The sequence below is a fragment of the Hylobates moloch genome, unplaced genomic scaffold (genome assembly GCF_009828535.3).
Source record: "Hylobates moloch isolate HMO894 unplaced genomic scaffold, HMol_V3 SCAFFOLD_3, whole genome shotgun sequence".
Classification (NCBI taxonomy): Eukaryota; Metazoa; Chordata; class Mammalia; order Primates; family Hylobatidae; genus Hylobates; species Hylobates moloch.
The window spans coordinates 102,111,492-102,316,862 of NW_026652278.1; the positions used below are offsets into that span (position 1 = coordinate 102,111,492).

At 41.1% G+C, this 205,371-nt stretch overlaps 5 protein-coding genes, 1 long non-coding RNA gene and 2 pseudogenes across 11 annotated transcripts in view; 3 read left to right on the plus strand and 5 right to left on the minus strand.

Moving 5' to 3' along the window:
* Positions 1-12,478: 12,478 nt before the first annotated feature.
* Positions 12,479-13,328, minus strand: LOC116462628 (protein SET-like; annotated as a pseudogene).
* Positions 13,329-14,412: 1,084 nt separating this feature from the next.
* Positions 14,413-14,972, plus strand: LOC116462632 (cell division control protein 42 homolog; annotated as a pseudogene).
* A 4,476-nt stretch (positions 14,973-19,448) lies between these two features.
* On the plus strand, positions 19,449-162,141 carry MCUB (mitochondrial calcium uniporter dominant negative subunit beta). Of its 4 annotated transcripts, none has more exons than XM_058436632.1 (9): positions 19,449-19,725; positions 114,329-114,404; positions 115,522-115,692; positions 119,620-119,724; positions 134,789-134,949; positions 136,647-136,850; positions 137,453-137,569; positions 139,733-139,753; positions 161,897-162,141. In XM_058436632.1, exons 1-9 carry the CDS (start codon positions 19,627-19,629, stop codon positions 161,972-161,974), a joined length of 1,032 nt encoding a protein of 343 aa, XP_058292615.1. In that variant the 5' UTR covers positions 19,449-19,626; the 3' UTR covers positions 161,975-162,141. The 4 variants fall into 4 exon arrangements, with proteins under 4 accessions (XP_058292615.1, XP_058292616.1, XP_058292617.1 ...); XM_058436633.1 differs by lacking the exon at positions 161,897-162,141 and adding an exon at positions 153,892-154,236 and having other exon boundaries at positions 19,453-19,725; XM_058436634.1 differs by lacking the exon at positions 161,897-162,141 and adding an exon at positions 143,914-145,463 and having other exon boundaries at positions 19,455-19,725.
* On the minus strand, positions 67,185-70,965 carry LOC131383107 (uncharacterized). Its single transcript, XR_009212876.1, has 2 exons — positions 70,709-70,965; positions 67,185-67,494 (listed from the first exon to the last, which is right to left on the minus strand). It is a non-coding gene; the product is annotated as an uncharacterized LOC131383107 (long non-coding RNA).
* LOC116462717 (ferritin light chain-like) lies at positions 76,650-77,516 on the plus strand. Its single transcript, XM_032754467.2, has one exon. It carries the CDS (start codon positions 76,836-76,838, stop codon positions 77,361-77,363), a length of 528 nt encoding a protein of 175 aa, XP_032610358.1. The 5' UTR covers positions 76,650-76,835; the 3' UTR covers positions 77,364-77,516.
* On the minus strand, positions 141,517-161,003 carry CASP6 (caspase 6). 2 transcript variants are annotated; one of them, XM_032145399.2, is made up of 7 exons: positions 160,922-161,003; positions 150,458-150,500; positions 149,780-149,926; positions 148,569-148,645; positions 146,709-146,884; positions 143,023-143,182; positions 141,517-141,785 (listed from the first exon to the last, which is right to left on the minus strand). In XM_032145399.2, the coding sequence occupies exons 2-7, from the start codon at positions 150,484-150,486 to the stop codon at positions 141,547-141,549; spliced, it is 828 nt and encodes a 275-aa protein (XP_032001290.1). In that variant the 5' UTR covers positions 150,487-150,500; positions 160,922-161,003; the 3' UTR covers positions 141,517-141,546. The 2 variants fall into 2 exon arrangements, with proteins under 2 accessions (XP_032001290.1, XP_032001271.1); XM_032145380.2 differs by lacking the exon at positions 160,922-161,003 and adding an exon at positions 155,521-155,639.
* Positions 162,142-166,671: 4,530 nt separating the features above from the next.
* PLA2G12A (phospholipase A2 group XIIA) lies at positions 166,672-182,564 on the minus strand. Its single transcript, XM_032145420.2, has 4 exons — positions 182,114-182,564; positions 171,269-171,345; positions 170,138-170,303; positions 166,672-166,805 (listed from the first exon to the last, which is right to left on the minus strand). Exons 1-4 carry the CDS (start codon positions 182,319-182,321, stop codon positions 166,687-166,689), a joined length of 570 nt encoding a protein of 189 aa, XP_032001311.1. The 5' UTR covers positions 182,322-182,564; the 3' UTR covers positions 166,672-166,686.
* A 10,571-nt stretch (positions 182,565-193,135) lies between these two features.
* CFI (complement factor I) overlaps positions 193,136-205,371 on the minus strand; it is a 62,843-nt gene continuing 50,607 nt past the window's right edge. For both annotated transcript variants that reach the window (XM_032145311.2, XM_058436631.1), the window contains 6 exons: positions 204,917-204,952; positions 201,939-202,042; positions 201,658-201,761; positions 198,665-198,945; positions 194,932-195,036; positions 193,136-193,551 (listed from right to left, as the gene is read on the minus strand). In XM_032145311.2, the coding sequence (XP_032001202.1) occupies positions 193,334-193,551; positions 194,932-195,036; positions 198,665-198,945; positions 201,658-201,761; positions 201,939-202,042; positions 204,917-204,952 (848 nt within the window). In that variant the 3' untranslated portion in view covers positions 193,136-193,333. The remainder of the gene's footprint in view (positions 193,552-194,931; positions 195,037-198,664; positions 198,946-201,657; positions 201,762-201,938; positions 202,043-204,916; positions 204,953-205,371) is intronic.

Below are 205,371 nucleotides of genomic sequence, written 5' to 3' on the forward strand. Positions count from 1 at the left end.
AATACATTTTCATTAGTCTGGGGACATTACCAAGTACTTACTCTGTTTGTATTCTAAAACAAATGGTGCTACTTTCAAAAATATTCTTAACTAGTATAATCTTAAATTGTCTTTCTCATTTACATTAGATATTTTTGCCTGTACACTTATAGCAAGAAAATTTTAGTAATACATGTGGCTATCCCATTTATTTAATCGACTTTAAGATTGCCATCTTGAATTTTCAAAGTGATTTTCTTCTGATCAAGAAACCTCTCATTCACTAACAACTTACTTACTATAAAAAACTGTTAAGGATCCATTAGATTATGGGACATAATTTTATTCTGTACACAATGAAAGTCCCCATCAACAAACTTTGGAAGGAAAAAGACTCTGCCAGGCATGGTGGCTCATGCCTATAATCCTAGCACTTAAGGGGCCAAAGCGAGTGAATGGCTTGAGCCCCCCGGGGGTTGGAGACCAGCCTGGGCAACATGGGGGAAACCCTGTCTCTACAAAAATACAAAAAAAATTAGCCAGGAATCATGTGCACCTGTAGTCCCACCTACTCAGGAGGCTAAGGTGGGAGGACATCCTGAGCCGAGGACGTCAAGGCTGCAATGAGCTCTGACCACATCACTGCACTCAGTCTGGCGATAGAGTGAAGCCCTGTCTCAAAAAAAAGAAAGAAAAGAAAAAGGCTGTGTAGTGGGTTATTTTTACTGGTTTTGTGCTTTCATGGATCTCATTTATTTGGATAAAAATAAAAGTACTCTCACATTCCCTGCTGGAAATGAGAGGTTAAATGACTCACCCTAAATGACATTACTTACTAATTAGTGACAATGCTAATAGTAAAAATCCAAATGTTCTCCCTACTCACAACCTACTCCCACCCCACCCCCCACCCACAGGACCATACTTGTCCCTATACCATGCTGCCTCTAGCAAGAGAGAATCTGAACATTAAGAGAAACTAAGCCAGGCATGGTGGTGCCTGCCTGTAGTCCCACCTATTTGGGAGGCTGAGGCAGAATAATCACTTGAACCTGGGAGGCAGAGATTACAGTGAGCCGAGATTGCACCATTGCACTCCAGCCTGGGCGAGAGCCAGACTTCAACTCAAAAAAAAAAAAAAAAAAAAAGAGAAACTATAGGACTCTAAGGGCAACTAAATACTGCAATTTTACCAAAAAAAGTATAATTCTTCTTTATAAAAGACAAAAATCTTTTGTCGTTGGATATTTTGTCACTTATTCAATAAATATTTACAGGCATTTAATGCTTGCCAGATATTGTTCCAGGCACAGAATAAAATCTTCACTTCCACAAAGCTTATACTCTGAAGTGAGAACGTAGAAGACTGGGGAGAGGCAAAAATCATTTTATATAATTTGTAAGTGTGTTGTATAATTCTATGTAAGTACGATGAATGTTATGAAGAAAAATAAAGCTTGGAAAGGAGATGGAAAATACTGTTTTTGATAGTGACCAGGAAATGTTCTTTTAAGAAAATGAGAGTTGAGCAGAGAGCTAAAGCCACATAGATACCTGGAACAAGAGCTGTCCCAATAGGAGAACTTTGTGGTAGATGAATGTAGAACTTACCTTCTGAGTGCTCTTTTCTCTGTGAAAGAAGCAACAGAATTATCAGCTGAAAAGGAGTAAGAGGATTAGAGGTTTTGCAAAATAGTCTAGGAGAGTAAGATGTTGAATTTACTAGTGGTATGTAGTAGGACCGTGAGGGCCCATCTTGGGCTGTGAGTCGAACTTAAAATGAAACTAATAAGCATAACTGTACCTCTTTCCTCTAGCTATATTCAGTGCTTGGTAGGAAGTTGGATTTAACCACAGTTGGGTACAAGGAACAGAGGAGGAGCAAGGGAATTTAGAATGTATACAAGGGAGTGACTCATTTAAGCTACAAGAGCACAAAATGGGTGATGGATAGAGATGGGCAGAGATGGGTAGCGGGCTTAGTTGTTTGGAGGTCCCATTGAGGTTAAAAAGCTATTAAGAGTATAGATGTCAGAAAGAATGAGTTGGAAAGATAAAATGTAGTGGTTAGGATATGAAAAGCTTGGAGTTGAGATTTGGGGGAAGTTTAGATAATGACAAGACTAGGGGGAATGAGTGGTTGAGATGTTATTAAAGATAACTAGAGGTAGGGAGGTGAGAACTTTAGAGCCCAGGGTTTCGAATGGATCATCTATTTGATTATAAAATTATTCCCCAGAAATAACAGGAATAATGCTGGGGACACGGAGACTGTAAATGATTGCAATAAGGAGGAGTGGCAAGGGGATATGCTGAGGACCTGAGGTAGGCAAGGAGGAAGAAGAATCTGGATGCCAACAGAGGAGTAGAGGGATGCCTGCCTGGGGTTTAGGATCAAACACAGCCATCCTTTGACAGGTTTGGAGGAAGGTAATATCCTCAAGGCAGCCAGGTTTCAGTTAGCGTGTGTGGAGACTGACATAAACCAAAATATAGACATGACGAGAGTAATCCTGATGGGAGGTGGATAATCCATTCTCATTGCCTCCTTGTAAGACAAGTCTCTTTGGCCATTTGCTTTGTGAGGCAGGGAGTGTTGGGTGAGAGGAAGGGGTATGCTTGTCAGGAATTCTGTGAGCTGCTTTTTCAACTAACTAAAAAAAGATAGTGGTTCTTAGTGTTATTGGTAGGGATGGGATCAGAATTTCCTGGGCGAGCTTTTTGGATACCTCAATTCATATTCACTACCTGATTAGGGGCTTGGCCAGAGATACATTAACATTCATATATTAATGTATTAAAACTATTCATACATTAATATTTATATATGTGTGTGGCAAATACTATTTGATAGCTATTTGGGGATTTGACTTACGTATTCAACTTGTGAGGCTAGGAAATGAACATATTAGCAAAGTGTTATATTAAAGAAACCGTGAGCCCTCCTCTTCTACGTATCTTCTCACTAAAATACTTTTGAAGACATAGGAAAAGATGAAAACTCACAACAAAGTTGAAAGTAACATTGCAGACATTATCTAGATAGAACTAAAAATTACTGAAAGAAGACGATTTAAAAAAAACACTCAGCCGGGTGTGATGGCTCACGCTTGTAATCCCAACACTTTGGCAGGTCGAGGTGGGAGGATCTCTTGAGACCAGGAGTTTGAGACCAGCCTGGGCGGCATAGCAAGACCACATCTCTATAACAAAAAAAAAAATTAGCCAGGTGTGGTGGTGTCTCAAAGAAAAAAAAACCACATACAAATTTTTAAAGAAAAAACGTGCCGGGCGCAGTGGCTTAGGCTTGTAATCCCAGCACTTTGGGAGGCCGAGGCAGGCGGATCACGAGGTCAGGAGATCGAGACCACGGTGAAACCCCGTCTCTACTAAAAAAAAAAATACAAAAAAGTAGCCGAGCGTGGTGGCGGGCGCGTGTAGTCCCAGCTACTCGGAGAGGCTGAGGCAGGAGAATGGCGTGAACCCGGGAGGCGGAGCTTGCAGTGAGCCGAGATTGCGCCACTGCACTCCAGCCTGGGTGACAGAGCAAGACTCCGTCCCAAAAAAAAAAAAAAAAAAGAAAAAAGAAAAAACGTAAGAACACTCAAGCTATGTTTGGCACATGAAACCTGAAAAACAAAAATAGAAGATACTACATAATTCATTCATCTTTTGCCTCTGAATTCAGAGACAGCATCTGTATCAACCAGAAAATTGGTATCCTCCTCCTGCCTGCATTCTTATAATAACTATAAGAAGTAGTACTTAATATAAAACAAGTGGGCAGGAAGTGTGTATGTGTACTTGGCTTAAGTGGAGAAGGTAGCCATAATCAGCAGACACAGAAGCGTAATGTATATTAATGTATTCATTGCCTTCAGATTAGGCATGGGCAGATCCAAAAATTAATTTTTTTTTGTTTCCTTTAGTAAACAATGCACAGTTCTGTGGATTTTTACTTTTGGACCAATCAGCATTACTTACAAGTAATTACTTACTAGTAATGTTATTCCTTACTAATAAGTGAATTACAAAAGACCACTAAAATTTGTTTCCCAAATGAAAATCAGTGTTTTATTAGAGTTTGCTTAGGACTCTACTTATAAGATGCCTGGTTCCTGTACGAGGTTTATAATTTTGCAAGAATGCACAAAAGTGTATATACAGATATTGTCACACAGCAGGTCAGACAACTGACAGAAACTATCCTACGGTCAGTACTCAAGCATTTTCTTATGAATGTATCATCTTGTTGGGAGGTGTTCATGGTTTTTCTGCTATTTTTGCATTTCAGATATGTATTATTTTAGCTTGATAGCCACTGAGATTGCTAAGGATTATTTGATTTGTGTATAATGATGTATGTATGCATATTTCACTATATTTTTCTAGTTTTCTGTAACTGGGTTTTAAATATTTTTGGTAGAAAAATAATTATACTTTCATTGCTAAAAATAAATATGCATAACCTACCCCTCTATATTGCTTATAACATTTTGATGATGTAGCCAGCGAATATGTGCTAATTTAAATAACGTGTGTATAGAATTAAGCCAAGTGCCATATTATAACTGGTTTCTTTTTAACTTAATAGGATATTGTTTTATAATATTAAATCATATGTTTAAGCTCATTCTCTTTAAAAATAAACAATAAGCAATTTCTATATATTCCTCTCAACTCTTTATTACTTAGGAATTTGCTTTAGGGCGGGGATTGTATTTTGGATTTTCTTTAAACTTCTTATCCCACTTCACATATCCCCAGGTACTCTTCCCAAGACAGAATACATGGCAGAAACACATTTAATTTAATTGAACTACTGGAAAAGCTTATTAGCCTTTCTTATAGTGGAGTTATTTCACAGTGACCCTTGGGAAATCTGTAAAACATTATACCAATTAGGAGGACTTTTTCCCATTCTTAATGAAAGTTTTTATGGATCTTTTTCCCCTGTAGTCAGTTTCTTTCAAATTCTGCTTCATTGGGGCTTAGGTCTTATGACTTGCGTAGTAACAATAGGAAATGCCTATTACATGCACTTCCTATGGAACCAGAAAAATTCTAATAGAGTGGAAGATACTGGGTCTCTAGCCTGTTTCCTATTAGTTATCAAAAGCTAGTAAGTAAGTAAGTACGTGCAGAGTTAGAATAATGGAGGTAAATGGAGAAATGGATGAATAAGATGTTTAAACAAGAAAGGTCAAAAATTAAAGCTGAGTTATTTAATAACTAGGACCCTGAGTACTGTGTTCACAAGCAAAAAGTGGTCTTTCAAAAGGTTTTTACCAAAAATGTAGTGAACCTAAATTGTCTTCATAGCATTTATGGCACTCTTTTGGGTCATAATCTGGGAAGGAGTGAGGACAGAATTGGGGTGGAGAATGAGTAGGAACCAGAAGAATACTTTGAAAGGAAAAGAAGGTAAATGTACATCATTATAGGGGCTGTCCTTCGTTCACATCCAGGCTTTGCAAATGCTGCTCCACTGCTTGGAAAACACTGTCTTTCATTCCCTTCCTGGCTTTCTTAGCACTTCCTCCTCCTCATCCTTCGGAATTCAGCCTAGGGATCATTACCTCCTGGCAGCCTCACCTGATGGCTCTCTCATCTGGGTTAAATACTCCTGTGTGTATCCATAACACATTCTCATCTCTACTGTAGCCCCCATCAGACTGTGTTACAATTGACATTCTCCCTCAAACATGGGAACCAGGTTCTCTTTGTCATAGTGCCCCCTATACCTGATATATAGTAGGCATTTAGTAAATGTTGAACCAATTTTTCCTAGAGACAGGGTCTTGCTAGGCTAGAGTGCAGTGGTATCATCATAGCTCACTGCAGCCTCAAACTCCTGGGCTCAAGGGATCCTCCTGCTTCAGCCTCCTGAGCAGCTAGGACTATAGGCATGTACTACCATGCCTGGCTAATTATTTTTGGTAGAGACAAGATATTGCTATGTTGCCCAGGCTGGTACTGAACTCCTGGGCTCAGGCGATCCTCCCGCCTCAGCCTCCGAAAGCACTGCGATTACAGGTGTGAGCCACTCTGTCCAGCAGAACCAATGTTATTCCAAGCTAGACAGAAAATGCACTGAAGAACTGTGAATAAAAATAAAGACAGTTTCAGTTGGATAAGAGGAGAAACATACTATACTACACTAGATAGGAATTGAAAGAAAATCTGACATAGAATGAGAATGGTGCCAGAAGGTGGATAATAAACCTTATGAAAATTCAGGAGTATACCACCTCGAGGTTGATTTTCAGTGGTCTGCAGCATCTTGCAAGATCCCCACTAATACAGAAGACAAATTGCTGCTGCCTGTGCCACTTACCATAATGCGAGGCACAGTGTTTGGTGGCTTTTTTTTTGTTTTTTTGGAAGCTATGTATACAACATTTCAGTGTGTCACTGTACTCCATTACCAAGTAACCTGTAAGGCTGCCAATCTGAGGTGTGGTTAGAGCAAAAGAAGGTTCTACATCAACTCAGACTTCAGTGCAAACTGTTTTGCCACATGGGCTTTATTGACCCAGCAGATCCAACTTGGGAGTGTCTATGGCAAATACAAATGCCATATCAAGCCTCAACTGGAGAGTCAGACTTCTCTAGGGTTTTAGAGCAGAGCCATACCCTCTTCTGCAAAAAAAAAACCAAAACAAACAAAAACCTTACCTTTGTGAGAGTAGCTCTTAGATTGCTATTGAGCTGTCTACTACAGGATGTCAAATGTCCTTGGGATCTATGCTGACCAGTGTGAACCAAGCAGTAGGAGTGAACATGCACAATAGCGATCTATCGTTAAGTGGCAGCTTAACGTTAGTATATAAGGGATCAGGCTCAGCAGATCCTGAAGTCAGTTGCACGAGCAGGCAGCTCCGACTCATGACACCTGCTCCTGCTGCATTGCTTCCTTTCCCTGCATTCACATTTATGGCCTCATGGGGATGTTTTCCTATAATCAGTTAAGGGAGAAACTAAAACCTGAATTTAAGACAAAGTGCTGGCATCAACTGGTCTGCTATAGTATTAGTCTAATAATAAATCCTCTGTGGGCAAAACTTCAAGCAGTACATTGATCGCCACTTTGTCTAGACTATGTAGATCTCAAAAGATGTAGATCTATGTAGCTTCATAGGCAATGGCAAATGAGTAGATGACAAAGGTCTTGGCAGGAACAGGATTAGAAAATTGGTGACAAGGAGGTTTGGAGAAGAGGGATTTGAATGAACTTCACGAAATGGACACAGCATATGAGATAGTTGTGTTCCATATCAATGCACCCCAAAGGGCATCTGCAGCAAAATTTGTCCATCTCAATCAGGTGGAGAAGGTGACCCATCCTGTGAATATCAGCCTCTTTCTGTAGCCACCCCAGTATTTGCTCAATGGTTCATGTTCAAAGTTACCATACTAGTAAAGATAGAAGCTATGTGTGGGCTAAATATTATGGATGTCCCTTCACCAAGGCTGATCTGGCTACTGCCACTGTTATTTCTAAGCGTTGTCAGCTGAGACCTACTTTGATTCCTCAATATGGCATCATTCCTTGGGGAAAACTGGTAGCCACCTGATATGCTGATTACATTGTACCCCTTTGATCATGGAGCATTTGTCCTCAATGGAATAGACACACAATCTGGATATGGATTTGCCTGCCCTGCTTGCAATGTTTCTGCTACCACCACCATCTGTGGGCTTACAGAATGCCTTCATCATTGCCATATGACCTCCACAACATTGCTTCTGATCAAGGAACTCATAGCAAAAGAAGTGTGTTAATGGGAATTCACTGCTCTTACTACAACCTGTCACCCTCATATGGTTTGGATTTGTGTCCCTGCCCAAATCTCATGTCGAATTGTAATCCCCAAGGTTGGAGGAGGGGCCTGGTGGGAGGTGATTAGATTGGATCATGGGGGCAGATTTCCCCCTTGCTGTTCTTGTGATAGTGGGTTCTCATGAGATCAGGTTGTTTAAAAGTGTGTAGCACCTACTCCTGATCTCTCTTCCTTCTTCTCTGGTCATGTAAGACGTGCCTGCTTCCCCTTTGCCTTTGGCCATGATTGTACATTTCCTGGGGCCTCCCCACCCATGCTTCCTGTACAGCCTGTGGAACTGTGAGTCAGTTAAGCCTTTTCTTTATAAATTACCCAGTCTCAAGTAGCTCTTTATAGCAATGTAGGAACAGACTACTACATACCCCAAAAAGCAGCTGACCTGGCAGAAAGGTGGAATGTTCTGATGACTCAGTTATGGTGATGGTTGAAGTATCATCCTACAGGATACAGTATATGCTTTGCATAAGCAACCAACATTTTTCTCCTGTAGCCAGACACACAGGTCTAAGAATCAAGAATTGAAAGTGAAATCATTCCCTTAATATAGTCCCCAAATTTTAGGATCTTAGTTTACAAAGGAGAGATGCTTAGTTCTCAAAGGGACACAGCAATGTTCCCACTGTATTGGAAGTTATGAGTATTATCTAGCCATTTTGGGCTCCTTCTGTCAACAACCAGAAGGAGAATCATCCTGATTATGAAGAGGAATTGATTTGCTGTGACATAACGGGGCAAGGAGGACTATATCTAAAATCTAGAGGATTTTTCCAGAATGCCTCTTAATACTTCTATGTTCAGTACTAAAAGTTAAAGAAATATAGCAGCCTAATAAAAGAATGGATCACTGATTATTCAAACTCTTCAAAAGTAAGATTGCATCTCCCACCAGGTAAAGAATGCCAACCAACCAACATTCCGTACTGTGCTGAAGGGAAATTAGAAGAAAATCTGACAGGTATAGTGGGAATAAATTTGATAGTGAAAAAGAATTCAGTTCTAGCACTGGATCTGTCACATTATGTTAGACTGACTGTAATAGAAAGAATATGGGTTTGCAAGCCAAACAGAACAAAATTTGAATTATAGTTCCTCTGTTAGCTGTGTGACCTGGGGTAAGTCTCTAAACTTCTCTGAGCTTTCATATCCCAACTAGAGAATAATAGTTCCTTGGTAAGAATTTTGTGAGAATTATATGGAACGAGTATGTAAAGTTTCTTGTGCAGCACCTTGCTTGTAGTAAATACTTGATAAATCACAGTCAATATCTTAACAATATAACAGCACAACAGTAATAATAGTAATAATACTCCCACATTGAGCCTGCCCTTTGCCCTCCTATCACTTTCCACCTTCACTGAAATTATTCCACACTGGACATGGAAAACCAAAATATTATCATGTGGGCTGCTGCTACCTCCACTGTTTACTATGATCGATGTATTAACTACACTTTTTTGCTTCAGACCATCCAGTACAGATGGGTATACAGAAAGAAGGAAGTAGTCTCAGTTCATTACATGTACATACCATCAGACTTCAAAACTCAATGCTCACCAGTAAGCCACAATTGTGGGGTTTTTTTTGTTTGTTTGTTTTTGTTTTTGCTATCAGGTTTATTCCAAAAAGACTATCTCAGGCTTTTGACCTATCTCTTTATTACAATAGTGGTTATGACCTCTTAAGCCTGTGAGCCTGTAAACATGCTGTTCCTCCTGCTAAGAACTCATCTTTACTTTTTTATGTGGTTAGCTGCTCTTCCTCCTTCAGTTATTAGTGTGTACTGATGCCAGCCTGTCCTGTACCACTAGCTTAGGTGGGGTCTCCCTGCTGTATGTTCACATAGCCCTTGTAGTTTTCCTATTATAACCTTTATGTCACTTTATTTAATTACTTGTTCAAGCTTCCCTACTAGGTTCTGTGTAAGTAAGAACACAGAACTCATCTTTTTTAAAAAAAATTCTTGTCTCAATTTTTAAAATAATTTTTTTATTTCAATAGTTTTGGGGGTACAGGTGTTTTGGGTTACACGGATAAGTCCTTTAGTGGTGATTTCTGCGATTTTGATGCACCCATCACCATTACCCAAGCAGTATACACTGTACCTAATAGGTTGTCTTTTTTTTTTTTTTTTTTTTTTTGAGATGGAGTCTTGCTCTGTCACCCAGGCTGGAATGCAGTGGCCAATCTCGGCTCACTGCAACCTCTGCCTCCCAGATTCAAGCAATTCTCATGCCTCAGCCACCCGAGTAACTGGGACTACAGGCACACACCACCATGCCTGGCTAATTTTTGTATTTTTAGTAGAGACGGGGTTTTGCCATGTTAGCCAGGCTGGTCTTGAACTCCTGGCCTCAAGCAATCCACCCGCCCCGGCCTCCCAAAGTGCTGAGACTACAGGCGTGAGCCACCGCACCTGGCCCCACTATGTAGTCTTTTATCCCTCACCCCCACCCAACCTTCCCCACACCTGAATACCCAAAGTACATTATATCATTCTTACGTCTTTGCATCCTCATAGCTTAGCCCCTGCTTATAAGCGAGAACATACTATATTTGGTTTTCCATTCTGGAGTTACTTCACTTAGAATAATGGCCCCCAGCTCCATCTAAGTTGCTACAAAGGACATTATTTTGTTTTCTATGGCTGAGTAGTATTCCATGGTGTGTGTGTGTGTGTGTGTGTGTATCACATTTTCTTTATTTACTTGGGTGATGGGCATTCAGGTTTGTTCCATATTTTTGCAGTTGCAAATTATGCTGCTATAAACGTGTGTGCAGGTGTCTTTTTCATATAATGAATTCTTTTCCTTTGAGTAGATATGCAGTAGTGGGATTGCTGGATTGAATGGTAGATCTACTTTTAATTCTTTAAGGAATCTTCATACTGTTTTCCATAGTGGTTGGACTAGTTTACATTACCACCAGCAGTATAAAAGTGTTTTCTTTTCACCACATCCACACCAACATCTATTGTTTTTTCACTTCTTAATTATGGCTATTCTTGCAGGAGTAAGTTGGTATCTCATTGTGGTTTTAATTTGCATTTCCCTGATAATCAGTGATGTTCAGCATTTTTTGATATGTTTGTGGGCTGTTTGTATATCTTCTTTTGAGAATTGTCTATTCACATCCTTTGCCCACTTTTTGATGGGATTATTTGTGTTTTTCTTGCTGATTTGTTTGAGTTCTTTGTAGATTCTGGATATTAGTCCTTTGTCAAATACATAGTTTGTGAATATAGAAACTCATCTTTTTTATTCATCATTGTACCATCAGTCTAGAACAGTGTCTGGCAAATCCTCATGTACTACTATCCACAAGTTTGTGTGTTTCTATTATTTTTAAAAGTGGTTGTAGTTTTGTTTGTTTGTTTGTTTTTTGAGACAGAGTCTTGCTCTGTCACCCAGGCTGGAGGTGCAATGGAGTGATCTGGGCTCACTGCAACCTCCGCCTCCCAGGTTCAAGCAATTCTCCTGTCTCAGCCTCCTGAGTAGCTGGGATTACAGGTGCACACCACCATGCCTGGCTAATTTTTTGTATTTTAGTAGAGATGGGGTTTCACCGTGTTGCCCAGGCTGGTCTCAAACTCCTGAACTCAGGCAATCCACCCACCTTGGTCTCCCAAAGTGCTAGGATTATAGGCGTGAGCCACTGCGCCCAGCCTACAGGTGGTTGTGGTTTTAAAGTCCTGTTTTATTATTGATCTATTAAATTTATTCAGCAGATATTTGAGAACCTACTACTTAGGTGCTGGTGATAGAGCAGTGAACAAAACAAAGGTCCCTTCTGTCATGGAGCTTACATTCCAGTTGGGGGAGACAGATTTTAAAAGTATGTAATATGTCAGGTAATGATTAAATGCTAAAGGGAAAAAAAAGCAGAGTAAGGGCTAACTGGCAGGAAGTAGAAGTTAATGCAACCAACCGCATCTCAGCTCACTGCAACCTCCACCTGCTGGGTTCAAGCGATTCTCCTGCCTCAGCCTCCCGAGTAGCTGGGGTTACAGGTGACTGCCACCACGCCCAGCTAATTTTTGTATTTTTTTAGTAGAGACGGAGTTTCACCATGTTGGCCAGGCGGGTCTCAAACTCCTGACCTCAGGTGATTCACCCGCGTCGGCCTCCCAAAGTGCTGGGATTACAGGTGTGATCCACTGCACCCAGCCAACCTCATTTTTTAAAGTTTTTTTTTTTCTTTTTTTTAAACAAGAGAAAATAGATACATGTTGGTCAGTGCTAATTGTCCATATTCACATAGACACATGGTGTACTTTCTGAGCCCAATATACAGAGAAAGGAAGCGAGAAGCTAGAATTCTATGCACTGCTACGCAGGAGCCTAGCACCCTCCAGCTTCCAGGAGAGCGAAGGGAGCAGGCTTTTCTTTTTTCCCACAGAACTCGGTGGTGTTGATTCCATACAGTTTTTATTTAGACAGGAAGGGATAAAAATGAATTTCGAACAGAAAGTAGTGGAGACTCTTTTCTCATTGTATTCTGCTCAAGATATTTCCCCCAATTAAGTGTAGAGAAAAAGAGACCTCAAGAATAGGGCGACTGAGCACAAGAGGCAAAAACAAAACAAAACAGACTACGACTTGCTCCCAGGGACTGGAGAAAATTTAAAAAGGGGAAGGTTGGAATCCATCAGTATTCTATCAGTCATCTCTTTCGTCCTCCTCTCCTTCCTCCCTTTCATCATCATCTTCTTCACATTCATCTTCATCCCCTTCTTCATCAGTATCTTCTAATCCTTCCTCCTCCTCATTATCGTCATCATCTCCTTCTTCATCATCCATATCGGGAACCAAGTAGTACTGTAATGGGTTTGGCCAAATATCAGCTTTGATGTCCTCTCCTAAGTCATCGGCCCCTGCATCAGAATGGTCAGTAAACCAGATCAAGAAGCTCTCTGGTGCCTCATGCTGCCTCTTCTTGCTGGCTTTATTCTGCATTTGACTTAAACGTTTCATCACATCCTTTTCAGATTTCCATTTGATTTCAGTGGACTTTGAAGATGGATTACCACTCTCATTCAGATGAAATTCTTCAGAGAGAACTTTATTTTCAAAGTAAGGATTTTCATCAAAATAAAAATCTACTATGTAACCTGATTTAATATCTTCAAATTCTGTCACTTCAACTCTGGTCAAATAATGCAATGCCTCTTCGTTTTCCTTCCCAAGGAGTGCGACACTTGTAAATGATTGCCAAATGTTGTTACCCCAAAATTTAGGATTTTGGAGATCACTTCTGACCTCTTCTGAAAAAATGGTTGGCGGAGTTTGTTATATTTCTGTTCTACTTTCAAAATCTCCTCACTGTCTTGTTCATTAAGTCTGTCTATTTCATTTTGTATTTCATCAATGTGTTCAATCAATCTTGCTGTTCTTTTTCGCCCTTCTTTGGCAAGCCTACAGAGGCCGAAGTCTCCTCTGGTCTCAGAACAGGAGGTGGTCTTGGTGTCTTCTTTTGAGACAGGAGGGGAGACTGACATTTGGGGGCCATGCTGCTAGGGAAGCCCAAGAACCAGACCACCAGTCTCCTTGCTCTTCAGGAAGCAGGCAGAAAACTCTAATTTCTTATATTTAATTTCATGAACATAGCTTATATGTTAGCAAGTTTAAGGTCATTTTTGACATTCCCTTTGAGGCCTACCATGTGGTCATTACATTGTGAATCATCCATATGTGTTTGAAATAATGTGTACTCTCATTTGGGTACAGAGTTCTTTAATACTCTGTTAGAAATGGAGGTCCAGAACCTGGAGGCAGAATAGGGAAAGGAATATCCTTCTCTATTTACCATTAAAATTCAATCAAAGTGGGAGGCCCAATGGATAACAGGAGTATTCCTGGAAGCCATTCCTACATGGGCATGGCTAGCAATATCTTAACAATACATAGAAATGACCATGAACCACACAAAAATATCCCACTAAACCCAAAGTAAATGTATCTCCAGCTCAGCTTGCTCTTTGCTTCCTAGAGAGATGGAAAGTAGATTAGTAGTTGCCTGGGGCTGGAGGTAAGAATGGAGAGTGATGCAAATGAGCCTGAGGAATCTTTCTAGAGTGATGGAAATGTTCTAATTGATTGTGGTGACTGTTGCATAACTCTGTAAATTTGCCAAAAATAACTTTTATTAAATGAAAGTTATGATATGTAGATCATATCTTAATAGAACTGTTTACAAAGTTTTTTTTTTTGAAAAGCGAGATCAGAGATTCGAATGTGAAAAGGCTGTGACATATCAGTAAAACTTACAAACTAGCTCACATTGAGTAATCGTTTTATCTCATTGAGAGTCCTATATACCGTGGGAAAGTTTGCTGTGCACCCGAAACATCTATGTGTGCTGAGCGACTTTGTGGACGGTGCCTCCCTGGTAAACCCACTCTGTCTGCAGTGTCCGAAGCTTCTCCCACAGGAGTTTGCTAATCCCACCTTTGTGGCCAGATTCTGTGCTGCAAAACAGACATCTCCTCCCCCTCTTCTCCATTCCCCTCCTTCCTAATAAAACTCTTTTCTGGAGAAGCTGAGGTCAACATCAGATTTCAAATATTTAAAGTGGATACAAAACTATTTCAGCAATGCAGACAATTAGGTGCATTGTTGTGGTCAATGGAGTTGTTGGTAAAACATGTCTCCTGATATCCTACACAACAAATTTCCATCCTAATAGGTACAGATTGTTTTTGACAACTATGCACTCACAGTTAGGATTGGTGCAGAGCCATATACTCTTGGACTTTTAATACTGCAGGGCAAGAAGATTATGACAGATTATAACTGCTGAGTTATCCACACAGATATTATTTCTAGTCTCTCCGTGGTCTCTCCATGTTCATTTTAAAGTATGAAAGAAAAGTGAGGGCCTGAGATAACTAACCACTGTCCAAAGGCTCCTTTCTTCCTTGTCATGACCCAAATTGATCTCAGAGGGTCTATTATTGAGAAAATTACCAAGAACAAACAGAAGCCTATTACTCCAGAGACTGCTAAAAAGCCAGCCCACAACCTGAAGGCTGTCAAGTATATGGACGGTCCTATACCCACACAGCAAGACCTAAAGAATGGATTTGACAAAGCAATATTGGCTGTCCTGGAGCCTCCAGAACTGAAGAAGAGCTGCAAGCCTATGCTGCTATGAACATCTCTCCAGAGCCCTTTCCGCATAGCTGGTGTAGGCATCATACTAAAAGCAATGTTTAAATCAAACAAAAGAGTAAAAATTAAAATTCATTTCTGCAATAATGACAAATACCCTGCACCAACCCACATGCATCCATGTGAGACAGGGATTAGAGGTATGGCCCACTTCTCCCTCCCAATACTACTTAATTCTGAGTAATTGTGTATTGTTAGAAAAGTGATCAGTACTCATTTTTGGTTTTTGTTTCAAAAAACAATTTTGTTTTTACTTAAATGCAAGGCATGTTTGTGATGACTGGAAGAGACTAATTGGAATTGCTGAAGCTGCTCCCTGAGTCCATTCTGGAAGGTAATCTGGGACATCTTAGTGGGGTTTTATTTTTCCTCTTTTTTGAAGGAGGAGTGTCTGTAGTGTTTGTTTTTTAGTCTTTTTTCTTTTCTTTTCTCTTTTGTAATTCATTAACCAGTGGTCCGTCCTTAAGAGGAGAAGGACGGATTGATTCCATATTCAACTTCCTAGATCTAGTTTTAAAAACATGTTCCCTATCTGGGGTGCTTTTAGGAAAGAATATAGTAAATGCCTTATTTAATAACATACTCCTTTTTGAAAATTATCTTTTCTCTCCACCCTTGAGTAGGCTCACTATTTGATGAAACTCATGAAAGTGGGTGGAACTTGTCTTGCCCCTGTTCTTTTCTGGGATGCACTAAATACGTGACTGTGACTTTCAAGGAAATTTGTTTGCCAGTTGCTGATTTTTGGGGAAGTTAATTTCTAACTTCTTTCATTGATGAATAAAAGTATTGCACCTTTGAAATGCAACAAGTGGATTGAGTTTGTAACTTAAAAAACTTTTTTCCCCTGTCAGTCATTTTCTTATATTGCTTATTATAGACTTGCAATCAATAGTATATGATGTTTCTAGAGTGCAGCTGAAGACCTGGTATGTAGAGGGAACGTAAAGAGCGGTACCAGAAGACCGACATCTATAGAATGTTTCACAGCCTCTCAAGTTACAAGGATGGAGACCTGCTTCATGAAGAAGCTGGGGTGTGGTGGGAACGGATAGACACTTAACAACATGAGATCAGTCAGGGTAATCCCCTCACTTCTGTTTCACAGACGAGGAACCCAAGAGCCCCCAGATGAGGCTCTCTGTTTTTTTTTTTTTTTTTTTTTTGAGACGGAGTCTTGCTCTGTCACCCAGGCTGGAGTGCAGTGGTGCAATCTCGGCTCACTGCAACCTCCACCTCCCCGGGTTCAAGCAATTCTCCTCTCTCAGCCTCCCGAGTAGCCAGGACCACAGGCGCATTCCACCACGTGCAGCTAATTTTTGTATTCTTAGTAGAGACGGGGTTTCACCAATGTTGGCCAGGCTGGTCTTGAACCCCTGACCTTGTGATCCACCCATCTCGGACTTCCAAAGTGCTGGGATTACAGGCGTGAGCCCCCGTGCCTGGCTGGCTCTCTGATTTAATAAAAATTGTGGAAAGAATCTTATCGAAAGGTGACAACGTGCTGGCGGCCCTCCCTCGCTCTCAGCGCCTCCTCGGCCTCAGCATCTGCTCTGGCCATGCTTGAGGAGCCCTTCAGCCTGCTGCTGCACTGTGGGAGCCCCTCTCCGGGCTGGCCGAGGCTGGAGCCGGCTCCCTCTGCTTGCAGCGAGGTGTGGAGGGAGAGGCGCGGGCGGGAACTGGGCTGCACCGCCCTTGCGGTACAGCGCGAGTTCCGGGTGGGCATGGGCTCGGTGGGCGCCGCACTCTGAGGGGCGGCCGGCACCGCCAGCCCGGGCAGTGAGGGGCTTAGCACCTGGGCCAGCAGCTGTGAAGGGGGCCCCAGGTACCCCAGCACTGCCAGCCCACCCGCCTGCAAAATTCTCACCAGGCCTCAGCCGCCTCCCTGTGGGGCAGGTCTCGGGACCTGCAGCCCGCCATGCCCGAGCCCCCCCTCCCCACCCTCCGCCACGCAGTGGGCTTCGGCTAGGCCTGAGCCTCCCTGACGGGCACCCCACCCCGCCTGCGCTCAGCAGTGCCCGGTCCCCTCGACCGCCCAAGGGCTGTGGAGTGCAGGTGCGCGCACGGGATTGGCAGACAGCTCTGCCCGCAGCCCTGGCGCAGGAGCCACTAGGGGAAGCCAACTGGGCTCCTGAGTCGGGTGGGGACTTGGAGAACTTTTCTGTCTAGTTAGAGAATTTTGAGTGCACCAATTAGCACTCTGTGTTTAGCTAAAGGTTTGTAAATGCACCAATCAGTGCTCTGTGTCTACCTCGGGGTTTGTGGATGCACTAATCAGCACTCTGTATCTAGCTAATCTGGTGGGGACTTGGAGAACCTTTATGTCTAGCTAAAGGATTGTAAACACACCAATCAGCACCCTGTGCCTAGCTCAAGGTTTGTAAATGCACCAATCAATGCTCTGTGTCTAGCTAATCTAGTGGGGACTTGGAGAACCTTTATGTCTAGCTAAAGGATTATAAATACACCAATCAGCACTCTGTATCCCGCTCAGCGATTGTAAATGCACCAATCAGCACTCTGTCAAAACGGACCAATCAGCTCTCTGTAAAATGGACCAATCAGCAGGATGTGGTGGTATCGGATAAGGGAATAAAAGCAGGCTGCCCGAGCCAGCAGTGGCAACTTTTCCGGTCTGGTTCCACACTGTGGAAGCTTTGTTCTTTCACTCTTTGCAATATATCTTGCTGCTGTTCACTCTTTGGGTCTGCAGTGCTTTTATGATCTGTAACACTCACTGCAAAGGTCTGCAGCTTCACTCCTGAGGCCAGTGAGACCTGAACCCACCAGGAGGAATGAACAGCACTGGACACGCCACCTTAAGAGCTGTAACACTCACCACAAAGGTCTGCAGCTTCACTCCTGAAGCCAGCGAGACCACTGAATCCACCAGGAGTTAGAAACTCCGAACATGTCCGAACATCAGAAAGAACAAACTCCGGACACGCCGCCTTTAAGAACTGTAACACCGCCAGGGTCTGTGGCTTCATTCTTGAAATCAGTGAGACCAAGAACCCACCAATTCCGGACACATTATCAAGATTCTTCATCAATGTTAATAGGGATTTTTATCAGTTTTAATTGTAGTTTCCAATTTCTAAAAATATTCAGGTAATTTTTTTACACCTTTCAGAAGCTAGCTCATGAGTGTTGAATCAATGCTTTTTCATGTCAATTCTTTGTATAGGCATTCCTTTCAGATGTATTAAACAAAAACCCTTCACAACAAAAAAACAAAAATACACGCTTCTTTTACTTGGAGCACTAGCTAATAGGAGGAAAAGATTCAGGTAAGATAATTTATCTTCCCATATGAACTTAAAGTTTTCATGTGTCACTCTCCATCTGGGGCAACTAACTGTATTTTCAAAGACATGCTAGTTAACACAGGTGAATCAGTCTTTAATGGTGATAAAGTTTCTACTATCATAGAAACTTGCGATTCTTTCTCTTTTCAACAAGGAAAGGAGATTACCGCCAGGAGTGATTTGCCACTTGTTGCATGTTTGCCAACTTTGATTCATTAACTGAAGCCTCTTGCAGATTCAGCAGATAAAAGTGCAGGGTGCCCAGTTAAATTTGAATTCAGATAAACACCAAATAATTTAGTATATCCCAGATACTGCATTTTTAAAATAATAAATGTGACCCATGCAATATTTGGGACATACTTATACTAAAACACTATTTGTATCTAAAATTCAAGTTTAACCGGGCATCCTATATTTTATCTAACAACCCTACTGTAAGCTAGCTGTGCGAAAAATTGGTTTAAGTTGCTCTTAAATGCCTTTGGTTTGCTTTCAAAAGTAAGTGGTCTCAAAACAAAGCATTCGATTTCCCATTAGTTAGAAGAACTCAATTTCGGTTCCGAAGCTGCTTCAGTTAAAAACGTGCTTCAAAAGAGAAGCCAATTCTGTGGGAGATACTTTTCCAAAAAACTCGGGTTTGTGCCACTATACCGTGAACTACAAACCTCCGCAGGGGTAAGCCCGGGGCTGCCCGCCTGACACCGCGCTCGCCAGTGAGCAGGGGCCTGGCACCGCAGTCCCGGGCAGAGGCCTTGGAGGTTGTCGAGGTGAGGGGGCCTCGGCCGACCCGCTTCGCTCTGTCTTCTCCAAGCTCGGTGGGGAAGACCAACTTCCTGAGCGGCCCTGCCCCCTCCAGATGCCGGACGCTCTTTTCCTCTCATCCCCCACTTCTCTCCCCGTGCGGGTTGGATGGAGAAGACGGCGCTCAGCACGCAGCACCGGGAATTAACAGCGAGTTTTGAAATCTAGAGCTCGCAAGGTGTGTGTCGCCTGCTGCTGTTCATTCCAGAGGGTCTTCTGCTGGAGGAGGAGGGGGCCCTCGACATTTAAGATGCGGAAGGCGGTTCGTTCTCGGGCTCCCGCTCTTTCTTTTTTTTTTTGGTCGGAGGAAAGAAAACAGCCCTGCGCCCGGATGCGTAGAGAGCCGACAAGTGGAAACAGGGACACACCCTCCCGTGAGCCCGCCCCAGCTGGAGCCGCGGCGCGCTGAGCGAGCAGGCGGGGCGGGAGCGCCCACAGCTCGGAGCCGCCAGGCGCTGACGAGGAGCTCGGCTGAGGGAGGATGCGCCGCTGACGCCTGCGGGAGCCGCGCGCCCGAGCGGGAGGATGCTCCAGAGGGGCCTCTGGCCGTGGCGCGCGCGTTTGCTGCCGACCCCTGGCACCTGGGGCCCAGCGCGCCCGTGGCCGCTGCCGCCGCCGCCCCAGGTAAGAGCGGGTGCGGGGCCGTGGGGGGTTCAGGGTAGGCTGGTGCAAAGTTTGCGTTGGACAACTTTGGCGGGAGCAAAAGCCGAGCGGCCGAGCAGTCGACTGCGTTTTGTTGGCTGCCGGGCTCCGCGCACCGGGCGGTCCCGACAGGTGGTGGCTGGGCTGCCGACGTGGGTCACAGAGGCCGGGGTTGAGGTCAAGACTCCGGCCTGGGGAAGGTGAAGCCAGAGCGCCGCGGCTGGGGGCGCCTCACCCGGGCCGAGATGGGGTGTGGGGACCACCAGACTTCGGCCTGGGAGCAGGAGAATAACCTGGGAGGCAGTTTCTGGGTTGCAGCCCCCGGGCAGGAGCAAGTTTCTAAAGCCGCTGCGCCGCGAGGCCACTTCCCTCTCGGTGATCAGTGTCCCAGCCCCTAAGGAGCCTGGAAACGATGAACTGGGCAGTGGCCGTCCCGGGTGTGCACGGTCGCGGGAAGAGTGAAATTTCCATCCTGAAATCTGCGAGCACCTCCCTTTCCCAGAGGGAAGAAAAACTCGCGTTTTGTTCAGACACCCGAGAGACGGGTGAATCATGAGTGTGTGCTGGTGAGTAACAGTTGGCCTGACACCGTTGTATTGTGGTCTGTGGAGAACTGTGGCTTGGAGGAGGAGGAGGAGAGAGTGGATGTGCACCAAAAAAGACAAGAAGAGAGGGAAAGCGCTGAGTTTAACGAGGATTGCGATGGAGCCTGACAGGAGCCCGGGACTGCAAACTCTGACCCAGATGAGGAAAGACAGCCAAAGCCTTCAGGGTGTGTGTGGTTGGGGAGGGAGCTGTTTCTGAGTTTTAGTTTGTTCTTCCCCCACGCGGTTAGATTACTTTCAGATTGTTAAAGGCTTAAAAGCCAAAAGTAAGCAGTGTGAGTCTCTTGACACTTTCACTTCCTGTTTATTTTGTTCTTTTTTTTTTCCTTCCCCCCCTTTTCCTCCAGCTATCTCAGGGCTTCAGTTTAAATTGATGCAGGGAATATTTAAGTGCATTTTTTTTCCTTTTCATTGAGTTTGTGACCAAAGGATTAAGTGCATTTAGAAAATCAATTCCCGGAATGTTTGAAAGAGAATGAGGAAGGCCATCTTGTTACTAAATGTAAGAAAAGGGGCAAACTCCTTAAAATGTAAAATGGTAGACTTATAAAGTCATTGGGGAGATGGGCTTTTTATACTTTTAAAGATTGTACTTTTACTGTAAGTGTTGCATTTCGTAGTCAAAGATATACCAAACATAAAACAACCCAATACGAGGAACCCCTTTCACATACCATTTTAAACACAGATTATTGTTTTTTGTTGTTCTTGTTTCTTTTTTTGGAGCCGGAGTCTTGCTCTGTTACCCAGGCTGGAGTGCAGTTGTGCAATCTGGGCTCACTGCACTTCCGCCTCCTGGGTTCAAGCGATTCTCCTACTTCAGCCTCCCCAGAAGCTGGGATGACAGGAACGCGCCACCACACCCGGCTAATTTTTGTATTTTTAGTAGAGACGGGGTTTCACCATGTTGGCCAGACTGGCTGGCCTCGAACTCCTGACCTTGTGATCCGCCCGTCTCGGCCCCCCAAAGTGCTGGGATTACAGGTGTGAGCCACCGCGACCAGGCCCAAGTGTTTTCTATTAAGTCCATTTAACACATTGAGTACCATTTTTATGGATCCCGGGATTGGCTGCCCTTTCTCAAATTATCAACTCCAAACCCTTTTCTCCATATTTTCCATCTGATGCTGTCTAGGATGGTACCATTGCATACCTCAGCAAGAATGTGGATACCCTTTTAAAAGAAAATGGTACCATCGGGCTTATTAGGCCTAGTAACAGGGAAACAGTAGTTAGGAATCATCGTAAGAAGCCTTAGATTTGAATGTTTCTGATTTGCAAATTTTTGTTTTAAGCCAGCTGTCCAGCTAGCTATAAAGACAGTTTTCAGAACTTGAGAAGTGGAAATCTTGCTTCTTTATATGCAGCTTTTACATTTTACCATGAGGAAACCGATAAAAATATTCTAGCTCTTTAGGAGTTTTAGCTAAGACTACTAAACCATTTTCTGCTAATCAAATTACGTGGCTATCGGGACATTTTTCATTCTAAGATTTCACTCTTTTGTGGTTTTCTCACTTGTTATGAAATGTCCTGTGGGTAAAGGCAAGTATTATTTCTATATATTTTTCCCAGAAACATTCAGACCCCTAGAGCCTATGAAGCAGCTAGAAAAACAAGTAGTTTGTGACCTGACAGCTCATAAAATCTTAGCTTGCAAGGATTTGTCGTAAGCAGTATTTCAAGTAAGTGTTCCCAGCTATAATTGGTCTTTCTGAAGTCTTTCACACTCCTATGAGTGTGCCTTATAGGAGCATTTAATAACTTTGAAAAATACACAATTCTTATATTTCATATTGTATGTGAGCAATTATCTGCTAGTGTTTTCTGGGTGAGGGGAAAAAAACCCGTTTGTTGACATGGATATACAGAATTGTTTTTTAAAGAACACATTTAGTCTGAAGCATAGTAGAGCAAGAGCATATTGTATTTATCTTTGGGCAAGGCATGGCCTGGTGGCCATAATCACTTTCCGGTGGCAGCATCTCTGCTTGTCAGCACTCTAGCTGAGTGGTTGTCAGGGCAATCCATGGCTCCTGCTGATGTTTCTGTGCACAAGGACTCAGCTTTGAGTAATTATGATGCTTGGTGAGTTACAACTAAACAGAAAGCCCTTGCCTAAATGTGCCTTTCTTTCTTTTTTTTTTTTTTTTTTTTTTTTTGAGACAGAGTCTCGCTCTGTCACCCAGGCTGGAGTGCAGTGGCGCAATCTCGGCTCACTGCAAGCTCCGCCTCCCGGGTTCACGCCATTCTCCTGCCTCAGCCTCTCCGAATAGCTGGGACTACAGGCGCCCGCCACCACGCCCGGCTAATTTTTTGTATTTTTTAGTAGAAACGGGGTTTCACCGTAGTCTCGATCTCCTGACCTCGTGATCCACCCGCCTCGGCCTCCCAAAGTGCTGGGATTACAAGCGTGAGCCACCACGCCCGGTCAAATGTGCCTTTCTCAATTTGGGTTTTCTGCTACTTAGACTGAGAAACTCCCTGATACGATTTCATGTCCCCAATACAGCTTTTGAGTCCCTACATAAGCTATGTTTAAAAAATTTTTACATCAAGCACTTTGCAGAGCAGCTGAAGTATCGAGTGTGCTTTTTTTAACTTCTAGAAACAAAGCATATGGATGTTTAAATTCCACCACAAGATGTCAACTTAGAAATTGTTTTCATCTTTTTAATTTAATGAACATATCGTTCTTGTTTGACATGTTCCTACTATTCTATCTCTTGTATTTGCAGTTGGTACATTGTATTTTATTCTATAAAACTAGCTTCAGAGTCCTCTCCTGAGGTGAGCAATTGGTTAAGTGTTGGTGATTGTATTTACACTATGGAAAAGACATTGATGCTTTGATCTCAAAGTAATGCTAGACCAGCTTGTCTATTAAATATTAAACATTACCGCCTTTGCAGCGCTTAAGTATTAGTGTTTTTTTTTTTTAGATTTTGCTTGTTATTGTGATTAAATCGTATTAGTGCTGTTTTATAGCAAATTCTAAGCTAGGAAGTCATTTGTGTCTTGGCAGAAAGATATTTGTTGAATGAGGTACCTGTGAAACTAAGGTAGAAAACCTTGAGCTAAATATTGATTAATCTAACTAACATCTGCTATATAAGCTAAATGCGTCTGGGTCATGGAATAGAAATGAGCAACTAATTTGGTTGGTGTTAGTCTAGCAATGCGACACGTGAATGCCTGCCAACCTGGCCCTACCACCACTTAGCTCTGTGAACTTAGCTGAAGTTATTCAGTCTATTCGGACCTGTTTTGTCCCCTTCTCAAAACAAGGAGATTTGTCTAATTGGTCTTAAAAGTCCTTTTCATCTCTAAAATTGCCATTTTGTTGTTTTACCAGGGGAATATAAATACACCATTGAACAAAATATTGTCAATGTCAGAATAGTCTTAATGATTGAAAAATTCTCTTTTATGATCTTAGGCAGTCAATAGAGTGGTAGTTTTACTTAGTGGTCGTAATAACTCTTTTTCCTTTCTTTTTTTTTTTTTTTTTTTTTGAGACAGAGTCTCACTCTGTTGCCCAGGCCAGAGTGCAGTGGTGCGATCTTGGCTCACTGCAAATTCTGCCTCCTGGGTTCACGCCATTCTCCTGCCTCAGCCTCCTGAGTAGCTGGGACTACAGGCGCCGGCCACCACGCCTGGCTTATTTTTTTGTATTTTTAGTAGAGATGGGGTTTCACCGTGTTAGCCAGGATGGTCTCGATCTCCTGACCTCGTGATCCGCCTGCCTCGGCCTCCCAAAGGCTGGGATTACAGGCGTGAGCCACCATGCCCAGCCACTGTTTTTCCTGTCAAAAGAAATTGAAATTTGGCTGGGCACGGTGGCTCACGCCTGTAATCCCAGCACTTTGGGTGGCCAAAGCATGAGGATCACTTGAGCCCACAGGGTTGAGACCAGCCTGGGCAACATAGTGCGACCTTGTCTCTACAAAAACAAACAAACAAACAAAACCCCAAAAAATTAGCCAGGCGTGGTGGTGTGTGCCTGCCTGTAGTCCCAGCTACTTTAGGAGGGTGAGGTGGGAGGATCGCTTGAACCCACGAGATTGAGGCTGCAGTGATCTGTGTTACACCATTGCACTTCAGCCTAGGCAACAAGAGCATGACCCTGTCTCAAAAAAAAAAAAAGAAAGGAAAAAAAGAAAATTTATTTGATGGGTTTCGCATATCATAATGAATTAGAGTAAGTCTCTCTCTAATGCTTCATTCTGTTACCAGTGTTTTTATCTGTGAAATATTTCTTATTCAGGATTATCTTCAGAACCCTGAAAGCTTTATATAGTAGACATCTTAGGTTATCCTACAAGTTATCAACCATTAGATAATGAACAAAACAGCATTATCTCAGCCATATTCTAGAAGAGTCTTTTTTATCCCATTTACTTTAACAGTATTAATTTTCCTTGTTTTTTAAACATATACCAGCTCTCTGTTCTCTGAGCTATGTATTTAACTTTGTGGCATAGGATCCTTCACCCAAATGTTTTCACTGAAGTTTCCACATCAGCATTCCTTTTAAAAAAGAGGTTGATGAAACATGGTAGTCAGTTAAAAGGTACCCATTAAGAGGACCCATGGAAGAAATTGCTGTCTAGTCTTAGTATTAGAATAGTTGGGTTTCTCCAGAGCAGATACAGGGTATATTATACAGACAGTGAAGCTTACAGCCAGTGGTGGTGGTGTTTATGCAATGGCTGCCACAACGCTGAGGATCAGATTTTTGACCCACTTCTAACAAATGTGAAAGACCTATGCCATGGATGTTATGTATTTACAGTACTCATAGTTTCATCTTCTCTACCTTCATTTTCCTCTAGTCATATCACCACCCATTTTTCCATAAGCATCTTTTAATGGGAAAAAAGTGATGCATAAATAAGGTTTTAAATAAAAATCAACTCTTTAATACTTGAACAAATATGTTCTAAGTAGTTAATTGTGGAAGTGTGGCAGACCGGTCTCTTTCTTGTTCACTTTGTCTTTTTGCTGTTTTGCCCATCGAAGGTGCTCAATACATATTGATTGTGTTGCATGGCGTTGCTGTAAGAATCTAATTTTGATGCTATAGTTCTCTCTCAAAGAAAGGTGGTAGTACTGAAGTTACTCTCCTCACTTATGGAAATGGATTCCTCTTTTCTTCCTGCTGCCCTCACCTGCTCTAAATCTTCCTATTTCGTTGCTACCTCATCCCCACCTGAGTTAAAGTATAGTTTGCATCAACTACCAAGCCCTGTAACCATTTGCTCTGAGAGTTGCCTGTTTCATAAACTTCCAGATGTGTTGATTTTACATAATTTTTACCTTAATTACAGGTTCACTACAAGTATTGCAGACCAGGTTTGCATTTTGGCAGCTCTTTAGGGAACAGATTTCTGTCCAGGATTCACAATATTGATGAGAAATGATCTATGAAATCTGTATGATAAACAAGATCTATTGAAGGTAATTTTTTTTTAATGGATTTGAGGGCAAGAAATAGGGAACAGTGAAAGAGAGGCAAGATATGGGGCTAGATTTGAAATGCATATAGCCAGCCGGGCGCAGTGTCTCACATTTGTAATCCCAGACTTTGGGAAGCCAAGATGGGCAGATCACGAGGTCAGGAGATTGAGACTGTCTTGGCCAACATGGTGAAACCAAACCCGATCTCTACTAAAATACAAAAAATTAGCCAGCCCCCGTGGTGGTGCGTGCCTGTAATCCCAGCTACTTGGGAGGCTGAGGCAGAAGAATCACTTGAACCCGGGAGGCGGAGGTTGCAGTGAGCTGAGATTGTGCCACTGCATTCCAGCTTGGTGACAGAGCAAGACTCCGTCTCAAAAAAAAAAAAAAAGAAAATGCATATAGCCTATAAGCAGAAATAAGAAATGACATGAAACATTGAATCTCGTATCAAGAAACTGACAGGTTAGCAAAGCTTTGTTGTGGTAAACTTTAGAGAGGAAAATCTTGAAGACTGGCAAGGGTCACCCCACAAATATGAGTTCTTCCTGAGGACCTTATGATATTTACTAGATTGAGTAGATTATTAGGTCTGGCTTTTTCCTTTACTTTTATTTTTTTAAGAAGTGCTGTGGGCTGGGCGTGGTGGCTCACGCCTGTAATCCCAACACTTTGGGAGGCCGAGGCAGGAGGATCACAAGGTCAGGAGTTCAAGACCAGCCTGACCAATATGGTGAAACCCCATCTCTACTAAAAAATACAAAAAATTAGCTGAGTGTGGTGGCAGGCACCTGTAATCCCAGCTACTCGTGAGGCTGAGGCAGGAGAATTGGTTGAAGAGTAGATGTCTTTTTTGAGACACGAGGCAGAGGTTGCAATGAGCCAAGATCACATCATTGCCCTCCAGCCTGGGCGACAGAGCGAGACGCCATCTCAAAAAAAAAAAAAAAAAAAGAGACACAGGTGGTATTATATTCAACTGCATGTATAACTTTTTATAATGAATGCATTGCCCAAATCACATTTCTGGAACCTAAAGATGAATTCACTTATTTTCAACCTCTTGAGCATAACAGTAAATAATGAATGCCCTGATCCTGTGCTGAGGAAGGAAGAAGGCATTATTCTATTTGATAAGTCCTTCTTGTTTTTTCTCTGACTCTGCATGGTACTGTATGTGTTCCTGTGGGGCATGTACAGTACACACATGGTACTATAAGTTCTCCTTTGTTAAACATTTTGTTTGTTTTTGGAGATCGAGACCGTCTTGGCCAACATGGTGAAACCAAACCCAGTCTCTACTAAAATACAAAAAATTAGCCGGCTGTGGTGGCACGTGCCTGTAATCCCGCCACCAAGGCTGGCTAACTTTTTGTATTTTAGTAGAGACCGGGTTTAGTTTCACCATGTTGGCCAAGACGGTCTCGATCTCCAAAAATAAGCAAAGTGTTTGTTTCCTAGTGGCTGAGTAGGATATTTGAACAGGGGCTTTTTATTTTATTTTATTTTATTTTATTTATTTTGAGATGGAGTCTTGCTCTGTCACCCAGGCTGTAGTGCAGTGGCACCATCTCAGCTCACTGTAACCTCCGCCTCCTGGGTTCAAGCAATTCTCCTGTCTCAGCCTCCCAAGTAGCTGGGACTACAGCCGCCCACCACCATGACTGGCTAAGTTTTGTATTTTTAGTAGAGACAGGGTTTCACTATATTGGTCAGGCTGGTCTTGAACTGCTGACCTCAGGTGATCCACCCGCCTCGGCCTCCCAAAGTGCTGGGATTACAGGTGTGGGCCACCGCGCCTGGCCTGAACAGGGGATTTAAAAAGTTATTGATGAATAACTGTTCTTTCTAGAGACTGACTGTAATGTGACCATAAACCTGGGGGAAAGAAAATTTGTTTTAGAGAATGTTTTGCAAAGAGAGCATTGGTCCTCTAAGCCCTTGCTAGAGAATGTTTGTTAAGACATTTTGTAGTCTAATACTCATCTCTGTAACTCTGCTTTGGGAATGTTTCAGAAGATAGAATTGGTATAATAAATCTGTTTTCACTTTTCAAGAGAAAATATAATTCCTTTGGACCTTGTAAATACCCTTTTATGGGTTTGTTATTATTGAAACAAAGGTAAGCAGGTAAGCAAGCCTTAAAACATAAACTGCAGTTGAACCAGGTTCCATCTTCTGCTCTATGTCTTATATATCCCCGGGGGCTCTAGTGTGGCTGAGCTAATTCCTCTTCTTCTTGTGGCTTGTCATGTATTTTCACCCCTCATTGCTGATGTTTATGGTGTTCCGCAGGTGGTAGTGCCTCTGTCCCTTTAACCCGCTTCTTCACTCTCCTGACTTCTACTCTTTTTTCAAGGCTGAGTTTCAATAGCCACCCCCCACCTCCCCACTGACCCCTCTTCAGTTTTCATGAGGTCTCTTCAGATCTCTGCAGGCAGATTCCATTATACTTTGTTTTTCAGCCCCACGATACTTACAGAACTTACATCATTCGACTATACATTATAGTTAGTTGTGCTTGTAAGACTTTCCCACCTGGATTCTCAGCAATCTGTGGTCGGAACTGTTTCTTCTCCATCTGTGATCACCTCTGCCCTGGCACAGTAGGTACATAACAAATGAATGAATGGATAGATGATAAAGAACAAAATAGTATATAAAGTTCCTTAATGGTGTGTTCTGTTCAGGTTTTATCTTCGCAACTTCCTCTTCTCCACTTAATCTAGGGGGAAAACCTGAAGCATTCTTGTCTACTTTTTGTGATATGAGCTTTGAATAATTGAAGATTTCTTAAAAGTTAACAAAAAGAACCTTTATACATATTACATTTTCTATTAAAAGTGAACAGTAGTCTTTTTTTTCTTTTTGAGACGGAGTCTGGCTCTGTCACCCAGGCTGGAGTGCAGTGGTTCGATCTCGGCTCACTGCAAGCTCCGCCTCCCGGGTTCACGCCATTCTCCTGCCTCAGCCTCCCGAGTAGCTGGGACTACAGGTGCCTGCCACCACGCCCGGCCAATTTTTTGTATTTTTAGTAGAGACAGGGTTTCACCGTGTTAGCCAGGATGGTCTTGATCTCCTGACCTCGTGATCTGCCCATCTTGGCCTCCCAAAGTGCTGGGATTACAGGCGTGAGCCACCGCGCCTGGCCATGAACAGTAGTCTTAAATCATTTTGATTAATTGTTTTATTTCAGATATACTTTCATATCAGGATTTTTAAAGGGCATAATTAACAAAATGTAACAAAACATAAATTCTGGAAGGACTACCTGGCATATAAGTATTTTCTTGGCTATTCTTTTTTTTTTTTTTTTTTTTTTTTTTGAGATGGAGTCTTGCTCTGTTGCCCAGGCTGGAGTGCAGTGGTGCGATCTTGGCTTAGTGCACCCTCTGCCTCCGGGGTTCAAGCGATTCTCCTGCCTTAGCCTCCCAAGTAGCTGGGATTACAGGTGCCTGCCAACACACCCGGCTAATTTTTGTATTTTTAATAGAGATGGGGTTTCCCCATGTTGGCCAGGCTGGTCTCGAACCCCTGACCTCAGGTGATTTGCCTGCCTCGGCCTCCCAAAGTGTTGGGATTACAGGCGTGAGCCACCGCCCCTGGCCAGGTCTCTGTGTTACAGCAGCTCTACCTGTGCCTTATCTTGTCCAGTGGCTGACCAGCCAACCAAAAGTTTCTAAACAGATTGAGACATTGTGAGATGAATGCTGTTGGAGGCTGTCAGGAAGCAATACTACAGAAGTTCCAAGAATGGTAATCCATGGTTAAACCTGAAATAGAAGAGGGCATGTAATGCATGTTATAGAGCGTAACATTTTGTCTCATGCTCTCTTGGCCTGCCACTCACTCATACTATTTCTGGTTAAAAATCCAGCTTTGACATCACTACTTCCATAAATAGAGCCTTTCCTGATTACCTCGATAAAAATCATCTTTCTTTCTTCTATCTCCATATAGTGTTTATTCTTTTTACTGCTCATTTGGTACTTCTATACTCCCTTATATTAGGGTTTTTTTGTATTGAGCTTACCAGCGTGCCTGCATCCCCCCATGTACCTTCTCGTTCTCTGTACATTGTAATCTCGAAGATCAGGTGCTGTATCTTTCATATCTTTGGGCATGTATATCTTTGTATTTCTTATTCTGCTAGTACAGGTACTTGTCCTAGTGTTAAATGAATGAGATATAAGGAGATAGCTGTCATTGTCTTTATGAGAAATTATGTTCGTCTATATCAGAGGTTGGTAAACTTTTCCTATAAAGGTCCAAATAGTAAACATTTTCACTGTTGGTGGCCTTTGGCCTCTGTCCAAACTAGTCAACTTTGCCATTGTAGTGCAAAAGCAGCCATAAATAGTACATAAATGAGTAAGCATGGTTGTGTTCCAATAAACTTTATTTTCAGAAATGGCCACAGACAAGATTTGGCCCATAGGCTGTAGTTTTGGCCAGCCTCTGGTCTATAGACTCAGTATCAAGATTTTCGAAGTACTAATATAGATGTTATGCTAGAGGACTAATTTAGATGTAGCAATACATTATATGTATAGTGGGATGAGATAAGTGAGTACGTTAATAAGGACCAATCACGAAGTCATGGTTATTGTAGATGGAGCTGGAATAACAAGAATGGATACAATGGAAAAACAGGAGGAATGTAAAGATGTGTAGAGATTTCAGCAGTTTTCTGTGTTAGCCTTATAACTAACCATGAGGCCACAATGCCTGGCAAGTATGAGAGAAAGAAGAGAATGGGAATGCTAGGACTAAGATGTAGAATGAATTCCTGTCTGAAGTCAAGGGAAGAATCAGAGTCAGTAGTGAGTTGCATTTCTTATGAGAGAAGTGACATGATGGATGAAAAGGAAAAGGCTTGGGTAAGGAACATTCAAGGCAGTCCATTGGCACAGGTGTTTATTCCAATAGGTTTATTTCTCTTTGGAATCATTATGGGTATCTTTCATCTAGCCCAACATTAGAACTTAGTTTGTGTATGTTTTTCCTTCTTTTTCGTTCCTCAAACCGTTTTTTTAAGAAACGAATTTTGTATATCTTTCTAGTTCAGAGTAAGCTGTGCTGCTGAAACAAAGGACCCAATGATTAAATTTTATTTGTGTATTTATTTATTTATTTATTTGAGACCGAGTCTCACTCTGTCACCCAGGCTGGGGTGCAGTGGTGCGATCTTGGCTCACTGCAACCTCCGCCTTCCAGGTTCAAGCAAGTCTCCTGTCTCAGCCTCCTGAGTAGCTGGGACTACAGGCACACGCCATCCCGCCTAGCTAATTTTTGTATTTTTAGTAGAGATGGGGTTTCACCATATTGGTCGCCCTGGGCTCCAGCTCCTGACCTCAGGTGATCCACCCGCCTCGGCCTCCCAAAGTGCAGGGATTACAGGTGTGAGCCACCGTGGCCAGCTATTAAAGCCAGTTTTTTCCCTCTTAGGAAATGGTTCTGTGATGAGCTCTACAGGTCAAGCAGTAGCTCTGCTCCACACAGTCATTCAGGGACCTAAGCTGACCTGTTCCTTTGTCATCTCTACATGTGACTTCCAAAGTCAAAAGTGCACAGAGGATGTTTCAGTCTTGCAAGATGTTATGGCCTAGGCCTGGAGTGTTACATATCTTGTGTTCGTGTTCCACTGAATATTTTATTGAATATGTCACATGGCCACATTTAGCTTCAAGAGGGCTGAGATATGTAGTCCTGGCCAGGAACCATGTTCTAGCTAAAACTTGATTACTGTGGGAAAGGAAGTATGGATTCTAGCAGATGTTTAGCTATATCTGCCACAGTCCCCTTGTCCAGAAACAGGGTAGTTTTGTTTTGGGGGTCACTGAATTTCCAAGACACTATTGAGCCTCACTTACAAGTGTTCCTCAGCAATAGATATTTACAAGGAAACTTTATTTCTCTCTGAAAAACTTAAAAAGTAATTTGAGCTAGAACAGGAACATTTGACACCTTATTGGGTTCATTATAAGCTGCCCTCCAGGCTGTACCATAATAGAAAAGGATATAGTCTTGTACACTTGTACACTAAGGAAGAGAGAGAAATACATTATAATGGTTAAATTAGAATTTGAGGCCAGAACTGAAGTTTATGCAATGACATCTGATAAGGAAGAAAATAAATATAGCTGAGAAAAGATGCTGATGATATGGTTTTAGGGAGGACTTACTTTAGAGGAATTCTGGTGATTAATAGCTAAATGAGCAATAATAAAAGTTATTAAAAGTATTATGCATACCTGGTATATTTAGTAGCATTTTATAGACAAGCTTGTTATTAATATGTTCTAAAAACAGGAAATCTTAGATATTTAGGATAGTTGAAAGATGTTAACTAATCGTATCTTAGAATAAAATGTGTCTTAGTATGTAATATCATAACTGACACTAATTCACTCTAGTTCAGGGTATATTTAGAAAGAGATTTATTAGCATGACTAATATATTAGCATGACTAATATTAGCATGACTTCATATAATGAAGTCATGTTATTTACTTAATCACACCACTTTTGACTTATATACATGGTTTTTTAATTTGTCAGATTTAGATTTCACTATTGGTCAGTTTCAAATGCATAACTTTGAGATATTAGAAATATTTCTAATGGCTTTTCATACTACTACAATATAATTATTGTTTCATATAATGAAATGGCTAGATTGCCATAGCTACATATGTATTTCTTGAACTAGTCACTCTGTGTATTGTTTGTGGAACATTAATAAGGCTTCAATTAATGAGTTGCCCAAAGGGCTATTTATAATATGGACATATATGTTGTATTGGAAGTATTTAATATTATTATTACTGATATAAACATATTATAAACTTTACCTGTGCCCAGCAATGTCAAAACATAAAATATCATTGTAGGTCCTGTGAAATTGTCTTTTTCTGGAGTCTTACTATTCTCATCCTACACTGCACCAGACTAATCTGTGCTTAGTAAGCACATATTAACGGTTGCTTTAAGAGTATTAGGAACAGGCCTGGCACGGTGGCTCACACCTGTAACCCCAGCACTTTGTGAGGCCGAGGTGGGAAGATCACGAGGTCAGGAGATGGAGACCATCCTGGCTAACACTGTGAAACTCCATCTCTACTAAAAATACAAAAAAATTAGCCGCGTGTGGTGGCGGGCACCTGTAGTCCCTGCTACTCGGAAAGCTGAGGCAGGAGAACGGCATAAACCCGGGAAGCGGAGCTTGCAATGAGTGGAGATTGCACCACCACACTCCAGCCTGAGCGACAGAGCGAGACTCCATCTCAAAAAAAAAAAAAAGGAAAGGCCGGGCGCAGTGGCTCACGCCTGTAATCCCAGCACTTTGGGAGGCCGAGGTGGGTGGATCACAAGGTCAGGAGATCGAGACCATCCTGGCTAACACGGTGAAACCCCGTCTCTACTAAAAATACAAAAAAATTAGCCGGGCGAGGTGGCGGGCGCCTGTAGTCCCAGCTACTTGGGAGGCTGAGGCAGGAGAATGGCGTGAACCCGGGAGGCGGAGCCCGCAGTGAGCCAAGATCGCGTCACTGCACTCCAGTCTGGGCGACAGCGAGACTCCGTCTCAAAAAAAAAAAAAAGGAAGAGTAGTAGGAACAAAACCGATTTAACAATGCTAGGAAAAGGTTGTTTCTCTTAATGGGGGAGAAAAGTATGTATAGGATGAGTGAGTCCTGGCTTGGTAGCTGTGTACAAAGGATCTGGAAGTTTCCGTTGATCCACTCATGAATGATGGATTCTAGAAGCTAGTATGGCTCCTAACTAACTGAAGAGAAATGCAGCATCTGATTACACCAAGAAACAGTTCCATTTCATTATATTGGGATTGTCACATTGATTGTCAGACCACATCAAGGGCATTGTGTTTTGTTACTGGGGCAGTACTTTACAAAGAACACTGACAAAGCTGGACAGGGAGGTGCATTCAGAAGATGATTAAGATGTTGAGAGTTCTTGTAGGAGATGATTAAAAGGGCTGTTTTTTTTTTTTTGTTTTGTTTTTTGTTTTTTTTTTGAGACAGAGTTTCGCTCTGTTGCTTGGGCTGGATTGCAGTGGTGCAAACTCAGCTCACTGCAACCTCCACCTCCCAGGTTCAAGCAATTCTCCTGCCTCAGCCTCCCAAGAAGCTGGGATTACAGGCGCATCACCACCATGCCCGGCTAATTTTTGTGTTTTTAGTAAGTCGGAGTTTTACCATGTTGGCCAGACTGGTGTTGAACTCCTGGCTCTGCCTCCCAAAGTGCTGGGATTACAGGTGTGAGCCACTATGCCCGACTGGGGCTGCATATTTTTAATCTAGTGAAAAGGAAGCTAAGGAAAAGCAAGATATTTGCATTCCAATTATCTGAGATGGTATCTTGTGAAAGAAGGTTGTCATTCTGTGTTGCTTCCGAGCAAGGAAATTACTCCCAAGATAGAGCAGAATAGGTAGGCAGAGTTCAGCTCAGTTCAAGAAAATTTTTGTATCCATTCTGGCTGTTCCCTAATAGACTGCTTCTTGAAGTACAGGACTCCCAGGTTTCTAAAATAATTCAGGCAGAAGCTAAAGAAGCACTGGAAAAACTACCAACACAGCTAGAGCCTGGTGCTGGAGAAGCCATCTATATCTATGCAGTAGGAGCCTGCAAAGTGAACACACCCGAACCAGGAAGCAAAATCTTTTCCTCCGTCAGTGTCTCTCTAGTGTCCTCTACTGAAAAAACTTCAGTGCCAATCAGCAAAGGAAAAATATTTAAAGGTCCCAGATCTATTTTCACAGAGCAGTCAAAAAGGGAGAATTTGAGGGCATATACAAGATGTTAATAACCATCATATGAGGAATGAGGCAGCAGCTGTTGTGCAGTACTTGAAGGTGGCAGCTGCACTCAGGAGCACTGCCATGCTGGTCAGGCCAAGGAGGGATGGGAGACAGAGCCAGACTGGTCAAGCACTGATAACGAAGTACTCATTTTAAATACAGTGTTAGCGCCTAGAATAAAAATCAGGGAAGCAGCACTTGTTCCAGGGACAGAGAATCCAACCCAAAGATGGATTGGGTAAGACAGAGAGATCCAAAAAGAGTATGAGACTTATAATTGCATGAGAAGTTAGACTGAGTAGAAAGGAAGATGGGTAGATTATTGAGAAGCCAAAAAGTTAGCTTGAGTAGGTGCATTTGAGACCCAGGGCTGCCCCAGGTCAGAATGGAAGCTGAGGTGATCTTGATCTCTACGCTTCCTTTCATCTCTGATGTTCTCTGAGGTCCCTTGGGTACCCAGCTTTGATATCCATCACAATGTCAGAAACCACTGAGGTTTGGAGATTGATAAAGTCAGATGCCTTGCTAAAATTAGCCTACTGCTGTTCATCCCTTGTTCTGCCCGCTCCTTACCATCTGCCTTCCCCACCAAGGAAAAGCTTTGGCTTATTTATAGTGTAATAACTATTTAGTGAGAGTAATTTTGTTTTAGCTTTCTATTGATATGATATTATTAATCTTTCTGTAAAAGGTCATTGGGGGTTAGATTGTTTGTTGTGAGGTTTTGCCTGAAACCAACTCAAGTGTACTACTCATAACTGTTGTTCATTTGAGCTTAAGCTTGGCTGCTGTACTGACAGGTTATAGTCCATCTTGGCATATGAAATTCACTTTATAACGAATCCAGCCACATTCATTTAATTAGTTTATTCAATTTAGTGGGATTGTGCTGCCATTTAATTAGTGGACTCTGAATTTGTGCCAGTGACTAAGCATTGTAATCAACAGTTATTATGCCTGCAATTATGTGAAAACTGATACCAAAGTCTAACCTCTCTTGGAGAGAAAATATACCACCTTAATGTATCTTTCACACTAAATTAGGATGAAATATGTTAATATTTATAGTTATCCCATTTATGTAAGGCTATTAAACATTAGAAAAAGGTCATTTCATAAGTATAGCAGTGACCATTAAAATTATTAATATTATAATAGCATAGTAATGTTCTTGGTTTTGAAACTTTAGAACAGCTTTGTAGTCTGTGCTAGTCACACTACTTTCCTGGGAACCTTTTCACTCTTGTCTACTTGGTTTAGTCGAATTGGTCATCTTAGTCCAACCTGACCTTCATTCAACTGGCCACCTGGCCCAGGAATTTAGAACTAAGTCTAGGATTCTCACCTCTGCTGGCTGCTCTTTTGAATAGTGGAGTTATACTTGGGGCCATTTGGTGGTGACCATTTTCTACCATGTGGACCAAGAAGCAGTAACAATTCATTTTATAGTGATAAGCAGAATGATGCTGACAGGCAGATAGGAGGAGACGAAATATGGATCAAGAGGACTTCCCAACCTCAGTATAACACTCCGGTTCCTGATCCTGAGTCCATTCCTGAGGCTTAATTAAATCCTTCTATGTAGCCTCCATTAGAGACATTCCTAAGTCCTCAGAGTAAACTTCCATTCTTTCTTATGGTAAGTCAAGTAGGTATTTGTTTCTTTCATGCAAATAACAAATATATATGAAGTGATCATTCAAATTTATCAGAAAAACATTAAGAAATGGGTAAAAGACATGAGTGGTTTTCAGAACAGGGAATAAAAATGCAAATAAACATGCAAAGTGGTCAGTCTCACTGATAGTCAAAAAAATGCAAAAACAATGGTAGAAAAAGATAACATTTGCCTTTTTTTTTTTGCCTGTCAAATTGCCAAAGAAAAACAAAAAACACGTAAAGCATGGCATGATGTGGGAACTCTTTTGCGTTGCTATTGAGAGTGTAAAGTGATTGTATAATTCATGGTCCAACAGGAAACAGATGGCCCACTTAGATTAGGATAATTAGAGGGAAGTTTATACACAAAGGATTATTCACAGAGATGTGGGTGCAGGGGAACCACTAGGGATGGTGTACTAACCTTGGACTAGTATTGATGGGCGGCAAGATGAAGGGGTTGTGGAACACAACCTTGTGTCAAGGGCCAAGCCAGATACTCAGAAATTCTTTCTTTTCTTTCTTGTTTTTTTTTTTTTTGAGATGGAGTCTCACTTTGTTGCCCAGGCTGGAGTACAGTGGCACAATCTCGCCTCACTGCAGCCTCTGCCTCCCAGGTTCAAGTGATCCTCCCACCTCAGCCTCCTGAGTAGCTGGGATTACAAGCATGTGCCACCACGCCCAGCTAATTTTTGTATTTTTAGTAGAGCCAGGGTTTCACCCTGTAGGCCAGGCTGGTCTCGAACTTCTTACCTCAAGTGATCTGCCTGCCTCAGCCTCCCAAAGTGCTAGGATTACAGGCATGAGCCACCACACCCGGCCAGAAATTCTTTCTTTTTTTTGAGACGGGTCTGGCTCTGCCAGGCGGGATCATGGCAATGCCACCCACCCCCCGGTTCACCCACTGCCGGACTACAGGCGCCCGCCACCACGCCCAGCTAATTTTTTTTTGTATTTTTAGTAGAGATGGGGTTTCACCGTGGTCTCGATCTCCTGACCTCGTGATCCGCCCGCCTCGGCCTCCCAAAATGCTGGGATTACAAGCGTGAGCCACCACGCCCAGCAGAAATTATTTCTTTATGGTTCCTTTAATCATGAACTTTCTAACATTATTAAAACTGAAATGGAAAAATCCTCAGTCCAGGTTAAAACTTCAGGTGCTTTATTCAATCATTTTTAATGACAGAGCTAATTTTTTCAAAGTCAGTCCTCTGCAGTTTTTAATACCAGCAGCTTTTGAAGTCAGCACTCCTTTTGTCTCATTAATAATACATGTAAAACAACAGCTAATGCTTAGCATGTGCCATACACTATCATGAGCTTTCTCTCACTCAGTCTCCCTCACTTCTGGGAGTCCTAGGAAATAGGTACTGATATTACCCTGTATTTACTGATCAACTGATAAGGCAACTAAGGCTCAGACCCAGCCTGTCACCTGACTTAATTGAAGAAGAGCTTTGAATATTGCTAAAACTTGATCGTTTCATAGCCTAAAGTGGGTACTTGAATTCTTTAAGAGCTATGAGATTAAATTTTAAAAGGGACCACAAAAATGACCTAGCCACATCAGTTTTATGTGGAAAACTTTAATTAATTAAAAGAGAGTTTAATTCTTTGCATAGTCAGATGTCAAGCATGACTTCAAATAATCCAAGAATACTGGGCAAGGAACTTCAAAGGACAGTTTGGCTCAGTATCGTATCTGTAGCAAAATTAGAGTTTAGTACATAGCTATCTCTTTTGTTGCTTAAAATCAGTCTCTCTCTCCCCACACACACACACAAATCCAGTATCTGTTTTTTTGTGGGTTTTTTTTTTTTTTTTTTTTTTTTTTTTTTTTTTTTTTTTTTTTTTTTTTTTTTTTGAGACGGAGTCTCGTTCTGTCGCCCAGGCTGGAGTGCAGTGGTGCAATCTCGGCTCACTGCAAGCTCCGCCTCCCGGGTTCACGCCATTCTCCTGCCTCAGCCTCCCGAGTAGCTGGGACTACAGGCGCCCGCCACCACGCCCGGCTTATTTTTTGTATTTTTAGTAGAGACGGGGTTTCACTGTGTTAGCCAGGATGGTCTTGATCTCCTGACCTCGTGATCCGCCTGCCTCAGCCTCCCAAAGTGCTGGGATTACAGGTGTGAGCCACTGTGCCTGGCCCAAAAAAATCCAGTATCTTAAATTTTAAAGTTATCCTCCTAAATGCCCATAAACCAATATATAGGAATATAGTTCTTGAAATCTGAATGGTTGATTAATGTATGAAAATTTGATAACTCATTAAAAATAGCTTGTTACAAAGTATTTTCTGTACATACAATCTCATATAATTTCTACATGGCCTTGTCATACATCTTATATAGATGGGAAAATTGAGGCCCAGAAAGGTTAAATAAATGTTTCACACAGTTAGTAGGTAGTGGAGCCAGGACTTATATCCAGGTCTTCATAATGAATCTCATGCCTTTTTTTTTTTTTTTTTTTTTTTGAGACAGGGATTTACTCTTGTTACCCAGGCTGGAGTCCAGAGATGCTATCATAGCTTACTTAGCTTACTGCAGCCTCAACCTCCTGGGCTCAAAGCAGTCCTCGTGCCTCACCCTCCCAGGTAGCTGGGACTACAGGTGTGCACAGCCATGCCTGCCTAATTTTTTAAAAAATTTTTTGTAGAGACAAGTTATCACTGTGTTCCCAGGCTGGTCTCAAACTCCTGGTGCAAGCACTTCTCCTGCCTCAGCCTCCCAAAGAATCTCATGCTTTCAAAAAACGACATTGCCCTATTTTTCTCCTCTTCCCTTTTTTGAAGCACAGAAATAGACATGGGCAAACTGAAGATGAACCCTGTGAAGGAAATCCCCTTAATTCCTGGATGATAAAAATGAACAAGTCACAAGAAAAATCAGCTTGCTGTTTGAAAGTACCAGGACTTTTATATTCTACTTTCTTTCCTTCTGTTTGCATAACCATATCCTGTTCATTGGAGTCCTGCCTCCAATACTCCTTCACACTTGCTTCCACTGCCTTCGTTGTCACTGATACACTATACAAAGCATTGGTTTTTCCCATGATTTGTCACTTCTGTTAGACTAGACATTCTCTGAGGTCAGGGACCATGTGCAATACTTCTGTTTTGTACTTTAAAATGCATGGTTGTGGATTTGAATTCAAAGTGTATGGGTTGATTTCTTTTTCCTCCATACCATATGTTAGTTGTTGAGACTCTGATTTAAACCTCACTTTTTTTTTTTTTTTTTTTTTTTGAGACAGAGTCTCGCTCTGTCACCAGGCCGGAGTGCAGTGGTGCGATCTCAGCTCAGTGCAGCCTCCCGCTCCCGGGTTCAAGCGATTCTCCTGCCTCAGCCTCCTGAATAGCTGGGACTACAGGTATATGCCACCATGCCTAGCGAAGTTTTGTATTTTTAGTAGAGACGGAGTTTCACCATATTGGCCAGGATGGTATCTATCTCTTGACCTCGTGATCCACTGGCCTCGGCCTCCCAAAATGTAAACCTAACATTTAAAGCAAAGCAGGACCACCACATAGCATTAGGCAGGTTTTGCATTTAATCTAGGGTGCTACATGTAAGACGTGGCATTTGCATTGTGGATAGGTAAATTTATTATGCTTTTCTGGTAAATGACCATGAATGTATCAAGGAAGGGAAGCCAGCTTTTAAATTCACTCAAAGTCACCTAAGGATCACTGCAAAAATCCTGACCACTGCCACGTAGAAAAGAGCTGTGTCTTATTGCCAACTTTAAATTTATCCAGAGAATGAGTCAAAATAAAAATGATATTTAAAGTCTGACTGAAAATAGCAATTATATTAGAGAAGAAATAATGAACCAAATCCCCAAAAATGAACATAAAGCTTTTTATTTATTTATTTATTTTTATTATACTTTAAGTTCTAGAGTACATGTGCGCAATGTACAGGTTTGTTACATAGGTATACATGTGCCATGTTGGTTTGCTGCACCCATCAACTCATCGTTTACATTAGATATTTCTCCTAATGCTATCCCTCCCCCTGCCCCCACCCCAGGACAGGCCCCAGTGTGTGATGTTCCCCTTCCTGTGTCCAAGTGTTCTCATTGTTCAGTTCCCACCTATGAGTGTGAACATGCAGTGTTTGGTTTTCTGCCCTTGTGATAGTTTGCTCAGAATGATGGTTTCCAGCTGCATCCATGTCCCTGCAAAGAACATGAACTCATCCTTTTTTATGGTGGCATAGTATTCCATGATGTATATGTGCCACATTTTCTTAATCCAGTCTATCATTGATGGACATTTCGGTTGGTTCCAAGTCTTTGCTATTGTGAATAGTGCTGCAATAAACATATGTGTGCATGTGTCTTTATAGTAGCATGATTTATAATCCTTTGGGTATATACCCAGTAATGGCATTGCTGGGTCAAACGGTATTTCTAGTTCTAGATCCTTGAAGAATTGCCACACTGTCTTCCACAGTGGTTGAACTAATTTACGCTCCCACCAACAGTGTAAAAGTGTTCCTGTTTCTCCACATCCTCTCCAGCATCTGTTGTTTCCTGATTTTTTAATGATCGCCATTCTAACTGGTGTGAGATGGTATCTCATTGTGGTTTTGATTTGCATTTCTCTGATCGCCAGTGATTATGAGCATTTTTTCATGTGTCGGCTGCATAAATGTCTTCTTTTGAGAAGTGTCTGTTCATATCCTTGCCCACTTTTTGATGGGATTGTTTTTTTTTTTTTTTCTGTACATTTAAGTTCTTTGTAGATTCTGGATATTAGCCCTTTGTCAATGGGTAGATTGTAAAAATTTTCTCCCATTCTGTAGGTTGCCTGTTCACTCTGATGCTAGTTTCTTTTGCTGTGCAGAAGCTCTTGAGTTTAATTAGATCCCATTTGTCAATTTTGGCTTTTGTTGCCATTGCTTTTGGTGTTTTAGTCATGAAGTCCTTGCCCATGCCTGTGTCGTGAATCGTATTGCCTAGGTTTTCTTCTAGGGTTTTTATGGTTTTAGGTCTAACATGTAAGTCTTTAATCCGTCTTGAATTAATTTTTATATAAGGCATAAGGAAGGGATCCAGTTTCAGCTTTCTACATATAGCTAGCCAGTTTTCCCAGCACCATTTATTAAATAGGGAATCCTTTCCCCATTTCTTGTTTTTATCAGGTTTGTCAAAGATCAGATGGTTGTAGATGTGTGGCATTATTTCTGAGGCCTCTGTTCTGTTCCATTGGTCTATATCTCTGTTTTGCTACCAGTACTATGCTGTTTTGGTTACTGTAGCCTTGTAGTATAGTTTGAAGTCAGGTAGGGTGATGCCTCCAGCTTTGTTCTTTTTGCTTAGGATTGTCTTGGCAATGTGGACTCTTTTTTGGTTCATATGAACTTTAAAGTAGCTTTTTCCAATTCTGTGAAGAAAGTCTTTGGTAGCTTGATGGGGATGTCATTGAATCTATAAATTACCTTGGGCAGTATGGCCATTTTCACGACGTTGATTCTTCCTATCCACGAGCATGGAATGTTCTTCCATTTGTTTGTTTCCTCTTTTATTTCATTGAGCAGTGGTTTGTAGTTCTCCTTGAAGAGGTCCTTCACATCCCTTGTAAATTGGATTCCTAGGTATTTTATTCTCTTTGTAGCAATTGTGAATGGGAGTTCACTCATGATTTGGCTCTGTTTGTCTGTTCTTGATGTGTAGGAATGCTTGTGATTTTTGCACGTTGATTTTGTATCCTGAGAGTTTGCTGAGGTTGTTTATCAGCTTAAGGAGATTTTGGGCTCAGATGATGGGGTTTTCTAAATATACAAATCATGTCATCTGCAGACAGGAACAATTTAACTTCCTCTTTCCCTAATTGAATACCCTTTATTTCCTTCTCTTGCCTGATTGCCCTGGCCAGAACTTCTAACACTATGTTGAATAGGAGTGGTGAGAGAGGGCATCCCTGTCTTATGCCAGTTTTCAAAGGGAATGCTTCCAGTTTTTGCCCATTCAGTATGATATTGGCTGTGGGTTTGTCATAAATAGCTCTTATTATTTTGAGATATGTTCCATCAATACCTAGTTTATTGAGAGTTTTTAGCATGAAGGGCTGTTCAATTTTATTGAAGGCCTTTTCTGCATCTATTGAGATAATCATGTGGTTTTTGTCGTTGGTTCTGTTTATATGATGAATTAAGTTTATTGATTTGCATATGTTGAACCAGCCTTGCATCCCAGGGATGAAGCCAACTTGATCGTGGTGGGTAAGCTTTTTTTTTTTTTTTGAGACGGAGTCTCGCTCTGTCGCCCAGGCTGGAGTGCAGTGGCGCAATCTCGGCTCACTGCAAGCTCCGCCTCCCGGGTTCACGCCATTCTCCTGCCTCAGCCTCGGGTAAGCTTTTTGATGTGCTGCTGGGTTTGGTTTGCCAGTATTTTATTGAGGACTTTTTTTTTTTTTTTTTGAGAAGGAGTCTCGCTCTTTCACCCAGGCTGGAGTGCAGTGGCGCGATCTCGGCTCACTGCAGGCTCCGCCCGCCGGGGTTCACGCCATTCTCCTGCCTCAGCCTCCCGAGTAACTGGGACTACAGGCGCCCGCTACCTCGCCTGGCTAATTTTTTTTGTATTTTTAGTAGAGACGGTGCAAGTCCGCCTCCGGTTCAGCCTTCTCCTGCCTCAGCCTCCGTTAGTGGGATACAGGACCCGCCACAATGCCTGGTATTTTTTTTAATAGAGACGCGGTTTCTAGTACAGACGGGGTTTCACTGTATTGAGGACTTTTGCATCGATGTTCATCAGGGATATTGGTCTAAAATTCTTTTTGTGTTGTGTCTCTGCCAGGCTTTGGTATCAGGATGATGCTGGCCTCATAAAATGAGTTACGGAGGACTCCTTCTTTTTCTATTGATTGAAATAGTTTCAGAAGGAATGGTACCAGCTTTTCTTTGTACCTCTGGTAGAATTCAGCTGTGAATCCTTCTGGTCCTGGACTTCTTTTGGTTGGTAGGCTGTTAATTATTGCCTCAATTTCAGAGTCTGTTATTGGTCTATTCAGATATTCAACTGATTCCTGGTTTAGTCTTGGGAGGGTGTATGTGTCCAGGAATTTACCCATTTCTTCTAGATTTTCTAGTTTATTTGCATAGAGGTGTTTATAGTATTCTCTGATGGTAGTTTGTATTTCTGTGGGATCAGTGGTGATAATCCCCTTTATCATTTTTTATTGCGTCTACTTGATTCTTTTCTCTTTTCTTCTTTATTAGTCTTGCTAGCGGTCTATCAATTTTGTTGATCTTTTCAAAAAACTAGCCCCTGGATTCATTGATTTTTTTTTTTGAAGGGTTTTTTGTGTTTCTGTCGTCTTCAGTTCTGCTCTGATCTTAGTTATTTCTTGCCTTCTGCTAGCTTTTGAATGTGTTTGCTCTTGCTTCTCTAGTTCTTTTAATTGTGATGTTAGTGTGTCAATTTTGGATCTTTCCTGCTTTCTCTTGTGGGCATTTAGTGCTGTAAATTTCCCTCTACACACTGCTTTAAATGTGTCCCAGAGATTCTGATACATTGTGTCTTTGTTCTCATTGGTTTCAAAGAACATCTTTATTTCTGCCTTCATTTCGTTATGTACCCAGTAGTCATTCAGGAGCAGGTTGTTCAGTTTCTATGTAGTTGTGCAGTTTTGAATGAGTTTCTTAATCCTGAATTCTAATTTGATTGCACTGTGGTCTGAGAGACAGTTTGTTGTGATTTCTGTTTTTTTACATTTGCTGAGGAGTGCTTTACTTCCAACTATGGTCAATTTTGAAATAAGTGTGACGTGGTGCTGAGAAGAATGTATACTCTGTTGATTTGGGGTGGAGAGTTCTGTAGATGTCTATTAGGTCTGCTTGGTCCAGAGCTGAGTTCAAGTCCTGGATATCCTTGTTAATTTTCTGGCTCGTTGATCTAATATTGGCAGTGGGGTGTTAAAGTCTCCCACTACTATTGTGTAGGAGTCTTAAGTTTCTTTGTAGGTCTCTAAGAGCTTGCTTTATGAATCTGGGTGCTCCTGTATTGGGTGCATATATATTTAGGATAGTTGGCTCTTACTGTTGAATTGATCCCTTTACCATTATGTAATGGCCTTCTTTGTCTCTTTTGACATTTGTTGGTTTAAAGTCTGTTTTATCAGAGACTAGGATTACAACCCCTGCTTTTTTCTGCTTTCCATTTGCTTGGTGGATCTTCCTCCATCTTTTTATTTTGAGCCTATGTGTGTCTCAGTACGTGAGATGGGTCTCCTGAATACAGCACACTGATGGGTCTTGAATCATTATCCAGTTTGCCAGTCTGTGTCTTTTAATTGGGGCATTTAGCCCATTTACATTTAAGATTAATATTTTTATGTGTGAATTTGATCCTGTCATTATGATGTTAGCTGGTTGTTTTACCCATTAGTTGATGCAGTTTCTTCCTAGCATTGATGATCTTTACAATTTGGCATGTTTTTGCAGTGGCTGGTACTGATTGTTCCTTTCCATGTTTAGTGCTTCCTTCAGGAGCTCTTTTAAGGCAGGCCTGGTGGTGACAAAATCTCAGCATTTGCTTGTGTGTAAAGGATTTTATTTCTCCTTTATTTATGAAGTTTAGTTTGGCTGGATATGAAATTCTGGGTTGAAAATTCTTTAAGAACGTTGAATATTGGCCCCCACTCTCTTCTGGCTTGTAGAGTTTCTGCCGAGAGAACTGCTGTTAGTCTGATGGGCTTCCCTTTGTGGGTAACCCGACCTTTCTCTCTGGCTGCTCTTAACATTTTTTCCTTCATTTCAACCTTGGTGAATCTGACAATTATGTGTCTTGGGGTTGCTCTTCTCGAGGAGTATCCTTTTGGTGTTCTCTGTATTTCCTGAATTTGAATGATGGCCTGCCTTGCTAGGTTGGGGGAGTTCTTCTGGATAATATCCTGCAGAGTGTTTTCCAACTTGGTTCCATTCTCCCCATCACTTTCAGGTACACCAATCAAACGTAGATTTGGTCTTTTCTCATAGTCCCATATTTCTTGGAGGCTTTGTTTCTTCTTACTCTTTTTTCTCTAAACTTCTCTTCTCACTTTATTTCATTAATTTGATCTTCAATCACTGATACCCTTTCTTCCACTTGATTGAATTGGCTATTGAAGCTTGTGAATGTGTTACATGGTTCTCATGCCATGGTTTTCAGCTCCATCAGGTCATTTAAGATCTTCCCTACACTGTTCATTCTAGGTAGCCATTTGTCTAATCTTTTTTCAAGGTTTTTAGCTTCCTTATGATGGGTTCAAACACCCTCCTTCAGCTTGGAGAAGTTTGTTATTACCGACCTCCTGAAGCCTACTCCTGTCAGCTCGTCGAAGTTATTCTCCATCCAGCTTTGTTCCATTGCTGGCAAGGAGCACGATCCTTTGGAGGAACAGAGGCACTCTGATTTTTAGAATTTTCAGGTTTTCTGCTCTGGTTTCTCCCCATCTTTGTGGTTTTATTTACCTTTGGTCTTTGATGTTGGTGACCTACAGATGGGGTTTTGGTGCGGATGTCCTTATTGTTGATGTTGATGCTATTCCTGTTTGTTAGTTTTCCTTCTAACAGTCAGGTCCCTCAGCTGCAGGTCTGTTGGTGTTTGCTGGAGGTGCATCACAGAGCCTGTTTGCCTGGGTATCACCAGCAGAGGCTGCAGAACAGCAAATACTGCTGCCTGATCCTTCCTCTGGAAGCTTCCTCCCAGAGGGGCAGCCGCCTATATGAGGTGTCAGTTGGCCCCTACTGGGAGGTGTTTCTCAGGCTACACGGGGGTCAGGGACCCATTTGAGGAAGCAGTCTATCCTTTCTCTGAGCTCAAACACCGTGCTGGGAGAACCACTGCTCTCTTCAGAGCTGTCAGACAGGGACGTTTAAGTCTGCAGAAGTTTCTGCTGCCTTTTGTTCAGCTATGTCCTGCGGCCAGAGGTGGAGTCTACAGAGGCAGCCGGCCTTGCTGAGCTGTGGTGGGCTCCGCCCAGTTCGAGCTTCCTGGGCTGCTTTGTTTACCTAGTCAAGCCTCTGCAATGGCAGACACCCCTCCCCCTGCCAGGCTGCTGCCTCACAGTTCGATCTCAGACTGCTAGGGTAGCAGTGAGCAAGGCTCTGTGGGCCTGGGACCCACCGAGCCAGGCACGGGATATAATCTCCTGGTGTGCCGTTTGCTAAGACTGTTGGAAAAGTGCAGTATTTGGGTGGGAGTGTCCTGTTTTTCCAGGTACCGTCTGTCACAGCTTCCCTTGACTAGGAAAGGGAAATACCCTGCCCCCTTGTGCTTCACAAGTGAAGCAGTGCCCCACCCTGCTTCGGCTTGCCCTCTGTGGGCTGCACCCACTGACCAACCAGTCCCAGCAAGATGAGCCAGGTACCTCAGTTGGAAATGCAGAAATCACCTGTCTTCTGTCAGTCATGCTGGGAGCTGCAGACGGGAGCTGTTCTTATTCGGCCATCTTGAAATGGAAATCCAAAAAACTTTTTAAAAAAAGTTACTTTTACAGGTTTGAAAAAGTTTATAGGAAATGAGAATATTATCTAAAAAACAAGGTTCTAGATTTTAGTAAGAAACAACCATAAAGTAACTAATTTATGAAACTGTTTTAAGTGTTGCATAAGTATTGAGATCAAAACCTTAACTTTTTCTAAGAAATAGACTCATAAAAATAAGAAATACAAGTCTATCCTGGAAGCTTTGTAAATGAATTCAAAAGTCTTTTCTCAGATACTGTAAGTAATAATTGGGCTGTCTTATTGCACTGAAAAAATAACAGTTGAAATGAAAACTTGATAGCTATTTCATAGATTTGAAATATTTAGAAGCAAAATTCTAAGTGGTTAGTAGCTATAATATAATTTAAAATACAGAAACCTTAAAGCATTGCGTTAGGTATCTAATGGACGGAGCTCAAAAGATTCGTTTATTTCTCTTTTAAGGAGTTAGTTTTAACTACTTAGTTTTGCAGTAGCCTTTATCTTCACAACTGTAGAAGCCAAATTAAAATTTTGTGATGGCCTCTTCACATTAGTGTCCTAACTGAAGGGCAAGGTAGGATTGTGGCTGAACTGGCAAGAATATATCTTTAACAACGTGCCATCTATTTCTCATCGTTTAAAAATATTCATGCTAAAGGATGACACACTGAAGTGAGGGTGAAATTTTGCAACCAATAGATGTGTTTCTCATTTTGCGGTGGTGGTGCAAATCGTCAGGTAACTCATTCTGTGTCCTTGGGCAGCAGCCGAGAAATTGCTGTGTGCCTGCAATGAGAATGAGCTCGGTACTTGAGTCACTGAATTCAGTTGCATCTTACTCTGTGCCAGCTAATCTGACATTTCAGTGTTTCCTGTGGAGATTTTGATGTTTGCATTCTGATGCTAAAACCGTCAGCTTTTAGCAAAGTTTGATACTGGAAATGGCTAATATCATTTGAAAAAAATTTTTTACTGCCACTCTCACCCCCAAATTGAAGATTCCATCTGCTATTTTATCTCTTATGAAGGGTTACATTTCTTAGTTGAGTATCAGCAAAAATTTCTCTCCTGAAAAACTGACATCTTTCTTTTAGATAATGAATATAAATAAGTCAGCCTGACCTTTTTCCCTGTCGTGTGTATCAAGAAGACAAGGGCCAAGTTTTATGCTTCACTCTGATAGCTTTCCGTAGTCTACACCATCAAATCTTGGCTTTTGTTTTCAGTTCTGATAAATCCATATTTTTGTAGGGACTAAATTGGATATAAAGAATGATTGATTAAAAGGCAGTATAATAGAATTTTTCATACAACCTGGTAAACCATTTTTGAAATTCATTGGTAAAAGAATAGATAGAACAGTCTAGAAAATTCTGAAAAAAAAAATAATGAGAAGGGACTGGTCCTAACAGATGTCATTAAGGCAACCATAATTAACACAGGGCAGCATTGAATATATTGTGCTTTTTGAAATTATTTTTGTGTAACTATGTTGGCATCCTTCTGATAGTCCTCCAAGTGGGAGCTACTGGTGCCTTTACAGATTTCTTTATAAGGTAGAACCTGAAGTATAAGGTCTTTGCTCAGTTTTTTTGCCTCAAGGTGCAGACCATGCCCGGCCCAGCAGTTCATCCTTGTGTGAATGAGTAGGGTGGATGTTCCCAGAGAACCCTGTTTGGCAGAACTAGTTTGACTGCTTGGTTTTTCTCATTATCTACACTCTGGCATTTATCTCCCCTCTAGGAATAACTTTCCAGGGAGTTTACTGAAAACTTGGTTTACTCTAACCCAGGAAGTGCTTCCTGTCTCTCTGCAAACATGAATCCTGTGCTGGATACTTCAGCCTTCACCCCTTACTTTAGAGCAGTAGAGAAAGCCCTTAGGTTTAGGGATCTTGGGCAGAATCCTATAAATAACATTCATTTTAGTTGCCATCCCCTGTGCTGGGATGTGGAAACGGAGACACAGAGACAGATTGTTTTACTGAATTGAGTCTCTTCAGTAGTGTTCACACAAATTCCTGGGTAAGCTTTAATTGCAGCTTACTGAAATCAGCATATTTCTGGTGATGGTTTTTTTTTTTTTTTCACTCTCTCCCTTTTAGATCTGACCAGTAGGATCTATGAGAGGAGGGATTACATCCTGTTTACTGTTGTATCCTCAGGGGCTGGCAGGGTGCCTGGCACAGAGTGGGTGCTCCGTACATACTAGTCACCTGACTGACTTTTGTCCATCTGCCTGACCATGCAGGAATCCTCACACTTCTTTCTCAGACATGGCCTTTATTTAGAACTGCCTTATCATATCTTAGATAAGAATGCTAGGAACATCTTGTGTTTCTTTCCTCTAGTTGATACAGATCCAGAAAATTACCGTCAACCAATTTGTCTAGTGGTAAGCTCTCTACGTTGTTCCTTTTTTTAACTAGGGAGGAATATTCCTCAATTAAGACAAATTCATATCAATTATCTGTTTCGTTTTTGTTATTTTGTGAGAAAGGCATATTCTTAAAAGTTGACTTTTTTTAAGGCCATTAGAATTATGCTAGAAATAATAAATCCTTAATTTTTTAATTCTAAGAGTAAGTAATAACCCTATAATCCTCAATTGCTTTGCCAATTCCGTGTAAAACTGGGATATATTTGAAAGTATTTCATGATCAGTATGGTGTTTACAATCGTCATTGCTCTATAATTGGCTTCCCCTTTTGCTTTTGTTTGCTTATAGTTTAAATACTTTCTATTCCAGTTTTGAAACACTGATTAGAATAGTGAAAACTAAATCCAATGCCATTTCCATGTGTTATCTAGCTGTTTTATGGGATTTTAAAAATTGAGCTTCTTTTTATTAATTGGAAAGCCCATGTAAAAGGAGTTAAAGAAAAAAATTGAGTTTTTAAAATTTAGTTTTTATTATCAGGTTTATATGTGCATACGTTATGTCAAATAGTTGTACAAATTGCTATGAAAAACAGCGGACTTCCATGCACTCCTTAAAAGCAATCACTTACTACTATTAGCTGGTTAGTGTTACTTATCTTCATGGCTCTGAATTGATATGCTTCTGTTGCTGTCACTTGATCTTTCAGTTTTAGGCATTTTCTGTTGACCTCTATAGATGAGGATTTAGCTCTTTTCACTCCTGCCCCATGCTTGTCTCCCCTTTCTCTCTATAAAGTGTTATCATAATCTTAGCTCAGTATTCAGGGTTTACTTTGTTGTGACTACATAAAGGCTGTTCACTGGTGAGACATGTAGAAAACCATGATTACCTTGTCTTTTCTACGCAAGGTAATCATGTCTTGTCAGAAGTTAAAAATTGTTGGTATGCATGCACCCACATTTGCAATTAGTTTCTCTTCATACCACTTAGTAATTCAATCTCAAAATCTCAAATGTTCCTTCAGCTGTGTAAATCTCCTCTCAATACATTGAAACTCATTGGAAATTCTTTCAGTTTTATCTTGAAGAAATCTTCCCTGAAGCCTTCTGACATGCCTTTCCTGTCTACTGCACAACTGCCACTTTGTTCTCTCCTTTTCACCATTGTCCTCTCTCATGTTCAATGTTAAATTCTTTTTTTTTTTTTTTCCTTTGAGACAGTCTCACTCTGTTGCCCAGGCTGGAGTGCAGTGGTGCGATCTCAGCTCACTGCAACCTCCACCTCCCAGGTGCAAGTGATTCTCATGACTCAGCCTCCCGAGTAGCTGGGACTACAGGTGTGTGCCACCATGCCTGGCTAATTTTTGTATTTTTAGTAGAAACAGGATTTCACCATATTGGCCAGGCTGGTCTTAAACTCCTGGCCTCAGGTGATCTGCCCTCCTTGGCCTCCCAAAGTGCTGGGATTACAGGCGTGAGCCACCACACCAGACCTCTCATATTAAATTCTATTGTGTAGACTTTGTTGGTTCAGTCACTCAATTTGGTAGAAGACCTCTTTCGGTAGACTTGGGGGGAGGGGGAAGTATATGTATGAGTGGTATATGTTTTTCAAAGACTACAGTGGGTGGTTTGGTTGCACTGACTACATCAATAACTTGAGAGAGAATTTTCGAGTTATTTCTCCATTATATTTTAAGTCCCATTGTTTGTTTGTTTGTTTGTTTTTCGAAATGGAGTCTGGCTCTGTCACCCAGACTGGAGTGCAGTGGCCCGATCTTGGCTCACTGCAACCCCCACCTCCCAGGTTCAAGCGATTCTCCTGCCTCAGCCTCCCAAGTAGCTGGGATTACAGGCATGCACCACCACGCCCAGCTAATTTTTGTATTTTTAGTAGAGATGGGATTTCGCCATGTTGGCCAGGCTGGTCTTGAACTCCTGACCTCAGGTGATCCACCCGCCTCAGCCACCCTAAGTGCTAGGATTACAGGCGGGAGCCACCACGCCCAGCCTCTGGGGTATTTTCTTAACTTGATCTTTTAAATGTTCTTTTGAGGTTTCTCTTTCTGTTTTAATTCTTTAATTTCCAAGAACTATATTTTATTTGCTGAATTTCCTCCTTTAATAAAAATGCAGTTGGGCATGATGACTGACGCCTGTAATCCCAGCACTTTGAAAAGAGGCTGAGGTGGGCAGATCACTTGAAGTCAGGAGTTTGAGACCAGCCTGGCCAATATGGTGAAACCCCATCTCTACTAAAAATACAAAAATTACAAAAATTAGCTGGGCATGGTGGCGTGTACCTGCAATCTCAGCTACTCGGGAGGCTGAGGCAGGAGAATTGCTTGAACCTGGGAGGTGGAGGTTGCAGTGAGCTGAGATCATGCCACTGCATTCCAGCCTGGGTGACAGAACGAGACTCTGTCTCAAAAAAAAAAATATATATATATATATGTATATGTATATATATTTCTGTATGTTTTATAACACCTGTAGATATTTTTATGTAACACAAACATGCCACAAGTTCATATTTGAAACCAACAACTCCAGTGCCACACTTAAGGTTATGTTCTCATCTTCCACATTTCTGTAACTGATTATCTAACAGGAGGAACCTGTCAGCCATTATTTCACTATATTTAATCATTTACTCAAGCCTAGAATACACAGAAAGTAGTAGTTTTAAACCGCTATTCCATACCACTGCAAAAAGCAAATCTACTCTAGTTCCATACTTGTTTACAGTTCTTTTTAAAGTAAAATTTACATTAAATGAAATACATGTATCCTATGTGCACACTTTTAGGAGTTTTGACAATACACAGACCTATTAACTCATACTTCTATAAAGATATAAAACATTTCCACCACACCAGCAAGTTCTCTCATGCTTTCTCTTAGTCATGGAGAGAATTTGAAAGATCTAATATACACACAGATATTTTGAGAGTAACAGACTCAGAAAGAAACATTTTTAAGGTATGTTCTGTTATAAATTCCTTTTTACGTATTTACTTGGGAGACACCACTCATGATTTAATTTTTTCTTCAGTTATTTCTAGGTAACAGACAAATGCTTCTTTCAGTGCTGAAAATGCCAATGCTCACTTCAAGGCTACAGCAAGTTGGCTCTGTGTGTGTACAAATATAAATGCATACATCTTTCTCATGTGTTGGCAGGGATGGGGGGTGGTGAAAAGGGGCAGTTAGGATAATACCCAAAGATATATCAGGAATCTTATTTCATGTCAATCAGTGTCTTCCTACATAATTTAAAAAAGAGTTCTCCCTAAAGATTGGATGAGTCTATAGGGAATCACTCGGATAATAAGAAACAGTATAGTCCAGTCTTTGGTTGTAAAGTAATCTTGGGAAAAGATACCCAATGTCAGTTATTTCCAGTTTTCCCATGGAGTTGGGGAAAGCACCTACTGGAACTTTAAGCCCCACTTGATGCAGCCCTGTTGCCTTTTTCAAGCATATCTAAGACGGAGTGATTCAGAGACTGGATGATTATCTGAGATCACGCTGGGCCTTCTGAAAAGTGTGTCCATTCCTTTCTGTATCTGCATGTATGATGATCCACGGGTAAAGTGCCCAAAATATGAAATGAATATTTTTAGTGGAATTTGTTTAGAACACCAAGTGAATATTCTTACTCAGAAAGAAGGAAAAGACTTATCTGAAAAACAGCTCTATAATTAAGAAAACCTGACTTATCTTAACATTGCCAGTGCAATATGCCCTTACATCTCCCACTTTGGATCTAGTCATAAAAGTAAGCTAATTATGTCGCATTAGAAGTTTCAGCTATTTTGATTTTTTCTTTATTTCATCATCTTTAGTAATAAAGTATAATAAATTTTTTCCAGATCATTTTGCTCAATTTCTCCCTGGCATCATATCATAGATAGGAAGTCAATGGGCAGAATTTAAGTCTGTAAATTTTCCTAGTGCTGCCTCTGTGCCTTTCGGATGCTATATAGTCCAGTCAGTCCAAGGGTAATGTTAGCACTCTAGAAGTACTTGTCAGCTTGACTTGTTCCTTCACATGAATTATTGGCAAAGAGTTACTCAGTCTCACTAGAGAAGAAAAGCCTATGGGAAGAGGTATAGCCTTAGTTCCGGTATAGCTCAATGCTTCCATTTATATTTAATGCAGCCTGCTGCCTACTAGCCTGTCACTTCTCTTTCAAATTCAGCAGATCCCTGAGAATTTCTAAAACAGAGTATTTACCATGAGATACAATGTACGTGGATATTGGGCATTCAGTAAATATCTGTCTAAAAAATTGCTTCATAGATTCTGTGAAGGTTGTCAAGAAGTATTAGTTTTGTTGTGAGGGTTACAGTGGGGTCCAGTTTGCATATGTTGTTCAGGAATGTCACAATAGGCCTAGTGGCCTGTTAGCCTCAGATTCCCAAAGCTTTTCAAGAGAACTGTGAAGGGCACAATGAAGCCCATTGTCATATTACTAGACACTGGCATTAAAAAGAGGGAGGACCAGCCTGGCCAATATGGTGAAACCCTGTCTCTACTAAAAATACAAAAATTAGCCAGGTGTGGTGGCACATGCCTATAGTCCCAGCTACTTGGGAGGCTAAGGCAGGAGAATCACTTGAACCCGGGAGGCGGAGGTTGCAGTGAGCCGAGATTGCACCACTGCACTCCAGCCTGGGTAAAAAAAAAGGAGGGAAAGGCAGCCCCCTCAATAATCCCTGGAGAGAAATCCTCAAGAAGACAAGAGTAGCTCAGCCTGAAGTGAGGATGGAAGGGAGAGGCCTCCGGAAAAATGGGTCAAATTCTCTTTTAATTATGATCTGGGCCCTTGATTTTTCTTATTGCTGGTGAGGCCTGGTTACAAAGGATTTGTCCGAGAACATCAAACTGAGACTTCTTATTGAGTTCCTTTCCTTTTAAAATACATACATGCAGTTGTTCTTTCCATAGTCAAATGGTTAATTTTATTTTCTCTAAATTGGTAACAAAAGAAATAATTGTGAAAGTATATCCATAGACCAATATATATTCAGCTGTTCTGAATATAGTAAATTAGCTATTCTGTATCAGCCAAATGTTGTCAGAATAAATAGGCTAGGCATTAATCATTTATGAAGGATGCTTAAATTTTGACTTTTGGATGAAAAAGTGTTGAATGTCCTTGACATTTAATATATTTTTAAAAACCTTTCACTTCATCTGGGGAAAAAAGGTGAAAGTAGAGAAGGTCTTCTGAACAATGGATATTTAATTAAGCTCTGTGGTCCAAGAACAGAGTTGAATATCGTGGGTTACAGTGGAATTTGAAGCCTTACTTAATCAAATGCTGAGCTTTGCTTAGGTTTGAATATCAAATCAGGTGAAACTTGTTTTGCATAGTTTCCATTTAAAGCCCCATCCCACCCCTCCCAGCTTTGTTTGATCCTCCTCTTCAGCCTCCTTTGGCTGTGTGTCTTATGCGATTGAAAACATCTTGGGAGTTATGAAGACCACCGAAACGACAGGAAACAACTTTGCAACCTTTAGTCTTTTTTCTGAATCTAAATTTTTTCAGCTCCAAAGTATGTGGTTTTAGAGTATCTGAGGCCTTTATACTTCAGTAGTGTTGAGGGAAGTCTGTCTAGAAGGTCCTTGGAGGTAGCTCTGCTTTTGAATGTTTTTTTGCTGGATCCTGTGAGTGAGTAATCTTGAGGATTCAGAATCTTTGTTTTGTAAGTTCTCTTAGGTAGTCTGGCCCTAGAGAAAACTAGGCTGTGCTGGCCAAACGTATACCTCTTATTAAAATCATGTTGATACTTATTTATTTATTTTTTAAGACAGAATCTCGCTGTGTCGCCCACGCTGGAACAGTGGCACAGTCTTGGCTCACTGCAACCTCTGCCTCCCAGGTTCAAGCAATTCTCCTGCCTCAGCCTCCCAAGTAGCTGGGATTACAGGCACCCACCACCATACCCCGCTAATTTTCTGTATTAGTAGAGATAGAGTTTCACCATGTTGGTCAGGCTGGTCTCAGACTCCCGACCTCAAGCAGTCCACTCACCTCACTCAGCCTCTCAAAGTGTTGGGATTACAGGCGTGAGCCACCGCGCCCCATGTTGATATTTAGAGTCTGAAGTGTTGTATGTTGTACTCAGGACAGTGCTTTCCTAATATTGAGGTATCTTGGAGATGCAAATCAATCAGAAAACTGTTGGACCAGGATTTAAGGGATATATTATCTAGGCTGTGATGAACAACCCATTTCCGCTGTTGGAAATATAGGTTTTTAGTGATTAAATGGCAATGGCACTTTATTGTGATTCAAGAGATCTTGGTTCTAGTTTTAGTTCTGCTACTACCTGTACTACCTTAGCAATTCGTTTCTTTTTGGGCCATGTAGCCCTCATCTGAAAAATCATTCCCCAACAGACAGAAGTAGGTGACCTAGAGTCTATGAGCCTAGGATGCAGATTTTCCTTCTCTTACTAGTCCTTAATGCCTGTAACAAATCCCATTTCTCATTCAGATGCCATGAGTGTGCTGCCTTTCCACTTTCTGCTTTTCTGTTTTATTACAGTAAAATGGTAGATCATAGGTTAAAAGCCATTTTAAGGATCAGTCCAACACAGTCACCCATCTGATGCTTTGGGGAGCCCACACTGACCTAAATGGGGTTAGCTCTTTGGGAATGAAACATTGCTTTAGGTAATTGGATATTCCTGGGTTTCTGTCAGCTAGTGGCAGGCCTGAGAGGGAACTGAGAAAAACCCTGGTTCCTAAACTTAGCTTTGAGAACAAGATTTAGTTAGGATGGGCTAGAATTGAGAGGCCTCCAGCTCTCCATGGGGCGACTTGAGTTTTTGACACGTATTTTTATTGTATGGTCTTCTTTTTTCTTTTGAGACAGAGTCTCGTCCTGTCGCCAGGCGGAGTACAGTGGCGTAATTTCAGCTCACTGCAACCTCTGCCTCCTGGGTTCAAGCGATTCTCCTGCCGCAGCCTCCCGAGTGGCCAGGACTACAGGTGCCCACCACCACGCCCAGCTGATTTTTGTATTTTTAGAGGAGACGGGGTTTCACCATGTTGGCCAGGATGGTCTTGATCTCTTGACCTTGTGATCCGCCCGTCTTGGCTTCCCAAAGTGTTGGGATTACAGGCGTGAGCCACCGCGCCCGGCCTATTGTTATCTTTTTTTAAAAAAAGTATTCTCTCAATTTTTGTGGGTAAATAGTAGGTGTATTTATTTATGGGGTACATGAGATATTTTGATACAGGCATGCAATGTGTAATAATGACATCAGAGTAAATGGGGTATCCATCCCCTGAAGCATTGATTCTTTGTATTATAAACAACCCAGTTATACTCTTTTAAATTATTATTTACTATAGTCACCCTGTTGTGCTATCAAATACTAGGTCTTTCTAACTTTTTTGGGGGGTGCCTGTTAACCATTCACACTCCCTTCCTTACCCCTATTACCCCTCCCAGCCTCTGGTAACTATCCTTCTACTTTCTCTCTCCATGAGTTCAATTGTTTTAATTTTTAGCTCCCACGAATATGATATAACATGCAAAGTTTGTCTCTCTGTTCTTGGCTTATTTCACTTAACGTAATCTCCACTTCAATTCATGTTGCAAATGACGAGATCTCATTCTTTTTTTTTTATGGCTGAATAGTGTTCTGCTGTGTATATATACCACACTTTCTTTATTCATCTGTTGATGGACACTTAGGTTGCTTCCAAATCTTGGCTATTGTGAACAGTGCTGCAGTAAACATGGGAGTGCAGATATCTCTTTGATATTCTGATTTCCTTTCTTTTGGGTATAGACCCAGCAGCGGGGTTGCTGGATCATATGCTAGCTTTATTTTTAGTTTTTTGAGGAACCTCCAAACTGTTCTCCTTAGTGGTTGTATTAATTTACATTCCTGCCAACAATGTATAAGGGCTCCCTCTCTCCACATCTTCGCCAACATTTGTTATTGCCATTATATTATTGAATATAAGCCATTTTAACTGGGGTGAGATGATATCTCATTGTAGTTTTGATTTGCATTTCTCTGATGATCAATGATGTTGATGAACATTTGCCATTTGTATGTCTTTTTTTGAGAAATGTCTATTTAGATCTTTTGCCCATTTTTAAATTTGATTATTTGATTTTTTTCTCATAGAGTTGAGTCCTTAATATATTCTGGTTATTAATCCCTTGTCAGATGGGTAGTTTACAGATATTTTCTGCCACTCTATGGGTTGACTCTTCACTTTGTTGATTATTTTCTTTGCTGTGCAGAAGATTCTTAACTTGATGTGATTCCATTTGTCCATTTTTGCTTTGGTTGCCTGTGCTTGTGGGATATTACTCAAAGAAATCTTTGCCTGCTCCAGTGAGAGTTTCCCCAATGTTTTCTTGTAGTAGTTTTGTAGTTTCAGGTCTTAAATTTAAGCCTTTAATCCATTTTTATTTCACTTCTGTAAACAGTGAGAACTGGGGTATAGTTTCATTCTTCTGCATATAAATATCCAGTTTCCCCGGCACCATTTATTGAAGAAACTGTCTTTTCCCCAGCATATGTTCTTGGCACCTTTGTTGAAAGTGAGCTCACTGTGTGTGGATTTGTTTCTGGGTTCTCTATTCTGTTCCATTGATCTGTGTGTCTTTTTATGCCAGTACTAGGCTGTTTTGGTTATGATAGCTCTGTAGTATAATTTGAACTCAGGTAATGTGATTTCTCCAGTTTTGTTCTTTTTGCTTAGGATAGTTTTGGCTAATCTAGGTCTTTTGTGGTTCCATATAAATTTTAGAATTTGTTTTTTTCTATTTCTGTGAAGAATGTCATTGGCATTTTGATAGGGATTGCGTTGAATCTGTAGATTGCTTTGGTAAGTATGGACATTTTAACAATATTGATTCTTCTAATCCATGAACATGGAATATATTTCCTTTTTTGGTGTCCTTTTCAATTTCTTGCATCCATGATTTATAGTTTTCATTGCAGAAATCTTTCACTCCTTTGGTTAATTCCTAGATATTTTATCTGTGGCTATTGTAAATGGGATTACTTTTTTATTTTTTCAGATTGTTCACTGTTGGCATAGACAAATGCTACTGATTTTTGCATGTTGATTTTGTGTTCTGCAACTTTATGAAATTTATCAGGTTTAATAGTTTTTTGGTGGAGTCTGTAGGCTTTTCCAGATACAAAATCATGTCATCTGCAAACAAGGATAATTTAACTTCTTCCTTTCCAATTTGGATGCCCTTTATTTCATTCTCTGGTCTGATTGCTCTAGTTAGGACTATCAATACTATGTTAAATAACAGTGGTGAAAGTGGGCATCCTTGTCGTGTTCCAGATCCAGGAAAGGCTTTCAGTTTTTCCTCATTCAGTATGATACTAACTGTGGGTCTGTTGTATATGGCTTTTATTATATTGAGGTAAGTTCCTTCTGTACCCAGTTTTTCGAGAGTTTTTATCATGAAAGGAATTTGAATTTTATCAAGTGCTTTTTCAGCATCCATTGAAATGATGATATGGTTTTTGGTCTTCATTCTGGTGATGTGATGTATCACATTGATTGATTTGTATATGTCAAACCATGGTTCCCTCCTTGGGATAAAAACCCACCTGGTCATGGTGAATGACCTTTTTAATGTGTTCTAGATTTGGTTTGCTAGCATTTTGTTGAGGATTTTTGCATCAATGTTCATCAGGGATATTGACCTGTAGCTTTCTTTTTTTTGATGTGTCTTTGTCTGGTTTTGGTATCAGGGTAATACCAGCCTTCTAGAATAAGTTTGAAAATATTCCCTCATCCTCTATTTTTCACAAGTTTGAGTAGGATTGATATTAGTTCTTCTTTAAATGTTTGGTATAATTCAGCAGCGAAGCCATTGGGTCTTGGGCTGTTTTTTTTCTTTGGCTGGGAGACTATTACAGCTTCAATCATGTTACTTGTTATTGGTCTGTTTAAGTTTTGAATTTCTTCATGCTTCAGTCTTGGTAGGTTGTATGTGTCCTTACTAATTTCTTCACTGACTCACTTGTCATTCAGGAGCATATTGTTTATTGTACACATGTTTGTATAGTTTCCAAAATTCCCCTTGCTATTGATTTCTAATTTTATTCCATTGTGGTCAGAGAAAATACTTGATATTATTTCAATTTTTTGAATGTTTTAAGACATGTTTTGTGACCTAACATATTATCTATCCTTGAGAATGATCCATGTGCTGAAGAGAAGATTGTGTATTCTATAGCCATTGGATGAAGTGCTCTATAAATATCTATTAGATCCATTTGGTCCATAGTGCAGATTAAATCTAATGTTTCTTGATTGATTTTCTGTCTGGATGATTTATCCATTGGTGAAAGTATGGCATTGAAGTCTCCAGCTATTATTGTTTTGGGGTCTGTCTCTTGTTTTAGCTCTAATAATATTTGCTTTATATATTGGGATGATCCAGTGTTGGGTGCATATATATTTATAATTGTTATATTCTCTTGCTGAGTTGACTCCTATCTCATACTTATATGAGACAGAATATTACCCTATTCTAGGGTAATGACCTTCTTGTCTCTTATAGTTTTTGTCTTGAAATCCATTTTGTCCCATATAACTACTCCTTTTTTAGGGGGGTTCCATTAGCATGGAATATCTTTTCTCATCCCTTTATTTTCAGTCTATGTGTCTCTTTGTTTGTGAGTTATGTTTCTTGTAGGCAGTAGATCATTGGGCCTGGGTTTTGTTTTTTGTTTTTGTTTTTGTTTTTTTTTTGAGACAGAGTCTTGCTCTGTCACCCAGGCTGGAGTGCAGTGGCACGATCTCTGCTCACTGCAAGCTCCACCTCGCGGGTTCATGCCATTCTCCTCCCTCAGCCTCCTGAGTAGCTGGGACTACAGGCACCCGCCACCACGCCCAGCTAATTTTTTGTATTTTTAGTAGAGACAGGGTTTCACCATGTTAGCCAGGATGGTCTCGATCTCCTGACCTCGTGATCCACCCACTTCGGCCTCCCAAAAGTGCTGGGATTACAGGCATGAGCCACCATGCCCGGCCTGTTGTTTTTGTTTTGTTTTTTAAATCCATTTAGCCACTCTATGTCTTTTGATTGAAGAGTTTAGTTCATTTACATTCAATGTTATTATTGATGAGTAAGGACCTACTCCTGCCATTTTGTTATTTGTTTTCTGGTTGTTTTGTGGTTTTCTCTTCCTCCTTTTTTTCCTTCCTGTCTTCCTTTTAGTGGAGGTAGGTTTTCTCAGGTGGTATGATTTAATTTCTTGCTTTTTGTTTCTTGTGTATCTATTCTTGTGTATGTTTTTTCTTATTTGAGTTTACCATGAGGCTTGCAAATACTGTCTTATAACCCATTATTTTAAACTGGTGACAACTTAACATTGATTGCATAAACAAGCAAACTAACAAGTATAAAGAAGGCTAATAAAAACTCTACACTTCAATGTCATCCCCCTGCTTTTTAACTTATTGTTTCTATTTATATCTTATTTTACTGTCTCTTTAAAAAAATTATCATAGGTCTTTTTTTTTTTTTTTTGAAACGGAATTTCGCTCTTTTCACCCAGGCTGGAGTGCAGTGGCACGATCTCAGCTCACTGCAACCCCTGCCTCCTGGGTTCAAGCAATTCTCCTGCCTCAGCCTCCCGAGTAGCTGGGATTACAGGCACCCACCACCACGCCCAGCTAATTTTTGTATTTTTTAGTAGAGATGGGGTTTCACCATGTTGGCCAGGTTGGTCTCCAACTCCTGACTTTGAGTGATCCACCTGCCTCGACCTCCCAAAGTGCTGAGATTACAGGTGTGAGCCACCACGCCTGGCCCATAGTTATTACTTTTTATTGGTTCATCTTTTAGTCTTTGTACCTAAGATAAGAATAGTCTATACCCCACAATTATAGTGTTATAATATTCTTTTTTGTGTGTGTACTTATTACTGGTGAGTTTTGTATCTTCAGGTGATGTCTTGTTGCTCATTAACATCCTTTTCTTTCTTTCTTCCTTTTTTTTTTCTCAGAGTCTCACTCTTGTCCCCCAGGCTGGAGTGCAATGGTGCGATCTTGGCTCACTGCAACCTCTGCCTCCCAGGTTCAAGCAATTCTCCTGTCTCAGCCTCCCAAGTAGCTGGGATTATAGGCGCCTGCCACCACACCCGGCTAATTTTTGTATTTTAAGTAGAGACAGGGTTTCACCATGTTGGCCAGGCTGGTCTCAAACTCCTGACCCCAGGTGATCCACCTGCCTCAGCCTCCCAAAGTGCTGGGATTACCGTCGTGAGCCACCATGCCTGGCCACCTTTTCTTTCAAATTTAAGAACTCTCTTTAGCATTTCTTGTAGAACAGGTCTGGTGTTGATGAAATCCTTCAACTTTTGTTTGTCTGGGAAAGTCTTTATTTCTCCTTAATGTTTGAAGGATATTTTCACTGGATATGCTATTCTAGGGTAAAAGTTTTTTTTTTTCCTTCGGCACTTCAAACATGTCATACCACTCTCTCCTGGCCTGTAAGAGTTCCACTGAAAAGTCTGCTGCTAGACATATTGGAGCTCTATTGTATGTTATTTGTTTCTTTTCTCTTGCTGCTTTTAGGAGCCTTTTCTTTATCCTTGACCTTTGGGAATTTGATTATTAAATGCCTTGAGGTAGTCTTCTTTGGGTTAAATCTGCTTGGTGTTTTGTAACCTTCTTGTATTTAAATATTGTTACCTTTTCCTAGGTTTGGGTAGTTCTCTGTTACTTATCCCTTTGAATTTCTACCTCTGTCTCTTTCTCTACTTCCTCTTCAAGGCCAGTAACTCTTAGATATGACCCTTTGAAGCCCTTTTCTAGATATTGTAGGTGTGCTTCATTTTTTAAAATTCTCTTTTCTCTTGTCTCCTCTGATTGTCTATTTTCAAATAGCCTGTCTTGAAGCTCACTAATTCTCTGCTTGATCAATTCTGCTAGTAAGAGATTCTGATGCATTCTTCAGTATGTCCATTGTATTCTTCACCTCCAGAATTTCTGCTTGATTTTTAAAAATCATTTCAATCTCTTTGTTCAGTTTATCTGATAGAATTCTGAATTCCTTTTCCTTGTTATTTTAGATTTCTTTGAGTTTCTTCAAAACAGCTATTTTGAGATACCTGTCTGAAAGGTCATGTATCTCTGTTTCTTCAGGATTTGTCTCTGGTGCCTTATTTAGTTCGTTTGGTGAGGTCATGTTTTCCTGGATGGTCTTGATGTTTGTAGATATTTGTTGATGTCTGGGTGTTGAAAAGTTAGGTTTTGTTTTGTTTTGTTTTGTTTTGAGACAGGGTTTCATTCTGCTGCCCAGGCTGGAGTGCAGTGGCGCAGTCATGGCTCACTGCAGCCGTGACCTCCCTGACTAAATTGATCCTCCCACTCAACCTCTTGAGTAGCTAGGACTACAGGCATGCACCACCACATCCAGCTACTTTTTGTATTTTTTTTTTTTTTTTAGAGACGGTGTTTTGCCATGTTGCCCAGGCTGACCTCAAACTCCTGGACTCAAGCAGTCTGCCTGCCGTGGCTTCCCAAAGTTCTGAGATTAAAGGCATGAGCCACCACATCCAGCCTGAAGAGTTAGGTATTTATTGTAGACTTCACAGTATGGACTTGTTTGTACCTATCTTTGGGAAGGTTTCCAAATATTTAAAGGGACTTGGGTGTTGCGATCTAAGCCATATCTGCATTAGGAAGCACCCTAAGCCCAGTAACACTGTGGTTCTTGAAGACTTGTGGAGGTACTGCCTTGCTGGTGTTGGATAAAATCCAGAATTCTCTGGATTACCAGACAGAGACTCTGTGTTATCTTCCCTTACTTTCTCCAGACAAATGGGGCCTCTCTCTCTGTACTGAGCTGCCTGGAGCTGGGAGTGGGGTGACACAGTTGTTACTGGAAAGGGCTCCCGATCCAGACCCCAAAAGAGAGTTCTTGGATCTTGTACAAGAAAGAATTCAGGGTGAGTCCATAGTGCAAAGTGAAAGTAAGTTTATTAAGAAAGTAAAGGAATACAGAATGGCTACTCCATAGAGCAGCCCCTAGGGCTGCTGGTTGCCCATTTTTATGGTTATTTCTTGATGATATGCTAAACAAGGGGTAGATTATTCACGCCTCCCCTTTTTAGACCATATATGGTAACTTACTGACGTTGCTATGGCATTTGTAAACTGTCATGGTGCTGATGGGAGTATAGCAGTGAGGATGACCAGAGGTCACTCTTGTCGCCCTCTTGGTTTTGGTGGGTTTTAGCTGGCTTCTTTACTGCAACCAGTTTTATCAGCAAAGTCTTTATGACCTATATCTTGTGCCGACCTCCTATCTCATCTGTGACTTAGGATGTCTAACCTCCTGGGAATGTAGCCTGGCAGGTCTCAGCCTTATTTTACCCAGTCCCTATTTAAGATGGAGTTGCTCTGGTTCAAATGCCTCTTGACACAATCACCCCTATGGTCACCACCACTGGGACTGCGCTGGCTCGGACCTGAATCCAACACAGCACTGGGTCTTGCCCAATGCCCACGCAGCCACTCCCTGGCTACCGCCTATGTTTACTCAAGACCCTAGGACTCTACAATCAGCAGGTGGCAAGGCCAGCCAGGCTTGTGTCCTTCTTATCAGTGCAGTGAGTTCCCCCAAGGCCGGAGCAGGTCCAGAGATGCCATCCAGGTGCCAGGGACTGGAGATGAAAACCTTAGAAATCTACCTGATTCTCTGTCCTACTGCAGCTAAGCTGGCACTCAAACCACAAGACAAAGTTCCTCCTACTCTTCCCTCCCCTTTCCACAGGCAGAGGAGCCTTTCCCTGTGGCTACTGCCACCATAGGCCCATGGGGAGTACAGCCAGGCTACTGCCAATGTTCACTTAAGGCCCAAGGGTCTTCGGTCAGCTCATGGTGAATGCCACCAGGCCTGAGACTCACTCTTCAGCGAAGTGGGCTTGCCTCTGGCCCAGAGCAGGTCCAGAAATGCCGTCTAAGAGCCGATGCCTGGAATGGGAGACCCCAAGAGCCTGCTCAGTGCTCTACCCGCTGTGGCCGAACTGGTACCTGATTTTTGGTTCTTATAAAGGTGACTTTTTTGTGTAGATGCTAAATTTGGTGTTCCTGTTGGTGGTTGGGGATGATCAGTGGCAGCTTGGATCTGGCCATTTTCTCTGCCCCTCTCCTATTATATCTTTTAATTTAATGATTCTATAAGCATCTCTCACCTCTGGGGAAGCTTTTCTCTAAGACAAATATGATGAAATATATTGAAAGATAGTGTTCGTTTCCTAGTGGATGTTCTCTTTCTAACTTGCTTGTTTGATTTTAGATCTGCTGTTCCCTACTGTTTTGTCAAGACTATGATATTAGTATACTTGTAAAGTTATGTGAGATGTACATAAATAGATAACAATCACGTGTCGTTTAACGACAGGGATACATTCTGAGAAATGCATCCTTAGGCGATTTCATCATCATGTGAACATCAGAACATCAGAGTGTACTTAAGCAAACCTAGATGGCGTAGCCTGTTACACACCTAGGCTATATTGTATAGCCTATTCTTCCTACACTACAAACCTATACAGTATCTTACTATATTAAATACTGTAGGAAGCTGCAACACTATGGTAAGTTTTTGTGTATTGAAACATATATAATGTACAGTAAAAATATAGTAATTGCAGAAAGATGAGCATCTTCTCCCATACTCAGATCCATAAGCCTGTGATGAGAATCAATGGAAATCTTTTATGCGGGTGGCAAGTTTCACCCCATAGAAAAGTGATAGAGAATAATGTATTTTCTCTGTATACAGAAAAGAGGTAGCCACCCACTTCCTCTTCCAAAAAGAGAGAAAAACTTTTACTCCTTTGAGATAGGATAAGAAGAATCTTGAGTTCTTATAAACCATTTGGAATGTAAATATGACTTTCTAAGGGCCAGATAAACATCTCTGTCATGGAGAGAGTGGGGAAGTTATTACCAGGAGATGTTTCCAAGGTCTAGGCTTCTGTAAATACCCAGAGAGAGTCTTCCTGGCACTTTGGAACTTAGCTGAGGGGCCTATTCTGGGCTCTAACCATTTGACCCACTTGTAGAGATAAGAGAAGTTTTATCATCCTTTTGGATTAGAGCAGTTAAGTAGACAAATGGCTATAGAGCTAATCCTCAGGGTATGTGAAAAGTAAAATGCTTCTAGGGGAAGTGAAAGCAAATTCTCTAGCTTTATGGTGTATATATTCCATGTCTCAGGAGGCTAGGGCTTTTTACAGAAGCAAAGCAAAATCCAGATAAATCTTATTTCCCCACATCTACAAAGAATACTCACACAATTCTGATGTTCCTTATTATTTAACAACAAAAAAATTGTGACTTGTGGAGATAACAGGGATATTCAATTGCTTAGATATCATACAAGTGAGGATTTCTCAAAATTAGGACCAAACCTCACAGTAGTTCAAATAGAAGCCACAATCTAGACATGTATTTCTTTTTCTCTTTTTCTTTTCTCTCTGTTAAAAAAAAAGGCTGATGATTTGAAGTCCATTTCTTTTTATTGGTGTGGTTCATGCCTGTGAAAATGAAGCAGATGGCAAACTGGGGCATTTTAATTCCACTGCTAGCTAAAACTATAAGAAGAAAATAAAGCCCTATGATGATGCTGCATTGATCAAGTGATTAAAATGAAAGAACATTTTGTAACAGAATTTCTCTTGATCTCCTTGACTAGACTTGTAGTGTAAAAATTTTAGAATAACTCATTTTAAAACAGACTGCTTGTTAATTTTGTCTCCATTAATTGTGTTAGTCTTGTGGTGTATTAGTCTGCATAGTCTGCTGTAACAAAATATTATAGATGGGGTGGCTTACAAAGAGACATTTATTTCTCACATTCCAGGAGGCTGGAAAGTCCAATGTCAAGGTTCAGGAAGATTGTTTTCCTATTGAGGGCTCTCTTCCTGGCTTGCAGATGGCCACCTTCTTGTTGCATTCTTCAGCAGGAGGAGAGAGAAAGCTCTGGTATTTCTTCCTCCTCCCCCCCCCTTTTTTTTTTTGAGGTAGAGTCTCACTCAGCCAGCCACCCAAGCTGGAGTGCAGTGGTGTGATCCTGGCTCACTGCAACCACCATCTCCCAGGTTCAAGCGATTCTCCCATCTCAGCCTCCCAAGTAGCTGTGATTACAGGCACCTGCCATCATGCTTGGCTAAATTTTGTAATTTAGTAGATATGGGATTTCACCATGTTGGCCAGGCTGGTCTTGAACTCCTGACCTCAGGTGATCCGCCCACCTCAGCCTTCCAAAGTGCTAGGATTATAGGTGTGAGCCACCACACCCGGCCTCTTCCTTTTCTTTTAAGGGCCACTAATCTTATCATGGGGGCTCCATACTCATGAGCTCTTCTAAACCTAATTATCTTTCAAAGGCTCAATCTCTAATACCAACACATTGGGAGTTAGGGCTGCAACATATAAATGGGGGAGAAGGGGACATACATATATTTTATCCATAACAGAAGACCTGGGATGACTTGCAGTAAAAGATGGCAGGCTTGACAAATACATAAATTTCCTTCCTGAAACCCTAACAAGAATACAGGAATTAGGCCAGGCGTGGTGGCTCATGCCTGTAATCCCAGCACTTTGGAGGCCAAGGCAGGCAGATCACGAGGTCAGGAAATTGAAACTATCCTGGCTAATGCAGTGATACCCCGTCTCTTCTAAAAATATAAAAAATTAGCCAGGCGTGGTGGCGGGCGCCTGTAGTCCCAGCTACTCGGGAGGCTGAAGCAGGAGAATGGCGTGAACCCGGGAGGCAGAGCTTGCAGTGAGCCAAGATGGCGCCACTGCACTCCGGCCTGGGCGACAGAGTGACACTCTGTCTCAAAAAAAAAAAAAAAAAAAAGGAATACAGGAATTAAATATATCAGCCCACAAGGATAAAAAGATTGGGAAAGGAGACAATAGCAACAAAATATTGGAGTAGAAAGTAAAGGGACAAAAAGTAACAAGCTTCTATTAATTATCTACTATTGCTATCTAATGTAGCCCAACAAAATGTGCCAAAACTTAGGGCTCAAAATGGCACACATTTATTAGCTTAGTTTTTGTAGTCCAGGAATCCAGGTAGCTGAAGTCTCTTGCAGGCTGAAATCATGTTGTTGGCTGGAACTGTAGTCATTACAAGGCTGTTGGAAAGCTTTCAGGTGCATTCACTGGTTGTTGGCTGGATTCAGTTACTTACAGCAGAATGGGATTTGGACTTCCTTTCTCTCTGGCTGTTGCCCAGTGGTTGCCCTCAATTCACTGCCACCTGGTCCTCTTCAACATGGAAGCTTGTTTCATCAAAGTATGCAAGCTGATAGACAACAGAGCCAATCTAGCAGACAGAAGTCATTCATTTGTTATATAATCATGGAAGACACATCCCATCATTTCTTCCATACCATTTAATAGAAGCACATCACTGGGTCCTGCCCACATTCAAGAGGAAGAGATTACACTTACATAAGGGTCAGAATACCAGGAGTCAGGATCACTGAGTGCCATATTCTTAAAAAAATTAAAGTATTTATTGAGAGAACTGCAGATTCACAGGCAGTTTGTGAGAAATAATACAGAGAAATCTGGTATATACTCTATCCATTTTCCCCCAAAGGTAACATTTGGCAAAACTGTAGTATAATATCACAACCTGGATATTGACTGATATTGAGGTTGATGTAATCCACCAATCTTATTTATATTGCCCCAGTTTTACTTGTGCTTGTGTGCATGAATTTACTTCTATATGCTTTTATCATGTGTAGGTTCATGTATCCACCACCACAATCAGAGATTCCTAATGTTAGAGGACTGTATTTGAAAGTTGCATATAACAGTCTACCCAATGGTTCACAGTGCAAAATAATACTGGTTCATAATGCAGAAATACATTAACCCCCTCCCAGTGCCCCAAAATTGTCAACCCAAAGTCCAGAACATTACAGCGTCAGCTCAAAGTCCAGAATTGTGTCATTTGAATCAGCATTGAGTATAGCTCCAAATACAGTCTCTTTCCATCTATAAACCCATGCTATAGGATTGAGGAGTGAATGTTTGTGTCACCATAAATTCATATGTGGAAACCTTAAGCCTCACTGGAGGCTTTTGGAGATGGGATCCTTGAGAAGTAATTAGGTCATGAGGATAGAGCTCTCATGGTTGGATTAGTGCCTTTATAAGAAGAAACAGGACAGAGTCGTGTCCTCTTTCTGCACTCCACTATGTGAGGACATAGAATAAGATAGCCATCTGCAATCTCAGAAGATGACCCACACCAGAACCCAACATGCAGGCACCCTGATGAACTTCCAAGCCTCCAGAACTGTGAGAAATAAATTTCTGTTGTTTAAGCCACTTAGTCTGTGGTTTTCTGTTACAGCATCCTAGATTGACTGAGACCCCCAGGGACTCAAGGTCGTGCTTGTGGTTTTCATCTTGTTTTTGCATTTCCCCACTTTGCATCCATCATCCTTTCCTGATGTCCTGCCCTGTGGACCTCAGCTCTAGAATCAGACATGAAGAAAACACCTTATAGAGACTGCCTAACCAGTTTCCACAGTTGTACAAGTCCAAGTCTTTGTAACAAATCTTTATATAGTCACACATGCACATTCATAGTAGTTGCTTCTCTGGATGAACCCAACTGATACACAGCACAGAAAGCTTATCATTAGGCAGCAACAGGAAAAGGTACAAATAACCAGTTTATACTATTTAACCTTAGGATTTGACAGAACAAGTGCTTTCAGAAATATATGGGGTAAATTGTAGGCTAGAAGCATGATAATTGGTTGAAAATCTGCTTAAAAAACTGTTAGATTCCAAACTCTTTTTTTCTACTCTGCACAGCTGGGCAAGTGCCCTCTTTTCGCCCGGGAAGCAACTTCAGAGTTTTATTTCTTTAGACTTGAGGATATCTGACACAGTTGAGAGCTCGCATACTTTGTAGAAAACAGAACTGGGTAAAAGTTAACTTAGTGAAGTTGAGCCATCTTTCTTTTTTTTTTTTTTTTTTTTGAGACGGAGTCTCGCTCTGTCGTCCAGGCTGGAGTTCAGTGGCGCAATCTCGGCTCACTGCAAGCTCCGCCTCCCGGGTTCACGCCATTCTCCAAGTGCTGGGATTACAAGCGTGAGCCACCGCGCCCGGCGAATCTGTTCTTGTATCATTAATATTTTCTTGAAAGCAATTGTAATGAATGCATAATCATCATATGTTACAGATTCATAATTAACCCATCTATTATTATTGGACAATTGAATTGTTTTCAATTTTTTGCTGTTATAAATGTTGCAGTTAACATCTTTATAGATAAAACCTAATTAGATATTTATTAAACCCACAATAAGAAATATGCAAAAATTTTATTTTCTCTATTTTTGATCTCTTTTATACCTACTTTAGGTAAAGATGTTCTCAGACTATTTGGGGAGGATCAGAATAAGAGTAGCTTCTCTTTATTTCTTGGAAAGGCCTGGGAAGTCTTGTTTTCACGTGTAACTTCTTGTATTTGTAGGAGATGCCTTTGGTCCTTGCATGCATCCATTTTTGCCCACCTCTGATTTCATTTGTAACTGGTGGATAGTTTCTTACAAATTCAGACTCACCTTCCATTGCTGGTGTTGCATCTCAAACCCAAGCTATACCCAGTCTTTCTGTATTCTGCTCAATGCCTTCTTCAGCAGCACAAGAACTCGGGAATTTGCTGAGCCTGTATACCCAGTGCAGCTTGGGAGGGCTGTGGAGTTAATGCCCCTCCTTCCCCGCTCTACCTCCCTTCTGCTCCCATATCAGGGAGCTGAGGACAACCCTCAAATGGTTGAATAAATGTTTCAGCCTCTTGTCTTTCAGATGGGCAATTGTGAGTGATATTCTAAGTGCTACTCATAGGTACTGGCAGAATGAGTCTCCTGTTGTCTCTAGCAGTCACCTCAGTAATGCTATTACATTAGCTCTTTTTCCTTCCTGTATCATGCCTCCCATTCTCTTTCTCCTGCTTTATAAGATGACCTCCCAGAGAAGTTACTACACCCAAATCCTTGTCTTAGGCTCTGCTTTTGGGGAAACCCAAGCTAAGATTCATATGTTAGGACTTTTTTGTTTATTATGCTTCTTCTTAAATTCATATGATATACTTTAACCTAACTAAATGGCAAGTGAGAAAACAGCCTGGTGTAACAGATTATAATTAGCAAAGATATAAAATCAGTGGGCCAAAGTTAAGTAGAACCTATAGGGGAAATAAAATATCATATGACCTAACTGAAGGTATTATTTTCTGATAAATACCATTAGTCTTTAAATAGTTACATGGTCTAAAGTGTGCTTAGAAGTAATGGTCTTTTTCTATAGAATCTTTCTTGCTTATGACTTACATGCAATAAATAAAATTGCCAACATAACAATAAGCTTCTTAGAAGATGCACTTATTACCCTCCGTAAATGTACACACCAGAAATCCCAGTTGGTTTCAAGTTCATTATTGAACATTAAACTTCTCTCTCTCTCTCTCTACCTACCTACCTATCTACCTGCCTACCCACCTACCTACCTATTTATTGAGATGGAGTCTTGCTCTGTCATCCAGGCTGGAGTGCAATGGTGTGATCTTGGCTCACTGCAACCTCTGCCTCTCAGGTTCAAGCGATTCTCCTGCCTCCGCCTCCCCAGCCTCCCGAGTGGCTGGGATTATACCTACCCAGCTAATTTTTTTTGTATTTTTAGTAGAGACATGGTTTCACATGTTGTCTGGGCTGGTGTCGAACTCCTGATCTCAGGTGATCTGCCTGCCTTGGCTTCCCGAAGTGCTGGGAATACAGGTGTGAGCCACCATGCCCGGCCCATTAAACCTCTTTCTATGATGTGTTGCTCTTCTTGAAAGTAACAAAGGCTGGGCGTGGTGGCTCACGCCTGTAATCCCAGTGAGAGGTGACAGCGTGCTGGCAGTCCTCACAGCACTCACTGGCTCTCGGCGCCTCCTCTGCCTGGGCTCCCACTTTGGCGGCACTTGAGGAGCCCTTCAGCCCACCGCTGCACTGTGGGAGCCCCTTTCTGGGCTGGCCAAGGCCAGAGCCGGCTCCCTCAGCCGGCTTCCTCAGCTTGCAGGGAGGTGTGGAGGGAGAGGCGCGAGTGGGAACCGGGGCTGCACGTGGTGCTTGCGGGCCAGCTGGAGTTCCGGGTGGGGGTGGGCTTGGCAGGCCCTGCACTCGGAGCAGCTGGCCGGCCCTGCCAGCCCTGGGCAATGAGAGGCTTAGCACCCAGGCCAGCGGCTGCGGAGGGTGTACTGGGTCCCTCAGCAGTGCCACCCCCCTGGCGCTGCGCTCGATTTCTCGCTGGGCCTTAGCTGCCTTCCCGTGGGGCAGGGCTTGGGACCTGCAGCCTGCCATGCCTGAGCTTCCCACCCCCAATTTGGGCTCCCGTGCAGCCCAAGCCTCCCCGATGAGCGCCACCTCCTGCTCCATGGCGCCCAGTCCCATCAACCACCCAAGGGCTGAGGAGTGCGGGCGCAGGGTGCGGGACTGGCAGGCAGCTCCACCTGCAGCCCCGGTGCGGGATCCACTGGGTGAAGCCAGCTGGGCTCCTGAGTCTGGTGGGGACGTGGAGAACCTTTATGTCTAGCTCAGGGATTGTAAATACACCAATTGGCACTCTGTATCTAGCTCAAGGTTTGTAAACACACCAAAGCACCCTGTGTCTAGCTCAGGGTTTGTGAATGCACCAATCGACACTCTAGCTACTCTGGTGGGGCCTTGGAGAACCTTTGTGTCCACACTCTGTATCTATCTCATCTGGTGGGGACGTGGAGAACCTTTGTGTCTAGCTCAGGGATTGTAAACGCACCAATCAGTGCCCTGTCAAAACAGACCACTCGGCTCTACCAATCAGCAGGATGTGGGTGGGGCCAGAGAAGAGAATAAAAGCAGGCTGCCCCAGCCAGCAGTGGCAACCGGCTCGGGTCCCCTTCCACACTAGAAGCTTTGTTCTTTGGCTGTTTGCAATAAATCTTGCTACTGCTCACTCTTTGGGTCCACACTGCCTTTATGAGCTGTAACACTCACCATGAAGGCCTGCAGCTTCACTCCTGAAGCCAGCGAGACCACGAGCCCACCAGGAGGAGTGAACAACTCCAGACGTGCCGCCTTAAGAGCTGTAACCCTCACCGCGAAGGTCTCCAGCTTCACTCCTGAGCCAGCGAGACCACGAACCCACCAGAAGGAAGAAGCTCCGCACACATCTGAACATCAGAAGGAACAAATTCTGGACACGCCGCCTTTAAGAACTGTAACACCGCGAGGGTCCACAGCTTCATTCATGAAGTCGGTGACACACCAGCACTTTGGGAGGCTGAGGCAGGCAGATCAGGAGTTCAAGACCAGCCTGGCCAACATAGTGAAACCCGTGTCTACTAAAAATACAAAAATTAGCAGGGCATGGTGGCGCACATCTGTAGTCCCAGCTACTCAGGAGGCTGAGGCAGGAGAATCACTTGAACCTGGGAGGTGGAGGTTGTAGTGAGCTAAGATCGCACCACTGTACTCCAGCCTGGTGACTAAGTGGGACTCTGTCTCGAGAAAAAAAAAAGTAACAAAGCTTGTAGATCATCAGTAAGTTAGTCTATAATTGTATTTTGGGGACATATTGCTTCTGCCTGAGAAGTTATAATAATAGTTACAGTAATAGTGATACTGTGGCATATATCACTTTACACAAGCTTGCTCATCTTTAATGCTGTGTCAGCCTTGTGAAGTAGGTACTGTTATCCCCATTGTATAGATAAGGACACCGAGGTTTAGAGAAGTTAAGGTACCTACGTCACATAGCTATTGAGTGACAGTGTGGATACCCATCCCTGCCTGCCTAACTGAGCTCTGCCTTTAAATTCTTCGTGCCAGTTTCCTGTCCCATCAGATAGTTTCTGAGGCCTCTAGGCATCAGCCAGATATCCCTAAGGACAGTGTTGGAGGAACTGCTGAGTGGATTCATGGTCACCTACCAAGTGTTCTGTTCCTTCTCGTTTTGCTTACAGGCACAACAAATGTCAGACAGATGCCTCGATTACTCCCATGTAAATTTAAATTCTGATATCCCAAAACAGAGGTTTTCAGAAGAGCGAATCCAGGCACACTAACTTCAGCAACAGGTCAGAAGTGAGGCCTGCCTGTACATCCTGATGTCTTTCTTTATGGCACACTGTGGGCAGGAAATAGTTCTTCACTGGACAGTACTAATTATAATAAATTATTGTATCAGAATTTTATTCAATTATATCATAGAAGGATTTTAGTTGCCCCTCCCTTGCCCCTAAAATGTATCATACATGTACCCTAAAGAACCATTTATGAAGAAACTTCAGGTAACATACTAGATATAACAGGAGAAGGTAGTAGAAGATAAGCGTTTGCTGAGAGCCTCCCAAGTGCTAGGTGTTATAATCTCATGCATGTATAAATTAGCATTCAATTTTTATCATAACTGCCTCTGTGCGTTAATGATCCTATGGCAATAATTTTGTTTTTCTCTTTGTTATTGATGTAAAGAGACTGGCAGTTGATTAAAAGTAAAGAATATTGATTACATTAATAACATACTATCTTTATGATGCTTTATAATTCACAAAGCCTCTTCCCCTAAGCTTTTGAGCAACTCCAGGTAGTCGAGAGGCAACTTTATCCCTACTTTTACAGGTTATTGGATTGAAGCTCAGAGAGGCTAAATAACTTGCTCAAAGAACAAGAACTTCAACATTCTTCTTCTTCTTTTTTTTTTTTTTCCCAAGGCAGAGTCTCTCTGTCTCCCAGGCTGGAGTGCAGTGGCTCACTCTCGGCTCACTGCAACCTCTGCCTCCCAGGTTCAAGCGATTATCCTGCTTTAGCCTCCTGAGTAGCTGGGATTATAGGCGCATGCCACCATGCCCGGCTAATTTTCGTACTTTTTTTGGTAGAGACGGGGTTTCACCATGTAGGTCAGGCTGGTCTCGAACTCCTGACCTCGTGATCCGCCCGCCTTGCCCTCCCAAAGTGCTGGGATTACAGGTGTGAGCCACTGTGCCCAGCCCCCTCATTCTTCTAACTTTTAAGCCACAGTAAATCTTACAGTTTGATTGAATTTTTTGTTGTTTTTCAGTGGCTATTAATAGACTGAATTGGTTGGAAAGGAAGAATGGGATAAGGAGTAATGATTAAGATACTATTAAGAGTTTAGTTGATTCCATAACTGTTACAAATTATACAATCGAAGGCTACTCTTAGAGTTGGGTGGTACAAAGAGCTTATATAATCATCCTCCATCTTTACCTTGCATATTTGAGGGAAAAAAAAAGGATTACCCTAATTATTTCTAATATATCACACAGAAATGTTACAAGGTAGATGAATGCTGAATGACACTTTGAAATGCTTGGAAGAAAAAGGACATGAATTTAAGTCAGCAGTATTGAATTATCATACCCTGAGAGAAAGGAACATAATGTTCTACAGTGGCTGTACACAGAAGAAATAAAGCAAATTTTATCCCTTAAGCTTCTACACTGTAAGAAAATAAGGGGCAGAGTATATTAAATAGAGCATTATTATTTTGTTCTTGTTCCTGCTTAATGTCAAGTCATAAAATTATAACGTCACTATAAGTTATTACCAAGGAATAATTAAATCACAATGAAATGACTAGTGTATTTAACACCTCTGTTGTTCATCCATAGAAAACATGAAACTTAAAAAATAATGTGGGGATTTTAGGACTTTTTTTTATTATTTTATTTTTTGAGATGGAGTCTCACTCTGTCACCCAGGCTGGAGTGCAGAGGCATGATCTTGGTTCACTGCAACCTCTGCCTCCCAGGTTCAAGCAATTCTCCAGCCTCAGCCTCCCCAGTAGCTGGGATTACAGGCACCCGTGACCATGCCCAGCTAATTTTTGTATTTTTAGTAGAGATGGAGTTTCACCATGTTGGCCAAGCTGGTCTCCAACTCCTGACCTCAAGTGATCTGCCCGCCTTGGCCTCCCAAAGTGCTGGGATTACAGGCATGAGCCACTGTGCCTGGTAAGCATTTTTAATAATTATATGTATATGTTTCTCAATTATAAAAGGACAACATGCTGCTTGTAAAAAGAACTTGAAGAATCAAGTGTTAGAAAGCAAAAGACAAAAGTCTGTTCTCTACATTGTCTCTCACTTCACACATCCTGTGGTAACCTGTAGTGTATATTTGTTTATTTTAAACAAAAAATTTTTAATAAGGAGTAGAAAATCTAATGTTTCTGAAATGTGGGATAAAATATGTAAAATAACCAAATGATTTATTGGCCAAGAGATTTCAATGGATGGAAACTAGAAGTTAAAATCTACTAAGAAAGATCTCTGAAACTTTAGGATTTTGAAAAGCAATTCTGGACTGCAAAGATGTTTCATTTCTTGTAGAAATGTCAGTTTGATTTAAAATTGAGGATCCTCTGAGGCACTTTAAAAACCAATAATCTAGATTGTAATTTTGATAAAATCTGCTCCAATCACTTCAAGATTAAGTCATATATATGCCTCCATGGGTGTGCCCACAGCACCCCAAACTTAATCCATCATACATCTTATCACATGGTCCCTGATTTATGATGGCTTTGACTTTATGATGGTGTGAAGCAATGTGCATTTGGTGGAAACTGTACTTTGAATTTTGATCTGTTCCTGGGTTAGCAATATGCAGTACAATACTCTGTCTCGATGTTGGGCGGCAGCAGCCAAGCCACAGCTTCCAGCCACCCACGCATCATGCAGGTAAACAACCAATATACTCCCCTGTGTACTGTGTGACTGGCATTTCTTGGACATTGTGCTTTGTGCTTTTGCATCCTGTCATGTCTACAATATACTCATCTATGCCTCCTGCTTCTGGTGAGAAGAGAAAGGCAATTACTCTTGAGATGAAACTCAAGATAATTGCCCTGCATGAAGACGGCAAGCGATTAATGTCCATTGCACGAGTTGGGACTTCCACAATCCATGATCCTCAACCATCTTAAAGGATAAGAAATGAATCAGTGAGGCAGTGAAATCATCAGCATTAGTTAAATCCACTATCATCACGAAGAAAAAAGCTTGGCTGATTGATAATATCGAAAAATTACTTGTCATGTGGATGTAAGACCAGATATCGAAGGGTGTACTACTTACTGATGATGCCAGCTAGGGCAAGAAGTGTTTTTGATTACACTAAAAGAGTGAATGAATGTGTCGATAATCCTATTATACACAAGTGTTTATGGCAAGTCATGGGTGATTCTAGTGCTTCAAAAGGCATCATAATTTTCTTAATGTGAAGGTCAGCAGAGAGTCAGCAAGTGCTGATATTGAATATGTCAAAGCTTTTAGGAAGAGCTGTATACGATAATTGTGGATAATAAATATTTCCCAGGACAAATATTTTATGTAAATAGGGTTGCCCTGGAAGCATATGCCAAAGCATACATACATTTATCAAGAACTTCAGGCAGTTCGGCGGTCCGCGGGTCTGTCTCTTGCTTCAACAGTGTTTGGACGGAACAGATCCGGGGACTCTCTTCCAGCCTCCGACCACCCTCCGATTTCCTCTCCGCTTGCAACCTCCGGGACCATCTTCTCGGCCATCTCCTGCTTCTGGGACCTGCCAGCACTGTTTTTGTCGTTAGCTCCTTCTTGCCAACCAACCATGAGCTCCCAGATTCGTCAGAATTATTCCACCGACGTGGAGGCAGCCGTCAACAGCCTGGTCAATTTGTACCTGCAGGCCTCCTACACCTACCTCTCTTTGGGCTTCTATTTCGACCGCGATGATGTGGCTCTGGAAGGCGTGAGCCACTTCTTCCGCGAATTGGCTGAGGAGAAGCGCAAGGGCTACGAGCGTCTCCTGAAGATGCAAAACCAGCGTGGAGGCCGCGCTCTCTTCCAGGACATCAAGAAGCCAGCTGAAGATGAGTGGGGTAAAACCCCAGACGCCATGAAAGCTGCCATGGCCCTGGAGAAAAAGCTGAACCAGGCCCTTTTGGATCTTCATGCCCTGGGTTCTGCCTGCACGGACCCCCATCTCTGTGACTTCCTGGAGACTCACTTCCTAGATGAGGAAGTGAAGCTCATCAAGAAGATGGGTGACCGCCTAACCAACCTCCACAGGCTAGGCGGCCCGGAGGCCGGGCTGGGCAAGTATCTCTTCGAAAGGCTTACTCTCAAGCATGACTAAGAGCCTTCTGAGCCCAGCCATTTCTGAAGGGCCCCTTGCAAAGTAATAGGGCTTCTGCCTAAGCCTCTCCCTCCAGCCAATAGGCAGCTTTCTTAACTACCCTAACAAGCTTTGGACCAAATGGAAATAAAGCTTTTTGATGAAAAAAAAAAAAAAAAAACTTAAGGCATTCAGAGGGTGTATTGCTGCTTTTGGGTGGAAATGTTGCAGGGTTCAAATTAAAGCTTTTCGTAATTTACAACTCAGAGAACCCAAGAACACTCAAGAATGTGAGCAAGCGTTCGCATCTCATTTATTATCACTATAACAAGAAACCCTGGAGGACCTCAGCATTGTTCAAAGTCTGGCTTTTGAACTGTTTTTTATTCCACAGGCAAGAGAATATTGTAAGCAAAAAACCACTTCATTCAAGATTTTTTATTTCTATTTTTAGAGAGACAGTCTTGCTCTGTCACCCAGGCCGGAGTGCAATGGCGTGATCATAGCTCACTGTAACCTTGAATTCCTGGACTCAAATGATCCTCCTGGCACAGCCTCCCAAGTAGCTAGGATCACAGGTGCACACCAGCACACTCGACTGATTTTTTAAAAATTTTTTATAGAGTCAAGGTCTTACTATGTTGCCCAGGCTGGTCTCAAACTCAAACTCCTGGGCAAACTGTGTTGCCCAGGCTGGTCTCAAACTCCTGGATTCAAGCAATCCTCCCACCTCAGCCTCCCAGAGCACTAGGATTACAAGCATGAGCCACTGTACCTGGCCACATTCAAGATTCTTCTGATCTTAGACAGTGCTCCAGGGCACCCACAGCATATAGGTGACATGCATCCTTGTGGAAAGTTATGAGTTTGCTGCCAAACACAACCACACTCAACTGGTGGACCAAGCCATAATAGCTGCATTCAAAGCACACTATGTCAGGCATTTGCTCCGGCTGTTGAAGTGAATGAATCTGGCTGAACGCTCCTAGAGTTTTGGAAAAGTTTTAACATTCTAAATGCTATCCAGAATATCACTGGAGCATGGAAGAAGTCACACAGCAATGCATGAATGGCATTTGGAAAAATGTTTTGAAGACATGTGAACAGTAACAAGATACTAGTGCTTGGAGAATAACTAGAATTGGACATTGATGAAGAGGATATTTATTAACTTCTTGGCATTGAATCTGAAGAGCTTTCCAATGAGGAGATAATCAAACTGAAGGAAGAAAGAAGTTGAGAAAGAGGAAGAAGTTATACCTGAGGCACCAAGAAAGTTAATGGCAAAGAAACTGGCAGAGCCAGGCGCGGTAGCTCACGCCTGTAATCCCAGCACTTTGGGAGGCCGAGGTGGGCGGATCACGAGGTCAGGAGATCGAGACCATCCTGGCTAACACGGTGAAACCCCGTCTCTACTAAAAATACAAAAAATTAGCCGGGCGAGGTGGCGGGTGCCTGTAGTCCCAGATACTTGGGAGGCTGAGGCAGGAGAATGGCGTGAACCCCCGGGAGGGGGAGCCTGCAGTGAGCCGAGATTGCACCACTGCACTCCAGCCTAGGCGAGAGAGCGAGAATCCGTCTCAAAAATAATAATAATAATAATAAATAAAATTAAAATTAAAAAAATAAAATAAAAAAGAAACTGGCAGAGATATTTGCCACTATCAGCAGTGTCATTCAGAAGTTAGAAGAAAGGGATGTCATTATTCACAGGAGCTGACAAGCAGTACAGGATGCTCTTGCTTGCTATAGAGAAGTATATAATGAAAAGGAGAACAAACTGTATAGTCCAAACCCGATGTCGGCCAGGCCGGTGGCTCATGCCTGTAATCCCAGCACTTTGGGAGGCCAAGGTGGGTGGATCATTTGAGGTCAGGAGTTCAAGACCAGCCTGGCCAACATGGTGAACCCCCACCTCTGCTAAAAATACAAAAATTAACCGGGTGTGGTGGAGCATGCCTGTAGTCCCAGTTACTCAAGAGGCTGAGGCAGGAGAATCACTTGAACCCGGGAAGTGGAGGTTGCAGTGAGCCGAGATTGCACCACTGCACTCCAGCCTGGGTGAAAGAGCAAGACTGTCTCAAAAAAAAAAAAAAAATTACATTTTAAAAATTAAAAAAAATAACTTGATGTCTTCCTGAAGAACACTATGCCTGCTAAACCATTAACAAGTATCGACGCCCCAGTGCCTTCTCCCAACTACTCTCAGGCCTCGTCAGAAGAGAAATTGATGACCCTGTTGCAGTAGCATCCCCATCATCCAGCAATTAATTTTAGTTCAATGCTTCAAACATTATTCAGGCCCAGTATGCATTCACCTGTGTATGTTACTTAATTGTGAGTATCCATACAGCTATCCTGTTTTTCACTTTCAGTACAGTCTTCAATAAATTACATGAGATATATTCAACACTTTATTATAAAATGGGCTTTGTGTTAGAAGATGTTACCCCTGTAGGCTAGTGTAAGCATGCTGAGTACAGTTGGGGTAGGCTAGGCTAAGCTATGAAGTTTATTTTTTTGTATTTATTTATTTATTTTTTGAGACAGAGTCTCGCTCTGTAGCCCAGGCCGGAGTGCAGTGGCATGATCTCAGCTCACTGCGGGCTCCACCTCCTGGGTTCACGCCATTCTCCTGCCTCAGCCTCCCAAGTATCTGGGACTACAGGCGCCCACCACCACGCCCGGCTTATTTTTTGTATTTTTAGTAGAGACGGGGTTTCACTGTTTTAGCCAGGATGGTCTCGATCTCCTGACCTCGTGATCCACCCGCCTCGGCCTCCCAGAGTGCTGGGATTACAGGAGTGAGCCACCGCACCCAGCTTATGAAGTTTATTTTAATAGGTTAGGTGCATTTTCAGCTTATGATATTTTCAACTTACAATGAGTTCTTGGAATGAACTCATCATAAGCTAAAGAGCATCCATATTACAATTACAATCACTCTTTGATCTCATGGAGTAGGGACTGTATCTTGTTTACTAGTAGATTTCCAGAGTCTAGTGCATTATATAGCAAATATAATAAGCGGTCAATAAATGGTTTTGGGAGAAAGAGAGGATGCAGGGTGAGGTATAGTATCTCATCATTCTGAGGAATGCAGTTTCCATTGGGTGTACAGTAGTCAGAAAATTATTTCTTTAGGTTGTCTTAAATTATCTGCAAAGAAAAATTTTTGTTTAGGTTGTTCTCTTTTCCTTAATGATTTTTCCTGAATGCATTGGTCCTCAGTGTTAAAGCTCAGACAGGATTCAGTTTTAGCCTTTTTCTATCACTGTTTTAGTTACAAATGAGTGTCCTAGATTAGGGTTTCTGTTGGCCAGTGTCCTACATTCTGAGGTAACTCCTCAAGTGAAATTTAGGTTCTAAGACTGTGACAAAACTGACTTGTTAGCACTGTTTACACTAAGCACGTGATTCTCTCCTACATAATTTCCTTCTGGAGTAATTTTACAGTTCTCACCAGTCCCAAATTCCTTCCTGAAATTCTTAGAGGAGATATGTGGAAGATTTTTCTGGCAGAGAAAATTTACAAGAAAAAAAGTTCTCATCACAAATTTTTTCCAGTGATTATAAATAAGCTGTTTTAAAGAAGAGTGTAAAAGGCTGTATAGAAGAGATTTAGTAGATTTAATATTCAAAAATTTAATATTCAGAAATCATGGCTCTAGTACAAAGGTGCTATCATCTCTATCGCTACATAGATAAGTAGTTATAATTCTCAATACACAGACTCATGAAAAGTCCATTGAGGATCAGGATTTTTTTTTTTTTTTTTAATTAAAAAGAAATCCTGGGCCAGGCGCAGTGGCTCATGCCTGTAATCCCAGCACTTTGGGAGGCCGAGGCAGGTGGATCACCTTAGGTCAGAAGTTTGAGACAGGCCTGGCCAACATGGCAAAACCCTGTCTCTACTTAAAACACAAAAATTAGCCGGGCATAGTGGCACGCGCCTATAATCCCACCTATTCGGGAGGCTGAGGCAGGAGAATCTGTTGAATCCAGGAGGCGGAGGTTGCAGTGAGCTGAGATCATGCCATTGCACTCCAGCCTGAGTGACAGAGTGAGACTCCAACTCAAAAAAAAAAGAAGCCTGGATAGCATTCGTACTTGCAAGACTGTAGTGAACAACTTGAGGAGCATTAGCTGCATTTTGTCACGTTATAATTAAAACAGGCTGATTTTCTTTCTTTTAGGACAAAACAAATTTTATTTGGTGATATTTGTTCAACATTAAGGGGTAAATAGAGCAAAGAAGGACAAAACATAGGCATTAATATGTTAAAATTGCTAATGTCATATGTTGAAATAATGGATGAATTATGAACATTTGCTAGGGATATTTAGTTTTCAGTTCTAGTCTTCTATTATTTACCACTATTTCTAAATTTAGTTTTTTGATATTTTCAGAAATTTCCTCAATATACTTCGTTTATGCCCAAATAAATCGTAATTCTTCACTTTTTTTTGTGACTGACAGAAGATGACCAGTGTTTGCTGGCATATATCTGGAAGCATTTTGGAAGGAATGACAAAAGGAGTAGTTTAGTTTTTTGTTGTTGGAGAAGAATTAAATTAATCTCAATAATTACTTGAGGATAAGGTGGTATGATACATGATTTCAGGGAATTGAAAGAGTCTAGGTTTTGCCTCCTCAAATGGAATCTGTCAAGCATTTTAGGAAATGAACAGCTTTTTGCTGTGCTCCCATAGCAGTTTTTCATAACTCTATTACAGCAACTGTCACATTATCTTGTAGTTGTTTATACAGTCATTCCTCCATTCAGCAGATATTTTCATGAGTGCCTGCCATGTGTCAGGCATGGCCCTTTGTGCTGCAGATAAAGTTGAGAACACAGAGGCAAGATCCTTACTCTCTAGACTGGGCAGGGTGGCTCACACCTGTAATCCCAGCACTTTGGGAGACCAAGGTAGGTGGATCACCTGAGGTCAGGAGTTCGAGACCAGCCTGGCCAACATGGTGAAACCCTGTCTCTACTGAAAATACAAAAATTAGCCAGGTGTGGTGGCGCGCACCTGTAATCCCAGTTACTCGGGAAACTGAGGCAGGAGAATCAATTGAACCCGGGAGGCGGAGGTTGCAGTGAGCTGAGATCAGGCCACTGCACTCCAGTCTGGGTGACAGAGTAAGACTCTGTCTCAGAAGATAAAAAAAAAAGGATCCTTGCTCTCTCGAAGTTTTAGTAGGGAGAAGCCAATAAAAAAGGGAACATATAACATATAAATAAGTCATTTGTTTTCAGATTGAAATAAGAATTAGGAAGATGTTAGAACAGGAGGGGTATAGGACAAAGAGTCCTGGGGCAGGAGCAACATTGGGTAGGATGGTCAGGAGAGGCCCTTTTGAGGAGGCAACATTTGAGTGAGTTCTGAAGATAAGGAGTCTGTGGTACAGAGATTTGATAGAAGGGCATCCCAGACAGAAGAAATGGCCAAGTGCAAAGTCCACAAGTAGCAATGAAATTGTATTTAAGAATGTATGTAAGGAATACATTAGAAGGCCAGTGCGCCTGGAGAGGAAAGAGCGAAGGAAGGAGAAATAGAAGATGAAATAAAGGAGGTAGGCAGAGGCCAGACAAGGCAGAGATTTAATTCTAAGTGATAATGGTGGGATATTGAGTTTTTAGCAAGGAAGTAACAATCTGATTTATGCTTTTAGAAGATCACATTAGCTGTTACATGGGGAATGATTGCAGAGGGCAAGAGTAGAAGCCAGGAAAACAGTTAGGAGGCAAAGTAGTCAGGGAGAGATGGTGATGGCTTGGATAAGGGTGGAAACAGTGGAAATAAGAACAAGTTTGATTTGGAGTTTATTTTGAAAGCAGACTTGATAGCACCAGCTGAGGGATTGTATGTTTGAAAGAGAAAGGCTGGTTTTTGGCTTGAGCAGCTGGGTGTATGGCGATACCACTTACTGAGCTAGGGAAAAGTAGGTGAAGGGCTGAGTATAGAGAGAAAATAATTTCTACCCTTCTGCGAAATTGAGATTTTCTTGAGAGAGGGCAAAGTGAGGTTCCAAAAGGTTAAGGACGTGGGTGCAGGCCCTGCAGATAGAGCCAGGACTTCGATACAGGCAGTCTGCCTATGAAGCCTGCACCTTGCTTATTTGTCTTTATGGTTAGAATTATAGACTGGAGTCTAGGAGGAAGGGCATTCAAGGCAAAGGAAACCATGGCCAAAGGTGTAGAAGCCACCAAAGAGTGAAACGTTTGGAGCAGCAGTTTAGGACTTGGTGCTAAAGAATTATTTGTGGGACCTGTTAGGTAGGGTCTTAGAGAAGTTTAGATTATGTTTTCTTCATCTCCCTAAATTAAAATTGAGTCAGTCCTCCTCAGAACTTTTCTTTTATTTTTTCTTATTTTTTATTTTTATTTTCTTGAGATGGAGTCTTGCTCTATCACCCAGGCTGGAGTGCAGTGCTGCAATCTTGGCTTACTGCAACCTCTGCCTTCTGGGTTCAAGCGATTCTCCTCCCTCAGCCTTAAGAGCTTAAGTTAGAGCTTTTGTCCAGCCTAGACTGTTTACTAGAAATTTGATTTGAGGAACCTGAAAATATAGGAATAAAAACCAGTGTTTTTTTCTATTGTCTTAACAACAATCAACACAGAAGACTTCTGTGACCTCTAGTCACCAGGAATTGCATGGAGATTTCTCGCCACCAGCCATCAATCAGTTAAGTCTGCAGTGGATACCAGCTGGGTATCCTCTAATTCAATTTGATTCCGGCACTGTATACCTGGAGATAGCTTCCCATGCTAATCTAAAGACACTAGTTTTACCTATGCTGCTGACTGACTATAAATCAGGGTCCCCACTGTCCTCTCCTCGGGTTCTATTAATTTATTAGAGTGGCTCACAGAAAACTCAAGGAAACACATCTACTGGTTTATTATATAGGATATTACAAAGGATACAGATGGAGAGATGCATAGGGCAAAACATGTGGGAAGGGTGTGGCACTTCTGTCCACGCTCTGGGGATGCCACCCCCCCTGGAGCATCTGTGTGTTCAATGTGTTCAACTACCTGGAAGCTCTCCAAACACAGTCCTTTTGGATTTTTAGGGAAGCTTTATTATGTAGGAATGATTCATTAAACGTTTGGCCATTGGTGATCAACTTAACCTTCAGCTTCTCCCCCACTTCCTGGAGATTGGGCAGTGGAGCTGAAAGTCCCAACCCTCTAATCCTGCCTTGGTCCTTCTAGTGAGTAGCTCCAGTCCTGAAGCTACCTAGGAGCTGGCAGCTATCAGTCAACACATTAGCATGTAAAAGACACATCACTTTGAAGATTCCAAGGATTTTAAGAGCTCCTGCCAGGAAACGGGGATGTAGACCAAATATGTATTTCACAGTAGCACAGGAAACATAGCTACTTTTTTTTCTTTTTATCAGATTAAAAAAGAATTCTTGTTGGGTGTGGTGGCTTGTGCCTATAATCCCAGCTACTTGGGAGGCTGAAGTGGGAGCATCACTTGAGGCAGGAATTCAAGACCAGCATGGTCAACATGGCAATACCTCGTCTCTGAAAAAATAAAAAACAGCCAGATTTCGTGGTGCAAGCCTGTAGTCCCAGCTACTCAGGAGGCTGAGCTGAGAATATCACTTGAGCCCAGGAGTTGGAGGCTGTAGTGAGCTATGATCATACCTCTACATTCTAGCCTGGGTGACAAAGTGAGACCCCATCTCTAAAAAATTTTTTTTCTTCATTATCTAAATTTTTTTTTCTTGGGAGTTTTCTTTTCAGTCAGATAATATAAGTCAGATGATACATAAATGATTTTGGCTGCAAAATTCTGTTTTTTGTTTGTTTGTTTTGTTTTTTTTTTGAGATGGAGTTTTTGTTCTTATTGCCCAGGCCGGAGTGCAATGGCATGATCTTGGTTCACCGCAACCTCTGTCTCCTGGGTTCAAGCAATTCTCCTGCCTCAGCCTCCCGAGTAGCTGGGATTACAGGCATGCACCACCACGCCCAGCTAATTTTGTATTTTACTAGAGACGGAGTTTCTCCATGTTGGTCAGGCTGGTCTTGAACTCCCGACATCAGGTGATCCACCCGCCTCAGCCTCCGAAAGTGCTGGGATTACAGGCGTGAGCCACCGCGCCTGGCCTGCAAAATTTTTTTTTATTCTTTCATTAAATGTACTGCCATTCCTGGACTTCCTGTTATACAAGCTGACTCATTATTTGAAGAGTCCCTGAGCTTCACCATTTCGCAGACCTGACACATACAGAATTCGTTTTGATTCTTTATACGATAGTTTATTTTCCTTTTCACCTTTTCTGCCTAGATACTCAATTTCTGGACAGAAGTCAGTGGCAACTCAGATGGGATCAAGCTAGTATAATTTGCCATAGAGGAATCTTTCAGAGGAAGCAAGTTATTATATAAATAATTTCTGCTCAATTGGAAACTGAGTACGCACCCAATCTGTACAGTTCTGTTTGTTGTGATGTTTAACACCACACTACACACAGGCACTTGATTTGTGACTTCTGATGTCAACGCATTTCTAGTTGATGAGCTTTACTCATCTCTCATGCTTTGTGACTCTAGGAATGTTTTTCTTTTCAACTATCACACCTCTTTTTTTTTTTTTTTATCCCCCAACATCAGATAACTAGATAGGAATGTGAAACTCCTTCACATAGCTCTTTTTTATTCAGAAAATAAATAATAGATGAAATCGCGTGCCTGTGGCATGTGTACTAAATATAGTGGTAAATATTAAATATCATTATATGCTTTGGACACAATACATATTTGCAGGATTTTCCTTTAAAAAGTGCAGTGCAAAGTGCAGTAAGGAAAAAAAGAGGAAGTATAGTTTCAGTTATTTATTATCGGTCAGTTCCAAATCTATGGTTCTTTGCCCTGCTTTATGATATTGGAGTTGGACTCTGTCAACATTTCTCCTTCGCCAGCTGTGCAGCTTTAGGCTCTGTCAGCGCAGGACCTGGGGAGACAATGCATGGTGGCAACAGTAGATCGGTACTGTCCTTCCAGTTCTGGTTCACCTTCCTTTATTCAGCCCAGGGGTCCTCACAGATCAACTTAAGCAGCACTCTCAGACCTTTCTCTCCCCACCTGCAGACTGTTTCTCAGGTAGCTCCAGCCCAGTCTTCAGGCTGGTTTCCTCCCATCAAGAGGGCTGGTCTAGAGAACAGCTTGGTCCTGTTTACACCACTGACAAACAGCAGGCCCTTTTCACAGCCCAGCTCTGGCTCTTTGGCGCTGGTGCTTGTGTATTTCTCATGTAGCCAATAACCACACCCTCTTTGAAGAGGTCCGAATCTCAGCCTAGATAAATGTTATTAAAGAGCACTAAGATCCAAAGAACAAAATTGAAATAATACATCCCTCCATTATTGAAATTTATTTACAGCAGAGGTCAGTGTACTTTCTCTGTGAAGGTCCAGATAGTAAATACTTTAGGTTTTCTGACCACATATGTATCTGTTTCATATTCTTCTTTTTTTTAAACAATGTTTTGAAAAGATTAAAAAAAAATCTTAGCTCATGGGCCATGGTTTGCTGAACCCTGGTTCAGAGTATGCATAAAGTAAAATCTTACTTTTTTCAACTAGAGAAATCTAATCTAAAATAGTGAGAAGTCTGAATTTTAGACTTATCATTTATTGTTGCATAACAAATCTCTGTAAAATTTAGTGGTTTAAGACAGCAGTAATAATTTATTAGCTCTCATAGTTTATGTGGGGCAGGAATTTGGGAGCAGATTACCTAGGCGGTACCAGCTCAATGTCTCGAATGAGGTTGTGGGTGCTGGTTAAAGTGGTGATGATTTTTTAGTTTTTAAATTTTTTATCCCTTTTATATCTTCTGTCATTGCCCTTTTTTTTTTTTTTTTTTTTGAGGTGGAGTCTCACTCTGTCGCCCAGGCTGGAGTGCAGTGGCACGATCTTGATTCACTGCAACCTCCACCTCCCGGTTCAAGTGATTCTCTTGCCACAGCCTCCTGAGTGGCTGGGACTACAGATGCACACCACCATGCCTGGCTTATTTTTGTATTTTTAGTAGAGACAGGGTTTTGCCATGTTGGCCAGGCTGATCTCGAACTCCTGACCTCCAGTGATCCGCCTGCCTCGGCCTCCCAGAGTGCTGGGATTACAGGCATGAGCCACCGCGCCTGCCCTGTCATTGCCAATTTTTATATCAGCACTATCTTGATAGGTGTCAGGGTGGAATGGCCAAGTGAATGTCAAGCCCTGAGGCTGATATGCCAAAATAATGATTATGAAACTACAATATAGGTAAAAAGGTGTGAGGTTAGAAAGTAGAGATGTAAGGAGGTGACATATGATAGAAATATAAACATTGTATTATAGGAAGGGATCCAAAATGAAATATGTGACTAAATTTATAACATTAGAAGCGACAGAAGTGAAGAAATACCTATTGAAAAAATAAAATTTAAACCATTCCAGTTTTTAGATGAAGTCTTTTGTTTTGCGTGTATTTGGATAGAACGTAATATTTTATAATGAATTTTTTTTTTCTTTTTTTGAGACAAATTCTCGCTCTGTCGCCCGGGCTGGAGTGCAGTGGAGCGATCTCGGCTCACTGTCAGCTCCACCTCCTGGGTTCACGCCATTGTCCTGCCTCAGCCTCCCGAGTAGCTGGGACTACAGGCACGTACCACCACGCCTAGCTAATTTTTTTGTATTTTTAGTAGAGACGGGGTTTCACAGTGTTAGCCAGGATGGTCTCGATCTCCTGACCTCATGATCTGCACGCCTTGGCCTCCCAAAGTGCTGGGATTACAGGCATGAGCCACTGCACTCAGCCTTTAATTAATTTTTGAATGAAACTATAAGTACATCACTAAATATGCCTGAAGTAGACTAAATGTAAAGCATTTTATGTGTTGATTTGCATGGCTTGAATAGAGTTGCCAACTGTGCTACCCCATGTGGCTCTCAGCCTTCTATCATCTCAGACACCCAGGCATCAAAGCAAGGAAGACAACTTTGTTAGCACCATCTGGCTAGACCGCCATGTAGATTCTCTTCCTTTGAGACCATGCTTGACAATAATTGGCTTAGATTAGGAAAAAAATGGGTATATGTTCTTATCTAATAGACACCGCCCCCCCCCCCCCCCACCATCCCGCCCATGTACAGCTTTTCTTTCTAAATTATTTCTTTCTCTGGGGCTCTATTACACTTTATTTATTCTTTTTATCATCACACTGTACTTTCATTGTATTATTTTGTCCTAACTCTATTATTATAAAGAAATCTCACCAAGGAGAATTTAAATCTCATTTCAGAGGTCCAGTCCAGATTTAGCTGAGAATCTTGAAGAATAACATTCATATAGAAAATGTATAGTCCATAAGTTTAATGAGTGATCATGCCATGCAGTTAGAATCCAGACAAAAAACAGAATGCTGTCAGCACCTTAGAAGTGTCTCCATGCAGGCCAGGCACGGTGGCTCACGTCTGTAATCCCAGCACTTGAGGAGGCCGAGGTGGGTGGATCATCTGAGGTTGGGAGTTCGAGACCAGCCTAACAAACGTGGAGAAACCCCATCTCTACTAAAAATACAAAATTAGCTGGGCGTGGTGGTGCATGCCTGTAATCCCAGCTACTCAGGAAGGCTGAGGCAGGAGAATCGCTTGAACCTGGGAGGCAGAGGTTGCGATGAGCTGAGATCGTGCCACTGCACTCCAGCCTGGGCAACAAGAGCAAAACTCTGTCTCAAAAAAAAAAAAGTGTCTCCATGCTCCGTTTTAGTCACTACCCAAGCCCTGCAGTATTACCACCATTGTGACTTCCAACACTGTAGATTACTGTTGCCTCTTTTTCAAATTTATATGAATGGAATCTTGTAACATATACTCTTTTGTGTCTGTCTTTTTTGCTTAACTCTATGTTTGTGAGATTTAACCATGTTGTTGCATTGTTACTGTATTCCATCTGATGAAGATGCCATTATTTATTCATTGTGTGGTAGAAGTTATTAAATTACTTTAGGCAGATAGAAAGGAAAAGGGGTCCTTAGGACATTTTCATTTTTAAAGCAGCTCTTTTTAAATTATTATTATTATACTGGGATACATGTGCAGAACATGCAGGTTTGTTACATAGGTATACACATGCCATGGTGGTTTGCTGCACCCATCAACCCGTCATCTACATTAGGTATTTCTCCTAATGCTCTCTCCCCTAGCCCCCAACCCCCTGATAGGCCCCAGTGTGTGATGTTCCCCTCCCTGTGTCCATGTGCTCTCGTTGTTCAACTCCTACTTATGAGTTAGAACATGTAGTGTTTGGTTTTCTGTTCCTGTGTTAGTTTGCTGAGAATGATGGCTTCCAGCTTCATCCATGTCCCTGCAAAGGACATGAACTCATCCTTTTTTTATTGCTGTATCATATTTCATGGTACATATGAGCCACATTTTCTTTATCCAGTCTGTCATTGATGGACATGTGGGTTGGTTCCAAGTCTTTGCTATTGTGAACAATTCTGCAATAAACATACATGTGCATGTGTCTTTATAGTAGAATGATTTATAATCCTTTGGGTATATACCCAACACTTAGAGCCAGGCCAGCAACCTTTAATATGCAAATGCCAGCCATTAGAAACTGGGTCCACCCAAACATGGCAGTTCCTGCGGCCTTCTTGCCCTTGCCCCACATGTTCTGGCAACATGGCCGCCCCCACATATCCACATGTGTAAAACATCATGGTGCCCTTCACTTGCATATTAAAAGGCTAGGGTGGGAGGGCCAACTTTTTTGCAGGCTATGTAAATGACATGCCTGGTCAAACCAATCCCCTGTGCCCTATGCAAATCAGACACCGCCTCCTTCAGCCTCTATATATACCTGGCTAGTTTCTGCCCCACTTGGGGTCTCCTCTTTCGGCTTTGGAGCCTCCCTCCCACTGTCTCTGTACAAGGGAGCATCTTCCTTCTTCTCCCTTCCTTCTTGCCTATTAAACTCTCTGCTCCTTAAAACCACTCCACGTGTGTCTGTGTCTTCTCATCTAATTCAAGGTAAAACAAAAGCCCTGGTGTTTCTCCACTCATCTGAGCCATATCATTTGTACTGATGATGAAGATTTGTGTGGTTTCCAGTTTTTGCTTATTATGTAAAATGCGGCTCTAAACTTTATGTTTGCCTTTTAAGAACATATGCAATTAATTATTTTGGTTTACACTTAGGAGTAGAATTTCTGGGTCATTAGGTATATGTGTATTTAGAGACACTGCCAGTTTTCCAAAGTGTGGTTGACACTCCCAACAGTAGTGTACAAAAGTTTCATTTTGAACATAGACTTAGTCTCAATCTAATTCCGGGACTGAGAATCTAACTGACCCAGCTTGGAGCAGGTGTCTGGTCAGTTACAATGAGGGGATTAAGGGTCACATAGTACAGACATGGTTTTGGGAGGCCCATCACTGCTATACTCTAGGTGGAAGTAGAGGCAATTTCTAAAACATAGGAGATTGTATGAACTGGGTAGATACCCTAAAAGGTTTCAGTCACATATATACAAATTAGATGCACAAGGAGAGGCTCTGGACTGGAGATACAGCTTCAAGCCATCAGCAAAGTAATGTAGTTGAAGCAACATGACTAGATGAGATTGCCCAAGGATACTGCTTAGAGTGAGATAAGAGAGGGTAGCCTCTGTTAGAACTCTGGAAAACACCAACATTTAAAGGATGACAAGAAGAGAAATCTCTAAAGTAAACTGAGAAAATATAATCAGAAATCCAAGGGAATGTGATGTCATGAAAATTAAGAAAGAGAATGTTTGGCCAGGCACAGTGGCTCACACCCGTAATCCCAGCACTTTAGGAGGCCGAGGCAGGCAGATCACCTGAGGTCAGGAGTTCGAGACCCACCTGGCCAACGTGGCAAAACCCCGTCTTTACTAAAAATACAAATATTAGCCTGATATGGTGGTGCCCACCTGTAATCCCAGCTACTTGGGAGGCTGAGGCAGGAGAATCGCTTGAACCTGGGAGGCGGAGGTTGCAGTGAGCCAAGATCGTGCCATTGCACTCCAGCCTGGGAGACGGAGTGAGACTCCATCTCAAAAGACAACAACAAAAATGTTTCAAGGAAGAGAGAGTGATCAAAAGTGGCAATTGCTTCTGCAAGGTCAGCAATGAAAAGCTTTCATTTGATCTAGAGACCAGTAGTCCAGTGGCCTTCTGAGAGTAATTTTAGTGAAAAGATGGGGCAGAGGCCAGATTGCAATGGGTAAGGAATGTGTGAAAGATGAGGAAATAGAGATAATAAATGTCACCAACTTGTTCAAGTCATTTAGCTATGGAAGGAAAAGGAAGCAGGCATAGAGAAAGGGCAGTCAGAAGGCAGGAGAAGCTTGAGCAGGCTTACCTGCTGATGAGGAAGATGCAGTTGAGAAGGATACTCAGTAAAGTAAGGCCACTGGGAAGGAGATATGATCCCAAGATGTGGGGAAATGTGTCAGCCTTATGGGGACACAGAAAGACTTCTTCCAGTGTAACCATAAGGGAGCAGGGAAAGATGGCTGGTTTTGTGGCTGAAGTTTGAAAGAGGCTAGTCACTCAGTACATACTAGGTGTTCAGTAAAATTAGCTGAATTAATTGAGGACTAAATGACTTTATATAGGTATCTACCCAGAGGAAAAGAAGTCATTATATGAAAAAGATACTTGCACACCTGTGTTTATTGCAGCACAATTTGCAATTGCAAAAATATGGAACCAGCCCAAATGCCCATCAACCAATAAGTGAATAAAGAAAATGTAGTGTACACACACACACACACACACACACACGGAATATTACCCAGCCATAAAAAGGAATGAAGTATTGGCATTTGCAACAACCTGGATGGAATTGTAGACTAATACTCTTAAGTGAAGTAACTCAGGAATGAAAAACCAAACATTGTATGTTCTCATTCATAAGTGGGAGCTAAGCTATGAGTACACAAAGGCATAAGAATGATACAATGTACTTTGGGGACTCAGGGGAAAAGGGTGGGAGGGGGGTGAGGGAATATACTACACACTGGGTACAGTGCTACTTGGGTAATGAGTGCACCAAAATTTCAGAAATCACCACTAAAGAACTAATTCATGCAACCAAATATGACCTGTTCCCAAAACCCATTGAAATAAAATATAATTAAGTAAATTTTTAAAATGTTTAAAATGACTGTATATAGGCATACCTCAGAGATATTGCAGGTTTGGTTCCAGACCACTACAGTAAAGCAAGTATTACAATAAAATGAGTCAACGTTTTTTTTTTTTGGTTTCCTAGTGCATATTGAAGGTATGTTTACAGTCCAGGGCCTGGTGGCTCATGCCTGTAATCCCAGCACTTTGGGAGGCCAAGCCAAGCCAAGAGGATCACTTTAACCCAGGAGTTTGAGACAAACGTGGGCAACATGGTGAAACCCCATGTCTACAAAAAAATACAAAAATTAGCTGGGCGTGGTGGCACATGCCTGTAGTCCCAATTACTAGGGAGGCTGAGGTAGGAGGATCACTTGAACCCAGGAGGTCAAGGCAGCAGTGAACTGGGATCATGCCAGTGCACTCCAGCCTGGGCAACAGAGTGAAACCTTGTCTCAAAAAGTTACATTTACTGAACTGTAGTCTATTAAAGTGTGCAATAGCATTATATCTTAAAAAAAAAACCATACATTAAGATACTTTATTGCTAAAAATGCTAGCAATCATCTCAGCCTTCATCAAGTCATCTTTTTGCTGCTAGAGGTAGAGGGTGTTGCCTCAATGCTGATGGCTGATGACTGATCAGGATGGCGGTTGCTGAAGGTTGGAGTGGCTGTGGCAATTCCTTAAAATAACAGAACCATGAAGTTTGCTGCATCAATCAACTATTCCTTTTATGATAGATTCTCTGTAGCATGTGATATTATTTGATAACATTTTACCCATAGAAGAACTTCTTTCAAAATTGGAGTCAGTCCCTCTAAACTCTGCCACTGCTTTATCAACTAAATTTATTCTAAATTCTTTGTTATCATTTCAGTGAAAATCGCAGCATCTTCACCAAGAGTAGATTCCATCTCAAGAAACCACTTTCTTTGCTCAGCCATATGAAGCAGCCCCTCATCTGTGAAAGTTTTATTATGAGATTGCAGCAATTCAGCCCCATCTTTAGGTTCTACTTTTATTCTAGTTCTCTTGCTATTTTTACCACGTCTGCAGTTACTTCTTACACTGAAGTCTCGACCCCCTCAAAGTCATCCAAGAGGGTTGGAAATAACTTCTTCAAAACTCTTGTTAATGTGGATATTTTGAGCTCCTCCCATGAATCATGAATATATTGAATGGTATCTAGAATGGTGAACCCTTTCCTGAAAGGTCTCAATGTACTTTGCCAAGATTCATTAGAGGAACAACTATCTATGGCAGTTACAGCCTTATAAAATACATTTCTTAAAGAAGACTTGAAAGTGTAAATTACTCCTTGATCCATGGACTTCAAAATGGATGTTGTGTTACCAGGCATGAAAACATTAATCTCCTTTTACATTTCCATCAGAGCTCTTGGATGAACAGGTACATTGTCAGTGAGCAGTAATATTTTGAAAGGAATCCTCCCCCCACCCCCCCAACCCCGAGCAGTAGGTCTCAACAGTGGGCGTAAAATGCAGTAAACTGGCCTGGCGCAGTGTCTCACACCTATAATCCCAGCACTTTGGGAGGCCAAGACGGGTGGATCACCAGGTCAGGAGTCTGATACTAGCCTGGCCAACATGGTAAAATCCCATCTCTACTAAAAATACAAAAATTAGCCAGGCATGATGGCGGGTGCCTGTAATCTAGCTACTGAGGAGGCTGAGGCAGGAGAATCGCTTGAACCTGGGAGGTAGAGGTTGCAGGGAGCCGAGATCATGCCGTTGCACTACAGCCTGGGCAACAAGAGTGAAACTCCATCTCAAAAAAAGAAAAAAGTATTCACTAAACCATGCTATAAACAGGCTGTCATCTAGGCTTTGTGGTTGCATTTATAGAACACAGGTAGAGTAGCTTTAGTGTAATTCTTTAAGGGCCTTAGGATTTTCAGAATGGTTAATGAGCATTGGCTTCACCTTAAAGTCACCAGTTGCATTGTTAGCCTCTATCAGCCCCAACACAGCGTTATTAGCCTGTCCTTTGAAGCTTTGAAGCCTTGAAGTCAGGTGTCACGCGCGTCTGTGTGAAGAGAGTCCACCAAGCAGGCTGTGTGTGAGTAACAAGGCTGTTTATTTCACCTGGGTGTAGGCGGGCTGAGTCCGAAAAGAGAGTCAGAAAAGGGTGGTGAGATTATCGTTAGTTCTTATAGGTTTGGGATAGGCGGCAGAGTTAGGAGCAATTTGTGGGCAGGGGGTGGATCTCACAAAGTACATTCTCAAGGGCAGGGAGAATATTACAGAGTACCTTCTTAAGGGCAGGGGAATATCACAAAGTGCATTATTGCAAGGGTGGGAGGGTGTATTGTCATAAGGTCAACTGATCAGTTTGGGTGGGGCAAGAACAGATCACAATGGTGGAATGTCATCTTTTGTGGTTCTTCAGTTGCTTCAGGCCATCTGGATGTATATGTGCAGGTCACATGGGATATGATGGCTTAGCTTGGGCTCAGAGGCCTGACACCAGGCATTGACTTTTCCTCTCTAGCTATGAAGGTCCTAGATGGCATCGTCTTCCAATACAAGGCAGTATTGGAATCTGAAAATGTGTTGTTTGGTGTAGCCACCTTCATCAGTGATCTTAGCTAGATCTTCTGGATAACTTGCTCCAACTTCTACATCAGCACTTGTTGCTTCACCTTGCACTTTTATGTTATAGAGATGGCGTCTATCATTAAACCTCATACACCGACCTCTGCTAGCTTTCAACTTTTTTCCTGCAGTTCTCTCATTTCTCTCAGACTTTACAGAATTGAAGAGAGTTAGACCTTGCTCTGGCTTAGGCTTTGGATTAAGGGAATGTTGTGACTGGTTTGATATCCAGACCACTAACAATTATCATGTCTCCACATCAGCAATAAGGCTATTTCACTTTCTAATCACTCATGTGTTCACTGGAGTAGCACATTTAACTTCCTTCAAGAATTTCTCTTTTGCATTCACTACCTGGTTAACTGGTACAAGAGGTCTAGCTTTCAGTCTACCTCAGCTTTTGACATGCCTTCTTCACCAAGCTTAATTATTTCTAGATTTTGATTTAAAGTAAGAAATATGCCACTCTTCCTTTCATTTTAACACTTAGGGACCATTGTAGTCTTATTAGTTGGCCTAATTTCAATATTGTTGTCCTCAGGGAATAGGCAGGCCCCAGGAGAGGGAGATGGGAAGGGAAAGGTTGGCAGAGCAGTCAGAACACATACGGTGTTTTTTTTTTTTTTTTAGACAGAGTCTCGCTCTGTCGCCCAGGCTGGCGCGATGTTGGCTTACTGCAAGCTTCGCCTCCTGGGTTCACGCCATTCTCCTGCCTCAGCCTCCGGAGTAGCTGGGACTACAGATGCCTGCCATAACGCCCAGCTAATTTTTGTATTTTTTTTTTTTTTTAGGTTTTTTAAACAGGTTTTCACCATGTTAGCCAGGATGGTCTCAGTCTCCTGACCTGGTGATCCGCCTGCCTCAGCCTCCCAAAGTGCTGGGATTACAGGCGTGAGCCGCCGCGCGCAGCCTAACACATACAGTGTTAATTAAGTTCCCCATCCTATACGACCATGTTTCCTGGTGCCCCAAAATAATTACAATAGTAACATCAAAGATCACAGATCACCATAACAGATATAATAGTAATGAAAAAGTTTGAAATATTGTGAGGATTACTAAGATGTGACAGAGACAAAAGTGAGCATATGCTTTAAGAAAAAATGGTGGCCGGGAGCGGTGGCTCACGCTTGTAATCCCAGCACTTTGGGAGGCCGAGGCGGGCGGATCACGAGGTCAGGAGATCGAGACCACGGTGAAACCCCGTCTCTACTAAAAATACAAAAAATTAGCCGGGCGTGGTGGCGGGCGCCTGTAGTCCCAGCTACTCGGAGAGGCTGAGGCAGGAGAAAGGCGTGAACCCGGGAGGCGGAGCTTGCAGTGAGCCGAGATTGCGCCACTGCACTCCAGCCTGGGCGACAGAGCAAGACTCCCTCTCCAAAATAAAAAAAAAAGAAAAGAAAAAATGGTGCTTATAGACTGGCTTAGAAGCAGGGTTACCACAGCCCTTCAATTTGTACAAAAGGCAGTATTTGTGAAATGTGATAAAGTGAAGCACAATAAAATGAGGTCTGCCTGTATTTTCAGGCATTATATACTGCCGTTTGATTTATCACTTCTCTGTGTATTCAAACCTCCTGTGAAGGAATCTTCTGATTTCGTATTCACTACAACAGAGGGCATAGCAACTTAGAATCTGTGCTTTAGAAATTCAGATGTGTTACTACCTTCATTTTGTTCCCATTCGTTTCCCAGTTTGGAATTACTACCTTTGTCATGCAAAGATCTTCAAGTACTTCTGCATTATATAAAAGTGATGACTATAAATAGATGTATTCATTTAAATAGTGTGTGTCTGTATACAAAATTCTATGGTCTAGATGCATATCTAAAGAAATTATCTTTGGCTCAGGAAAATAGATAATTGTATTGATTTCACAAAATATTGTGACTGCATTTTTGGAGTTGTTTTTGGATCTTGAAACATATTATTTTGAAGATCTTTAGTGGTGATAAGAATTTATCTTTTCAAGGGGAATTTGATAGTTTTTGACAAGCAAATATTACGAACCAAGTCTGTTGCTTTTTCTTACCCGGGTTTCAGCTTGTGTCTTCAATCTTTTTAAAGTAAATTACATGATCTAATGATATCTGTGGAATACGACTGAGTGAGCCCTGAAACAGCAAGAATAACGGAGTTCTTGCCCGTGGATATGGAAAGGGCAAATTGTAGCACCATATTATTTTCGAAAGCCTCATACTGAGATTAGTGTCAGATATGGTGCTTTTGTAGCAGGGTAATTAAAGTTGTCCTTAAAAGGCTTATATTTAGAAGTAATTGTTTTTATTTATTTTTCTGTATCAGTGTGTTAGCTGTTGCTTTTCAACTAAGAAATCTTAAAATGCTACCCTCTGATTTATAGTCATTAGGTAAATTATGCTAGTCCCTGCTGTTGTCCATTATATATCAGTATTTTTTTCTTCGCCCCAGGTTAAAAAGTTGTTTCCTTTTTGAAATCAGGCTGCTGCATCTTTTTTATTTTCTGCTTGAGCTCAACTTCTTTTTAGGCTATATTTTCTTCTTATACTTGACATTTTCCTAATGCTTCTAGAATAGGAGTCTGGATCACAAAAAGCTGCTATTTCTACTTTGAAGAGATGAAGACTGAAATTTTTTTTTTGTTTTTTAAACTGAATGTTCCTTTTGTCGTACTCCCTGACATACTGTTTTTTGGTTAAACGATATGTAGTAGAGTTATTGATATACAATACTCTCAGCTAGTTTTTTTTTATTTTTATTTTTGAGTCGGAGTCTCGCACTGTCACCCGGGCTGGAGTGCAATGGCGTAATTTTTTGTATTTTTAATAGAGACGGGGTTTCACTATGTTGGCCAGGCTTGTCTCAGACTCCTGACCTTGTGATCCTCCCGCCTCGGCCTCCCAAAGTGCTGGGATTACAGGTGTGAACCACCGCACCTGGCCACTCTCAGCTAGATTTTAATATGAGAAACAACTTACTTTTTCTTTTGGATGTTAAAAAAAAATGGTATTATTCAAACTCGACCGAGTAGGTCAGACTTACTTTCTTTTTTTGAGATGGAGTTTCCCTCTGTCGCCCAGGGTGGATGGAGTACAATGGCACAATCTTAGCTCACGGCAACTTCTGCCTCCCGGATTCAAGCAATTCTCCTGCCTCAGCCTCCCGAGTAGCTGGGATTACAGGTGCGCACTACCACACCCAGCTAATTTTTGTATTTTTAGCAGGGACGGGGTTTCAGTATGTTGGCCAGGCTGGTCTCCAACTCCTGACCTCAAGTGATCCACCCACCTCAGCCTCCCAAAGTGCTGGGATTACAGGGATGAGCCACCACGCCTGGCCTTATTTTTTTATTTTTATTTATTTATATTTTTGAGATGGAGTTTCACTCTTGTTGCCCAGGCTGGAGTGCAATGGCGCAATCTTGGCTCACTGCAACCTCCGCCTCCCACGTTCAAGTGATTCTCCTGCCTCAGCCTCCTAAGTAGGTGGGATTACAGGCATGCGCCACCATGCCCAGCTAATTTTGTATTTTTATTAGAGGTGGGATTTCACCATGTTGGCCAGGCTGGTCTCGGACTCCTGACCTCAGGTGATCTGCCCACCTCAGCCTCCCAAAGTGCTGGGATTACAGGCATGAGCCACTGCGCCTGATTTTATAAATAACTGATGCTTGTTTTTAAGCCATCCAGTCTGTAGTACATTGTTACGGCAGCCCTAGGAAACAAATACAAACACGAAAGCTGTAAAACACGTTGGAAACTAAACTATTTGCTATTAAGACGTTTTAAACAAATTTGTGTTAAAACAAGTGAAAAAATGTTAAACAAGATTTGGGGGAGCCTCTCTGAACCTACTCTGGTTCGGAGGCTGCCCAATTAAAAAAAAATTAGGTACATTATATTTAGCGGATTCTTAGAAAATGTGAAGGTCTTTGTCATGTTCAGTAGAGGGGCAAAGATAAAAAATTGAGGCTTTGTTAGAAAAGTTATAGTTAAATATGTGTGTATGTTAGTATCGTTTAGTTAGTATAGTATATGTATAGTTTCTAAAGTGGTAGAAAATAAATAGAACAGACTTTTTCAAGGAAAGTAATAAAAGGAGCAAAAAACTATATAAAACAAAACTAAAAATATGAAGGAAATAAATATAATAAAAGTCATTGTGAAAAACTTGGAAAATAGAGAAGGCAAAAAACAAGCAGCCACAATCCCACTAACTCCTGACTTTTTATGCCAATCTGTCTATAGATAGATATGCTCACATTGTCATAGTCAACTAAAGGCTGATTGCTGACATTTTCTAAACATTTACCTGCCTCATTAAAAATTTTGCATAAACCAAGTAATTTAAATAGCTCTATCACATCTTGTCCTATGGATCTAACAGAATTTACTATTTACCTATTGTTAGGCATTTCCATTTTATATACTATTTCCACCTTCATTTTTCCTCATTAGAAAGGAACACATTCTCATGTTAGAAAATGTGTAAATCACAGGCATGCCAAAAGGAGAAAATAAATCACCAATAATGCTATCATCTAAATTATTACAGTTAACATTGATATATACTTTGCAGTTTATTTTCTATGCATTGTATGCAGTTTTTCACCATTACACCTAAATTGCTTCTAAACACTTTTACACATAAGTCTTTGTTTGCATTTTTATTTCTATAGGGTAAATTGTGGAATGATGAGATCATAAAGTATGAATAGCTTTAGGATCCTGATAATGTATTATCAAACTTCTTTGGGGAATTTATGTTGTTTTTCTCAACATAATCCAAGGTTAGTAGTAGTCTGAACCTAAACAAGCAAATCTTTATAAGGTTTGGACTCAAACAATAACACACTTCGGCATTCTGGGAGCAACAAGCCTCCCTCTTTATACTCACTCCTGCACATGTCTAACAGATGTCTTCACTGGGATAGTCCCCAGGTACCTCAAACTCAGCATTTTTTGAACTGAGCTCTTTCTTATTCCTCTATAGACCTGATTCTCTCCTTGATAAACTGGCTCCACTAACAATCATTAGAACTAGAAGGCTAAGAGTTATCTTAAATTAATGTTCCTTAAAACCAACTGGTAGAGATTGTACCAGTAGTTACAACTGAACTGTCACTAAGGCCTACTGGTTGTACTTCATACAGACCTCTCAAATCCATCCTATCCTCTCCCCTCCATCGCCACTGCCCTACTTCAGATTCTTACTTCCCCTAGATTATCTTAACAGTTTCCTAACTGGCTTCCCCCACCAACCCATTCCAGATCTAAATCTATTCCAATCTTCTAAAATCAAGTAAAGTCAAACTACTTCTAGATTTAAAGACCTCTGTTGCAAAGAGAAACATTAAAAAACAAAAACAAAAAAACTTCCCATGAGTTGATTTGTATCCTCTTCTCCAGCCTCACCTTATCATCCGCAGCACCACCCACCTCTCAACCCTCTATTTCAGACATTCTGAGCCCATCACAGTTTCTTGAATGTGGCATGCTGTTGCATGCTTCCTTGCTTTTACACTTTCTCTACTCACTGCATAGAGAGCCCTGCTCAGTGTACCCACTGTGCATGCTCTTACCACTCTCATCTTCCCACCATAAAATCTGTAGACTCAGTCTGTACCTACGATCTCTTCCTCTCCTCCTGCAGTACAGCGGTCTTCCTCCTCAAAGGCCAATCCCCCTGCTCAGATGCTCTCCATCTTGTGTCCCTCAGGCTTTCTCAAACAAACAGATGTTTTCCCTTTACTCCCTCAGTTGTCACTCTCTCACTACCTCTCACGCTATGCAAGTGCATACGTCAGCATGCAAATATACTCTGATGTCTCTCAGCTTAAGAAAGTCCCAAACCCTCCAGTAACCACATAGCCTCCCAGCTACTGCCCCATTCATGTGCTCCCCTTAGCCAAACTTCTCAGTTCGTCTAGAGTGGCTGTCTTCTCATCATCACTTCCCACTCACTCTTCAGCATACTACCATCTGGTTTCTGTCTCCAGCCCCTCAGCTTTCTAGCTCAGACCTTTCCTGAGGTCCAGAGTAGAATATCCAAATACTTGACTAACATCTACCCTTACATAATCACAGACATGGGAAACTAAATTGATCTAGAACAAAACTCTTGATTTTCCCATGAAACAGCTTCCTCTGGCCCCCTCTTCCCCATGCAGTAACTGACTCACCATCTCTGTAGTTGCTGAAGTCACACCCAGGAGTTGTTCTTGACTCCACTAAGCTATCAATTCTACCTGCATACTTTTATCTGCTTCTCTCCATTTTTATTGTTAGTGCTCTGGGCTGGGTCACCATCATCTGTTGTACCAGTTTCTAAACTGGTTTCCACCCGTGCCCTCCTCTAGGCTGCCCTTTTTAAAGCAGGAAAAGTGATTTTAAAATGTAGATAGAATCACTCCATTCATCTACTTAAAACCTTTCAATGAATCCTTATTACACTTTAACAAAATAAAAGCTTGTGGCCAATGAGATGCTGCATGACTTAGACACTGCTCCTCATACTAGTCTCAACTCACTCCCCTCTCCTCTCGCTTACCTTACTCTGGTCCTGCTGGTCCTCCCTCAATTCCTAGAACATAACAAGTTTCTTAGACCTCAGGGACATAGCACATGGTGTTCTGTCTGGAATGTTCTTCTCTCCCTGTCTGTATAGCTAAGTGTTTTACATGTGGTATCTTATTTAATCTTCTTACCAACTATGAGGCAAACACTACTATTTCTCATATTTTTTCATTAAAATGTATTTATGTATCAGTTTATCAAAAAAATAACTCAGCATTGATAGAAGAAGTAACTATAGAACAAGAGCTGGTGAATAACAGCATGTGGGGCAAAGCGAGCATGCCTCCCCACTGTTTTTTAATAGACCATTTTTTACAGCAGTTTTAATTTCATAGCAAAACCACGCAGAAAGCTCTAAGAGTTTCCATATGCTGTCTGTCTACCTCCACTCCCTCAGCCTCTGGTGTTATCAATATTTTGCACCAGAGTAGTACATTTATTACAACCTATAAATCTTCATTGGTACACCATTATCCCCCAAAGTCCATAGTTTACATTAGGGTTCACTCTTGGTGTTGTACATTCTATGGGGCTGGACAAATATGTAGTGATGTGTCCACATTATAGTATCATACAAGAGAGTTTCACTGCCCTAAAAATGCTCTGTGCTCTGTTCATGCCTGTGTTTCCCATAACCCCTGGCAGCCACTGATCCTTTCACTGTCTCCACAGTTCTCCCTTCTGCAAAATATCATGTAGTCAGAATCACACAGTCTGATTCTTTTCAGACTGGCTTCTTTCACTTAGTAATATGCATTTAAGGTTCCTCCATGTCTTTTCATGGCTTGATAGCTCATTTCGTTTTAGTGCTGAATAATATTCCATTATTTAGATGTACGATTGTTTATTCACCTTCTAAGAAGAACATATTGGCTGCTTCCAAGTTTTGGCAATTATAAACAAAGCCATTATAAACATCCATGTGCAGTTTATTTACCATATTTTAATTGCAAGAATACTGAAATGCAGGGACCACATGAAAATTAAGTAATCTAAGGTCACACTGATAATAAGTGACCACAGTCTAGTATTAATAGTTAGGAGCCCCCACGCTTTTAAATGTGCCACTGAACCACCACCTTATAGTAAAAGGGATGTAAAACTGCACCTGGCCCATGTAATTGTGTGTCCGCACCTGTTGGGACAGTGTAAGGAAGAGGTGCTGGGCAGATGGAAATAGTAGCTGTTAAAACTAGCTTCACACTATTGAAAACCATGTAAAACAAGGCTTCCAGGCATAAGTGATCTGAACTAGAGGAAAAAGTACTAAGTATTTCCATTACAAACAGATCTTAAGAAACTGCATTCACATAATGATGTTGAAAAAGTTTATTAATTATAAATAATGTATTTTTAAGGCAATATACCCACATATTTCAATATTTTTTCTAACAGACCACAGTAGGACAGGAAAATTAGTCTAACATCTTTTCTCTGGGTTGTAGTCCTTCATTATCTGCTTTCAAAACCAATGTCCTGTCGAAAGGAATGGAAGGAAAGAGACAGAGAAGGAGGAAAATGCATTTATACAAGAATATAATTTCAGAGGTCCTGTTGAGATCAGTTCCAAAGGGATGACTGACTTAAATGCCTAGTTCTCAGAAGGGATGTAAATGCAGCCTAGCTGAGAGGGAGCTGGTGAGAAATTACAGTAGGTGGAAGTTATTGTTGGCTGCTAGCCAAATATTGTATGTATTTTGTTTCTGTTCTGTATTAGCGAAATGCCATACATATTCTGTTTCTGTTCTGTTTCAGTCATGTTGTGGATTAACTACTCCTCTTGGACTGTCCAGACCAGAAGAAAAAGTTTATTTTCTCAGTGATGATTCATGTACTACCTGAGACTGAAATATTAAGATAACTGCCTAGTCTGTGCTACAAAATGCAGTTTTTGTTAGGGAGATACATAGATCTAGAGGCAAGTAAGAGTTCATCAAAAGAGAGCTCCTATATAGCAGTTTGATTTTTTTTTTTTTTTGTACAGACAAGCAAAAGAAAAAAAAATCATTAAAGCTTGAAGCTCAATGTGAGGTTCTACAAAAGATCATGATGCACCACAGGATGTAGAACTAATGAACCCAAAGACAAGCTTCAAAGCAAAACAACTATGTAACTGAGGAGTGTACAAAGCAGCCTAACCCCAAAAGCACCATTTTTCTTGCCTCACACAAGAATTTCTTGTTTCTGTGGAGTACAAAAGTACTCTACATTAAGTGACACAGAAAACAGCATTTAAAATGGTGGAGTTTTTATTCATTTTATGCATATATTTTACCAATTTGCTTGTTCAGAATTTCTCATGCATTCTTATTCCTTGTTCCTGTTACATTTTGTTCACTACAGCTGAGTAGTGCCTTCAATGAAAGCCTATGAGTAGTTAAACCCTCAGTCTGTGTTGTTATAAATCCAACAACTTCTGTCCTTTTAACTGTTGAGTTTAATCTGTTTACATTTATTGTGATTTCAGACAAATGTGGATATCTATCTACCACCTTATTCTATGCATTCTGTTCATCCTGATTTTCCTTTGCTCATTTTCTTTCTCCTTTCTTATCTTCTCATAATTTGGCTAAATGTTTTTTTAATACTCCTTTATCTCTATTGGTTTGGAAGTACACACTTTTTTTCTCTCTTCATTTAGTTTTACATCCTGTGGTGTATAAGTTTTCTTACATCCTGTTTTCTTAGGTGTTTGATTTCCTTTTTCCTGCAAAATGCTTTCAGTAAATGTGTTTTAGTCGCTCAGTCTCAGTTTTGTTCAAAATGGTAGGTTATCTGACTATAGAATTCAAGGTTGGTTGTTATTTCCCGTCAGAACTTTGAAGATATTCCTTTGCCTCTGCCCTCTATTAATTCACCTTATGTAAATTTAATTGCTTTCCTTTGTAGGCAACCTCTTTTTCAGGCATTGTAACAATTTTTTGTTTCTGGGGTTCTGCAGTTTCATCACATTGTGTCAGGGACAGAGTTAATTTCATTTTTCCTGCTTTGGACTCATTTATTATGATTTTTTAAAACAAAAATAGAAATATGGTTTCACCCTATTGCCCAGGCTAGTCTTGAACCCCTGGGCTCAAGTAATCTTCCTGCCTCAGCCTCCCAAAGTGTTCGGATTACACTCATGAGCCACTGTGTCCAGCTAGGACTCATTATACTTCTTAAATCTAAGGATTCATCCTGAGAATCCTTAGATTTTAGAAGTGGGGCCTGATTTGGGGAATATGAACCCAGGTGTGGTATGGAGGAGCAGCCCGGCTAACTGGATTAAATGAAAAGCAACAGATTTGGTTCATAACATTTGTTTGTTCAAAACTATCAAATCCCCCTATCAAGGGGGGATTGGTAGGCTCCCCAAGATGGGTTTGAGGTGAGGTGTAAACTAAAACAAAACCTGAGTTTTGGTGAGTCATTCTTGAAATTCAGCTCTGCATGTGTGATGGGTTTGTGTAAGATTTTCAGAATTTTAATAATAACCCTCTAAAAAGGGTTGTTGCAGGGTATGGTAGTTTCTCTTTTAAGCTTTACTAACGTGTGAGGATTGTCAATATTCTTGGGGTTTCTAAATAAAAACTTGTACAGGAGTTTCTTTGCTTTAAAAAAATTTTTTATTTTCAATTTCCCAAGTAGCCATAGTTTCCTACTGGCATGCAAAAAAGGTTTAATATTTGACCTCTTGTTATTAATCACTTATCTCTGTATATGGTAATTTTGGTGTTTTTCTAAACCTATTGTTTTTGAATTACTAATTTTTTTTACCCTGGCCTACCAGTCTCGCAGAATTGTGTGATTTTGAAACAGTCTCAAACATAAAGTTGTAACCACAGTAGGAAGACTATTTTGTTTCTGAACTATTTGAGAATACATTGCAAACTTGATGCCAGTTCCCCTGAAACATAAGAACATTCTCCAACTTAACGACAAACAACCATCAAAATAGGAAAATTAATGTTAATACATTACCACCATCTAATTTTTAGACCTCATTAAAATCTTGCCAATTTTTCCAATAATGTTTCTTATTGGCAGAAGTTCAGAATCACAGTTTAATTTAGTTGTCATGTCTCCTCCACTCTGGATCAGTACAACATTCTTTGACATTCATGATTTGACTCTTTTAAACATTACAGTTATTTTGTAGAATGCCTCTGTTTGGATTTGTCTGGTATTTCCTTGTGATTTGCTTCAGATTACATAGCATCTTTGTCGGGAATATCTTAGAAGTGTCCCATGTATTCTCATTGCATGGTTTCAACTCGTCCCATTACTGATAATATTAATTTTGATCATTTAAGATGGTATCTGTCAGGCTTCTTCCCTTTGAAGTTATTATTTTTCCTCTGGGATTAATGCTTTTGTGTGAAGTCATTTTAAAACTGTGTAAATATCTCATTCCTTATTAAACTTTAAATTTATTCACTTAATTGTGTCAGAATACACTCATGGTTTCCTATCTCCTTCAGTGGATTATAATTTGTTACTATCATTATTTAATGCTAAAAATTGTTCCAGATTTTACCATAGGGACACCCTTTGACCTGCCTTCTGGGTTCTTTTGATAAGTCTTCCATCATCCATTGAGCAGTTCCTTGCTTTCTAGTACAGTGAGATGCTCTAGGTTCATTTTGTCCTTATCCATGCCCAGCCCTAGAATAGCCATTTCTCCAAGGAGCCTTGCTTCCTCTTAGGTAAGCACAGTATTTGGTGCCAAGAGCTAGATGCTAGATATTTATTATTAGGAGTGTCACTGCTCATAGGCTCTCAGAAAGAGAATATACATATGCATATATATGTCAGTATAAAAACATAAATATGTAAAATTTAAAATTTCTATACTTATATACACACGTACATTAAACATTTGCATCTTTTAAAAATTTTATATTTAATTTCATTTAATTATATTTCTTTACATTATTACATATTAAAAACCATGAATTCACACCAGTACTTCAATCTAACACTACAGGGTTTATTCTACTCCCTTTCCATAATTGTAGTTCCATTCTTGCACAGGATAAATCTGACTTCCATTATTCTTGATATATTTTTTTTCTTCTGCATGTGACAGTCTTTCATCTCTGCTACCACTCCTTCCCCTGAAGAGATGGCTTTCTTACCCCAACTGGGCTCCAACATTTTTTTCTGAGCCTATTTCCCATGCAGAGGCCCTCTTCATCCCGTTTGGGCTATGACACCCACACTAATTGCCCCTCCACTGTTTAGAAACCCTCCTCGCCACCCTTCTGTAGGCCACAAGTTAAAGTTCAAGGTGTTGGCTCAGTTGGTTTCTTCTGAAGCCTTCTCCTTGGCTTGTACATGGCTGTTTTATAAATGGCTGTCTTCTCCCTGTGTCCTCACACCGTCTTTCTTCTGGGTGTACACGTCTGTCCAAATCACCTCTTCTTGTAAAGACACCAGTTATGTCAGATTAGGGCCTATACTAATGATCTCATTTTAACTTAATAACCTCTTTAAAGTACAGTCACATTCTGAGGTACTAGAGGTTAAGACTTCAATATATGAATTTGCAGGGGGTGGGGCACAGTTCATTTCATAATAGTGTTCTATTCTATTCACCGTCCACTTGAGTTTAGTTCTCTTCCTCCTGAAGAAGTTCTTTAGCAAAAATCTGTGGAAATAAGCCATAATCTTGGATATACCTGAAAAACTCATTCCTTTCAGCCTTGCTGTAATCTCTTTTGTGCTGCTGTAACAGAACCATAGACTGGGTAATTAATAATGAACAGAAATGTATTTAGTTCACAGTTCTGGAGGCTGGAAAATCCAAGATTGAGAGGTCGCATCTAGTCAGGTTCTTCTTGCTGCATTATCCCATGGCAGAAGGTAGAAGGGCAAGAGAAGGAGAGAGAAAGATCCATCAAACCCGCAGCCTCAGGCCCTTTTATAATTGGCATTAATCCATTTATGAAGGTGGAGCCCACATGACCTAAACACCTCCCATTAGACCCCACCTCCCAGCACTATTGCATTGGGCATTAGGTTTCCAACACATGGACTTTGGGGGACACAGTCAAATCATAGCAAGCCTGAAGTAATTTTCCCGAGCATAATATTCTAGGTTGGTAATTATTTTCTTTAGCATCTTGAAAACATTCCTGCATTTATTTAACATGTATTTATTGAGCCCCTATTATGTTTCAGGCGCTATTCTAGGTGCTGGGGATACAGCAGTGAACCAGAAGAAGTCCCTGCCTGCTCCTGGGGAGTATGCGCTCTAGTGGGAGGAAATGAAATGGCATTTGTACAAATTGTATGAACATAAGCTTTCATTTCTCTGGGGTGTAAAGAGCTAAGGGTGGGATTACTGGGTCACATATAAATGTGTATTTAACTTTATAAAGAACTGCCATGCTGGGTGTGGTGGCTCACGCCTGTAATCCCAGCACTTTGGGAGGCTGAGGCGGGCGGATCACGAGGTCAGGAGTTCAAGACCAGCCTGACCAACCTGGTAGAAACCCCATCTCTACTAAAAATACACAAAAAATTAGCCAGGCTTGGTGGCGTGCACCCGTAATCCCAGCTAGCCAGGAGGCTGAGGCAGGAGGATCACTTGAACCCGGGAAGTGGAGGTTGCAGTGAGCCGAGTTCATGCCACTGCACTCCAGCCTGGGCGACAGAGCGAGACCCCGTCTTAAGAAAAAAAAAAAAAAAAAAAAAAAGAACTGCCAAATGTTTTCCAGAATAGTTTCACCATTTACATTCTTGCCAGCGATGTATGAGAATTAGTTGCTTTTTGTATTCTTAGAGTTTCTATGTCTTTCTGTGTTGCACCTAGGAGAGTTATTGTCCAGTTCATTCGTTTTCTATTGACTTTATTCAGACTAGAATTTAAGCTATTAAGCTGGGTTTTTTTTGAGATGGAGTTTCACTCTTGTTGCCCAGGCTGGAGTGCAGTGGCGTAATCTTGGCTTACTGCAAACTCCACCTCCCAGGTTCAGGTGAGTCTTCTGCCTCAGCCACCTGAGTAACTGGGACTACAGGCCTGCACCCTATATCCAGCTAATTTTGTATTTTTTGTAGAGATGGGGTTTCACCATGTTGGTCAGATTGGTCCAAAACTCCTGACATCAGGTGATCCACCTGCCTTGGTGTCCCAAAGTGCTGGGATTACAGGCATGAGCCATTGCGCCCAGCCTAAGATGGGCTTTTTACATGTACATAGACCTTTTTTGTTTCCAGGAATTCTAATTAGTTAATCATAGTCACTCATTTTTGTTTTATTTCTACCAACTTTAGTATCATAATTTCTTGTTCATTTTCTGGATGCCAGTTATCCCTTTTATCTTTGTGAAGACACTAAATATAATTTATGTTAACATCAGTTTTGGAAGACTCTTATATTTATTTTCTCTAAAGTAAATTAATCTTCAAAATAAATGTGTTGTTTTTTTTTCTTAGCATTTAATTCCTCATGTATTCAAATTTTGGATTATAGATTCTTTTTTTTTTTTTTTTTTGAGACGGAGTCTCGCTCTGTTGCCCAGGCTGGAGTGCAGTGACGCAATCTCGGCTCAGTGCAAGCTCCGCCTCCCAGGTTCACGCCATTCTCCTGCCTCAGCCTCTCCGAGTAGCTGGGACTACAGGTGCCCGCCACCACGCCCGGCTAATTTTTTGTATTTTTAGTAGAGACGGGGTTTCACCATGGTCTCGATCTCTTGACCTCGTGATCCGCCCGCCTCGGCCTCCCAGCACTTTGGGAGGCCTGGTCTCGATCTCTTGACCTCGTGATCCGCCCGCCTCGGCCTCCCAAAGTGCTGGGATTACAAGCGTGAGCCACCGCGCCCGGCCGGATTATAGATTCTAAGTAGGAATTTATCGTTCTTTCTGCACTTACCCTTTTCTGTCCAGTAATTTTATATTGCCTCCAACTGGATTCCTGTGGCCTGAGCCAGCTCTTAAATTACCAGCATAAGATCCCTGTCGTGGATGTTATAGTGATACTGAAGATCATATATCAGCCAGGTGCGGTGGCTCACGCCTGTAATCCCAGCACTTTGGGAGGCCACGGCAGGCAGATCATTTGAGGTCAGAAGTTCAAAACCAGCCTGGCCAATATGGTGAAACCCTATCTCTACTAAAAATACAAAAATTAGCTCGGTGTGGTGGTGGGCGCCTGTAATCCCAGCTACTCGAGAGGCTGAGGCAGGAGAATTGCTTCAGCCTGGGAGATGGAGTTTGCCATGAGCAGAAATCACACCATTGCATTCTAACCTGGGCGACAGAGCAAGATTCCGTCTCAGGAAAAAAAAAAAAAAAATCATAGACCAAGTTCTCAAACTACTAGAAGGCTTAGCTTGATCTTCACATGGGCCACTTTTAGTCTCCTACCAGTAGAATGTCAAACTCTCAGTTACTTCTTGTTTTGGATTATTAAAAGATAATTTTCAGAAATAGGTAAAATCACAATGCTCATATGGATTACTATGATCTATTTCTACCCACAGAACACTTTGGCAGCACATGTGTGGATATTTTCCTCATACCAACAACCAATTCTCCAACTTTCCAAACACCATCTGGGTGTCCTACAATTTAAATCAATACTGACACCATCTACCTGGAGTTAACATCAGATCCCACAAGTTAGTAGCTTAGTCCCACAAGACCGCCCCACTTAAGATGCCAATTATAAGTCCTGGGCCTCTCATGTTTCTCACAGGAGGCTGTAAATCAGGGGTTCCCATGATGCCCTCCTCAACCTCAGCTATTTACTAAAATTGCTCACAAAACTCAAGGAAACACTTATGCTCACTGGTTTATTATAAGGATATTCTAAAGGATACAGCTAAACTGTTGGATTAAGAGATAGATAAAGCAAGGTACAGTTTGTGTGAACATAGTTTTCACTGTTGGGAGGTCCCAAGCCCAGAAGCTTCTGTCTCATGAAGTTGGATTATGTCACCCTCCCAACACATGATTGCATTCACCAACCTGAAAATTCGCCGAACCTCATTGTTTAGTGACTTTCATGGAGGTTTCATCATGTGGGCGTAATGGATTTTATTAACTCAGTCTCCAGCCTCTCTCCCCTTCCTGGAGGCTAGGAAGATGGGACTGAACATTCTAGGCTTTTAATCAAGGTTTGATCTTTCTAGCAACCAGCCCTATCCTGAAGCCATCTAGCATCCCACCAAGAGTTACCTTGTTAAAACCACAGAAACTCCAATCACTCAGGAAATTCCGAGGAATTCAGGAGCTCTGTGGTCAGGAACAAAAAATGCTTCATGGTTAAAAAGAAGCCCCAATCATCTTTTGCCCTGATACCAAATTCCATTTAAAGGCAGTAACGCTTGACCAGGCACTAAAATTTGGAATTCAGAATGATTCTACGCAGAAATTTAGCATGTTGCCACGAAGCCTGGGGCAGCAGCGTGGGGGTGTGTGTGTGTGGTGGTGGGGGTTGTGGGGAGGTTGACTAAAGCCCAGCTTCTCAAAGTGTGGTTCTCACACTTGAAACTTCAGTTTACCTCTGGAGCTTATTAAAAATGCAAATCCTCACAAACTGACCTTTTAGATTAAAAATCTCTGTGTATGGGGTCCAGGAATCTGTGTTTTTAAGGCTTCCAGGTGATTATTAGGCATGCAAAAGCTTGAGAAAGCCCTGCTGTTTTTCTCAGGCCACTCTGCCTTCTTTCAGCATCTTCTGGTTGTCATGTGGGTGCCTCTATCTTGTGGGTGCTACCGTTACTTCTTCAGTAGTACACCTGAAACTTTATCAGTGTATTAAATGATACTTTGTAATCATTTTATATTGCCTTCAACTGGATTCTTGAATTCTCGCAGGCATTATCACCAATGGCATTTAGGAACCTGACTCATATGTCTTTAGCATTATACGGACTCTAGCATAGAATTTGGTAGGTAATGTGTAGAAAAAAATCTGGAAGGATACATGCCAAACCACTAGCAGTGGTTACCTCTGGGGAGACTTCCAGGATTATAGAGAAGTAAAGGGAGGGGCTCTGACTTTTACTCTCTACTTTTTTTTTTTTTTTGAGACAGGGTTTCCCTTTGTGGCCCAGGCTGAATACAGTAGCCACAATCTCGGTTCACTGCAGCCTCCTCCTCCTGGGCTCAAGCAATCCTCCTCCCTCAGCCTCCCAAGTAGCTGGGACTACAGGCGTGTGCCACCATGCCAGACTTTTTCTGTAATTTTTGTAGAGACAGGGTTTCACCATGTTACCCGGGCTAGTCTCGAACTTCTGGTCTCAAGCAATCCATCTGCCTCAGCCTCCCAAAGTGCTGGGATTATAGGTATGAGCCATCACGCCTGGCCTACTCCCTACCTTCGTGTATTTGACTTTTATGCATGGAAAATTATCTGTCTCATTTTTATAGAAGAATTTTGATAGAGAATTCTGATGTGTCTCATTTTTATGTAGTTTTGCTAAAAGTAGTAGACGGTATTGTAATAGCCATTATCCACACTTGGAGAACTTCTGCCTGTATTTATTTATTGAGAGTTGCATCTATTTTAAGACATCATCTGCCTTTTTCTTCTCATCTTAGTAGTGAGCTACATTTTTAGAAATAATGCTCAGGCCAGGTGTGGTGGGTCACGCCTGTAATCCTAGCACTTTGGGAGGCCAAGGCAAGCTGATCACGAGTTCAGGAGTTCGAGACCAGCCTGGCCAACATGGTGAAACCCCATCTCTACTAAAAATACAAAAAATTAGCCAGGCATGGTGACAGGTGCCTATAATCCCAGCTACTTGGGAGGCTGAAGCAGGAGAATCACTTGAACCCAGGAGGTGGAGGTTGCAGTGAGTTGAGACTGCACCACTGCACTCCAGCCTGGGCAACAGAGCAATACTCCATCTCAAAAAAAAAAAAAAAAAAAAAAAGAAAAAATAGAAAGCTCAAATGAACAGTCTTAATGTAAAAGACGATGTGTTGACATTTATTGCCTATGTTGTGTTTAATATTAAAATATGTATTTGAATGTTTTATTGTACTTATTGATGAGATTCCTTTAATTTTGAGCATAATGGACCCTCATTTGGGTCAGTGTCATCTTTATTTTTTGAAACAGTGAACACACTTTTAACCACTGATTTATTATTTTAATAGTGTACCCTCAAATGCTGAAAAATTTAAAAATGCAGTTTATAAAAGAATTATTCTTTGCACAATTACTGGCAAACTTATTGTTAATAAACTACTGTAAGGTGGTGCATTAAAAAATCTGGATCAGTGTGATACAGCCACTATGTTGTGACTTTGGTACTAATTTCTCTGGTACAAGTCCTTTTGAGTTCCAAATGCCTGTGAACCAATTCCCCAATGCCTGTTCTTTCTACTCCCACAGTGTCTTTGTTCACACAGTCCACCATGATATTATTCGGTCTTCATTAAGCACTAGTGCAATTGTGTAAACACAAACACCAGTGCAAGCCCCCAAAATATGTTCTGTGGTGAGGTGGCCATTCGGATGTTGTAGACTGAGCACTGCTGTCCAATAGAACTTTCTGTGATGATAGAAATATGCTATTCCTGCGCTTTTGCTTTTCAGTGAGATAGCCATAAGGCATAGGGAGCATTTGAGCCCTTGAAATGTGGCAAAGGTGACTGAGGTTCCGAATGTTTGTGTACATAATTTTTTTGTGGTTGTTGTTTATAGGAGACAGGGTCTCACTATGTCGGCCAGGCTGGTCTTGAACTCCTGAGCTCAAGCAATCCTCCTGCTTCGGCCTCCCATAGTGCTAGGATTACAGGCGTGAGCCATCATGTCCCACCTGTACATAATTTTAACTAATTTAAATAACCACATTTAACAAATGTCTACCATATCGGACAGCACAGATCTAGAGCAGTGTTTTTCAAACTCTAATGTGCATGTGAATCACCTGAGGATCTTGTTAAAATGTAGACTGGAATTCAGTAAATCTGGTCTGAATCTGTGATTCTGCATTTTTTTTTTTTTTTTTAGACAGAGTTTTGCTCTTGTTGCCCAGGCTGGAGTGCAGTGATAGGATCTTGGCTCACAGCAACCTCTGCCTCCTGGGTTCAAGTGATTCTCCTGCCTCAGCCTCACGAGTAGCTGGGATTACAGGCATGCGCCACCATGCCCAGCTAATTTTGTATTTTTAGTGGAGACGGGGTTTCTCCATGTTGGTCAGACTGGTCTCGAACTCCTGACCTCAGGTGATTCGCCCACCTTGGCCTCCCAAAGTCCTGGAATTACATGCGTGAGCCACCGTGCCCGGCCCGATTCTGCATTTTTAATTAGCCCCAAGATGCTTCTGGTCTGGGGACCACATATTGAGAAGCATGTATCTAGACTAGATATACTTATATATATTTGTTTTAGATTATTACCTGAAAGGAAATACTGAAAGTAAAAATTCTCACAGAACTCTAGGATTTTCAGGGGGCCTCATACCCCAATTTGGGGATCCCATCCTGGTGTGCTACTGCTACAGCATACATAGTAGCAGGCAAGCATATAGCCAGGAAGGTTCAGTGAGCTTGCCAAGGGCTCACCCTGGGGATGCATGACAAGTTGAGTTTTTCATTATGCTTTTCATATAGTATTAAAAAGAATCTTATGGTAAAATAAAGACACTTATTTCATCTTTCCCACTCTTTTTTTTAAAAAACAAATTAATCTTTCCTTCTCGTAGGTTTTGTGTGTGAAGCTGTGTGGAAATGTGAAATACTATCAGTCACACCATTATAGTACCGTGGTGCCACCTGATGGTAAGCTTTCTTATCATTATTTGATTCATATGTTAATTGTTTCCCTTTCTTCCAAATAAACAGCTGCCAGTTTTGAGCAGAACAGACTTTTCTTACACTATCCCCATCCCATCCCACCCCGATTGGGTTCACTTCCACCTTTTTGTGCTCCCATAATATAGCTGCTGTCTTTTGTCAAATTCCCACCTCAGCAATCAGAGGAGTTAGAGATGATAAGAAATAGTTGGGTGGGCGTGGTGGCCTGTAATCCCAGCACTTTGGGAAACCAAGGCGGGCGGATCCTTTCAGCTCAGGAGTTTGGCACCAACCTGGCCAACAAAACAAAACCCCATCTCTACAAAAAATACAAAAATTAGCCAGGCATGATGGCACATGCCTATAGTCCCAGCTACCCAAGAGGCTGAGGTGGGAAGATTGCTTGAGCCCAGGAGGTAGAGGCTGCAGTGAGCCATGATCGTGCCACTCCAGTTTGGGCAACAGAGTGAGACCCTGTCTCAAAAAGAAAAAAAAAAAAAAAAACAAGAAATAGTTTCTGTCCTCAAGAAAACTAGAACTTAAGTGTTTACCTGGGAAGACTTTTTTTCTTTTTCTTTTTCATTTAATCAGGATCTAGCTCTGTCACTCAGGCTGGAGTACAGTGGCACGATCTCAGCTCACTGCAACTTCTGCTTCCCAGGCTGAAGCCGTCGTCCCAGCTCAGCCTCTTAAGTAGTTGCAACTACAGGCGCACACCACCATGCCAGACTTAATTTTTATATATTTTGTAGAGATGGGGTTTCGCCATGTTGCCCAGACAGCTCTCAAACTTCTGTGCTCAGGCAGTCCACCAATCTGAGCCTCCCAAAGTGCTGGGATTACAGGCATGAGCCACCATGCCGGCCACCTGGGAAGACTTTAAGCAGATAATAAAGTATGGTACGTGCTACACTAAAATGTTATAGAATGGTGGGGAATATGTAAACGGTAGTATAATGAAGGCATTATTGGAGCAATACAAATTTTTATAGGACTTCAAAGGTTTGTGAATTTCGTGTTTGAGCATTCCTTCTAGAATTCTTGTATTTATGTTTTTTTAAAGTAAATTTTACCCATTGTTTTTTCTTTTTTTCCTTAACAGAAATAACAGTTAATTATAGACATGGCCTTCCCTTGGTAACACTTACCTTGCCATCTAGAAAAGAACGTTGTCAATTTGTAGTCAAACCAATGTTGTCAACAGTTGGTTCATTCCTTCAGGACCTACAAAATGAAGATAAGGGTATCAAAACTGCAGCCATCTTCACAGCAGGTATATATGTATATAATTTTACAACTTTGTCCCAGGGTTTCTGTCTCTCCTGAACTTTTCTTTGGTTCTTTACTTTTCTAGAAGGAAGTACATTGTTTAATTCATTAGATAATAAGTGGTTGGTCTTTATTCTTTCATTTTTATGCATCAACACTATTTAAAAAACTGTTTTGGCCTGGCGTGGTGGCTCACGCCTGTAATCCCAGCACTTTTGGGAGGCCGAGTCAGGCGGATCACCTGAGGTCAGGAGTTCGAGACCAGCCTGACAAACATGGAGAAACCCTGTCTCTACTAAAAATACAAAATTAGCCACCCGTGGTGGTACATACCTGTAATCCCAGCTACTTGGGAGGCTGAGGCAGGAGAATTGCTTGAAGCCAGGAGGCAGAGGTTGCAGTGAGCCGAGACGCCATTGCACTCCAGCCTGGGCAACAAGAGCGAAACTCCATCCCAGGAAAAAAAATTAAAAAAAAAAAAAAACTTTTAATTTCATTGAATGAAAAATTAATGGAATAAATTTAATGTAAATTTCAGTTACTTATTTTATAAACTTAGCCTTAAAGGTTTTTCATGAGAAAATCTTAGTGGCACAGGCATTAGCGTGCAATTCTCAGCAAAATTTGAATAATTAGAAAACAAAATGCAGTTTTAATTATTAAAATAAGCCAGTGAATAATTAAAGTACACAAAAAATTTATTCACCACTGTTATAAAGCAATTACAGTCTAGTATGTTTTTTGGCAGAATTAGTTCTTAAGAAGAATATACATTTTTTAAAAAACCAGAAGTATGTCATCATTTATACATTTAAAATTTAGAATACAGCTTTTATGTTCTCATAGTCTGAAATGGTCTTAGACCAACTGCTTCTAAATAGAATAAAGAATTATTTACCCTATCCCATTATATAGCAGCTGCAAATATACATATATTAATAAATTTGCATTATTTTATTATGATATTAAATATTTAGAATAAAGTTATTTAAGTTCATGATTACTGTTGCAGTTTTGAAAGGGAAATAAACGTACTTTTTCCCTATCCAAGTTCCAAATTAATTAAAGGATAGATAGAGAAGTTGGAAAATGGAGATTAATTGATTCATTCAACAAATACTTACTGAGCACCTAATGTATGTCAGGCACTGTTCTATATGCTAGAGGTAGTGCAGAGAATAAAAGGGATGAAAACTCCTGCCTTTATGGAGCTTATATTTAGGAGGAGAAAAAAACAAGATAAATTATGTATTATGTTAAATAATAAGTATTATGAAGAAAAATAAAGCAGAATGTGGAAGATGTGTTGGGCAGGGGTGGGCTTGATAAGATTACATTTGCACAAAGACCTGGGAGAAATAAGGGAGGAAGTCATGTAGAGGGAAGAGAGCTCTGGGCCGCATGCGGTGGCTCACGCCTGTAATGCCAGCACTTTGGGAGGCCGAGGTGGGTGGATCACCTGAGGTCAGGGGTTTGAAACCAGCCTGGCCAACATAGCAAAACCCCTTCTCTACTAACAATACAAAAATTAGCCAGGTATAGTGTTGCGTACCTGTGATCCCAGCTACTCAGGAGGCTGAAGCAGGAGAATTGCTTGAACATGGGAGGTGGAGGTTGCAGTGGTCCGAGACGGCACCACTGCACTCCAGCCTGGGTGACAGGGTGAGACTGCATTGAGGTGGAAGCCTACTAGACAGTGGCCGCAAAGGAGGGAGCTGGGAGAAAGGAGGAGTTCTGAGAGGTGGGGAAGGGCAGATCAGGAAAGGCTTATTGTAGGCTGTTGTTAGGACTATAGATTTAGCTGGAAGGGACGTTTCTTCCTGCTAAAACCTTGATCAGAGAATAAGGTTTTAGCCCTATGGCACAATGGGCTTCCTAATATTTCATCCTTGAACTAGACAGACATTTCCGCCAGGCACAGGAACACTGGAATGTCCATGGGTGTTTTCCGCAGGGGCATGGCCCTCTTTCGAAGCTTCTAGGGGCAGGCAGACCCAAACCTGGAAGTCAGAAGGGCTTGCACTGAGCAGCGCTTGCCTGGTGGTGTGTACTCAATTAGTATTGAAGTGAATGAAATAAGAGAGGTTAAAACAACATAGATGTTTACCCTGCTTATTTCTAAAAATAAGGTTAGTAGCTTTGAAACAGCACAAAGAGAATAGAAGTCTTAGAGAAAAGGGACTCTTTGGACAGAGTGCAAACACCCTATCGGGGGTTTAAATTGATACCGAAGAATACATGAAAAATTTAACACTGTATCACTAGTGCTTAAAAATGTTTCACGTCAGTCTTTTGCTATTCATACCTTTGTATAAAGGATAATGTAGTATTTCAACTGAGAAATCATATTCAGTGGATGTCTTTTTATAGTAAGATTTTAAGGAGCTGGTTTGAAGTCATTTGCATGTAAATTTTTAAATGACACTTGGAAAGATAAAGCGATTGGTGTGTTGTTGATTTTTTTTTCTTCTTTTTAAAAGACTCTGTGGGTGGAATTTGCCTGCATTTAATTTGGGCTTGAAAAGAGTGTTCTAAGCTTGTCACGGTTTTGCCCATTGTGTGGGTTGAATTATTTGGCAATTTTTTTGGAAAATCATCTCACTGCAACTGATGAACAGCAACCCAAACAGCCAAATTCTAGGAACAGACACAGGTGCAGACTTGAATTGCAATCTTCTAGAATAAAAGAACTATAGGGAGGCAGACAAGAGGCAGCAGCCAGTTTCTTCGGGATGTTACTAGTGTTAGTCCTGTCATCACACATATTAATGTAGCTAAAATAGCTCTGGTTGAATGTAACCAAATGAATGTCAGGCTGGGATTTGAAAATACACATCCAGCATTTTCCTGGACTTAATTTCATGTAATTATATGTGAACTGTTCTGAAGGGAAAATGATAGAAAAAGAAACCTCTACCCAGCACCAATTTTTTGCTTATTGTTTAGTGAGTTTGCTTTCTTAACACCTGGATTACATTAAAGTTTGGTTCAAAAACATGACAAAACCTATAGGCTCTATGAGAAGGTTTGCAAAGCACATTGTGGTTAAAAATTTTCAAGACTTTTTTTTTCCTGAAATACTCCTAGGATATTTGAAATTACTATTAGAATCTCTCCTGCCTCTCTCCACTTCCACAAAATAAACCATACAGTGCAAATTTATTTCTTAGGCATTACGTTCATTATTGTCCTCACCTCCTTGACAGTTTGCCTCTTCATTTTTTTTCAAGCTTGAAAGGGAGATGAGCCCATGTGGTGATAGCTTGTGGTGCTATTTAGCTACTAAATTTTTAACCACCACAAATGAGTTACCTCTAATAATTAAAAATAAGAGAAAGGCAGGGTTTTTAAATAGTTATACCCTTATGCCTACATGTGCCAGTCAGAAGCTTGGCTGTAAGCAGCAGAATGGACTCTGGCTAAGCAGAGAAGTGTGTCAACAGGCTCTCATGCTGGAAGTGGCAGAAGACAAGCTCAGAAGAGGGCAGGAACTAAGAGAAGACAGGAGCAGAGACCAGGTTAACCCAGGAACCACCTGATGGGCTCTGCTGCCTACACTCCACCCCACCCCCAACACTGCACCGGCCACTGCTCTGGCCTTGCTGTGAAGGGTTTCCACCTCCCCTGAACCTTTGCATGACCCTCCACAGATGCAGTTTCACCAAGGGCATTACCTGGATTCCAGCACAGCTGACAGGGTGGGAGAGGGAGTGCCTCCCTGTTCCATTTCATCCAAGGAAATGGGAGGTAGAGCAATAAAGGAGGATTCCCCTCAATGGGAATACTGTTTGGGTTTGTGGACACCCCCTACAAAAGTAAATTGTCCGCTATTATATTGTAAAGACCTGGGTTAGTAATTTTCTATGTGTTGGAAGATGGTTCTTACTGTTCTAAAACAAAGACATACTCATGCATGATGTTTTTCTTTCAGATGGCAACACGATTTCAGCTTCTACTTTGATGGATATTTTGCTAATGAATGATTTTAAACTTGTCATTAATAAAATAGCATATGATGTACAGTGTCCAAAGAGAGGTAAGAAACACAGCTATCCAACTATTACTTTTTTTTTTTTTTTTAGATGAATTCTCACTTGCTCTGTTGCCCAGGCTGGAGTACAGTGGCGTCATCATAGCTCACTATAATCTCAAACTCCTGGGCTCAAACAATCCTCCCACCTCAGCCTCCAGAGTAGCTGGGACTACCCGCATGCACCACCATGCCTGGCTAATTTTTTAACACTTTTTAGGGATTGGGTCTCCCTATGTTGTCCAGGCTGGTATCTTCACTTTTACCTTTAGCTGTGAGGTTTCCAGAGGGAGCAAAGTTTATGTTAAGAATCTTTTAAATTTATCAGATGACCAAGAAGTCTTTGGAAAACCAGTGTTTAAGCTTTTCCAGCAGGGGTATAAGTGATCACCTGCCTAGCAGGGCTTTTAGTCCCATATACTCTTTTTAGACTTTCAGGATTTTACTTTAGGATCTTGAATGCTTAACTGACATTATTGGGTTAAGAGAGAGGTAGGCCTGAAAATCAAGAATTCAAGTATATATGGTTGTATAGCTCTTAACTCTTGTAAAAAATTGAATTGTATTATTTAAAGCAGTTTTAGGTTCAAAGCAAAATTGAGCAGAATGTAGACAGAGTTCCCATATGCTCTCTGCACCCCACACCCCTTACTATCAATATCCCACAGCAGACTGGTATATTTGTTAAAATTGGTGAACACACTGACACATCATTGTCACCCAAAGTCCATAGTTTACATTAGGGTTTACTCTTGGTGTTGTATATTCTACAGATTGTGACAAATGTAGAACTACATGTATTCATCATTAATGTACATAATGTAAATAATTATCTTGTTTTTATTTATCTTAAATGTATATGTAGCTTACATTTATTTTAATATTTAACATTAAAAGTGTCTTGGGTCTTTATTTAGACGTTTGGTGATGTTTTTATGACCAGAAATATGCTGTAAGAACCTAACTCTTGCTTATATCAATTAGCCTATGGTAAAATTGGTTTCCTTATAGTTGTTTCATTTAAAGTTGCAGTTTTCAAGATCCTGTCTATGACATTAAGAATTATACAGAATCGTGCCAATACAGAATCGTGCCAGGCAAACTCTACCAAACTCTACCAAAATTCAAGGATGCTCAGGGCCCTGATATAAAATGTTTGTTATATTTGCATTTAACCTACATACTCCTTTCATATACTTTAAATCTCTAGATTACTTACAGTACCTAAGACAGTGTAAATGCTGTGTAAATGGTTGTTATACGATATTGGTTTTTCATTCATTTTGTTGTTGTTGTATTGTTAATTTTTATTAGATTTTTTTTCCAAATATTTTAAATCCATGGTTGGTTGAGTTCACAGATGCAGAACCCACAAGTAAGAAGGGCTGATTGTATAGCCTTTTCAGATTCGCTTCTTTCTTTCTTTTTGGTGGGGGTGGGGGCCCATGGTAGTAGGGCCAGGGACATGAGAGAGCAAGGGAAGAGAAAATAGGATATTTAAGAAAGGGGGTACAACAGGGAAAATACTAAACAGTGAGAGAGAGGAGTGAAAAGGGGGAGAGTGGGAAGAAAAAAAGGAGAAAGGCAAGAGGGGAAAGAAGAAGGGGAAAAGGAAGAGAGAGCAAAGAGAAGAAAAGGGAGTGATAAGAGAGGAGACAAGAGGCAGTAAAGAAGAAAGTGAAGAGGAAGGCCAGATTGGCTTATTTCACTTAGTAATATGCATTTAAATTTCTTTCATGTGTTTTCAGAGCTTGTTAGCTCATTTCCTTTTAGTGCTGAATAATAGTTCATTATCTGTATGTACCACAGTTAATTCATTCACCTACTGAAGGACATCTGGGATACTTCCAAGTTTTGGCAATTATGAATGAAGCTGCTATAAACACACATGCGCAGGTTTTTGTTTGCACGTAGATTTTCAAATCATTTGGTTAAATACCCAGGAGCATGATTGCTGGCACATATGGTGAGAGTGTTTAGTTTTGTGTAAAACTATCAAGCTGTCTTCCAAAGTGGTTGTACCATTTTGTGTTCCTACCAGCAGTGAATGAGAATTCCTGTTGCCCCATATCCTTGCCAGCAATTGGTGGTATTAGTGATTTGGATATGATTTTCACCATTGTAGTAGGTGTGTAGTCATTGTTTTAATTTGCAGTTTCTTGATGACATACGATGTTGAGCATCTCTTCATATGCCTATTTGCCATCTATGTCTTCTTTGTTGAGGTGTCTTTTCAGATCTTTGCCCATTTTGTGATCAAGTTGTTGATTTTCTTTTGAGTTCTTTGTATGTTTGGGATAACGGTCTTGTATCAGATATGTCTTTTGCAAATATTTTCTGCCAGGCTATGGCTTGCTTTCTCATTGTCTTTCACAAGTTGAGGAAATTGCCCTCTGTTCCTGGTTTGCTGAGAGTCTTCACTGTGAATTGGTGTTCAATTTTGTCAAATGCTTTTTCTGCATCTATTGATATTATCAAGTGATATTTCTTCCTTAGTCTGTTGATGTGATGGATTACATGAATTCATATTCAAGTGTTGAGCCTTGCATACCTGGATAAATCCCACTTAGTTGTAGTGTAGCAATCTTTTTAGACATTGTTGTATTTTATTTGCTATTATTTTGCTGAGGATTTTTGTGTCTATAATATTCATGAGAGATATTGCTCTGTGGTTTTGTTTTCTTACAGTGTTTTTGTCTGGTTTTAGTATTAAGGTAATGCTGGCCTCATAGAATGAGTTAGGAAGTATTCCCTCTGCTTCTGTCTTCTGAAAGAGATTGTAGATAATTAATATAGTTTCTTCCTTTGATGTTTGGTAGAATTCACCAAGGAAATCCATCTGGACCTGGTGCTTTCTGTTTTGGAAGTTTATTAGTTATTGATTCAATTACTTAATAGGTATAGGCTTATGCAGATTGTCTATTTCTTTTTGTGTGAGTTTTGATAGATTGTACCTTTTAGAGAATTAATCTATTTTATCTAGGTTATTGAATTTGTGGGCATAGAGTTGTTCATAGTATTTCTTTATTTTCCTTTTAATGTCCATGGGATCTGTAGTTAAATCCTCTCATTTCGTTTCTAACATGAGTAGCTTGTTGTCTCTTTTTTTCTTGAATAACCTGGCTAGAAGTTTATCAATTTAACTGATTTTTTCCAAAGAACTAGCCTTTAACATCATTGATTTTTCTCTGTGAGTTTCCTGTTCTCGATTTCATTGGTTTCTACTCTATGTTTATAATATAGAGTAGAATATATAATATATTATGTAGAGTATATTATATACTCTATATAATAAATATTCTATATTATTTCTTTTCTTCTGCTTGCTTTTCATTTCATTTGCTCCTCTTTCTCTAGTTTTTTAAAGTATAAGTTCAGATCTTTAAATTTTAGATGTTTATTCTTTCCTATTATATGTATTCAATACTATAGATTCCCCTCTGAGCATTGCTTTCACTGCCTTCCATAAATTTTGATAAGTTATATTTTCATTTATTTTAAAATATTTTAATTTTTTTTCTTGTGATTTCTTCTTTGACCCATGTGTTAGAAGTACATTATTTAATATCTAAGTATTTTGGGATTTTCCAGCTATCTTTGGGTTATTGATTTTTAGTTTAATTCTACTGAGATCTGAAAGCATACATTGTATTTTTCTTTTTTTACATTTACTCATGTGAGTTTTATAGCCTTCATTGTGATCTATCTTGATGAGATGTTCCCTGTGAACTTGAGAATGTGTATTTTGCTGTTGTTGGATAGTCTATAGATGTCACATTTATCTCAGTTGATTGATGGTGCTATTGAGTTCAACTGTATACCTCCTGATTTTCTGCTTGGCAGATCTGTCCATTTCTAATAGAGGAATGTTGAAGTCTGTAACTGTAAACATGAATTCATCTATTTCTTCTTGTATTCTATTAGTTTTTGTTTTGCCTCATGTACTTTGATGCTGTGTTAGGAGCATACACATTAAGGATTGTTCTGTCTTCTTGGAGAATTGGCCTTTTATTATTATGTAATGTCTCTTTACTCCTGGTAGCTTTCCTTGCTCTAATGTCTGTTTTGTCTGAAAATAATATAGCTATTTCAGCTTTCTTTTTATTAGTGTTAGCATAGTATATCTTTCTTCATCCCTTTGCTTTTCATCTATATATGTCTTCATATTTAAAGCGGGTTTCTTATAGACAATATATAGTTGGATCTGGGTTTTCGACCCACTCTAACAAGCTCTATCTTTTGATTGGTTCATTTAGGCCATTGACATTCAAACTGATTACTGATATACATAATATCTACCATATTTGCTACTGTTTTCTATTTGTTGCCACTGTTTTTTTTTTTTTCCTGTTTTTGTCTTCCACATTTTTTCTCCCTTTTTTGGTTTTTAATTGAGCATTCTGTATATTTCATTTTCTCTCCTTTTCCAGCATATTATTTATACTTCTTTTTTTAGTGGTTGCCTAAGAGTTTGCAATATACATTTACAACTATTGCAAGTCCACTTTCAAATAACATTATATTGCTTCACGGCTAGTGCAAATACCTTATAATAACAAAATAATCCCAATTTTTCCCTCATATCCCTCGTCTCACGGCTGCCATTCATTTCAGTGATTCATAAGCATAGGTATACTAAGCATACATAGTCAAAACCAGTGTTAGCATTATTCTTTTGAACCGACTGTTATCTAGTAGATCAATTAAGAATAATAAAAATAAAGGTTTTTATTTTACCTCCACTATTCCTTCTCTGATTCTCTTTCTTTCTGTAGAGCTAAATTTCCAACCTATATCATCTTGCTTTTCTATGAAGAACTTCTTTTAATATTTCTTGCAAGGCAGGCCTGCTAGCAACAAATTCACTCAATTTTTGTTTGAAAATATCTTCGTTTCTCTTTTACTTTTGAAGAATAATTTCACAGGGTACCAAATTTTAGGCTGCTTTGTTTTTTTCTCTCAATACTAAATATTTTATCCCATTCTTGCTTGTATGATTTCAGAGAAGTCAGATTTAATTTCTTTTTTTTTCTCTGCTATAGCTAAGGGTTCCCCCCTCTCCCTGGCTTCTTTAAGAATTATTTTCTTTATCTTTGATTTTCTGCAGTTTGAAAATGATATACGTATGTGTAGTTTTCTCTTGGCATTTGTTCTGCTTGTGTTCTCTGAGCTTCCTGGATCTGTGGTTTGCTATCTGACATTAGTTTGGGGGGAATTCTCAGTCCTTAATCAAATAATTCTTCTGTTCCTTTCTTTCTTCTTCTAGTATTCTCATTACATACATGTTATTCATTTTGTAGTTGTCCTAAAGTTCTTGGATATTCTGTTCTGTTTTTTTTTTTTTTTTCAGTCTTTTTTCTCTTTGCTTACCAGTTTTGAAAGTTTCTAATGAAATATCCTTAAGCCCAGAGATTCTTTCTTCAGCTATGTTTCATCTACTAACAAGCCCATTAAAGGCATTCTTCCTTTCTGTTACAATGCTTTATCTCTAGCATTTTATTTGGATTCTTTCTTAGAATTTCCATCTGTCTTCTTACATTACCCATCTGTTCTTGCATGTTATCTACTTTTTCTAGTAGATTCCTTAGCATATTATTTGTAGTTATTTCAAGTTGCTAGTCTGATAATTCCAACGTTCCTGCCATGTCTGGCTCTCGTTCTGATGCTTATTCTGTCTGTTCAAACTGTGTTTTTTGCCTTTTAGTAAGTCTTGTAATTTTATGTTAAAAGCTGGATGTGATATACTGGATAAAGGGAACTGCAGTAAATAAGCCTTTTATAATATAGTGATAAAGTAAGGTATGGAGGGGAAGTGTTCTGTAGTCCTATGATTAAGGGGACTAGGTCTCAGTCTTTTAGTGAGCCTGTACCCCTGGACTTTGAACTTCACAAGTGCTTCTCAGCCCTTCCCCCACCCCCCACCACCTTAGGTGAGATAGGATGGTTACAGGGTGCTGAAGTTGGGTTTTTCTTTTCCCCTAGGTTAACTAAGCTCTAATGAAATCCCAATCGATTAGGCTCTGGGAAAATAATTTACCTTGTGGACACTCCTTGTTAAGAGTAACAGAATTTGGCCAGGCGCAGTGGCTCACTTTAATCCCAGCACTTTGAGAGGCTGAGGGAGGGGGGATCACTAGGTCAGGAGTTCGAGATCAGCATGCCAACATGGTGAAACTCCGTCTCTACTAAAAATACAAAAATTAGCTGGGCATGGTGGCAGGCGCCTGTAATCCCAGGTACTCGGGAGGCTGAGGCAGGAGAATCACTTGAACCTGGAAGGCGGAAGCTGCAGTGAGCCAAAATCATGTCACTGCACTCCAGCCTGGGCAACAGAGCGAGGAGACTCCGTCTCCAAAAAAAAAAAAAGAGAGAGAAAGAACAGAATTCTCTGGCATATTTCAAAATCACTACTTTTCCTTTCCTGCTGCCGGAAGGAGGAGGTTTTTCTTCAGTTTTCACTGTGAGTACCTAGTAGAGCTCCTAGAGGTGAAACTCACAAAAGTATGGGAATGCCCCCACCTATGGGACTCCCTGGAATGCTTACATTTCAAGAGTTGTCCACGGTGAGCCTCCAGCAATTTGTCAGTTACAGTTCAGGTTTTCCTACCCTGGTACTGATTCTTTGCAGATTTCTGCTCATGAGTCTCTGCTTCGCTAAGTTGTCATTGTCTGTATTTATCTGTCTTTTCAATTTTGGGGACAGCAATTTTCCCTCTAACCTTAGTTTTCTTATGCATCTAAGAAGAGTTGTTGATTTTCATTGTATTCAGCCATTTATTAATCGTTAGGATGGAGTGACAACTTTGGAGTTTTTTATGTCAGACAGGAAACTGGAAGTCTTAACTCTTTCTTAAAGAGAGCTTTTTTCATCTCAAATTACCATTTTGGCCATTAGCAATATTCTTTTGGACAATTCTCAGCCATTATTAGTTCAAATATTGCTGCTTTTCCTTTCTCTCTTTTTTCTTCTTCTGGTAGTCCCATTTTGCCTAAGGTACACTTGTGCAATTGTCCCACAGTTCCTAGATATTTTGTTAGGTTTTTTTTTTTTTTCCATTCTTTTTTCTCTTTGACTTTCAGTTTGAGAAGTTTCTGTTGGCATAGCCCCAGGCTGACTGATTCTTTCCTCCCCAGTGTCTAGTCTACTGATGAGCCCATCAAAGGCATTCTTCATTTCTGTTACAGTGGTTTTTATTTCTAGCAATTCCTTTTGGTTCCTGAGTTTCTATCTCACCATTTACATTACTCATCTATTCTTGCATATTGTACACTTTTTCCATTAGAGCCTTTAATCATAGTTGCTTTACTATCCTACTCTGATAATTCCAAAATCTCTGCCATATCAGAGCCTGGTTCTGATGCTTGTTTTGTCTCTTCAAACTGTGGTTGTTGTTGTTTTTTTCTTTGCCTTTTAGCTTGTCTTTAAATTTTTTGCTGAAAGCTAGACATGATGTATCAGGCAATAGAAACTGAGCTGAATAGGTCTTTAGTGTGAGGTTTTATGTGGCTACGAGTTAGATGTTTAATGTTTGCTGTAGCTGTAGGTATCAGAGGCTTTCCTCTAGTGTCCTTATTTTTGTTTCTCCTGATGTTTTGGGGTTTCCCTATAAATTCTTTCTCAAATAGAATCTGTGCCTTGTATAAAACTGGAGCCCTGTTAATGTAGTGGTAAGATGTTGAGGAGAGGAATCATTCTATAATCTTATTATTAAATATATATATATATATTTTAATTGGGCCTGTGTCTCCAGAATGTAATCTTTACAAGAGTTTCTTAGCCTCTTTTATTCTCTTGCGTGAGACAGTAAGGCTAGAGGGGTCTGTAGTTGACTAATTGCCCTTTCTCCAAGTCAGATAAGCCTCTGGTAAAGTAGTTTCCTATCATGGAGGACATGTACTCAGGGCTATTTGAGAATGGTTATTTTTCCTTTCCTCCTGCCCAAAGCAGGGAGAGTATTTTTCTCTGATATCTGATCCTCACTGTGAAAACCTGGTACGGTTCCAGAAGATAAAACTCATGAAAGTGTGGGTGTTTTTCCTTCAATGCTAGTTCACACTGAGTGTCCAGCAATTCACCAATTACAGTTTAAGAATTCTGGCTAGTATTGGCTTCTGAGGCTTCTTCTCCCAGTAAGCTATAATTATAGACTTTTAAGGGTAGGAGGAAGAAATTCGTAAGTCTATGCCTTAATAAATTGGTGATAAAATAAATAGATCCACAAATAATAGAAGGCTCTTACTTTACAGTGAGGTGCTGAGCATCTACTGGTAAATGTGGGAGAGTTTCTGGAGGTGGAAAATCATCACTTTGCAGCCAAATTCTAGATCAGGCAAGAGTCATCAACAGGGAGGGAATTTAGATAAGAAATTGCTGTTAAGAAAAGTCCTCCAGCTTGAAGCAGCTCCAGCTAGCCATTATCTGGTACAGTTTGAACACCAGTGACTCCTGTGTCTTTGTGACTTGCTCCCTCTCCCCCTTTTTTTGTAAGTACTTTCTTACTTTTTGGTATAGAAAGATGATCCAGGTTGATCTTGTACCTATCATGCCCCATCACTTTTATCAGCCATTTCTCTGAGGACTCCTCAAACAAAAATAATTTTTAAAAATTTTAATTGTATATTTGAACATTATATGGGATTTTCAAATACAAACAAGAAAAAAGAAATTAAAGTGAATCACTCATTTCAACACTTACAAACTTTCTTCCATTCTGAATTCTCTTTTAACATCACGGCAGTATTTAACTTCAAAGAGAGAAGGGTGACAGAAATTGAAAAATATGGAAGAAGAAATCCCTGTTAAGATATTATACAACTTTCATGTCCAGTGAGTTCCTAACACCCTGGAAGGTCTTTCACTTGCTGTTCTTTGGGTTGCATTTATGAACAAACAAATGGAAATAGATGTTTACAGGCCATCCCATTACTCTACATGACCTTCCCATCCCTCAAACCACCACATGGACCATAAGCCTTAGGTCTAAGTGGAATAAAGCACAACCTCCGCACTCCTGCCCGCTCATTAGAATACCCCTCTTGCTGCCTGGAAGGGCTGTGTGTTGGGATTGAACTCCTAGGGCAGAAGCCTCCCTGGAGATGGGAGGTCAGTGAGCCCAGGTTTCCCTGGAACCTCAGCTTATGAAAACTGTATCAGACTTGCCAAGTCTCACAGTGTAAAGTAAACAGGGACACAGCAGTTGTAGTTGGAAGGAAAACAATGGCAGAGGAGTCATACTGGATTAACTGAAAATGAAATTTATAAAACTACAAATTTGGAGTTTTCACAAAAGTTATTTCAACTCCATTTCACTAAAATATTCCTAATACATTGCAAATGTGGATTTGAAAATTTGGGGTATGAAAATTAAGTTCACATGGAAGACACATATATGAGAAATAAGCTTCTGAAGAATAGGAAAAGAATAATTCTCTCTCATTTTTGGCCTTTATTAGGAGATGTCACAGACAAATGTTATGAGTCAGTTTAGGTTGGTGGTGTAACATGAATTCTGTGGTGCCCACACTTCTGAAAGAGCAGAGCCAAGGGCACTCATTGTTGAACTCAGATAAACATTTCGTGCCACTTGACAAAGACTCTCACCTTGACTAAACTTCAGTCAGCTTCCTCGGAACCCTCTTCTCAACTAGGCATTAACCATGGCCTATAAAAACTGTAAACTCTCAGCACAGATTTTGTCAACACTGCCCCCCTCACACCACACACACTAAGAGACTTGAACAAACATTTGCATAGTTTCTAATAGCTCAAGGCCACATCATTTGGATGACAACTCCAGTTCTTTTAGAATGTCTGTCCGAGAAAGCTCAGTACCATCTGGAAAATTTACTGTTTATTCCAGCCAAAACCTGGTGATAGGTCAATAAGCCATACAACCTCATCTTTAGAGCAGTGCTGTACTTTGAGTATGTTCCCCAAAGTTGATGTGTTGGAAACTTGATCCCCAGTGTTGTGGTGTTGGGATGTGAGGCGTATTGGGAGGTGTTTGGCTCATGGGGGCACTGCCCTAATGAATAGATGAATGCCATTTTCACTGGAGAGGTTATCTTGGCAGTAGGTTCCTTATAAAAGGATAAGTTTGGCCCCTTCTTGTGCTGTTGTGCATACACACTTGCTTTCTCTCTGCCTCCCTTTTGCCATGGGATGATGCAGCAAGAAGGTTCTCACCAGATATGCCAACACCTTGGTCTTGGACTTCCCAGACTCCAGAACTGTGAGGAAATAAAATGTTCTTTGTAAGTTGCCCAGTCTGTAATATTCTGCTATTGTGCTATTGCAGCAGAAAACAGATTAAGACAGAAAATTGGTACCAGGAGTGGGGCTATAAGAAATATCTGAAAAGGTGGAAGTGGCTTTGGAATTTGGTAATGGGCAAAGGCTGGAAGAGTTTGGAAGAGCACACTGGAAAAAGCCTATATTGCCATGAACAGAGTGTTAAGGACAATTCTGGTCAGGGCTCGGAAGAGAATAGCTGTAGGAAGTCTGAAAGTTTTTAGAGATTTACTTAAGTGGTCATGATCAGAATGTTGGTAGAAATATCGATGGTAGGCTGGGTGTGGTGACTCACACCTATAATCCTAGCACTTTAGGAGGCTGAGGCGGGTGGATCACTTGAGGTCAGGAGTTTGAGACCAGTGTGGCCAACATGGTGAAACCTTGTCTCTACTAAAAATCCAAAAATATATATATGGTAAAGGCCAATCTGATAAGTTCTTTGAAATGAGGAATAACTTACTGGAAGCTGGAATAAACACCATTATTGTTATGGACTTGCAAAGAACTTCTGAGCCCTCACCAGAATTGCCCTTAATACTCTGTTCATAACAATACAGGCCTTTTCTAGTGTGCTCTTCCAAACTCTTCCAGCCTTTGCCCATTACCAAATTCCAAAGCCGCTTCTACCTTTTCAGGTATTTGTTATAGCAGTAACTCTGCTCCTAGTACCAATTTTCTGTCTTAATCTATTTTCTGCTGCAATAGCAGAATATCAGAGACTGGGCAGTTACAAAGAATTGTTTTCATATCCAAGGGCTTTATGGAATGCAGAATTTAAGAGTGACAAACTAAGATACCTGGCAGAAGAAAATTCTAAGCAAAATATTGAAGAATCTGCATGGTTTCTTTAACTGCATACAGTAAAATGAGAGGAGAATTGATTTAAAGACAGAATTCACAATTAAAAATGAGGCAGAATGTAAAATATTTGGAAAATTCACAGCTGCCCCTGAGAATCCAGAACTTTAGAGCTACCAGTGTGCAGCAGCATCCTGGGAGAGCTGCAAGCATGAAACCTCAACCTGTAAGAGCTACTGCCTGGGCTGAGCCCAGCAAAGCCACGGGGGCAGGACTGCCCAAGATTTTGAGGACCTAACCCCTGCCTCAGTGTATCCACAAGGTGGCATGTGAATTCAAAGATTGTTCTGAAGTTTTAAGATTTAATGTTGTTTACCCTGTTGGATTTTGGACTTACTTGGGACCAGTTACCTCTTTTTTCCTAGCTATTTCTCCCTTTTGCAGTGGAAATATCTATCCCATACCTATCCAACCATTGCATTTTGGAAGTACAAACTCCAGCTGTGAGTTTGATTTCAGACTCACAACTGGAGGATAACTTGCTTCAGGATGAATCATGCCTTGATTCTTGCCTATATCTGATTTAGATGAGACTTTGGAATTGGACTTTTGAGTAGATGCTTGGGACTATTGGGATGGAGTGAATGTATTTTGTGTGTGAAAAAGACATGAATTTGAGGGGCCAGGGGCAGAATGCTATGGTTTGAATGTGTCCCTCAAAATTCATGTGTTAGAAACTTGATCCCTAATGCAAAGCTGTTGGGAAGTGGGACATTTTAGAGGTGTTTAGGTCATGAGGACCAACATGAGTGGATTAATGTCATTATCATGGGAGTGTGTTTGTTATCTTGGCAGTGGGTTCCTTAATAAAGGACAAGTTCAGCCCCTGCTTGCTCTCTCTCACCCATGTGATGCTTTCTGCTACATTATGATGCAGCAAGAAGGCCCTTGTCAGATGCTGGTGCATTGATCTTGGATTTCCCAGCCTCCACTAACAAATTTCTGTTCCTTGTAAGGAAACAAATTTTTGTTCTTTGTAAATTATGGGGTCTGTGGTATTTTGTTATAGAAGCAGAAAGTGGACTCAGACAAGCAGTTACTTAGAAAGCTTGCAATTATGAACTTTCTCTCCCCCTTTGAGGTATAATTTTTTTTTCTTTTTTTTTTTTGAGACAGTCTCTCTCTCTCTTGCCCAGGTTGGAATGCAATGGTGCAATCTCGGCTCACTGCAACACTCTGCCTCCCAGGTTTAAGCAATTCTCCTGCCTCAGCCTCCTGAGTAGCTGGGACTACAGGTGTGCACCACCATGCCCAGCTGATTTTTATATTTTTAGTAGAGACGGGGTTTCACCATGTTGGTCAGGCTTATCTCAAACTCCTGAACCCAGGTGATCCACCCACCTTGGCCTCCCAAAGTGCTGAGATTACAGGTGTCAACCACCTCACCTGGCCTGAGGGTATAAATTTTTTATTACCCAGACCTGTCTTCTCAAGGACTTGGGAGTCTCTCTTTGAAATGCTAATATTCAAGGACATAACTCTGGCTCTTACTCCCAACCCATGGGTGCCTGGCTCTGACTTGCATCCTGTCATAAGATATGAGAAGTTTATTTTTCTTCTGGATAGGTACCAATTAACAAACCCAGATGGCCCAGTAACATTAACCAACTATCCACTTTTTGTAAATTTTCATTTCCTTGACTCTGGTCAAGCCCCTGCTGTTCACCCTGCCCATTCTGTCATTCTTTCTTTAAAACAGTCATCTCTGCACAAATTGAAGTTGAGTTCAGTTCACGCTGGACCCTATTGCAATAGTTATTAATAAAATTTACCCTTGCTGTTTTAGTGCCCAGCTTTGTCTCTTTGTTATATACTCCAGAGTGTTGGATAAAATTTTGTCCCATCTATGCCTTTTCTCTGTATGTAGATCTTTTACATACCAATACATTTTTCATTAACAAAAGGACTCTGACTCTTCTACAGATCTCAAAGCCTAAAAGGGAATACCTAGCTTTAACCCCCCTGTGACAGCTATAGCCTAGACTATGGAAGGGGGTAAAGACCACAACAGTCTTGAATTGGGTAGTGATGGAAGAAAAATAACTTCAGGACTACTGACACAAACTGGAAAACTTACTGGGCTGATACTAACTCTAGACATATGTCTCTCTTGTCTGCAGTTGTTTGCTGCTGCCTGGTGGGAAGGTCCATCATCCCTTCCTCTCACCTTGTCCTTCCTCAGGTTCTCTTATAGTGATAATGAACAATTACAGCCCTCGGAAAGGTATCAATCTGAGGGACTTCTCATAGGCGGAGCCTAATTTTATATGGACTTATAAACCCATAGAGGAGGTGGGATGAGGGAAGTCTATAATCAAGAGAACTTTATATTAAAAACTCTGAAACCGTAACTCCTGTTAAGAGTTGAAAAATAATTTTCCCTTTACTCTTAGTTCTTAGCTGGGATGGACCCCTGTGATAAGAGAGATTACTAAGAAAAAAACGAACAGTAGTTTATTAATGTGTATATTTCATAGACACATGGGAGGTATCCAAGGAATGAGTAATTCTCAAAGAGGTGGCTCTGAACCTCAGCTGATAGAGCATCTTCTACAAAGAACAATTCATTTTTAGAGTTGTGACAAGTCAAAGGAAAAGGGCCTTGAGTCTCTGGGGGCAGCAAATTGTGGAAAAGCAAATAAGTTGGTTAAAGGTAGTTAAAAGCTACTAAAGTTTGTCATGTAGATTCCTCTGGTGCAGTCTCCAAGCTGAAAAGGGTATAAAGTTGTCTCTGGCGATCTACCTTTGTTCTTTCTGGTAGAGAGTGTTACCAGGGGTCCTTGCTCCCAGAACTCCCAAGATGGTGGTGGGCCACTTCCAAAATGGCGGCGGGCCACCTCGTGTCCTCTGACCTGGGGTTCTTGGCCTCACGTATTCTAAGGAATGGAATCTTGGGCCATGCAGTGACTGTTACAGCTCTATTAGAAGTCATGGGTCACTGAAGACAACCATGGAACCCAGTGACTAGTGTTCAGCTCGATTAGGACAAACCCAGGCACTTAGCAGTGCAGGAACAAATGGCAAGCCTTTAGCCCGATCTGGAGCGGCAAAGGGGTGCCTCGCTGGATCAGGAGCACAGTGGACACCCTGCTGGATCCGGAAGAATGGAAGTCAGCAGCGAGTCTGCTACGGTGGCAACACAGCAGTGGTGGACGGCGAGTGAAAGCTCAGCTCCAGCAGTAACAAACACGGACCAGAAGAGTGCAGTTGCAAGATTTAATAACGTGAAATAGAGTGCAAACAGAGCTCCCATACAAAGGGAGGGGACCCAAAGGGGGTTGCCGTTGCCGGCTTGAACGCCTGGGTTTATATCCCGATCCTTGTCCCTCCCGCTGTGCTCTCAGGCAATAGATGATTGGCTATTTCTTTACCTCTTGTTTTTGCCTAATTAGCATTTTAGTGAGCTCTCTGATTGGTTGGGTGTGAGCTAAGTTGCAAGCCCCATGTTTAAAGGTGGATGCGGTCACCTTCCCAGCTAGGCTTAGGGATTCTTAGTTGGCCTAGGAAATCCAGCTAGTCCTGTCTCTCAAGAGGTCTTTGTAAAATTTGTGTCCTGCTTTTGGGCAAATAGGGTGAGGTGGGAGAGCCTTTCTTGTATCTGCTTATGCTCAGTTGCCTTCAGCTGAAAATAATCCTTATGCCAAAGTGTTATGTTTTTTGGTGACTTTTTTTTTTTACTTTGTACATGAACTGCCTTTCAGATCCACACTTTTTTGTTTACTGTGACTTTGTTGAAAAGGACACTTGAACTGCTTTTCAAATGTATATTACACCTTTGTTTACATGTTTGTACACCAGCTTCCTTACCCTGTGGATCCTAAAATAATATTTGGAAAGAGAACTGGGGACAGAGAAAGACTTATACACCCTGCAGGAACAATGTGGTGACTGGCTTGTTTCCCTTGTGTCTTTTCTCAGAAAAACCAAGTAATGAGCACACTGCTGAGATGGAACACATGAAATCCTTGGTTCATAGACTATTTACAGTCTTGCATTTACAAGAGTCTCAGAAAAAGAGAGAGCACCATTTATTGGAGAAAATTGACCACCTGAAGGAACAGCTGCAGCCTCTTGAACAGGTTAGGAAGCATCACGGTTGAGTATATTTGAAAATAATACCTAGTGTTTATTGAGTGCTCCTCATGTGAGCATTTTTCTGAATGCTTTCCATATGCTAATTTTCTCCTTTACTCCTCACAAGAAACCTGTAAGTTCAGTACTTTTATCTTCCTCATTTTTCAGATGAGGACACTGAGCAACAGAGCTATATTGCTAATACATGGTAGAGCCTGGACTTGAGCTCACGTGGCCTGTGTTCACAGCTGCCATCTTAAACTCTATGCCATGCTTCCTCTCCAGAGATCAGTCATAATGTCTCTGTAAATAAGTATAATATGAGCAGGGAAGCACTAGCTGGAGTCCTACCTCCCTTTCCTTTTTAGAGAATAGGCCCAGAGCCCCTGCTGTGCCTAACAGAATTGCAGCTGGAAAGTTGGTAATGGCTAGCATCTAAAGTTAATCAATGGTGTGGAAAAAATAACTTTGATTTGGGGGGACAGTTGGGGAAATTGGTTTGTTTCAAGGGAAAGAATTGCATTCTTTAGACTTATAATCCCATTTATGATTTTTATTTAAATGAGAAGGTATATGTGTATCTTTGAATATGAATGGAAAGTTTCTGGAGATGTAAGGAAGTTTTAATAGTAATTACCTCTAAGGGTATTTGGAGGGTGGCAGAGAGAGGGACTTGTTTTTTTTTTTATTGTTTACCATTTTAGTTTTTTCTTTACTTGTAATATATTTACTTGGATTAAAATTTAAAAATCTAGTTTTCCTCCCACCCTGTCCTCCACAATTACTATATTCTCCACACCTATGAATCATTTCAGATTTCCTTTATCTGTGTACAAACAAATACAAATATATTCTTATTTTGTTCTCTTTCTCAGAAAAGGAAGCACACTATTATGCACTATTCTCATCTTTTTTCAGTGTATTATAGAAATCTCCCCTTATTGGCACAGAGCTTCATTACAGTTGTGTAATATCTTGATGGGCATATGGATTCTTTTTGGACTTCAGCTATTAAGAATGAATCTGTAATGGGTTTTGCGTATGCAGGTATATATTCAGAATGAATTCCTAGAAGTAGAATTGCTGAGTCAAATAGGCCTCTAATTTTAGTTGGGTTTCAGAGGATGACTTCTGAGTTTTTCATTGTATACTTTTCTATACTATTCATTTTTCCAAGGACAGTTATTACCTTTATAATTTTAAAAAGATTAATGAGCTGATTTGAAATGAGTATTTACTCATTCACGTATGTTTTATAAATTGTTTTTCTTTATATCTGACCTCTTCAAAGTAATGCAGATGTGCATTTGTTCAAGAGTTTCTTTTATTTTTTTGACACGGAATCTTGCACTGTCGCCCAGGCTGGAGTGCAGTGGAGCGATCTTGGCTCACTGCAAGCTCTGCCTCCTGGGTTCACGCCATTCTCCTGCCTCAGCCCCCTGAGTATCTGGGACTACAGGTGCCGGCCACCACGCCTGGCTAATTTTTTATATTTTTAGTAGAGACGGGGTTTCACCGTGTTAACCAGGATGGTTTCGATCTCCTGACCTCGTGATCCGCCTGCCTCGGCCTCCCAAAGTACTGAGATTACAGGCATGAGCCACCGCGCCCAGCAAGAGTTCCTTTTCATCTTGCTTTTTGTCCCTTTAGTTGGTGTAAACTAAACTAATTACAGAATTAACAGTTTTTCATTCCCCCTCAGGTGAAAGCTGGAATAGAAGCTCATTCGGAAGCCAAAACCAGCGGACTCCTGTGGGCTGGATTGGCACTGCTGTCCATTCAGGGTGGGGCACTGGCCTGGCTCACGTGGTGGGTGTACTCCTGGGATATCATGGAACCAGTTACATACTTCATCACATTTGCAAATTCTATGGTCTTTTTTGCATACTTTATAGTCACTCGACAGGTGAGTAGTTTGTTAGGAAAATGGTAAGTTAGAACATCTTTGCAAAGAATGTCTTATCTAAGCAATGAGCAAAAAAGCCTTTTTATTTACTGAATTACTGCCATCTGGTTTTTTATGAGCTGGTAAATTTTTTATTGTTTTTCACAAGACTAGATGAAGACTCACAACACAGAGAAATTATATATAACTTCTTTGGAGAAGTAATTAGTGTAACACACAAATTCCTCCATTGGGATAAACATGTGTTCTCTGTGCCCTCATTTATAAATAAAACTGAATTTGCATTGCAAAACATTCAGTAACATCAGCTTTGTCTCATGGTTATTTAATATGCCAAAAATCTCCCTTTTCTTATTTCTTCCTTCTCTTTCCCATTATGTATAATTTCTCTTCCCAGCTTGCCTGTTTTTGAAAGGAGCAGCAGATCTGAAATGAGACTAAATGTTTTACTTGTGTTGGCTTATGCTTACTCCATGGCCATTGCAAATATTTCACTCATTCATCTGCCTTCTTTTGCTTTAGTGTTGCTGAGTCAAGTATCTTTCTTGCAGAGGCATTATGTTCATTCAAAACATGTTATTTTCTTCTCTCTTTTTTTTAAGGATTATACTTACTCAGCTGTTAAGAGTAGGCAATTTCTTCAGTTCTTCCACAAGAAATCAAAGCAACAGCATTTTGATGTGCAGCAATACAACAAGTTAAAAGAAGACCTTGCTAAGGTATTACTACAAATACATCTTAGAGCTGGTTTGTTTGGGAGCCAGAACTTAGTATCAGGGAAGTATAATTGATGGCTCATCCTCACAAATTAAATCTTGGTCCTAGATTTCTGTGTGTCATGGGATTGTTCATTGAAATGGTTGACATATTTCATATTAATTTCATATCCCACAGTTTTACTCTTCTGTACATGAAGATAGCCTTACATATGTGTGTTAAAATTTCTTAAATGACTTGAGATAGTAAAATAAAAGTTTTCACTGGAAATCCATTTCTAAGCAAATAATAAAAAATAGAATTTTAGGAAGGTGAACACTGTGATAAGGAACTTAAGGCATTTATAAGTTTCTTTTCCCTAAAGATAGAAGAATCATTATAGTATTCCTCCCTTCATCTTTTTCCCTTCTGAAAGGCACTTACTCAGGTATACACTGCTAGAAAGTGAAGGAACTATGGTACGAACACAAGTTTGATTTCGGAGTCTATATTCTTAAGTACTGTTTCACAATCTGCTTGTTAGCCAGTTATCTCTGGCCTCCCGATTTACTCATTAACTTTGTTCAGATGGTGACTTCTCAGCACATCACTGGATGTTTCATTTTTACCAGTAATTTCATAACAAAAAAGTTTAGTAAAAATATCCTTCATTGCTCAATGCATGCTTGTTTAGTAGTTGGTAATCAAACCTTTTGTTATGTGTACTTTCTAAATTACTCATCACTAAAATTTAAAACAGAATCACTCAAATTTTGTAGTCCAAAAATTGAAGGACATTTAATTTTTTTTTTTTGAGACAGATTCTTGCTGTTGCCCAGACTAGAGTGTAGTGGTGCAATCTCAGTTCACTGCAACCTCCGCCTCCTGGGTTCAAGTGATTCTTGTGCCTCAGCCTCCTGAGTTAGCTGTGATTATAGGTGCCCGCCACCACACCTGGCTACTTTTTGTATTTTTAGTAGAGACAGAGTTTCACTATGTTGTCCAGGCTGGTCTCAAGCTCCTAACCTCAAGTGATCCGCCTGCCTTGGCCTCCCGAAGTGTTAGGATTACAGGTGTGAGCCACCATGTCCAGCCAAACCTTTTTAAAAAATGTATTTTATTTCATATAGTCATTTTTTAGGAAAAATATAATGCTTTTAAAAAAATTTTGTGGATTCCCTTATATTTGAATAATCCTAGCTGAGAAGGCTAAGGAATGTTCTTTCAGCTAGTTTACTACAAGACAATGCATTTGAGATTTAGAAGGTAAGCCTAGTGTGAGCTCAGTGATTTGGGAGGCTGAGGTGGGAGGATCTCTTGAGTCTAGAAATTGGAGACCAGCCTAGTCAACACAGTGAGACCTCATCTCTACAAAATTTGTTTTTAAATTAGCTGGACATGGTGGCACATGCTTGTAGCCCTAGCTACTTGGGAAGCTGAAGCAGGAAGATCCCTTGAGCCCAAGAGTTCAACGCTGCAGTGAACTATGATCACACACACCACTGCACTCCAGCCTAGGCAACACAGCGAGACCCCATCTCTAAAATAAAAAAGTTTAAATATAACACCTTGTTAATTATGTTTAAGGTAATAAAGTGGAGATAAAAAGATAAAGTGGTAGGTTAAGGGTTTTTTTTTTTTTTTTTAAGAATATGAACTGGAAAACCATTATAAAGGGTATAAACTATATTTTTTTAAGGCATACGGATGAATTAGTAAACTTAAACTCATCTTTTAAAAAGATCCACATATAAAATTGAAATATTTGTATCCCATCACTTTGGGAAGCCAAGGTGGGCAAATCACTTGAGTCCAGGAGTTCAAGACTAGCCAGGGCAATATGGCAAAACTCCATCTCTACAAAAAATACCAAAAAATATTAGGCGGGCATGGTGGTGGGCACCTGTGGTCCTAGCTACTTGGGAGGCTGAGGCAGGAGAATGACTTGCACCAGGGAGGCGGAGGTTGCAGTGGGCTGAGATGGTACCACTGCACTCCTGCCTGGGTAACAGAATGAAACCCCATCTCAAGAAAAAAAAAAAGAAATATTTTAACCATTTGCTACTAATATTTTAAACATTTTATTGCTGTAAGGAGACGCTAAGTTTATAGAATTCCTCTCAAGCAGTAATGTTGGTATGTTTCTCTTCTTTCTGATCACATGCTTTTTCTTTTTCCCATGACAGGCTAAAGAATCCCTGAAACAGGTGCGCCATTCTCTCTATTGGCAAATGCAAGTAGAACAACTCAATGAAAAGAATTAATCTTAACAGTTTTAAATGTTGTCAGTTTTAAATGTTTACGTATTGATTTTGCAACTTAGGATGTTTTTGAATCCCATGGTTCATTTCGATTGTTTAATCTTTTTTTGTTATTAAATTCTTGTAAAACAGAAGTATTGTTTGAAGTTCTCAACTGAGATTTTTACTTTTTGGATTTTTAAGACTTGCTAATGATGTCAGAAAGGGCTTGCATGTGTCTATCAAAGCAACAGTGGCTGCTGTTGGCTAAAAATCCTTGTCAGCTTGTCCCACGTTTATTCTCTATGTGGAGGTGAAAGGGTCTGTGCTTGGCATTCACTTTCATTCTTAGACTTAATTTGGAATCATCCTTTTTAAAAAAATCAGAGACCAGGTCTTGCCAAATCAATCAAACTCCTGGGCTCAAGCGACCCTCCTGCCTCAACGTCCCACGGAATCATCTTGTCATTAACTTCTTTTTTTAGTACGCAGTAGTTGGGAGTAAGATCTTTTTATCATTTATCAAAAAGGCATAAATGTTCCACCAACCATAAAGTATAGCTGGTACTTTCTGAAACAGTGTATATAAACGATTGCTTTTGAACCTGCAAATCACAAGTTTCAGGTATTGAAGCCGAAACAGCTAAACTTCTCAGCCTCTGGCAGATTATTAACAAAACAGTATTATTCAGATTCTGTATCATATTAATAAGAATTGAACCTTGAAAGTAACATCTGTTATTCTATTAATGTGATCATGTGTGAATGGGTCTGATGACTGTTGGACTGTTTGTAGGAACTTAACATGGAAGATGCTGACAGAATCAGATTTTGCAGGTGTTCAGCCTATAGTGGCTAAGGATTATCATGTTTTCTATTTCATCCTCAGAATGCCATACAATAATTCTGGAATGCTGATTTTTTTTTAAAGTAGGAATTAAAGTCATACACAAAATGTGGTAATTCATACGTAGATGAAATATTAAACATTTTATATGACCCAGTAAAAAACATCTATCAATTACACAAATGAACAAGAATGTGAGTTAGAAAAATGTAATAAAATATGAATTTCAAATATTTTATTAAGGGATGATTTAATTCCTGGATTTCAAAAACCTTTAAAAACATCAAACAATAAACTTTTATAAAAAAGTGACAAAATACAAGTTAAATCAGCTAGATTTTTGTGTTACCCTGCAGTTTATTAAAAAATAATACAAATGCTTGTAAATTTTTATTTATCTAATTTCCTGAGGATTTTGTTTCTGCATATCAAACCTTTTCACCATGGCCAACATGAACTTTTTTTTTTTTTAAGGCAGTTCTCTACCAGGCATTAAACTTTAAAACATTTGAATCATTGGACCATAATGCTTCAGCCTAACGATATTTATATAAAAAGAAGAGAAAGCCATTTTATTTTTTTTGAGATGGAGTTTCACTCTTATTGCCCAGGCTGGAGTGCAATGGCACAATCTCGGCTCACTGCAACCTCCACCTCCTGGGTTCAAGTGATTCTCCTGCCTCAGCCTCCCAAGTAGCTGGGATTGCAGATATGCACCACCATGCCTAGCTAAAAATTTTTTTGTATTTTTAGTAGAGACGGGGCTTCTCCATGTTGGTCAGGCTGGTCTTACACTCCTGACCTCAGGTGATCCGCCCCACCTTGGACTCCCAAAGCGCCAGGATTACAGGTGTAACCACGCCCGGCTGAGAAAGACATTTTCAATACAGATTGTAAAATAAGATAGCCTCTATTAATTAGATTTTGGAAAGAAATGCAGCTTTTTAGTTAGCATTGAGGCAAAACAGGGAACCTGCTTCTTTCCAATTGCACTTGGGTCTTTGCAAAAGTCCACTCGGCGCTGAGAAACTTTCCTGTTCACCAGTGTGAGGAGTTCTGTGAACTCTAAGGAGGAGCCATATTTTCCCAACATCTCACACAAATCTTGAATGTACCATGAGCCGTTCACAGTTTCCCGGTGAGAATAATATCCTAAAAAAGTGAGAAGGAAAATGTTGCTGCAGTTTTCTGGCTTTCAATTACTGTGTGTATTCTTTATAGTTACAGAAGTATAACTTCTTAAAAATCCTTAGAAGAATCTTAAGATGTGTCCATGATATATATGGCTTTAAATTTTTTTGACTCTTTTCAAATGGGAAAAGAGATTAATTCTATATAGTTTTATATACACGGGGTTAATTCTATATAATTTCCTCCATTTCCTAAAAAATTCCCAAGATAGACAATGATTGAGACATGAGATTACTAAAAAGTCAAACAAAATTATTTACTACAAGAGCAAAGAACCAGTATCAAAATAATTTTCTGTTGGGCATGGTGGCTCATGCCTGTAATCCTAGCACTTTGGGAGGCTGAGGCAGGCAGATCACTTGAGGTCAGGAGTTCGAGACCAGCCTGGCCAACATGGTGAAACCCCATCTCTACTAAAACTACAAAAATTAGCTGGGTGTGGTGGCAGGCACCTGTATTCCCAGCTACTCAGGAGGTGAGGTAGGAGAATCACTTGAACCCAGGAGGCAGAGGTTGCAGTGAGCCAACACTGGACCACTGCACTCCAGCCCGGGCAACAGAGTGAGACTCTCAAAAAAAAAAAAAAAAAAAAATACACACACACACACACACACACACGTATGCAATGGCTCATGCCTGTAATCCCAGCACTTTGGGAGGCCAAGGCTGGAGGATCGTTTGAGACCAGCCTGGGCAACATAGCAAGACCCAATCTCTACAGAAAAATTAAAAAGCCAAGCATGGTGGTGCATGCCTATAGTCCCACCTACAGGGGGGCTGAGGTGGGAGGATTGCTTGAGCCTGAGAAATTGAGGCTGCAGTGAGCCATGATCATGCCATTGCACTTCAGCCTCAGTGACAGAGTTAAGACCTTGTCTCAAAAAAAAAAAAAGCTTTCCATGACAATTACCACAATGGCACTACCACCCTCAGTAACTGATGGTAGGCTGCTAATATTAATATAATTAATTAGACTGTTGCTTTACTCAATATAACTCTCAGGAATTATTTTTCTGTAAGGTACTTTACACTTTCATTTATCACTCTGTGCCATGTGGTCAAAGAAATTCTAAGTCTGTGAGCTTCAGGATGGAATCACTATGTCCCAACCGAAAGATCTGACCCAAACCAATCAAAGGTGAAACTTACAGGACCTTAGCCAAGAGAGGCAATTATGTTTGTTTTAAACACCACACACCTTCTGCAACAGAGTAACACATGAGGAAGTCAGCTCCAGCAGGCAGTGTATAAACGGAGGCTGCATCCACCTCAGTTATGTTGGTGTCCAACTTGTCTGTCTGATTATCCACTACATCCAAAGGAATGACTGGCACATCATGCTGGTTTCCCCGACATGCCTACAAGACAAGACAAGGAGGAAAAACCCACCTCTTTGCCTACTGTTTCCTTCCCAGTGCTTAATGTGTGCAGTGAATGTGTAATCCAGTACCCCTTCATTACAACAGAAACCACATTCTGAGCAGTTCAGAAGCAATACATTCAGGTTTAGAGGGCACAAAAGCCAACAAAGTTGTTTCCCTACTTAGGTTTTCTTTTAGTTAATGTTTGTTTTAAGAAAAAATTGGCATCCCCAAGTATACATCAAATTATGTTGGTAGAAGGGTATATTATAGAGGAAAAAGCTTGTGGTTTTAAAATTTCTTACAGATTAACCACACCCAGGGCACACGGTGTTACCTTCCCTTTTGAAAGCTATAGTATTGACCTAAGTGTTTCTATTTAGGCAGGCAGGGTATTTCCAGATTGACTTTTGCTTGCCTGGCTGCTGCTATAAATTGTTAGGAGTTAAAATGACATCCAGCCTGACCTGAGGAGATACCTATTAATGCACTTTCTTCCTTGTGTGCCCATTAAACAGTGAGGTCTCAAATTTTTACCCACTAATTCTGACTCACTCAGAATTTACATTAAATTTAGACTCATAATTAACATTAAATTCTGACTCACTCAGAGGCTAACATTAAACTCTTCTCATAAGTGACTTTTACAAGCTGAATTGTGTTCCCCAAAAATTCATATGTTGAAGTCCTAGCCCCAATACCTCAACTATGACTGTACTTGAAGACAGGGCCTTTAGAGGTGATTAAGGAAAATGAGGTCATATGGGTGAACCCAAATCCAACATGACCAATGTCTTCATAAGAAGAAATTGGGACACAGACATGCACAGAAGAAAGACCATATGAAGGCACAGGGACAAGATGGACACCTACAAGCCAAGAAGAAGGCCTCAGAAGAAACCAATCCTCCCCACGCCTTCATCTGAGACTTCCAGCTCCAGGACTGTGACGATAAATTCCCGCTGTTTAAACCATACAGTCTGTGGTACTTTGTTATGGTCACCCTATACACGAATACCGTCAGCTAATAAGATTCTGTTGTAGCATTATAAATGCATCAATCAGTTCTGAAATGGTTAAAGAATTATGAGCATCAAAAGAAAGTCCTGAATGATTTCGAATCATAAATAGAAAATCCCTACTATCCCGTTTTTATAGGCAGATTTTAATCTTGGTATCAGCAGGCTTATTTTTCAGGCCTTTTTTCTACTGTCCTTCCTAAATATAACATAGAACACCTTTAACCTGATGACATCACCTGCCCAGTCAACTGCAATAAGAGTAACAGCGAGCCTTTACTGAGGGCGTGCCATATGCCAGGCACTGTTCTAAGTGGTTTTCATTCATTAAGTCAGGTGATTTTGCCCGCACCAGCACCCCATGCGGCAGGTGCTCTTTTTACCAAGAATCTAAGGCATAGAGAGATAAAGTAACTTGGCAAACGATTTCATTTGTGGCTTTCTTCCCATAGTAGCTCATTAGTTATTTCCAATTCTCTTGTGTTTGACAGTGTTGGCCACTCCCCTTTTCATGAAACAATCATGTCATTATTTGTTTCTTGTTTTTCTCCTGGTGTCCATCCTCAGTATCTTCCCTCTTCAGTCCATTCCTCATGGGTGCCCCTCGGTTTTGTTTTACGCTCCTTTTTCAGGCTGTATTCAACATGAGTAAACTCATCTAATCCCATAGCTTCCACGACCACCTCCTGATTTATTTCTCCAGCCGAGGCCACCTGTCTTAGGTTCTACACCTGTATCACCAATTCCATGTCCCACAGACATTCCAATGCAGTTGTCCAAACCAGAAACGAGGCGGTCATCCTTCACTTACAGCCACTTCCTCAGCCCAAAACAAGGCTTTATGGTAGGATGTGAAATGCAGTTTCATGTTTGATATGGTTTGGATGTTTGTCCCCTCCAAATCTCATGTTAAAATGTGGTTCCCAGTGTGGGAGGTGAGGCCTGGTGGAAGGTGACTGGATCATCGGGGAGGATCTCTCGTGAATGGTTTAGCATCATCCCCTTGTGATAAGTGAGCTCTCACTCAGTTCACATGAAATCTGGTTATTTAAGAGAGTCTGGGACCTCTCCCTTGGCACTCTCTTGCTCCCACTCCCAACAAGTCATATGCTGGCTCTCTGTCACCTTCCACCACAATTGTAAGCTTCCTAAGGCCTCACCAGAAGCAGATGCCAGCACCATGCTTCCTGTACAGCCTGCAGAACTGTAGGCCAATCAAATCTCTTTCCCTTATAAATTACCCGGTCTCAGATATTTCTTTATAGCAATGCAAGAATAGACTAACATGTTATTTCATGTCCTCCATGCCATTCATGGAAATATAGAATTGTGACACTGGCATGTCAGGTTTCTCTTTTGTAGTTCAAAATCTTTGGCCGGGTGCAGTGGCTCACGCCTGTAATCCCAACACTTCGGGAGGCCAAGGCGGGCAGATCACCTGAGGTCAGGAGTTCAAGACCACCCTGGCCAACATGGTGAAACCCCATCTCTATGAAAATACAAAAATTAGCCAGGCATGATGGCAGGTGCCTGTAATCCCAGCTACTCAGAAGGCTGAAGTGGGAGAATCACTTGAACCCAGGGGCAGAGGTTGCAGTGAGCCAAGATTGCACCATTGCACTCCAGCCTGGGGGACAGAGCAAGAATCTGTCTCAAAAAAAAAAAAAAAAATCCTTAATGATGTGCCAAGTAATATTCATGCAAAAAAAAAATTTTTTTTTTTTTTTTTTTGAGACAGAGTCTCACTCTGACGCCCAGGCTGGAGTGCAGTGGTGTGCTCTTGGCTCACTACAGCCTCTGCCGCCCAGGTTCAAGCAATTCTCGTGCCTCAGCTTCCCGAATGGCTGGGATTACAGGCACCTGCCACCATGCCCGGCTAATTTTTGTATTTTTAGTAGAGACGGGGTTTCACCATGTTTGCCAGGCTGGTCTTGAACTCCTGACCTCAGGTGATCTGCCTGCCTCAGCCTCCCAAAGTGCTGGGATTACAGGCGTGAGCCATCACCCCTGTGAAAAATACTTTTATCCCTAAAACCAATTTGGCAGCGGGGAAACAATCTTGGTTTAAGGGGCAATGTGAAAGGGATGAGACAGGATAGGACTAGAAGGCTTTATTTTTCCATTCTTTCCACTGGTTTATATGCTCTCCACCTCCCAAACAAGCAAACTTAGTCTGATGAAGTTGCCTTGCGTGGCACTCTTCAATCAGCAGGTATGTTTTCCAATGGCTCTCCTTGATATCAGGCTCGGCCAGGGAGTAGCACATTGGCTACTTTGTGAGTCACTTCAAATGTCAATCCAAATGCTGTTATTTTGTAATATAGACAATGAGAGTGTCAAAGAATTATTACTAACAGCTCAAAGTGCAACTATGATTGGCCAGAATTCAAAAAGGGCCTGTCCAATTACTGGAGAAAGTTACTTTCAAAACTGGCTTTTAGACCTTTATCACATGTTCAGAATGACAGACTTTATAATTAAGATGATAATGTAATCAGTCTTACCTGAATGATAAATATCTTGGGTTTTCCAACCAGGCTCTGACACTTGTCTCCTTTGAACAAGCCAGTTAATGTCTGAATTTCGATTTTAGCATCATATGCATAAATGTGATTGCCTTCGCCATGGCTCAGGAAGACACACACAAAGCAATCGGCATCTGCATGGCTAGCAGTTGACACTATAAAGGACCCAAAAGAGAATATAGAAATGAAAATATGATGCTTGTTATCTACACATAAAAATTCAGTTTATTAACACAAGAATAAAGTTACATCCACATGATTGGGGAGGAGGAAAATTTGTGGTTTTGTCTTTTTTGTTTTTTTGAGACGGAGTTTCACTCTTGATGCCCAGGCTGGAGTGCAGTGGCGCGATCTTGGCTCACTGCAACCTCCACCTCCCGGGTTCAAGTGATTCTCCTGCCTCAGCCTCCCAAGTAGCTGGGATTACAGATTCGAAACCATACCCAGCTAATTTTTGTATTTTTAGTCCAGGCTGGTCTCGAGCTCCTGCCCTCAGGTGATCCACCTCGCCTTGGCCTCCCAAAGTGCTGGGATTACAGGCATGAGCCACCATGCCCGGCCTACTCTTTAATAAGTGTAAAATATCTGTAATGAAACAACTTTAGTCTTTAATCAAACAGAATATACCATACTGTATCTTATTTTTTAAAAAATCCAAATTTATTAAAGTTCAGAGTAATAGAGTTTGACCAAATTTCATTAGCCTTTCTAAAACACAGAATGATGTGGAAAACATAAAGGGATTATGATAGGGAATCTCACTTAAGATCCAAGTTATTTTGGCAATAAACTAAAAATTTCCTTGAATCAGCAGAGACCTTAGAGCAGAGTGGAAAGACCCAGAAACTGCTGCTCAACAGCTCCCCACGCACTGCTGCACTTTCACTATAGGAATACAGCACTTAGGGCCAGGCGCAGTGGCTCACGCCTGGAATCCCAGCACTTTGGGAGGCCGAGGCAGGTGGATCACTTGAGGCCGGAGTTCAAGACCAGCCTGGCCAACACGGTGAAACCCCATCTCTACTAAAAATACAAAAATTAGCCGGGCATGGGGGCAAGCTACTTGGGAAGCTGAGGCAGAAGAATTGCTTGAACCCAGGAGGTGGAGGCTGCAGTGAGCTGAGATCATGCCACTGCACTCCAGCCTGAGGGGGGTCAGTAAGACTCCATCTCAAAAAAAAAAAAAGGTTATAGCACTTAGAGCTTCCAAAAGAGTACTCAAGGCCAGGTGCAGTGACATGAGACTGATGTCCTCCAAAGCTTCTGAGCAAAGTAGAAAAGCTGGTAAAAGCAGCCAAAGTTAGAATGATGTGCAGTTTAAAGAAGAGCTCTGAAGAAAGTTTAGAGTAATTATGCAAATATAATGGTTGGCATGCAGTGATGATTATAATATGGGTTGTTGTAATTAGAATACCTACCCCATATTGATGTTGTGAGAATTAAAGGAGGTAATGTATGTAAACTAACACCATTTGGAAACCAGTGAGAAAATGGGGCATGAAAGGAGTCAATGACAAAATGAGCCTGTTGACTGCCCAGCACCTGTAGTATTTGCATTTTAGGCTTTTACTGCCAATTGAAGGGGTCATTTCATTCATTTCTACAATAGACTGTAACTAGTGGTATGCTAAATATAAACTTTAGAGGCATAATTATTTGCAAGGGTCTCTAAATGTGCTGGGTAATGGAAACACAGAAGCATACCCAAAACCTGTAACCTGTGCTAAATTAATACCTTTTTTGTCACACAAGTAATTACTTGTACCTGTATTTACAGATAGGATAAAGGACTCGGTCTCATTAGAGGAAGATGAACTATATAATAGCAAAACTACCTACCCTCATGAATTTTGAGCAGTAGTTCTTCTGCTTTAAGATCGTTAAAGCATTTCACATCAAATCCTAGATCTGAAAACCTAGTGATATATTAAATGAAATGTTAGCCTATAAACTTTTCAAAGTTGTCAGATACCCTTACTTTGGAGGAATCTATACACATTCTAATGACACATAAATTTGCTTCCTTTAGGAGAAAAGAAATATAACAATGGTGGTTTTCCCTTCATTCACCATGGTAGGAAAGGATTTAATCATAATGACAGCCGATTCAATTTAGAGTATTGTTGTCTACCATGCAAATGTTAGTACAAATGCAAAAGCCTGTCAACATTTAATAGAACAGAGTAAGGAAGACAACTCTGGCAAGTTTTTTTTTTTTTTTTTTTTTTTGACACAGAATCTCTCTCTGTCACCCAGGCTGGAGTGCAGTGGCTCGATCTTGGCTCACTGCAAGCTCCGCCTCCTGGGTTCACGCCATTCTCCTGCCTCAGCCTCCCAAGTAGCTGGGACTACAGGCTCCCGCCACCACGCCCAGCTAATTTTTTGTATTTTTTAGTAGAGACGGGGTTTCACCGTGTTAGCCAGGACGGTCCCGATCTCCTGACCTCATGATCTGCCCGCCTCGGCCTCCCAAAGTGCTGGGATTACAGGAGTGAGCCACCGCGCCCGGCCAACTCAGGCCAGTTCTTAAGGGAGGCTGCATCAAAGCAAGGTCCATCCTCCAACACTCTTGATCTGTTGTTACCTCATTAGTGTTGACAAGTTATGATAAGTAACTTTTTTTCCCTACTTACAGAAGTCTGGAATTTTTTTAATTTTTAATTTTTTTAACTTTTCTTTTGGAAACATGGAAAAAAAACTATTTTATTTTTCATTTTAGAAACGAGGTCTCACTCTGTCACCCAGCCTGGAGTGCAGTGGCACGATCACAACTCAGTGCAGCCTTGAACTCCTGGGCTCAAGCAATCCTCCCCCTTCAGCCTCCAGAGTAGCTGGGACTACCGCCACCATACCCAGCTAATTGATTTTTATTTCTTGTAGAGACCAGGTCTCACTCTGTTGCCCAGACTTGTTTCAAACTCCTTGCCTTAAGTGATCCTCCCACCTTGGCTTCCCAAAGTGCTGGGATTACCAGCATGAACCACCACACCTGGCCAAAAGTAGTTTTATCACTTAACTGCCTCATCTTGATAGGTAGATAAAACTACTACCTGCGGGTAAGATTGTCTCTGTCTGCGCAGGTGCCCCGCCTTTCTGGCAGTGTTAAGTGCCAAAAGAACCTCTCATGATTGAAGATTAAAGCAATTCCTCTCCTCCTGTGGTCCATTTTGTACTTTTCTGCCGGATCAAACATTTCTCTGTTAATGAAAAGTTGAAAAATAATCACTTCAAGTCATATTAAATAATAAGCCCCTCCAAGTTCTAGGTCAACATGTAGGTAGAGATCTGAGCTTCCTCCTTGCCAGGCTGATGTTCCACTGGTGTGCTCCAGGAAAGGCCATGCTAATAAGGAAAGTCCTGAAATATCTCTCTGCCAATTGGTAAAGAGCAGCCATGTGCCATCCTGACACATCCCTAACCCTCTGCCTTGATGTCTTTCCCCCGGCCCCCAGGAGCCAGCAACCAAGAATAACCACAAGGCTCAGAACAAAGCTCTAGTTCTAGGCTCATGCCATGCCAATTAATATGCATTCTGAACATCACTCCAGGTCCCTCGACAACGAGGGGCAGCACAACCTGCCTATCTACAAATGAGCCCCCCAAAGGCTAAAACTTGGCCTACTCAGTTTTACTTCCTAGCTCCCAGGACCCATTCTTGCTTTGATTTCTGTAGGCTGATCATGACCATCAAAGGAAGAGACCTTTATTAGAAAAGAGCACGGCTTTACCTTTTATAGAAGGCATCTGTTTCTGTCATGTTTTCTTCCCCACCTATTAAAAAAAGTTGATTTTTGTTAATTATTTTTGACTTATGGCAGTAAAATATAGTAGGAACTCCCATCCCCCTTCTGACTCCCAAACTCTAAGACCCTTCTGTTTTGGTTAGTTTAAAAGCCAAAGTATATGAAGAAAAGGAAATGAAGGGAAACTGCTTACTAATAAACAAACTATAAATTGACAGCTCTATGCTTTCTCACCCCCAACTCTACCTGCAAAATAACAATCTTGTAAACAGAAATGGAGAAAATATTACACAAATGCGTTCACTGCAAAATATGCCTAGAGTAACATAGTTCTGTGATTACAGAATTGAAATATGAAGTTGCTTTGTTATGCAGAAAATGTTTTTGCACGTTTTCTGAAAAAAGAATTAAGTCCTACAGGAAAACTGAAATACAGTTTGTGGTTAATGCTGGATTAACAGTGGCGTAGGCCTGGAAGAGGTAGAAGTTTGGGTGGAGGAAGGGAAGGGCAAGCGCAAAGACTTGGACCTTGGATCTCCTATATGACACATCTGCATTTCCAACACTATTAGGAGAGCCCTCTGCTCTCCATTCTCAACTGGACTCCCTACTCCCTGGACAGCCTTCCACTGAATTCCTCTCTACTCTCTAGAGCAGTGCTATGTCATGGAAGTGTCTGTGATGGTGGAATTGTTCCGTATTTGCACTGTCTCCTAAGGTAGCCACTGGCCACATGTGTCTACTGAGCATTTAAATGCAGCTAGTGCAACTGAGGAACTCAATTTTAATTTATTTTCAATTTAAATTAATGGCCAGTGGCTTCTACACTGGACAGTGCAAAAAGTGTGGCATCTTCTACAATAAAGGCCCCATCCACTCATGCATCTGTTTTTACCTGGTAGTTCAACAGCTTAGAGGGGAGACAGCAATGAATAAACCGAAATATTAGCAGTATAGCAAAATGCACCCTTCAGTTGAGGAAGAATGACCCTAAAGCACGGACTCTTACCATCATCTCCTAGCCAAAAGGGTTGGTTCCCCTCTCCTTAGAGATCTCCCCATTACTAGCCCCCATCACCTGATTGATCTAACCTCACTTCTCCTCAAAACAAAAAATACAAGGTGGGGAATTCAGTTCAAGTCCCTTTTAGCCTATTCCTCCTGGAACTGCCCCAAGCAATGAGACCCAACTAAGACCCCACTAAGGCTTCCTCTGTCCGTATGCCCTCAATCAGTTTTGCTCAACCTTGGGCATCAGAATTCCTGGTGTGGATGTTAAAATGCAGATTCCTGGATCCTAACTGAGACAGAATCAGAATCTCGGAGGAAGGAGGCGATAGCTGCATTTTTCACAAAGTGATTTTTACATTAAGGTGTGAGAGCCAAAAGCAACCTCTCCAACTGGTCCTCCCCGCTGCATGGCAGATGAGAAAGCTGTTTAGTCCGACCTTTGCCCTAGGTGAGCACAGTAACCAGGTACTTCCTACTCCACACACTGCTCTATGAAGACAGCACAGGGATTTCACTCTTCCCATTTTCAAAAGCTGTCGGGATCTACCGCCTTTTGATAACCTCACCTGCTTATCTTGTAATCAATTACAGTATAAACAATAACTTCAAGAAAATTAAATCCATATGTCACAACCATCCTCCTCACCCACCAAAATTCTGCACAACTTGGAAAGCACTCAGCGTCTCAGTGTCTTCCTCGGTGGTAGCAGGCCAGCGCCTCACCTCCTGTGGCTTCTGCTCCATACTGACTGCTGAGCCGAAGGCGGCTCACAACCTAACTCACGGAAGCTGTGCCAAATGGCTGCTCAGCAAACTAACTCATATCCCTCAGGGTGAAAACACTGGAGATGTATTCTTGCTTGGGTCTTTAAAACTCTTGTTTCTCATATTCCCAAAGAAGTAGCTTCCCAGTTGTTAGCTGATACATTAAAATTAATAACTTAAGATGTCAGTTTGGGTTGTCTCAAATATGCCCTCACATTAGTCAAGACCTACAGGTTTAGGAATGGCTAACCAGTATTAAGTAGCTGCTCAAGAAAATCTGTTTAAAATGACGTTCTGGCTGGGCATAGTGGCAAACCTATAGTCCCAGTTACTTGGAAGGCCGAGGCAGGAGGATCTCTTCAGCCCAAGAGTTCTAGGATATAGTGTGCTATGACTGGCCCTGTGAATAGCCACCATACTCCAGCCTGGGTAACAGAGCTAGACCCCATCCCTTAATACATTCAGTTTCAAAGTTAACAGATTTGGCAACCTCAGTGAGGGATTTTTTTTTTTAAGTTTTTTGTTGTTGTTGTCGTTTGTTAATGCTATAGATGTAGAAAAAAACCTAGGCTCTGGACACCCCAGTTCTGATGCTGGCCAGCTGTAACTTACCTTCACTCTCACAAAGTGCACCCTGCATCCTGCAGTACCAGTTAATGACCAGGTCCAGTGACCACTCTAGCAAACACTGAGTCAGAACAAAAAGCTATGGAGACAGATGTCAGGACCTAAGTTCCAATACTTTTCTGGAGTTGATAAACTTTACCCACAGATTGCAGAGAAAATAACACATCATGACCACCTTGAGCTGTGTATCCCAAGCATACAAGCTTTCCAGAAGGGGGTACTTAAGTATCATTATGCCGCATTAATATTTATTTTTTATTACTATATTTTTGGGACAGAGTCTTGCTCTGTCACCCAGGCTGGAGTGCAGTGGCATGATCTCGGCTCACCACAACCTCCGCCTCTGGGTTCAAGCGATTCTCCCACCTCAGCCTCCTGAGTAGCTGGGATTACAGGCATGCGCCACCACGCCCAGCTAATTTTTTTTTTTTGTATTTTCAGTAGAGACAGGGTTTTGCTATGTTGTCCTGGCTGGTCTTGAACTCCTGGCCTCAAGTGATCCACCTGCCTCAGCCTCCTGGTAGTGCTGGGATTACAAGCATGAGCCACCGCGCCCGGCCTGCATTAATATTTAAAAACCTGGATAAAGTAAGAAATAGCTTTATTGATATGGAGAAAATGAATTTTAATGAAGGAGCTACCCTCTATAACAAATATAGAAATTCCTTTTCATCTGCAATCTACTTATCAAAAATGTGCCCTTCTTTAAACCTGATTCTTGACCTCTTTTCACTTTTTTTTTTGAGACAGAGCCTCCCTCTGTCGCCCAGGCTGGAGTGCAGTGGCGCAATCTTGGCTCACTGCAACCTCCGCCTCCCGGTTTCAAGCGATTCTCCTGCCTCAGTCTCCCCAGTAGCTGGGACTACAGGCGCCCACCACCGTGTCTGGCCCTCTTTTCACTTCTCTTCCTTTGCAGGATAATGTAACTGCCACCTCCTTGTTCCTTAAATCAGTTTAGGTTTTACGAAACTAATCATTCCTTTTTTCACCTCACTCTAATTTGATAATCCCTCCAGATAATCCTGCCAGCTACCATTTGTTGATGGCCTGACGCCTGAGATACTTTATCTCACAGCTCCACAGCTCAGTAACAGGGACAGAGAAAGTGGGCCAGGTGTGCCAAGATCGGCAAAGTGGAGTTGGGATTGAAAGCCAGCCCACCTGCAGATTCCAAAGTCTCTGTAGGCCCATCTCCACGCAGCCCCTCCCACCCGAGACCAGCTACCTTTCTAAACTTTGTTCAACTTCCCAAACGCCTTTGGTCATTCTACTGTCATCGTCTTCATTCACTGCACTCTCTATGAAAATCTACCCATCGGCTCCATCAACAATGTATTTAGTAACCCTATGTAGAGTAACCTCCATCAAGCCTAGAACATGCACTGGGGAGTGGAAGAGGAAGGGAGCAGGTGAGTGAAGGAAAGCCCCGGCTTCCCGCCCCTAGAGACTGCAACTGGACCCTGCACTGTGCCTCCAGGACAAGGCTACCTATCTACTTCCTCTACGACCATGTGACTTTTACAGCTTGCCTCTGGAGCACCACTTACTTTGTGCAGCAAAATATAAAAAGTTCTTAAACGAAGGCACTCTAACCAACTGCAGGCGTTTTTTTTTTCTTTCTTTTTTTTTTTTCTTCTTGATTCGAAGTCTCACTCTGTCGCCGAGGTTGGAGTGCAGTGGGGCGATCTTGGCTCACTGCAACCTCCACTTCCCGGGTTCAAACGATTCTCCTGTCTCAGCCTCCCCAGTAGCTTGCGCCCATGCCTGGCTAATTTTTTGTATTTTTAGTAGAGACGGGGTTTCACCGTGTTAGTTAGGCTGGTCCAGAACTCCCGACCTCTGGTGATCCGCCCGCCTCGGCCTCCCAAAGTGTTGGGATTACAGGCGTGAGCCACCACGTCCGGCCAACGGCAGGCGTTTCGACTTTTTGTTTTACTCTGGCCAGGCTTGAAGTTTCTAAGCTTTACCAGTAATAAGTGACAGAACGTACGCTCTTAGCAGTTGATTACTTTGCAGAGAAAAGTTATTGTGGTTTTGGCTCAAACCGACAGACAGCAGCAGGTTTCCTGGATGCAAAAGAGAGATACCGGGGTGTGCTGGCCGCCAGGAACTGGCCGCCTCCAGCTGAAGCCCGGGCGGACCCAGGGTCTTGGCCCAGGCACCCTGCGGGTCAGTTATGTTTTCATTATGACTCGGCGGAACAACCCCTCCTTTTTACTTTTCGAAGTGAGCAAACAAAAGATCCAACCCCCAAAAGTCAACATTTCAAACGGCCAGGCGTGGGGGAAAGCCAGGCCCGGGTGGGGACAGCCTTTTAAGGTTTAAATAGCCGGGGCGCCCCGAAGGCGCTCATCGCCCCGGAGGACAAAGGCGGCAGGGGCACGCCCCGGCGCCGGCGCCGCTTCCCGGGACCGCCAGGAGGCGGCAGCCAGGTCCCCGAGTGTTTCTTAGACTGAAGCGCGAAGCCGTCCCCACCCGCCCTGAGCGCTTCAATCCAAGAGTGCAACTTCTCCAGGCCGCCCTGCAAAGCCGAAGGAACCCGCGGCCCCGCTCCGGTCCGCGCGCCCGGCCCGCTAACCGCGTTTCCCCTCCAGCCGAAGCAAGACGCAGACCCGCTCGGTGCCCAGTCGACGCCCCTTGCCTACCTGCTGGGCGCACCCTGCGGAGCCCCGAGGCCGAGCTCATTGCGGCCAAGCGCTCAGCCAGACGCCCTGGTCTCCGCTTCCTGAAGCCACAGCCTCCCGGGCCCGGCCCCGCCCCCGGCCAGTCCTCGGCGGCCCCGCCCCCTGCCCCGAGCGTGGGGCCAGCTGGTTCTGGTTGCGCGCCGCCGTGGCTCCCGTGGATCGGGCTGGTCCTTCCCAGAGTTAAAGCTCCTCCCAGTCGCTACGGAGCCCGCGGGGGCCAAGAGCGCGGGGGCGGGGAGACGTACGCGGTCTACGCCTCCAGGCCCACTGGGACCAACCGGGCCCTGGGAACATGCCAGTTGCCACCCGGGGAGACACACGGACCCCCTAGCCCGAGGCAATTTCACATCACTTGTGTGAGCTCGGCCTCATTTAATCCCAGCTGCCGCAAACATTTGCTCTTCCTGACTTTCCAGAGGTACAGGCATAGATTGTTTTATACCGCTTAGCAGATACTGCCTGTATTTCAACATTGGCTCGCTTTGTGTCTGTGTGTCACATTTTGGTACTCTCGCAATATTTCTTTTTTTTTTTTTTTTTTTTTTTTTTGAGTCAGAGTCTGGCTCTGTCCCCCAGGCTGGAGTGCAGTGGCACCATCTCGGCTCACTGCAAGCTCCGCCTCCCGGGTTCACGCCATTCTCCTGCCTCAGCCTCCCGAGTAGCTGGGACTACAGGCGCCCGCCACCACGCCCTGCTAATTTTTTTGTATTTTTAGTAGAGACAGGGTTTCACTATGTTGGCCAGGATGGTCTCGAACTCCTGACCTCGTGATCCGCCCACCTCGGCCTCCCAAAGTGCTAGGATTACAGGCTTGAGCCACCGCGCCCGGCCTCTCGCAATATTTCAAAATTTTTCATTATTATGTCTGCTATTGTGATCTGTGATCAGTAATCTTTAATATTATTGCAATTGTTTTGGGGCACCATGAACCGCGCTCATAAAGGGGAAATTAATCCATAAGCCCTGTATGTGTTTGGACTGTTCCACCCACCTTTCCCTTCTCTCTCCCTCTCCTGGGGCCTCCCTATTCCTGGAAACACAATTTTGAAATTAGGCCAACTAATAATCCTACAAAGGCCTCTAAGTGTCCAAACGAAAGGAAGAGTCTGTCACTTTAAATCAAAAGCAAACATGATTAAGTTAGTGAGGAAGTAATGTTGGTAGGCAGAAAGCTAGGCTTCTTGCTCCAGTTAGCCAAGTTGTGAGTGCAAAGAAGAAAAGCCAAGTCATGAATGCAAAGGAAAAAATTTGAAGGAAATTAAAACTGCTACTCCAGTAAACACATAAAAGACAATAAAGCTAAACAGCCTTATTGCTGATATGGAGAAAGTTCTAGTTGGTCTGGATAGAAGATAAAAACAGCCACAACATTCCCTTAAGCCAAAGCCTAATCCAGAGAAAGGCCCTAACTTTTCAATTCTGTGGAGGCTGAGAGAGGTGAGGGAACTGCAAAAGAAAAGCTGGAAGCTAGCAGAGAGGATGGTTCCTGAGGTTTAAGGAAAGAAGCTATCTTCATGACATAAAAGTGCAAGGTGAAGCAGCAGGTGCTAACGTAGAAGCTGCATCAGGTTATCCAGATCTAGCTAAAATCATTGATAAAGGCAGCTACACTAAACAATGATCTTTTGTTTTTGAGACAGAGTCTTGATCTGTCACCAAGGCTGGAGTACAGTAGTACGATCTCGTGCAACCTCCGCCTCCTGGGTTCAAACAATTCTCCTGCCTCAGCCTCCCAAGTAACCGGGATTACAGGATGTGCCACTATGTCCAGGTTAATTTTGTATTTTTAGTAGAGACAGTTTCACCATGTTGGCCAGGCTGGTCTTGAACTCCTGACCTCGAGCAATCTGCCCGCCTCGGCCTCCCAAAGTGCTGGGATTACAGGTGTGAGCCACTGTGCCCAGCCAAAACAACAGATCTTAAATGTATATGAAAACGGCCTTCTATTGGAAGAAGATTCCATCTAAGACTTTCATAGCTAGAGAGAAGTCAATGCCTGTCTTCAAAGCTTCAAAGAACAGGCTGATGCGCTTGTTAGGGGCTAATACAACTGATGACTTTAAAGCCAACATTCCTTTACCATTCTGAAAATCCTAGCGCCCTTAAGAATTATGCTAAATATGATCTATAAATGGACCAACAAAGCCTAGTTAGTGACAGCACATCTATTTACAGCATGGCTTACAGAATATTTAAAGCCCACTGTTGAGCTCTAGTGCTCAGAAAAAAAGGTTCCTTTCAAAATATTACTCCTCATTGACAATACACCTGGTCATCCAAGAGTTCTGATAGAGAGGTACAGAGACTGATGCTGTTATCACGCTTGCTAACACAACATCCATTCTGAAGCCCAGGGATCAAGGAGAAATTTTGACTTTTAAGTCTTATTTACAAAATACATTTCATAAGGCTATAGCTGTCATCGTGATTCCTCTGATAGTTCTGAGCAAAGTAAATTGAAAATCTTCTGGAAAGGATTCATCATTCGAGATGCCATTAAGAACATTTGTGATTCATGGGAAGTCAAAATATCCACTTATGGTATGTAACTAGAAACTAGAGGGGGGAAAAAAAGAAAAACGAAAAATGAAAAATACATGTATCAGCCACAGTGGCTCATGCCTGTAAACCCAGCACTTTGGGAGGCCAAGGTGGGAGGATTGCTTGAGGCCAGGAGTTTTGAGACCAGCCTAGGCAACAATGCGAGACCCTGTCTCTACAAAATTTTTTTTTTTTAATTAGCCAAGAGTGGTGGCACATGCCTGTATTCCCAGCAACTCAGGACACTAAGATGGCAGGATTGTTTGAGCCCAAGTTTGAGGCTGCAGTCAGCTGACTGTGCCACTGCACTCCAGTCTGGGTGACAGAGTAAGATGCTCTTTAAAAATATATATGTGTATATATATATATATACACACACACACACACACATATAAAATATATAAAATACATATATAAATATTTAAAAATTATATATATTTCAATTGGCACACTGGGTGGTAGGTTACAGGCAGGACAACATACCTACCCATTTTATATATACATATATACATTATATATAGATATATGTATATATCTCCACATTAACAGGAGTTTGAAAGAAGTTAATTCCAATCCTCATCAATGATGTTGAGGGGTTCAAGACTTCAGTGAAGGAAGTCACTGTAGATGTGGCAGAAGTAGCAAGACAAATAGAAGTGGAAGTGGGGCCTGAAAATGTGGCTGCATTGTTGCCATCTCATGATAAAACTTTGATAGATGAGGAGATGCTTTTTATGGATAAGCAAAGAATGTGGTTTCTTGAGATAGAATCTACTCCTGGTGAATATGCTGTGAATAGTGTTTAAATGACAACAAAGGATTCAGGGTATTAGTTGACAAAGCAGTGGCAGGGTTTGGGGAGATTGACCCCAATTTTGAAAGGTCTGTGGGTAAAATGCTACCAAACAGCATCACATGCTACAGGGAAATCTTTAGTGAATGGAACAATCAATGGATGGCCAGGTGCGGTGGCTCACGCCTGTAATCCCAGGACTTTGGGAGGCCAGGAGTTCGAGCCCAGACTGGCCAACATGGCGAAACCTTGTCTCTACTAAAAATACAAAAATTAGCCAGGCACGGTGGCAGCCACCTGTAATCCCAGCTACTCAGGAGGCTGAGGCACGAGAATCACTTGAACCAGGAGGCAGAGGTTGCAGTGAGCCAGGATCATGCCACTGCACTCCAGCCCATTTAAAAAAAAAAAAAAAAAAAACAAAAAATTAAGCAAATTCCTTTTGTTTTTTTAAGGTCCTATGTCATCCAGCCTTCAGCATACCCCTGAGATGGAGTCTCGCTCTGTCACCCAGGCTGGAGTACAGTGGCGCAATCTCAGCTCACTGAAACCTCTGCATCCCGGGTTCAAGCAATTCTCTGCCTTTAGACATGATATTGCACACTTAACAGACTACACTTTAGTATAAACAACTTTTATATGCACTGGGAAACCAGAAAATTTGTGTGACTCTTTTATTGATGGTCTGGAACCAAACTCGAAATCCCTCTGAGGTATCCCATAGGGGGTGGCATATACGTTCCTGTTTCATGTGGTAGTCCTTTCCCCAGTGCGAGTTACTTTCTAGGACTTGCAGTAACTTATTTTAAATGCTCTTTGTATATGAGACTTGGGCCAAAGTAAACTGGAGGTAACGCCTGGATTTTTTTTTTTTTTTTTTTTTTAGACAGTTTAGCTGTTGTTGCCCAGGCTGGAGTACAATGGCATGATCTCAGCACACCGCAACCTCCGCCGCCCGGGTTCAAGCGATTCTCCTGCCTTGGCCTCCCAAGTAGCTAGGATTACAGGCGTGCACTACCATGCCTGGCTAATTTTGTATTTTTAGTAGAGACGGGGTTTCTCCACGTTGGTCAGGCTGGTATCAAACTCCCGACCTGGTATCCGCTCACCTTGGCCTCCCAGAATGTTGGGATTATGGGCATGAGCCACCGCACCCGGCTTCTCCTGGATTTTTCGAATCTGGCTTTCATAGGTAGAGCTAATTCAAGGACAGAATCATGCAGAAATTCACAGAACGATGAGGGTCTCTAGATTATGGTGTTTCTTGGGGAGAGCATGTTGTCCTACCCAAAAAATAGCAGCCAAACAGTGTGCCAACAAGGTGCCATGGGGTGCTCAATGTTGGATTTAATTTAGCTCCTCCTTGGGTGGTTGGCTATTGTAAAAAATTTACTTTGATAATGCTTTCAGATTTGATGAAATGGTGGCTTTATCCTTTGTAATTCCTCTGGACCTTGTAATTTTAAAAGTAAGCAACCTGAGAGTGGAAAAAAATTAAAATGTGTTAAGGCACCACTTCTAATATATTAAAATAAGTATAATGAATACTTAAGAAATAGGTATAAGGAACTCATCTCATACTACTATTTGGGAGAGAAAAAATCTAATTTGGTAACTTCTACATGTGCCTGTGGTTCAAGTCTTGATGTTATTAGAGTATGAAATCAAAGAAGGGTTTTTACTCAAACCATTTACTGTTCATTGTATGCATAAAATATTTCAGAAATCACTGTCTTAGTAACTTATCCTGCAACAAAGACATGGAATATCCGTATTTCCCTTGTATGGTGGTTGTGATGATTGGGTTAAGTGACTGTGAAGGACTCAGAATACTGCCTGCCATGTGAAGAGCTCAATGAATATTGGTTATTACCATCTTCTTGTATTCGTTGGAAATAGGAATGGCATTTTTTGGTTTCCTCATTACCTACCCCAGTTGCCTTGCATGTGGCTCAATATTTAGCCATTGACTACAATTCAGGGTTTTCACATTTACACTCTGGCTTTTATCCAGTCTGAATGAGTTACCTGACCACCAGAACTTCCAGTCCTTTGGCCTCACTTTCAGGGTCTCTGAGTCCTGAAAACATTCCCTCGACAAGAGTGGAACTCCAGTTGGCTACTTTCTACTTATCTGAAAAGAGCAGATGGAAGGAATTTGTCATTTTTTCTCCATAAGCATCTTATTATCTCAACGTTACTACTATAGTCTATGTGGTTAGGTATTTAAAACAATATTTTGTCTACTTTTTTTTCCCCTTATTCACCACTGATCAGGATTTTGTCTAAAAACATAAATACAGAGCATTTTCTTGGGTACTTATTTCAGAATTACAAATGTATAATTTTAGCCTCTTAAAGCAACAGCTAGCCACGGTAAAATGGCTGAGTGCCTGGGACTGGGAAACAGGCTGCCCAGGTTCTACTCATGGCTTCCCCATTTTATTTGCTGTTAGATATTTGACAGGTAATGCAACTTAACCTCTCATAGCTTCAAACTCTTTGTTGTAAAATGAGGTCCAAATCTATTCCAGAGTTTTTGAGACAGTAAATGGCAAACTCCTATGAAAGTACTGAACCCACAGCAAGCTTTCAGTACATTAGTTATTTTCAGCACTGAAGATTACCTAAACTTCCCAAGCTGCGGTCTATGAACCAGCAGTATCATCATCTGGGAACTTGTTAGAAATGCAAATTCTCCTGTCTACCCCAGACCTACTGAATCAGAAACTCTGGGGGTGGGGTCCAGCAGTGTGTTTTAAAAAGCTCGCCAGTGAGTCTCACGTATGTTCATGTTTGAGAACCACCAACATAGACTGGAATCCTACCAAGCGCTCTCTTCCCTCTCAAAGAAAAATATTCCCACAGCAAACCCATTAAAATTCAGATACACGAAGTTAACTGATAGGATGACTTGATTCTTCCTATATCTGAATAGTTTTCCATAAAAGTGACTTATTGAAACTGGTTTGCCCTCATATCTCAATTGTGTTCTCATTACAGCTTCTCTGTGCTCAACGTCTCCTTTATGAAACAAACAGCCCTCTCTGTCCCTGGAAGAAATGTGTCAAAAGATTTTAAGAAGATAGGCATTATTCGAAGGCAATATATTATTTTAAAATATAAATAAAAGTGGAACTTATTGAAACTGAAGGTCTTGGCTTGTCACCTATCATAGGAATGAAATATATGGAATAAAGTTAAGTTCAGAGATAATTCTACAACTTAAAAATTTTGGCCACTGATTTTGGTGTTTAATATTTTTTCTTACATAATTCATAGAAATACTAATTTCTATGATGATTCTGATTGCTATACTTAAAACTTGAAAGCCAACAGAGAAATGTTTGTCAAGTTGTCAACAAGGAGATTTTTGAAGGATGTTATGGAAACTGAATATGGAAACTGAATAAGTAAGCCTGAGGCAAAAAGTCTAACATCATTGTGACATATATAAAAGATGACACTACTGATCCCTTTACAGTTTTATTAATAACTATTATTTTTCATATACCGGTTGCACTGATTCATTTTTGCTCTTTTATTTTTTAGGCAGATGGCTGGTTTTTGTAGGATTAAGCAGTGAGGAAAAACAGCAAACTAAAAATGCTACTTCAAATATAGCAACAGTCACTACATAAGGCTTAAATCAATATATTCCAAGTAATTTCTATGAATTTTGAACAATACAATGTAGTGTATGTGGAAAGATCTTGCCTAATAAGTTTCATTCTACTCCTCAAAGTTACTGAAGTCAGTCAACTATTAATAACAGAATTGTTTTTATAGAAAGATTCCATCTTCTTTACTGTTAGATGTTATACCTGTCTTGTACTAGGATAAAATAATGAGCATTGTGCATCACACCTTCTGATAATCTCATACTTCTATAAATACTGAGAGAAATAATCACTCTTTTAAGTTTAGAGAGAGTTGGTATTAGGCTAACAATTTTTTTTCTTTCCAAGACAGTCTTATTCTGACGCCTATGCTGGAGTGCAGCGGTGCAATCTCAGCTCACTGCAACCTCTGCTTCCCAGGTTCAACCAATTCTTGTGCCTTCACTTCCCGAGTGGCGGGATTACAGGCATGTGCCACCATGCCCAACTAATTTTTGTATTTTTAGTCGAGATAGGGTTTTGCCATGTTGGCCAGGCTGGTCTCGAACTTCCGACTTCGAGTGATCTGTCCACCTTGGCCTCCCACAGTGCTGGGATTACAGGCCTGAACCACCACGCCCAGCCTCTAACAACTAATTTTAGTAAGTATTATTGGACTAGTCTACAGGTTCACTGAAAGACAGGCTACCTGTGAGGATGTGTTTAATTAGCTTTCGGCCTTGTATCTCAATTCTGTCTTCATTACAGCTCTATGCTCAGTTTCTCCATCTATGAAATAAATACGGCCATATCTGTCCCTGGAAGAACTATGTCAAAAGATTTTAAAGAGACAGGCATCATTTGAAGGCAGTATTAAAGTATAAATATTACATTTCTTGCAAAGAGCTGCTGAAAGTTAGTTCTTGTTTTTTCTGTCAATAGGGAAAATATCCACTTTAAAATCTAAATATATGCCACAAAATTTTGGGACAAATTTTGAATTGAAGACGGCAGTACAAACTCATGTTTAGCTTTGTACACACATAAATAATTATAGATGTGTACATATGCATGGGTTAATATACATACGTATTTCTCAACTCTGCTACGAACAGTGACATCCCAGTAGCAACAAGCACATCTAATGCCCAGATCTTGGTTTCTAAGTATGATTCTCCAACAAAAGGAACCAGGGCTCTTTGGAGCAGGGGTTGATTCCAGGGATTCTAGGGTTGGGGCAGGGAATATACAAGATTAACCTGGAGCATCTTGTAGTGCCAGAAAGTAAGGAAGTGCTCAAAAATCAAAAGGATGGGCACATCAAAGGGACATAGTAGCCAACCTGGCAGAACTCCTAATAGCCAAGCTGGACAACTTAAGCAACAAAATACTGTGTTACCCAAAATACAAAATATACATGAGTCCATACTGATTAAACAAATTAGGGTGGGAGGGAGAGACAAATTTTCCATATAGAAAAATTCCAAATACTACATATGGATATTCCCACTTCCAGGAGGTTGAATGTAATCTTTCCCACCTACCACCTCCCATGACTGGACTTAGTGACTGTTTTCCAAAGAACAGAAGTATGGAAAGGGAAAATAACAGTAATTTTCAGCAGCAAAACCAACACACACTACCTTAACCAAGTGTCCAAAGTTAATACACCATCAAGCTGATAGCATGTAACTCCTGACATGATGCAGTGAGAAGGACTTTCACCTCTGGTATTCTTCCTAAAAATCTATAACCTCACTCTAATCATGAGGAAAACATCAGACAAACCCAAATTGAGGAATATTCTACAAAACACCTGACCAGTACTCCTCAAAACTGTCAAGGTTATGAAAGACTGTGGAACTATCACAGACCAGAGGCTAATTAGGCATGACGACTAATTCAGTGTGGTATCCTAGATTGGATCCTGGAAAAGAAAAATGACATTAATTAAAAAACTAGTACAATCTGAAAAATAAAGTCAAGTTCCATTAATAGTAATTACCAATACTGGTTACTTAGCTTCTGACAAATGCTTCATGGTTAAATAAAAGGTTAACACTGGGGGAACTGGGTGAGTAGTCACAGAAGCTCTCCATGTATCTTTGCAACTTTTCTGTGAAATCCCGTTGTTTTTTAAAATCTGAACATAAAAAACTGTTTCTACTGATTTTTGTGTAATTTGTGATCATGAATTATATTTTATAAAGATACTGAGTTTCTCCTTTTGAGAAAGCCAATGCTGCTAACAAAATCTGTGAGTTCATTATAAGTGTAAAGTTACCTGGACAAGTATTTCAATAATAAATATTGATAAACCATTTTTTTTAAGATAGTGTCTTGCTCTGTTGCCCAGGCTGGAGTGCAGTGGCACGATCTCAGCTCACTGCAACCTCCACCTCCTGGGTTTAAGTGATTCTCCTGCGTCAGCCTCCTGAGTAGCTGAGACTATAAGCATGCGCCACCATGCCCGGCAAATTTTTGTATTTTTAGTAGAGACGCCGTTTCGCCACGTTGGCCAGCTGGTCTCAAACTCCTGACCTTAAGTGATCCACCCGCCTCAGCCTCCCAAAGTGCTGGGATTATAGGTGTGAGCCACTGTGCCCAGCCGATAAGCATTAATTATTAATAATGGCTTACAAAACTGTACCTTTTATAAAGGTTTGAAATTCAATTGAGGGTTCCAAACATTTAAGTGGAAACCCAGTTTGCTCACTTAGCCATAAGGCATACATGTGCCTTGTCTCTCTGGAACAGCTGCCACCAATTCAAGTTGGAAGATACTAGGTTCCCGGCGATGACATATCTCCAAAGTTAGGAACATGGCCCTTTCTCCAGAACATACTTTTCCTTCTGCCCTGTTCTACCTGTAATGACTTACAAAGAACTGCCTCTCCCTATGTTGTCCTTCTCTGACTTTGAAAGTCAGTTCATCTTAATAACTTTGGCCATGGGTTACGCAAAGGATATATAAGGCTTGAGGTCCTGGGCTAGGGAAAGCTTAACAACTAGTAATCAGCAAAGACCAGTCTAGGAACATAACTGAGCCTTCCAAGAGACTGAAAAGTTTTCAACATTCATAAGACATCTTCAGAAGCTGTTGAAGTTTTCTTGGATTTGCTCTAAACATATGGTAATAATTTTCAATGTAAATAAGAAATCTATAAAAGGCAGTTCTTTATATCTTGCCTTTTCCATCCTTTTGGCTCTAATTAAAGGCTTTTTGAAAAGCAGTATCAAGCACAAATTTTAGTAAGACCACAGTTAGTAAAAGGTTACAGTCTTTAAAAAATCTATGATAAGGAACAAGTGCTGGGAAATAAATAACAAAGCATAACAGCAAATAGTGCCTTGATATATTAGGTTAAATATCTTTTCATTTATCTCATTAAATCCATCTTTTCTCCAACTTGGCAAAGGTTATAGCAAAAGATGACACTTGTCATGTGAGTAGCTCATAAAATGGGAGTGGCTATGCTTCTGAATCGCATTCACATCACCTTCTAGGCATGTTACATAATACTTAGCTATCCTGGGGTTGCTCCTTAGAAAGTTATCAGCTGATGGTTCCAATTTTACAACTGGAAAAATGGAAACCTTGTCCTTGTAAGTAGTCCTAATAGAAATGTGACTTACTCATATGCTCAACGGGCTACAGAGAAACAACATATTATGTTGTACTTTAATTACATATTATGTGTAATTAAAATGAAAGAAAAAAAAGTCCGTTCCTTCTAGGCATAAATGCATATTTAAAATTTCATAGTAAACAAATATTTGTAAGTGATAATTTCCCCATATCTCCAAATAAGATAATGTTGAACAGACCTTATGATAAATTTTATATTTGATCTCTTTTCTTGGTAAATATGGTTGTGAAAATCGAGTTATATGTTCTTCTTTTCAAAATTCTCCGCTTAACAAGCACTTGTTTTTGATATTGGTCAAGATATTTGGCATACTAAGTAAGGGAGCAATGCTGGGGAAGATACCTGAGAAGACAAGTGTGCCCTTCCCTCACTATCTCCCTCACTTTTTTTGCTCTGAGGTTTTAACATCAAGATATAAATTATTTTAAGGTCTCAAAATAATCCTTTCACAAAAATAAGACAGTTTTATGTTGTAAAAACATTAGTTATTTGTCAAAGGTTATGTTCTTCCGTCTTCATCTGTCACTAGCTGTCGGCATCTCCTTTAAAGATCAGTTTTTTCTTCATAATGACACCGGCATGCGGCGCGTTGGCTGTCCAGATATGGTTTACAACCTAAATGTATAACACTGTCAAACAAGAGCTCCACTGTTGTTTCACATGCTGCAAAATAAGAAAATGGGATTACTGTTGGGCAACTGCATTGCTCTCTTTTCACCTATGTTATACATTACAGCACAGCAACAAGCATATCCCTCGTGAGCACTGAAATGTATGCTAGATGAAAGTCACCAAACTCTCACAAGCTGTAGCATATTTACGTACACACATATATATCTACAGATTTCCAGTTTTAGTCTCATGCATCTTATTTTTTGTTTGCACTCAACTGTTCAACCCAATTTTTTTTTTTGAGACAGGGTCTCACTCTGACACCCAGACTGGAGTGTCATGGTGCAGTCATAGCTTACTGCAGTCTCCACATCCTGGGCTAAAGTGATCCTTCCACCTCAGCCTCCTGAGTAGTTGGCATTACCATGGCCAGCTCATTTTTAATTTAAATTTTTAAATTTAATTTTTAATTTTAAACAGACACACAACACCACACCCAGCTAATTTTTTTTTTTTTTTTTAGTAGAGATGAGGTCTCACTATGTTGCCCAGGCTGGTCTCAAACTCCTGGACTCAAGCAATCCTCCTGACTTGTCTTCCCAAAGTGCTGGGATTACAGGCGTGGGCCACCATGCCTGGCCCAATTGTTTAGACAAATAAGAGTCTTTTAAAATAGCACTGATTAATCAGTGTTAACTTTCTTTTTATTTGAAAAACATAATCCCTAATAGAGATGTCTGATAATACTCTTAAATTTGCATTTTAAGAAAAAATGTTTTAGGTGTGGAAGAAACAAAGTTTAAAAATTGAAACCTCAAAACATTTCATTATGGCCAATGGCTTCTGAGGACTGATCATACATCAGTTAAGAGGGTTAAAGTAAACAGAATCCAATCTCTCTCTCTTTTTTTTTTTTTTTTTTTTTTTGAGACGGAGTCTCGCTCTGTCACCCAGGCTGGAGTGCAGTGGCGCGATCTCGGCTCACTGCAAGCTCCGCCTCCTGGGTTCACGCCATTCTCCTGCCTCAGCCTCTCTGAGTAGCTGGGACTACAGGCGCCCGCCACCATGCCCGGCTAATTTTCTTTGTATTTTTAGTAGAGACGGGATTTCACTGTGGTCTCGATCTCCTGACCTTGTGATCCGCCCGCCTCGGCCTCCCAAAGTGCTGGGATTACAAGCGTGAGCCACCGCGCCCGGCCACGGAATCCAATCTCTTTGACCAATGTCCTAATTTGACTTGGGGATATGGGAGCATATAAATCAAAAGTATTTTTCTCCAGTCAGGTTTATTTTATTTATTTATTTATTTATTTTATTTATTTATTTTTTTTGAGACAAGGTCTCACCTCACTCTGTCACCCAGGCTGGAGTGCAGTGGCATGATCTTGGTTCACTGTAACCTCTGCCTCCTGGGTTTAAGCAATTCTTCCACCTCAGCCTCCTGAGTAACTGGGACTATAGGTGCCTGGCTAATTTTTGTATCTTTTGTTAGAGATGGGGTTTTACCATGTTGGCCAGGCTGCTCTCAAACTCCTGGGCTCAAGTGATACAGCAGCCAAGGCCTCCCAAGGTGCTGGGATTACATGCGTGAGCCACTGCATCCGGCCACAGTCAGGTTTTTAAATTTTTTGAAGACTATGAAAAGGTAATTTATTTACTTTTCTTATTCTAAGAAACCTGAAACATCCAGCTGAGATTATCTTAACATGTTACATTTACAGAGATATAGCACAGAGTGGCTTTTAGTTATCCAAATACTTTTCATTTCAAAATATTAATGTTAAGGAAGAAACTTGTCATTACGAAATCTTAACATTTTCAAAGTTCTCCAAAAGACTGTGCCATTAAGAAATAACCAAGCACAGAAGTGGAGAGGCTATGACTATTAAATAGGAGGTTACAAGATGATTGGTTTCACATTCTTCTTAAATCAGAAAACAGGAAATAAATCCATCTATGCTTCAGGTTTACAGCTAGTTTACCTTAGCCAAAAGCTGCAAAGGGATACAGAGGCTGTGAATTAAAAGATTACCTGCAGCAGAGATTTCTTCCTTGACATGAATTATTAGGATATTAGAATCAGGGCTATAATATGAGACTATTTGGAGAATACTGTATAATAGACAGAACAGAGATTTTAAATCCAGGCTAAATGCTCACTTGGGGCAAGTTACTGTTTTCTGAACCTTCGTTTCCTTCCTTGAAAAATGGGGATAACACTACCTACCTCTTTAGGTTTTTGTTGGCATCAAATGAAAACATGAATAAAATATCTAGCACAGTATCTTACGATAAGTGCTTAAAATGTTATTTTCCTTTCCTGCCTTGCCTCTTCTGATTTCAGTGTATCATATGTTCTTTGGCTTGACAGTAGAGAAATCTTGTAACTACCAGTATTTGAATGGTGATTTATTTGTATTTCCACAAATACTTCATTTCATCCTTATGACAACTCTATGAGGTGAGTATCATCATTCTTCTTTTAAAAATGACATCAAAGGGCCCTTTCCCTTTGCTAGTTTGGCTTTCTATCTCTTCACCATAATACCTCGTGGCAGTGAGTACAACTATATGCTGAGTCCCGTGAGTCCTTCTAGTAAATCACTGAACCTGGGGGTCATCTGGGGACCTTCCCAACAGAAACAGGTAAGACAACTCTTCTAGAAATTCCTACTCCAAATCCAGTGTGCTATACTCTTAAATTCACTGGTGGTATGGTTTGAATGTTTGTGTCTCTCCAGAATTCATGTTGAAATCCTAACCTCCAAAGTGATGAAATCAGAAGGTGAGGCCTTTGGAGGTGTCTAAGTTCCAAAGGATGGTGAATGATTAGTGCTCTTATAAAAGAGGCCCCAGAGAGCTATCTAGTCCTCTCCACTAAGTGAAGACACAGTTAGAAGGCATCTGCTATGAACTAGAAAATGAGTCCTCATCAGACACCAAATCTGCAAGTGCCTTGATCTTGGACTTCCCAGCCTCCAGAACTGTAGGAAATAACTTTCTGTTGTCTATAAGCCACCCAGTCTATGGTAGCAGTCCAGATGGACTAAGACAACTGGAATCAGAGTTTCAAACTTTAGCTACTTTAGGTTCTTACATGATGACTGGAGATATATTTCAGGGAACAAGGTAGATGAATTCTTCTCTCTCTCAGCCTTAGACACCCCTACTCTCCCAAGGTTTCCTAATGCTTTTTGCTTCTGTGACTATAAATCATTTTAGATTACAAAATCATCAGCTCCTCACCTCAGAAAATTGAAGTCTGTGTCACAATAGATAATATATGTGAAAGATTTCTATTGGTAAATCCTATACTAAAACATAGAGCATTTGATAAAACTTTAAAAAGTACACTCATCCCCAAGCCACCAGATCATCCTTACCCTGAACATGCTGAGTTAGTCCTAGTGTTTTCTGTACATCTCGGCAGATCTTGGAGAGGCAATACTGGAATTCCTCATCACAGTCATTCTTGCTTTTGCCACAGGTCTCATAGCACCTGTCGTGTTGGTTGCAACACTTTGTCAGGGAAGGGATACCAATGTTAAGCTGCAAAAGGCATTTGGATGGATTACTGTCAATGAAATGCAAAACTCCTCGGTAGTACCACATTCAAATAGACTAAATAGGTATAAATGATAATGACTGCTGTATGGATAGTTCCAAAATCCATTTCTGTCTACAGATATTTTCTGTGTTATAAATCTCCCCATTACACCTACCCACACCCACCCATGTTACTCTCTCAGCCATGCCTCATTGCTCCCTATTCTGCAGCGTTAAAACACTCACAGTTACCTGTCAGTAACAAAACTTCCATTTGTCCAAAACACAAAACATAAGTTTTAAAAAAAGAAAGATAAGGCTAAGTCCATTAAAGATTCTCCAGGGGCTAGGCAAGTATGATTTTTGGATACTCAAAGTGTTTGTGGCCTCTCCTTCCAAATAAAATTTACTTTATGTGAAATATCACAGAAAACTTTCCTACAACTCAAATTTTTTTGTTTTTTAATCTTTAAATATTTCTCCATTCCCCAAAGATACTATTACTCTGAATCTATAACTTCAATTATTTTAAATAACTTTATATACACAAAATCCTTGTGTCTAGGAATCATTCTCATCAACATTTTTTTCCCATACTTGGCTTAGATCCAGTCTCTCCTACAACAACCACACAGCTATCCCACTTAGCCTTGTTTTAATGTAGAAAACATGATTTATCTATACTTTTTCTAAGTAGCAGTACTTCTGTACTCCAAACTTTTCAACTATGTATGTGATATTAGGAAATATCATTTAAATAGTATGAACATCTATAAAGATTCAAAAATAAAACAATTTTACTTCATTTACTTTTGTTAGTTTTGCCAAAAAGAATCTAATAAACCTGATCACTCTTACACCCAGCTAAATTATTTGTGAATCTAAGAACATGCTGATAGTCTTATATGACCAAAAGTATTACATGATTTACCAGTTACAAAACTTATCAAATAAAAGACAATATTTACATGAACACCAAACAGTGGAGAGCCACATCCATTCGGTGGGGAGGGTTTATAACCATAACGTGGGAAAGGCTTAGATCCTATAAAATATAAATGGTATCATAATTAATTTTCAAATATGATAAAAGTAAAATACATATTCAAAAAGGTCAATATGCTACATTAGCCTTAGAAATATTTAATATTTACTTGGATGCTAACATAAGTGCATATGTCTTTATTCTGATGAGCATTAAGAATGCTAATTAGACTTTTTATTTCTCCTGTGGTGAGGAATATATACAAATGTGCACATATATACACACATATATAGCAATTCATAAAATGTAATTATTTGTAAGCCTATGCCATACGAAACATACAAAAGCTTATCCTGGACTTCTGGAGATTTCAGAGGTCACTTGCCAGATAGGGTTCATATGTATGAAAGATAAATCCACCCTGTTTCCTGTACATTCTAACACTTTATTTTTTAGAGCTAAGACAGTATCTTCACAACCTCCCACAAATGCTTCATTGCATACAAACCTCAATAACCATTAACCAACCAGTTTACTTGGGCAAAGCCTAAGGCTAAGGAAGACAAGGTCATCTGATGATCATTCAATACCCTTAGCACTACAAGACATTACAGGACCACGCATTCTGCCTGCTGCCTTCCCACCCAGTCAACCATTCCACAAATATACTCCTTTGCCATCTAAGGAAAAGGTTAGGAGGGATACTTGGTGAACTACGGTACTCCAGAAGTACCGTAGTTCTAATGAAGTACTTATAAAGAACAGAAGACTTGGAAGGCTAATGTTCCCCAGTAGCATCAACGGTTCAGTAACAAGGAAAAAGACGACATTATCATAGCAATCTTAAATTTTGGAGGGTACTTCAGAAACATCTCACCTCATTTAATACAGGTTTACCTCAGAGATATTGCAGGTTCAGTCCCAGATCATCACAATAAAGCCAATATAACAATGAAGTGAGTCACATAAATTTTTTTGGTTTTCCAGTGCATATAAAACTTTTGTTTACACTATGCTGTAGTCTATTAAGCACTCAATAACACTGTCTAAAAAAACCAATGTACAGACCTTAATTTAAAAATACTTTATTGCTAAAAAATGCTGACACAGATACTAAGTGAGCACATGCTGTGGGAAATATGGCACCAATAGACTTGCTCAATGCAGGGTCGCCGCTAACCTTCGATTTGTTAAAAAGCAAACAAACAAACAAAAACCCCACAATTATCTGTGAAGTGCATTAAAGCAAAACACATTAAAATGAAGTATGCTGGTATAGAAATCACTTCAACCTACCAGTCACCTACTGTCTCTTTGAATGTTTCCCACAACCCTCCTACATCAAGATAAAACCTATTCTACTGTGAAATGACATCAATTGTTAAGACATTCTTCTGCCTTCTTTTAAGTTCTACCTATAAACAATCCTAGGCCCCTTGGGGAAACAGAAAAATAAGCCAACTCCCTATTTTACACAATAATCCTTTCAAATATTTGGGGCTACAATTTATCTTGCCTTCTAAAATGAGATATTCCCAGGTATTTTACCCTAAGACATGGCAGTTTCCAAATACAACCCCACAGTTGGATACATAGGAGTGACACAAAGTATTCTGCCAATTTTCATTTAACATTTATTGGTAGGAGATTTTATAAAGACAAGGTTACCCTTCAAAAGTAAATTGAGGGTAAAAAAGTAACTCTTTCAGTAATCAACCATCAAAATAAGTAACCCCTCAAGGTAATAACTGAAAAATGGTTTCGGCTGGGCATGGTGGCTCACGCCTGTAATCCCAGCTAAAATGCCTGACCAGGTTTTCAAACCACCTGGCAAATGATGAGACTCTTTAAAAAAAAAAAATATATATATATATATATATATATACACATATATATATACATATATATATATATATACAATACATACATATATATATATATATTATATATATACATTTTAAAAAAATAAAAAAAGAAAGAGAAAAAGAATAAACGGTTTGAGTGACTTGCTCAGAAGTTCCATGCTCAACTAAGGTCACCATACATAGCCTCAAGAGAGTAGTATAACCTCATGAAGATATCAAGCTATAGCCTGGGCCGGGAGCGGTGGCTCACACTGTAATCCCAGCACTTTGGGAGGCTGAGGCAGGTGGATCACCTAAGGTCGGGAGTTCAACACCAGCCTGACCAACATGGCGAAACCCCATCTCTACTAAATATACAAAATTAGCTGAGCAATGTGGTGGCACATGCCTGTAATCCCAGCTACTCGGGAGGCTGAGGCAGGAGAATCGCTTGAACCTAGGAGGTGGAGGTTGCGGTGAGCCAAGATCGTGCCATTGCACTCCAGCCTGGGCAACAAGAGCAAAACTCTGTCTCAAAAAACAATAACAGCAACAACAAAAAAACAAAACTTATAGCCTGCTCTAAAGGAAAAACGTATACAAAAAGGAATGGTTAAGATGAGTCTAGAAAAGGGAAGGCCAATGATAGCACTTTGTCTTGTTTCTCCAGCCCTGTCCATAAGGAAGGGTTGTTTCTGGACCCTTGGAAGATGAGGGTAGATGACTCAGGCTATCATAGATGAGTTACCGTGATCCTTCAACTCTTATCTCCTACTTTTAGTCCTTCACTCTTTTTTTTTTTTTGAGATGGAGTCTCGCTTTGCCTCCCAGCAAGCTGGAGTGCAGTGGCACGATCTTGGTTCATCGCAACCTCTGCCTCCTGGGTTCAAGTGATTCTCCTGCCTCAGCTTCCCCAGTAGCTGGAATTACAGGAGTGTGCCACCAGGCCTGGCTAATTTTTGTATTTTTAGTAGAGACGGGGCTTCACCAGGTTGGCCAGGCTGGTCTCAAACTCCTGACCTCGTGATCCACCTGCCTCGGCCTCCCAAAGTGTTGGGATTACAGGCGTGAGCCACTGTGCCCAGCCCAGTCCTTCATTCCTAAGAAAACAGTTTATGACTTGGCTTACTACTTACAAGGGCCTACAGAGGAAGGTCCAGTGGGCATCTCAAACTTAAGCTGTCCCTCCTGACATTCATCTCAAATTTGCTCCATTCACAGTTCCCTGTTTTCAGTTAACAATAACTCTGTCCTTCCAGATGCTCAGAGCAAAAATGTCAGCCATTTTTGCTTATGTTCTTGCGTTCTTATACCCCACGTTCAATCCAACAGTATATCCTGTTGACTCTACCTTCAAAATATACACAATCTAATCACTTCTTACCACCTCCACTACTACCAATCCTGCTCCAAGCCACAATGGATTATTGCTATAAACTCCTAACTATTTGCCCTACTTTGGTTCCCCTGCTCCACACCAACCCCCATAATCCAGTCTCAACACTGAGCACAAATGATCATATTAAAATATGTTAGATCCAGTCTTTTTCTGCTCAGAGCCTCTCTAATGGCTTCTCATCTTATTCAGAACAAAAGCCAAAGTCTATAAAGCCTATGAAACCCTGTATAACCTGGTCTTCCCATGATTTCTCTGACCTCATCCTCTTCCTAGTCTCTCTCTTCCTTTCTTCCTCAACCTATTCCTCTTTGCTGTTCCACAGACACTGCAGGTCTGCTCCTGTCCCAGGGCCTTTGAACCTGCTCTTCCTGTATGTGGATGCTCTTTCTCCTGACACTAGTTTCTCCTTTACTGCTATGCTTTGAATGTTTGCATCACCCCAAAATTCATGTTGAAACCTAATCACCAATGTGATGGTATTAGAAGGTGGGACTACTGGAGGTGATTAGGTCACGTGGACAGATCTCTCTTGAATGGAATTTGTGCCCTATAAAAGTGGCCCTAAAGAGCTGCCCTGCACCATCCATCACCATGTGAGGACACAGCTAGAAGGTGCCATCTATGAACAAGGAAGTGGACTCTTATCAGACACTGAATCTGCCAAATGCTTGATCTTGGACTTCACAGCCTCCAGAACTGAGGAATAAATTTCTGTTGTTTATAAGCCACCCAGTTTAAGGCATTTTGTTATAGCAGCCTGAACAGAATAAGACATTCACCTTCTCAGCAAGTCTTCCCTGACCATACTATTTGTAGCACATATGACCTTCTAACATACTATATCACTAATCTACTTATTTCATTATGTCTCCCCATTCTAAAATGTAAACTCCTCAAAAGCAGACATTTTTGTGTTTTGGATTCCCAATGCCTAGAACAGTGCCTGGAATAACTTTGTGATGAATTTTTGCAATAAGTATGTGATGAATTAATGAACAGAAGACTTGGAAGGCTAATTTCCATGGCGGTTGGAATATTCATTATAAATGGAGATTATCCATTAAGAAACCCTGCTGTTTGCCCTAAACTCTCTTTTGTGCTTGGTGAGCACTCATCAGCCTCCAAAGACTGATCACTTCTAGCTTGTCGCATCTCTTTAAAATACGGCACCTCAGACTGAACACTGTAGGGTAAGATGGGCTTTTTAACCTTTTGTGCTGGATAAAGTACTTGTATTAAAACAGCCTAACATAGTATGTTTCAGCTGTGCCTCACTGCTAACATAGTAAAAAAAAAAAAAATCATCAGTTCTTTCTAAAATGGACTTTTTAATACCTACTGCTAGAGGCTTAGCACTTCTGCAATTTAATTCTGAGCCTAAATATAAGATTGTATATAAGATTCAATCTTGTTAGTTTCAGTTCACCATTCTCGACTGCTGAGCAGTTTTTAAATCTAGAGCTATTCACCCAGTGTTGCCTGTTGCTCCCAGATATTCACAAACTTAAGATGCAGATATTAATAAGGACAGAGGTCCACTACAGATGAGTCCTCTCTCCAAGCAGCCGTGAAGTCATCAAATAGTAACCAGTTTTTCTCACAGGAGTATCATGAGAAACTATACATTTATCTATAGTTTTCTTTGCCCTAACGCACTATAAATCTCTTCACAGAAAAGGAGGCTGGATCAGCATTTAATTCCTGGGAAGCCCATTCTAGTTCCTCAAGCTTCATCATGAAACTCTCTTTAGTCAGGGGTTTTGACAATCAACTGTTTAAAATGTTTAGAAACATATCTAGAGATACACAATAAGTAATAGGTCAAGTTGTTAATCTGAAAAAAGTACAATAAATACACCAGAGAATGTTCAAAAAGTCTGGAAACAGGAATAATAGTGTATTTACAATATATATTTTCAGGTTACAACTGGACTGTTTTAAATTTAGAAGTATATCATCTAAAAAAGTGTCTAGTGGTTAATGAAAAACATATTGAGTGTGTCATTTGAAAATAAAACATGTTTATCCTATGTTTCCAACTTTTTAGACACCTTGTACATTCTCCCTCCCTCCCATCTGCCAGTCTAGAGATTTCTGGCACCTCACCCTTTTCCATGAGAAGCAAAGATTACCACCCTCAGACCACCGATATGGGCCTACGGCTTTAAAGACGTGTCTCAATTGTCTTTTTTTGTTTGTTTGTTTGTTTCTGAGACTGAGTTTTGCTCTTGTTGCCCAGGCTGGAGTGCAATGGCGTGATCTCAGCTCACCGCAACTTCTGCCTCCTGGGTTCAAGCGATTCCTCTGCCTCAGCCTCCCAAGTAGCTGGGATTACAGGCATGCGCCACCATGCCTGGCTAATTTTGTATTTTTAGTAGAGACGGAGTTTCTCCATGTTGGTCAGGCTGGTCTTGAACTCCTGACAGGTGATCCACCTGCCTCGGTCTCCCAAAGTGCTGGGATTACAAGCGTGAGCCACCACGTTCAGCCTACCTTTTTTTTTTTTAAATCAGAAAGATACTTCCTCGATGTAATACAACAGCAGTACTTCTATTTTTCCTTCCCTTTATATTTTATCTAAATCCATAGACTCTGATTTCAAATCTATAAAAACATTCCTGATGCTGATGATGTGTGTAATGACAGTGATACATATATATGAGTATGCATGCATGTACATATATAGACATTTTCTCATAAGAGATAATTACCTTTGAATGGGAGAATGATCAGACACAAATGAAGTCAGCAAAACTAAAAACATGCCCACCATAGGAGAATAAAGAGGAACAGAGATAGTACAGAGAAGGTCAATTGGCAAAAATGAGAATGGAGGTACGAGGAAGTAGGAGGCTGCTGTGTCAAACAGGGCTAGTGGTTATAACTGTCTTAAGAAGAAAAGTTGATAAAAATCAAGTAATAAAGAGCCAACATCTACTGTACATGAAAAACTGGATAAGAACACCATGAAATAAATGCTGGTAAAAAGTTTGGCTCCCCAGTGTAAATGGCAAAAGGGGCATATATGTATGGTTCTTTAGTTTCTTTCAAGGCAAACTCCTAATGTCATTTCCTCAGAGAGGCTTTCCCTGCTTACCCCATCTAAAATAGCACCCCCTCTCTTTCTAGCATTTATTGACCTAATTAACATTAACATTAGTCAGTTGCTATGAAGAAAGCACTTAGTCTTGCTCACCTAGAAGATATTTAGCACACAGTGGGCACCCAATAAATTACCAGATTAAAAAAATGGGAAACATTCTTTGATGAAATTAAAATAATTCTTTATCCACAGCAAAAAACTGAAAACTTGGAAGTAACTAGTTTCCTGAGAAATTCTGAAGTATTTTGAAGTTCTAAATTCACCTTTAAATTAAAATAGCTATTTCTGAACAAGGCAAATTATATAGACAGTTCTTTATTAGAGGTTGATTCAGACACCAATGTTACAAATGTATTAATATTTTAAATTTTGTTATAGTTTTATAAATGGCTAAGCATTTTAAAAATTAGCATTTCTACTGGTGCCAGTTTTTACAAATAAAGCAAAAACTCAATAATGGAAGAAACAAAATCAGAGTAACATCAAAACACCATGATGTGTCCTCTAAAATTTGTAAGCGGATACAAACCAAATCCACTGTGTACAACTGCATGGAAAGACTATTCATTAATTTCCATTTTTGACTTAAGCAATAGTTCCTTCTCTTGACTGTTTTATCATTTGTATGGACTGCTGAAATCTAAATATTTTTGTAGACTGAGACAAAGTTGATTCTTTTCCATGTATTTTTTCTAAATTTGATGCAAATACTTCCAAATAGACCAACTGTTTTCACCTGACAGAATATGAAGCAGATGACAAGCACAAGAAGTAGTCTGCTGAGTCACACAAAGGTCTCACCGCAGAGTTTTGTAAGATTCCAACCTGCACTCCCAAACACTTGAGACTTTAAGTATTCATGATCATTAATCTCCAAAAGGTCCTTATATTACTTTATTTTTCTAGTCTGTTCACTTTCCTATTTTCCTCAAATCTCCAACATCCCCATTCCCCATCTTCTCTGTCAGCCGATGACCTGGATTCCTACTTTACTGAGAAAAGCAGGCAATCAGGAGAACTTGAACATCCACCCACTTAACCAGCATCAGTGCTCATATCCTCTACCTGTGTTTCTATTAACAGGGCTATGCTATATGCTCTTGGCCAAACTCTCCAAGTATGTACTAGAAACCACCCCCTCTCACTTACCCAAGGCTATGACTCCAACAATTCTCTCCCTCGTCAGTATTTCTACTCTCCACTGAACCATTCTCAAAAGCATACAAATATGTTATTATTTTTCCTAATGCCTGGTATCATTTTTGACTTAACTCATACCTAACTTCCAAGCCATCAGCAAATCTTTTAAGTCCTTCCTTCAAAATATATCCAAAATCCAACTACTTCTCATTACCTCTGTTGCTACCAACCTGAGCAAAATCACCCGTCTTTTGTCTGGACTCCTGCATGCATCACCCTGCTTCCATTTTTACTCCCCCACTCCCTTGACCCCTTCTGTTCTCAGCACAACAGCCAGAGGGATCCTAGAAAACATACATCACTGAATTAATTAACGACTTATTCATCATTCTAAAAACATTTACAAGCCAGTTTTGTGTTCTATTTTTCAAAGGAAATCGAAAAGTTTTCTTCCTTAAATCTTCCTTGCCGTCAGGGAGAAAAAAGTTGAAGAAAATAACGGATCATCAAATTTATTTCCCTAAATACTTAACTCTCAATAAGGCCTTTTTCCTACCCAAGAGAGGATGGCCAAAACTAAGGGAGCAAGTCTCCATAATGCCAGGCCCTCAGGTAAAGCAAGGACATGTGCCCTTTATTTGACCAACCTCTCCCTACCATTAACTCACTCTTTTTTTTTTTTAAGCTCTCTTGCTCTCTTTCTTGCAACTAAAAACACCCCTTAATCACCACGTTTCTCCAGATTTGGGATTGTTCTGTTTGGTTCTGATTTGGTCACCTGAATTCCAAAATATAGGAAAGGTTGAATCATTGTTCCAGAGAGGCTGCTCCAGTAACAGCAATTTTATTATTATTATTATTATTATTATTTTTGAGACAGAGTCTCGCTCTGTCACCCAGTCTGGAGGCACGGTCTTGGCTCACTGCAACCTCCGCCTCCCAGGTTCAAGCTACTCTCCTACTTCAGCCCCACAAGTAGCTGGGACTACAGGTGTGCACCACCATGCCCAGCTAATTTTTGTATTTTTAGTAGAGACGGGGTTTCACCATATTGGCCAGGCTGGTCTCGAACTCCTGAGCTCAACTGATCCGCCCACCTCAGCCTCCCAAAGTGCTGGGATTACAGGCATGAGCCACCACACCCTGCCTAATTTTTTTTTTTTTCATTGAGATTCAATTATCTATCAGTATGGTGACTTGGACTTGAAACCACATGTCCGTTAAACGTAGAGTACTTACTAAGACAAAAAAATTTTTTTCACTGAGGCATATAACATTTCTTAAATTCTCAAATTCCTTTGTTTTTTGTGCCAGAGACCTTCCTCTAAACTCCAAATAGTAAATTTTGAGAAGTCTGTAGAAGATGAAAAAGATTAAAAAGAAAGATTAAGCCAGGTGTAGTGGGGGCATGGCCTATACTCCTAGCTATTTGGGAAGCTGAGGCAGGAGAATTACTTGAGCCCAGGAGTTAGAGGCTGCAGGGAGCAATGATCACACCACTGCACTCTAGCCTGGGCACAGAGGGAGACCTTGCCTCAAAAATATTAACAAAAAATAAAATAAAAAGATTAAAACAGTATTTTAACAAGGCTGGTATTCATTCAACTTCAGGGATGTTTTAAAGGTAAATAAACTCTAGAACCCTAGACTAATAAATTTATGAAGACGACTCCTTCCAAGTCTTCCCTATCTCTGTAAATGGCAACTGTTTCCTTTCTTTGGCTCAGGCCAAAACCTTCAGAGTCATCCTTGACTGGCCTTTCTCCTCAGGTCCATTGCACTTGCTATTCCCCCTGCCTGGAATGCTGTTTCTCCAAATAACCACATTCCCCCCCTTACCACGTGCAGATTTCTTCTCAAATATTCTTTCATCAGTGAGGCCTTTGCTGAACAACCCATTTAGAAGAGTAAATTGCCTCCAACATGGCCCCTCGTCTGCCCTGATCAGACTCCACACTTCCCCTAATTTTACTTATTTACTAGTTTACTGCCCATCTCTCCCTCACCAGAACTCAAGCTCCACGGACAGATTTTTGTCTGTTTTATTAACTGCTGAATCTCAAATTAGAACAACATCTGACGCACAGTTGGGACTCAAATATTTGTATAATGAATAGGAATGACTAAGTAAAACTGTAACATTTGCTTCAGGAAAGGCAACTATTTGATCCTTAAATTATGCACTTAATCCTCCGAACAAGTTCTACAAGAATAAAAACATCTTTATGGAGCATACGTTTAGGTGGTAACGTTTAGGCACAAATTTAAGAAGCAATGCAACATGTCTCAGCACTTGTTCAGCGCTTTAAAGTATACAAGATACAGTTCATCCTTTACTTCTATTAACATAAAACTAGAAATTATCTTGAAAATTGCAGGCAGCAGGTGGCATCACAGGTTTACATGATACCAGTTCCTTTTAAGTTCACCTATACAATCAGGTTCCAACAATGAAGTCACTGGATCCCCTATTATTTTCCGCTGCCAGCATAATGAGACTCCAACCTTGGCTAATCTTATTGGAAACATGATCTCCCAAGTGCTCTCTTAACATTTTCAATTTCCAAACAAAAGTCCAATATTTTTCTGACCTATTAAAATATTTAAGCACTCAAAAATGTGCTACAAAAGAACCATCTCTGCCTGAAATACTGAGTTGATTAGTACTCATACTGCCACCAAACACGTTCTCAGGTTCAAAGAGAAAATTCAAAAAATATTAAAAGAGTAAATGAAAATAACTGTATTAACGTTAACCAACAATGAGGACGAGGCGGGTCACTGATATCTAAGGAAAGAAGAGTTATCGGAACGCTTTCTCAACACTCGAGTACACCAAAAGTCTGTACAAAGGTCGCAAGTTATTGTCTATGGGTTTGCAGGAAAAAACCATTTAATATCAATTATAGAGAAAGTTAATACGGCATGGTTTTTAAATTATCAGTTTGCTTCGCATGTTCATCCAATTTACAGAAGCAAAAATGAGCTAAAATCAGTCTGTTCCACTCTATTCCCATGATTCCTACGTCAGTAAGTTATTGGGCAACTTGGTGCAATTGAGGGGGGAAAAGGTAATTCAGAAGCAATGCAAATGGGACGGAGAGTACACTCAGGTGACCTCTCACATTCTAACAATAGTGGTGCGAACTTGTACCCAGCTTGCTCAATCACTAGAATGGCAAGATTCTAGCAGTGGTTAAGATTCTAGCAGTGGTTAAGTTTTTCCACAGCCGAAGGACACCGTCAAGGTCTGCCTTGCATCTGTCACTCACACCTCCAGGACCTCCGTCACCCCAATCCCCCGAAAGCACGAGCCCTCGCTGGGCCCGGGTGCCCCCTCACCATCACTGCATTTATACTGGCAGAGCCCGTCCTCGCCTCCCAGGAGGTCCAAGGCGGCGTTCAGGTACGTGTCTATCTTATGAACGCCGTTCCGGATGGTCTTCAGGGTGGCCCTCCAGTCGGTGGTCTGGGCCTGCTCCTGGCACCTGACAACAGCGGCCATGAGGAGGAGCAAGAAGGTGAGCGCGGGGCGCGAGAGCAGGGCCATGCGCGCAACGCCAGGCTCTACGGGTCCCCGAGCCGCGGCGGGGGGCGCGTCCCTACAGAGTCCCCGGGACGCGCTAGGCAGCGGCGCGGGCCCCGGGCTCAGCAGCCGCCAGCTCCATATCCACGCCTCCTTCCCGGCTAGCCGGCAGGAACCGCCTCGGGCAGGCAGCGCCGCCGAAGGGACGCGCCCGCTCACCTGGACCAGCGAGCCCGCTCACCTGGGCCAGCGACCGTCCCCTGTGCGCCTGCGCCGGAGCACGGCGCGTCAGCGGCGCACGGGAGGGGCGGGACGCGCAGGGTGGGGGCGGGGGCGGGGTTGGGGGGCGGGGAACCGGGGGAGGGGCACGCGGGGCGGGAAACGGGGGCGGGGCCTCCATGCCCACGTGGTCTCCGCGGCGCCCTCCCAAGGCCCTTGGTCCTGGTTCACGAGAGAACCTTAAAAAGTGCCCAGGCCTGAGCCCCTTTTCTAGGGAGCCTGATTACGTTGTCCCAGGTGGCAGTGGGAGTCGGTATTTTTTAAAAAAGCTCTCCAGGCTGTTAACCGTGAAGCGAGAGTGCAGAGCTAACCCCGGTGGCCTAACCTGACCAGTCGGGGCTCAGCACAGTAGCCCCGAGAGACAAGCTTTTCTGGGTGTGGACAACATCGGAGAAAATAACCCCTGTGTCCCCTCGCAGAGAGCGCTGCGGGAGGTCCAGCTGAGTTTCCGGCTTGAAGACGTGGTTCCACTGGCAATGTGGGCAGAGTCCAGCTCTCAGCTCGCAGAGCAGGGCTTTTCGTCCTCGCGTCCTCTCCCGGTCCTCCAGATCTGCTGTGGCCGCGGCTGGGGGAGCGGGATCTGGAAGATGCCAACCCATGCCTTGGCGGTGCCTGACTCTAATCAGGACGAGCTAAATGCTAGTTTAGACTTTCCGGAAAAAGAAAATCGTCCAACAGTAAAAATCATAAAATTCTCCGCTTGTAAGGAAGAAACAGTAGTGTAAACTTAAATACAGTAAAAAATAAAATAAATCTTAAGGAAGTCATTGTTTTCCTACTCAAGGGATTTTGTAACTTGATACAGTGACGTTTGTTTCTCTACCTACCACCCTGCCCCCAGCATTGTGCAGGATCCATAAATAACTATTGCAGTAGTACTTTGTATCAGTTATAAATATCTGGTTATCTTAGTATCACAGCAGTTTCCAAGAATTTTACAGTGAGATCCAGAGCAATGTTGAAAGTTTGGGCAGGCCAAGCGCAGTGACTTACACCTGTAATCCCAGCACTTTGGGAGGCCTGGAACTCTGAGACCAGCCTGGCTCACATGGTGAAACCCCATCTCTACTAAAAATACAAAAAATTAGCTGGGCATGGTGGCGGGCACCTGTAATCCCAGTTACACAGGAGGCTGAGGCAGGAGAATCGCTTGAACCCAGGAGGTGGATGTTGCAGTGAGCTGAGATTGCACCACTGCACTCCAGCTTGGGGCACAGAGCGAGACTCTAGGCATAGGTGTATCCTTTCTATAAGAATTACCAATAAGTTCTAGGTTTGGCCTTCTGTGTTTGTTACAAACTTAATGAGCTTACAATAAATGTTCAGTGCACAGTTCATAAAAATTACATCCCTCTTTATTGAGTGCTTACTATGTGCTAGGCACTTCATGAATATGATCGCTCACATTCAGAACACTGCTTTACAAGGATGCAGCCTTTGGGTAAGTTAGAAACATAGAAAGGCATTCCTCCCTACAAACGGGGTAGCCCAACAAACGGTGTAGCTCCTGGCTGGAGACTGCCTGCACTTCACTCAGCCCCTCAACCAGGAGTCTTGGGCAGTGATTAATTCCTACCACAATGGAGAAGGGGGAAGAATGTTCCCTGGAAGGTTTATTATCCTCCTCTTTTACAATAAAAGAGTTGAGGTGAGAAGTCATGTGACAGTATCTACTCCAAACCAAGGCCTCTGTCTTCACAAAATACCATAGATATTTTTATTTTTTAATATTTAGACAACACATTTCAATACATTTTAAAAAGGGAACTTAGAATCATTGTCTTAGCTTTCTGGAACATTGGTTTCTCAGCCCCAAGTATGAAAGTTGGACTAGATTACCTCTGAGATACCACCACCTGAATCCTTAAACCAGGCTTGGTTCTTACAACTCTTCTTCCAGAGAAACTCCCTAGTCCAGGGACAAGACTTTCAAAAGAAAGGATAGAATGTAGTAAAATAACCTGGTTCCAGCCCTCAGTTATGACCCAAAGCCTCTCCTTTCCCCCACTTTCTCTATTTATTTACTCCTTTGTGAGCTCATCTAATTTCTTGCACCTTAACTACAGCCTATACTCTGAGGAATCAGACGTAGTTTTCTGTGTCTGATTTCTCCTTAGGGATTAAATTCTCAAATGCCAGCTCTTCTGGCTGATGGAGCTGTTCTCTTTCTCTCAAGCAAATCTTTTCCACTGTCTTCCCCATGAGAATCACCACCATTTTTGTAGAAAACAAGACACTAAGTTTTATTTTCACATTCTTTTCACATTTAATCATTATATATTTGTTGTTCTGCTGCAGTAATTACAAGGTTTACGTTTTCCTCTTAATTGATGCTGTTAAATACCAGGGATCTGCACTGACCACAGACTATCTATATAATTTGTAGGGCTCAGTGCAAAATAAAGATACAGAGCCCCTTGCTCAAAAATTAAGAATTTCAAGGTGATGGCCAGGCGTGGTGGCTCACGCCTGTAATCCCAGCACTTTGGGAGGCCGAGACGGGCAGATCACGAGGTCAGGAGATCAAGACCATCCTGGCTAACACGGTGAAACCCTGTCTGTACTAAAAGTACAAAAAGTTAGCTGGGCACAGTGGCGGGCACCTGTAGTCCCAGCTACTCGGGAGGCTGAGGCAGGTGAATGGCGTGAACCCGGGAGGCGGAGCTTGCAGTGAGCCAAGATCGTGCCACTGCACTCCAGCAGAGGCCACAGAGCAAGACTCTGTCTCAAAAAAAAAAAAAAAAAAAAGAATTTCAAGATGATAACAGCAGAGCATTAAAATAAGTGCAGAGCCCTTTTGAGTGTGGGGCCTTGTGCCACTACACAGGATGCATGCTCTGATTTACCATATCATATAACTTTTTTTTTTTTTGAGTCTGGCTCTGTCACCCAGGCTGAAGTTCAGTGGCACAATCTCAGCTCACTGCAAACTTCGCCTCCCGGGTTCAAGCTATTTTCCTGCCTCAGCCTCCCGAGTAGCTGGGATTACAGCTGCCACCACGCCTAGCTAATTTTTTGTATTTTTAGTAGCGATGGGGTTTCACCATGTTGGCCAGGCTGGTCTCGAACTCCTGATCTCAAGTCATTCCCCTGCCTTGGCCTCCCAAAGTGCTGGGATTACAACATGAGCCACTGTGCCCAGCTCATCTCACGTAACTTCTAGATGACCCACTTCCATCTTTTCTTCCCAAATTTTGGCATAAACTGTTTGAAAAGAGCCTTCTTTACAGGACACTTTCATCTAACCAGCAAAACCTGTTATTTTCATGACAGACGTCATTAGTTGCAAATCCACAGCTGTGTTCCAGGTCTTTCCTGCTAGAGAGTGGCTAGCTTGTCTGTATATACTTTGTGGTGGGCAGGAACTGAAGATAGGAAGTCAGTTAGGATACAGTAAACTAGGTATGGCATAAGTATGGCTTGGTCCAGGAAAGGAGCAGTGGAGGTGTGAAAAGTGGTCATATTCTAGATGTAACTTGATGCTAGAGCAGAAGGGATTTGCTGATGGACTGAATATGAGAGAAAAAGAGGAATCAAGGATGGCATTGAAATTTTGGCCTAAGCCACAGGATAGAGAGAGTTCTCACTATCAGAAATGGGGAGAACTGTGGAAGGAGAGGGTTTTGGGGGAAAATTTTAAAAATAAATTTCAGTCATACGATGTCCAAGAAGCTTATTCTGAGTCTGCAGTTCAGTGTAAAGGTTGGAAATACATTGGGAAGTTGTCAGAATAGAAATGGCTTTTAAAGTCATGGGGCTTAGCTGGGCGCAGTGACTCATGCCTGTAGTCCCAGCACCTAGGGAGATCAAGGCTGGCAGATCGCCTGAGTCCAGGAGTTCAAGAGCAGCCTGGGTAACACGGCAAAACCTTGTCTCTATAAAAAAATACAAAAATTAGCCGGGCATGGTGGTACATGCCTGTAGTCCCAGCTACTTGGGAAGCTGAGGCAAGAGGATCCTTTGAGTCCGGAATGCAGAGGTTGCAGAGAGCCAAGATTGCGCCATTGCACTCCAGCCTGGCAACAGAGCAAGACCCTGTCTTAAATAAATGAATAAATAAATAACATGGGACAAAATGAGATCCTCTAAAAAGTGAGTGTACACAAAGAAGCAGAGCAAGGTCTAAGTCTTAGGAGGTCAAGGAACAAAGAACAAATAAAGGCGCCTAAGAAGGAGTAGCCAAGTGCAGCAGAAGTGGAAAAGTGCTATATTCTGGTGTGTCAAAGAAAGACAGAACCACCCATTCTGCTGATATGAGGAAGGTGAGGGCTGGATATTGACTACTAGATTTAGTAACTTGGGGGTTATTGGTGAACTTCACAAGAGTCTCATTAAAGTACTGGGGAGAAAACACAGTTGTAGTCAGAGGAAGAAAAGAATTAGAAATGGCAATTACAGGCAGGACACAGTGGCTCATGCCTGTAATTCTAGCACTTTGGGAGGCCAAGGCGGGCGGATCACATGGTCAGGAGTTCGAGACCAGCCTGGCCAATATGGTGAAATCCTGTCTCTACTAAAAATACAAAAAAATTACCTGGGTGTGGTGGCAGGCGCCTGTAATCCCAGCTACTTGGGAGGCTGAGGCAGGAGAATTGCTTGAACCCAGGAGGTGGAGGTTGCAGTGAGCCGAGATTGTGCCACTGCACTCCAGCCTGGGCAACAGAACAATAGTCTGTCTAAAAAAAAAAGAAAAGAAAAGAAATGCAATTACAGTGAATATCAAAATAAATTATGAAAATATAAAATATACTATATTTGTGCTTATTCTTGTCTGAATGATATATTAATAAATACTTTGGAATGGGAGATTCTGGGTGGCCAAGACTGGCTTTCTTTTCTTTTTTCAGAGACAGAGTCTCATTCTGTCACCCAGGCTGGGGTAGCATGATCATAGCTCACTGTACCCTCGAAATCTTGGGCTTAAGCAATCCTCCTGCTTCAGCCTCCTGAGTAGCTAGGAATACAGGTGTACACAACCATGACTGGCTAATTTTTGTTATTGTTATTATAGAGATGGGGTCTCCCTATGTTGCCCAGGCTGGTCTGGAATGCTTGGGCTCAAGTGATCCTCCTGCTTTGGCCTCCCAAAGTGCTGGAATTACAGTCATGAGCCACTGCACCCAGCCCTACACTATATTTTCTATATAGAACTTCCCAGAACAATAATCAGGATAGGCAGTCAGATGTCAGATCTCTTCTAGAAACACCTAATGGTTTCTTCTATATATGTGAACATCATGGAACAACATGGTAGTACTGATGAGATGAGAATGCAAAATTTGTGGGGTTTAATGTACCATATTAACTTAGAATGCTTGGAAACTACAATATTACACAATGCTTTGTGTTATTTTAAATAACAAAAAATCAATAAAATATTAATGATCAACAGCAATTTCTATTTTTTAGTGTTTTCCAATGTCTCACTAATGGCCTCAGCAGTGTTAATTGTGATGAAAATAAAAGCCACGTGGTGAAACCATTTCCAGCCATAATGGTTAATTTTTGTCCAGGATGAAAATAAAAGCCACATGGTGAAGCAATTCCATCCATAATGATTAATCTATGCCTAGTGCCAATGTTGCGGGAATCAGGTGGATGAGAGAGACTTTGGGGTAAAGCAGGAGGATCTTTATTGAGTGTACTCAGACCTACATCTGGAAAACTGGGCCTAGAACAAAGACAGCACTTGACTTTTATACACACTTCAAAAAGGGAGTGGGCTAGCTTGAAGCAGGCTTACAGTTACAGTGGTGTGAAAGCAAGGATACAGAGGCAGAGCAATTAATCAAATTGTGACAGGTTCATAACTCAGGATTACACATGACCCTGCTATGCAACCCAGATGTCAGTTATCTAGGTTTTCCTTTACCGTGACCTTCACTATGGCGTCCAGGTGGCTGTATCTCAGGCCTGCTCAGACAGTTTATGACCTTCACTCCACTACTTAGATAAAACAGAATGCTTGAAGTTGCTAGTTACAGAGAACAGGAATCTATAAACTCATACTATAAGAGAAAGGAAAATTTGTTTTTCTTCTCCCTATATTGAGGGAGTGCTGGGAGAGTCTCCAGAGCACATTCCTTTGTGCCCTAGCTTCTTAGATAGTGTTTATCAAGACTTTTTTTCCTGGGTCTGGGCCTTGCCTGATACTACCTTTGGGATGAGTCAGCCTAATACAGGAAAGCTTATTTCTTTCTCTTTTTAATTTTATTTTTCTTTATTTCTTTAATTTCCCACCTCACCAAGGCTAGAAGGTTAGTCTCTAAAAGGGAACTTAAGTTAAAGAGAAATAAGTACTAGGTTCCAGCCTTCGGCTAGAAAGTCAATGGCATCAATAGCTTTCAAGCTGGGACAAAGTGAAGGACAAGAGATGGCTGCACCAGATCTACGAGCATGGGCTTGTTCCATAGTATGTTGAAGACAATAATCCTCTGCTTGGGTATGGTGGGGGGTCTACCATCAAGAAAATTTGATCAAAAAGATATTTTCAAGTTGTCTTTGTAGGCACAATGTAAGATTGCTTGGCACACAGGAGGGATGGAAAGAACCCACTTAGGTAAGACTGCAGGGTTTTAAGCCATCAGGACAGAGTCCGTATGTAGTTTTTCTAATTAGGGTTCCTGGCTACTTCCAAACCTCTGGTTGATTTTCAGCTTCATATTTCCTATCACGTACTGTACACCTTCACTGGGCTTCCTTAGACATCACAACTTCAAAATATCCCTGTCTAAACCTGATTCCATTCCTCTACTTCCTTCCTTTCTGTACTCAGTGGCAACACCAATCACCTCACCCTCTAAGAGACTGGGAATTATCCTAGCCTCAGATCCCTCTCCCTAGTACTGTAATCTATTTGTCCCCAAATACCATCTATTTCACTCAACATATCTAGAGTCAGTGCCATCCTTTTTATCCCTGCTTTAGTTTCTACCTTCATTATTTTTCATTTGATTACTCCAAGAGTGTCTTAACCATTTTCCCTACCCTCTCTCACCCACTTCCAATACATCTTCCTTGCTGTCTCCAGCTTGAACTTCCTAGAATCCTTTAGTGGTCCAAACTCTTTGGTATGAGGCTCTCCCTGGTATGGCCTTTCCCCCTCTCCAGCTCCTTAGCTGCACCCTGGGCTCCAGTCACTATGAACTGCTCTCCATCCTTGTGTGTGGTTAGCTCCTCCCGCTGCAGGGCCTTTGCATTTGTATCTGCCTGGAAAGTTCTTCCATAATTCAGACTAAGCTCACCTCTGCAGAAGCCCTCTTTAATATGTCAGGCTGATTTCTAGATCTCCCTTTAGTTTTCCTTACCATTGTACCTGGCAAGGTGTAGCTTCATAATTTATTTTCCCATTTCTCTTGTAAGACAGAGAGCTCTGAAACCAGGGTTAAATATAAGACGATGGCAGAGCTCCACATCCAATGAGTTTTGTCCCTGGCCACCTTCAGGCCAGCTCACAGAAGCAGCAATGTCCAGTGCCCAGGCTCTGCAGTACAAGCTGTACATGGAGACTGGGACGCATGCTAGTGGCCATGGTAGTCTCTGATGGAGCAGTCCTGCAGTGTGGTCTGTGAGCATTATTTCCAGATGTGTAGAATCCAATTCTCTGGCTCTTTTGGAAATTCTGTGAACTGCATAATATCTTTGAATAAATCTATTTTTACATTAAACCAGTTAGATTGGCTTCTGTAGTCTGGAATTAGGAGCGCTGAGACAGACCTCTAAACTAGGAGAAGCTCGGAGTCAGGTCATCTCACTCCTGCTGTTCCTGGTCTCTGTCACACAGAGGCTTGACCCTGGTCCACTTTTCTGTGAAGCTGCCAGATGCTAGGTCACTGTGCAGACTGGGTTGGCCCTTTTGGGGGCCCCCTTCCTAGATTGGCTGAGGATGCCCTATATGCTGGATTTCCCACCTTGCAGCACTTGAGTACTTTTATTTTTTGTTTTTTGAGACAAGATCTTGATCTGTCACCCAGGCTGGAGTGCAGTGCTGCAATCACAGCTCAATGCATCCTCAACCTCCAGGGCTCAAATGATCCTCCCACCTCAACCTTCCAAGTAGCAGGGGCTACAGATGTGCACCACCACTCCCAGCTTTTTTTTGTGTGGTAGAGATGGGGTCTCACTATGTTTCCCAGGCTGGTCTCAAACTTCTGACCTCAAATGATCCACCAACTTTGGTCTCCCAAAGTGCTGGGATTACAGGTATGGTCCACCGTGCCCAGCCACTTTTCTCTTTTTATCTCATACACAGACACATTCTAAGGTGCTGCGTTGCTCCAGGATTGCTGAGTCAGGACAAGGTGGTTTTCAAATATGTCCATAAATTCTTTGATACACCTCCTCCCTGCCGCCATCAAGAGATGGGTTATTTCCTTTCCTTTGAGCGTGGGCAGGTCTTTGTGATGCTAAGTGACTTCCAAAGCTGGGTTAGAGAAGGCCATGCAGGTTCTGCAGTTTCTCTTGGGAGGCTCATTGGCTGCTATGTAGGAAGTCTGGCGCCCCCCGGCCTGCCATGTTAAGAGCCCATGGGGAGAGTGCATAGAGAGACATATCTGAGAAACCCCAGCTGTCTAAGTCCTCCCAGCCCAGGCACCAAACACACGAGTGAATAAGCCTTCGTGATAACTCTGGTCCAATCCTGTCTGACGGCAACAGCATGAGCGACTGGAAGGGGAACAGCCCAGAAATAAATAACCAAATACTTTCCTGAATTTAATGGATGAAAAATCTGGGCAGCATGGGAGGGAGGAGTGGTGAGTTATTGTTTAATAGATATGAAGTTTCAGTTTGGGGAAATGAAAATTTTCTGCAGATGGATGGTGATAATGATTGTACAACAATGGGCATGTACTTAATGTCACTCAACTTTACACTTACAAATAGTTAAAATGGTTACTTTTATGTTATGCATATTTTACCATAATTTTTAAAAGAAAATCTGGGCAGTAACTGATTTTGGAATATATGTAAAAATGGGTATTTATATTATTAAACCAACGGGGATCTATCCAAGACTGGCCCTAAATAAAATAATAAAGTTAATATTTATGTGAAACATATATGTCTGTCTTCAGGATAAAGATAGCTGTGCTTAAAAAAAAAAAAAAGAGTAGCTAATGTTTATTCACTGAGCAGCCTCTATGAGGCAAGTGCTAGGGATGTAGCCAGAAGGAAGACAAATGAGGTCTCTCTTGTCATGTGTCTTGTTATAGTTGGAGGAGACAGTGTTGAGAAGAGGTAGACAACCCACCTCAAAACAGAATACACTGGGGGAAGAAAAGTACCATGCTGAGATTAAAGTAGGCGGTGTGACAGAGGGAGACTGGGCACCTACAACAGCCTTGGGGTGGGGTGGGGGTGCTATTTTCTGTAGGTTAAGAAGGAGCAACTGTTGAGTTTGGGTTGACCACTTTTTTTTTGAAATGTTACTAGATGTTCACATGGCAATGGTATATACTAGTGTTCAGTGGCATATACTAATCTGAGGTTCTAGGAAAGGTCAGAGCTGAAGATCCAGATTTGTGAGTCACCGGACTGTAGGAAGGATTTAAAAGGTAGTCTAGATGAGATTACCAGGGAAAGGCAAAGTGACAGAAGCAACCAGAAGGAAGAGGCTGAGAACAGCAGTGAGGGAGGAGTGTGATACCCTGAGGGAATAATGCTGCTGGGATGAGAACAGAAGTGACTGTGAGGTCTGACACCATGGAGGTAGGTGGTTGTATTGAATTATCTGTGGATAGGTTTAGAGAGAGGGTCAAGGAATGCTTGTGAAATGGGGGAGCAAAGGCTAATTTTTCAAGAAATTTTAGTACTTAAAGAAGCAGGGGCCTGGTGTGGTGGCTCACGCATGTTATCCCAGCACTTTGGGAGGCCAAGGTGGGAGGATCCCTTGAGCCTAGGAGTTCAAGACCAGCCTGGGCAACAAAGCAAGATGCCTCTCTACAAAAATTTAAAATTAACTAGGCATGGTAGTGTGCACCTGTAATCCCAGCTACTCGGGAGACTGGGGTGGGATGATTGCTTGAACCCAGGAGTTCAAGGCTGCAGTGAGCTATGATGGCACTTCTGCAGTCCAGCCAGGGCAACAGAGGGAGACTTTGTCTCAAAAAAAGAAAGAGAGAAAGAGAAGAAAGAAAAGAGAAAGAAAGAGAGAGAGAAAGAGAGAGAAAGAAATAAAGAAAGAAAAAGAAAGAGAAAGAAAGAAAAAAGAAAGAAAGAAAGAAAGAAAGAAAGAAAGAAAGAAAGAAAGAAAGAAGGAAAGAGGAAGCAGGGAAATGGGACAAGCGCTGTCAAGTCAGTTATTACCCTGTAACAGGTACTATGCCAAACATTTATATAAGTATGTAGTTTCATTTTCACAGAATTCCAGTTTCCATTTTATAGGTGGAAAAGGAGACACAAATAAGACAATAAATTGTCCAGGGCATAGTAGGTGATAGAGCTGGGATTTGAACCCAACCTTATGTGAGTCCAACATTATTCAATTAGTTGTAACTTCAGTCAATAAATCACTCCTGCATTGAGATAATTTAATAAAATTTTCTGATAAATAAAACTTGTATGCTTGACCAAAATATTTATTTGAGAATTATATAACAAAATTCCAATATAGCATAAACTTTGTGGAGACCTTTAAAAATCTCCAGTGAGATTTGCTTCATTTTTCCCCCCTAGAGAATTATTAATTATACAGTTTTATTTCCATTAAATGGAACTCTTGAGAGAAAAAGAATAGAAAGAAGAGGGAGATCACAATTTTATACATTGTACTGAGAAATAAAAGGCCTTCCCATATGGTAGCTAATCCAGTCAAAATAATTGGCCACTTTGGTGTAAACACCTGGAAACTCTGGTTTTCCACAGTTTTCCCCCCAACTCACAACACCCCAGACATAAGTCACATTGTTGGCATCCATACAGACTAAGGGGCCTCCAGAGTCCCCTTTACAGGCATCGATGGAACCATCATATGTACCTAAGAAAGAAATGGGAAAGAGAAAATCACACATTTCCTTCCATTTTTCAAGGCTGCCATGCCTCCTCCATGGCATTTAACGACTTCAGCTTTTTTACAGTTTCCTGACAGCAATAGCATGGGCTCTCCTTAGAGTCCCTGGTTGGGCTTGCAGAGTTGCAGAGATGCAGGTTGGAAAATGCTTTACGAGTCTTCTATTCATTCCCCCAATTCAGCATGTTCTTCCTGTGTTCTCTACTTAATGCGACTGAGTACGGAGATGAGATTGCAACCTGAAAGTTGCATCAAATGCTGAGTGGGAAAATGATAGGACTACCTAGTGCTTACTGAGTGCTAAATATTTATTAGTGATTCATTGTCTTCATTCTCACCACAACCCTGTGAGGCAAATATCATTATTGCCCCTATTTTATACATGAAACAACTATGACATAGAGTTTAACTTGTCTAAGGTCACACAGCTAACAAATGACAGGGCCTGGACTTGAACCCAGGCAACCACACCTCAGAGCTTGTCCTCTTGACCATGATACTCCCTTTTGGGAGATTTTGTGCTATTCACCTCTTTTGTCCACTGTAATCCTGAACTCCATTTCAAGATGGGAGGACACTTTCTTCTTACTCATGACTTTCTGAGATTTTTAAATCACTATATCCAATAAGTTATAGGATGTCAATAACTGCCTTTTCAGTAATACACCATTTAGAAATGGTTTCAATAAAGCACCTAAATGCACTACACTGGCTGGTACTTTGCCTGCCTTTGTATCACCTCCAAAAGTAGGAGCTGCTATTGTTGTATTGGGCAGGAGAATTAGCCTAACCATGTTATCAAAGAAGTCCGTGGCATAAGAAATGCACTGTGATTTCCATGGAGGGAAAAATTTACTTCCAAGTGGAAGTAAATCTCATCTCATTTGAGATGAGATAACTTGAATTTGTATTTAAAAGTAATTTAGTTTTGATCCTGGGTATACCACCTCTTGTCTGTAAGACTTTGGACAAATTATGTAACTGCTCTGCATCTCAGATGCCTTATCTATGATCCTCAATTTTACAAATGAAGAAACCTGCTCAAGGTCACATGACTAGCAATTAGTAAAAGCTGGGATATAAATCTAGGTCTGGTTCCAGAGCCCGTGCTCTTAGTCACCTTGCTGTGCTGCTATAGAATCGCTTAAGGAGGATTTTTCCTCATAGTATTAGAGGAAGAAACCTGAGCTACAGGGAAGGGACTGAAAGAGTTTGAGAGTGCTACAGCCAGAAGGCCAAATGGAGGGAATTAGGGCCCAAAGCATGGAGGCTGATGTGGTGGGAGGAGATGTTTGATAGGGGAAATACATACATCTTGACATCTTGGATAAACCACTTGGCACTTACCTGCGCATTCCATTTCTTTTTCATAGAAGCGATTTCCGTAAAACTTAGAGCAGTTGCTTATTAGTTTAACTTCACCCCACTGAAGTGAAAAGACTTTTTCATTATCTAAACAAAGTGAGAAAGCAAATATTTAGAAGTCACAAATGAGAACTCTAAATACATACTCTCATAACTTAAACCATTAAGATTATGAAAGGGTGTATAGTTTTCAATATACATAAACTTTTGAGGACACTTTCTTAGCATGTTTAATCATATCATATCTCTATTTCTAAAACTGGATGGATAGTCAAGGGGGACTATTGAACATATGGTCTGAAGTCACACTCATTTAATAAAGAGCTGGTACCCTAAGTTGAATGAGATAAATCTTTCCCTTTTGGTTGCAGAACTCAGTCAGGCAATTGGATAGGAATCAGTGATAAGGTCTTTTCACATAAATACCTCCTATCTTCTTATGGTCCCTTATTTCCTTGAGAATGTTTGTTAAAGTGAAAACAATGTTTTAATATAAGAACTTCAAATAAAGGAAATACATATGAAGTTATCAATGTTTGTGTGTTTTTGTGTGTCTGAGAAGAAAAATCCATCTCCTAAGTGATTTGAAGTTATTTAAAAGGGGATTTGGGATTTTCTTCCTCAAGTGATCTGCCCCCCTCAGCCTCCCAAAGTGCTGGGATTACAGGCATAAGCCATTGCGCCCAGCCAGGAAGGAGTTTATTTTTTTTTTTCCTTTAAGCTCTACTTCAAGTTAGTCTCAAGATACCTGCCTTCTTAGAACAAGAGATTTTTTAAAAATAGTAATTTCTTATTTCCCCTAATTTGGGAAAAGCCTTTAAAACTGTGAGCAATTCTTAATGGCCCAGGAGATAGTTAGTGCCTTGGCACTCTTGTAAGCTTCTTGAGGCAGCTCTCCGACGGTAGCTGAGGCAGCGAAAGGGCAGAATTTTAACTACTAGACTTTAAGGTGGTCAGTAAACACCTTGAGAGCTGGACTTCATCTTTCAGCCATGGAACTTATTCATCCCCTTGTTTGTTGACGGGGTCCATATTTTCCATCAGTGAAATCCTAGCACTTTAGCATTGCTATCTTGCAGACATAGTAAATCCTCAATAAATGTGTTAAACCATTATTAATAAATGTGTTAAACCTTTGATCATTGATTAAGGACATATCTAACTATCAGTTTATATGAAGTACATGGAATATGGGAACATGTTATATACTAGATCAGGCTGGGCACAGTGGCTCATCCCAGGACTTTGGGAGGCCAGGGTGGGAGGATCACTTGAGCTCAGGAGTTTGAGACCATCCTGGGCAACATGGCAAAATCCCATCCTACAAAAAATACAAAAATTAGCCAGGCATGGTGGTCCCAGCTGCTTTGGTGGCTGAGGTGGGAGGATCGCTTGAGCCCCAGAGCTCAAGGCTGCAGTGAGCTAGGTTTGTGCCACTGCACTTTAGCCTGGACAACAGAGCAAGACCCTGTCTCAAAAAAAAAAAATCCAGATAAAGAATGTGATTAGTCAAATTCAAGGTATGGGAATTCTAAAATAAGAATTACCCATTCTCTCTAATGATTAAATTTTAAATTAAAGGAAGGGGTAACTATTCTAGATTAAAAGAGATTTAAGAAAAATAGCCACCAAATGCAATGTGTGGACTTTGTTTGGATCTTGATTCAAATAACCTGATTATAAAAATATTTTTAAAAATAAATGAGGAATATTAAACATGGGCTTTATTTTATTGGGTATGAAAATGGTGTTGTGTCCTTATCTGGTGAAGATATATACTGGAGTATTCATGGGTGAAATTATATGACATCTGGGATATGGTTTAATATACTCCAGGAAAAATATGTGGGGGAATATGTTGAATAGCTCCTGAATGTGCCTTAGACCATTCTCCACCCTTCAATGCCCTGCATCCTGCCCTAAGAGCCTGACCTGTGGCCTCTGGTTCCCAGCTGGTTTTAGATAAAGAGTACCCTAGCAGGAGGGAGGGAAGGAAAGAGGTAGGCTAGTGAGATTGGGACTGGCTATACCTTCAGCTCAAGATCCTTGCTTCTCTCAAGGCAGCCTGCTCTGCCTGAGACTTTTTCTCCATCTAGTAACTTCTCCTACTCTTCCACCTTCAGATCCAGGAGTTAAGACAGCTCTGGTACCTCTAGTCCTGGGTACCTGCGTAGCCCCTGTGATTCCCCAACCCCCTACTTATATCTTTGTAATGAACCCTGTTATAAATAAGTCTTCCTAATTGCTCCACTGAGACCCCAATTAATATGGGGAGATAAAACAAGAATGACAGAATGCTGATAACTGTGAAAATTGGATGATGGATAAGTAAGGGTTTATTATACTTTAATCTCTATTTTTGTGTATACTTGTAAATGCACGTAATAAAAGATTTAAAAAAACAGAACAAATATAAGGACACAATACTCTCTTGATGAATTAATTCCTAATACAATTTGGTGTTTTAGAAGTTTTAGGTATTCAGACATACCACAAATCCAGATTAATTTCTACATATATTTTACACCTTCCAACGTGGCAATTATAATGAATGTGTTGGAATATGAGTCTGCAAGACCAATGCAATGAAGGTACTTAGAGTTTCTGCTAACAAAGAGAGTTTAAGATGTTGAAAGGAAGCTAAATTTTAAGGTTAAATCTTCTTTTTTTTCTGTTATGCTTGTGGTTGTTTTGAGACAGAGTCTCGCTCTGTCACTCAGGCTAGACTGCAGTAGCACAATCATGGCTCACTGCAACCTCAACCTCCTGGGCTCAAGTGATCCTCCCACTTCAGCCCCCCTCAACCTCCAGGAGCTGGGACTAAAGGTACACACCATCACATCCAGCTAATTTCTAAATTTTTTGTAGAGACAGTGTCTCAAACTCCTGGGCTCAAGTGATCCACCTGTCTTGGCCTCCCAAAGTGCTAAGATTAGAGACATGAGCTACTATGCCCAGCCCAAGGTTAAATCTCCAAGATGAAGGGAAAGGTGTTGGCTAGTTTAATTCTAATCTAATCTCTAATTCAGCAGATCTTTCTAATAATTTGTCTCTGAGTGTCCACATCTTTTATTCGTATGAAGTGTTCACCTCAAGTCTTCTTAGAAGTTCAAAAAATGAATTCCTTATGTTCTTTTTTTCTTTGTAGAGAGGGTAGGGCCTGGGGAACAGGGAAAGAGGGAGGAGGGGAGTGAGAAGGAGGGTTGTGGGCATTAGCGATTCAACATACACCAAGGCTATCCCTTTGTAAACCTTTTTATCTTTTACCCACATCTCCCCAACAAATCCAAACAGTCCATGCTGTATGTCTCCCTGTCTCTATATTTTTTTCTTGGTGAATGGCTACCCTTCAAAGTTTGCCTCAGGATCATAGAGAGAATATATATGACCTTTGAAACCCTAGATAAGGACTGGTTCCATAATTTGCAGAGTCCAGTGAAAAATGGAAATGTGGAATGGGGCCATTTCAAAAATTATGAAGAATTTCATAATGGTGACAGCACAGCAATAAATCAAGCCTCGGGGCCTTCTGAGAATGGGGTGCTGGGCAGCTGCACAGGCTGCAAACCCATGAAGCCAGCCATGGCTGGATGTTTACTTTTCTGGATATGATGTTACGCTTCTCTCTGAGTGCTAGGAAATTAGCTCCCATACATTTCTATTCTCTTTGATTTCCAACTCCTGGCTTCTGATTAACAAATTGTAAAACATATACCTTTTTCTCGTCCCCAGCCAGAAACGATGCATGTATCATTAGGTTGGAATAGATAAGGAGACCAGGGGACACAGGCAGGGATGGAACGAGGCAGCTCACAATCTTTTTTGTTTCCATCTTTTTTCATTTCAATCAAAGCGATGTCATTTTGGTAAGTGCCTGCATTGTAGTTTTCATGGAAAATAATTCTATCCACGTATTCAACTACTATACGTTTACGGTCGGGGTGTATCCAGTCTACTACTGTTGTCCATATTTGGTAACGATGAGTTTTACTGGCTCTATAACAGAAAAAAAAAGGAAATAAAATATATTGAGAAAAAATATAAATAGGAATTCTGACACTTCACTTTTATATTTTTCCCTTTTAAAAACCTTTTTCATTTCCCCAGAATTTTGTAAATCCTTGCTGTCATGAAGCAATGAGATTAAATTTACTTAGTGCAGAATTAGGTCAATGGTAAATGATAAAGCTAGGAATAATCCATGTAACTGCTTAATATGAGGAACACAAAGAACACACTAACAACTAGAGATGCCCAGAAGTGGAATGAGTTTGCTGCCTCTGGAGTGAGTGCGCCGTCACTGCAGATGTTTAAGCAGAGACCAGACAGCATCTTGCCATAAATGTAGTTAAGGAACTAGGGAGTTGGACCACACACAGTCATTACTCTGCTAACCCTAGAGGTTCTCAGGGCAAAGGCCACAGCAGTCATTATCCTGACCCTTAAGACTAACTTTATCCTAACACTGCATTGTATTTATTTGTTCACATGCCTTTCCTCACACTAGACTGTGCTGCTTGAAGCCAGAGATGGGGTCTGATTCATTTATGCAGCCCTGGTGCCTACTATTATATCTGGATCATAGTAGCTATTTTAAAATCCTGTTGAAATGGTGAATGAGCTAAATATTGCCTATTCTTATGCCTCACTGCATTTTCATATCAAATTTCTTTCTTCCTTTCTTTCTTTTTAAAACAGAGACAGGGTCTCACTCTTTCGCCTAAGCTGGAGTACAGTGGTGTGACCATAGCTCACTGCAGCCTTGACTCCTGAGCTCAGGAGACACTCCCACCTCAGCCTCCCTAGTAAGTAGAACTACAGGCATGTGCCACCACATTAAGCTAATTAAAAATTTTTTTTTTGTAGAGATGGGGTCTTGCTATGTTCCCCAGGCTGGTCTCAAACCTACCAAAGTGCTGGGATTATAGGTGTGAGCCACCGCACCTGGCCTCATATAAATTTTCAACTCATAATTTCAAGCAAATCGGGCATCTACGATCATCTTCTCATGGAACAGTATAGAGTCACTTCGGCAAAGTATTATAGCTTAGTTTTTTTGGTTTGATTAGAAGTAGGGTGCTAAATTATGACCTCATAGTCTAACATTTCCAAACAAATTATTTTACAGAATGGATTTTTCTTAAGCAATAAAACTTATTTTTAAACAATTTAATGGAAATCTTTTCAAAAAATGTATTATTTATATCAGTGTTCCCCAACCTTTTTGGCACAAGGGACAGGTTTTGTGGAAGACAATTTTTCCATGGAACCGTAGAAAACTCGGGGGAGGAGGGGATGATTTCCGGATGAAACAGTTTCACTTCAGATCACCAGGCATTAGATTCTCATAAGGAGTGCACAGCCTAGATCCTTCACATGTGCAATTCACAATAGGGTTTGCACTCCTATGAGAATCTAATGCTGCTGCTGATCTGACAGGAGGTGGAGCTCAGGCGGTAATGCTTGCCCACCACTCACCTCAGTTCCTAACAGGCCACAGATCAGTACTTGTCTGCAGCTCAGGGGTTGAGTATCCCTGATCTATATAACTTCTGCTTTCTCAAACATCATTAATTGAACAGAATTTATCTTTACATAAGGGTGATTCAGGTAATCACCTTAAAAGGTGGTGTCCTAGGAAATAATGAGATGTTCAGGAAGCTTTTATTTATAGTGTTCCAAGAATACTGTCCTTCATATTAATTTTGATTGTTTTTCAGGATCATAGGTTGTAAATATTATTTATTTAGTCAATTTATTCAACAAATACTTAGTGTGAACCTATATGTACCAGGCACTGTGTTAGGCACTGAGATGCAGAAATGAGCAAAATCAGAAACAGTTCCTGCTTTCATGGAGTTCAGGGTCTAGGGAAAGATGCAGCAGTAAATGGATCATCACACTGATGAAGATAATACGTTCTACCATGAAAAGTGAGAGGAATGAACAGTATGTGGGCTTTTAAGAACTTATCAAGAGGGCTTTGACTTAAGGGAGTCAGGGAAGGTTCCCTAAGGAAGTGAAGATTGAGCTGAGATCTGAACAAACGGTACTACTAAGTAGGGAAAAGGGTAAGGAAGATCATTTCTGGCAGGGGAAACAATATATGAAGGTCCCTTTGCAGGAGGGGGCAAATGTACTTGAGTAGCAGAAAGCAATCCAGAGTAGAGGTGGTGGAACAGGGAGCAGGAGGTGGCTCTGTGGGGCAAGATGAGATTGGCAAAGGTTAGCAGAGGTCAGATTACATGGGGCCTCATGGGCCATGTTAAAATTTTTGTTTCAATTTTTATCCTAAGAGGAATGCAAAGTCATTGCATTTTAGGTGACAAGTAATCAAAACCAGGTATGGCAACATGACTCTTGAGCCACACAGTAAAGAAAATATAGGTAGGCCACAGTGGAGAACAAAATGTAAGTAGTACCTACCCATTCTCCCACTCTGCAAATAGGCCAGGCGAAGTAATTTGGCAGCTGTGGGTTTGATCTGCCTTTGCCAGTGAGATCAGCAATTTTGGTCTGTGGAGGACACAGTAGATTCTACGGGATTGGCCTCTGGAATTCCAGTTGCGAATACCAGAGGATACTTTGCGATTAATATAGTGGAGTTTGTCAATACCTTTTTCAGATATGCTTTATCATCTGCCACAATCTCTATTACTCACTTTCATTGTTTCGGGAAATCTAAAATGTATTGAAGACATATTTTACCTGAGACAATGTGCAGCAGTCAGAATCCAACAGCCACCAATATAAATTCCCCCACAGGTGATTCCACTAGCATCCTTAATTCCCACCTGCCATGGGAGGTCTCCCTGTAAAAGACATTTGTGTGGTCACTGCCATTCTAACAGATAGCGATACAAACAGCCCTAAGATATTTCCATGGCAAGACTCCCAGTCTCTTATAATTACATCATCCTCCTGCCCCCTTTCCCCCCAAATTAGGCTGTTTCTGGGCAGTTGCATTGTGACTTTTCATGCGAGTTTACCAGTTGTGCTCGCTTTCCTCCCACAATTCGTTTCCTTCGAATATGCGTTCTGTTTTTAACTCCACAAGATAGTTTAGGTAATAATGATTTTATCCGTCTTCTTTCTTCAAGAAAGGAAGAGATTACATCATTATTATCTTGAACCCATTAGCCTTTTTAACACACTTCTTGATTATCTATGCCACAAAAACAGCAGAGTCACAGCCAGTACAAGACAGGCTGGAATCATTAGTAAATTATTTTGAATGCTAAACCATACTATTTATCTTATTTAAAAATTCTGGCTTGGTATTAAAATTGGCTTGATTCTCTGAAGTTCTGCCTAAAGACAGACTAGTGGCAGAAAAGGGCTGGCCAAGAGGTTAAACATTTACCAGCCTCTAGCTGATAAAGGATGCCACATGTCCAGGCACTGTGACAGTGGCAGCTCAAAAGGGAATCACATTCTGAAATCATCAGGGTAAACTAACAACATGGCAAACTGTGTCTTTTCTTTTCTTTCTTTCTTTTTTTTTTTTTTTTTTTGAGATGGAGTCTCAGTCTTCTGCCCAGGCTGGAGTGCAATGGCATGATCTCAGCTCACTGCAACCTCCGCCTCCCGGGTTCAAGGGATTCTCCTGCCTCAGCCTCCCAAGTAGCTGGGATTACAGGTGCCCACCACCACGCCCAGCTAATTTTTGTTTTTTTAGTAGAGATGGGGTTTCACCATGTTGGCCAGGCTTGTCTCGAACTCCTGACCTAATGTGATCTGCCCGCCTCGGCCTCCCAAAGTGCTGAGATTACAGGCATGAGCCACCATGCCCAGCCATAGTTTTTATTTTCTAGAGGCTGTTTATATGGAACTCTTTTATTAATATCAATGTTAACATAGTGATACTCATATTAAATACTTTCTATATGTCAGGCCCCATACTGAGTCTTTGTATATAGTTTATCTCATTTAATCATCCTATTAACCCTGAGAGGTGATGTGCCAGTGACCCCAGGACAAGTGGGTTAGAGGGCTGGGGAGTGTTTTTTAGCCATTTGACATGTGACAATGTTTCCTTCCTCTGTCTGTGAGCATGCAGACGTCTGGCACATTTGTCATGAGAAAATACGGTAGAGCAAAGTTTATGACATGAATTTTCCAAAGAATTTATGATGACTGAAGAAAGTGAAATATATCCCTTTATTTCCTCTCTATATTTTAACGTGTCATGAAAACTTTTTTTTGTAAACTTGCTTCTTAGCCCCAGATGAGAAAGGAAAATGAATATTGCTGTTAATAATTTTGGGCATACCAAAAGGAGTTAGGCCCCCAAGAAAGTGCGGGTGTTGTATGGAGGCTAAAGCAACTTCATCTTGGATACTAATCTGCCATATTAGCTTCTGATTAACCCCAATTCTGGGAAGGCCTCTGAGATTTCCAGTTTATCTATTATTCCTTGTATAAGAGCATGTACTTACTGTAAATCCTGGCCTTATGGCAAATTCCTACCCATTAGCTCTGAAGCATGTGTGCCCCTCCCCTACAGTATATAATCTCTGGGTCGGGAGAGGACTAGCACAAGGATCCACCATCTTGTCTCACTGTTGTCCAGGACACAGACCTGGCATCCATTAGTAAGTCCCTATTAAATGTTTCTTCCTAAGGAACTGGATATGTCAGCCTCTTTGTTTGGCCTCTCGGCTTCCTTAGACTTTGGGGGCCTATTTGTGTGAACCTGCCCACTGTGAAACACATGGATAGAAGATGGTTTTTTTTGGTCTCACCCATCCTAAGAACTGGCGTGGGGGAAGAGCGTGATGGTAAGTTTTTGCTTAGACTTTTGAAGGAAGAGGGATCTCATGCTCTGAGGACTGTGAAACCAGCTTAGGTAGTATCTGAAAATGAATGTTATCCTGAGTAAAAATAAAGGGCCATTGTTGAAAACGCCCTTTGACTAATATCTATAGCTTTGAGAGCTAAATCTTTGTTTTTTTTTTTGAGAGGAGTCTCACTCTGTTGCCCAGGCTGGAGTGCAGTGGCACAATCTTGGCTCACTGCAACCTCCACCTCCCGGGTTCAAGCGATTCTCCTGCCTCAGCCTCCTGAGCACCTGGGATTATAGGCACCTGCTACCATGCCTGGCTAATTTTTACATTTTTATAGAGATGGGGTTTCACCACGTTGGCCAGGCTGGTCTTGAACTCCTGACCTCCAGTAATCCGCCTGCTTTGGCCTCCCAAAGTGTTGGGATTACATGCCGGAGCCACTGTGCCCAGCCTTAAATCTTTTACTCATTGCCTGATTTTGAAAGATTGTTACTTAATTTTGGTTACTGACAATTAGAAAGAAGTCTACATGAACTTCATTTAAAAATCCCACTGAAACAGGGAGCTATTTTATTCCCAATTTGTATTTGAGGTTAAGTTACTCTCTTAAGTTTTTATAGCTAATACATAACTGAGTCAGAATTTAACGTAAGTCTGTCTGACTAGAAATCTCTAATCAATTGCTATCTTCCCAGGAACTTAATACTTTAATTTAATTTGGCTTTTAGCGCACAACTGGCCAAGGTACAGATCTTCAAAGGTCTCCTATTACCATGATTTAAAACATTGTGAAAGAATGGTTAATTCAATTAACATCTATTATTTTTTCTATTTCAAAAAATTATGTCATGAGTCATGCTTGAGAGCTGGTTGTTTTTTCACAAAACTGACCTGACAAAGTTCGTTTCAAATAGAAAAAGCTTATGTAGGATTAGAGTATTGTTTTCATTTCAAAATTAGCCATATGAATTAATCCAGTTTTAAAAGCAATTCTCAAGAATCATTTAAGCTTACTTTTCTTAAAAGTGACAGAGAAAGGAGAATAATAATGTTATATTTTGTAATTTAAATTGATACCAAAATTAATTGTTGCTTGAATCAATTATATATACATGCAAATGACACTGAAATTACAGCCTAAATCAGTGAGCCACCAATAAAAAAGTATAGCATTAGCTTACCTGCATCCATGTCAGCAGTCAAAATTTCTGTTTCTTCTATGTTAAAACAAAATATTCCAATGTTTAAAGTTGTTAATTATAGTCAAAATTAAATCATTAAAATCATTTAAACATTGATTATAATTTTCTGCCTTAAAACTTATCCTCCCTTTTATAAAGGACTGTACAAAATCCCCAAGGCATGTCATCTTATTTCCTTTCTATAATTAGGTAATTGTAAAGGCTCAAGATGCACTGTATGGAAATTCTTGCTGGCACAAACTAGAGATATTTGTTGGTACTAGTGAATGTTGAGACTCATGGTGTCACAGTTTCCAGTAGTTCGAGCAGGCAAAATGCACAGCCCAGAAGAGGAAGGCTTCTCTTTCAACTCTTTGCATCCCCAGGGTGTTTTAGATATATATATATAAAAAATATTATATAATATATATTTATTATATAAATATTTATAATAT

Excerpts from the sequence above, each read along its gene's own strand:
- MCUB (XM_058436632.1), top strand. The coding sequence starts at position 19,627 with ATGCTCCAGAGGGGCCTCTGGCCGTGGCGCGCGCGTTTGCTGCCGACC. Across the intron at positions 119,725-134,788 it reads TGTACAGTGTCCAAAGAGAG|AAAAACCAAGTAATGAGCAC; the intron begins GTAAGAAACACA and ends GTCTTTTCTCAG. Across the intron at positions 136,851-137,452 it reads ACTTTATAGTCACTCGACAG|GATTATACTTACTCAGCTGT; the intron begins GTGAGTAGTTTG and ends CTTTTTTTTAAG.
- LOC116462717 (XM_032754467.2), top strand. The coding sequence starts at position 76,836 with ATGAGCTCCCAGATTCGTCAGAATTATTCCACCGACGTGGAGGCAGCC.
- CASP6 (XM_032145380.2), bottom strand. The coding sequence starts at position 155,560 with ATGAGCTCGGCCTCGGGGCTCCGCAGGGTGCGCCCAGCAG. Across the intron at positions 150,501-155,520 it reads CCGCAGGGTGCGCCCAGCAG|GTGGGGAAGAAAACATGACA; the intron begins GTAGGCAAGGGG and ends TTTTTTTAATAG. Across the intron at positions 141,786-143,022 it reads GTGTTACTCTGTTGCAGAAG|GATATTATTCTCACCGGGAA; the intron begins GTGTGTGGTGTT and ends TCACTTTTTTAG.
- PLA2G12A (XM_032145420.2), bottom strand. The coding sequence starts at position 182,321 with ATGGCCCTGCTCTCGCGCCCCGCGCTCACCTTCTTGCTCCTCCTCATG. Across the intron at positions 171,346-182,113 it reads CCAGTATAAATGCAGTGATG|GATCTAAGCCTTTCCCACGT; the intron begins GTGAGGGGGCAC and ends TATATTTTATAG. Across the intron at positions 170,304-171,268 it reads CTCCACTGTTTGGTGTTCAT|CTTAACATTGGTATCCCTTC; the intron begins GTAAATATTGTC and ends TGCCTTTTGCAG.